The sequence below is a fragment of the Pseudonaja textilis genome, chromosome 5 (assembly GCF_049901715.1).
Source record: "Pseudonaja textilis isolate UNSWEBS1 chromosome 5, rPseTex1.2, whole genome shotgun sequence".
Taxonomy (NCBI): domain Eukaryota; kingdom Metazoa; phylum Chordata; class Lepidosauria; order Squamata; family Elapidae; genus Pseudonaja; species Pseudonaja textilis.
This window is the reverse complement of record NC_141994.1, coordinates 16,161,939-16,420,111: the sequence shown is the minus strand read 5'-3', so window position 1 is coordinate 16,420,111 and position 258,173 is coordinate 16,161,939. Positions and strand designations below refer to the sequence as shown.

General features: G+C 39.7%; 2 protein-coding genes across 6 annotated transcripts; both read left to right on the top strand.

The window, feature by feature from the left end:
• The first annotated feature begins 21,768 nt into the window (after window positions 1–21,768).
• SCUBE1 (signal peptide, CUB domain and EGF like domain containing 1) lies at window positions 21,769–222,433 on the top strand. 5 transcript variants are annotated; one of them, XR_015743772.1, is made up of 24 exons: window positions 21,772–21,971; window positions 29,509–29,631; window positions 68,072–68,200; window positions 81,779–81,913; window positions 123,233–123,358; window positions 128,738–128,854; window positions 131,804–131,893; window positions 143,186–143,302; window positions 165,537–165,659; window positions 177,444–177,560; window positions 178,171–178,293; window positions 180,811–180,930; window positions 182,628–182,720; window positions 192,297–192,416; window positions 193,238–193,396; window positions 194,676–194,879; window positions 197,472–197,633; window positions 199,190–199,357; window positions 200,908–201,069; window positions 203,837–204,034; window positions 205,280–205,432; window positions 206,895–206,974; window positions 207,528–208,073; window positions 221,427–222,433. XR_015743772.1 is itself a non-coding variant. In XM_026702705.2 (23 exons), the coding sequence occupies exons 1-23, from the start codon at window positions 21,881–21,883 to the stop codon at window positions 207,678–207,680; spliced, it is 3,063 nt and encodes a 1,020-aa protein (XP_026558490.1). In that variant the 5' UTR covers window positions 21,769–21,880; the 3' UTR covers window positions 207,681–208,968. The 5 variants fall into 5 exon arrangements, 3 of the variants coding, with proteins under 3 accessions (XP_026558490.1, XP_087790303.1, XP_087790304.1); XR_015743771.1 differs by lacking the exon at window positions 221,427–222,433 and adding an exon at window positions 211,806–215,110; XM_026702705.2 differs by lacking the exon at window positions 221,427–222,433 and having other exon boundaries at window positions 21,769–21,971; window positions 207,528–208,968.
• Window positions 222,434–230,079: 7,646 nt separating this feature from the next.
• TTLL12 (tubulin tyrosine ligase like 12) lies at window positions 230,080–253,707 on the top strand. Its single transcript, XM_026702717.2, has 14 exons — window positions 230,080–230,467; window positions 236,349–236,521; window positions 238,979–239,177; window positions 239,851–240,010; window positions 241,466–241,599; window positions 243,065–243,141; window positions 244,548–244,664; window positions 244,770–244,964; window positions 246,769–246,880; window positions 248,751–248,902; window positions 249,000–249,081; window positions 249,723–249,791; window positions 250,904–251,042; window positions 253,046–253,707. The coding sequence occupies exons 1-14, from the start codon at window positions 230,348–230,350 to the stop codon at window positions 253,195–253,197; spliced, it is 1,881 nt and encodes a 626-aa protein (XP_026558502.2). The 5' UTR covers window positions 230,080–230,347; the 3' UTR covers window positions 253,198–253,707.
• The last annotated feature ends 4,466 nt before the right edge of the window (window positions 253,708–258,173 follow it).

Below are 258,173 nucleotides of genomic sequence, written 5' to 3'. Positions count from 1 at the left end.
AGAAATGCCCGATGAAAAACAGAATATAATCTGAAATCTCCTTGCCATTATAATCTTCTTCCATGATAGTCTATAGAGATTCTCTATAGCTTATGGTTCTTCCCAAAGTCCTTTTTCAGAAGGCAACTCGGCTTTCTTGTTTTTTCTTTGAAGAGGTTTCGCTTCTCATCCAAGAAGCTTCTTCCGCTCTGACTGGATGGTGGGGAATGGAAGGATAGAATTCTTCCACGACGGTGCTACTTTTCTTGTGACTCGAGGACCAGAGAAATGCACATTCTTATGAAAGTGAGGAAAGTGGTACAGGAAGAAAGGGGAATGCAGGCATTTCTTCATAGTGGGACAGATAACAGCTGGAACCAAGGAGATTGTGGTATGCGGGCTGAAGATAAAGACAATCTTATTATAAAATTTTAAAAAGGAAAGTTAAAAATATCTGTGTTGATATTAGGCATTAAGAAGACAATCAGGTTAAGTGGTATGCTTAGCTGTTGATGGCAAATAAGCAAAGATGGTAGATATTTTTGTTCTTCAGGGCTCAAGATTTGGTGACATTGAGAAGTGTGATAAAGAAGTTAAGAGAACATTAATCTTAGGAGTGAAGGCTAGCTCAATCCTGAATAAGACCGTGAAAGTCAAGGAAATTTCTATGAAAACAAAAAAGGGTTGACACAACGGTCCTTCCAGCGATAAGGATCAACTTCTTTTTTATGTCTAGATCAAATTTTAAATTGCCAGAATGAAGCCACCTTCTTGGTTTTGTCTTTCACCAAAAATAAGTCATTATCAGTACATGTTTCTGGTAGTAGCTGACATACCAGCAGATGGATCAGGCTTTGTTACTCTCTACATTGACACAGAGTGTTGTTATCCACTAACAGCCTCCACTTGAGCATATTGGTTTTACATTTAGTTACTCCAATTCTCAACCTGTTCAGGATCCTCCAAGAAGTATAAGGAAACATCCTTACAATGTAATTTAATAGTTATATTATCATCATCATCCTCTGTTAACGACCCCATAATCCCTTGCAGGGTGGAGTCTGGGCAACTGAATGGAGCTGAGTGTTTACTGGCCAGATGCCCTTCCTGTTGCCAATGCGGAGTTTTTTTCAGCAGATATGTGCCCAGAAAGAGAAATACCGGCCTCTACCTAGGATCGAACTCACAGTCTCCTGATAGTGAGGCAAAAGCTCCACCCCTAGGCCCCACTGCACCACTCAGTTATATTATAATGTTATATTAATATTATATTAATAATAATGCTCAGCTGCAAAAGCTGAAATTCAGAAAGAGCAAGAGAAAAAAAAGGTAGATGCCTTTGAACTGCCAAAGAACAGAGTCAGAAAAGCTAGGGTTCAGAATGAGCTAAGACTTCCAACAAATGCTGAAATAATTTTTAAAAGTTTCTTTCAATATCTAAGAAACAAGGAAAAAAAAGTCAAGGAAATGATCAATCCTCTAGTGGGGGAAGATGGCAAGGAGTTTATGGGCAGCGGGGAGAAAGTGGAACTGCTTAATTCATTATTTGCATCCATCTTCACAGAAAAGTAAAAAAATAGTCCAACCTATCAAAAGCAGCACCATAAGAAACAGAACAGGAATGCAAATCAAAGGCAAGCTGTTCCATTGGTTTACTGTTCTCAATGTCAGGAAATTTCTCCTTAGTTATAGGTTTCTTCTTTCCTTGATTATTTTGCCATGGCTTTTTTTCTTGCCTTTTGGTGCTTTGGAAAATAGGCTGACTCCCTCTTCTTTGTGGCAGCCTCTCAGATATTGGAACACTGTTATCATGTCTCCCACTATTACTTCTCCTGGGGTATCCCATGGCTTACTCCCCTCCTTGTAAATATAGTTCCATTAGGGACAACATGTTGAGTGCGGTTTGTCAGCCAATTATGAATCCACCTGAGGTAGTGATGCTGTCTCTCACATTTTTCTCACTTACAAAGAAGTAAGCCGTGGTCTACTTTGTCAACTTCATTACTGAAATCCAAGTATATTATGTCCATAGCATTTCGCTGGTCCACTAAGTTAGTCCCTTTGTTAAAGAATGGAATAAGATGAACTTGGCACGACCTGTTTTTGACAAACACATGTTGGCTTCTAGTTATAACTTTGCTTGCTTCTAGGTGTTCGCAAATCTGTTGCTTGATTACCTTTTCCAGGACCTTCCCAGATATTGGTGTCAGGCTGATTGGTCTGTAGGTATGTTTATGTGGGGTGGGAGTGGGGTGGGGGTGAGTTCTTCTTAAAAACTTCCAGGGTTGGAGCATTCACAACTTCTGGAGGCAAATTGTTCCACTGATTAATTGTTCTGTCAGGAAATCTCTGCTTAGTTCTAAGTTGTATCTCTCTTTGATTAGTTTCCATCCATTGCTTCTTGTCCTGCCCTCACGTGCTTTGGAGAATAGCTTGACTCCCTGTTCTTTGTGACAATCCCTGAGTTATCACGTCACCCCTAGTCCTTCTTTTCATTAAACTAGACACACCCAAATCCAGCAACTGTTCAACCAAGAATTTGAAGTTCTCTTGGGAGCACTAAACCTTGGGCCAGTGGTTCATTTCTAAAATCCTTTATTCCCTCATTGCATGTTGACCTTTTATTGGAAATATAGATGAAAACACCACTTGTGCTTCTAACTCCTTAACTTTCTTGCCAAGCTGCTCATGGTCTCTTGATATTGTTTTTGGATTCATTGTCATGTCATTCATTTCTCTATTCTTACTCTGGAAAGCGGCCGAAAGGAATTCCCTCTAAAAGCAGAGCAAAGTCTGCAAGAGAAATGAAGGCGAATACTTTGGCTAGCTCTTTCTGCTCTGTGTGTGACTTCATGGTCAATAAGATAACAGGAGCAAGGAGTTGATTCTCCTGGAGCTGCATTTCCTTATGAAAAGGACTGCTGGATGTGCCAGCGTTACTCTGATGCTTTCTTCACTGGAGCAACGTGCAAGAGTGACTTAAATCGGGGTGTAAAGGAGATAGATACTTCATTTGCTGAAATCATTGGGGTTTAATATGACTTTAGGCCGCACTCCACTGTTCAAGAATAGAACATCAGAGAAAATAATGTTGGTTTTCTCTAAGAGGCCAAAACCTCCTTCAAGAAGATGTGCTTGTGCTTATTTGTGTGATACAAACAAGGAAAGGCCTTTTCTGTTGGGTGGAAAGAAGGCTTCATCAGCTCTGACAGAGCTATTCTTTCTGACAGAACATTGAATCTGTCAGGAAGTTTAAAGGAGAAATGTGACAGAAAAAAATTGCAGAAAAACAATTACTACCCACCTGCCTTCCATTGAGGACCTGTATACTGCATGAGTTAAAAAGAGGGCTGTGAAAATATTTACGGAGCCCTCACATTCCAGACATAAAGTGTTTCAACTCCTTCCCTCAAAACGACGCTATAGAGCACTGCACATCAGAACAACTAGACACAAGGACAGTTTTTCCCCGAAAGCCATCACTCTGCTAAACAACTAATTCCCTCAACACTGTCAAACTATTTACTAAGTCTGCACTATTACTATTAATCTTCTCATCACTCCTTATTACCCCCCCCCCCCCACTTTTTACTGTATGGCTGTGACTTTGTTGCTTGTATCCTCATGATTTATATTGACTGTTTCCTAGTATAATTTGATTGCCTATTGTACCCTATGACTATATTCTATAGACTATATACCCTATGACTATATAACCCTATGACTATCATTAAGTGTTGTATCTTATGATTCTTGATGAATGTATCTTTTCTTTTTATGTACACTGAAAGCATTTGCACCAAGAAAAATTCCTTGTGTGTCCAATCACAGTTGGCCAATAAAGAATTCTATTCTATTCTATTCTATTCTATTCTATTCTATTCTATTCTATTCTATTCTATTCTATTCCATTCCATTCTATTCTATTCTATTCTATTCTATTCTATTCTATTCTAATTCTAATTCTATTCCATTCCATTCCATTCCATTCCTATTCTATTCTATTCTATTCTATTCTATTCTATTCTATTCTATTCTATTCTATTCCTTAAGGCTTCAATTGCAAATCTGTAGCAAAATGGACAACTGTGCCTTTTCAGACAGGCGCAAGACATCCTTATCATTTCTCCCTCTTGAGTGATAATTCTTTCCCAGCTGGCTTGGACTTAAATGTTAAACACACTGATATTGTTCAGAAATATCCTCATTTTCCTTCTGCATTTGCATAATTATTGAATTGCTTTATTTCCTCTGAAAAAGTGAGCTGTTTTTTTCCTACTTTATAATGCACACACAAGCAGAGGATATCTATCTATCTATCTATCTATCTATCTATCTATCTATCTATCTATCTATCTATCTATCTATCTATCTATCTAAAGCTACCTATGCACCCACACATTTCACCACAAGGAGGCAGCAGTGTCTTTGCCATCTATCTGGCGGGGGGGGGGGAACTTTTTAAAGAATTAAATTAGACAAAAGGTTTGGCCAAGAGAGGTCCCTGTGGATTGCTTGGTGGCACAAGAAAGGAGGCCCAGTTATCTGCAGTATATTTAGTAGCAATTTTGCAATTCTAGTAGTTGATTTGTGTACGAGGCAAAGGCAGTTATATTTTAGGTATAATATTTTGTTTCAGATATAATATTTTGTGCTCTTCATTACATTGGCTAACACGTTCTCTCATAAGACTAAAGTTGACTAAAGTTCTATTTCTTGATTCACTAACCAAAATTATATTGGCACACCAGTATCAAAAGCACTGAACCTAGAACTTAGAATAATAGAGTTGGAAGTGACCTTGGAGTTCTTCTAGTCCAAGCCCCTGTTTCCACAGGAGACCCTTTACCATTTTAGACAAAGGTCCTATCTCTTTTTGAAAGCCTCCAGGGATGGAGCACCCACAACTTCTGAAGGCAACCTATTCCATTGGTTGATTGCTCTCACCATTAGGAAATTTTCTCCTTACTTCTAGGTTGCTTCTTTCCTTGATTAGTTTTCACCCATTCTTTCTTGTCTTGCGTTTTGATGATTTGGAAAATAGCTTTCTTGTTTTTTATGTGTTGAAAGAAACTTTAAAAAAATATTTTTGACATTTATTGCGAGTCTTACTTTGTTCAAAGTCTTAGCTTTCCTAATTTTATCTTTGCAGATTTGGGCTATTTGTTGGTATTCTGCCTTTCCATTTTTTGTACTTATTCTTTTTTTCTCTCTCAGTTGGTCTTCTTTGTGCAACCATGCTGGTTTTTTCTTGATTTTCGTGTTTTTCTTTTTAAGTGGCATTGAATTGGACTGGGCTTTTATAATCGTGGGTTGTTTACATTTGGTTTTAATGGTCTTTTTAGCATTGTTTTTAACTATGTTGTTCTATATGGTTATATGGTTTTATTTTTAAACTGCCCACAGTTATGCAGATGAGATGAACAGTGCAGAAATTTGATAAATAAATAAAAAGCTATTGTATTTTTTCCCATTCTCACTTAAATGTTTGAATGTCTTTATTTTGTGTAGATAGCATTAGAACACCTCTTGCACATTTTTATTTGCAAGGAAGCCTTGAATAAATATAACAGCTCAGCTCCATGCAACCTGCAAAATAAGATGGGGAGGGCTGCATTAATGTTGGTGGAGAAAATGGTAACCCTTTCCCAGGAACAGGACATGAAATAGGAATCTCAGCTCAAGTATAATGTTGTCTCTCCAAAACTGGTAGGGTCCCACCAGAGGTGGTATTCAGCTGGTTCTGACCAGTTCTGGAGAACTGGTAGAGGAAATTTTGAGTAGTTCGGAAAACCAGCAAATACCACCTCTGATTGGCCCCACCCCCATCTATTCTCTGCTTCCTGGGTCCCAGCTGATCGGCTGGGTCTTCTTTTGTTGCCCTGCACAGGAGAACGGAGCTGGAAAGCAGGTTAGTGGGGTGGGGAGGGAATGGAGATTTTGCAGTAATCTTCTTCCAGGAGTTGGGAGGCAATGGGGATTTTACAGCAATCTTCCCTTGCCACGCCCACCAAGCCACGCCCACAGAACCGGTAGTAAAAAAATTTGAATCCCACCACTGCGTCCCACGTACCAACTATGAGTGGCCCAAAGTTCAAAGGGGGTGAAACATGACTTTGACTTTTGTTCTTAGAAGAATGGACTATTTAGTTCCTTTGGGATGGGATGGAAACAATTGTGAATATTATATGAATATTATATAAACACTGGAATAACCACATGGTTATTCCATTGGTATTCCATTCTATTGGTAAAGTATTCTTCGGGTGATACTTGACCATATAGTTTTTCTGAAAGCAAAAAGTCTGACATGATTTGCCTTTTCCTTCTCCTGGGATATTTTCTTGACGTTCCAGTCTAATCTACTGTTCTGGGATATCCTGGTGGTCTTCTATGTTTTGACCCTGCTTATGAGCATAATCACATTTCAACGATCCATAGCAACAATGTAAAAGATTTTCCACTCCTATTTGTTCTGCCTGCTGTCTTCAAATCTGTAATCCAAGTTTCTTTCTCTTTTCTTTTTTAAATCTTATTTTGCACCCAGAAAAACAGAACTGTGTTTTTTGCTGTTTTTGTCCTTCTCCAGAATTACCTGCTGATATCAGGGGTGGGCTTCAAAATTTTTAGCAACCGGGTTCTCTGCCCGGTTGCTGGTGGGTATGGGCACGGTGGGCATGGCCTAGTCTGCCTCCTGCACCATGGCGGGGGCGGGTTGTCCTCCCCAGGCTCCAGAGGCTTTTCTCAAGCCTCCCAGGAGGGCAAAAACGGCCTCCCCAGGCTCTAGAGCAGGGGTGTCCAACCTTGGCAACTTTAAGCCTGGAGGACTTCAACTCCCAGAATTCCCCAGCCAGCAAAGCCCATTTCTAGCCTTTCTGAACTTCCAGGAGCCTCTGCACGCTCCCTGCACTTACCTGCATCCAAAATGGGCCACGTGGGGACTCCTGGGAGGGGTGGGATGGAGTGGGTGGGGCCAGCCAGGAGTGGGATTTGGGGGTCCCCCCTGAACTGTACAGAATCTTAGCTAGGGGCTCTTCCGAACCCCTGCGAACCCCCGGCATCCCAACCCTGGCTGATATCCAGCCCAAGAATCATCACACAACAAAACTACATTGAGAGAAAAAAAAAGAGTTCATTAATCTTTTAAGCGTTTTTTTTTCTTCTCAAGCCCTTCACAAAGAAATGGAGGATAAAAATTATAGCCAGGCTTTGTCCTGGCCCACTGATAAAAGTTTCCTTTCCTTTTGGTCCCTTTAGGGAGATTTCTACCTTCCACCCAACCCAAATTTCTTCACGTGTTAAAACCTTTAAAAAACAAAAACAAATCAGAGGCACCATCTAGTTAACTTTGCCTGATCTTGGGAACTAAGCGGAATTGGCCATGCATGATATTTGGATGGGGGAATCATTAGGAAGTCTCAAGACTATTAGCTGGACTGGGAATTGAAAAACAGCCACCCATTTGTCAAGAAGGCCGCATGATTGAATTGTCTAAAAAGACATTCAGAAGCAGATCAATGGAGCTGCCCAAGCAGAGCCCACCACTGTTAACTGGCATTAGCGGCATTAGGGCAGGGAGATTCAGAGAAGTCAAGATGGTGGCTGTGATTATCATTTGACATCCCTCCACCCCATCCCCCCACTCTATAGACATCCTGCAGGGACAGTTTCTTTAAATCACAGTGGGACCTAATAAGGTTACACCTGAACAAAGTGATCTTGCTTGCAAAGAGAAAGAAGGCCCAATGCAGAAGATGCATTGAGTGCAAATACTTGTGGCCCTCTTTCCACATACAAACATCTCTACACACAGACTCCATTTTATGCCAGTTGGGGATGATACATAATCCTTGGGGATTATGCAAGACTCTCTAAATGGTTGCTAGAACTGGGTATATTCAGTCTGATGAAAAGAAGGACTAGGGGTGACAGGATATCAGTGTTCCAATATCTCAGGGCTGCCACAAAGAAGAGGGAGTCAAGCTATTCTCCAAAGCACCTGAAGGCCAGGTAAAGAATAACGGATGGAAACTAATCAAGGAGAGAAGCAACCTAGATCTAAGGAAAAAATTCCTGACAATTAGAACAATTGATCAGTGGAACAACTTGCCTCCAGAAGTTGTGAATGCTCCAACACTGGAAGCTTTTAAGAAGAGATTGCATAACCATTTGTCTGAAGTGGTGTAGGGTTTCCTGCCTAAGCAGGGGGTTGGACTAGAAGACCTCCAAGGTCCCTTCCAACTCTGTTATTCTATTTTTGAAACCTTGAGAATCCATATGAAAACCTGTACATCAGGATTCACTGATTTTCTTTAGCAGTTCTCGTCAGGTTGGCATTATGACAATGAGCAAACTCCATGGAGCCATTTTAAAAATAACTAAGGATTTAGTGTGATCTATGAATGGAGCTGTGATCTATAAAAATTGTTGTCATAAATATCCAGAAACGTAATAATTAGTATTACCATTTCAGGGGCTTGGGACCTTGTTTTTTTTTTTTTCTGGATTCAATTGGTGTATAAAAATGTTGGATTTTCAACATTTATGTTAATATTTATACTGGTTTATCAAAACATTTTGGATTATAAACTTCTATTTTTTTTCTTTTTTATGCAACCATCCACATCATGTTTAGCTGAGTTATGAAAGAAAAAATAGCTAATTGCCCATAGGAGGCTATTGAAGCTTTAATACTTCATTTCTGAAACATCAGTCAACAAAAACTTAATTTAGGCAAATCTTTCAAATCATTTAACAGAACTGGACAATTTATGCCGCCACTTTAGGTCATCTGTTTTCTTTCTTTTCCACTTCCTGAAATTGAAATCTCCATTCAGTTAAGTGCTTCGCAGAAGACAAATGTGTCCATTGGGTTTGGTACTTGTCTTTGAAAGTTTAAAAATCCTTGGCCTTTTTGTTTTCTTTCCCTAAATCACAGTCATATGTCTTTATATCTTGGAGTGGTGTCTAACATCTTATTAAGAATGGAATTACTTGAAACTTCTTTGAGAGTCTCGCCACATATATCTCCAAAGAGTGTGGGAGTGGTGGAAACATTTAGTAAAGCAAGCAGCAGGAAGACTAGTACTAACTCATTTCACATGTTTCTTGTCCGCATTTGTTATATTCCTTGAGAACAATTGAGGGGAAAAGGACTGAAATGCAGTAGAAATTTGAGACAGAAATCTATTCTGTAAAACAATTTTTTTATTATTTGCACATGTCCGTTATTATCTGTATGTCTTGCCCCATAGGAACACCGGAATTTAGATCTGGTGCTAAAATATTACTACTTTATTACCAGGAACAATTGAATTCTCTGTGGGTGAGGTCTATTGAATTATGCAAGTAGTTCTATTGGCCCCTCTTTTATTTTGTAATGAAAAGTGGGTTTGGAGTTGCTTTTTGGCCACTGATAGTCCTACTGAAATTAAGTGTCAATTAAGAAGAAAGGGTCTAAACTACATCAGATTGCAAAATGGAAAATAGTAGATATCCAGAAATTAATGAATGTTGATGAACATTCCAATCTGGATTGAATCACAGACAATAGATTGGACCAGGGAATAACACTCTTGCAGCAGAAACCAGAAAAGGCCTCTTAGGATTAGACAATGTGGGTCAGAAAGATGAAATGGTTGTCTTGTCATCTGCTGACCTAAGATTCCATACCCAAATCCTACAGGATACTCCAAAATAAATGTTTATTAAAGAAAGCTCTCTTCTTGAGCTAGCCAGGATAATCTTGGGACAGATTGCGAAGTATCCCATTGTACTAGGCTGGAAGATGGTATTATAACTGCTGTTATCCTTGTTGGCATCCATAAAGTTTAGATCAGAGGTGTCAAACTCATATTGTCACAGCGGCATCACGTGACGTATCGTGACTTTCCCTCCCCTTTGCTAAACTGGGCATGGCCAGTGTATGACGCATCTGGCCCATGGGCTGTGAGTTTGACGCCCCTGGTTTAGATGAATGGATTCTGCAAGTATGGAGAAACTAATTAAAAATAATTTTACTCAGAATGTTAAGCAATTAAATTGGTCTCCTTATAACCTCTACTGGCATATCTGTCAAAACTTTGGTTGGTTTGAACCCGCTACAATAGCTCCTAAAAATAATGCTAACTCCTTTGGTGTTTTAGTAGCTGAAATTCATGTTGCCAAGGACCCAAAGGTTGGTCACATGATTACAAGGTGGGGAGTGGGCGGGGCTACCCAACAGTTGGAATTTTGAATCAGGGTCATAAATAGCCCCAAGCAGAGCTGGTATTCAGCAGGTTCTGACCAATTCTGGAGAACCGGTAGTGGAAATTTTGAGTAGTTCAGAGAACCGATGGTAACCTTCCCCCAGGAGTGGGGAGGGAATGGAGATTTTACAGTATCCTTCCCCTACCATGCCCAAGCCACACCCACCAGGCCACACCACACCCACCAAGCCATCCCCACAGAACTGGTAGTAAAAAAATTTTTATCCCACCACTGAACTGGAGCCTCCTTATTTAGTTAGTTAATTTCATTTCTATGTCTTCCCAGTCATACACAATTCTGGGCAAGTTCCTAGGTCGTATTTTGCAACCTTTGACAACTTTTAGATATCTAGAATTCAACTTCCAGAATTTCTCAGCCACCATAAGTACAAACTTATTATCTGTCTCTCCCCTCCCCCCCGCATAAGAGCTCTGGGTTGCTTTTCTGTTGATGGTAATCAAAGTATCTAAGACCAAAACAATATAATTAATTTAAAAAAAAACCCTGAACTATAATACAATCTGAATCTCATAATGATCTTGCAGTAACAAGTTTGAAGAGTGAATGCTCTCTGAGAATGTAAGCATTGCAACTTTCAAACTTTTCTTTGGGTTAGCTTTTCATGTAGTTAAGAATTTAATATAATTTTACTTAATAGAAAATAGTTAAAATACTAAATTGTATTTGTCTGAGAAAGTCTAGCCATTCCTGGGGTTTGTTTGTTTCAAGTTCTCTAGATAAAAAGAAAAGCTTCATAGCACTACAATCCAACATATGTCTATTCAGAGTAATCTCACTGACCTTAGTGAGGGTTATTTAACTGCTTAAGTAGGTACATAATTGCAGGCTATATACAACTGTCAGTCTTTTGTCCACACACTTCAAATCCACTTACTCTCAAGTAATCTTGTACGCTTCCTACAGTCTTTGAGACATCCTCATGGAGAACAGTGTTTTTAAGTGAATGGTTCCTATTTGTTGATGCAGATCAATATATTTAGCAATGTCCAACATTTGGGATTTTCAGTGTTTAGCCCAGTGATTGATATTTCTCAGTCAAGAAACCTAATATGGCTACATCAAGATTTTTTTAAAAAGATACTGAAGTAAGCGAGTACTATTTAAAGGATTCAGCTTTGGTTGATTGCTTATGTATCAGGCCAAAAAACATGTAAGGTAGGCTTTTTTTTAAGTGCTAAAGCTTTGATCAGTGTAGATAATGGGTGAGGTAGTTCCCCTCCAAAATGAATGAATACAAATAAAACATTGTTTTGTTGGAAGCTGATGCAGAGCTTTGTAGGTCTATCCTAAAAGAAACTTTTTAAAAAAGTAATTAGTAAATGCTAGGATTTCCCCTCTCAAAATCTTTAAAAATAAGAAAAATGTCATGCCACGATCAATTTCTGTATTTGATGAATCTCCAGGGAATTGTATGGAAGCTTATTTTAATACTTTCATCATCCCGGAGGATTTAATACTAGTCTAACTTCCCAATAACTAGCAGATTTAGTGTTTCAGTTCCCAACTTCTGGCTTAGACCCTTTAGAAGATTTCTTCTTCCTTGAACTAACAGTATCAAGAACAAGTTGCACTAAAATACATAAGGTAAAATTTAAAAAGTGAAAGGAACAAATTTTAGAAACGAGCAAAGAATTGAAAAAAAAGGAGGGGGATGTAACATAAAGAGAAAGACACACATAAAGGCAGAGGGAACTAAGCCTTTCACAATAGGAGCTGGCCGAAATAACCACGGTTTCTTCTTTGAGTCATGAGAATAGCTATTTTTTTCCTTAAAAGCTTAAAGAGCTATTAAGATGGGCAAATCACTGGTAAAACAGCTGGAAATGTAAATAGCAATTTCAACAGTTCATTGCTTCTGAATCCAAATGTGGAATGCACAGATCTACTTCAAAAAAGCCCCTCTGGTTTTATTATACTGAGTGGGGAGACTCTTTTCTCAGTGGACCTGAATGGAGACCATGTGCTTTATTTAGCAAATCCACTTTTTTTTTTGCAAATGAGCAGACGGATCTCTAATTTTCACGCCATTCTCCCTTAGAGACCTCCTTCAATTGCACCATTCTTTCATTATCTGGAACTAATGAAGTGCTCGGCAGCCTTTAGCTCTGTAAAGAACCTATTGCTCCAGGAATACTTTGCTTAAATAAAACATGTTTCGTTGGCCAACTTCAAAACAACATTCTTATAAAGGACAAGGAAAAGAGAGAGACAAGGGAGCAATGACATGGAGAAGCAATGCAAAATTGCTAGATGCAAATAAAAGGATGACAGTGAGTGCTATGTATAATAGCACATATTGAAAAGCAGAAATGCTCAGCAAAGAGAAATGTTGGCTCTTTCTTTGAAAATTAAAATGTCTCATAAATATCCAGTTTGTAAAAACAGAGTGGGGAGATGGATTAGGTGGGTAGTGTAACTAATAGTTAAATAGTGTAGTTGGAAATTGAACCAAGCTACAATATTATTTATGTATGGCTGGTTGGCAAGTTTATACCAATTGCAATATCTATTGTTTTATATAGTTTGAGGCATTTCATATTAATAATACTTGATTTCATGAGTGATTGTTTATTCCTGGTTAACCTTTTCTTCTCCAATTTCTCACAGATGCAACTCTGTGTTAATATATCATTGAATTTGATGGAATCACAGCATTTTAGTACTATCAGCAGGAGTGATTGATGGAATAGAAGCATTTTAACATTTCACACTGAGCTCTGGCTATTTTTCTTCTTTCTTAACAGAAGTGTCATAACGATCCTCCTCTTTCCATTGCCCACAAATCTAAAATTATTATTATTTAATTAGTCACAATATATTTTCTCTGCACTAGATAAATAATATTCCTGCATGATCTATAAAACTTTTCAAATTTCAAATTATAATTCACATGATAAAATTCTTATGTAAGACAAGCCCACTGGTGAAAAACAATCAGTAAAGCTGGAACAATGGAGAGAAAGAGAAATCTCTGCTTTTCATTTTTTATTAGCTTTCATGTTCTCCTGGGCTGCTTATATTTCTTTTATTTAGTCCTGCATTTTAATTTGTAGCACATTGTATCTTGGCCTTAGCAACTGAAATCACATTTATCGTCTTGATTATCCAGAGCTGGCAACAAGATGTCTGTTTGGCTAACTCCCAGTAAAAACTAGAAGAAATTATAATGTCTGCCTTTGTAAAACAATTGATATTTTTGGAACCAGCTGTAACTGTGTTATTTTCAGCAAAATAATTTTTTTAGCATACCATTTTTTGAAGAAAAGAAATTCCTACATTCTGTCACATTTACTGCTGTAAAAAAGGATAAAAATATCTGTGAAAGACAACCATGTTTCAAGAGATGCGAGTTCTGAAATTTCAAGAATTTCCTTTGTTAAGAATATAGTTCGGCCTTAATTAGCAGCTACTGTATTTTAATAATTACCATCTTTCTCTTGAACAATGCCAGAAATGAAAAAGCAAGGAAATGTGGAAAGGGCCTTACTGTTACATTTATATTACACCCACAGACATGCATATATGAACTCATTTTGATGCTGTGATCTGTTTTGAACATCCAAGAATTCGATCTGATTTCTTGTAGCTTGAATTCTCTCTCTAGCAAAAAAAGCACACGTGATACTTGAGCAAACTCTAACTTGACTCTGATGCAGACGTTTTAGATATACCGTTTTCATTCCTGGAAGAAAGGAAATTAGGAATGAAATCTCCAAAACCATTACAACTTTTTTGGGGGGGGAAGTGGACATAAGTGGCTCAAGGAACCATACCTGATTAGAATTAGATTGATCTGAAGGTGCAGAATATTTTATGCTTTAATGTAGAAATGTTCCATTCATTCTAAGATTACACCTGGATTTCTCCTCATGGATGTATTTCAGGGGTGGCAGACTCAAGGCCTGCAGGCCGGATCCATCCCATGGGGTGCTTCAATCTGGACCATGGGATCGCCCTGGAAACAGCAAAGGATTGGAACGCAGTGCCTCTGCCAGTGAAAATATTTTCACTGGCAGGGGGCTGCAGGATGTTGAGCTAGCCACGCCCATAAATATTTTCACATGCGCAGGGGGCGTGGGTGTGTGTGTGCGCATTGCCTTCTGGATGCTGGCACAAGAGCCCCAAAAGGTTAACCACCACTGTGCTACACCATCATCAATATAGACCTGATTCCTGATTTGGACCATTCATTTCATAGAATGTGGAGTAATTTATTTTAAATAAAACGAATATTACAAATTTCACTCCTATTGCCCATTTTTTATCCTTCATAATAAATAGGAATTCATTGATCAATATAAATCTTTAGTATTTCCCTGATTTTCATAGGACATTTGGTTGTACTGATTTTCTTTAGAAAATCTGAAAAATAATTTGTATATGTTGGGGTTGCTAAATGCCAATAAATATCAATAGCTTTTAAGAGAAGTTTGGTGTCAGAGAGGCCATGTACGCCATGTGTGTTGTGAAAGGCTGAGCATACAAAAAAAAAAAAAAGACACTTGGTGGATGTGAAAATAACACAGCATCAATGGTGGAGTGGAATAGATGGGTGGGAGAGTAACATTAAATTGGAAGAGAGCAGAACACCGAGGAATGGAGAAGGGAACCTAAGACGCATATTTTGCTCCAAATAATTTCCTTCATCCTGGCTGCATCACTGAGTGATGAGTCCAATACCCTTGTTGCAAACTTTAAAAGTAAAAACAACAACAACCCAATGTAAACTCTTTTCAAATGCAGCATCAGAAACATACCTTATTGATAAATTGTGTGTATTTGCTTAAAAGAAGACAGTCACTGGTAGATTTCAGGGTATCAACCATGCCATAGATAGAAATGATCTTTCAAATCCAGTCCTTTAAAAATTTATCACAAATTTCATTTATATCTCTGATGGTGATTGCAAGGAAGTTCAATAAAATAGATTAGACTGTAAAATTGCTGAAATGTCAAAATAGACACTACTTATAATTTCTGTGCCAATGAGCAGTCCATGAAGCTTAAAGCTAACTGTATTTCACTGCATGCTTACTGTAGCCCCAATATATAATTTAACACTTGCATCTGTGGTTTGTTAACTTGTTCTTACAAGCCCTGAGCCTTATTTTGTCTATGCATGTACCTTACTTAGGTGAAAAGAATAGAATGGCAATGTAATCTAAATGTTTCCAAATAAAAATTACCATTTTTCTACATGTCTGATTAGAAGTCCCTTTATAACTTGCACCAGATATCATACTTTCTTCATAATTTGAACGAAGATGACTAAAAAGTAGATCCTATTTACTTTACGTGAACATTCATTTATATTAAAGAAGATAATTCCATTGCCCTAATACAACTCTGACACAAATCAATGTTGTTAGAGCAATGACAGTGCTTCGTCATTTTGCAATCACCGCTTGAAGAGGTATAAACCATAGTAGCTACACAGGATCCAGTTCCTCACCCTTCACAGAGATAAATCTGGAACACAGTCATGCAGGCAACGTAGTTCAAGACAAAACTGAAACTTCAGACTGATAGATAATAAAGTGAATCCACAGAAAAATAAAGAGAGATTTATTGAGATAAGAAATACACTACAACATGCTCAGCAAAACAAGCAAGGCAACTCAGAGGTATTGGTCAATTGGAATTGTGGGAAGCATTATTGGAGAAAAATATATTCCCCAAAGATGGAAACAAATCTCTCCTAAAGAGGTTAAAAAGGTTAACAGACTTACGTATTGACATGGATGTGCTAATTAACGATAGATACATGCATCATTTTAAAAGTATGATACTTTTAAACAGAAATACAACTCCACCATCATAAATAGATTATCTGGTTTCCTACTATATTTTCTCCGAAGGTCTTAAACAATGTTGGATTATCTCAGATTTCTGTTCTCCTTTCTTTTCAGCTTGGCTGAGACTTTTTTAAAAAAAAATCTGCCTTTTAACAGAGGATCATTGAACGAGTTGTCAGGAAAAGGCAAGAGATAGATAGGAATAGAGGAATAAAGTAAAACTGAGAAGAAAGAGAAGCTGGAAAAATACTTTGAAAAGAGAGAACAAACAAGAGAACAAATCTCTCAGGCATGTTTTTGTCTTCCTTTTCAAAGTTCTCATTCACATCCTTAGGTCTGCATCCCTTAGAACAGAAGTCTCATTCTCGCGGCCCGCGGGCCAATTGCGGCCCACAGGACGATATCCTGTGGCCCCCACCGTGATATGAAAGTATAACATTTGAGGATATTTCTTTAACGTTTTTTGTGGAATCCCTTATGCGGCCCAGCCTCACCCAGACTCTGCCTCCAGCGGCCCCCAGGTAAATTGAGTTTGAGACCCCTGCCTTAGAACAAGGATCTCCAAATTGGGCGATTTTAAGACTTGTGGACTTCAACTCCCAGAATTCCCCAGCTGGCTGGGGAATTCTGGGAGTTGAAGTCCATAAGTCTTAAAGTCACCAAGTTTGAGGATCCCTGCCTTAGAAAGTATCCACTACAACTGTATCCACTATAAGCATCCACTATAAGCTGATAAACAAAATTACACCCGCTATACTTAAATCAAGGATGGTAATGAATTTGACACAGATATAATTGTTACAATAGGTTATCTGTTTCTTTGCATATTTCTTTTGTATGATGGAATGTAATAGCCTTTGACTACCCAGAAAAGCTGCACTGGATTACTCTATTCAAATTCAGTGATGACAGAGAAAAGTTTTTTTTTTAATTTTCATTTCCATAGCATAGATCTTTCTCATATCTTGGGACAGATTTGTCTTACACTTCCATCCATCCTGTCCATATGTCCCTAATGCATTGCTCTCTGGAGCATCAAGAAAACATTCAGCGCTGATTACATCAAACTCCTAAGCCATTTCCATATGATAGAAGCCCTGCAGAGTTTCAAAAATGTTGCGTGCCAAAGTACAATTTTTGCAAAAGGAAACAACTACAATAAAACTATTAGGATTAATTGGTCACTCTCCATTTTTACTGAGCTCTGCCGATCTGTAATTTGAAATCCTAATAAGCACTGATATATTGATATAATAAAAGTATGGAACATTCTCTCACAGCTACATCACACAACAACTCAGAAAACCAAGAATATATATCCTATTAGATTAGTAAACTAAATACAAATAAAATTGATCATCCACTATTCATTGACAGGTCCACACATTTTTCTTAGCAAAGATTTTTAGAAGTGGCTTGCCACTTTCTTCTTCCTAGGACTGACACAAAAAGATTGGCCCCAGCTGGTTTGTGGCCTGAAGTAGGACTACAACTCACAGCCTTCTGCTTTCTAGTTTTGTGCCTTTAACCATCACACCAAATTGGTTCTCATTGTTACTACTGAAGATATGAGGCATTTCAAGCAGTATAGTCTCTGCATATACTGTATGCTGACATAGATCAGAAGATCAAAATTGTAACCTCTGAGATCAATCTAACTAATGCAGGAAGTGAAACTAATAAATGGCAGATTGGACTGTACACCAACATGATTCCGACTTTATCCTGAGTACCCACCTTCAGATGCATACATTCAAATGGGTGAGAAAATATGCATTAAATAATACAGATCAAATAATTCAATAATTATTAAATAATAGTCATTAAAAATAATGCATTAAATTAAATAATTAAATGAAATTAAATAATGCATTAAATAATACAGTCAAGGCTATAGTTTTCCCAGTTTCAATGTATGGCTGTGAAAGTTGGACCATAAGAAAGGCTGGGCACCAAAGAATTTAGGCCTTTGAACTCTGGTGCTGGAGAAGACTCCTGCGAATCGCTTGGACTACAAGGTGATCAGACTGGTCAGTCCTAGAAGAGATCAACCCTGACTGCTCTTTAGAAGGCCAGATCCTGAAGATTAAACTTAAATACTTTGGCCACCTCATGAGAAGGAAGGACTCGCTGAAGAAGAGCCTAATGCTGAGAACAGTTGAGGGTGAAAGAAGGGGACAACAGACAATGAGGTGGCTGGATGGAGTCACTGAAGCAGTCGGTGTGAGCTTAAACGGACTACAGAAAATGGTAGATGACAGGGAGGCCTGGAGAAACGTTGTCCATGGAGTCACAATGAGTCGGACACGATTTCACAATTCAACAACAAAAAATATAGATCTGCATTCCATCCCAAGTATTAAACAAGGTGATGGTCACAACCATGCAATCAAAACCTGGAGTTTGCTGTGCAGAGCTTTTATCACTTGGTTGTGGCCATCACTTTGAATTCTTTAGCCCCTCCCTTTGGGTACGCCAGAAAGTAATATATAATACTTTTACTAAATTTTATTTTACTTTACTTTATTGATTAGCCCTTGGGCCATATCAAAGTGCAGAGTTCAAGATATAAATTATTACTAAAATCTGATAAAATACAATTTAAAATGAAATTGGAATCAAATATGATTTAAAATGAAAATGCAATAAAATACAGTTTAAAATGAAATTGGAAAAAATACAATAATTGAATATATATAGATAAGTAAAATATGATAAAATTGTATTTTGGTATCACCCCTACAATCTACCTCAATCAGTCCCACATATGCCGATCTCATTCGAATCACTTTACTTAAGCACTGTGCTGTGTTAAATGTTATTTTCAGATTCTGGCCGCACATAAGGTAAGTCACTTTTATTAAACAATTTATCGGTCTCCATACTACAAGCCAGATCAGCATATGTACTGATTCATAATCAGGTCCTGGGTGACCACTTTGCCATTAATTGATTTGGCACTGAAGTACCATTATGATTTAAGTTAGCTGAATTGGGAAAATCTGAAATGCCCCTTCTCTATAACATATTCCAGCTTGATTATCATAACCCCCAATTCATAACCAGACTGCATTTTGACATCTGCTAATTAGATACATAATTAAAAGATAATAGATTCAATTAAACATATATTTTGAAACCATGAACTTCTTGCATATGCCTTGAAATTCACTAGATGGAGCTCTAAGGTATCAGGGAATCTTCCCAGGGGACTAGGCTGAACATTTTCAGAGTGGTAAGTCAGCCATAAACTCACAAGTGCTTCTTTGTGCATTTTTGCACCAATGTAAAGAATAATGCAGAACAGAAAACATTTGAAAAGAAATAAAAATGTATTCTTGTATCACCAAGGAGAGGTTGAAGCATTTGGAAAAGTGTCTTGAGTTATAGGCAGAAATATAAATTAAGACAAGAAATGAAAAATAAACAGTATATACGTCTCTAACATATTCAATTTACTTCGAAACTGTCAATTTAATACAAGTACTCTTAAAACATTTTTTTCAAGGCATCCATGTATCAGGTCATTTTATTCTATTTTGCCTATCCCAGCTTCTTTTTTTAAAAAAAAATTCCCAGCATATTTCTAAAAATAATGTAGGTACACATTCCAGTATAGAAAGTGCCAAAAAGGGGGAAAAGAATGAAAAGCAACAAAATGCCTGCCCATTTTGATAGCATTTGGACCCAGGGCTATTTAAAAGATAGGTGCTTGTGTTTGAAATCTCTTTCTCCTTTACTTGACACAGAATTATTTTATTGATCAATGAAACTTGGCAATTTGGTATAGCCTCATTAAAATTAATAAGAATAGCTTGTTAACACGGAAGGAAATTTAAAATATGCCCCCCCCTCCTTTTAGCTCTCTCCAAATGTTATGGAAATCTAGTGGCTGGTATTAATGGTAATGACCCAAAGCAAGTGGAAAAGGCAGCAGCTCCAGCTTAGATGAGCCTGAAGGCAAAGCAAAAAAAAAAAAGAATAGAAAAAGTTTTCTTTTAGTCTGCTCCATGAGGGGGGAAGGGGAATCCCTCTTAGTGTTGTCAAGGAGATTTGCTGTTGAGTTTCTGGACTGTGCGGCTTCAAAGCCCCTCTGCCTTTAGCCTGTAGCCTGAGAGGAGCATTTATTTTAGTTTATTTTACAAAACAGGCTTTCACTGAAACTTAAGAGGGGGGGGGGGAACAGAAGTTGAAGAGCCCCTGAAAATAGGAGTGGTCCCACTCTAAATCCTGTAGAAAGAGACCAACTGGATCTGAATAAAAGTCCTTGATGTGACATTTAGCCTACAAAAACCAAGGGGAATGAACACGGTCCGATTGTGGGAATCCGCTTCAAAAGAACAAGGCAGGCAGGCACCTCTGGAGTTGGGAGAGGATGGGAGCTCAGTTTGTTTGGTTATTAAAAATGCTCTTGCCCTTCCAGAAGACTTTCTACAATCCCCCAAAACCTTTCCCACATAAGGGGTGCCCACTTTTGCTACTTATGGTCCTTCAGCTACACCCGTCTTTGGTGTGTGTGTGTGTGTGTGTTTTCTGTGTCAGGAAAAGCATCTCTTCTTGATGTCAAAAATCACACACACACAAAAAAGGGCTATACCGTATATTATACTATATATGCACATACCTATATTTATAGTATACTATACTGTATACTTCCGCAACAGTGTTGTCAATGCCTGGAATACACTACCTGACTGTGGTTTCTTCCCCAAACCCGCAAACCCTTTAACCTCAGACTGTCTACTGTTGACCTCACCCCATTCCTAAGAGGTCGGTAAGGGCACCAACGTGCCTACCATCCCTGTCCTAATGTACCCTTTTTATTCATATCCATTTCTTGTATTAATAATCATGTTTATTCTTATACCTGTTATCTAAGGCATATTTGACTAAATAAATAAATAAATACTGAACAAGACTTGGGCAAACCTCGGTTGGCAGGAATGGGTAATTCTCACAACCCAGGAATTGGCTTACTCTTATTATGCGCTCGTTTGGGTTGTCCAGGGAGGAGAGAGAGAGAGAGAGAGAAATACCTCACCATCTCCGAACGGGTGTGCGTGTGTGTACAGTTCCAACTGCATGGTCACAGCCGCCATGTTGACTTTTATGACCTCTTCCCCCCAAAATTCCCCCCAAATCCCTTGCAACCAGAATAACAACCGAAAGTAAGGGACCTTGCCTGAGGCTAGTCCTCCCTGAGCATGTCTTGCAGGGAAGCCTCATGCTGCATTCAGAACTTCTCCCCTCTCCCCTTTCTTGGGGGGTGGGGGGGAATGGCATTATTTCTCTTAAACGTGAGTGCGGGGAGAGGAACGGGACACCTTCCTCCTAACCTAACGATTAAGCCCGGGAGGAAGAGCTAATTGTTTGCCCCTCAGTCTGTGGCATGCAAAGGATTTGCATCCCTCCCCTCCCCTCAAACCCCACCACTCCAAACAGTGGGGTGCATCCATATGCGACTAAAGTTCTCAAAGTTTGCAGGTCTCCCTTCTCTCTTTTTTTCTCCTCCCCCCCCCCGCTTTTCCCGGGTGCGCGCAACATCCCGTCCCGTCGCGTCCTCGGGCCTCCGAACCGAGAGAGAGGAGACCCAGACAGCGGCCGGCCGCCCCTCCCCCTCCCCCTCCCCCTCTCCTCCTGAGAGGAGCGATTGGCATTCCGCCCCTCCGGTCCCGCCCACCGGGCTGTCCCATCTGCGAATCAGCGGGATGCTGTCAGCGCGTCAGTTGTCTGTGGCTGCCCTCTGCCAGCCCGGAGCGCGTCTCCCCTTTAAGCGAAGCAGCAAAAAAAAAAAAAAAAGAGCCCGCAAGGTTGCGCGGAATCCGATCCGGAGCATGGGGACTGGGGACTTTGCGCGGCTTTGCTTGTGTTTGGCTCTGGCGATCCTCCACCTTGACAGGTTTGCCGGCGGCAACGGGGTGCCAGGTAAAAAGCAAGCGAGCCCACGGGGCTGTCCGGAGCTCGCTTTCCTTCTCTCCCCTTCTTCCCTCCCGAGCACCAGCCCTGGCTTGTCCTGGGAGTCTGGGGCTTGCCTTTCCTGATCCCGGCTGTCTCTCTGTCTCTCTGGATGCCACCAAAGGACGAAAGGGGCTTAGTTTTCCGGGGGAAGGAGGGTGCAAGGCAAAGCTGAAAAAGTTAGGTCGAGCCTTTCCAGTCTTCTTGTTATTACTACTATTACTTTTACTATTGCTATTACTACTGCTGCTGCTATTTATTATCACCATCATCATCATCATCATCATTAAATATTTAGTGAGATTCACAGCCTTTCAACAGCTTGAGTCCTAACCAAGGACCTAGGGCATTATTATTATTACCTTCCCCTTCTCATTATTGTTATATTATTATTATTTTGTGGGTTTGGGATCTCTGTCCCTGAAAAGCCTGAAAATTTTCATTTTTTAGACACCTTCAAAAAGAGAAAAAGGCGACCCTTAGGATGAAATAGTGTTTAGGGCAACCTATCTAGACAGAAAAGTACAGGAGCTACCCTGCCTGCATCAATACAAGCCATTAATTACAGAGTGTGTTAACTTCCATTTATGTTCTGGTTTCCCAGCCAATTTCCCCCTTTTAATCCAACTTTCACAGGATTTCAGCTTTACTTTTAAAATATTGTATGCTTAAGATATATAAGTTACCTCTTTGATTTTGAGTCTGGCAGTTGTAACTGTTAAAGGGGATGTGAGAAGTGATAGTAATGATAGACTTGATTCCCAGCCTTCTTGTTTTGGAAGATGCTGGTAGTTTGTTCAGTCTGTATCTGGGTTTGGGCTGGGGAGGAAATGCCCGCCCTTTTCCAAGCAAAATATTGAGAGATCTGTTTACGCATGTGAGGTTTTAATCCAGTGATTTTGATGTAGAAATGATTTGAAAAGACAAGCCACCATTACCTCAAGTCTTTCTAGTGAATTATATCCCTGGGGCTGGACTTGACTTTTGTTCAATTAGTCCCTGCTGAAGAGGACAAATTTACCCCTTTTTCTGCACCAAAAGTGAGAAAACTTCAATTATCTGACTTCCAAGATAGCTTAACCAAGATAGGACTACTCCATCTTTTAAATAATTCTCATTCATCCATGTTCTGAATAGTAAACTTTTTCAAGATATGGTACTATAATGTGCTTTTGAATTTACTTTGGGGAGATTCACCAAGTATCTCAGCTATCAGAAGATTGGCAAAAATCAACAAAAATGTATTTGTCTCTTATTCTAAAGAAAAGTAGGTAACTTTCCTAGAAATGAGTAGAATGTTTTGGCATGTTCCAGCTGACTCTGGGCATTTCCACATGTCACATGCAGATATCCTTTGGTTGTTGTGAAATGGTCCATTAAGGAAGGTTTCCTCAAATGTGTGCAGAAAAAGGGGTAAATCAAGATGGTGGTATGATAAAATCTCCACAGGCACAAAATGGGCAAAGCTTCAATGGCACTGTTGCAGCCACCATCTTGAGTATTTTCATCCTTGGGTCCAGCTGTCACTTCCGCTATTTGTGATGGGAACAGAGGCCTTTTTGAGTCGAAAGTATGAAATTTAGGCAGTTGAGACAAAAAAAAAAAACTTACTGTGGATCTCCTACCTGAGAACTGACGAGAAAGTGACCTCTCCCCCTCCCTCTTTCCCCCACCTTCAAATCCCCAAGCAAATTTATTTCTCTTTGTGGAAACAAGTAAAATAAATAAAAGAAGAGATAGTGCTATTCCACATCCCCACACACAAATATTTTGATAGAAGAGGACAAACTCTATTCTCCCAACAAATTGGGCAAAGCAAAGTATTGTCTCTTTATATGTCTGTGCTAATAATCTAAGGTTCTCAAGATAGTTTACTGAAATAATTCTTCCCCTCCTCCCTGTACCTCATATCTTTCTCTCTGCAAAATTCTCTGAGTTGCAGCAACAATATCTGATTATTATTGCTGCCTCTTCACAGCTGTTCCCCCTCTCTTCCTTGATGCTTGAAGGAGCCTTGTGTTTTCACTGGGGCATTTCTGAAATAACGAGTGTGAGGCTTTCAAGCTAACAATCAAAGTAGTTTTCATTCTGCGGCATATTTTCTTGAGGTCTTTACATTTAAGTGGCATAAAATAAATCTACCCAAGGGTGCTGCAGGTGTGGTGCATCCCCTTCCCTTTTCCTCCTCTTGTCAAGTCCATAAATAGCATTAATCAAAGTCCTACTTTTTGTTAGCCAATTACTAGATGTATTATTATTCATGGTTTCTATGAGTCCCAGATGGGCTGCTGGTATTAAGTTTTAGAACAAAACGGCTTAAGGCTCTTCTGGCTGGGAGGCAAAATTAGGCGATTGACATTTTGGCCACAATCAATAGATGTTTGCCACTTTCTTCCCTAAACACCAAACTGATTCCCATGGAAAATGTTATTCCAGAAGACCAGATGCTTCTAGCAGTGATTGGCTTTCTCTGAACAAGCTTGTTTTTTCTTTTACAAAAATCAATGTTACTAACCCAAAAAGAAAATTGATGACTTTTCTTTTAGTTCTTTATTGGGTATTGAATATGTTGACCTTCATTATTTTTTCTACACAATATGGGCTTTTTAAAATAAAGTGGTTTTTTTTCCCCACAAGAGCAATCATTTTTCCTGTTGAAAGTAAGGGCTAATGTAAGGTTAATGTAAAATTATCCATCTGTTTTTAACACCTAATGGTGAAAAATATTCAGAAGGTTTAGTTTAACAAGTAATAGTGCTTTTTAGTGTTGAGATATTTTGCTAAGAAAACTATGCAGATATGTCCATGAAATTATTAAAAGGTTAATTTGACTTCCTTGATTTTTAAAACATTTTCTAGTCCCCAAAAACACACACAATATACTATAGAGATATGTAGTGCTTTGAATTATATTAAAATGACATACTTTACAGTATGTAGACATGTAGATGCAGCCCTTGTCTGCATTTCTTTAAAATTGCTGTATTTTTCCTGAAAGCACATGGCTCTCTTCAACAGCTGTTGGCTTGGGAAACTCAGGGTTTTGGAATAAAATACAAAGTCTTGCATAACTGCATGATGTCAACAAAATGACAACATTTGTCATTTCAGTCGTACCAGAGCTAACATTATTTACATGTCTTTGAATATTAGTAGCTCCGCTTGGTAGCTATGTTGTTGGTTTGAGCTCCAAGCTTGGTGATTTGGTTGCAAATGTTTCATCCCCGTTTGAGGAGTCATTTTCAGTGCACTTTGGATTGTGCATGTCTGGAGGGAGCACTGGCCTTTAAATATCTTTCTGAGTCCTAGTCTGATGACATTATCAGAAGACATCCTAACAACACCACCAGCACTCATTTACATCACACAGATGGTACTTAAAACCAAGGTCTATGATTCAGCAACTACAGCCAGCCAATCACACAACCCAAAGTCAGACCAGGACTCAAGAAGGGTATTTAAAGGCCAGTGCTCCTGCAGACAAGCACAATCCAAAGTGCACTGAAGATGTTTCCTTGAATGGGGACGAAATGTTTGCAACCCAATTGCCAAGCTCAGAGCTCAAACCAACAACATAACTAATATTGTTTAGTTAGGGTACTTCATTCCTTTCAATCTGGCAGAATGATGGATCATAACGCGAAGCAAGATGATTTGGTAGCCTAATGTTTAAAAGCTGTCATCTTGAAATACTTTGTGGGGTGGGGGAAGATAACATTGGAAGGATGAAGCAATGAAGAGATTTTAGAGGAATCTCTTTTATCTCGCGTGAAAGAGATGGTGATCACTAAATTCAATATAAATAAACAAAAAATTAGACAAGCAAATAAATAAATTCTCTAGTATAGCTTCAGAAGATAAGCCTGACCTAATACATTATTACTTGACAATTAAAAAAAGCCCAAAGATTGTATGGAAGCCATAAATCAAACATTTCTCAGTATCCATAAAAACAAGGGGGGAAATAAGTTTCTCTGATTAAAGATAGAAAGAAGATTCAAGGATCACCCTAACCCTAACATTTAAACTTAAAGAACCTCAAATAGAAGGGCTGCGAAAGTCCATCAACAATTCCAGGGCCAGTAAGATAACATTTTAGTTATTTTAGTAACTAAGGGCAGGCCAAGAAACAATGGATGGAAACTACTCAAAGAGAGAAGCAACCTGAAATTAAGGAGAAACTTCTTAAAAGTGAGGACAATTAACCAGGGGAGCAGCTTCCCTTCAGAAGTTGTGGGTGCTTCATCACTGGAGTTTGTTAAGAAAAAACTGGACAGCCACTTCTCTGAAATGGTATAGAGTCTACTGCTTGAGCAAGGGGTTGGACTAGATGAGCTCCAAGGTGCCTTCCAATTCTATTTTGATTGATTGATAGTTGTTTAGAGAAAGAGCTGATTCAGTGACTGAGCTCACAAATCGCACTTAACCATGATTTGGTTAGTACCTTTTTCATGAACACTGGGTGGGTTTGCACAAGCAAAGTTATTACATTTATGTAATAACTGTGGTTTCAAGCCTCAGTAACTGTTGCTGAGTTTGCAGAACATAATAAGCTGAAATTGCATTATTATGGCATTCTTCCAGCATGGGTCTATGTGTGTTAGTTTATTCTGGGCATCACTTCTGTATTCTTCATACTAGTCTTTAATATAACAATACCAGCATTTCCCATTGTTCTTTTAAAGTTATCAGTTTTACCAGCACAGAGTTTAATTGTGAAAGATATCACAATTCTTTGGAAAAGACTTGTAGTTCTTTTAGAAATGATATTGTCTATGGACAAAAGAGATAGAACAGAAATATCATGTATGATAACAGACCCAACAGACCCAATGAGATTTTTCCACTATGTGATGTAAGTTTAGATTTGCTAAGAATACGGAAGAGGAGGTCTTTTTCTGCCACATCTTTCTTGGTGGGTTAAGGTTAATTTGCCTTCAAGTCAGAGCCCCACAAGGTCAGTGTTGCCTGTAAAACAGGAGCAGAGGTTTGGCTTCCCTCACTACTTCCATCTTGACTTTCTGTCCGGCCAGGAAACATCTCCCTTTCAGGAAATTTGACGCCTTTGGAATTTTGAGTGCATCTTTTGAACTCTTGTCCTAAAATGAGATCTGGGGTCGTTGAAGGTAAAATCCACCAGAGTCTGTCTTGAGTCTAACTGTGATTTCAGAAGTATAAGCTCCACTTAAAGCTAAGTTAGTTTTTTTTTGTAATTAAAAGGAACTTTACACAATAGGAAGGGCAAGGAATGTAGGAGAATCACATTAGCATGCTGTCTGCTTTGGGAATGAATAATAAAGAGCAAGAAGCTCAAACAACCCTCTTAGAAAAGTAGGTCTTATTAGGAGAAATACCTTCCAACAACAGCAGCAGCAGAAAGGAATAAAAAAAGTGCATAAAACTGCCTAAAATGTGACAAGTAGCAGAAAAGCAGCATTGTTCTTTAACTGCAATCCCTGTAGCGAAAGAACCAGGTTAATTTATTTATTTATGCTCTGGTTATTGCTTGCAGATCCCAGAGTTGCTGTGATTGTCGCTCTGCAGAAATCTGGTCTTATGTAACCCCTGGCAATTCAGCTGAATGATCTCCGCTCCTTAAATCTGCATCCATTTAGGAAACCCAGGGAAGATGAACACCACAGGTTCCTTTTACAGACTCTTTTGACCATATGGCTAGAAAATAGGATTTTCATGCAATCACAAGTATGTCTGCTGTGCATTGCCACCTAGGTTAAGAACCATGTCTCTTTGGAGGGCACTAATGCACACAGCTTGAAGCTATTAAAAGTGACTTTCATACAGTACTATCAATATATATCTGTATATATTGCTGCTACCTCTTATAAGAAAAGGTAAAGTCATTATACCTGTAGAATTCCAGGACTTCTTCTTTATAGTGTATTCCTGCAGGTGCAGGATCCGCTTTTTGGATCATTGAACACCACTTTGCACAATCAGTCTTATTTATTTCCAGCTCCAGAAACTGCAATTTTCTTGGTGGGTCAGCTGGCATCAGAGAGAGTGGCCCAAAGTCCCCCAGGTGTTTCTGTGTCGAAGGTAGGATTTTAACCTGGGTTTCCCCACTCATAGTCCAGCACTTGAATCACTACACCCCACTGGCCCTCTTGTGATTGGACACTTACCTTCAAATGTAAAATTTGCTGAAAGAGAATTACATTAAATGGTGCTTCCTGCATTTGCTTCTCTCAGAATATATTGTTTGAGAAATAGCAATAGCACTTAGACTTATATACTGCTTTATAGTGCTTTACAGCTCTCTCTAAGTGTTTACAGAGTCAGCATAATTGCCCCCAACAATTTGGGTCCTCATTTTACTCAGCTTGGAAGGACAGAAAGCTGAGTCAACCTTTAGCCTGGTGAGATTCGAACTGCCAAATTGCAGGCAGCTGACAGGCAGCAGAAATAGCCTGCAGTACTGCATTTCAACCACTGTGCCACCGTGGCTCATAATTATCTCATTCTTAGCATCATTTCTAAAGGCCAAACTATTAAAAGGCAGAAGATTTCAGTTTCTCTTGATTGGGAACAAAGGGCAAAATTTATACGATGAAGCGCTAGCTGATATTGAACAAACTAAGTAGAGTTGGGCATGATTGATCATGGGAAACCTCTAAGACAGTGACCCTCAACCTTTTGGGCACCAGAGAACTGGGTCCGTGGAGAGAGATTTTTCCACAGACCTCAGGGGCCGTGGTTTCACATGCCTGCATCCCACGAATGGGGCTTTGCTTGTTTGCGCGGCCCGGTTTCTGATGCCGTGGACCAGTGCCAGTCCACAGACTGGGGGTTGGCAACCCCTGCTCCAAGATACCCAAAGGCTGTAGGTTAGGCTGTGAAGTAACATCTTGGAAGTTAAATAATGATTGCTAGAAAACTGGGCAGTCTTCTCTTTGGGGTAGCCACAAGTGGTGATGACAGTGTGATCATCTTTTGTGTGTGTGTGTTGGGTTGCATTGTGCCATCATTTGGACTTTTTTTTTTTACCACACTTTTGTTTCAGTTTGTCTGTATAGCTCTGGGAGCTGGATTGAGATGTCCAGTTGAGGAATGTATTTGGGATGTCTTTCCTAAATCAAGGAGTTTTGTGTCTAGCTATGGAAAATAGCAATAGCACTTAAGACTTGTATACCGCTTCACAGTGCTTTACAGCCCTCTCTATGTAGTTTACAGTCGGCCTATTGCCCCCAACAATTTGGGTCCTCATTTTACCGACTTCGGAAGAATGGAAGGCTGAGTCAACCTTGAGCCTGGTGAGATTTGAACTGCCAAATTGCAGGCAGCTGGCAGTCAGCAGAAGTAGCCTGCAATACTGCACTCTAACCACTGAGCCACTGTGGTTCAAGATCCACTGCAATGATTAGGTTAGATTTGCTTTTGCCTGGGCTGATCCTTGCTCAGTTGAGTGGTTTCACTAGTTCTACTCAAGGTTGTCATAAAATCACTTGCTATGTTGTACTTTCTTTAAAAAAAATGTTTTGTTGCACAGATGCTGATGAATGTACAGAAGGGACAGATGACTGCCACATTGATGCAATTTGTCAGAACACACCTAAATCTTTCAAATGCATTTGCAAGCCAGGTTATAAGGGAGAAGGAAAACAGTGTGAAGGTAAGATTAGTGGCTCTTCTATTTCGGCCTATATATCTCCTCTGAAATGATGCTGGCTGAAGCCAGCTAACCTCTGTTTAATCTCAGTTTGTGGCAGTTTATTAGGAAGAGTGTCCTATTGCTCCTGATCGTTATTGAGTACTCAAACTCTACTGTTGATGAGCTACTTCTTGAAAACTGAGCTTGCTTTAATGCAGAAAGGTAAATTTAGAGATTATTTACGCATGACTTCCTGGGTGCCTGCTGTGGCTCTCTCTCTATGCCATATTTTGGGTTGTGTCTGGGGGCATTTGAACCTCAAAATAGCGAAAGGGAAAGAAGCCTGGGGATTAGGTACCTTTTCTAAACATGTCTTGCTCTGTTTTGAAACTGTATTTAGAATGGGCTGCCAATGGAAGTATCTGTTTTTCCTGGTTCCCTTTTGGTCTCTCTGTGATAGCAAAGATTCCGCAGACATTGTAGAAGAGCCATGTTAGTTTGTGGTAGCCAAAAATCAGAAGAGGCGACTCATGAAAGCCTATACTTTTTAAATAAAATTATAAGTATTCCTTGGGTTGCAATTGCTAAGTGAGGCGGGCATAAAGGCCAACATCACGTGCCTGCATCAATTAGCAACATCAACCCCAGCAGTTCCAGTTATTGTCATAACCCCAGGACCATGCATGTTGCTAAGTGGGAAGAGGTGGGGGTCCCAGCCAAGCAGACTGGTGGGTGAGAGTTGCCAATAGGAGGTGCTATGGAGCACAGGCTGTGTGTGGATGCAGTGGGGCAGGTTGGCAAAACAAGGCAGCCGGAGTTGACTCCTTCCCATTGATTTGCTTGGGGGAAACTGGCAGGGAATGTTGCAAAAGAGGGTCATGTATCTATGAGATACTACAACCATTGTAATCCTGTATATTACGGGATACTACAACCATTGTAAGGTGTCAAGTGCCTGAATTGCGATCATGTGGATTGCAGGGATGCTGTGAACTGGACTTATGTCCCCCTCGTTCAGTGCTGTCATAACTCTTCAATCAGATTAGAGCTGGAAGGGACCTTGGAGGTCTTCTAGCCCAACCCCCTGCTCAATTAGGAGACCCTATATCATTTCAGACAGGTAGCTATCCAAACTTTTATTAAAAACCTCCAGTGATGAAACACCCACAACTTCTGAAGGCAAGCTGCCACACTGATTAATTATCCTCACTGTTCAGAAGTTTCTCCTTAATTCCAGATGGTTTCTCTCTTTGATTAGCTTCCAACCACTGTTTCTTGTCCTGCCCTCTGGTGCTTTGGAGAATAATTTGACTCCCTCTTCTTTCTAGCAGCCCCTCAAATACTGGATTATTGCTCTCATGTCATCCCTAGTCCTTCTTTTCTCTAGACTGGCCATGCCCAATTCCTGCAACCATTCTTCATATGTTTTCGTCTCCAGGTCCTTAGTTGCTCTGAACTCTGTGAACCATTTGATTGTAATCCAAGGACCCCACCTGTAAACAAGAAATAATTAATTATATTAAAAATGTAATAAAGTGGGTTAGAAAAGATGCTACCAAACTTTGTGAGCTCTTTTTAAATAATTTCATTTACTTTATGTTTTATTTGCTTATTCGCATTTTGGAACTGACAGTTTTCCTCAATTTGGGGCAAAGTGAAGTATATATATTGTGCAAGGATAAAATAATGCTGGTTTCTCTAGTAAATTTGCATACTATACCACTGAATTTTTATAACCTCTGAGCACATATGAACAAGTTAAAAGCCCTGGTCCCTAAACATATGTCCAGGGAACCAGGTTTCTTACACTCCTTCACTGTAGGTTTGTATTTTTCTCTTATTCTTTGCTTCCTATTCTTAAATTAACCATGTGAGGTGATTTGTTTTTTTTTAATCTTTTCATTGAGAGCTCAAAATTATTTATAAGGCTTTACTTCTACAGAAGACATGCATATTTTGTTTAGCAAAATCCCTGATCACTATATCTTGCTGACTATAAACTTAAGTTTAACTTGGAAACAAAATGGCCAGAACATATGCTCTTCAGTAGCAACACCCAGATAAGCAGGGATTAACACCAGACAAACAATCAAGCAGACTAATCAAGGAACTACCAAGGAGAAAATCACATCCCCACCAGCTCTAGGAGGCAGGCTATTGCATATAAACAGGAACAAACCCCACACGCAGCACTGATGATGTTACCTAGTTGGTTAAAGAAACATCAGCAAGCAAACAACCAAACTGAAAGAGCACTAAGGACGAACATTCACAAATAATGAGTTTGCAGCATGATGAAATAAGACAAATTCTTTATTGCAGCAAATTGGCTGTGGTGAATTGTCCTGCAGCAAGTTGGCTCACAAAATGGTTGTGGATCCCTCTCCAGAGAGGTGGGAACAGGGAGCTCAGGGCAGTGTGGTACCAGGGCGATAGATGAAGGAATGTCTGGATACATGATGGGAGGCACACTCTTGCCAGTTCAATGTTTGGAAGGGTCCAGCATGCAGAAGTAGCAGTTGATTGAGTGGTCAGTCGGTTCCCACCAAATTCTTGGGATAGCAAACTTCATGGCTCTTTTCTTCCCTGTACCAACCTATAAACATAACAGAATTATATAAATTTAAAAAATGTTATTTCATACATTATCTAATATTGTACAATATATTACCATAGAGCATAAATATATATATTGTAGTCTGTATTTTCCTAGAATACTGAAAACAGTGAAAACTTTCTTAATTGCAATTCTTTTAAACTGTGATAAATCACTGAAATTCCATCTAGCAAACAGCAATTGTTCACTTTACCTTCAAGAGTTTTGTGTTCGCATGTGAAGTGAGTGTCCAGGGCTTGTCTTGATCCCAGGCAGACATGCCAAAATGCACTTTGTAGACCTTTCACATCTTAACAGACACTTTCACAGAGTACTTTTTCGCTCTTGTCTTGATAAATTGTCCACACGTAGCAAAATGCATCTGGGTGCAAAATACATCTACTGGATGCCATCTGAATCAAATATTGTTATTCACTATTCTCTTACTCAGCAATTTGACAACAGAATGTTGGTTTAAGGCACCTATACTTTTATGGATATTACTGGATAATCCCAGAAAATGCTAGAAAGTTCCAAAAGATTCCAGAAAGTTCTAGAAAATTATGGCCCATTCTAAAAAATTCAGGAAAGTTCCCACAGTTTCAGAATATTCTGGAAGTCTACTCAGCATTGCATGTGAATTGAGAATGTTCTCGAAAAGAGATTGAAGTAAAGTTTTTGTGGAACAATAGCTAGTTTCTATTTATTTTAGGCATAAAGGATTAAAAAAAACCACTTTGTACACAGGAACACAAACTAAATTGAAATTTGTTATATGCTGTTATCTTTTTTCTCTCTGCGTCCCTCTAGTCAACTTTCCAAGTCCTCTGTTTTCATTTGTTTATTATCCAAATCAGAAAACCTTCTCATGTGAGGATTTAGACATAGACATAGAATCATAGGGCCAGGAGGGCCCTTGGGATTCTTAAATGTTTAATTTAAGAATTGAAATTTTTTGCACATACATTTTTGCTATCCTTTAGAGCGGGGGTCCCCAACCACCGGGCCGCGGACCGGTCCCGGTCCGTGGAACATTTCCTACCGGGCCGCTGGTTTGCTGGGTGCCACCATCTTGTTTGACGAGAAAGTGCTTCCGGGTGAGCTTTTCCGGTTGGAAAGCGGCGTTTGGGTCCTGAAGGAATCCTCGCGCCTTAGTTTCATCAAAGGGGGGGGGCTTCGAATGAAACTAAGGTGCGAGGATTCTTTCAGCACCCAAGGCAAGGCGAGCCGAGCGACCGTCCTGAAGCCGTCCTGAAGCGAAGCCCATCGACAAAGGTACAAGGGAGGAGTTGAAGGTGGCAGGGAGAAGCGGGGGAGGGCTGGCTGGCCGGTCGCTCGGCTCGCCTTGCCTTGTCATGCGTGCTGATGCCGGTACCGGGCCGCAGATCATTTTGTGATGCCGGTACCGGGCCGTGGCACAAAAAAGGTTGGGGACCACTGCTTTAGAGAGCCAAGCTCTTTTCGAGAGTCATTTTATCCAATGGGTTAGTACTTGCTAATTCTGTTTGTTTTAAATACATCTACCAAAAATACCAACAGGTGATGTCAATTTCATTCACTTTGTGTATTGTTTTAAAGTGTATATGAAAAAAAAATACAAAATATAAGCAATATGTAGACAGGACTATAGATCAAACAGATTTGTTCAGATAATTTACATGGCCTAAAATTTCCTGCTGAGAAGATACTTAATGAATATTATATGTATTCACACATGTAAAAAGATAGATGAGCCTTCAATTGTATGATCATAGCTGCCATCTTGGCTTTTTGATACCCTCTTGTGAAACTCCTACTTGATAGAACAGGAATAAATTTAAATGCCCTTTCAAAAGATTACCCCCATTTCTGACACCAACCTATTTAATTAGACATTAATATATTAATGTCTAATTAAATAGTTTGGTGTCAGAAATGGGGGTAATCTTTTGAAAGGGCATTATGTAAATTTATTTTCACACATTTAAATATATTCACACAATGGCTTCTAATCTAGCATAACCCACTGCAGTCATTATCTCTGATCCATCCAGGATCAAATATCCTCAATTGTTTCTTAATGAAAATATTCCTTAGAATTTTAACTAGGATCTTTCCACAAAATTGCATTTTATTTCCCAAAATCATAGATCTCAGTTGTAAGTATCTCCACAGACTTTGTTATTCAAAGAATCTTCTGTCACGACTCCAATAAAGAACGGACTGGAGCCAAGACAGCCAGGGTGTGATACGACCATAGTCTTTTACTTGCCTTGTGTTACCACGTGGACGTTATGATGAATATTCTTCAAATAACTGACATCGGCTTCCTGACAAGGAGTGGTGCAATAATAATGATTCATGGCTGGATGTCAAGGGGTGGCAAATGGGGGTACATGAACTCATCGAGCAGAGGAAAGGTGCAGTTACCATGTTTCTTTAATTTAAGGATGTCGGATGTTAGACAGCGACGGCAGCCGGAAGGTGGCTATAGTAATTATGTTGTTATCCAAAGTATAACATGTATAAATATAGCTCTGGGTTGCAACGAAACCCCGAGCTGACTTTAAACATAATTTGATCGCTGTTACACAAAAGCAAAACAAAGCAACCTTAATAACTAGTAAAATACAAAATCCTTGCAGTAGAAATCTGATATGAATGTAAATCAGATCAGATCACTTTCATCGGCAAAGGGAAAATTTTTACACCATCGACTTCCATGCAGCAAAAGCTACTCCAACATAAACTGGTAAAAAGAGGTAACAATTCACATTTATAATCTAGCAAGGGTATAAAATAAGCCAGAATTCAACCAGATGACTGATAGTTAAAGACATAAACAAAAAAATAAAATAAAAATTTAAAAGGTGATGTTAAAACCAAGGTGTGCCTCTAAACAAAACATAGACAGGAAAAAATGGAGACCCAAAGCTCCGATTACTCTTAGCAAGAATTAAAACTGTCAAGATTTTTCTTCCCAGGCAAGTGCAGAGTAATCCAATGATCATTTTGGGTCATTCCTAGTTGTTGCCATTCAAATCTAGGGAGCAAACTGCCAAAGAACTGGCCTTGGTGACAAAATCAGCTGTTTGTTGGTAGGAGAAAAAAAATCACCTCAGGTACCATTTTCGGGAGGACTCCTGGGGTTGGTTTTTTTGAAACCTCCAAGTGGAGGTTTCCTTTCTAGTTGTTAAGGTGGGAAAGAATGTCCTTCTTGACCCTTTTGTTATGGACAGATGTGTTACAAAATAGGAAGAAGCATAGATAGAGAAAGCCTCATCAAACATGTCAGGTTTACAACCAATTCTAATTAATTACTACTACTTGATTACTTTATTAGGAGATATTCTAAAAGTACACAGGCACACACATCCACACATGTACACAGATATGCCTATCAAAAAGGAAGAAAAATACTGGCTACGTATATAAAATGAGGTTCAGAAATTCCAAAGAATCTGATCTTTGCCAGGGCAAAAATTCTTTTTATACTTTTTATATAATTCCCTCAACACTGTCAAACTACTTACTAAGTCAGCATTACTATTACTATTAATCCTCCCATCCTTCCTTTCACACATCTCCTCCCACTTATGACTGTATGATTGTAACCTTGTTGCTTGTAACCTAATGATTTTTAATGACTGTTTCCTAGTATGATTTGATTGCTTATTGTACCCTATGACTATTATTAAGTGTTGTACCTTATGATTCTTGACTCTTGATAAATGTATTTCTTTTATGTACACTGAGAACGTTTTCACCAAGACAAATGCCTTGCGTGCCCAATCACACTTGGCCAATAAAGAATTCTATTCTATTCTATTCTATTCTATTCTATTCTATTCTATTCTATTCCATTCCATTCCATTCCATTCTATTCTATTCTATTATTTATGTTTTTTTTATATTTTTAAAATGCTTTTGTAAAGGGCATCCTTCTTTGATACTCTGTGTTGGGGTTAGTCATGATTCTCACAAGAAGTTTTCAAAAGTTTCTCTGGCCTTCTACTTTTCCTGCCTCTTCCTTTTCAAGGAAACACAGACCATCATTATATATTTTAGTATTCACATTGGCTACTTATTTTTTTATATTTGCTTTTTGTTTGATATGTTTAACTTGTTATATTCTGTTTCTGTTTTATGCTGTTTTGCTTTCTTAAGTGTTGCTAAACAAATGTTGGGTACTTTCCTGGACAAACAGATGAAATGTAATTCAGGTAGGTAGGGAAAGAGAGACAGTTAGATAGACAGACTGACAGACAGACAGACAGAAAGATAATATTCACAAATATAGTTGTTCAAATATATGTTTTGTAAAAAAAAAAAAATCTTCATTCATAGACAAAAACGGTTTACTCTGAATGCTCCAAAACTTGTGATTGATTCAAGCCTAGAAAATGGAGCTGCATATTCTTTCCAATATATTTTCAATTTTCTACTTGGGAGAGATTAGATGGGGAAGAATATTTTCCTATTCCAACTCTTTAGAATAACAGAGGAAATATGAATCTACACCATGTAGCTTTTTTTATTTTTGCTTAATCGTGCTTTAGTAGTCTTGACAAAGGGTCTGCGTGGATTCCTGATTTTCTGGCAACTGATATAGGTTTTATATGAGTCATTATTATTATCATTTCTAGGACAAAACAGAGCAGTGGTAAAACTGTATGAGGAAGCAACGTCAGCCAGCTAGTTTTAAATGGAGTGTGTGTATGTGTGTGTGTGTGTGTGTGTGTTCTTGTTCAGAATCAATGTCAGAGCTGTGAAGATCTAGCAGTGATTGGTAGTCTGCAATTTTCACTAGTAGAGTTGCCCAGTTATAACTCTACTTGTGATAGATGTGGGATGATTTTCCTTACCTGGCCGCTGTTCTTTCTCCTGATGCTTGTTTGTTGACTGCCTTCTCTCAATAACTCCTGTATTATGCAGATAATACGGTAGCACAGTGTTTCTCAACCTTGGCCGCTTCAGATGTGTGGACTTCACATGCAGCATTCCCCAGGCAGCCTTGTGCGTGCCTGGGCTTACATAATGCCAACTGACTCAGTTGCAAGATAGCGCTGGATCAGATATGGATAGAGTCCAAGAAAGCAACAGAAAATCTGGGTGCCCTGGGGTGCCTTTGTGTGCATTGGAGGTCCTTGGGTTATCACCAGGGCTAACATAAGATTTTGTGGCTGAGGTAGTTGGAACTTCAGTGTAGATGCTTTGATTCGTTTGTTTTTGAAGTTCTTACTTAAACTTGCATTTTGTATCGTGACCTGTGATTTTGGTTTTTATTATCTCTCTCTATATAAAAGCGAAATACCACTCACGCATCATCACAAAATCTCCAGAACCGTAAAGCCTACAAACTTGAAATTTGGCACGTATGTTCCTCTTGGCTTCTAGGTGCTCACTAAGAAAGGATTTTTCGAAATGACCATTAGTATATCATATATTATTATTAACACGCTCTGATGCTAAGGAGTTCTATTTCCCCTCCCCACCTGAAAAGAAATTTCTTCCAAATGCAAAACACGAGCAGATGAGAGGAGCTTTAATTTCAGTTTTAGTTTCACAGTAGCAACCAGCTTTAGTACACAACAGTTGAGCTAAGCCATTCCCAGGTTCCTTGTTGTCTCCTTGCTCACACAGCAAGTACTGCTTCAAGTTTCCAAACAGCCCCCAACTCTCTCACACTCTGACCGGACGCTAGCCAGCTAAATACCGATGGATGCTGGTAGGCAAAGGCACAATTTTTTCCGCTTATTTTCCTCCCCAAAAACTAAGCCTGACCACATAGTTTTGTAGTGAAACATAGGTATAGAGCTAGTACTTTATAAAGGAACTTGCCTGAATACTGGGCTAAGAAGAAATACATATAATAACAGTATTAATAATAATAATATTAATAACAGTATATAATAACAAGAAATACATATAATACTTCAACACTGGGTGGTAATTTCCCAAAAGAAGATAATATGAAGACCCACTAATGTGCATTGTCTTTACAGGAAATGTAACAATTAATTAATGAATTATTATTATTGTCACAAAGGAAGGCAATTATATGTGTCCCAGGATAGTGATGTGCGATCAAATTGGGGTTGGTCACCAGGAGCAGAGATTTAATCTTTTGAGCTTTCACATTCATGCTGGAGCCCATCTTAGGGAAGAGACCCATTTCTTAGGCTTCAATCGTTTTCTTGGCTATTTTTGTACCTGCATGGCCAACGATCTTACTAGCTATGAAATTTAATGTGTGTCCTTGTTCATTGCAATGTGAGGCTACCAATGAGTTCTCGTCTCCTCACCTGACGGCTTGCTTGTGTTCTTGCAATCTGGTGGTTAGCTTCCTCTCCATTTGCCCTACCTAGTCACAGGGGAAATCCATGAGAGGATCTGATAGATTACATTGGAAGCATCTCCCACCTCCAAACAATCTTTACAGTGCATAATTTGTCCTCATGTGGTAGCCTCTGGGCAGTGTGTGATGCCCACCTGAAGATCATGGAAGCTGCATTCTACTGCTTCTGAAATGTTTTTGATGTATGGCAGGGTGTGCCCTATAGTCGGTCATTTACCTTCTTTTTTCTTTTGTCTCCTTTACTTTTTGTGTAGGCATCTTGTAATAAAATGCTTGTGGGTCTTCTGCTTGAATTGTTCATGTGGGTACCTTCTCTCCAGTTGTTTAGCTTACTACACTACTGGGAATTCTCATTCTGCTATATAGTGTTCTAATGCAGCTGTTTTTTATGTGACAGTAGATGGTTACTGTTGAAACTAAGAATGTGTGGAGTGTTGGTGGCCTTATGATAAACTCTGGTTTCTAGGCTTCCATCTTTCTGCCTGTTGACAAGCACATCTAAAAATGGTAACTGTCCAGCCATTTCTTCCTCCATTGTGAATTGTATGTCTGGGAAGATTGAGTTCAGTAGCAAATGAAAGTCTTTCAGTGCATTTCCTTTGGTGATGACAAACGTGTGGTCCAGGGGTAAAGTTCAACCATCTTGCACCACCTCGGGAGAGGTGGTATGGATGATTTGAATCGGTTGGTCCCACCCATGGCCACCCGCCTTCTTCCTTTTAGAGACTGAGTCCCACCAAGCCACGCCCACAAAACCAGTAGGGAAAAATTTTTGAATTTCACCCCTGGTGTGTTCCATGTAATGGCATCAAAATTTAGGTGTGTAGATTTGAAATGCACAGTGTTCTAGTTCGCACCGGACAGTTTTTGCAATGACTCCTGATTTTGGGTATCCCCTGGGTATCCCTTTTATTTGCTCACACATTTTCCCGTTTGACAAAAAGACCATTATTATTGTCTTTAACAGCTATTTTTAATAGCAGAAATTTGTCTGACTGGTAGAAAGGCACACAAAATGTTTGTCAGCGTTCCAAAAAACAAACTCCAACTCCAAAATCTCCGAGACAGACATTTTCTCAAAGTTCCATTTTATTAGGGTTGTCATTTTGGCACATCTGGGGAAACCCGAATCTGAGGCTTCCGGGTTTTCCCTTGGTAATTGAAAATCAGAGACCCATCCTCTACATCCATCAGTCCATCTCATGGCCCAAATCATCATCCGTCCCAACTGAAGACATTCTCTAACCACTCCTTGTCCAGGTGCAGGATGACATGACCTTGACTGAGAATAAGAATGCTATTATGTCTAACTACATCCACCCTAGTAATGTCCCCTCCCAATTTCCCAGGCACAACAATTAAAGTGGCAGCATGGAAGCTTTTGAGGCTAATATGGCTCCCAAGGCTGACACTGTTCTGGTGGAGGTTGTATTATTTTGGATTTTGGGAAGAGAGCTTATCTCACTTTCTCTGACTAGGTCTGGCATTAGAGCTATTTCTGGAATTATTTTCAATTTTGAAATCAATACTTGTGCTCATATTTGGCAGTTTTAAAGCTCACAAACCCAGATGATAAATTGGGTGTCCCACTTTTGTTCCAGTTGTACTAAAAATATCCATATGAAAAGGCATTGCGTGCATCATAGATTGGATTGTATATACTGTATATGACTTTATACTCTCCACAGTCATATTTGGACACAGATTTCTTTGCGAAATGTGAATGCTAACACCAAAAACAACACAGTACTTTATAAATAAAACATGTGGGTTTTTTCACTCATAAATGAAGTCAGTGTTTTTCTAATTGCTTTTTGAATTGCGGGGCAAATTGTATTTGAAATATTTGGCACAATACAAAGTCAGTCCATTAAAAAGATTGAAGACCTGAATTTTTTTATTTTAAATAATTAAAACACAAAACAGTGAAATTTCATATTCTCAGACGGCACTGAAACTGTTTGGTCATGACTTGTTTGTGCCTGTAAAACGTTTTTGTGGTTTGTCTTTTATTTTTATATTTGGCTCAGATTTGTTCTAATGTCATGGTTTCCATGTCTCAAAACTTGGAAAGCTTCGATCGCCAAGGAAGTCAGCTTTCCAGCTTTGCAAACAGAGAGACAAGGAGAAAAACCCTGTTTTCTCCCATGCCCATGTGATCCAAGGAATTAATTCTACCCTCTGGAAAAATCTAACTACATCTGCAGCAATTTAAGGCAGAATCCTCAATGCTGGTTTGCATGGCTAGTCTAGCTAGCAAAAGCGGGGTAGGAAACAAGATAGAAATTTCAGTTATTCAGTTGCAACCACAATCTTAACTTTTCATGCATCCACATCCCAGCTGGCTACATCAGTGGTTTTCTATACCTTAAAACTATTCATATTTTTGATGCTGATCTCTGTTTAATGTCAAACTTATCTTCAAGCTAAGCTTATTCAATACATAACTTTCTTTCTGTCCTAATATCCATTGGCTCATATATAATAAAGACTTCATCAGGTATTAAAGTTAGATGTTCTGTGGAGACCCATGTTACAAAATGCAATGTGCATGCTTTCCAGAGGTGGTATTCAGCAGGTTCTGACGAGTTCTGGAGAACTGTTAGCGGAAATTTGAAGTAGTTTGGAGAATTGGCAAATACCACCTCTGACTGGCCCCACCTCCATCTATTCCCTGCCTCCCATTGAGTCCCCGCTGATCGGCTGGGTCTTCTTTTGTTGCCCTGCACAGGAGAACAGAGCTGGAAAGCAGGTTAATGGGGTGGGGAGGGAATGGGATTTTGCAGAAACCTTCCCCCAGGAGTGGGGAGGGAATTGAACAATATTGCCAACTGGAAAAGACTCCAAGCAGATTTCTAGAGACTATGAGGTCCTGGATAGGAAGGAAAAAGACTGAAAGCATAAATAGTGTTTTTATCAATCTTTTCAACTGAACATCAAGACATACATGTAAGAGAGAACACGTTCCAGTAACTGGCTAATTTGGACCATTTGCAATCAGGTTGAATCATCTATATCACAAGTGTCAAACTCGCAGTGTCACATTGATGTCACGTGATGTATCACAGCATTTTTTTTCCTTCACGGAGCTGGGGTGCATGTGGTCTGCGCGTGATGCATCTGGCCTGTGGGCCGCCAGTTTAACAGCCCTGATCTATATAAAAGATCTATGGCTACATCTTATAAAAACTGGAAAGAACATATTCATCAATTTATTCAGGAGGGTATTGAACTGGAATAAAAGGGAGATGGGCAAAGCTCAGGGCTGAATTTACTACCAAAAATACATGAGACAATGAGGATGGAGATTGGCAAGAAACTGCAGCAGCAACCCAACAGAAAGCACTGCTCACAATCTGTTTCTACACCAGTGCAAAGTACAGGAAACAAACATGAAGAATTGGAAGTCCTAACACAGGAGGAAAATATGTTGTGAAATATACTGATGCATAAGATGGAACGTATATGGATGTATATACATGTGGAAGGCTACTACTGAGGCTACAACTCATTCAAAAGAAAGAAAACAAATTGAAAGAAGGAAGGTGTTGCAATGACTGCATCAAAACTCACAATCTGCAGCATAGAAATTTTGTGGAGAGCATTTGAGTATTCTAGATCTAACCCTTACTAAGCAGTGGGATAAGGCAAGATTGAAGCCTGAGAATGGTATTTGTTGATGTTTGAGAAAGTATTGGCTGGAGTTCTGGTTTTTGATTTTACTGTTTTTGGGAGCCTTACAAATGCGATTCACTCAGAAGTGTAGCACATATGGTGGGCGGCCATACAAGAGTTTTAAATAAATAAATAAATCAACAAATAAATATGAGAATAGTTGAAGAAGTGAAGGTATCTCATCTGTTGGAACAAGAGTATAATGGTACCCATAAGTTCATATCAAGGAACAATGGTGGTATTCTCCGGTTCGGCCTGGTTCTGCCGAGCCGGTAGCACTGATGAACAGCAGAGACCGAACCGATTATCTCCGACCCTCTGCTGTTGGGCCCACCCATCCACTCGGGCTCCCATACTAATCTTCATACAGGGGTGAGATTCAATTTTTTTAATAACTGGTTATGTGGGTGTGGCTTAGTTGGTGGGCGTGGCTTGGTGGTCATGTGACTGGCTGGGCATAACCAACTCAATATTACTCACATCGAGGCAGGCATCTCCTCGCCTGACCTCTCGTGACTGTGGGGATGCTGCAACAGTCGTAAGTGTGAAAAATGGTCATAAGTCACTTTTTTTCAGTGCCATTGTAACTTTGAACGATTACTCCACACAAGCAAAGTACCAGCAAAGGAAGGAAAAAAAACTCCAGAGACGTTCCTGAGACAGGAAGTCTAGTCCTGGCAAGAAGGTAATAAGGGTTAACGGAGAGGCAGTTTCTGTAAGCAACACCAGAATGTTTCCTTCCTGCCTTCCTTACAGGATTAGGCCAGTAATTTCTTCTAACAACCGGTTCTACAAACTCCTTAGAATGTTAACAACTGGTTCTACTGAATAGGTGTGAACCTGTAGAATCCCACCCCTGTCTTCATTCCCTGCTTTTGAAGCACAGCTGCTTTGCATGGCACAGCAGATTGCCCCCCGTCAGCTGCTGAAGCGACAGGGAGATTGCAGGATTGCAGGACGAGAGCAGGAAAGCCTCTGCGCCTGTGCAAAGTGTGCATTGGCGCACGTGCAAATCGCTCCCACCAAGCCTCACCCACTGAACCTGTGGTATTTTTTTTTTGAAACACACCACTGTCAAGGAAGGAAAAGAGAAGTGTATAATGGATTTAAGAAGAGGTTCTTATGGACTCAGTCAGCAGGTCATCTTAAAACCCTGAAGAAAAAAAACTATGAGGAAAACTACTGTAGAAATCATGCAAACAAAAAGACATACTGAAGGCACAATCACGAATAATTATGACTAGTAGTCAAAATGAAAGATGTCTAAAGAGAACTATGTGGATATACAGTGATTTCTAAAATGTTGAAAAGGAAATAGTTACACTTACTCTGGTATGCAGGTATTCAAATTCTGAACTACATCAGCAATCTCAACCTTTAAAACCTATTAAAAACAGCTTCTTGTGATTGGCAGGTAATTTTGGCTTTTTCTTCCTTATCCTCAGTTGAATCCAACCCAAGGGATGGAACAGAACAATTTTAGCTCTAGTTCAAATGTCCTGTCTCATTAAACAAATACATCAATGTTCATCAATGCATATTCAATTATAATCTGAATTTGGGGATGAGGGGATATTCTCCTACGAATTTTTTGAAGATTTATTTTAGATAGAGAAAATTCTTTCTCCAAGAAAATTATATGGATGTCTGCTTTAAAAAACAACAACATTACATAATATCTATTGCATTACACTACAGTGAAAGGCCCTTTGCATGGTTATATTTTGTATTTTGGGAAATGAGCAACAAATAAAAAAACTGATTTGGAGTAAACCAATTTAAAGCAGATGGAAAAATTTATTTACAGAAACTTTCTTTCACAGCTATGTCAATTCCTCTTTGGCACAGTTTGTTAAAAAAAAACCTGCTTTTAGGAACATAACCACAATTTACAAGAATCTGCATTGTGAAATATGCTATGAAATGGAAATCAATTAATAATGCTGTACAGTTTGAGTCTTGTTATTTTTGTACATTCCATCTCCTAACCAACAGCTTCTTCTTGCGTGGAAGAGACACTTCTTTTAAGCTGTGGTCAGTTTGCCTTGTACATTGTTTCCTTACTCTTCAGCATACAGTATATCTTCATTAAAAAGGGTGCACTTATGTTTCCCAATGCTCAAAAGAACCTGTGGGCTTCATAAACCAAAATAGATTTTGTGAGAAGCTGATTTAAGATCTGATTTAAGTCTAAGGCTGCAAGTTGTTTGGCTACTTTGCTGGTTAATGTCCAATAGTTTAATTTAAAAAAACCATGATTATCTGTCTTGGATAAACAATTTGATCTGTTGGTACCACAAAATCTGATGAGAGAAAAGGGTGGAATGAGTCTCTCCAAGCTTTCCCTAGAGTCTAGATGCGTGATGGCGAACCTATGGCACGTGTGTTGGAAGTGACACACAGAGCCACTTCTGCCGGCACGCGAGAGGTCGGCCAGAAGAGCCCCACTGCGCATGCAGTAGGCTGGTCCCCCCCACCAGGCAGCATCGATTGTCAGGTATCTGCCACACATGTGTGGGGAGAGGTGCGTGTGGGAGACGGATGCACATTTGCAGAGGCATGCAGTGTGCAGGGGGGGTTGCATGCACAGAGGCACATGGTGCACACGCAGGGGGTCGCACGCATATGCACAGGGGCAGGGGGAGTGCACATTGCATCATGGGTGCAGGCATGCAAGCGCGCACACGTGCACGGGTGCACACGCACACACTTTTGGCATGCAACGTGGACAATTTTGGCACGCAACGTGGACAATCGCCATCATGGGTCTAGACTGCTACAGCTTTGAGGATGGTTGAGCTATTAGCACTCAAAAGTTTACCGCCCATTTAACTCAGCATTTAATGGCCTGTGTTAATTGGTACGTGCTTTATTCACCTCCTTCAGTGTATTTTGAACTTGTTTTACTATTAGGAAAATGAAGAGTGAGAGAACTCAATTCTTTTGTCATTAAGACAGCAATATCCAGCAAGGTTAATTTATACAGAGCCCCAAACCTTTGCTAGGTTGGGAGATCTATTACAGGTGTATGGACTTAGATGCCCACAGACAGGCTCTTAGCTGTGAACTAGCAATGTTACTGAAACCTTGTTTGCCCCTGGAATGTCCCAGATCCACAGAACTAAAGTGGCCTCTTGATGTTAAAGGTGAAATTAGATTTGGGAGAACGCAATCACAGAACCATAGTCTCTGGAAGAACTGTGAGATTCGTTACTCCTTCAAATGACCAAATTTTCATTTCACGAGGACATTGCTTTTTCCTATATAAAAATGATTATCCTCTGTTTAAATAGTTATTCAGATCCTACAGTTGAATAAGCGTTGGCCCTTATTGAGCAAACGTTGGATCGATTCGATTATTAGACAAATAGATTTCCACATTAGAGATATCCGTTTATGTAACATAGCATCTTTGTTAAATATGGATGAGAAAGTTTATAACTATTTATAGATCCATTATGTAAGGAGGAACATCTCAGATTTTTATACATCTTTAAGTATTCAGCCAGGAGTGGATTTTTTTTAATGTTTAATGTTAGATGAATTCAATATTTGGGTTTTTAAAGAATAAGCATTGGCCAGTTACAAGCTTTTCATTTTTGGTTAAGATCTAGAGTACATAATAGTGGCTAAACTCCAGAAACTTTTGGTTGAAGTTGATGAAAATTTACCCTGGTTTAAGAGCTGGTTTGGTTTAAAGATCTACTAGATAGGATGAGGGCATCCTTAGTGGATCTGCTGAATCTCAGAGGTCGGAGTCTTAATCCTGAAATGAATTGGAAAATCCCACTGTGTGCATTGAAGAAAATATATTATAACACAATGTTGTGCCTCTAAATCCAGCTGAGATACAGCTGAAAATAAGAGCTATCTTTTCATAATTAATGCAAAGCTAACCCATCACATGTGGACGTATAGAATTCTTGGCATCTTACTTCCTTTCAGGTTTCCAAGGTTCAATTTTAGCTTCCTTTTCTTGCCTATCCACTAGAACAGTGGCCCCCAACCTTTTTTGTGCCACGGCCCGGTACCGGCATCACAAAATGATCCTCGGCCCGGTACTGGCATCAGCACGCATGGCAAGGCGAGCCGAGCGACCGGCCATCCATCCATCCCCCGCTTCTCCCCGCCACCTTCAACTCCTCCTTTGTACCTTTGTCGATGGGCTTCGGGACGGCTTCGGGACAGTCGCTCGACTCACCTTGCCTTGGGTGCTGAGTTTTGTTTGAAGCCACCCCCACTTCGATGAAACTAAGGCGCGAGGATTCCTTCAGGACCCAAATGCTGCTTTCCAGCCGGAAAAGCTCACTGGAAGCACTTTCTCATCAAAACAAGATGGCGGCGCCCAGCAAACCGGTGGCCCGGTAGAAAATGTTCCACGGACCGGTACTGGTCCAGGGCCCGGTGGTTGGGGACCCCTGCACTAGAAGGCACTAAGTAAAGGGGAAGGCATCAGTGGTGGGATTCAATTTTTTTTTACTACCGGTTCTTTGGGCATGGCTTGGGGGGCATGGCAGGAGAAGGATACTGCAAAATCCCTATTTCACATGAATCTGTAGGAAGTGATGATTATTTGGTAGGTTTGAAGAGTCTCAGCAGCCTGTTCATCTCTTAGACGCTGGTATCTAGAAAACAACTCAGTTCCTGCTTTACCATATCAGGTCTCCTGTCAGACCAGTCCCAGTTTGGGCATTCAGGAAAGAAAGACCCTCGGATTCCATTTTGTACTGAAAGATATACTTTTACTAATACCAAGTGGTTACAACCGTAGCAAAGCCAGATCTTAGGATTTCCTGCTTGTTCTGGTAATTTTTCTCTCTCAAGCCCTCCCCTCTTGCTCATCGTGGACGTGTCCAATCAGATTCAAATTAGGTGTTTTGATAACAGCGCCACATTTTGACACCTCTTTGGATGGGCATTTCGCATTCCATTCCCAGACTTGTGTCTTTGATTCTCTCAAGCTCTGTTCTAGGGTGGCACCTCTGTTTACTCACATCTTGTCATCTTCCTCCCCTTTATCCCTTTGCTCCTTTCTCCCCACTTTTAGGGCAGGATGCCATCGCAGCAAAACAGGGCTGAAGCAATGCGATGGCAGACCTGACATTTGCCCATTGCGGCATCAATTTCTTTTGTTAAGGAAATCCCTACCACCAAAGGGCACTTCTTTCTCAAAATAATTCTTGGGTTGTTGTTTCTCTGTTCCATGAAGATCAAATTGCCTCAGATGGCTAGGGATTGTCTTCTACAGGGAAAGTCTGATACTAATTGCTAAGCTCTGAACAACATTGAATATCTCCCCAATTCTTTACTTTTCTGGTTCACATAGCTGTACTAGTTTTTCTCTGTTTTTTGTTTTCCTTCTCTGCCTCCTGAAGAGCTTCATATGTCCAATCTAGAAAGTTCTCCTCTTTCGTGGTGAATTGCAGTGTAGAAACTCTTTTTCCAGGCCCCTTTCCTTTTCCTCCAATAAGAACACAAAATTGTACTTTCAGCAGATATAGTTTCCATTCTCTTCAGCAGGAGAACAACATTTTCAGTTTTCTTTGCAGATTACCCTAAAGGTTTGTTTGTTTGTTTTGTTCTTAATGATATTGGAATTGGTTGGAATCTCTCCACTGCATTGTGCCTGCCAAATTCCCTTGTTTCCTCTCCCGGTTCATTCACTTGGTGTCTTTTTTTTCTGAAGAACTAGCTTCTTTATACATATGTGCCCTGAAAAACTGCCACTTGCAAGTGAGCAGAAAGTAATGCTCCATTCACATATAATCATGTATAATTTAAATGATTCCATAGGTGTGGAAAAAAGTATTTCTAGCATGTAAATATATATACACAATGCACAAGCCTCATGATGGCAGATGAGATTCTGCTGAAACGTTGCTACAACTTTAAAAGCACAACTACAATGACATGGGAAAATACCCAAACAAAGCTGAATACCATACACACACACACACACACACGCATGCACACACACACACACACACACACACATATATATATACATACTTACAACAATCTATTATATAGAGAAATACTATTGTATTTAATTACAGTAGTAAAATTGAATATAAACTAAAAGAAAGAAAAATAGAGAGTGAAAAGTGCAAAAGAAACAAAAAAGAATGTCCAAAATAGACAGAAAAGAAAAGTAAGGATATAGTGAAGAGTGAGAAAAGCAATATATAAAGACTTGACTTCCAATTTTCAACACAAGTATAAACATTATAAACATATAAAAAACATATAAAAAAGTATAAACATTATAAACGTATAAAACACTCTTTAGCTCCACTTAAGCTTGCAACCGGTAATCTCTTGCCTGAAGTCTTATTTAGCTTTTTGCCCTTTATTTCAAACTTGTTAAATTCTTAAACTTAATATTTTCTTTCATGAGGGATAGAAGGAAAATTCACCTATTATTTTCACCTTTGTGGAGCCAAAGGTCTCTAATAGTTTTAAAGTAGTTAACAAATAATTTCCAAATGTAATTACAAAAGTAAGTTTGCGAACCTAGCATATTTTAAAAGGTGCTGACCATGGTTATGAGCAAGCAAGATGGCTTTTCCCATCGTGGGACCACTCGCAAGGGACATCTGTTTGGAATACATGTGGGCAATCTGTCATCCTCTCCCTGCCCAGTGGAGTTCCAAAGAGCTGGGCTACTCACCAGCAATTCATTCTTCACTGTGATCGTCTCTTCCTCTGGAAGTTTTAAAATGTAACTTGATGATGGAAATACATACCTTTTGACAAAGCTGCCCTGAATTCCTAAGTATGCTTGGAATACACCAGATTTTTTTTAAAACAAATAATTACATGAGATCAAAAATATGTTATTAAATAATGAGATTAATCTATACAGTACATGCCTGAGACTGGGTAACAAGCCAAAATTCATAACTCTCTATTCACCATATAAAGAAAACTATGGTGCATTTTAGTTACTTCAAGTGAAGACAGATTGAAAGCAGTTGAGGAGTGACATATATAGTCTCTTCAGTTACTTTGGCAGGTTCTTTATATAGTTTGAAAATTGTTGTCTTTAATAGCAAATTTCCTTTGGGTGGCGTGCATCTGATCAGCCACTCACGCTGACTTCCCCCAGTTCTTCAAGCAGTTTTGTTCCTGCTGCTGTTATAATCTGTAAAATGTGAAAAGATGTCTGACATGCCTGACTGTGAGTCTCTTCTGTTTCTGAAAAATATTTTCTATTTCCGAAAATATTCATTGTGTGAATAAGTAAGGTCAAATAACCAACCTGTTGGGTAGAGGGTTTATAAGACTGAAAGCACTTTACCCATAAATTTAGTGTTTGATGTTGCTTGGAATTGATCTTGGCACCAGTAGAACAAATTTGTACTTGGGATAGCAACGTGGCACCTAAGGTCACCACCATCACCACTATGGGCAGAGGCCACATTTTGGCATTGGCCAGACTTCCAGCTGTGCCTGATTAAAGGGTGGCTGGCCCAAGTCACCATTAGTAAATAGGTCCAATTATTTTTTCCAGTAATTAAATCTACCTCTTAAGTATATCCAGGGGTGGGCTTCAAATAATTTAACAACTGGTTCTCAGCCCAGTTGCTGGGTGGGCATGGCCATGGTGGGCGTGACCTAGTCAGCCTCCTACACCACCCTGGGAGCAAAAACAGGCCACGGGGGCCATTTTCACCCTCCCTGGGCTCTGGAGGCTCTCTAGAGGCCAGAAACGGGCCCATTTCTGGCCTCCTGGAACTTCTGGGAGACCCGTTTTTCACTCTCCTTGGGCTCCAAAGGCTTTTTGGGGGGGCCTCCAGGAGGCCTGTTTTTCGTCCTCCCTGAGCCTCCGTGCGGGCCCTTACCTGGGATCCAAAATGAGCCACGTGAGGGCTCCTGGGAGGGGCAGGGCAGGGTGGGTGGGGCCAGCTAGTTGTTGGAACTACCAGTTCGCCAAACCAGATGTAAAATTAACATCCAGTTTGCCCGAACAGCGTGGACCGGCTGAGGGCCACTCCTGAGTTTATCTAGCTTTCAATTCTGGAGCTGACATTTTCAAATGAATTTTAAACATGACACAGATTTTTCCCTTTCAATTTTAGCACAACTCTGCTTTATTACTTGGAACCCTGACATATTGCCTGTCTTAAGTCCTCACCTCCCCAAGATATAAATAAGACTTTAAGGCATAATCCTGACCTATCTAGGCTTGATACACAGATTGTTTACCTCATATTATAAAACCACACTTAGTGGGTCTCAGATAGGGGAATATTAGTCTTATAGTAGGGGTGGGATTAAAATTATTTTACTACCGGTTCTGTGGGCATGGCTTGGTGGGCGTGGCTTGGTGGGCATGGCAGGGGAAGGATACTGTAAAAACTCCATTCCCACCCCACTCTTGAGGGAAATTACTGCAAAATCCCTATTCCGTCCCCATCCCACTAACCTGTTTTCCAGCTCCGTTCTCCTGTGCAGGGCAACAAAAGAAGACTCAGCCAATCAACTGGGGCTCAGGAGGCAGAGAATAGGTGGGGGTGGGGCCAGTCAGAGGTGAGATTTGCTGGTTCTCCAAACTACTCAAAATTTCCACCACCGGTTCTCCAGAACTGGTCAGAACCTGCTGAATACCACCTCTGTTTTATAGGCATGAGGCATCACTGTATCTCATCACAGTCACATAAACGATGTAAGTAATATAGTCTTATCTGAAGTTAAAATAGGAGATTCCCAGAAGTGATGTACGATCTTTAGAAGTAAGCTTCAACTTTTACCAGAGCTTAGTCTCTTCTGTCTTAACAACATTAAATTCCAGCAAGACATAATTATAGTTTGTCAGGAGGAAAAATTGATTCTGGAGCAGTGAAAACAGTGTTTTCTTTTTTGACAACTACTTTCACAGTTCATACATATCTCTGAGCTCAGCTTTTCCTGGATGTGAAGCAAGCATCTGTGACCTGTCTTTGCTCAACTTCTGGGCTGCCAACTGATCCTGAAGACAGCAAATCTGGCCGTTTTCAACTGATTCTGGCCATATTATGGGATGTTTTAATGGAGTTTTATTCTAGGAAAGTGCAGCTGGGAGTTTGTAACCTAGAGTGTGCAACTCTGTTTTTTCCTTCCCTCTCCAGCAGCTTCTAGTGTTTAAAATCCAAGGATGAAGGCAGCTGTGAAAACCCCACAAGGAAAATAAAGCAGCTGCCAGTTGTTTCCAAATAGGACATTTTATTCCTGATGTGTTTCAGAGTAGAATTTGTAATTAAAGAGCACTAAAAGTGAGCAGAATGAAGGAAAGCAGCATTTGATAAAATTTTGATAACATTTTGTAAATAATAACAGTTGCTTACAAACAAAACAATTCCATGCATACCCACACATAAATAACATGTACATGTTTATGTGGACACACATGCAGGCTCACACACACATGTCCACATACACACATGTGTACATATGATCAGGAAGGTCAGTATGCCAACAGGGTTTGCCAAAAAGAGATTATGTCAAACAAATCTTACTGCATTTTTGACGGAGTGACTAAATTAGTGGACCAGCAAAATGCGGTTGATATAATTTACTTGGACTTCAATAAAGCATTTGATAAAGTAGACCACAACCACTTGGTAAAATAGAAAAAATGTGGGTTATACAGCATCGTCACCAGATGGATTTGTAAGTAGCTGACCAACCGCACTCAACAGAGAGATAACATCTACAATTGTACATATAACTCAGATCATAAGCTAGTTCTTTATATCTTTTTTCTTTTTCTTCTATTTTCTTTTCTTTATTCACTTTATCTTTCTTCCATCCTTTTTCTTTTTCTTTTCTTCCTATTTTATGGTGGTTTATATTAATGTTTACTTTTGTTTTTAAAATTTCCTCCCCAAAACCATATTTTTAAAAACCCAGCGGACAGACATAAGGTAGATTCCATTCTGTTCTCAGTTATCCTGAATAAGGCTAGGCATTGTAAAATAAGTATTTGGATAATGCCAGCTAGTTGTCAATAGGTTTTAGGATTCAAAGAGAATAGGCTCACACTACTGCCCAAAAAGTTTTATTGTATATAAACTAAGGTCATTACAGAAGAAAACTATACCAGACTTCAGCTCCCCTTTTCTGAGCCTTCAAGTCCAAAGTAAGTGGTCTTTTTAGACACTTCATCCTTTTCCAAAGGATGTGGATATCAACAACAGAACACCTGGAAATAGGCTGTTGACAGATGGCATGCTTTCTTGCCTTTTTTTCACCCTCCTTCTCACAGATGCCACTCTTGGCCTTGAAAGATCCCTTGTCAAGAGTTGGTGATGTTTCTCAACTGATTTGTACCTTTTATTGATCTTTCAGGTTATGTTAGTGGCTGTTTGTCAATCAATCATTTGGATCAGTGGCCTCCAACCTTTTGGGCATCAGGGACCGGTTCTGTGGAGAGAGGTTTTTCTGCAGGTTGGAGGGGGCAGTGTGCTGCCTGCATCCTGCGGATGGGGCTTCGCTTGTTTGTGTGGCCTGGTTGCTAGCATGCCATGGCCCGGTGCCAATCCATGGATTGGGGATTGGGGACCAGAGGTGGTATTCAGTAGGTTTTGACCAGTTCTAGAGAACCGGTAGCAGAAATTTTGAGTAGTTCGGAATACCACCTCTGACTGGCTCCGCCCCCATCTATTCTTTGCCTCCTGAGTCCCAGCTGATCGGCTGGGTCTTCTTTTGTTGCCCTGCACAGGAAAATGGAGCTGGAAAGCAGGTTAGTGGAGTGGGGAGAGAATGGAGATTTTACAGTATCCTTCCCCTGCCATGACCACCAAGCCACACCCACAGAACTGATAGTAAAAACATTTGAATCCCACCATTGTTGGGGACCCCTAATTTGGATGACATCACCAGTGCAGAATATTATAGGTGGTACATTTAGACCTATGCAGCCTTCTATTCAACAAAGGGTTAGAAACCACTCTTTTGCAATTAGAAGGGGAATACGAAACTGCCTTGTGCTGCATTCGGTAATTTAATTAGCAGACTTATGATTTATTTGTCTTGGGGAGTTCTACATGCAAATTTCCACAATTACACTAGTTAGGATTAATAAAGTGCTAGACCAAGATTGGAACTGCTCTTTTATCATTAAATCACTCCTTATAATTCTTCATGATTTCGTGGTCATCAAGTAACCAGCACTTTCTGCATCTAAGAAAGTTTTTTCTTTCGCCTGTTATGCCATCATCTAGCTCCTTTGTCTTCTTTCTACTATACTCTTTTCATGGCCTTTCATTTTTTTCCCCGAAGATTCAGGTTTTTCTCTAACAACTTTGCTTTTGCATCATGAATCTAAAAGTATTGAAGGTTTTCTTGCAATATTAATGCTTCGAAGTAAGCTGTCTGATTTTATTTCATTCCGCATTGAATTATTTATTCTTCTTGCAATCCAAGGCAATCTCAACCCTCATCTCCAGCATCACAATTCGAAAGCATCTAGTTTTCTTTGTTTAGAATTTCTGATTCTTTCCCAGCCATATATATTAGAACTGGGAAAAGCAGGGCCTTGATAATGTATATCCTTGTATCATTCTGCACTTTAATATTTAATTTGGTTTTGTCATGGTCTTCCTCCCAAGGAGCAAATGGTTCTTGTTTTCTATCCTTCATGAAGGTACTCCTAAAGCCTGCGAGGAAGGGGTGGGATGCTGCCGGTTCTGACTGGCTCTGTAGAACCGGTAGCTCTGAAGAGCAGCAGACACTGAACTGGTTCGGTGTCTGTTGCTGTTTGGCCTGCCCGCCCGCCAGGGCTCTTACCTGATCTTTATTTCCTGCTTTTTCAACCTCAGCTGCTTTGTGCGGCACAGCTGAGGTTGAAAAATCAGTAAAAAAAAGGCGTTTTTCAAATGCTGCGCACCTGCGCGCTAAGCTGTCCGGGAGGCACAGCTTTTGTTGGACTACATGGAAGTACCGAACTGGTAGTAACACCGGTTGAATCCCACCCCTGCTGGGAAGATAATGACTGTTACCACTTCAGGTTCTTCTGATCCCATTTATATTGGGCTAGTGTTGCTTCTTGAAATAATCATAGGAGTGGTGTTGTATGTTGTGTGTGTGTGCTATAATATTAAGCAGCAGTCTGACTTCCCTCATTTCTTCTTTCACCTTCAACAATGAAGTCTTAAATCAGGGGTCTTCAAACTTGACAGCTTTAAGATTTGTCATGTTAGCTCAGGAATTCTGGGAGTTGAAGTCCACAAATCTTAAACTTGCCAAGTTTGAAGACCCTTATCTTAAATCATCCTCATTTCCAGCATCAAACTGGTGTCATCGCCAAGCAATTTTAATTCCAATTTCTTTTTCTTTCAGTCAAGTGTTTCTCATGATATATTCTGTATATAGGTTGACAGTATACTATCTTCGTATAGTCTTCTCTGAACTTTGAACAATTTAGTTATTCCATATCCTGTTCCAATTATGGCTTCCTTGTGATGATAGTAATTTCTCAATAGGCAGATAAGGTGGAACTGTGCGTGTGTTTAAGCCTAGCCCAGCTTGTTGTGGTCTCCACATCAAAAGCATTTCTATAATCAGTAAGGTAAAAACAAATCCCTCTTTTTGTTTTTGATCTTCATCATCATCCACTGGATGCTATCAATCCAGTTGCTTTGGTTCTCTTGCTTCTATTTTGCTCTTAAACCTACTATTTATCTTACGTTGTAAAAATGCAGGTCTTGATTTCAGAGAAAGGGACAAACACAGTGAAGGGTTCAGTACTGCTTTTCCCTTAGTATGATTACATCTTTTCCAAACTGATATTTTGTAGAATATCTAATTTACAAATATGCTAGTCTTTGATAAAAAAAAATTAAATGCAACCATACTATTAAGAAGAATGCAAACTTATCTAAAATACGTGTCTTCTGATCTAAATTTGTCCCTGATATATCCTTCCCTTCCCTTATATTATTCGAGGAGAAAATGTTGTACCCATTTAATTTTAATTGCTTTGTATCTTAATAGAAGTTTACTAAACAAAGAACCAAATTATTGCTTGAATTAAGCTGTTCTAAACTTAATTAAAAGCTTTCCTTTAAAATTAAAAATAGCCCGCAATAAGAAAAAAACACGAAACCCCTTTTTTTAAATGGCTTGTTTAAAATACCTTTAGATAATAACATAGTCTCTATATAACTGTTCATTTTGTAGAAGTATCGCAGTTAATTAAAATTATAAAAACCCATTCATGTGGGATTGCCCTATATTCTGATTTTAGTTTTTATAAACGCTGTGATAAAGGAGTTGGGAGATGAGCTGAAGCAGAGAGGTCCTTTATACTTTTGAGTTTTTATAAATTCATAAAACCCATGTAAAATTCACAGATTTGCCTTTTTAAAATATTACAAAACTGACCATTTTCAAGGAAAAATGTGCAGACTGAGTCATAGGATTCAGGGATTTCACAGACAAACTTGTGCAACATTTTTCAGAGGTTTTTACTTCTTGCTTTCTTCATGGGGCTGAGAGGAATTGGCCCAAAGTCATCCAGCTAGCTTTTTGTTGAAGGCACAACTAGAATTCATGGTTGCCTGGTTTCTAGACTGGTGCCTTAACCTACTATCCCAAACTGACTCTCATTTTAAGTTTTGAACAAAAGCAAAAAAGATGTCTCTGCTTTGACAATTCTTTTGACAGTCTGGAGATAATTTACTTCATGGTAGTTATATTATGAATGAAGTAGATCTTCAGGCACATGCATGAAAATAAACATCAGGTTGATTTCCAGAATATTTATTCCTATATATATATTGTTTCTATTGTAAGCAATTTTATAATTGCTCATGCAAAACATTAAAATGCCTATGTCTCACTAATAATCAATCAAGATATAGAATAAGTGGTACCAGGCAAGAAGAGGGATCTTGGAGTTCCGGTGGACAACTACTTAAATATAAGACAGCAATGTGCTGCAGCTGCCAAAAAAGCTCACACAGTCCTAGGGTGCATTAACAGAGGGACAGAATCAAGATCATATGAAGTGTTAGTACCACTTTATAATGACTTGGTAAGATTACACCTGTAATATTGCATCCAGTTTTGGTTGCCACAATATAAAAAAGATGTTGAGACTCTAGAAAGAGCACAGAGAAGAGCAACAAAGATTATTAGGGGCTAAAACATGTGAAGAAACAGTTGCAGGAACTGAGTATGTCTAATGAAAAGAAGAATAGAAGTGACATGAAAGCAGCGTTCCAATATCTCAAGGGCTACCACAAAGAAGAGGGAGTCAAGCTATTCTCCAAAGCACCTGAGGGTAGGACTAATCAAGGAGAGAACCAACCTAGAAATGAGGAGAAATTTCATGAAATTTCAGAAATTTTACAATTAACCAGTCGGATGACTTGCCTTCATAAATTGTAGGCACTCCATCACTGGAGGCTTTTAAGAAGAGATTGGGCAACCTTCCGTCTGAAATGGTATAGGATTTCCTGCTTGAATAGGGTTGGGCCTCCAAGATCCCTTCAAACTCTCCTCTCCTCTCCTCTCCTATCCCTGGCTTGGACATAGTCTTACTGTTTTATTATTATTATTTTATTTATCAAATATATGTAGCCATCTTTCTCATAAACATGAGCTTCTTAACTTGTTCACAGTGCCCTCAAAGGTTCATCATAATGCTCTAAAAACAAATTTAATTCCAAGGGGTTGCATCCGTGTTTTTTCTTGGCAATGAAATGGAAGTGTTCGTTTCATTGTTGTTGTTTTTAAATTTCCTGTCTCGTGAATAATCTAGGAATCCCCAGGGAAACCCACATGTAAGTGCTAACCTGGGACAATTCTGCTTCATTTTTGGACAATTGTTCAAGGTCAGCTGGCTGCTACCCCAAGCTGAGGTAGACAGCAAGTCCAAATCCTTTTGACACACTCGTGTCATTTTCTTGTAAACAGTACAAAAACGGTTTCCGTTGCCTTCTTCCAAGATGTGGTTTTGACTTCTTAAGCTAGGCTAAGCCTTTGAATTCCCCTGAAATTAACTGGAATGAACTAGGAGTTCCACATAACTGCTCACTGTACTCTCCAGAGGTACATTCAAGATCAGGTCATCCAATTTAACATTTTGGTTGACAGGGAGGGATTGAGGAGACACTCCAAAATTGGGGTGGTGGTGGAATTTTGTACCCATCATGCAAGATTTATCATTGTGACGATTGTATCTGTGGAAGAAGTAAACCTGGGAACACATCATAGTAGCTAGAAGAAATTTCTCTAAAATTTAGAGTGTAGGGATTCTATCATTAAGGCGTTTTATGTGGTCTTATCAGATATCATACAGAAGGTATACCTGATTTTTATCAATAAATATTTTAATTGTATCAAAGGTGCTTTTTCAGGAGGCAACTGTACTTTCTTGTTTTTTCTTTTGAAGACGTTTTGCTTCTCATCCAAGAAGCTTCTTCAGCTTTGACAGGATAGTGGGGAATAGAAGGATTTATATTCCTTGCAGACAGCTGGTAATTTGCATCCTTTTAGAGGGTCATTGAAGCACTTGGAAGTTTATCCAATTGCCTCTTGAAAAAGCACCTTTGGGACAACCATGACCTGAATGACTGAGAATCTCTACAGACTTTTACTTTAATTGTAGTTAGAGTAGTGGTTAAGATTGTGAGTTCTAACTCTACTTTAGGCATGAAAGACAGCTGGGTGACATTGGATATTTATATGGTCTATATGGGAGCATCCTTCCTTCCCTAAAGCCAGCCTACTCATCTGCCAGGATATGATCCGCCTCAACCCAATCAAACAACGTTTCTCTTAAATGCATGTTGTACTATATATTCTGCTGTTGATATTAAGTACGCTAATAGATTGACAGATTTATCCCTTAAAAAAATAATTTCTAGTCCCAATTCCCATAGATAATTTGCTATAGTATTAATATAAGTGGAAAGGGAAGTTAAGGTGAAGGTCCACCCATCTAAATAACTGAGTTCTAGTAAGATAAAGTCATCACTGCAGTTTTGATCTGCTTAGCGAAAGATAAGATTTTTGCACAGGTTAATGGAGCCCATTGCACAACACGCACACGCACACAAAATTACAGCATTATGGCTGCCACAGTTGACTTTTTTTTGCCATGCCTTGCAAATGCCCTTGGTATGGTCAATGACTCCAAGCTTTGATAATATAAGTACATTTCTTCCCCTCGTTTTGAATCTCTTTCTGAATTTTTCCTGGTTTTTTTCCCCTTCTTCTGTTGACATTACAGTAAACTTTTAGTGTTTCTTTATTGATGAGACCTGAGGGGTTGTATAATTATATGCAACCTTGGCCACTGTAATCACCAGGCAGGAAAGAAAGAGCGCTCCTTACGATAAAGATAATTGTCATTAACTTTGACAATTGATATTTTTGTCATTGTATTTGTGAGTGTATATTATTTTATTTTATTTTCATTTTTGACCACATTGCAAGATAGATGTACAATCTTTTGCTCAATTGCTCAGTCCTTGCGTATGATCGGAGACAAACATTTTATTCTTTGGGGTAAATGGATAACTAAGGCTAACTAGGCTGGTCATTTGAACAGATAGAAGGTAGAAAGAAATATCCCCCACTTTCTGCCATAGTTAGAAAAAAAACCATAACTATTTACAACTGTGTAGATTGATGGTTGACTAATAACAGATACCACAGTCCTAGAATGTTAATTAACAACTTTTCCTTCTGCTCTTCATGGGCTATTATCAAAGCTATTCCACTTCTGTCTTTTCTTTCTCCCTAATAAACATCAGGCTTTCTTTCTTTAGCTCTTCCATTCCCATTGATCACCCTTGACCTTGTCTCCACAAAAAATCCTTCAGTCTTTAAAAAAAATTTTTTACAGTTTCCTCAGGCCTTAACATCTTGAAAATATCATGAAAACTAGAAAACAATAAAACGAAGAGGCATGTTTTTAATTGATTTTTGTAGGGCTTTCAAAAACCATGTCAGTTATAATCCTGTAACACTTACAGGCAAAATGCCTTTACCTTAACAAATACATCTCTTGATGTACATACAAATCTCACTCAAGAAAAGCTAGAAAATAATGCTTTATTTGCTTTGCTAGGATGCAAATTAATATTATTATTATGCAAGTATCTTTTTCTATGATTGGCATTCAATAAGCCATTAACAATATGTGATGATGAGTGTCATCATTTAAATAAATAATAATGAATGAACATAAATAATGAATGAACAAATACACATACATACACACCCTCTCTCTCACACAAACATGCATGCACGCTCTATTGTATTCCCTTAAGCAAATACATGCTGGAGTAGGTGTAATAGGCAGATGTCTAAATTACAGTGTTTTCTTTGGGGAAAAAGTAACATCTAACCATTTCATCCAAAAATAGATAATTGTAAATTTTTAAATCATACAGAAAATCTGGAATGCCATTCCCTCACCCCACCCCACACACAGAAAGCCTGAAATAGTTCTTAGTCCCGAGCCTATGGAAAAGGCTTAGAGTCATTAATTTTGGTTGGGCTTATTAGCGGCAATTATTATTTGTGGTCAGTACTGTTATTTTTCCCTCATGTCACTTCAAGCATAAAACTCAAGAAGGAAGGATGAGGTTAGTGCCATCTTATATCTGTTTGGAAAAGGCCAGGAGCTACACAAATCTTTGTAAGTATGAACTTCCTTTCCATCCTCACCTTATTTTAAGAATCAGGTGTGAGCCATATAGGCCAGTGGTTGCCAACCAGTGGGCTGAGGACCACTGGTGGTCCACGAGAAAATTTTGGTGGTCCACAGAGAAATGTCACCCCCAAAGCACCCTCCAAAACAATTAACCCAGGCTGTGTTGCAACACAAGGCTGCACCGCCCATATGGCCTGTGGGAACACAAGGCTTGTGTTGCTTGCATTGCGAACAACATGAGGTAGAGAGGGGAGGGGGGAAAGGGCGGAGGGGGGGAACTTGCCCCACATGCCTCGCCTGGCCACCGGGCTACTTCTTCCCGCTTCTTTCTTCTTCTGTTTTGGCTACACGCAAGGAAAGCAGCAAACGTCTTTCTCTCCCCCAAACTCTACCAGAAATGAGTTTTTGGGACCTTGCAAGGGATCCTGCTCCAAGAGGCTGCGCTGGTACAACAAGTCTCACAAAAACTCATTTCTGGTGGAATTTGGTGGAGAGAAAGAAAGACTTCTGATGCTTCTTCTACTTTCCTTGCATGAAGCCAAAAGTCTTTCTCTCTCTCTCTCTCTCTTCCCCCCCCCCTTGAGAACAGAGCTGGAGATGGTATCCTGTAATCCCAAATAAAAAATGATCAACTGGTAGGAAAACAGGGTGAGGAATTTTCCTGCAGACTTTTGGGGGGATTTTCCCAGCGTCTGTGGTCCGCAGGACTTAAAATTATGAGTTTGATGGTCCATAAAGTCCAAAAGGTTGGCAACCCCTGGGCTACATAATTTTGATAGGTGGGAACTTGTTTTGGTAATGATAACAAATGTAAAAGGATCCTTGATTTCTTCCTCTCCCCCACCCCTATTCCTGCCAAAAAACAAGACAGGAATGAAAATCTTAAGAATTTCAAGAGCAATATCTTAATCTTAAAATTTTAAAAGTTCATAGAATTCAGTATAACGCAGGTGGAGTTAATAGAACAAAATTAAATGAGTGCCTTAGACTTTAAGAGATCTCATTTCAACAGACTTAGATAGATCTTGGGAAGGATTCCATGGATGGTAACCTTAAAGGGGAAAACAAGAAGCTTGGGAAACTCTGAAAAATAAGATTATAAAAGCCCAGTCTAGCATAATACCACTGAGAAGAAAAATAAGAGACCCCAGGCGAAACCAGCTTGGTTGCATAAGGAACTTTCTGACAAACTGAGAGATGAAAAGGACAAGTATGAAAAAAATGGAAAGAGACACACACAACTAAAGCAGAATACCAACAAATAGACCGAACATACAAAGATGAAATTACCGTGTTTCTCCAACAATACGGCTCCACCAATAGGAAGGCCCAGCATGTTTTATCGGCATAAAATCAAATTAAGCCCCTCCCCCCAAATTAAGGCCTATATTAAACATGCGAAATGGGGGGAATGGCGGGAGGGCTTGCTGTTAGGAAGTACTATTGTTGCATACCCAGATATGGTGCTGCCTGCGTTGACTTTGGCGTTGGTGGGGCACTTCGTATCAGGAGACCTTCCTCCACTGTTGCTTTCCCTTCTTCCTTGCTGCCGTGGCATTTAGACCAATGTTGCGGCATTTGGCGCAGCCATGCGCAGCCAGTCAGGGCTCCTCCCTGCAACTGGAGCCCGGCGGAGACACTCGGCTTCAGGCGCTCCTGTCGCCACCTTCCCTTCGCCTTCAAAGGCAAAGCCAATTCTTTTAAAAATGACACCCTACTACCGGTACGACAAAGCCTCCCCTGCCTGAGAGGGCAGCCCATCCCCAAGTGGGGAGGCGAATCTCCTGGGGCCGCAGTGCAGGATCGGCCCACCCTGGGAGAAGCACCCAGCCGCCATCCCTGCCTGGCGCTGGGCAGAATGCTAAGAGCTTCACCTGGGGCACCCAGCACAGCTGGCAGGCGGGCCCTCCTGCCTGGTGGTGGAGCTCTCGCCAAGGCAGCAAGCGCCTCCCCGCTGGACCCTCTGCTCATCCCGTCAGGGCCACGCCAGAGCCGTGCGGGCTGGGCAGAGCCAGGAAAGCAAGCCACGGGTGCATGCCCGCCTGCCAAGCGAAAGAGCTGGGCCGACCCAAGCTTGGCTTCCTTCCCAAGTCCCTCCAGCCCAAACCTGAAGGGGCCACCGTGAGAGGCCGCCCGAGGCAGTGATAGCGCCCACCCATGCGTGGACAGGGAGGCAAGGCGACGGCCTGTACTGCGTCCTCCTCTGCCTGATGCCCATTCTGCTGCAGCGTTTGGAGCTGCTGGCTCATTTGGAGATGCAAGGGGATGGGCTGGGCGAGGGGTGGAAAGGACAGGCGGCTTCAGGCTCTCTCCACCAGCCAGGGAAGCAGTGCTCTGCTGCCAGGAGAGCTCTGCCGCCGGGCAGGAGGGCCCGCCTGCCGGCGGCGCTGGGCGCCCCAGGTGAAGCTCTTCATGCTCTGCCCGGCACCAGGCAGGGATGGCAGCTGGGCGCTTCTCCCAAGGTAGGCCAATCCTGTGCTGCGGCCCCAGGAGATTCACCTCTCCACGTGGGCTTGGGCTGCCCTCTCGGGCAGGGGAGTCTTTGTTGTAGTAGGGTGTCGTTTTTAAAATAATTGGTTTACCTTCGAAGGCAAAGGGAAGGCAGCAACAGGAGCGCCTGAAGCCGAGTTTCTCCGCCGGGCTCCAGTTGCAGGGAGGAGCCCTGGCTGGCTGCACGTGGCTGCGCCAAACGCCACGGTGTTGCTCTGAATGCCACGGCAGCAAGGGCGAAGGGAAAGCAACAGTGGTGGAAGGTCTCCCAATACGAAGTACCCTACCAACGCTGAGGTCAACATCCAACCTGTCTGCCCGCCCACCCGAGGATGCAAGGGGGGGGGAAATTAAGTCACCCCCAAAAAGATGGCCTAGCCATTTTTTCGGGGGTCAAAAAAAAATAAGGCCCGGCCTTATTTTGTGAGAAACACGGTAGAAAAGCCAAGGCTTACCGTGAACTAAGGTTTGTAACAAATGTCAAAAATAATAAAACGTAATTTATTTCAATATGTAAAAATCAAGAAAAAGTCAAGGAAACAATCAGTCCACTAATGGGAGGAAATGTCAAGTAGATGACTGGTAATAAGGAGAAAGTGAAATTGTTTAATACATTCTTTACACCTGCCTTATGGAAAAGGGAGAAAAATTAGCCTAACCTACTAAAGGCAGAACCACAAAAGACAGACTAGGAATACAAGTCAAAATAGAAAGAAAATGGTAAGGCAACACCTATAGACTCTAGATGAGTTCAGATTATCAGGACCAGGTTGCACCCATGATTTAAATAGCTGGCAAAAACACTGTATCATATCTTTCAAAGATCCTGGAGCATCAGTGAACTACCAAAGGACTGTGGTAACGGGGCAGAAATGGATCCAGGGAACTACAGACCAATCAGTCTGGTCTGTAGGAAGATCATAGAAAAGAGAATCAAGCAAGGGAGTTGTAAACACCTAGAAAACTAAACCTAAAAAAACTAAACCTAGAAATTAATAAAAGTATTAGTAGAAGCCAACATGAGTTTGTCAAAAAATAGACTATGCCAAACTGTATTGCATTGTTTGACAAAGAGGCTAAAGTAATGGATCAGGACAATACTGTGAATATATGGTAGCATACTTAGACTTCAGCAAGGCATTTGATAAAGTAGACTACAGCCTGTTCCTTGGTAAGATAGAAAGATGTGGGATAAACAGCAGCAGCAGCAGTGGATGCATTCATAACTGGCTGACCAACCATACTCAGTTTTTCCAGATATTTGCACAACTGCATTTCTGAATTATTTTCCTTGACACTAAAACAGACTTTTTATTTTCTTTTTCTTTACTCATAGGGTACTACAGTTGCTCTGATGCTACAGATATCAGAGCAACAGGGAACAGGTTGTTCTTTTTATTCTTAGAATCCTCTTAGAAACTTTGGAGAATGAAGCTGCAAAAAAATCTTCATAACAGCGTAGCAACCTTCCTTCCTTATAACTTATCTTTTGTTTAATTCAAAAGTGAGGGTGAGAAGAAAAGGAAAGTATCTGACTTGGGTAGAAACCAAAAGGTTGCCTGCTATATTATGGGTGAAACAGAGGTGTGGTGACAGAAGAAATGAAGAGAACATGGTGGTCAGGAGATGTCCTGGACTTCATGGTCTCCATGGGCCATTGTTAGGTCAACTTGTTCTGACCCAGCTCCCCAAACACAAAAACCCTCTGATGTGAAATCAAAAGATTCTTTTATTAGGAATGCCGGCAGCATTCTGACACACCTGTTCATCTCCACCCCCTGCCTTTTATCCCCAGAGCTAGGGTGGGCCTTGCTAGCAGTGGTGGCTCTTCCTTCCCCAGGATCAATCCACGGTTTTCCACTGGTCTCCTCTTCTTTGCCTTCTACGCAGCCGTGAGTCAATCACTGGACCCAGCCGTTCCTCCTCTTCTTCATCAACCATCTCCAGACCTGGGGGCTGTTGACTCTACATTTGACGGCCGAGGCTGCGTCTCTGTTTCTCTCTCTCTCTCTCTGCCAGCTCCATTCCCTCTTCCCCCTCGGAGCTCCCAGGTTGCCCTGATGCTGACCCTGACTCCCACGCCACCTCCTCTTCCTCTGATTTGGCTGCTGGAGGGGCCAGCGGCTGACAGGCTACAACACAACTGAAACAGTAGTGCTGTTCTACCGGTTCAGCCCGGTTCTGGCGTCTTGGTAGTGCTGAAGATCAGCGGAGACCGAACCGTTTCTCTCCGATGAGCTGCCTGAGCTCCCATACTGACCTTTATTCCCTGCTTTTGAAGTGCAGCTGCTTTGCGCGGCACAGCAGATTGCCACGCTTCTCCCTGTTGAAGCTACAGGGAGAGTGCAAGATTGCAGGAGATGAGTAGAAAAGCCTCTGCACATGCACAAAGCGTGCATTTGGCACATGCACAGCAAAGTGTAGGTGCGCACGCAAAGCGCGCCCACCAAGCCACACCCACTGAACCAGTGGTAAACTACTTTGAAATCCACCACTGAATTGAAAGAAAATGGCGATATGCAATAGAGGGGAATATCTGTAGCTCAACTGTAGGATGAGGGTGAAGGTTCATTCTCCGAGCTTGTGGGTTGGTTTCCGTTTATTACCTGAGGATTACAAGATCTAATTACAAGACCTAGGTCTTGTAGTCCTCAGGTAATAAACGGAAACCAACCCACAAGCTCAGAGAACAAACCTTCACCTTCAAAGTGAGGATCAGCTGGGAATATAGCCTAGCAGCCCAGGAAGAAGTGAATATTCAAGGTAATGACAGGCCCTTGGAGAGGAACTTGACCATTAGTAATCACGGCCTATTAGTTTCATTTTTTATGCTTCTTTTTTGCCAAATCATTTATTTCAATTTGTGTTTCTTCAGCATTTGTGCAGGCTTACCTGTTCATTTCAGATGAACTGAAGAAATATTTCTGTGTAACTAACCACTGACGCATCAGCAATCAAAATATTACATTTCAAACCTTTTCAGTACTCAAACTCTGCTGCTGCCTGATTTCCCCAAGTGCAATGTTTTGGAACTGGATAGCTGAGATTTATGCAGGCAGACGGCTTCCTGATGACTGCATCTCTACAGAGGTTCAAGAACATAAATTAATGAAAGTCATTTGCAATTTATGTTTCTCAAATTAGTTCCAGATCCAATTGTAAAAGGAGCATGGCATGAAAGAAAAACATACATTCTAGCCAAATACAGCTCATGTTGGATGAAAAGCTGTCATTAAGCAATACTCAGGATAGGAGCGTCTAGACTGTAGTTTAAGATTGTTCATTATTTTTCTTGCAGATAATTTTGACCATTACCATAAAAGCATCATTTACTGCAGAGGCAGGAGACCTTCAAACATGCCCAATTTACTATTTGAATCATCTCTCTCTCTCACACAACCTACTATACACATACTTTTTCTCTTTTTCAAGCACATGACAGAAATATATTGCAGCAGTTTTAAGGATTCATTAGGCTTTGTCTGTCTGTCTAACTTGTAACTTTTTTTTTCTTCAAAAATTCAGCAACTTCCCATGATTTAATAAAGGGCCCCATGTCTGTAATAGGAACATAAGAAGATATGCATATTGGACCTCAGTCCACATTATTTAGAGCTGTGGCTCAGTGAATAAGATGCTGAGCTTGTCAATCAGAAAGGTCGGCGGTTCAAATCCCTAGCACCACATAACTGAGTGAGCTCCTGTTACTTCTCCCAGCTTCTGCCAACCTAGCAGTTCAAAAGCATGTAAAAACACAAGTAGAAAAAAATAGGGACCACTTTGGTGGGAAGGTAACAGTGTCCCGTGCACCTTCAGTGTTTAGTCATGCCGGCCACATGACCACAGAGACATCTTCAGACAGCGCTGGCTCTTCGGCTTTGTAATGGAGATGAGCACCGCCTCCTAGAGCTGGAAACGACTAGCACATAGGTGCGAGGGAAACCCTTACCTTTACTTTAATGGTAGCAACTCCTCACAGTTTCAGTCTGGAGTTTTTTCCTCCCCACGCAAAGCAGTATTTCTATAACCTTTCACTGAAGATTTTCACTTTATGAGGAAGACAGAGGAGTCTGTGTTGGGAATGAGTTTCACAGGGAGGTTGGGGAAAATGGTTAGGACTCTGTGTCGTTTGTTATAGCTGTGGAAATCCTCTGAAAGAAGACCTTGCAATGTGTGAGAGTATTTAAGAGGCATATTGCTCTTAACCATGGAAGCAGCCATGTTTTCCACAGGCTTAAAATTTGCTATGGCTGTCTCTTCATGAGAGAACCATTCACAGCTACTTTGCTTCACTGGGAGAAAGGCTCTATTACAACAAAATAAGTCTGATTGTAAGATATACTGTATGCTTCACAAGCCACTCCAGTTCTTAATACAGTATATTCTTACAACAATGAGTGTCAGTAGCCCATCTCCTTTAAACACAGTTTCCTTTCTCTCCAAAAAGGACAGACCAACAAACCAGGAGTCTGAATGGCAATAGTGAAGTGTGCCCATCCCATCTCTGCATGTTTACAATACTAATGTTTTCCCGAAAATAAGACCCTGCCTTATATATTATTTTCCAAAAAAGGCACCAGGTCTTATTTGGGGGGGATGTCATCCACTGACTAACCTCACTTGCGTGCGTCGTTCCCTGGCATCCTTTTTGCTGTCGGAGACCTTCAGGAATGTCTTCTTCTGCAGCTGGTAAGGCTTTCCAGAAGGCCTCTGCAGCCAATAACAGAGTTCCGGATCAATCCGGAGCTTTGTTATTAGCTAAAGAGGCCTTCAGGAAAGCCTTGTCAGCTGCAGAAGAAATGGGCCAGCAAGGCAGGTGTCAGGGTGTGTGAGGCCTGGCTACAACTGTCCAAAGGTAAGTAGTTGGGCAGCTGCATTCCCACCCCCACCCTAGCTTAATTTTTACCCATGCACTCTGGAGTGGGCGGGATCTTAATTAGGGCTTATTTTGGGGGTAGAGCTTATATTGGGCGGATGTGTAAAAATCAAGCTAGGACTTACTTTCAGGTTAGGTTGTATTTTCAGGGAAACAGGATAATTATGGGAGATGTGTTGGGGGCACCCAGGAAAGTACATGAACACTGTCCATAACCAATGTCCATCTAGCAGTAACCATTTTATTAAGTTACGGGAAGGGTAGGCGAAAGGGACAAATTTGAGTTTGAGAAGGTGCATTGAGATAGTGCAATTTCATTTGTCAGGAGGAGAATCATCAGTTTACAATAAAGATTTCTTTTTAGTTGTGCTAGAGTGAATATCTAGGAAGCTTCAAGTAAGTTCTTCACAGCTGATGATGTAGGGGTGGGTATCGTTAATAAAATCAAAATGGCAGCTACAATGGCGTGATAAAAGCTCCACCTATTTTTATGGGTCTTGTGCATATCCTACAGACAACCCAGTGAGGGTTGAGGGTATTACAAAATATGTAGGATCTTAAATACAAAACAAGTATTTATTGAAATCCCACATAATGACATTTCTGGTTGGATTAAGCAATGGATTTTTATGTACCCTTATAAATGGAAATTATAGCATTTTAGCTTTAATTGCCTTTATTGTTGATTAGTCCATTGGCCATATCAAAATACAGAATAAAACATAAAACTTTATAAAAGTATTTTGCATTAATTTTACAATATTCATCAACACTGATTTCTGTTAAATTATAAACCTGGCACTAGGGTTTTTTCCTTCTTTTTTTCCTTGTTTTCAGACATTGATGAATGTGAAAATGACTTCTACAATGGAGGCTGTGTACATGAATGCATCAATATTCCTGGGAATTACAGGTGTATGTGTTATGATGGCTTCATGTTGGCTGAAGATGGACACAATTGTCTTGGTGAGTCATTATAGTACAGAAACTTGATATATTTCTTATCTGTTAGATACTACTCATTTCTTCAAGGAAGCACAAAACTATCTAATTCCTCTGATAAGGCAATTATCATTATCTTATTCCAGGCTTTAAATTATGGATAGTTTCTTCAAGTATTTGGCTAATGTCATTCAGATTAAACTGTGTACCTGAAACTATGATCCAATCTATCTACTATGTTCCCTGAAAATAAGACCCTGTCTTACATTTTTTTGCCACTGAAAAGGCACCAGATCTTATTTTGGGGGGATGTCATCCACTCACTTGCTCGCATCACCCCTGGCCTCCTTTTCACTGTCAGAGGCCTTCAGGAACTTCTTCTGCGGCCAGCAAGGCTTTCCTGAAGGCCTCTGTAGCCGATAACAGAGCTCTGGATCAATCCGGAGCTTTGTTATCGGCTACAGAGACCTTCAGGAAAGCCTTGCCAGCCTTGCTGGCTGCAGAAGAAATGGCTGGCGTATGTTGGGGTGTGTGAGGCCTGGCTGCAACTGTCCAAAGGTAAATAGTAGGGCAGCTCCACCCCTCCCCATCTCCACCCTAACTTAATTTTTACCCATGCACTCTGGAGTAGGTGGGATCTTAATTAGGGTTTATTTTGGGGGGTAGGGCTTATATTGGGCACACGTGTAAAAATCAAGCTAGGACTTACTTTCAGGGTAGGTTGTATTTTGGGGGAAACAGGATAGCGGTAGAATCTGTTTCTGTATGGAAATCAAGGTGTGAAATATGTCAGCTACATTGCTCCAGTTGGTTCAGCAGATGCAGAATGGTCCTGTTCCAGATCCAGCAGCCATGCCTCTCCTGCAGAAAACTCACAGCTGTTTTACCCAAAAGATCTGAAGGAGAGTCAAAAAAAAATATATAAGAACCTTCATTGCTCAATATTACCAGCAGAGTTCCTGACCAGCCAGTCACGAGTCTCCTTTGTACTCAGTTTCCTGGCAGTCTCAATGGCACGATGGGTGCTTCTCAAAACACCATTACTCTCTTATGGATAACTATCAGAACTTCATGGCAAACTTCGAAGAACACTGAAGGAAGTTACAGGAACATGCCAGATTCAGGAACTCCGACAAGGCAATAGAAGTGTCTGGCAGTATGTAAAGGAATCCATATTAGTCGCAAAAGATTTGGGTTGGAATGAATTAGCTCTCAAGGCTCAGTTCAGGGAGGGTCTAAAGATTCTTTAGGTCAGGGCTTTCCAACCTTAGCAACTTTAAGCCTGGCGGACTTCAACTCCCAGAATTTCCCAGCCAGCTGGCTGGGAAATTCTGGGAGTTGAAGTCCGCCAGGCTTAAAGTTGCTGGCTGGGAAATTCTGGGCCTTGAAGTCCGCCAGGCTTAAAGTTGCTGGCTGGGAAATTCTGGGAGTTGAAGTCCGCCAGGCTTAAAGTTGCTGGCTGGGAAATTCTGGGCCTTGAAGTCCGCCAGGCTTAAAGTTGCTGGCTGGGAAATTCTGGGACTTAAAGTTGCCAAGGTTGGAGACCCCTGCTTTAGGTAAAACAACACTTCAGGTCAGGGGTTGGGAACTTTTTTTTTCTGCCAAGGGCCAGCTAGATATTTATAACATCATTCACAGGCCATACAAAATTATCAACTTAAAAATTAGCCTGCTGTAAAATCTTACGTGAGGAGATTTTAATGAGAAAGTTCCTTTTGAAGTATTTTAAAGGTTGTTTATTTTTAAGGATTTAAGTATTTAGATTTCTCTGTGTGGTAGATCCGTCTCATTTTTTAAAAGAACAAGTAAAATAGAAATGTGTGTATCCTTCTTCACCTTTTCTGCGCTACTTCTGCTTATTGTATAAAGCCTCGTATTGTTAAAAAAAACACAGCAGGAACATCCTAAGTAAAATCTGCAAATATTTGGACAGGTTTGGGTGATCCAACATTTTACCCATTTTTTGTGAATAATTTCCTCAGTAGAATAATACTCTGCAATACAATTTTCCCTGTTAGGGACTGTGTATAGTAATGTTGCAAAAGCAACTGCAGAAGGATAATAATGTTTGTAACAAGAAAAAACAGAAATGCCATTTCCATTTAAATTTGTGGAGATGAGGTTGATTTATTCCTCAGTAGGGTTTCTTTCTTAGTTGAGTTTTTTCTTTCTATTCAGATGGAATGAGTTTTATTTTACCTTCTTTGGTTGAGATTCCTTGGCTATACATTTATATTGGATATACTCCATGTCTGCCCTCAGGGGAAGTCATTTTTTATTTGACATTTTTATTGAACAATTTCATAAATATGATATGAAATGACACTGGGGTTTTTCAAACCATGGTGAGATTCTCATCTGGTTAAATATAGTCCATTTTAACATTGTAATTGCTTGAAACAGCACAAGTTCCTCTTGAAGATTATTATTTGATGTTCAGTTCAGGCAACACAGGTTTAATATTTAACTTTGAGAAATGAAGAGTCCTCAAGGCCTTAATTTGAAACCAGTCAGTGAAATAAATTTTCTGTTCCTGGGTAGATAGGCTCAAAATCCAAAAGTCACCACAATATTAAAAAAAGATGTAGAAAGAATACAGAGAAAAGCAACAAAGATGATTAGGAGGCTGGAGGCTAAAGCATATGAAGACCAGTTGCAGGAATTGGGTATGTCAAGTTTAGTTTAGTTTAGTGAAAAGAAGGACTAGGGGAGATATGATAGCAATATTCCAGTATTTGAGGGGCTGCCCACAAAGATGAGGGTGTCAACCTATTCTCCAAAGCACCAGAAGGCAAGACAAGAAGCAATGAATGGAAACTAATCAAAGAGAGAAGCAATCTTAGAACGAAGGAGAAACTTCTTAACGGTGAGAACAATCAACCAGTGGAATGGCTTGCCTTCAGAGGTTGGGGAGACTTTCAGGAAGAGACTGGACAGCCAGGGTTGGACTAGATGACCACCTATGTCCCTTCCAGCTCTGTTACTCTATGTTTTTCTATACATAAGGGAAATATTTTCTTACAAGCTCCAGGCAGACTTGTTTGGAGAAACATAATCCAGAGATAACTTATTTCTGAGCAGAGTAAATTTGCAGAGAATCAAGGCAGAGCAGCAGTAAATTTCTGTCTTACTACTACCAATGGGTGTTTCCATCCTATTCTTCAAAAATATACCAGTACAAGGTAAAAGTACCATCAGAGAATTTAAAAAAATGTTAAGTTAAGCCTCCCTCAAGTCAGGCATGACTCCTGATTATGCCCTGATTAGTGTGCATGGAATTTTCTCAAACGCTGCTTGGGGTGGGGGATGGGGGCATCTTTTTCTTTCAGAATGTTCTTCTGACTTCCCAGCCTAACTTTCAGCCCAGACTCTCCCAAGATATCTCTCATCCAAACTAGATCCTGACCCTACTTAGCTGAAGATTGGCTAAACTGAATTACAAACGAATTACAAATTCCACCTTAATGATTATTCAGAAGTGTAGACAATCATTCATGAAGTAAGGACTGACTGCTCCCTTAAAGCAACCAGACAGCCGATGGATATAGGCCCTGCATTGTGAATGGATGAGGGACCAGAAAAATGAACCAGGCTTGGCCAAGCTTGAGGGAAATAAAAGAAAGGGAACAGGAATGGGCTTCAAAAATTTTAGCAACAGGTTCTCTGCCTGGTTGCTGGGGGTGTGGCCATGGTGGGTGTGGCCTAGTCGGCCTCCTGCACTATAGAGGGGGAGGTGTTTTTGCCCTCCCTGGGCTTTAGAAGCTTTCCTTGAGCCTCCAGGAGGGCAAAAACAGCCTCCCCCAGGCAGGGGTGGGATTCTACCAGTTCGCACCTATTCGCTAGAACCGCTTGTTAACATTCTAAGCAGTTCGGAGAACCGGTTGTTAGAGGAAATTACTGGCCTAATCCTGTAAGGAAGGCAGGAAGGAAACATTCTGGTGTTGCTTACAGAAACTGCCTCTCCGTTAAACCTTATTACATTCTTGGCAGGACTAGACTTCCTGTCTCAGGAACATCTCTAGAGTTTTTTCCCCCTCCTTTGCTGATACTTTGCTTGTGTGGAGTGACCATTCAAAGTTACAATGGCACTGAAAAATGTGACTTATGACCATTTTTCACAGTTACGACTGTTGCAGCATCCCCACAGTCATGAGAGTCCAGGTGAGGAGATGCGTGCCTCGATGTGAGTGATGTTGAGTTGGCCATGCCCAGCCAGTCACATGACCACCAAGCCATGCCCACCACCTAAGCTACGCCCACAGAACCGGTTGTTAAAATTTTTGAATCCCACTCCTGTCCCCAGGCTCCGAAGACCCTACGGAAGCCAGAAACAGGCCAACTTCCGGTAGGCCTGTTTTTGCCGTCCCCGAGTCTCCACACGCACCCTGCACTGACCTGCATCCAAAATGGGTCATGGGAGGGGAGGGGTGGGGGTAGGTGGGGCCAACCAGGAGTGGGATTTGGGGGTTCTCCGAACTATATAGAATCTTAGCTAGAGGACCTTCTGAACCCCTGCGAAGCCTCAGCAGCCCAGCCCTGAAAGGTAAGTAAGTCGATCAATGGAGAGAGGGGACCATCCATAACCTTGGCAGCAGGAACTCCCACAGAGAGGTGGTTTAAAAAAGTCAAGTTGGAAGATGTTTTGACTTCAGCAGATTTAGTTTGGAAAATCTTCAAACATAAGAACTTCCTTTGCCATTGTAATAGACTTTAGAAACATTTTCAAATTTAACCACCAAAAAAGTTTCATGAAAAATGAAACATTCATCATTCACAATGAATAACTGGATAATTTTACAATGAAAGGAAGACAGTATTTTTCAAGTGGAGTCAGAAAACCTTACTTATTTGCCTTTCTCCACTCTTTAAAAAAGACCAGTTCAATCATTCTCCAAACATCAAGAAAAATTAGATTTACACTTGTGAAAAAAAAAATCATTTCAGAAATTGCCAGATGTGAAATGTCAACAAGTTGTAGCATTAATTGATTTAAGATTACACAATCACTGCCCTGATTAAAGAAAGCAATGCTTCCTTTTCTTCTATTCTGGATGTTTAGCTTTGTTTTCCTCTCTTTGGACAGCTGGTTACAACATGTGGGTCGTAAGAACCCCAGATGTATTTTTCTGTTCCTGATATTTGTTGTCTCTATATTACTCAACAGCTCAACTAAGTTTCTCCCCCTACATTAAAGCACTGAGTATTGTTAACTGAGGCTAAACAAATTTTAGAAGGCTTTGCATGCTGTATAAACACAAAATATTTGCGAGGAAATGATGAAATTGGTTTCTTGCTTGATTTTCCTTCTGTTTAATACTTTGTTCCCAACTGGTCGTCGTATGGTATTTTAGTGCAAGACCATTACCCCATGCAGTAAATACACAATTTCAAAATTTGTGATTCTCAAACCTTTTCATTTCTCTCTCAGCTTCAGTGCATGTGAAATGACCCACAAAATGAAGCCTTCCTATCTGGAACTCTGTAGAGCAGGGGTCCCCCCCAAGCCCCGGTTTGTGGACTGCCAGCAGGCCATGGCATGCCAGAAACTGGGCCACACAGACAAGTGAAGCCCCATCCATGGGATGCAGGCAGCACACGAAACTACGCCCCCTCCACCGAAAAACCCCTCTCCATGGAACCGGTGCCTTGTGTCTAAAAGGTTGGGGCCCACACTACTGTAAAATTGGGAGCAGCCTGTTTTTCCATTGGCCGAAGTTCTCGCTTCATCTACCTCAGCTCTTTTAACATTCTATTCACGGGTTCCTTAAATGGGAATGGTAACATGATGGCTTCAGGAGTTGCCTTGTCAGAAGCTGTAGTGAGAGCAAGGGGTGCTTATAATCTGAACTGTTTTAACTCTTTGCAGATACTTGTTTGGTTCTAGGTACACAGTGATCTAGGTGAAGGGGACAGGGATGACGAGGAGAGATCAGTTTCTCCTTTTCTGGAGAAGAGAACCAGCCAGCTTCATATTACTTTCCTGAGGCTTAGATCACTCCCTGCCCCACACACTCCTATGTTGTGAATGCAGTAGGAGCCATTTCCCTTCTTTCACTTTTGTGTGGGGTGGTTTTATTGTACCATCCCACACTGACAACTTTTAGCATCCTATTCATAGTAGCTACTGGTAAGCTTTGCCCAGAATGTATCTCCATTCAACAAAGTCAGCATTTTAATGGGAAACATGCCTTCCTGACTGCACAGCAATGTGCAGCGATGGCATGCTATCCTTTCACCCACATAACCTCCAAGAGAGCTTTAAACATAATAGAGCAATCATAGCTTGGCATTTCCTCTTTAATAATTGGTCAGATTTATTGGCTGGCTGGATTGTTGCAGATAGCAACAAATGGTCAGAAGGTATTTTGAAGACGTGGCATGTATTTATGTATTTTTTACGGAAAGATGGCCATGGTGTTCTGCTACTGCTTCTCCAGAACCTGCCGTGGTTTGAAGCAGAGAATGGATTGAATTCAATTCTTTCATTCTCTGTTTGGTAACTTCAAAATCGAGTACAAAATAATTAGGCTTCTGCTTACCCATGTTCTGAAGTGGACACCAGTCGAATCATTATCCAAATGGTTTAAAACTAGTTTGTGGGATTAAGCAAGCGGAAATTGCTCCATTGAATTGCCCTGGCCATGAAGGACGCTTTCTACTGAAATCTTTACTGCAGGTATACTGATATTTCCCGTGGCATACATCAAATACAGCAGACAAATCCATATTTAGTGGTCATGTCTTCCTGGAAGTGGCAACTCGCTCCTGGTCCCAAGCTGATACAGATCTTTCACTGATCCTTTTACCATAGGCTGTAAGGTAAAGGTAAAGGTTCCCCTCACACATATGTGCTAGTCATTTCTGGCTCTAGGGGGTGGTGCTCATCTCCATTACAAAGCCGAAGAGCCAGCGCTATCCGAAGATGTCACCATAGTCCTGTGACCAGCATGACTAAACACAGAAGGCGCACAGAACAGTTACCTTCCCACCAAAGTGATCCCTATTTTTCTACTTGCATTTTTACATGTTTTCGAACTGCTAGGTTGGCAGAAGCTGGGACAAGTAACGGGAGCTCACTTCGTTATGCGGTGCTAGGGATTTGAACCGCCGAACTGCCGACCTTTCTGATCGACAAGCTCAGCGTCTTAGCCACTGAGCTACCACATCCCTACCACAGGCTGTAGGTACCTCCAAAAGTTCAGTTGTCATGAGAAGTCTTTTAAAGAGAGAAGGACACCCCAAAGGGTTTGCCCATGGACCTGTGTTTTCTGTATGGAAAGCTGCGAAGGATGCCATAAAGCTATAACTTTCCCCAGAGTGGGATGGTAGAACAGTACATTCTGCAGAACTCTCTCACTAAATGTATAAACGTTGTGTGCAAAGTGGAAACAAGTATGCAAGAGAAAATTTATTCATTATGCCATGTTGCTTACTTTGAACAATTAGTTATTTACAAGTGAAATAAGGTTTGGGATTTTATTTACAGTACTTTCTTATTAGTATACAGAGTAAATATTCATTTATTTACTTATTCACTAGGGCACTCTAGCCTAGAGATGCTTATAAAACTCCGTCCAGTAAAAGTGCTAAAAACAACAAATTAGAAACAAACGAATAAAAAAATCCCAAATTGCAATTGCAATAAACTTTGCACCAAAGGAATAAATAAACATACTGTACTAGAGCAAGAGGCCTACCTCATCCCTAAATTCCCCACTCCTAGACTTTGGGAACAGCAAGGTCTCAATCGTTTTCCAGATGGTTAGCCAAGAAGGAGCCTGTCCAACTTCAGCAGGGTTGCGTGTCAGTAACACAACCACTGAAATAGTGGTGGGATTCAAAAAAAATTACTACCGGTTCTGTGGGCATGGCTTGGTGGGCATGGCAGAGGAAAGATACTGTGAAATTCCCATTCCCTCCCCACTCCCGGGGGAAAAATATTGCAAAATCTCCATTCCCTCCCCACCCCACTAACCTGCTTTCCAGCTCCCATTCTTCTGTGCAGGGCAACAAAAGAAGTCCCAGCTAATCAGAGTCTCTATGAAAAGGATATTAAATATGTTCTTCATTCTGGAATAGTCCTACCATTTTTTGAATTACTCTATCTCGTAACATCTGCTGCAACTCAAAGTTCACTTATTAGGTTTTCGTAAAAGGACTGAAAAAAATGCAGTAAACCACCTTCAGTTCACAACCTGTAGCTGCACTTAAGCAACTTTTGGTTGATTTAAATGAAAAACCAAGCAAGGTCATACTTGGTCAATATTTGATGGGAAAACACAAGAAAATCCCAGGGCTAGATTTGGAAATTAAAAAGACAATCAGGAAGAGAATACTGCTGAACCACTTTCATATTGTTGCCGAGAAAATTAAATGACCACCTAGAGCCAAGGTTGAGTTGAGGAAGTCTTTACCTAGGAATAAGAAAAATTGGAATCTCCTAAGGCACCATTTCTCTCTTCCCAGTAGTTTTGAGTTGTTCTTCTGGATTATATTGAATTCCTGCAAATGTTCAGGTCAAGTTTATGATTGCCCTCAAAGCCAACAAACCTTATCAGCATGAATATATGGCTCCCCCAATAATATGGCATGCTTCTAACCTGGATTTACTGGAATGAAATTGGTCTGTGAGTAGAAGTGTCCATTTGAATTAGATATCTCAAACACTTTATGGCCCAGGTCATTACTTATCCCTCTTCTTGTGCAAAGTTAAGGTTACTTTCTTCCTGAAGAGCTGAAGACAAGAAGATAGACATAGGAATGTCAAATCAAATTGAAAATGAGCAAGGATCTATTTTAAGGCCTATTTTGTGGCCAAGATGGCAGCGGTGGCATTGCTGCCAACTGTCAGAGACCTGCTACATTCCAAAGAGGAGGAATTCTCAGCAACCCCTGTGATGAAACATGCAAAATATTTCACTGATAACATCCCTTCATTTCTCAAGTGGACCTTGAAAGCAGGTAGTAAAGTAGCTGAAGAAGGAATTCCCATTGGTCGCATTTGATCTGGTTCAATTACTGGATTTGTATATTTTTGTGGTAATCTTGTCCATCAATAAAAGCTGCAAAAGCAAACTAGTCAAATGGTAAAGAGCCAAATGTTTCCTTCAGGGTTCTTGAAAAGTTTGCTGCAACAGAACTACTTATGAATAAAAATATATCTAGAAAGAAAAGGACTTTCCACACTAGATAAGGACTGATTGTTGCCCAACAACTTTTTTCTAAAGAATGTCATGGAATAAGAAGTGGCAATTCTGCCTTATTGTGATGGAATTTTATAACTGGGAATGAAAACAGACATTTTCTTCAAGTATCACAGAACAAGAATAGCTGGAGTTTTTGTGGTTTTAAACACAGAGACTCTCCATTAAACCAAGATTCAGTATAAGAAAGGATCAAAGGCAACAGGGAGACCTTGACTTAACATACTCACCAATGGCAACATATCCAGTTTCCAAGATAATGTAACCTGAGCCCTTTCCCGTTGCAATAAATCTGCCTACTCTGAAGTGATGAGGATATTCCTTTTTTGTTTGAGAGCTTTTGTAAGGGGCTTGAACTCTGGGCTTTATTGAATGAAATGTATTACTTAATCCAGGATAGATTTGGAAAAGAAGTTGTGCTGAGAGCATTGGTCAATAGCTTTCTTTGAAACTGGAGAAAGGGATAGAATTCTAATTGCTTCTATTAGATGCACCAATAATGTTCATTACCATAAAACTTTGGATTAATCTGAGTAATGAATGACTTGGGAATGCACTGCTATAAATTACATGTAACTCTAAAATTCTGGTGGCAAGAAAGGGGAACGTTATTCTCCACCGAAATATCGGCCCTTGAGATTTCTCAGGTCTCCTGTTTGGTCATATTTTGGGATAGTTCATCACTGTGGCAATGATGTTTAGCTTTCTTCTTTTTTACAACTGATCACAAGAAGTCTTCTCAGAATGGTGACATCTGGTCCTACAAAATGTTCCACAATTGAGTTATGTAAACAGACTCTTCAGAACAAGGATGATATTCCCTCTAAAATAATACTGGTTGGACAATTTGAAGACGCTTCTGGACCTTTCCATGCTCCTTGAATATCAGATACATATGACAAGGAGGGCCTTTTTAAGTATGAGTCAGCAGTGGGCTGCAGCTGTCAAAAAAGCCAAAACAGTCTAGGCTGCATCAACCAAGGGGTAGCAAGATCGTGAGAAGTGATAGCACCACTCTGTTTTGCACTAGTGAGACCACATTTGGAATAGTGCATCTAATTCTGCTTACCCTGATGCAAAAAAAAAAAAAAAGTGCTGAGGTCTGAGAAAGAGTTCAGAAAAGAGCAACAAAAATGATAAGGGGTCTGGAGGCTAAATCATATGATTAACAGCTAAGGGAACTAGGTATATCTAGCCTAATGAAGAGAAGGATTTGGGGAGACATGATAGCAGTCTTCCAATACTTGTCACAGGGAAGAGGACATAAATTTATTTTTCAAAGCACCTGTGGGCAGGACAAGAAGGAATGGGTGGAAGCTAGTCAGAGGGAGATCCCAGCTAGAAATAAGAATTTCCTTACAGTGGGAACAATTAATCACTGGAACGGCTTGCCTCTCAGAGTTGTGGCCAATAATTTGAAAGAGGTCAGTCTACATACCAAGGAGTAGGTGCAAATTATTACACAATATCCTTAAGTTTACACGTTAGCACAAATGCTTAAGATCTTTCAACAAAGATTAGATTCTTTAGAACTTTACAAGGAAAGTGAAATGCCGGACATTCAAGTTGGTTTTTAAAAAAAGGTGAAAGATAGAAAGAATAGAACGTGTTATATTCTATCATGAACCAGAAAACAAACAAATGGATTTTAGTAGAAATCAATCCTAAGTATTTACCCAAAGCTGAAATGACCAGGCTCAAATTTTTATATTTATGCAAGTCATACACGTTATATGAAAACATAGCTCTTCTCTTTCCTTCCACTTTTTCTAATGTATATTTCATACTTATGCAAGTAGTATACAAAAGCACAGGGTTTTATAGAATGTGTACAACTTGCATAAATATGAAATGTACTATTTCAGGACAACCAGCTACAAGGTGGATGGATTCACAATGGTGATGGGTCCTTTGGAGGACCTGAAGGACCATTCTGGGGATTGATCAGTCCTGAAAGGCTCTAACACTGTTTTCCCCAAAATAAGGCCCAACTAGAAAATAAGTCCTAGCATGATTTTTCAGGATGCTCATAATATAAGCCCTACTCCAAAAATAAGTCCCAGTTAAGATCACCAGCCAGACTGATGCATTTAGTGCTGTATTCCCCCCAAAATAAGACCTAACTGGAAAATAAGTTCTAATGCGTATTTTGGAGCAAAAAATAATATAAGACGTCTTATTTTCAAGAAAACACAGTAGTGCTAAGAAACAACACCAGCTAGATGATATATAATAAATCAATGTCTAAAATACAATCCTCAACCATATAAATTTGTTCAGCTTGGAAATCCTTTACATTCCACTTCCAAGTGAGAGCAAATGGGAATATGGAAGGAAAAATGACTTCCTAGTTTCTGTTTCTCATGTGTATCTTTTTGTTAGGCAGGCTATTATTTCTTTCCAACTTTGGGGTGATTTTAAATATGCCATTACAGTCTCAGTTTTTTTTAAACTTAATTTTGCTTTGTGATACTATGTTTTTGATTCAAATTACTTGTTCAGATTTTGATTCCTTATGACTTGACAAAGTGGATAGGGAAGGTATTTAATTCTATCATATAGAATAGATTAGAATACTTTATTGGCCACGTGTGATTGGACACACAGGGAATTTGTCTTGGTGTAAATACTCTCAGTATACATAAAGAAAAGATACATTTGTTAAGAATCAAGAATCATAACGTACAATATGACTCCCCATGAACCATTTTGTATTTATTTTATTTTTAAGTATGTAGAGTAAGAGATATTGTTGTTATTAAAAAAAACCCGCTAGGAATAAGGTAAGCAAAGTAGCCTAAGCTGCCTTTTTATTCTGCAGAACGGAAAGATTAAAGATTTTTTTTATTGCATAGGACTGTTTCAATACCTTTAAAAGTATACTTCCATATATTATTGATTACTAAAGTGGTGGAACCATGCCTATTCTTTTTAGCCAGGCTTTGAATGATTCTGAAAACAATTTGCTTCAACAAAGAGTCCCATTAACTGAGCTTTAAATCACTCAAATTTGAAATCCTGGAGCTAGGATTGGAAAAAAATGAGTACCCAATGATACTGATGGCAGATAATTGCATCTGAACAAGTGCAGTGCTCTTGGCACTTGATAAGCAGTCAGGTGTTATTTTTAAGGCACAAAGGAAACTTCCTTTCAGAAATATATTCCAAGGCATATAAATGAAAAATACCACACTGAAAACCAAATTTACCCATTATTAAATCCAGGTTGGGATTAAGCATTGCTTGAGAAGAGATTGATATTTAATACAACTAATTTCGGCCAAAGGATCTTTTTTTTGTCAGTTCTAGGTTTCATGCAGGTAGCTCTTGACTCACAAGAGTTCATTTAGTGACCATGATCATGTGATCAAAATTCAGACGCTTGGCAACTACCTCATACTTATGACCGTTGCTGTGTCCCAACATCATGTGACCCCCTTTTGTGACCACCTGACAAGCAGAATCAATGGGGAAGCCAGATTCAACTTAAGCAAGAGGTGCTAACTTATCCTCTGCGGTGATTCCCTTAACAACTGTGGCAAGGAAATTGTAAAATGGGCCAAAACTCATTTAACAAATGTCTCATTTAACAATAGAAATGTTGGGCTTAATTGGGGTCATAAATCGAGGATTACCTGTGTTTTGTTGTGAAAAATTTATTTAGGATGATTTTTTAAAAAATACAGTCACTGACGACAACGTATGGAAAACACAATACATTCAGTTAGAACAGGGGTGTCAAACTTGCAGCCCGCGAGCTAGATGAGTGCTGGCCACGCCCGGTTTAGCGAAGGGGGGGAATTGTGATACGTCACGCAATGCTGCTGTGACAGTGTGAGTTTGACGACCCTCAGTTAGAAGATTAGTTTAGGAAATGCTGTCACTGTACTTATACTGGCTAACAAATGTCTGGAATGGTGCTTCTTAACCTTGGTAATATGAAGATGTGTAGACTTCATCTCTTAAAATCCCCAGCCAGCCATTCTGGGAATTGAAGTGCACACATTTTCAGGTCGCCAAGGCTAAGAAACATTGTCCTAAAACATGACAGTAGTTTTCTTGGCAACACATACAAGAAATTTGTATTACCTTCTTTGTTTGTGTTACTTTTATTTTCCAATCTAGTCTAGTGCCCTAGGATTCTTAGGAGGTGTCCCATCCAACTTTGCTTAACTTTTTGAGATCAGCCAAACTATGATTTATGGCTGTGAGTTTTACACTGTGAAATGTGAAGGAAAGGAGCACATAGGTACAAAATTGATGCTCAACCCAATAAATTATAATTTCTTAAATGATGGTTGATGAGACCATATGTTTGCGTCTGAATTGGAATGAAGAATTTGTGGCTTCTTATTGTATTCTGAGCATTAATAGCTTATATTAAATTTTATGTCTCTAGATGTTGATGAGTGTTTGGATAACAATGGTGGCTGCCAACAGATTTGTGTCAATACTATGGGAAGCTATGAATGCCAATGCAAAGAAGGGTTTTTCCTAAGCGATAACCAACACACCTGTATTCATCGCTCTAATGGTAAGTCTCCAGTTCCTGAAGAATATGAATTAACCTTAAGACATACAGTATCAATGTTATTAGAAGACTGATGGGAAATTTCTCAGTGTATTTTAAAATCTGAGTTTTTAGACTTTTGGTGATCTGTTGGGAGCAACTTAGAGGGGGTCATAGTGCTTATTTAAAGCTAACCAGATTTACACAGCAAAGTGAGACCATTGCCAAAGCACGCTGGCATTTTGCCTAGGTACACCTGCAATGGGAAAATAACCACAAATGGTGCTAAACCTGTGGGTCAGCCACTAATAGCAGCATCATTGGGATCAGCAGATGTTTTCCAGCCAATTAGGCATTTCCTACATGGTGTGTATTAGCATATCTCTTGACTCAGAGTAACTGTATGTAAGAGTTCATGACATTCAATATCTTAATCCATTAATTTACATTTCTAGCCTTTCAAAATAGAAATTCAGGTTGAGTCGTGAGAGAAAGATGTAAGCTGTCCAAATTACTAGTAATGCAGGTAAAAGTAAACTTATCAGGAAAAAAAATCAGAGTTGTATATCTTTTAGTTTGTGGCACACTTCTTGACCAACCCAAATCTCAATGAGTTCATTAATTTCATTCATACAGGGAGGTTGTACAATTTATTATATCAGAAAGTTATGGTATTGCAGAATTTGAACGTGCTTGATTTAAAGTCTTGAAACAAAGTGATTTCCCCATGCAAAATAGTGTTTTCCACTAGTTTCCATAATAAATGTGTCTGAGAAAGCGGTGAATCCATACCAAACATTAGCAGACACTTTACATTATTTGATGATGTGACATTACAATGAGCATGGGGCATTTCACAATGAATTCTAACATGGGTTTTAACAGAATTTCAACATCTTACACTGATTTTACTTTCCCCCTGTATAAAATATTAGTTTCATCACAGTGCCATGAAATGGGGAAAACAAAACCATGAAATTTGTGGAGTACTTCGTTTCTTTGGCCGTCTATATATCATTTTGAGAATTTAACTGAATTTTGGATATGGATAAAGTATCTTCGAAATATGTCAAAAGTCTCAAAGTAGTTTGGTCCTGACACCAGGAAACTTCAATATCACCTTTCGTGTATTTGTATGGTTGGTCTGGAAAACTTTAGTTCTAATTTAGTAACTATCCTCTGTCTGGATTGTAAATCTGATTTCCAAGACATATCTGACATGCTAATTTAATAATTTCTTAAGGAAAAGGGGGAGGCAGTTAATTAGAAAGAAAGCTGGTCCTAAACTGCTAAAAGATAACACCGGGATAATTATGTACAGTTTTTCTGGATTTGGGCCAACATTTTTGTTTCAAAAGAGAGCCAGTTTGGTCTAGCGCAGCTGTTCTGACTGGAGAATTCTGGGAGTTGAAGTCCACAAGTCTTAAGGTTGCCAAGTTTGGAGACTCTGATCTAGTGGTTAAAGCACCAGACCAGAAAGTGGAAAATTGTGAACACAAGTCCCACCTTATCTATGAAAGCCAGCTGGGTGACTTTGGGTCAGGCATTCTCTCTCGGGCCAACCCATCTCACAGGGTTGTTGTGGGCAAAAATGGGAGAAGGAAAGTATGTTGGATATGCTTGCTGCCTTGAATTATTTGTAAATATAATAAAGGTGGGCTACAAATTAATAATAATAATAATAATAATAATAACAATAACAATAACAATAACAATAACAATAATAATAATAATAATAATAATAATAACAATAGCAATAATACACTATCTTGGTGTGGTTGTGGGGCTTATGTGGTCTGAGGAAGATGAGAGCTAAGCCAGAGATTCAATTATACTGGACGGGTCTCATCAAAGGAATCTAGACAAAGAGCGTATCTCCCATAAAATATATGATGAGACGTGAAATTTCAGAAAGGTATACTGACCTCAGCTATTAATTTAGCAAACAGCAAAGGAGTATCAGGTCATTTGTGGGACAATCCCAGTTGTCTGTGAGATTATGCTTCAATTGTGGATGCTTGAAAGAACTGGCTTATAGGAAAATTGATGTGGTGGACTTTAAGAACATAGAGATGTGAGTGTGGGAGGTCCAAATGATTGAGGCTTCTTTGTACCTCCAGGCTTTTGAAAGGTACCAATTAGCAAATGACAAAATGATGGCAATGAAATAATAAGAGATGACAAAAAATAAGTACAGCTTGCATTCAAGCTGCACCAGAGAAAAATATATTCTGAATATAACAATAATTTGAACCGTCATGATTATGATCAAAGGGGAAAGTTGATGATAAGTATTATGAGCTGCCTGTGAATTTTTACCAGGCTTGTAAGGAGTGTAATTGTAAGTTAACAAAAAATAGGACTAGAATATTCTTCTGAAAATAACCCTTAACATAGTGACTAATCATCATCTTGATAGGCTGCCCTTCCAGGTGGTAATATATATTTATATAGATGCACAGAAATCTCTATAAGACTCTCATGCATGACTGCATTTTTTGAAATAAACACTGCCTGGAAATGAGACTAGAATTCTAAACTCATGAAGATGGCAGGGTTTTTACTGTTTTTAGCAAATGTAATAACTGTGGTCAAAGATCTATTTGCAGTCGAAACGCAGTAACTTCCATTCCATCTGCAATAGTCAGGCAATTTAATAATTGCCTATAATTATTAATAATAATTCAAGGAAACTATAAAATAATCCTCCAGACACATAGTGGTCCATCTGCTCACTCAAGAGTGGGAAGAAGTTTTAAGCCAGTTTCTCAACTGTGGCCACTTTCAGATGTGTGGACTTCAACTCCAAGAATTCCTAACCAGGTGAAGTTGAGAAACACTCATTTAAGCCCTTCAGAAAATGAAATCACCATTGATAATCAATTATGGGGATGAGGAAGATCTGGCTTAGCAGTAGTAATCATGAAAGGGATCTGGATATCATTCATCTCTTGAATCGTGAAATGGGCCAGATTAATTATGTTATTGTGCACATTGTAAAAAAAATAATCAGGATATTGGAAGACTTCAACGTATGGAGTAAAAAGGATATTTTAAACATTTGCCTGGTAAAAATATGGATGGCTCAAGTTCAAAATGTCCATTATACTGTTCTTAAAATGAGGTACATCTGCAGTAATTTTTATATGGTGAGCTTAATTTATACCAGGCATGTTCAACCTGTGGCCTGTGGGCACATGCCACCCTGGGCAGCTAGCAATGCAGCCCCACAAGATGATGATGATAATAATAATAGTAATAATAATAATAGTAATGGAAGTTTATTATTTATATACATTAACTATATTAGATTTTTTAAATGTGGCCCAAGGCAATGACTCTTCATTTAATGCAGCCCAGACAAGCTTCATTTAATCCAGCCCAAATCAACCATGATTTATATGAAGGATTTCAAACTTGGCAGAACAAATTAATACAGTATTTTGTATAAATTTGTCTTTTGTATAAAAAGATAACAATTTTTTGAAAAAGGATTGTCATTTTCAAAATTAAAAAGTTAGCTTATCATTTGTTTATCTTAGAGATGTCATCCTCCAATAATGATATGCATTTGAATTTTGATCTGTAAACATCTTCCAAACTTGGTTAAGTACAGGAAAGTGTGAAACTGTTGAGTTAAACAGCTAATGGATGTTAGCAATTTAAATAGATAATTAATTGTTCTATTGGTTATTCGCAATTCTGGCACTCTAATAATATAGTTTTGTCTTTATTGAGATTATTTGTCCAATTTTAAAGAAAATGAATAACTTGTAAGAAACACAGCAGAAGGAAAATCCTGCCTTATAAAACCATTTTCTATTGTTGACTACCTTAAAACATTTGAATACCTTAAAGTGATAGTTCATGTGCACATTTTTTGGAAGGTACTGCTTAAGCAAATACAGTTTCTGGGGCATTTAAATCATTTGGATTTCTGGGTTTTGCTGTCAGTTCTGTCAAAAACGTTTAATCTGATTAAATAGTATCTCTGCTTCAAGGAAAACACATGGAGTTAAATGACACCAATCCCTGAAGCTAACACTGTATCATAGTTCCTTGAGGCACATAACAATTAAATGGTTAAAAAGAATTTGAATTTTAACCTCTATAGGGAAAAAAACCCCTAACTATATAAATGTGTATGTAAAAGAAACAGAGAATGTGTGATTATTAAATCAAAGCATTCAATCTGAATTTAGTTGCGGTTTCTAAAATCTTTAATTACGTTTGTCATCAACAAACATATTAATAGAGCTTTAAAGAATGAAGACAACCTCAACTAATGATTTCATCCATGTAGCCGGCTTGCCAACCATTTTGTAGTCGTTTGTCATTGCTCAATTTCTGGATTTTTAATTTTTTTTTACTTCCCAGTCTGGGACTTTTTTGGAAGTATCTCATTCAAATGCTAACCTGTTTTGAATCTGGGTGATTTTTTTTCCAAGATGGGGTAGTGGCAGTAATAGTTGGCCACCAAAACCTTAATAAGGCAAAGACAAAAATATACTGCCAATCCAGAGAGAGATGCACACTGCTTGGAAGTGTGTTGGAACCATTCTTCCAGACCAAGTATTCATGGTAAACAATAAACAAGAGTCATATTGCTGTCTGAACAGTTGAATGGCCCAGGAGATTAATAAGAAAAGAGTTTTCAGGATAGAAAGCAGAGGTGGTATTCAGCAGGGTCTGACCAGTTCTGGAGAACTGGTAGCGGAAATTTTGAGTAGTTCAGAGAACCGGCAAATACCACCTCTGACTGGAGATTTTATAGTATCCTTCCCCTGCCATGCCCACCAATTCACGCCCACAGAAACGCTAGAAAAAAAAATCGAATCCCACCACTGATAGAAAGCCTATGTTAGGTGAAGTCTTTTTATAAATTGAATGTTTCAGCATATCAAAGTTGGGGATGGATGTCAACAAAGGCAAGATACTGTAGTAGTTATGCCAGCAGGATCAAAGCTCTGGCCCTTTATACATGTTTGCTACTGTTTGCAATTTATTCACTATTGTTTTCCTGACTTCTTTCCAAGTGCAGGCTATTTGTTGGTATTTTGTTTTAGTTATGTGTCCCTCTTTCCATTTTTTGTACTTATCCTTTTTGTCTTTTAATATATCAATGAGTTCCAGGTGTACACATCCTGTTTCTTCTTGGATTTCTTGTTTTTCTTTTTCAGTTATATAAAGCTGGACTGGGCTTTTGTAATTTTTTAGACTTTCACATGCTTCTTGAGTTGTTTTCCCCTTTAAGATTTTCATCCATGGATTCCTTCCCAAGCTGTCTCTAAGTTTGTTAAAATCAGCCTAAGATATTGACTGTGCTCTATTGTTTGTGTTTGCATTATATTCAATTCCAATTCCATTCTCCCCCAAAGTTCCTGGCAATTTCAACCTCCTCTATCACTTCTTCTGTGTTAGTAAGAATTAGGCCCAATATAGCTTTTCCTCTAGTTCCTGTGATGTAAAAATCCTGTAAAAAACCCTTGGAGATAGAATTAGTGTAATTATAGTCACAGGAAAAATCCATTCCTAGAAATGGGATGTTTTCATCTGAAGAAGACACCACAAATTTTATTTTCCACCTTTTCTCTGTTAGTCCTGATCAAGTCAAAGTTAATAATACTTAGAATTCATATAATTATAGTCACAGGGAAAATCCATTCCTAGAAATGGGATGTTTTCATCTGAAGAAGACACCACAAAGTTTTATTTTCCACCTTTATAATGGAAAAGAAAAAAGAAATACAGGTACAAGAATTCATATGTATCCTAAAGATATAAGTTAGTATAAAAGTTACCACGTACAGTGGAAACTTGGGTCATGACCGTAATTTGTTCTGTAACTTCGGTCGCAACCCGATTTGGTCGCGACCAGAAGCAACACTGACTGCGCATGAGCCTACAAAAAAAAATGGCACAGAAGGGGAAATCGGTGCAGAAAAGGAATCGACCATGGCCATGTGTGATCACCACCCGATTTTTCAATCGTGACCCAATTCAAAAATGTTGTGGATTTTTTGGTCGGAACCCCATTTGGTCATGGTCAGAAGCGTTCATGACCAGAGTTTCCAGAGTATATACTGAAAGGAAAAAAGCTGGATAACAGGCCAATATGCATTTTGACAGAATCTAAATCATACTAGAAGCCAAATGTCACTGGAATCATCATCATCTCCATTTAATAACCCCATAATCCCTTGCGGGGTGGAATCTGGGCAACTATATGGAGCTAGCAGAACGTTTTAATGGCCGGATGCCCTTCCTGTTGCCAATGCAGAGTTTTGTTCAGCAGATACATTCTCTTTCTTCCCAGAGAGAGAACTACCTGCCTCTACCTAGGATTAAACTCACAGCCTCCTGATTGTTAGGTGAGAGCTCCACCTGTAGGCCACCGCACCACTCTACCAAATGTCACTGGAATACATCAGAAATATGGAAAGCGGTGAAAAAGAAAAATGCATTGAAGCTGGCTCAAGCACAGGCTAGATGTACCCAGCATGAGGCTCTTTACTCTAGGAATATGTAGGCCTGGATCATAGGGCCGTCTGAAACCTCGGCCTTCCTCCAAGTTGCCTCAAAATAGCCACCAAGAAAACGAAGAACAAGTATTTGCCAAATAGTCGAGATTCTAGAATGCTGTGATCATAAAAGGTCTGCATGTAGAGCAAATACTTGAGAAAAGAAACTGATAGCGTTATGCAGCAGGAGGATCCAAGAAAGCCAGAATAGGTGGGATATTCCAGCAAGATTGCAAAACTGTAACCAGTAAACTTTATCGTAGAGTCCAGTGGGATCCAGGCAATCAACTATAAAGTTATATTTCCAGTTTACATTTGCATACACTAAAATCATTTGGAGTTTTGTTGCATATTCAGTAACCATGTAATGATCATACTAAAATTCTCCATAGAAGAATTCTCCATAGAATATTTAAAATGATATGAGTAATGTGAAGTCTTTTGCAAATATTACTCTCCATTTGCTCAATTGTAAAACTCAGATCATGTACAAATGAGCTAGGGTTCTAACAGAACAACGGAGAAAATTCTAACAAGCTCTATAGAACGATACAGTGATATAGTGTGTTTTATTACATATAGAGTTCAAAGTAGTTTACAAGCAACATTCCTATGGGGTGAATGGGTTAAAGGAAATGAAGGAGTTTGGCCGAGCAAGAATGTATAAAATTCACAAAGTGTGATGCAAGTTTGATGGTTCTGACAGTGAGAAAAAAATGAGAATCCCTAAAGCCATCTTGACAGCTGTTTCCAAGGTATCCTTCAATCCTGCTGTAAGTGTCAGCATAATAGCATGATCTGCAACCCTTTCATCCTCTAAAGCTTGACAGAATTTGTATGGACAATTTACAATTTGCTGTCATTTCCTTCAACCGTTTAAAATTTGGACAGGTATCTCAAAGGTACACAATATATACATATACATACGTACGTATGTATATGTATATATATGTATCCTCATTGGCAACAGGAAGGGCATCTGGCCAGTAAACACTCAGCTCCATTCAGTTACCCAGACTCCACCGTGTGTGTGTGTGTGTGTGTGTGTGTGTGTGTGTGTGTGTATGTTTTCTGAGGTTTTCGCAGGTATTTGTATGTGGATCTTTGGTTATTCGGGTTTTCTCCCGCGTAAAATTGGAAGTGTCTTGGCGACGTTTCGATGAAATCTCATTCGTCATCTTCAGGCTTGTGTCTTCGGCTTTGTGCTTCTCAGAGAATTTTGTAAACAACAAACAAACTCAAGATCCATCCCACCCCTAAAAGGACCTAAATATTAAAAGTATTAAAACAGATAATGATCTAAGTGCTAGAGCCCAGTGTAACAACATAGCCAAAAGGTATTAAGAGTTGTTAACCTAATCCTGCATAGCTTTTTCCAGTAATATTGTACTACTAACTAGAGCATGCAAAACATTTGCTAGACCAGTTCTCGAATACAGCCCTTCTGTCTGGAACTCATTGCATATCTGACATTAACACAATAGAGAGAGTCCAGAGATATTACACGAGGAGAGTTGTCCACTCCTCTACTCATAACAGACTATCTTATGCCACCAGACTTGAAATTTTAGGTTTAGACAACTTAAAACTACACCGCCTTAGGTCCGACCTAAGCGTAGTACATAAAATTATCTATTGCAATGTCCTACCCATCAATGACTACTTCAATTTCAACCACAACAATACATGAGCACACAATAGATACAAACTCAAGGTAAATCGCATCAAACTCAATTGCAGGAAGCGCGACTTCAGCAACAGAATGGTCAATGCTTGGAATAATCTACCTGACTCTGTGGTTTCTTCCCCAAACCCCAAAAACTTTCACCTTAGACTGTCTACTGTTGACTTCACCCCATTCCTAAGAGGTCTTTAAGGGATGTGCATAAGTGCACCAACATGCCTATAGTCCCTGTCCTAATGTTCCCTTTATTTGTAGCCTCTAAGTTTTAACAAAGTCTTAATCCTATGTTTATGCCTAACCTGACCTATACCATATAAGGTTTCCTGTAATCCCACTGACCTGTTTACAGAATTGGCAGTGTTTTCTGTTAGCTTGGTGGACTGAGTTAATAGAAAGAATGTACAGTCTCTGCTTCCATTTCTATCCCCTTCAAACACTGAAGAGATTTTTGGGGGTAGCTTTCACTTTTATGGGCTTCTTCCACATGCTTTCATAGTCTTAAGTGCCTTGTTTCTGTTTTCTTGGCAATTCCAGGAGGATGAGTCACTTAAAAATAAATTCACCCTTTGACCCAGCTGGAAGGCTGTTTCTCCTTAGCTTATGGGTAACTCTCAATTGACCATGCTTCATTCTGATGACCCCATAGCAATTTATCTCTCTTTCCTTTTGGTTGTCCCATACTGGTCTCTTTCTGGACTCATGTCTTCTGTCTTGTTTTGATGAACTGACATGGTCTGGGCTCCCAATCACCAATTCCTTCTTTCACACAATGGAGATTTCACAATGAAGCCACCACCAATCACTAAATCACCTTGTCCTCAGCTTCTCTGCTGTTTAGTTTTGTTTACCAGAGAGAGGCTGGCAAGTAATAGAGAACAGGCCAAGAGTTGTCTCTTAATTAGAAGAGTTGTGGATCTACTCTATAGTAAATGATTTGTAACTTCCAGAACACCATCATGGAGAAAAACCTGCGCTATTCAGAATGTCTAGAGCTGTGCTTCTCTTTATACCAGTGGTGGTATTCTACCGGTTCGGCCTGGTTCTGGCATACCGGTAGCGCCAAAGATCAGCTGGCAGAGAACCGGTTTGCTCTGAGCCTCTCTGACACTCTGCAGTTGGGCCCACTCACCCGCCCCTGCTCCTAGGTTCTCTTTAACCTCTCAACTGTTGGGTGCGGCAGAGCGGATTGCTGTGCTAAACACCTGAGATGCGCAATAGCTTAGTTTTTACTGTTTTAACGTGTGCCCAAAGCGCTCACTTGTCACATGCTTACGATCATGCAGTTGCGCGAGGCATGCGAGGCATGAAATCCCACCCCTGCAGCCACGCCCATCAAGCCACGCCCATAGAACTGGTGGTGGGAACTTTTGAATCCCACCACTGCTTTATCCATACATGTGAAGGGAGAGTTTGATGAACATTTTTGAGAGGAAAAAACAAGCAAAACGAGAAAAATAAAACAAAAATGAGTCAAAAGTAAATGTATAAGCATCCTAGAATTAAGGAAGAGAAGCTTGGACTAATTTTTAGCCTTTGGTTAACTTAATATTGCACAATTGCTTTATTTCTGTTTGTACCAATGCAAAACTATCATCTGGAAACCTTTCCCTCAAGAAAGGTAGAATAACCATCAGGTGATCCTGTAATCCAGGTGAGGCAGCTAACTTGCTAACACATTTTGAATGTCTATGGAGATTCTCAGTCATCCAGATCATGGTTGTTCCAAAAGTGCTTTTTCAGGAGGCAACTGGACTTTCTTGTTTTTCTTTAAAGACACTTTGCTTCTCGTCCAAGAAACTTCTTCAGCTCTGACTGAATGTTGGGGAATGGAAGGATTTATATTCCTTGCAAATACCTGGTCATTTGCATTCTTTTAGAAAGTCGTTGAGGCCACTTGGAGGTTTATCAGTGTCCTGGAAAAGAAAAACAAGAAAACCAAGAAAAAACCTGTATGGTTGAATAAAGAACTCCCCGAGCAACTGGGAGAAAAAAAGATAAGTGCAAAATAAAAATGGAAAAAATTAATTAAGGCAAAATACCAACAAATAGCCTGATACTGCAAAGATAAAGTTAGGAAAGCTAAGTCTCAGAATGAAGTAAGACTTGTAGCAAATATCAAAAGCAATTTTTAAAAAGTTTCTTTCAACACATAAAAAACAAGAAAAAAGTCAAAGGAAAAAACCAGTCCACTAATGGGAGAAGATGACAAAGAAGTAACAGGCAACACAGAGAAAGAAAAGCTGCTTAATTCATTCTTTACACCTGTCTTCATGCAAAAAGAAAATACAACCTAACTTACCAAAAACAAAACCATAAAAGACAAGCTAGGAATGCAAATTTAAATATACAAAAATTAGGTACGAGAATACCTGTCAGCTCTAGATGGATTCAAATCACCAGGTCCTGATGGACTACATCCCAGAGTTGTGAAGAAACTGGTAAACCTGATCCCAGAACCATTGAACCACATCTTCAAAAATGTGAACTGAGAACTGGAAAAGAGATGTGGTCCCCATCTTTTTTTTTTTAAAAAAAGGAGGGGGTTGGAACAGATCCAGGAAAATACAGATCAATCAGCCTGACATAAATACCTGGGAAGATCTTAGAAATGAATCAAGGGACAAATCTTCAAAGCAGGGGTGGGATTCTACAGGTTCGCACCTATTCGGTAGAACTGGTTGTTAACATTCTAAGAAGTTCAGAGAACCGGTTGTTAGAAGAAATCACTGGCCTAATCCTGTAAGGAAGGCAGGAAGGAAGCATTCTGGTGTTGTTTACAGAAACTGCCTCTCCGTTAACCCTTATTACATTCTTGCCAGGACTAGACTTCCTGTCTCAGGAACTTCTCTGGAGTTTTTCCCCTCCTTTGCTGGTACTTTGCTTGTGTGGAGTAACCATTCAAAGTTACGATGGTACTGAAAAAGTGACTTGTGCCTGTTTTTCACACTTACGACTGTTGCATCATCCCCACAGTCATGAGAGGCCAGGCGAGGAGATGTGTGCCTCGATGTGAGTGATATTGAGTTGGCCATGCCCAGCCAGTCACATGACCACCAAGTCATGCCCACCAACTAAGCCACGGCCACAGAACCGGTTGTTAAAAAAATTGAATCCCATCCCTGCTGCAAAGCCAACAAAGTTATAACCAGAAGTCAAAACAGATCATGCCAAACAAATTTTATTTCATTCTTTGACAAAGTGACTAAATTAGTGAATCAGCAAAATGCTGTCTACTTAGTATACTTATACTTAGTATACCTAGATTTCAGTAAAGCATTTGACAAAGTAGACCACAACCTACTTCTTGGTAAGATAGAAAAATGTATGATAGACAGCATCACCACCAGATGGATTGGTAACTGGCTGACAAACTGTACTCAACATGTAGTCCTCAATAAAGCTACACCTACATGGAGGGAAATATATATATATATACACACACACACACACACACTTTTATTTGTTTTATTTTATTTCCAGACAAATCCTGTCTGATCAGGCAGTGTTGATTATTCTGTTTGCAAATATTGCTGTAAAAAGCTTGCAATCTACATTCAGTAAGAGAAACATTTCTATCCAACTCAAAGAAGGCTGGGTCACTTTTGTCTTTTATCAAGCATCTTTCTATGATGAAGGTTACTTGGTATTTTGGAATCTCATTCATTACCTGAGTTAATGGTCTAATCAGAATTTCTTGGAAAGCTTTGTAGTAAATTGCAGAGAAGTTATCAGGTTCCTACAGCTTTGCTCATTTTTAGTTCTTATTCTTTAGTTTCAAGTTCTGAGTTTACTAAGGTTTTTTTTTGTTGGTGGTCTGTACATTTTTGTACTATTGTATTTAAATGTCCTTCAGTATTTTCAGATCATATGTTTTTTAACTATATAATCTTGATTATATATTTGAATAATATTTAATCTAATGACATATTCATTACATCTTCCAAACTCTTCTATATGACTTTCCTTCCACAAGGTCAGTTTAGGAATTTCCAAGTTGTTAAGTATGTTGGATACTTAGAACAGATTTTTGAATTTAAGTTCACTTGTTTTCAGGTTTATTATTTTTATTTATTTTATTAAATGTATGTGCCACCCATCTCACTATTAAGCAACTGTTTATTAATCTCCGATTTAGCAACAGTGTAAAAAGATTTTTTATGATTCAAGCATGTCTAATAATTTTAAAGAGAAGCAGTTTTAAATATTGGGGAGTGATATCTCCCTCCCTCCTCCCAAAATACTGGCAGCAAGATTGGTACTTGGATAAAGTAATGGAATTAGTTGTCAGAGACCAGCTGAGCCCTTCATCTTATTTACAAGAGGGCCAAACTAAGGATTCTGGCAGGATAGCAACAATCTATCTGTCAGAAATTGTGTAGGGTCTCCCGCTTGGCTGGGGGTTGGATGACCTACAAAGTCCCTTCCAACTCTGATTATCTGTTATCTGTTAATCCAACAATGGTACTGATAGTACTGAAAAACCAGATGCTAGCCCTGTAGCTCCCAGCTATGATACACTGTGAATGCAGGGACAGTAGCAATAGCAATAGCACTTAGACTTATATACCGCTTCACAGTGTTTTACAGCCCTTTGTAAGCTGTTTAGAGAGTCAGAATATTGCCCCCACAACCACCTGGGTCTTCATTTTACTGACCTCAGAAGAACGGAAAGCTGAATCAACCTTGAGCCGGTGAAGATCAAACTCCAGGCTGTGGACAGAGTTAGCCTGCAATACTGCATTCTAGCCACTGTGCCATCAGGAAGGAGAATTAGAAAGGGAAGGAAGGAAGGAAGGAAGGAAGGAAGGAAGGAAGGAAGGAAGGAAGGAAGGAAGGAAGGAAGGAAGGAAGGAAGGAATAGCAATAGCACTTAGACATATATACTCTAAGGCTAGCGGTTTACAGAGTCAACATATGCCCCCCCCCGCCAACAATCTGGGTCTTCATTTTATCAACCTTGGATGGATGGAGTAGATGGAGAACTAGAAGTTACCTTGCCAAAGAAGTTGGCACAATTACTTTCCTCATGAAGCTTTGTTCCCACCAAAATCAAGGCAAATTAGTTTCATCTGCATCTGAATGGAAAATGCAAACGCCTTTTCCCAGGTGACTTTTTTTTTTCATTTTTGAAAGTTGCCCTCTTCTAATGATGTCAGAAATTGTACATCAGTGATATATGCATGATTGTATAGTTGAAATTTCTCCAGTCAATCCTGAACACGTACTGGAAATGGTAAATAATGCCAAAGGATTTGCACTATTATTTAACAATCCATGTGATGTGAAGAATTATTTGGTTTCTATCAGCAAGGAAATAACTGTAGGGATTGTTCATACCTGGCCTTGAGTTGAAGGATTTTTATGATGGACAGACCACATGGCTGAGATTTAATCTGCATAGGCATTTATGCCCATAGGCCTGACTAGAATGCTTTCACCTTATTTGATGAGTGACACTCTTTTTACCTTGGATTTTTCTTTTGTACCTTGTTGGTGCAGACTGTAAACTTGTGAGCAATTGAGTGATTTCAAAGAAATTTGTAGAAACGGACAGATGTTCTGAGTCAATGTCTTTTTTTTTTAAGTCAAGGAGAAATGTTAGGCTTTCTTGAGCCAGATATGTTCTGCATTCTTCTCTCTGACAAGCTTTTTTTCTGTTTGCATATTGTCTGTCTATCATGAGGCTGTCAGGTATCTCTGCTCCTTATATATGTTGATGATATCATCCATCAGCTATGAATAATTTAGTTGGAATTAATATAATGTTGCCATGCCTCTCATGAGGGCCAGTTTAATGCAGTGGTTAAAAACACCAGACTAGAAACTAGGAGACCCTGAGTGCCTTTCTTGCCTTAGGAATCAAACCAACTATGTAGCTTTGACCAGCTACTCTCTCTCAGCCTTGGGAAGAAGGCAAGGACAAACAGCTCCTGAAAATTATAGGGATACGTTAAAAAAAGTCGCCAGGACTCCAAGGCACGCACACTTCCACACATAAAATGTCTCACACACTCATTAGCACAAGGACCTTTCTTGCACATTCTGAAGAAGCCTTAAACTCTTTTGGTGACTTTAGTTCTAAGAGATAATGTGGCCTAACATAGAAAGGAAAATCTGCCAGGTAAATGTCAAGAATATCATGAGCAAAGCTCAAATCCTAGTGACTTCCTCGACACATTCATATATTTTCTTGGCAACACTATGGAAATGAATAGTCATTGTCTTCTTCCAGGATGTCTTTTCAACTTGACAGTCTAGTATGAAGTCTTAGTTTTTTCCTGAAAAACTCCCATCCAGTTCTTCACCAGGTCTTAAATATACTTTTTTAAATCAGCTAGGAGCTCTTTAGCAAGTGGACATGAGACAAAGTGAATAATTAAAGAAGCAGTGCAAAGATGAAGTCAAGAAAGCAATGTCTTGGAATGAATAAAGGCTTGCAACAAAAGTCAAAGATAATTTTAACGTTTCTTTCAATATATTAATAGCAAGAAAAATCTCAAGGAAACAGTAGATCCTCTAAAGAGTGAAGATGGCAAACTTCCTAATAGTGAGGACAATTAACCAATGGAACAGCTTGCCTTCAGAAGTTGTGGGTGCTTCATAACTGGAGATTTTTAAGAAGAGATTGGACAGCCACTTGTCTGAAATGGTATAGGGTCTCCTGCTTGAGCAGGGGGTTGGACTAGAAGACCTCTAAAGTCCCTTCCAGCTCTATTCAGTTGCAATAATCCAAGAATGTCATGATGGTTGCCACTATCTTACACTCCAGGTAAGTCTTAAAATTGGGCAAAAGCAGGGGTGCAATTCAACCAGTGTAACAACCAGTTCGATGAGCGTGCACAGAGCGTTTGCTACTGACACTCTCCAGCAATCCCTGTGTGTTAAACAGCTGATGTGCGGCAATCCGCTGTGCCGCACGGATCAGCTGAGCTTGAAAAACAGGATATAAAGCACAGCCTAGAGCCTGGGCCGATGGGTGGGCCCAACAGCTGATCAGTGGAGCAAACTGAACTGGTTTGCTCCCAGCTGATCCTCAGAGCTACCAGTTTGCCCGGGCCAAACCAGTAGAATCCCAGCTTCTACCTGCTCTTTCAACAGTATCTCTGATGACCCAGGGCATGGCACCAAGGAAACACAGTCAGATAATCAATAAGAGTCCCTTTATTATCTCCAACTTTGCCCCCAATGTCCAGGTTACCTTCAGCTGGAGAAAAACTCTCCCAGGAATAGCCTTTAACTGTGGAACATACAAACTGTAACTAAAAATCCAAACAAATCAAGCTGAAGTAATTAGCTTGATGGGGCAGAAGAAGGAACTTCAGACTTGAAAGCATGGCAAAATTCACACAGTTGAGAAGACGCCAGGAACACAGATAAGCCATGTCAATATAAGATAAACTCACATTTGCTCCCAACAGCTTGCTGTGCACAGCTTCCCTTTTTAAACACTGTGTTCCCAGCTGCAACTAATGAAGGGAATCAGGGCCCTTTCCTCCCTCATAAGCCACGCAACTCACGTTGCTCCCTTCTCTGTTCCTCCCTGCATGCCCTAGGATGAAGAGGGTGTGGGCCTGGGTCCTTCTCTGAATTCCCTCTCCCTTGCTCTACCTCTCCCCTGCTGTGCCCAGCCGGACTTTGCCCTTCCCCAGTTTCTTCCACAGCCAACGGAGCCACACTCCCACTCCCTGTCAGCTATTCAGCTTCCCCCTCCGAGTCAGATTCTGACAGGGGCATGACAAGTACCTGTCAGCCAGGAATTTTCCAAAATTAAAAACCTGCTCTTTTAGGGGAAGACAACCCTGGAAGTCAACATGGGTATCCAGAGTCAATGTTTGAAGTGTCCTGAACTTGTCCGGCTTTAGATCAACATTTGCTCCATCTTACATCTATTGAGCCTGAACTTATTTTTCCCTTCTGCTGCAAATGCAGTTTAGTTAAAAATGGAACTGTATAGCTGGGAATCATCCACATCCTGAAGATACATCACCCTTCGTGTGCTGATGCATGAAGCCTCTCAGTGTCTTCGTGTAAAACAAATTATATCACACGTTTTTCATCCCATTTCCTTGCAACAAATCATTGTCAGGGTAAAGATGCATAACACAAATGCATATTCATTGCATGTAAATGTGAAATCTGCCCTCACCTGTCTGTGGGCATTGTGCCAATTAACTATGATTGTGAGGTTTCAGGAAATTTTTAGAGAAGCTTAAATCATCTAATGGTTGCTATTTTTTATAGTTACCTTGATTGGGAAGGTGCTGAATTTTTTAAAAAAATTGCTTGAAAATGTGCTGTTATGGATCAATCTTCTCTCTTTGAATGTTTTGTAATATAATAGCCAAGAATAAAATACAACCAGAAATCTTTCCCCCAGAAATTATTTGCAAATATAAAATAGCACAACTTGACATCTAAATAAGCATGACTGCTAAATTTTATTTCCCTACTTTGAATTGTGCCTTTCATCTTCCACAGATAGGCAGTAGCACAAGCAAGATTTTTTCCTATGCAAAAGGTATATATAATTTAGGGGGGGGGGGGGGGAAATCAGTGTGTTTATTATTTATGTAATTCCATTCCTTCATCCAAATTGGATCTCAGAACAGCTTTTCCAGCAAACAAAATGAAAATTTAGTTCAACAAAACAATAACATTTAAACCCACCTGGGAGCCTAAAACTAAACCAACATTTTAAAAATATGAACTTAAAGCTAAACAAATAAAAGTGTAGGAAATAATATGGAATTGTAATAACATCAGGGGTCATCTAGTCAGTCCCTTGTTTGGGAAGTGGTCTGCAAAAGCATCTTGGACAAATGACTGTTTAGTCTCTGAAGAGGCTCATACCTCACCTTAAAGCAGCCTGAGGTATGCTCCCCTTTAGAGGCTTTTACTATCTGGAGATTTCTAACATCTAATCCAACTTTACTTCCCTGTAGTTTCTACCAACTGATTTTTGAGCTGCCCTGGGCAGACTCAGAGAACAAGTTCTTGATGTCCTTTGCAGACAAATCTTCCGATTTCTGCAGTGGTTATAGAGAATGGCCTTGAAGGATAGATGGAAGATCCACTATCAAAGCAACAATTGGATAAATCAAATCAAGTGTATTACAGTCAAAGACCAGAGACCAGAACCAATCAAAACATTCAATGAATATCCAGTTAAAAATTCTAGAATAAAATAATAATGATTTGATTTGAGAAATCAGATGAGGCTTGAACCCAGACCAAGAAAGTAGTTTGGGAAAACTTCTCAAGCAGCCTCCCCTTCACATGAAGATAAAAGAGCGAGAAAGGGAAGCACCTTCAGATTTGCAAGATTTTGTTAGCTGCAGCTGTTCTAATAAAACTAGCTCAAAGGTCTTCAAACTTGGCAAATCTAAGATTTGTGACTTCAACTCCCAGAATTCTTGAGCTAACATGACTGGAAAAGGAATTCTGGGAGTTGAAGTCCACAAGTCTTAAAGCTGTCAAGTTTGAAGACCCCTGCTTTAGATCTACGCCATGTTTCTTAGTCTTGTCTACTTTCCAGGACTGACAATATCTCATGATTACTATCATATCCCAGTCCTTTCCTCTGCTGGTTAAGTATTTCTACAGTAGTTCCTTTAATGTTCCTCACTTCATAAGTGTGGATTTTCATTCCCTTCACCGTCTAGACAGATCTTCTCTAAACTCATTTCAGTTTGTTGATGTGCTTTGTATCCTGCCATGCCCAGAACTGCAACCACAATTCCAAGTGGGGCCTCACTATTGCAGAATAGACTGGTTTATAACTTCCCATCTTTACACTCAGTGCTTATATTAATAAATTCCAGAATTGCATTTGTCTTTTGCACAGTTACGGTATATCATACGGCTAGTTCATATCAGCTTGAGATCTATTGTAATATGCAAACTCTTTTCACATGTGCAATTGCCAAGTCGGGCTTCCCCCATGCTCCTATCCATTTATGTGAAGCTTAACAACTATTGGCTTTGGTTTCTATTGAAATTATCAGTTTTAACTTACATAGACTAAATGGTTGGGATGCTTTGTTACTTTGTTCCGTACATTTCCAGAGGGAGCTAGAGATGCTACCAGAAATAAAGTGAAATTGGATAGATGGTGAAAAGGCCTTCTGTGTAACAATTTCCTAGTGTTACCTCACATATTTTTAGTCTCCCCAAAACTTTAGGGTTCCTTTTGGGGCTTGGTAGTAAATTTTAAAGTTTTGTTTTTCTACACTTTTAAGATCAATTGTTTAAATGTATTGACTTTTGCAATGATTGGTTTTACGTCACTTTATGTACGTTGTCATTGTATTTTGACAACTGTTGTATCGACTGAGGAGAAAGCATCAATTGGAATGGCATAAAATTGGTATAAAAATAATAAAGAATAAATATATTTTTCAGTAATCATAAGAATTATTGAAGGCTGGTCCTAGAAAACTGGATACTTTGGTACTCGAAAAGAGTGACCCATTATTGAAACAGCCATATTAAACTGACTGTAGCCTTGTTCAAAAAATAGGAAATCATGAATCTGTTACTAGAATCAAAGCAATGAAAGCCAGTTGGGTGATTTTGGCCAATCACTCTCTCAGGACAACTCACCTCACAAGGTTGTTGTTCTAGAAAAAAAGAGGATGAGAAAGGAATATTGTGTGTGTTTGCTGCCTTGATTTTTTTTTTAATAAATGTAACGGTTTAATATAAATAAATACAAGTAAATATTAATGCGTTTAGTATTTGTGGTTTATTTGATATAAACTACACATGCTCCCATCACTCTGTAAACTGGTAAAAGTGGTACTGGTAGATTCTTATTTTTTTCTATGAAATGAAAAATCATTGGCCCCATAACCTTTTTTGAAACAAGGCATTGTTTTGCATATTAAAGGTGTTGACATTTATTAATTTTGTGGCCTACATCCATGTACCATCATCAGCAGATTAAAACTATGACTGACAGTTGATTATTTAGAAAGAAAAGCCTGCCATCTCCTGGTCATCAAGAGATGGAAAACACACAAACCTTAATGATTTCTAACCAGTCGTGATCAAATTTATTCCTTAAATAAAAAATAAAATAAGATGCACAGATGTGAATCTTCATTGTACAATGTTATTGGTGTAGAATATAGTATTACACATACTTATCTAAGAAGAAATCCTATAAAATGCTCTGGTTTGTTAACCTGGAAGGAAGTTTAGTATATTTCCCTATTAATCGTACATTTTAAAGGCGTCACAGTGGCTCAGTGGTTAAAACACTGGGTTTGTTGACGGAAAAGCCAGCAGCCCAGGTTTGAGACCCAAGCGCCATGAGATGGGGTGAACTCCCAACATAGAGTTCGAAAGCATACAAATGTGAGTTGATAAATTACCACTTTGGTGGGAAGTAACAATGCTCTTTAATGTCATGCTGGCTACATGAGCACAGAAATGTCTTCGGGTAGCGTGGGCTCAATGGCCTTGAAACGGAGATGGGTACCACCTCCTATAACCAGCAATGATGAGTGGAATAAAATTTGCAGGGACTCCTTTTCCTTTACCTTACCATACATTTAAAAAATAAATTATGTTGGATTTGCTAAGAATAATGTAATGGATGCGAGTAGGTTGTTTTCAGTCTGATTTTTGCAAGAGAAAGGATATTTTATGAGTAGAACCATTTTTAAGAAAATATGATACTTCTGAGTAGAGAAGGATAGAGTCAGAGGTGATATTCAGCAGGTTTTAATCAGTTCTGGAGAACCGGTAGCAGAAATTTTGAGTAGTTCGGAGAACCGACAAATACCACCTCTGATTGCCCCCCCCCCCAAATCTATTCTTTGCCTCCCGAGTCCCAGCTGATCGGCTGGGTCTTCTTTGGTTGCCCTGCACAGGAGAACGGAGCTGGAAAGTAGGTTAGTGGGATGGGGAGGGAATGGGATTTTGCAGTAACCTTCCCCTGGAGTGGGGTGGGAATGAAGATTTTACGGTATCCTTCCCCTGCCATGCCCACCAAACCAAGCCCACAGAATTGGTAGTAAACAAATTTGAATCCTACCACTGGATAGAGCGTGGTGTTCTAACTTGTGGGCTTTAGTGAAATGCTAATCATTTTGAATTATTGTATGATAAAGAATCCACTTCATCCATTAAAAAAAACTTTTTTCAGTTTGTATGTATCCAAAATGTATACTATATTCCCATTCAAATTTAGCAAGTTCCTCCTCTATTATGCTATGGCAATCTCCCCTCAAGTATCTTGAGTCAAACGTCTGACAAAACATCCTGAATCTATTTGGATATCTGTCAAAGCCACTTCTTCAAAATAATAAGTCTTCTCCCTCTTGTATCTAACTTCTAGTACACATGTTCAATATGTGATTTTTAAGTAGTAACATCTCTTTTATGTCCTTCACACGCTCTGGCAACATTTGCTCATCCTGCTGAATATTGAATCTGTTATAGATCGAGGAATGAGAGACTAAACCAGAGCATTAACAAGTAATGGCTTTATTCAATGGAATAAAGGGCTGTCGCGTCTGCATACCAACAAGCAGACATGCTCAGCGAACAGCGGCTGGCTCGACCTAGCAGCCGGCTTTTATAGCCGGTTGTCGAAGGGAGCCAGCCAATGGGAGCTGTAAACGCCCCCGCAGTATAGACGGACTTGGTTGGGAACTTTGGTCAGTTCCAAGGACATAACAGAATCCTTATTGTCCAAGCTTCCATATTATACTTCCATATACTTCCTTCTTCTATAATGAAGAAGGCTGGCTTTGCACCTGCTACCTTGGTGTTTTGGTTAAAAAGAGATATCCTATCTCAACATGTAGCATCTGTTGGGTGTTTAAGTGATCCGGTTAAGTAGATTGTGTGACCACAAGTTTCAATGATTGATATGCAGAACAAATGGAATATTCAAATTTTAATCTGGATAACTTTTCTCAATAGTTGCGGAGAATAAAATGCAAAACAACATAAGGCTTTTGGAATAAGGAGACTAAAGCAGAGAAGATTTGTAGTGTCTTCATCCTACTCCTTCACCACAGTCCTTGACACACATAAAAATGAGCAGAGCTCTGATCACACTGTTGTGCCTGTCACCTTTTAATTTTTTTGACCACCCCTTGTGAATACCTCCAGTTGGATTTCTGCTGCTTCTTTTCAGTCTCTTTCAGACTGAATGTTTGCAACTGTAAGTCTCAAAGCAGAAATGGGATAATTATCACTATTATCTGTTCACAACAGTGTAAAATCACAGCTGCTAATTCTTTAATTGCTGCTGCCCTTAATATGCATCAAGATCTTCCCAAGAAAGGGTGTCAGGGTGTCAAAATCCAAATGGTATAGCATTTTGCAATTGACAGATAGAAATGTTGACAGTACGCACATTTTCTTAGCACTGTCCAAGATTTTTTCATTATGGGACCAGTGGACTAATAACCATTGGGACCACCACGGCCCGTTTATCCCATAATTTTTGAATTTCAATTTTCAGATCTTGATACTTTGTGATCTTATCCAGTTATTTGTCTTCCATTCTACTATCAAGGGAAATTTCATTCTCTAAAAATGTCAGTTTAAAAAAAAAAGGTCAAGAACACTAATATCCCTGATACAATTTCCGGTTTTCTTCAGGCTCAATGGTGTATTTTTACAGTGTCTTTTAAGGGAAGCCCACAAAACAAATGTCAGAAGCTGTATACTAAAGGCTGACAATGTTCCCAAAATATATATGAAAAGCATATCCATTACAGATTTAAAAAACAACATAATTTAAGAGACATATGTGGAAAACTAATCATCCTACTGGGCTTGCTTGAAGAGCTCTAATGACAAGCTTTGACATCATATCCAGATTTGTTAACAAAAGTGTATTATGTATTAAACTGTTACATGTATGAATATTTTAACTTACACTGTAAAGTCTTCGTCTATAACGAAGAAAGATCATGATGGAATCTTAAAAAACAGGCTTGATAGAACATTCCAGAAACTAAAAACAATCATTTAGGTTGTTCCACTTTTCTGCTCAGGTACTCAAGGCAGTTAACTACGTGAAAAAGCCATAATAAAAGTTAAAACAAAATTAACACTACATTTTTCTGTATGTTTTCTGTATGTATGGAAATATAACAGGTGCTTATGATTCCATATAATACATTGTGAATTTAGAATAGTGGAATTATAGCCCTTTTTGCTTTTGGTAAAATTCCAGAGCAGAAATTGGTTAATGTTTTTTAATGTTTTTCTAAAACATCTCCAAAGTTTCTTCCATCCCTATGATTCTATAAAATATTCTCTTTTTTAAAGTTTTATTTGTTTTATTAGTATAAAAGAGCCTCTGTGGTGCAGTGGTTAGAGTGCAGTATTGCAAGCTAATTCTGCAGCCAGCTGCCTACAATTTAGCAGTTCAAGTCCCACCAAGCTCAAGGTTGACTCATCATTCAGAGGTGGGTAAAATGAGGACCCAAATTGTTGGGGGCAATAGGCTGACTCTGTAAACCACTTAGAGTAGGCTGTAAAGCAGTATAAAGCTGTATATAAGTCTAAGTGCTATTGCTATTGCTATAACATATTCCATTTCAATCAAAAAGTATGTTGTTTGGGTACAATTATTTTTAGTCAATCATAATTAGGGTGTTTACAATAACATGTATCACAATAACATAAATACTGTAGTAACAATAATATTTGGTTTGTCCATTTTAACAAATTTTCATTTTAACATCTATCATTTTTATGTCCCTTTCTTTCCAACTTCTGTTTTTATTGTCTAGCTATAAAACATTCTTATGTAGCTTCTCCCATGGTGGTACACACATTACAAAACATGGAAGGTAACTGAGGGAGAAGAACAATGTTTTTGGAAGTCCAAGAAAAACTATACATCATATTTATTCCATTTAATTAAATCAATTTCCAAGGTTTTCTTAAAATTCTATCTAATTTTACAATCAGAGACTAATTATACAATATAAATTAAATGATTCAACAAAAATGAATATAGAGATAAATGAAAAGTAAAGCAAGGAATTGATATTAAACATACCATAAACATTAAATATATAGTAATAGTCATAGTTATGGGACGCGGCACGCGGTGGCTCAGTGGCTAAGACGTTGAGTTTGTTGATCAGAAAGGTCAGCAGTTCAGCGGTTCGAATCCCTAGTGCCACGTAACAGAGTGAGCTCCTGTTACTTGTCTCAGCTTCTGCCAACCTAGCAATTCGAAAGCATGTAAAAATGCAAGTAGAAACGTAGGGACCCCTTTGGTGGGAAGGTAACAGCATTCCGTGCACCATCATGACCACATGACCACAGAGACATCTTCAGACTAATAGTCATAGTAACAATAATTCGGTAATAAGTGAAACCTGGACCTTAGTTAATTTCAGAAATGGTGGCAAGAGAGGGGGGAGGGAGGGGAAAGGGGGAGGGAGGGAGGGAGAGATAATAACATTTGTTATGATATTTTGCTCTGTGAATATTTTTAATTCTGATAGTTAAATGTCCACTTACTCTATATATTTTGGTCTATAATTCCAATCTTCATTTGTTGGCTGTTGTTTTTTCATAGTAGGTTTAATGCCAAATATTTAAAGTTTGCACACTTTGATAAAGAAATTTTACAGAGGAGACCTAATACAAATAGAGGGATGAATGAGTATTTTTCCTTCCTAAGTAGTCTAAACATAGAACACAGAGCGTCTAGAAATAGAAAGGTCTCTTTATTTTACACTGTGGAAAGATATATAATTAACACTTAGTTGATGAATATTTCACCGCAGGAGCTGGCTCACAGTATGCCAACACTGTTTTCTACTTCTGCTGCCAAATCTGTCTAACAAATTTCTTGGTATTACTGGAATGGAGGGATTAAAATTTCTGTTTTAGGAAGGGATGGGCTGGCAACTCAGGTCAATTATAGGCAGTCCTGCAGCTGGACAAAGATAGATTTAATAGATTGAAAAATTTATTAATTATTCTACATGATACAGTCAGGATTACACGCAATCTAATTCAAGGCAGTTTTATTCTTATATTCCTTTTCTTCTTCCTACTGCAGAGTTTTGTTTTTCTCATTTGTTTTTATATTCAAGAAGATTTTGCATTTTAATTTGGTAACTCTGTTTTACTTTGGTGCCCAAAGTTTCCTTCTAGTGAAGCTTCACCCCTGTGGTTTTCTTCACAAGAATATGACATGGTTGGCCTATAATGTCTTTTTTCGAGGGAGGGAGATGTGATGGACAACTTTCCAGGCAGGGGTATACCTGTAGGGCTTAATCAAAAAGGGTAAGATGGCAACCATGAGAGTGTGATCAAAGCTCCATCTGTTTTTATTATCACAGACTCCCTTTTAACTCCCCATTGGAACCTATTAGGCTTAGCACCAGGTTTGTTTGTTTTTTAGCAAACTTCAGGCAATAGCAAAGAAACCTGAAAGTAGACTTTTAGATCTTGACATGAACATTTCAGACCTAGTTTGTGCTTTTTAGAACATAGAATTCTTTATTGACCAAGTGTGATTGGACACCCAAGGAATTTGTCTCTGGTGCATAGGCTCTCAGTGTACATACAAGCAACAAGTGATCAATCATGATCATAATCATAAAATACAATCATCATAAATCATAAGATACAAACTCAGTGATAGTCATGGGATACTAAATAAGCAAACAACATAAATCATAATAGGATACTAAATAAAGGCAACCAACATAAATCATGAGATACAAACAACAACGTTATCGTCATAAGAAGCTAAGGAAATAAGTATTAGGAAAGATGAAAAGATGAGAAGGATAATAGGTAATCAGCCCTACTGGTGGTGGACAGTCTGGTCCAGGGGTCACCATCCTTTTGGACCTCAGGGACCACCAAACTCATAATTTTAAATCCTGGGGATCACTAATATGAATTTTGACTGACGGTGCCTTGCTGATCTTGGTGAGAGAGAGAGAGAGAGAGAGATCTGATCTAATCTCTTTCTCTCCCCCCCCCTCTCTCATACACACACAAACACACAGAGGCAGCGGTGGGATTCAAAGTTATTAACAACTGGTTCTTGGGCGTGGCCTAATTCTGGGTGTGGCTTGGTCATGTGACCAGCTGCACATGGCTTGTATGTAAACATTATAAATATTTATGTAAATATTGATTTTTTTATAAAAAAAGAGCAACTTTTACCCAAAATCAGGCAAAGCAGTCAGGCAGATTGAGTTGCTCACAGAATCACAGATTCGGAGATCTATCTTTCTGCCATTGGCTACCTGAGTCTGTCATATAAAAATTACTTGCAAGCAAATTCATAAAATTTGCCAGCAAGCAAACTCACAAAATTAACTCACAACACATCATGTATGTAAATATTGATTTTTTTTTTTATTAGAAAAGAGCAACTTTTAGCCAAAACCAGGCAAAGCAGGCAGGTAGATTGAGTTGCTCACAGAATCAGATTCACTTAGAGATCTGTGTTTCTGCCATCAGCTATCTGAATCTGCAACTGAATAATAGAACCTTCAGTCCTAGGGAAGGTTCAGCTCTGCAGAGCTGAAGATCTAAAGATTAGCTAGAAAGCAAGAAATCCAACGATTTCTTGCTTTCTAGCTAATCTAAATCTCCCAACACAGCAGAACAGCTAATGGGTCGGGGGGCGGGGGGAAAGGAAAAATAGCAACTTAGCAGGCAAGTTTGCCAGGTAAGGAGTGAGTGGGCGGGGAGGATTCCCACGGGCCCCGTGGGCAGAGCAACCTTGTGTTCCCAGGCAGCCTGGATTATTTGCTTCGTGTCAGTAGTGGGATTCAATTTTTTTTTACTACTGGTTCTGTGGGCGTGGCTTGGTGGGCGTGGCAGGGGAAGGATATTGTAAAATCTCTAGTCAGAGGTGGTATTTGCCAGTTCTCCGAACTACTCAAAATTTCCGCTACCGGTTCTACAGAACTGGTCAGAACCTGCTGAATACCACCTCTGCTTTGGGTGCTTTGGGGATAACATTTCTCTGCGGCCCACCAAAATTTTCTCACGGACCACTAGAGGGCCATGGCCCACCGGTTGGTGACCACTGGTCTGGTCTAAAGGCTGAGAATTTCCTAGTGGTCTCTCCTCCTAATACTAACTAAAGAGAAGTGGGGGGAACTATAACTTCTAATCTATTGAAAAGCCAGGCCTTTTCCCCTAATAACAAACAAGGATTTGCGAGAGTAATTAACACAATTTTCCCGTGAAAGCAAATGGACAATTAGAAAAATAATAATTACTGCCAAGATTAGACTCTTTCTTTTCTTTTTTTATTTTTGTGGAAAAAAATGAGAAAACTATTATAATACAGTGACAGATAACAATATCAAATACATCTCAAAATAAATACCAGTTGATTTGAAATATTCTTTCCTTTCCTTCAGAGACACTGGTTAAATGTTATACAGAGCCTTGTTTCTTTTTGGGTTAAACGACTTACAAATATTTTTCAGCTAGATATGAAAGTCTACTTTTCCCTCTTGGTTTATTTAAGGTGTGGTTGTGGTGGTTGTTTCCACCTCATTAGCATTAGCCTCCCTGCCGTTTGCTTTGCAAAGGAATTTGCTTTTTCTCTCTGGAATGAGGGGGGGGGTGGAATTATGTAAAGATGACAGTATAGGTTCATTAGCAAAAAATGGCATTACTATGTTTATTGAGCTATTATTCCTCATTGATGTTCTCATGCCCAATTGCTTCTGCTAAATAGTAAAGAGTTCACACTTCAGTAATTTCCTAAGTGGTATGTGACCAGAACAAATTCAACTGCATTTTTTTTCTGTAGTCTCTGGAAATATCCACGTTTAATGATATCCAGAACTTTAAACAAGTAGTTATTAGCAGTATTACTGATCCCCTGCATATGAAGAATTATCATCCATTTATAAAATAATCAGTTTCTCACCCAAAAGAAGAGACACGTCTGGGCAAAGATTTATGATTCTTCCCATCCTAGGAACACGGCCCTATGCATAGAGAGCCCGTTAAAAGGAAAAAACTGTTCTTGATAGACATTTGGAATAAAGATCTGACCTTGTTGTGTGAACCAGATCCCATGGTCATGTAAGAATAAGGATGGCCAATAAGTACAGAAGTGGTTACTTTTGTCTAACTCTTTGGTCTGCGAGGCTTAAAGTTGCAAACAGGCAAGACATGCAAGACTACCGTATTTATTTTATTTTATTTAGTTTGTCAAGCATGTATGGGAAAACAAGTGTAAGTATGAACATAACATATAAACATATAAGTATAAACTGGTATAAGTATATACATAATAAATGAGTATGAATAAGTGGGAACAGTAGGACAGGGACGGTAGGCACGATGGTGTGCTTATGCACGCCCCATTACAGACCTCTTAGGAATGGAGTGAGGTCCATGGTAGACAGTTTAAGGTTAAAGTTTTGGGGGTTTGAGGACGTAACAATAGAGTCAGGTAGTGAGTTCCAGGCACTGAGCACTCTGTTGCTGAAGTCGTATTTTCTGCAATCGAGTTTGGAACAGCTTGCCCTCAGAAGTTGTAGAAGCGCCATCACTTGAGACTTTCAAGAAGAAGAAATTGGACTCCCATCTGTCAGAAATGGTGTAGGGTATCCTGCTTGGGCAGGGGGTTGGACTAGATGACCTACAAGGTCCCTTCCAACTCTGATTATCTGTTATCTGTGGTTTACTTCGAGTTTGTATCTATTGCTTGCCTGTGTGTTATTGTGATTGAAACTGAAGTAGTCATGGATAGGTAGGACGTTGTAACAGACAATTTTGTGTACTAAGCTTAGGTCACACCGTAGGGGGCGTAGTTCTAAGTTACCTAGGTCCAAAGTTTCAAGCCTGGTGGCATAAAGGATATTTGCTTCTCATAATCGCGAACAACGATTTTCCTTCTTCCACCGAATCCTGAAGACCTGCTAAAGCTGATTTTTTGCAAGCTGTTCAGGAAGTGTTTGCGACCAAAAAGCAAAATGAAATAGTTTCAAACAAACAAATCACTCTTGTTGGATATCTCTAGGCAGTAACTACAAGACTGAGGCTCACTTCACCTCGCCTGTCCTTCCCCAGCCCTTCACACACGTTCTTGTAAAAGCAGAATTCGCATCTGTAGGAGCTCAGGAACAGAAATGACCTTTTAAAAAGTGGGATAACTACATGATGTGTTTCCCAATCTTTTTATTGGGAAATTTAAACCACTTAGATTTGTAAGGCAGTTACTCAAAAACTGATTGATACAGTCAGATGTTTTTGTTTGCAGAGAGGACCAAACTCGTTATATTAAATTTAAAAAAAATGTTCCAAATTGACCCACTCACATCAATAAATGAGCGGATTTAGGCCAATGTCTCTTATTGACATTAGGCACCCCTAGAGCAGTGGTCGCCAACCAGTGGGCCAGGGACCACTGGTGGTCCGTGAGAAAATGTTGGTGGTCTGCAGAGAAATGTCACCCCAAAGCACCCCTCAAAGCAATTAATCCAGGCTGTGCGGGAACACGAGGCTGCGCCGCCCACATGGCCCACAGGAACACAAGGCTTGCATCGCTTCTATTGCAAATAACACAAGGTAGTGAGGGGAGGGGGGGGAGGGAAGAGGGGGGAACTTGCCCCACTAGCCTCACGCGCCTGGCCTGGCCACCGGGCTGCTTCCTTCCGCTTCTTTCTTCTTCTGCTTTTGGCTACACACAAGGAAAGCAGCAAAAGTCTTTCTTTCTCTCCCCCAAACTCTGCTACAAATGAGTCTTTGGGACCCTGCAAGGCATCCTGCTCCAAGAGGCTGTGCTGGCATGACAAGTCTCACAAAGACTCATTTCTGGCGGAGTTTGGAGGAGAGAAAGAAAGACTTCTGCTGTTTCTGCTGCTTTCCTTGCATGAAGCCAAAAGTCTCTCTCTCTCCCGCCCCCACAAGAACGGAGCTGGAGAAGGTACCCTGCAATCCCAAATAAAGAATGATCGATTGGTAGGAAAACAGGGTGAGGAATTTTCCTGCAGACTTTTTTTAGGGATTTTCCCAGGATCTCTGGTCTGCAGGATTTAAAATTATGAGTTTGGTGGTCCCTGAGGTCCAAAAGGTTGGTGACCCCTGCCCTAGAGTACTTTCAAAGCTGCCTGCAACGCAAAAGCTCACCAGGTTGGCAGCAGCTAGCTGACAAGGGCTAATCCTGTAGAGCAATCTGTGTCATATCTGGTTAGTTGTTGGATGGGAGACCACCCAGAAATCCCAGGAAGTTATATGGTAGTTGAAAAACCCTCCTAGGAGAAGGCAGTAGAAACTCCATCTATTTTTTATCAAGGCAGTCCAAGATAACATAGAGGAAGATTTCTTTGTGAGGCATCCCTGAGTGTGTAGGCTACATGTAATGGTGGGATTCAAAATTTTTTACTACTGGTTCTATGGGCGTGGCTTGCTGGGCATGGCATGGTTTGGTGGACGTAGCTTGGTGGGTGTGGTGTGGTTTGGTGGGTGTGGCTTGGTGGGCATGGCAGGGGAAGGATACTGCAAAATCCCCATTCCCTCCCCACCCCACTAACCTGCTTTCCAGCTCCCTTCTCCTGTGCAGGGCAACCAAAGAAGACCCAGCCGATCAGCTGGGACTCAATGGGAGGCAGAGGATGGATGGGGGTTGGGTCAGTCAGAGGTGGGATTTACTAGTTCTCCAAGCTACTCAAAATTTCCGCTACCGGTTCTCCACAAATGGTCAAAACCTGCTGAATTCCACCTCTGCATGTAGTTCTGATTTCAGGAAAAGGCGTGTTGTCCAGAACTAGCTGCATTTTATTTTTTTCTCATGTAAAAAAGACCAGTAGACCAAAATCAGTAACAGCAAAATTTTGTTACCCTGTTTACCTTTTCATAACTCAATGCTCTTCAGATAAGCTCTTAGGATCCCAAGTTGTTTTTCTTGCTGAGTGTCTGGGAATTGTAGTCCTAACAGGGGCACCAACCTCTCCTGGATAAATGCTGGGTCTTGTCTAATCTTTATGAAATGACAGGGTAAGTATCGGGTCAGGTACCAGTTAACCATCCTCAGGGAATATCATATAACTGCTCCATGTAGCTTCTGTAGCAACTTAGATTCAAAGAGGATCAGAGCTCCATTCACATAAGGAAAATATTATTTCTTCCTTCTATAGAAGGTGCCTTTAGGTCAAGTTTAAAATGTTGCCAAGCCAGTGAGGGGAAGCTTCACTTCTGACATTCAATTGGATAAATAGAGGAATATCATTTTCAAGATGGGCCAGCTCTTTAACCTTTATTAGCATAAATATTTGCTCAGAATGGTATAAATGTTATTTTTCAATGTCTACTATTGTATTATTTGCAAACCCAACAGGCAGTTCGTGTAAAATCAAAGTACTACTATACAAGTTTTATGTAGAAGTTAGGCAAGGAAATCTTTTAGAAAAGGGCTTTAGAAATATAAGGGCTTGCAACTGTTAAAAGTATTCCTTTGTACACGTGTAAAAAGCACAGATTTCCCTTGGTGAACCCTTTGCATTAAATCATTTAAATACAGTCACGGTGCCCAGTAAATTAAACTCCCACACCGAAAACTTTCGCCAAAAAAAATGAGGTAGTCCTGTGACTCATCCTGGCCTTTTCGTGCTATGTGGCAATCTAAAGACCAAAAAAAAAAACAAAAAAACTTCCCCATGATACCCCGCACACGTGGATATGTTCTTTTTTGCCTGTTGAGAATAAAAGTGCACCTTTCCCGGGTAAAGTTGAATGGCATTTCAGGAAAAGATATATTTGACTTATGAAGGGGCTAAGGACATGATACCGGAAGTGGCACGCAGAGCCATCTATCCCCAGGCATGCCTGTTGCTCTTCTGGGTTCCGTTGCACGCTTGCGCACTGGCGTGTGGGAGTGCCAGAAACTGGAAGAGCAGGCCAGCAGGTCTTCATGCGTACCAGAAACCAGAAGACCAGGTGGCCGCGTTAGGCAAAGCACGCCCACCAAGCCACGCCCACCGAACCAGTGATAAAACAATTTGAATCCCATCACTGGAGTTGTCGTAGATCCTTCCTCCTTTCTTGCTGAAAAGGGATGCTTCTTCAAGACTAGATGAGGCTGAAAATAGAATGGTGTAGCGCCTCAGAAAAGTGAAAAGAAGGAGAGTTGAAGGAGAATGGGAAGCTGAAAGAACAAGTTGAAAAGATTGAGAAAACTAGAAGAAGCCCGAAAAGCAACTGTGGAAACAGAGTGCCTCACCATTGCCGCATAAATTCTTTTGTAGCCTTTGATGATTTTTTTTTTAATGCTCTCTGTTCCTCATAGGATAGCTTTCACACTACTGAATGTTTTACCCTTTGGGGTACAGGAGGAAAGATACCACCTACAATAACTAGCATTCTCCTCCTCACTGCACGTTGATGAAGAGAAGGAATTTATATGTCTGTCAGAGGACTGATCCATCATGAAAGTAGCTAAGTTCTCTTCTGCTGCAATCATTGTTGGGAATTTGGCTTTAGGATATTTATGTTTTTTAAGTTTATCACATATGTTTTCAAAATAAATTTCTTTTAATTGTATATTTGTTTATGCATTGAATTCCATCCCCTCCTCTCCCTTCCTTTGGTCTTTCACTGTAAATAAAATACAGCATGAGAGGATATCATGAATACTCAAAGACTCAGGGTACTAACAGCTTCGGAGTGCAGAGATGCAGTACCAATCCCCAATCTTTAGCTTCATGGCCAGGGTGTTAAAAAAAAAGGGTGGGGGAGCTTTGATTTCATGGTTGTGGCTACCATTTTGAGTTTCTTGATTCTCCTGCAGTCCCCTGGCTGTCCAACCATCAGCCAAAACATCTTACCTCTTGGGAATGGAAGAGACTCAGGGACCAGAGTGACTAAGAACAGCCGGAGCATAAAACTCGGCAGTTTTCAAGAATAAAGTATAATTGACAGACTGTAGCTATGGATTAGAAAACAAAGATTGGACATGGACAGTAAAAAAATAGTGGTGCACAGAAAATAGAAAAACATCTGGAATTAGAAAAAAGACTGGATTCACAAACTTACATGTGTATGAATGCATATGTGTGCATGTGCAGGCTGCATCATTTTGGGTACTAAAAATGCCTGTATCGTTTTAGTACTAAAAAACCCTGCTTCCAGGGTTTGTCTCCTCTCCTGGCACTTGAGTTCTCAGTATGCTTTAGTTGCATTTTGGAGCTACCCTAAGAAAAGTTGGCCTAGCGCTGTGATGGCGAACTTATGGCACGCGTGCCACAGGGAGCATGCAGAGCCATTTGTGCCAGCATACGAGCCGCAGGCAAACTTACCTCACTGCGCATGCGCATGCCTCACAGCTGATTTTCGGCTGGTTTGAGGACATTTTTGGCCTCCCAGCCTGTCTACTGGAAATGACAAAATGGGCCTATTTGGCCTGCAGAGGCTTTTTTTTCAAGCCTCTGGAAGGCCGAAAAAGGCCTCACACCAGCCGAAAATCTGCTGTGAGGCACAGTGCAGGTGGGGGGGGGGGGATTGCACGTGCATGCATGGGCTCGTGGGATGCTGGCACGCAATCACGTGAGCGCCAGCATGCGCACGAATTTTGGAACAGGAGCCCAAAAAGGTTAGCCGCCACTGGCCTAGCAGATGGCTCTCAATCTTCTGGAAAGAGACAGACAAGATAATTTTTAGAATTTCGGGAAACAGAACTGGATGAACGAAATAACTTACGCTGACTTTTGCAGAAAATATTTTCCAACAGTAAGAATAACAAGTAAACATTTTCCAAGGAAGCATTGTGGGACATTCAGAGCTAGATATTTGTACTAAACCAAAGTCTGGAACTGGAAAATTTAGTAGGCAGTAATGATCTAATAACACCTATAATTATCCTCTCCAGTTTCTTTGTTTTGTTTGAGGAACTAGTTTTTTTGTTTATTCAGTGGCTCTTTCTAATTTAAAAAGAAACCTTTAATGCTATTTATTAAAATGTTTAAAGTCCAACTATGTGTGTGATGGCCTGCATAGTATTTGCCTGAACCACAAAGGCTGTTTTTCATGCCACTATAAATCCCTCAAATCTTAATTTAAACCCTTAGGTAACGGCACTTCACTCAAATTGAGGTAATGATCTTCCTTTTCCCTTCTCTGATTACATGTTATTAAAATTATAATCTTCCTGTTTAGAATACTAAGTCACGAAGCAAGACTATAGGTTGGCCTTCGGTATATAATAAAAATGGTTCATTTTTATGATGAAATAAACACTTTCTTAGAGAATACCAGCCTATTTGAAGCTTTCAAAAACCTGCCAGTATGCAAAGTTTAGATTTCTTATATTTGGTTACCATCTTCACTCTTATGGGACGAAGTTATCCTGATTTCACAGGACTGTAGAATATTCTTGCCTTGTTTCATCTGGAGATTCCATCAAAAGAGAGTCTTCTGACACAGCTCCCCAAACACGACAAACCCTCTGAAGTTTACTCAAAGATTCCTTTGTTAGACGTGCTGGCAGCCGCGGCAAAAAGTTTCTCTCTCAACGCAGGCTAACAAGTCCCGCCAGCCGGAAGATGAATAGTTGTCTGCCACATCTATTCCTCTCCGCCCCCTGCCTTTTATCCCCAGAGCTTAGCGCGGGGCTTTCCTAGCAGCGGTGGCTCTTCCTTCCCCAGGATCGGCCCACAGATTTCCACTGCTGTCCTCTCCTCTGCCTTCTGTGCATCCGCACATCAGGCACTGGACCCAGCTGTTCCTCCTCTTCCTCATCAGCCACCTCCAGACCTGGGGGCTGTTGACTCTCCATCTGAGGGCTGACGGATGTGTCTATCTCTGCCAGCTCCATTCTTTCTTCCCCCTCAGTGATCTCAGGTTGCCTTGATGCTGACCCTGACTTCCACACCTCCTCCTCCTCTGATTCGGTTGCTGGAGGGGCCGGCAGCCAACAGGCCACAACAGAGAAGTAGTGGTAGATCTTGACTTACCAACCATTCATTTAGTAAAGTTACAGTGGTACTGAAAAAAATGACTTATGACAGGTTTTCACACTTGCGACCATTGCAGCATCCCCACAGTCACTTGATCAAAATTTGGACACTTGGCAACTGGTATGTATTTATGATAGTTGCACTATGCCGGGGTCATGTGATCACCATTTGTAAACTTCTTAGCAGGTTCCTGATAAGCAAAGTCAATGGGGGAAGCCATATTTGCTAAATGATCAAATGGTTCACCTAAGGATTGCAGTGATTCACTTAACCGCTGTGGCAAGAAAGGTCATAAAGTGGGTCATAAAACTCACTTAACAACTGCCTTGCTTAGCAAGGAACGTTTTGGCTCAATTGCAGTTGTAAGTCAAGGACTACCTCTATAATTCTGTAAAATAGAATGTAAAAGAATAGAAATAATCGGACAGCCTTCAGTCACCTTCTCCATGGTAACACTGAAGGAAACATCATATGAAGTGATTTTCAGTTTATAGCCTACACAGAAGTGGAAGTGGGGAAATATTATGTGCAGAGGTGGGATTCAAAAATCCCAGCAACCGATTCGCTGCCCGGTTGCTGGGTGGGCGTGGCCATGGTGCGCATGGCCTACTGGGACTTCCTGTTTCTGGCTTCTGGTAGGCCTCCAGAGCCAGGGGAGGCTATTTTTGCCCTCCCAAGGGTCCGGAGACCTCCCCCTGGGCCTCTGAGAGGGTGAAAACAGCCTTCCCCGGGCTCTGGAGGCCCACCAGAAGCTGGAAACAGGCCTGTTTCCAGATTTCTGGAAGGCCCATTTTTCATCCTCCCAGAGCCTCCATGCGGACCCTGCACTTATCTCCGTTGAAAATGGGCCACTTGGTGACTCCGGGAGGGGTGGGCAGGGCCAGCCGATCGATTGAAATACCAGTTCGGTGAACCAGATGTAACTTTAACATCCGGTTCGTCCAAACCGGTAGAATCCCAGCCCTGATCATGTGGCACATGCTATGTTTTCAGCATCAGCTCAAAGTAATCATAAGTTGTAGCAATAAAGTCAGCATTCATTATATATTGGCACTGACCAAAAATTCTCTGATCAGTGAATCTTTTTTCTTAATTAAATAGTCCTATAGCAATAAATAATGTGTATTTGCCAAATAACTCATTAGATTGGCATGGTTAAGGAAAATTGTCCTAGCCCTGAGTGGACAAGATAATAGATGCTGTAAGTCTTCTTATAAGCCATTTTCTGATCAGGTAGACTCATCACTAAACAAAGCAGGGATTTCTCTATTTTTTTCACAAATCGGAAGAAAGGATAATTTAAAACCTCTCAAGCAGTCCTTACAAGGAGTCTCCAGTAAATTTACTTTTGCTAGATTGAAATACTCTAGGCCAGGGGTGTCCAACCTTGGCAACTTTAAGACTTGTGGACTTCAACTCCCAGAATTCCTCAGCCAGCAAAGCTGGAAGTTGAAGTCCACAAGTCTTAAAGTTGCCAAGGTTGGATACCCCTGCTCTAGGCTGACCAGTTGGGGAACTCTTGAGTTCTTCTGCTATGAATTTCTTTATTCTGCCCATCCTCAGATAATGAGAGAAACATGCTTTGTCACTCCCAGCCTAGAAATTCAGGGTTTAACACATTGTGTGCCAATTGTGGAAAATCAATTTTATGCAAACACAAGCAACAGAATATAATTCAACCTGTGTTTTAAACTTTAAAAGAGCTGATTTTAACAAATTCAGAGAAAGCCTAAGAAAAATTCCAGGGATGAAAATCATAAAGGGTAAAATAACTTGAGAAGCACGTGCAATCTGAAAAATATTATTATAAAAGCCCAATCCAACTTTGTCTTTTTCTATGAAAAAGAACAAGAACAAGAAATCAAAGAAAAAACCAGCTTGGTTGCACAAAGATCTCTCTGATAAACTGAAAGACAAAAAAGGTTAGTACAAAAAAATGGAAAAAGGGACACATAACTAAGATAAAATACCAACAAATCGCCCAAACTTGCAAAGATGAAGTCAGGAAAACTAAGGCTCAGAATGAAGTAAGACTTACAACAAAAGTCAAAGACAATTTTTTTAAAAAGTTTCTTTTAATATATAAATCACAAGAAAAAAGGTCAAGGAAAGAGTCAGTCCACTAAAGACCGAAGATGGCAAGGAAGTAACAGGCAATAGAGAGAAAACAGAGCTGTTAACCTATTCTTTGCACCAGTCTTCAAGCAAAAAGAAACTATAGCTCAACCTACCAAAAACATAACTGTAAAAGACAGACTAGAAATAAAAATTAAAATAAGCAAAAAAAAATGGCAAGCTCTGTCTGATCTTGACCAATACAAATCACTGGGACCTGACAGAGTACATCCCAGAGTTCTGAAGGAGCTGGCAGAAGTTATGTCAAAATCATTGTACCATATCTTTCAAAAATCCTGATGCACTAGGGAACTATCAGGGTGGTTTTTTTTCCCTTTCAAAAAAGGGGGAAAAAATCAGACACAGAAAACTATAGACGATATAAAATCTACCTTGCAGCGATCCAGATAAGATAAGATAGTCTTTATTGTCAAAATCAGCTCTATACTAAGGATCAGGTAGAACAGATTGTGATCCCCAATACCAAAAAGCTATTAGAAATAGCACATGAGAATCTTTGTTCTGGAAATTTCCATACGGGAATCTCTCCGCAAGACTTGTTCAAATAGTATTCAGCCTTGAATAATTCTGAGTGACTGTGTCCTCCAAATGTTCAGCAAATTCCTCACAATTCCTCAATGTTTGATTTCTCATCTCCTGGTAGGATCCAGGTCCCATTAAATAGAATTTTGGAATGGCAATCTGCAGATGCGGGAAGAACCAACAGATATTGCCTTTTCACTTCTCTTGACACCACAGTGTAAGCACACAACTAAGCTCGTTTTGATTCATTCCTTGTCTTCTGCCAAGGAATGGCAGAAATAAAGCAATACTGCTTTAGGCATCTCTTAGTTGCTTTGTCTCCCAGAATTCCTTGATAAACCAAGGAAGTCCCCTGAATCAACAAACAGGATGAGATCACTCAGGTGCTGTCACCTCAATATTTTGCCTAATTATCGAAGAGTCACTAATCTTGATTAGGGAAGGTATTGGAGCAAGTGATAGCCCTAAAACTTCATCCCTTTTGGCTAGAATCAATTATTTAATGGGTTGCTACTTTTCAGAGTCAAATTTCAAATATTATTGAGCAGGTTCAAAGGTATTTCTTGAGAAGAGTACTCTACTCCTTTACACACAATAGTATTTCCTATGCCTCCAGGCTTGAAATTTTGGGCTTGGACAATCTTGAACTGTGCTGCCTGTGGTCCAATCTAAGCATTGTACCATACAAATTGTCTGCAATAACATCTTGCTCGTCAATGACTTCTTCAGCTTCAATCACAACAATACATGGGCAAACAACCGATACAAACTTCAGGTAAACTGCTCCAAACTCAATTGCAGAAAATACAACTTCAGCAACAGAGTGGTCAACGCCTACCCAACTTCCTTGTTACAGCCTCAACCCCTCACAGCTTCAACCTCAAACTGTCTACCTTGGACCTCACCCCATTCCTAAGGGGGCGTGCATAAGCGCACCAGCATGCCTACCGTTCCTGTCTTACTGTTCCCATTTATTTGTATTTACTTCCTCTGTTCATGTTTATGTTCATACCTGTACTTGTTACCTTGTAAATGTTTGATAAATAAAAATAAATAAATAAATAAATAATGATTGGAAAATAACAAAGATCAAGCTATTCAACACCACAGACAATACTACTACCCTCCAAAAATACTTTGTCTGTGTATCAGAATGGTCAATCAAATGGCAACTTCAAATCTCAACAAATAAATGCTTTGTCTTACATATTGGCAGAAAAAAATCAGAAAACAAAGTACAAGCTAAATAGTCAAGACCTTGTTGAGGATCCACACTTTGTCAAGGACCTTGGAGTACTCATCTCAAATGATCTAAGTGCTAGAGGCCACTGTAACTACATCGCCAAAAAGGCATTAAGAGTTGTTAACCTAATCCTATGTAGCTTCTTCTCTATCACACTACTAACTAGAGCATACAAAACATTTGCTAGACCTATACTTGAATACAACTCATCAGTCTGGAATCCATATCATGTATCTGATATTAACACAAGTGAAAAAGACCAGAAATATTTCACAAGAAGAGTCCTCCGCTCCTCTCTTCATTGCAGAATACCTTATGCCACCAGACTTGAAACTCTAGACCTAGAAAACCTAGAACTACGCCACCACTGGTCCGATCTAAATATAGTATACAAAATCATACATTGCAATGTCCTACCTGCAAATGAATACTTCAGCTTCAATCATAACAATGTAAAGCCCACAATAGATACAAACTCAAGGTTAACCACACCAAACTTGACTTCAGGAAATACGACTTCAGCAACAGAGTGGTCAATGTTTGGAATACTCTACCTGGCTCTGTGGTTTCTTCCCCAAACCCCAAAAACTTTAACCTTAGACTGTCTGCTATAGACCTCACACTCTTCCTAAAAGGCCTGTAGGGAGAGTGCATAAGTGCACCAATCGTGCCTACTGTCCCTGTCCTATTGTTTTTTTTTTTCTTATATGTATCCATGTATTCATAACTATGTTTTTACTTATACCTATTATCTTGTAAGCAATTGACAAATCAAATAAATACTAAATACTAGGTTAGTTTGCCGGCAGTATGTGGATGTATGAATTGAAGAACACTAAGATAGTCTAGCATCTTAGATATTCCCCTAGATCAAGGCTGTCAAACTCACTGCCCATGGGCTGGATGCGTCACAGACTGGCCACACCCAGTGTGGTGAAGGGGAAAAAAAAGTTACAATATGTCACATGATGCCACTGTGACGACACGAGTTTGACACTCCTGCCCTAGATATTCCTAGGGGAATGGATGAGACTCTGAGCAGGCCAAATACTAGTCAAGATTGGCATTCTGATTGCAGCGAGCCCAGAGAGGGAACTAGAATTCCTACATGCTAAAAGTTTACACCCAAAAGAAGGAACCTCTGCCACGGAAATTTTCTTAGCAATCATTACAAATAATTTTTCAGTGATGATCGAATTTTCCATCATAGACTTTATTTGGTAATATATAATCATTCAAAGAACTTACCTTTTTCTGCTTGTAAGTTGTTATCAGATAACATTGGGATACCTTTTCTCAACATTACTAAAGGAGAAAGAGCCTAGAATAGTTCTTTGCAAATTCTTTGGAAATGGATATAACACACAGTGGAGGTTGTCATTCTGGGTTGTTCCCCACCAAGTATTTGGTGAGGTGATCGCCCTATACATCGTTTTTTAATGTGTTTCTAAAATTACGAAGAAGAAGTAACTTTGTCCTAGGTCACTGGGGTAGCAAATATTTTTCAGCCTTCACAAGCTCCCTCTCTCTCCTCCTCTCCCCCTCCCCCGCCCCCAGGGTTGTGCATCCAGGCTATTTCTTAATTCACAATTTTGTCACCTTTAACTTGACCTATGACCTCATCACTTCTGTAAGTTAGCACACACACACACGCGCGCACACACGCACACAGAGACCTGTAAAAACAAATTCAAGTAGAGGTGCTAAATAGCTTTGTGAGATCAAAACCAGGTTTTATAATTAGCTGGCTAGCAAAGACTGCATAGCAGGACAAGAAAAAACTTTAAAAATGTTGCATTCATGATGGGACTTTTGTCATTTTTGTTTTTAAAAATGTACGCTCTTTGGTATCAGTCTGATAGTTAAAAGTCCGTCTTTTTACAGTTTTCATGGACTCTGTAATAATATGCAGTACTTTGCAAAGATAAGGGTACAGATTCAATAAATGTTAGTGTCTACAGTAAACAAACAACGACAACACACACACACACACACACACACATGGGGGATGGAATGCAGCAGATCTTGGTCAGAATCAGAGAGCAAAAAGATTTTTTGACAATCGCAGTATGAGTTTCTGTAATTTACATCTTACTATATTTTTATGGGAGTGACACTCTTTGACTTCTAATGGGACCTGTCCAGTATGGTTGTACTACTGACATAGTTCTCATCTTCCTCAGAGCACACAATCCCCACAATCACACCAAGGTAATGCCTCACTGGGGGTCAAATATTTTATATAAAACTGAAGATAGCAAACATACCTAATGTAATGACTCGGGGCATGGCACAAAGGCAACCCAGTCAGATAATCAATAAGAGTCCCTTTAATAGCTCCGACTTAGCCCCCAATGTCCAGGTTACCTTCTGGCTGGAGAAAAGCTCTCCCAGGAACAGCCTTTAACTGCAGGGAATCAAGTCCAAAACATCGTCAACAAAAACTGCAGCTCAAGCCAAACTGAGGTAATTAGGAGCAAGAATTCCAGACATAAAGGCATGGCAAAATTCACACAGTTGGGAAGATAACCAGGAACACAGATAAGCAAAGACAACACAGGATAAAGTCACGATTGCTTCTAGCAGTTGCCGTAGTCAGCATTCAGTTCTTTTAAACTTTCATTCCCACGTGTGCCTAATGAAGGGAATCAGGACCCTTTCCTCCCCCCATAAGCCATGCAACCAACGTTGCTCTCTTCTCTGTTCCTCCCTGTATGCCCCAGGATGAAGAGGGGGTGGGCCTGGGTCTTCCTCTGAACTCCCTCTCCCTTGTTCTATCTTTCCCCTGATCTGCCCAGCCGGACATGACACCTAATGCTCCTGCCTCCTATTTTTCCCACAACAAAAATCCTGCAGGGTGGGTTGGGCTGAATTATTAGACCAATAACACCCACCTGGATTTTATGCTTAAGGAAGGTGAGAACTCAAACCTTCTGGTTTCAAGGTCAGCACTTAATCACAACACCAAACTGGCTCTCAGGAACGTTCTGGCATATTAAGTTACAGCACAGATGATTTTTTAAAAAACTTTTAATCTTATCATTTAAATGTTGAAATATTAAAATGCAGTATAACCTAATCTTGGTAATGGAAGAGTGTATTAAAAGAATAACCACAATAATAGTAAACAATAATAGTAATGAATATTCATTCAATGAATATAAATAGTTAGTGATGCCAAGAAAGATTCTGAGTACTATTTTCTATATTATATGAAAGGAGACAGAAAATCCTTATGACTGCTGAGAATTTATTATTGTTCAGATTGTTCTTAGAACATCTTTTCTCTCTTTTTTTCCCCAGAGGGTATGAACTGCATGAACAAAGATCATGGGTGTGAACATATCTGCCGGGAGACACCCAAAGGTGGAGTTGCCTGTGAATGTAGGCCTGGCTTTGAACTTGCCAAAAACCAGAAGGATTGCAAATGTAGGTAGACGTATGCAACATTTCAAATGTCCAATGTGCTTTATTTTCCACAGTGCTGTTCTTATCTAAAATCTGGAAAACAGTTTGATTTTATTGACTAGAGCTTTTTGCTGAAGTGTTTTTTTTTTTCCCTGTAAGAAGCAACAGAAATTGAATCGTTTAGAACAGGGGTGTCAAACTCACGGTTTCACAGTGGCATCATGGGATGTATCCCAATTTTTTTCCCTTCACTAAACCAGGCATGGGCGTGGCCAGCATGTGACACATCCAGCCTGCAGGCTGCAAGTTTGACACCCCTGATTTAACAGATTAATTTTCCAACCATTTCTATGAAGCTAAAATGATAGTTGAAAATTCGAATATCCAACCCTAGTTAATCTTCTCTGTGGCATTTGCTGCCTCCTGAGCCAGTTTAATAATCATTATCTGTTCCCAATGATGAGGAGTTAGAGGTGCCAATGCTTTAGCCGGTGTTGGCCTTCATATGCATTAAGTTCGTCCCCAAAACTTAGGATGTCATAATGTATTGGTGTAGTTAATATATATTCCGATCCAAGCAGTGTGGCCCTTTGCAACCAATAGATGGAAATTTTGTCAATGCAGAGATTTTCTAAGTGCCAACCAGAATTTTGGCCAGCACAGCTGGTTTATGCCATAATCTTTCAATTTTGATTTTCAGATCTTGATATTTTGTAGTCTTTTCCAATGTATTGTGTTCTATTCTACTAGCACCTGACAATGCCACATCAATTATCTGTATTTTCATCTTTTCAACCACAGCTATATCTGTTGTGTTATTATTATGTATGGGCAGTTAGATGCTTAGTTTAAGACTAGTAGAAACTTAATCATTGAATAATTATTCAATAATATTTATTTCTAAAAATTTGTACACTGCCTATCTAACCTAAGGGTCTCTGGGCAGTTTATAAAATTAATTCCTTACTCCGTCGTACGTTCCTTCTACTTTTCAACGATCTTGAGTTGCTCAAAAACACAATGTGGCCCCCAATGAGTGAACATGATTCTGTTGTTTTACTGGCTCTCAGATTTTAAGTTGAATTTTGACTGATGATTAAAGCAGAAGAAATAATTTTGGGGTTCAACAGTCCATAGTGAAAGCCAGTGTAGTGCAGAGGTCAAGGCATCAAGGTAGGAACTTGATGTCCTCAAGTTCTAATCTTGCTTTAGACATGAGGCCAACTGGGTGGCCTTGGACCTATCACTCTCTTATATAGCCCTAGGAAGGAGGCAATGCTAACCTACTTCCCAAACAACTTGGCAAGAAACTTGGAGGGACTACTCCAGGCAGCTTTCGAGAGACAAAAACTGATTTAAAAGGACACCCACATACACCCACATATTAACGTACATGTGTACCAGTGGTGGGATTTTAAAAAAAATGTTTGCTACCAGTTCTGTAAATGTGGCTTGGTGGGTGTGGCAGGGGAAGGATACTATAAAATCTCCATTCCCACCCCACTCCAGGGGAAGGATACTGTAAAATCCCCATTCTGTCCCTACCCCACTAACCTGCTTTTCAGTTCCGTTCTCCTGTGCAGGGCAACAAAAGAAGACGAGGCAGAGAAGAGATGGGGGCGGGGCCAGTCAGAGGTGGTATTCTGAACTACTCAAAATTTCCACTACTGGTTCTCCGAACTACTCAAAATTTCCACTACCGTTTCTCCAGAACTGGTCAGGACCTGCCTGAATACCACCTCTGATGTGCCCATGTACACGCACACACACATGCACACACACACACACACACACACACACACACACAAAGAAACAGTCCGTGATGTGACTGGCAGCATACCACTAATTTTTTTTTTGTAGTCTTGTAAGAATGAAGGGAATCTTAAATGACAAGATTTATCATTAATATATAGAGAGAAATATGTAAAGAGAAAACAAAGAAACAGCTGAAGCATTGCTAGCTTGCTTGCTTTATTGATGAATGTGAACAGGAGTGTGAAGAATCACAAGTGGGCTCAGAAAATGGGAGTAAAGCAAGCAGGCATTAAATTAAATTGAATGTTAAAACTGTCCAGTCTGCCAAACAATTGTACACCATGTTCTTTTTTTTTTAAAGCAAGCAAGCAGAAGTTTGGGAATTGGGAAAAACAAGAGTTAGCTGCAACACATTTGAAAATAGAAAAGCCAGGAACAAAATAATGCAGAGCAGCTTGATACATATCAATAGTTTCCTTGCTCACACCAACTTCATAGTTTCATCAGAATGGTTTTATTTTGACAGAAGAACAGTTGGATAACTCTAGAACATACTATAAACTACTAGGGTAGAAATTGCCACTGAGGGAGAAAAATTAACTTAGTGGCATCAGAAAGTACTTTATAGTGATAGAATCAGTTCTGCTTTCCCTTAACAGTTCATTCATCAGACAAATTTCCAAAAAAGGGAAGGGTCAAGATCATTTTTTTCCCCTGTTTGGTGATGTAGGGGCAAGGGAATAAGGGTTGATTTATGGACTTCTGGGAGGCTGCTTTAGAACAAAATATGGAAACTAGGAATAAAATGCCTGTAAGATGATCCAAAGTAAGTTTTGCTGCACACATAGCAAAATAGAATTTATATGCAAATATGCATAGCATATAGTTTATGAATAGATTTTAAAAGAATATTAATTGAAAGCTAATATGTTTTACAAAAAAAATGGGTATATATTTTACACTTAGGGATGATATGGCTAGCAGAGGTTTAATTCCCCTTGAAATTAAGTATTAAAAAACTGGACATTTTTGAGTAAAAAAATAAAGTCAAAGAAATAATTAGTCCACTAATGGAAGAAAATGGCAAGGAAGTGACAGGCAGCAGGAAAAAAGCAGAGCTGCTTAATTCTTTCTTTGCATCTGTCTTCATACAAAAAGAAAAAAGCCTACCGAAAACAGACAGTCTAGGAATTCAACTTAAAACAGGCAAGAAAATGGTAAGACAACTCCTGTCTACCCTAGACTAGTTCAAATCACCAGGATCTGATGGATTATATCCAGAAGTTCTGAAGGAGCTGCCAGACATGATCTTGGAGCTATTAAACCGTATCTTTCAAAGATCCTAGAGCACTAGGGAACTGCCAGAAGACTGGGAAAGAGCTGATGTGGTTCACATATTCAAAAAAGGGAAATTTCCAGCAATCCAGGAAATTTCTTGTAATGCAGGCAATTCCAGACCAATCAGACTGACATCAATATCTGGAAAGATCTTGGAAAAGATAATCAAGCAAAAGATCTGCAAAGCCAACATGGGTTTGTCAAAAAGAGATAATGCCAAACAAATAGTATTTCATTATTTGATACAGTGACCAAATTAATCGACCAGCAGTGGATATGATATACATGGAATTCAGTAAGGCATTTAACAAAGTAGACAACAACTTACTTTTTGGTAAGCTAGAAAAATGTAGGATAGACAGCAGCATCATCAGATGGATTTGTAACAGGCTTACAAACCATACTCAATGTGTAGTCATTAATGGAACTACATCTACATGGAGGGAAGTAAGCAGTGGGAAACCCTGATTTTTTTTTGTCTTAGTTCAATATTCTTCAATATCTTCATAAACGATAATTGCCTTGTTTATTTATAAATGTTCACAAATCCTCTGCTTCGTTATCTTTTCCTGTTTTCTTATAATCTGATGAGGGAGAGTCTTTTCATTCAGGATGGCTAAGTTTGAGCTGGCTGTTTACATTACAGCCTTTTAATTTTTATCAGTCCAGGAATCCATACATGATCATGAAGTATATTTCTGTGACAACAGAAATATATGAATTTGGGGCATATACTATGAGTAGATAATGGACAGCACAAAACCCCTATGCTTATAGTTCTAAAGATAAGGGAAGCAGGAGAAGCGGAAGACAAGAGATAAGATGGATGATTAGCTTTCCAGGTATTGAGATTGAACTGATAGGTCTGTAGTTTCCTGCGTCCTCTTTTTTTATCTTTCCTGAAGATTGGAATCACATCAGCTCTTTTCCAGTCTTCTCATGCCGTGGGAGCTCTGAGAAATTTCATTTGGTGGTTCTGACATCCCATCTGTCAGCTGTCGACTCATAAAACATTTCTATGCCCGTTTTATAGTTGCCAACAGAAAAGTGGGGTGGGGGGGGGGAAGGAGTTTGAAAGAACAGTACAGCAGTTTGGAATCGAAAGTGCATTCCATTCACATCTTGCAAAGATTATAACTAAGCGACTGGAGTTTCTGCTGCGCAAATCTCTAATTGGAGAACATGATTGGCTATGGACATGTTTCATTGGAGAATATGAATTATAATACACCCAGAGGGGTGGGGGAAAACCAGGATCAAGGGTGACAGTGAATTACTCAGAATCGGCTACACACAGGTCATACTGACATGTTAGCTCATAATAAATCCTCTGGAGTTTTTGAAGCTTGGCTTGAATCTCATGATTTAATTAGGGCCACTGCTGGAATCCTGACATCCACTCCTTCAATGTCCTGGAATATAATCATCCGGTCCCAGATATTTGAATTGTTCCAAAGCGGATTGGTGTTCTGTTATCAATTCCGCCTCTATTTGGGTCAACTTTACTGTTCTGTCCACAGTGGTGCTTTTGACAGGTTGAGATTTTTTTTCTCTTTTGTGTAAAGACAGATGCAAAGAAGGCATGAACAGTTCTGCTTTCTCCTTGTTGCCTGTCACCTCCTTGTCATCTTCTGCCATTAGTGCCATTAGTTTCCTCTACTTTCTTCTTGCTACTTACATATTGGAAGAAAGTTATTTTGGGCATTTCGTGCATGTCTTAGTTCATTACTTTCTTATTTAGCATTTATTTTAGTGCAATACTTCTTTACTTAAATTATTACTTAGGTGAGGCAATCAGTGAGTCTAGTTAAAAACATGGTGTTAAGAGCCGTTTATTTATTTGCAAAACTTCTGTACCACCCCAATCTCATGGCATTCACTTACTTTTCTTACTGTATAAAGCCATTTTTGTTCAAGACCCTTTCTTCATATCAATAAAATATATAGTCTGTGTTTTAACAAAAGCAAACAACTATATCATCTACTTACAGCCTTGTGGACTGTGCCTCAAAGGAGTGTACACTGTAAATAGTGTTTGGAACAGGTGGAAGCCCCTCATAAAAAAGGAATGGAAGTACATTCTTTAATGACTTTACTTTTAGTGACATTTCATTGGGACTAATAACTTTTTAAAACTGTTGCTCTTTAGCAGGGAAATTTGGGGAGACATTTATCAATCAATGTCATGTGCATTGCCTTTCTAAGTTGTAAATCATTGTATGTGTCTGGAACACAGAAAGAACTAATTGGCTTTATTGTTGCTTTATTCATATATATGTATATACATATTTTTGGGGAAATAACTAGTAACCTGTAACTATGGAAATGGAGGCTGCCAACACACGTGTGATGACACAGATAGTGGCCCTGTGTGCGGTTGTCATCAGAAATATGCATTGCATTCAGACGGCCGAACATGCATTGGTAAGTACCTTTCTATAATTGTGTGATGTCCGTTGTAGAAAAGGATTTGCTAAGCAATCTTAACGTTATTTGATAAGATTGGATTGTGAATGTCATGTAAGCCAACAAATAAATATAATTATAACGATGCATTAGCTGATTAAGGATTTGTCACTTTAAACAAAAATGAGCGTCTGGCCAAATCCCAGCTGATTTTGAGGAGTGAGTTACGTATTTCTGACTGAAATCCACATCTAGATTTTTCTCCAATCTAACAGTGTCTGATATTTAACTAATTCTGATAGATAACAGATGATGGCATTTTTATTTCATTTTTAAATGGAATCTGAATATAAAAGCCAGAAAGTCCAATAATAATTCCTACTTAAATTTTACTGTGAAACATTGAAGAAAATAGAAGCTCCGTTTTCATGAACCAGAGCTGATAATGCATACTATACCATTTATACAGAATTTTCTCTTCTTTAAATATGGATGCATTAACCAAAGTTAGCTTATACCTATAGAAAAATAAATAGTCATCTGTTAAAAAAATGTCTAATTCCATGAAGCTAATATATACAGTATGTTAAAGACTACTGAAGCCAAGTAACCAACCCTTCTTTAACAAACTTTGATTATGTAAAGCAGAGGTTTTGGTCCCAAACATGGTAATATCTCAGCCTGGCGTTAGTTCACAACTATTAGCTTAGGTGAAATGAATATATTCCATTTTAAAAAGTGGACAGATTAAGATTCTAAGTAAAATGTAACTGCTATGCTAGGTTCAGGATATTTGGGGATTCTCCATAGTTGTACTTTTGAATAATTAAGAATCATCCTAATAGGAATATTCACATAACTGCAGAGAACAATCTTAGGTTGTGGATGGCTTGGGGATCTGAGTATTGATAATTGAAGGTTCTGAGAACAAACAAACCATGCTTAAATTTCTATCCTGTATCTTTTAATGATTTTTGGTTTGGCATACTGTTGAATCACTGAAAACTATACTTTCTCCTTCCATTTTCGCAATGTTGCTATATAATATGATGTCATGTTACACTATTTGTTCCGATGTAAGTCGCATATTGCTGCTTGTGTGTGCATTTTTTTTACACCTCCTTCTCCACTTTCTGAGTAGAGTTTTCTCTTAGATTTTTGTTCATTTTTTTTTGTTTTGTTTTCATTTTATTCCTGCTTTCTGGTGATGGTTCCTGATTGCCTGTCTTGTATGATATCTGAAGTTAATAAATTATTTCTGGAAAAACAAAAACTCAAAAAAAAAAGGAAAAAAAATGCCAAACCAAAGCCTCTATTGCAGCCTGATCCCATCTAGAACTCGATTTCTTCCTAGAACAACAGAACCATTTAGCTTCTCCACAGATAAACCCTGCCAGCTTCTTTCCCTTCCTGTGATTTCTTTTGCTCCTTGTTTCTCCTTTCTCTTTACTCTCCTCAGTGATGTCTGCAATTTTGGCATCACTGCAGGGATGCAAATATTTGCAAAGGCGCCGAAGTTATATGTTTGTCTAATCCAGGAGTGTCAAACTCGATTTCATTGAGGGCCCCATTAGAATTGTGTTTGACCTGGGAGGGGGGAGGCTGCGTGTGGTCAACTTGAGGTCACTCATGTCAGGGGCACCTGTGGTGGCCCGAGTGCTCTGCTAGCGAGAACAGACTCCCAAGCTCTGTTTTTGGCCGCAACGGCCTCCTGCAGCCCTCTGCCAGTGAAAACAGAGCTTAGGAGGGCTGCATGCGGTCCTTGAGCCCTCCATTTTTGACCAGGATGGCCTCCTATAGCCCTCTGCCAGCAAAAACGGAGCTCGGGGGGGCATTGGCAAGCTCCTGAGCTCCATTTTTGCTGACAGAGGCACTGTAGGCCACTCCTTCACTGTTTCCAGGGTGGCCCTGTGGGCCAGATCTAAGCCCTCCACGGGCCAGATCTGGCCTGCGGGCCTTGAGTTTGACACCCCTGGTCTAATTCATTTTGTTTTTGTTTCTTTGGCTTATTCTCTTATTTTATGTCTGCTGCATGTACAAGTTCCTCCCTTGTGTTTTGTTTTGTTTTTTTCTTTGAAATGCAGTCCTCCATTTTATATAATTTTAATTCCGTCACCACTGCTTTCCGTATGATTTAACCCACTCTTTACTCATATGATCTCTTTTCATCCCTGCAAATGAATCGTTTGGGGGTATATTTAATTTGCTGTAATGCTGAATTGGAGCTTTTCATATACCAGACATCAGAAATTCCCTGCAAGATGCCATATCACTAACACCACCCTTTGCTATGCTGCATGCGTCAAAAATTATTAGTCTCTTCCTATGACATCTTTTTTTGTAGCAGTGAATGTTTAGTTAGTTGTGTTCCATTAGACAAGCAGGCAACCAGCACTGCCCAATTTGTTTCATTTTTAAGTTTGTGTTTCTTTTATGTTATCTTTTATTTTAAAAAATGCATGCATTTTTTTAAATTTCTTGTGTTTTATTTATTTTTATTTTTTTAAAAACAAAACCAACATGAGCACATTTCCATGCCCACCCATCACCGGATTCTTGTAGCTCTGTTCCATGTTCAAAAACCTGCATTTGTCGACATGTCATACTTACCTTCCTCCCCCCTTCTTTTTTAACAATATGTTTACTTTAAATGTTATAATTATGTTTCTAAATTAACACCCTTCTGGGGCATCCTTTCTTGTGTATGTGTTTTTATTAGTGGGAGATCAGTTCCTTAAGTGTTGGCTGGTGAATGACTTTTGTTTTCACCCTCTTCTAGCACGTCTAGCACTTCTTTCCTCCCTCCAACGCACCTTGGTTTGTGTCTGGGGTTTGAGTCACATTTCTCAACGGGGTTTTCATGTTTTCATGCTTTAGTTGCCCAAAGCCAAGAGACTGTCTTCCACAGTGGAAAACTGGGCTTCTCATTAACCAAGTGCTCCATGTTTGTCCCTTCCTTTGTTTTAGAGAAGGATGAGGCTGCAATTGAGAGCTCTGAGTTCAATGCCACGTCAGTAGCTGATGTGGACAAGCGGGTGAAACGGCGGCTACTTATGGGTAACACTTTTCTTCCACTTCCTTTGATGTGCTCCCAACTTTGTCTTTCTCTGTGGGGATGAGGGGTTCTTCAGTTATTTTTGTACTTAATTTGTTCATCTCTGTGCTGACGTTCCTAACTGGTTAAGAATCTTGAGTTTTCATTGAAAAAAAAACCATTTTTCTGTTTTACATCTACTTTCTCTGTATACGCAATCTATTTATAACCTTATAATGTTAAATGTTGAAAGTATTTGCTGCAAAGGAGAAAACATTGGCCACTAACTTACTTACCTGATGCATATTCACTTTTCACCTATGACTTGTATCATTCTATGACTACAAACCTATTGAATATGTATTTGATACATGATGATGCATGATGACATTAATATATGATGCATATAAACTGCATATTAACATGATTCTTGAGCTTAAGGTTAAAGTAGTGATGTTGTAAAATAATTGATCTTTTATATGAGTCTTTAAAACAATGGTTTTCATTATACTTTGGTCATAGAATAATATATGTTTCCTTGAAGTAATTTTGAAATTATTGGAAAAATCTCCTTGCCTACTGTAGTCAATAAGCTGTCATGTGCTTTTTTCTAATCAAGATGCTATATAAATATAGCCAAATATAGTATCTGCTGTTTTTTTCTACTTTATTTTAAGTATTTAAGCTGGTAAATGCAGAAACAATAATTATTTATTGCTCTTGTGAGATTATTCCTTCCTTTTATATAGCATTTAATTAGAATTGTAGTCATATTTAGTCATATTAGTCATTTTACCTGTGAATGTAGGTTAAAAACAATTATCTAAAGAAGAATGTATTATTCATGTATTATTTCAGATGGATTTCAAATTTCCCATGAACTTGTTCTCTTAACCTGTGCATCTCTACTGTGCAGAAAGTTAAAATTTATTTAGAATACCAACCTTCCATCTAAACAAACAGGGTGGGAATAGTGAGAGTTCCAAGGCAAGTGGAGAAAACAGATTGTAGATAGTTGTATAAACCTCATCCATCATTCAAAAACAATATAGTTGAGATAGTTCAAAACTGAGACATTACTAGCATTATATATGATCCGATAGTTGAAAATCAAGATAGCAACCAGTATCATGATCAGAGCTCCCCCACTCCCCCATTATATACAACTTTCTTGAGTTTTCAGACTGACAGACTTCTCTGAGTTGGTGATGTTTTTCCATCTTTCTTCCTCCAAACCTTGTTTCCAGGGTTTCTATGAAGACATCTGTCTCTCTGTCTGTCTACCTTCCTTTCTACATCTATCTATCTATCTATCTATCTATCTATCTATCTATCTATCTATCTATCTACCTACCTACCTACCTATCTACCTATCTATCTAAACTGCCCATCTCCCTCACAAGGGGCTACAGGTGGTTTACAGATAAGATATCTTTTTCAAAAAGTTTTATTTGCTTTATTTGTATAACATATAAAAATTCAATTTCAGTCCAAGAGTGTGTTGTCTGGGTACAATTGTTTTTAGAAGATCGTAATCAAAGTGTTTACAATAAACAAATAAAAAATCCTTCTAAGCCTCCCGGAATTACTTGAGTGAGTTGGGTGGTCATATCAATTTTCATAACTAAATAAACAAACGAACATAACATGTTGCTTTTTCCTGTGAACAACAGAAGAGTATTTAAAATTTCCTGCTGTGTTTCCACTACACAATATTCTCCTGGCACTATACAGCAAGGTAATGATTATCTAGTTGTAGGATCAGACCTAAAATTTTTTGGATGGAAGACCACTAGGAAATCCAGGCCAGTAGATTAGATTGGGAATTTTTAAAAAATCACCCTGAAGAAGGAAATAACAAACTACTTTTTTTTTTGAAAACAATTTTATTGTTTTTTTTTTAAAAAAAAACAAACAAAACATAAAAACATCAGCTCTCTTCCGTACATATATACAAACAGTGTGTCAGTTGGTTCATCAGTTTTGTGCATTCATTTCGTAGTCTCAATTACGGTTATGTTACATAATAACTCAATCAATCCAAACTTATATGTCTTCATATCATTATTAAAAAATCATTTGACTATAATTTTATTCATTCATACTTTATGAGATAACTATAATTTAAGTAATTTATTCTATAACAAATCATATAATCATACCAAATCTATCCTAAAAAACACTTTATAGATATGATGTCAAATAACAAAAGAAAAAGAAAAAAACAAAGATATTCCTTATTATCTAACATTCTAAATATTCTATTATTGTATTTTATGATCCAACCATTGATAGAAAAGGTCCCAAATTTTATAAAATTGTTTATCTTCTTGCTCTCTAATTTCAAATGTCAATCTACTCATCTCAGCACATTCCAATATTTTCTTAATAATTTCTTCCGGCAATGGAATTTTCTCATTTTTCCAATTTTTAGCAAATACAATCCTAGCCGCAGTTAATACATTTACAATCAGATATTTCAAGTCTTTACTGTATGCATCTGGTAAGATTCCCAATTAAAAAAACTCAGATTTCAAATCTATGTGTTTCTTTGTCATTTTTTCCAACCACATGAGGATTTTAGTGCAGTATTTTCTAGCATCTTCACAAGTCCACCACATATGGTAGTATGAGCCAGGTATCTGATGACATTTCCAGCATTTTTCAGATTTATTTTTGAACATTCTTGCTATCCTTGTCGGGGGAAAATGCCACCTGTAAAACATCTTATACAGATTTTCTTTATAAGCTGTTGACATTGTCATTTTATAATTTTGCGACCATAGTTTTTGCCATTTCTCTAAATCAATCCCATATCCAAAATTCCTCCCCCAAGCAATCATAGTTTCTTTAACTTGTTCTTCCTCTAGCTTAATTCCCAGTAAATAACCATATAGTTTTTTAATCACCTTTTCATCAGTACCTGTCAAAATATTATCTAAATCAGTCTGTTTATCATAAAATCCCTCTGTTTTAGAATCTTCATCATACCTTGAGTGTATTTGCACATATGAAAACCAATTCATCTTTATACCTTGTTCCTCTAGATTTTGTATCGATTAGTAGTTCACCCTTTTCATCTAATAATTCCCCATATCTAAGTGTTTGTTCCTTCTTATAGATTATAGGATAGGAAAATGCTTCAATAGTCAATAACCAAACTGGAATTTTCAGATAACATTGTTTTTTTATCTTCTCCCAGTTTAACCACAAAGACTCCCGTATATAATGTCTTCTAAAGTAACCCTGTGTTTTAGTTCCCTTATACCATAAAAAAGCATGCCAACCCAACAACAAATCATGACCTTCTAGTGTCAACAATCTAGTCTTTCTTAGTGTTATCCATTCCTTAACCCACATCAAATTTGCAGCTTGGTAGTACAACTCCCAATTAGGCAGGCCAAAACCTCCTCTAATTCTAGCATCTTGCAAGAGCTTTAGCTTTATCCTCGCTTTCTTACCTTGCCATATATACTTCAACACAATTTTATTTAAGTCCTCAAAATAGTCTTTTCTGAGCCTAATTGGTATTGTTTGAAACAAAAATAAGATTCTGGGTAAAATATTCATCTTGATTGTTGAAATTCTCCCTATTAATGACAGTTGTAAGTTTTCCCATTTCTTCAAATCTAAGGCTATCTGTTGTTTAAGTTTAATATAATTATTCTCTTTTAATGTACTACATCTTGATGTCAAGTATATCCCCAAATACTTGACCTTGTTCGTAACTCGGATTTTCGACAGGTCTGCCAGTTCTTCTCTTTGTCTTAGTAACATGTTCTTTGACAAGACCTTTGTTTTATCTTTATTTATTTTCAGACCAGCCCCCTCACCATATGTCTCTATCTTTTCCAATAGCTTCGGAGCTGTTTCTAAAGGATCTTCCAAAATAAAGACTAAGTCATCCGCAAAGGCTTGCAATTTGAATTCTTCCTTTTTAATTTTCATTCCTTTTATACTTTTATCTTCTCTAGTATTTCTATTCAACACTTCCAAAGTCAATACAAATATCCAAGGAGATAGGGGACATCCTTGTCTTGTGCCTTTTCTTATATTAATAGAGTCTGTAAGTTCTCCTTCCATCATTACCTTCGCTGTTTGCTCATGATAAATAGCTTCTATTGCTTGGATAAATCTTCTGGCAAAACCCATCTGTTCCAATAGAAGTAACATAAATCTCCAGTTCACATTGTCAAATGCCTTTTGGGTATCTAGGAATATCAAAGCCATTTGTTTTTCAGGATGTGCCTCATAGTATTCCAAAGTATCCAGAATTACTCTCATATTGTCTCTAATTTGTCTCTTTGGCAGAAATCCATTTTGATCTGGATGAATAAAATTATTCAGATATTTTTTTAGTCTTTCTGCTAAAATTGAAGCAAAGATTTTATAGTCTGCATTTAATAAAGAAATCGGTCTATAGTTCTTAATTTGCAGTGGATCAGCCTCTTCTTTTGGAATAAGTGTAATATAAGCCTCTGACCATGTTTTAGGTATCATCTTCTTTGACATAGCTTCATTCATGACTTCTAACAATGGAGGGTCAATGATTCTTGTAATATTTTGTAGAATTCTGCCGGGAGCCCATCTGGACCTGGTGCTTTCCCATTATTTTGTTTAAGTGCTTCACTTAATTCCATCATTGTTATATTACTTTCTAGCATTTCTAGAAAGCATTTCTTTTGTATTATTGGGTGTATCAATTTGTTGTTTAATTTTTATTTCTTTATATTCGTTGTCGTGATTTTTAACTGGGTGAAGAGTAGAACTCTTTTCAGGTCCTCTGAAATATATATTACTCTTTTTTATGTTAACATGGATTTGACATCATACACAGAGGATACAGTAGACATACTGATTTCATCATGAATTATGAATAAGGGTTCTTTCCATTAGGAATCTGAAATTAATGTTAAAGTCCATAGAATGAAATACTTCACAATTTTAAAAAAAGTCTTCTAATTCTTCTGTAGTGTGTGTGTGTGTGTGTGTGTGTTTGTGTGTTTTAATCCATTTAAAGTGTTGAATTACCTGGACCAAAGCACCCATTAACAAAATCTTTATTAGATTTAGTGTAGCAGCCCACTCCAAAAGACTCTGGACAGCTTACAATATAATAATTGTACAATTAAAACAGTTAAAATGTTTTTTAAAAACCATAATAGCTGGTTTTAAATTTAGATGCTGATAAATTAGCTATACTCTTTAGTGAAGGTGTAATAAGAATAAATATTCATTAGAAATGGAACAAAATCTGATGTAGTGGGTTTTGTGTTTTTGTTTACAAAAATATCTTTTTCTCCAACCATCATCTTTTCTTGTCCTTTAACAATGGAAAACTAGACTAGGATGAAAATGTCTACAAGTGGTAGGCCCTAGGCTTTATTTTCCCCATCCCTGCATTTCTGATTTGGGTTTCTTTCACCTGCTATTACCACCTCTGTTAATGGTCCTCGTGCCTCAGAAATGTCATAAAAAGAACTGGAATATATCATTATCATCATCTTTTAATGACCACATAATCCCTTGCAGGCTGGAGTCTGGGCAACTGAATGAAGCTAGCAGAGTATTTTAATGGCCGGATGCCCTTCCTGTCACCAATTTTGAGTTTTGTTCAGCAGATATATTTTCATTCTGCCCAGAGAGAAAAATATCTGCCTCTACCTAGAATCAAACACACAACCTCCTGATTGTGAGGCAAGAGCTCCACCTCTAGGCCACCACGCCACTCCTAACTGGAATATGTCATGGGGAGTTATAATTTTGAAAGCCCTAACTAAGCCCATACTAAATAAAGGTATAATGTTTCTATCTTTAAAGTTGTACAACATAAAACAACACAATCAAAAGGAAAAAGGGAATAATGTAGAATTTCACAATGATTTTTGATATTTCATTACAAGTTAGGTAAGAACTTGTACATAAATACTTTCTCCCCCCTATGGGTTTTCATTGCATAGTCATTTGAAATGTTCAGAGAGACATCTTCCAACTGAGGTTAACCGCTATGTTTTCAGTAGAGGATAAAATAGAAACAAGTAGGTGTTACCTTCACTTGATCAATCTCTGGAAAAAAAGTATACTTCTCTGCAAAAGAAATATCCACAACAGTTAAAATATGGCATATGTTAAAATTGATCATCTTTGTGTTCTGGAGTACCATAAAGCATGGTTGTCTCTAACCTGTTGGCTTGCCTGGGCCATACTGAATGAAGAGGAATTATGTTGGGCCACATATAAAATATATAAAATAGTTAATGTATATAAATATATACATTAACTATGTTTTATATAAATATACATTAACAAATATGTGGTGGCTTAGTGGCTAAGATGCTGAACTTGTCGATCAGAAAGGTCGGCAGTTCGGTAGTTCGAATCTCTAGCGCCGCATAATGGAGTGAGCTTCTGTTACTTATCCCAGTTTCTGCCAATCTAGCAGTTTTAAAGCATGTAAAAATGCAAAGAGAAAAATAGGGACCACTTTGGTGGGAAGGTAACAGCATTCCGTGTGCCATCATGCCCACATGACCACAGAGACATCTTTGGACAGTGCTGGCTCTTCAGCTTTGTAACAGAGATGAGAACCTCCCCCTAGAGCTGGAAATGACTAGCATGTATGTGTGAGGGGAACTTTTATCTTTACCTAGATAAATAACAAATTTATTTTATTTTTTAAATATTTTTATTATGTTATGGATCTGTCTGTGGGATGGATACACCTGCCATAAAGTATTCATTTTATTGAAAACATACTTTGCTGGGGAGCATAATTCCATTATTTTGTTTTTAAAATGTGAATAATATAAAGATTGACAAATAACAATTGGTAATGACATTCAAATTTTAAAGTATTGGAATTATATTTTACACATCAAAGCAACATCATGAATCACTGATATAGGAAACATTCTTCTATTAGTGATTGCTTATAGTTTATTTTTTCTTTCTTTCTTTCTTTCTTTCTTTCTTTCTTTCTTTCTTTCTTTCTTTCTTTCTTTCTTTCTTTCTTCTTCCTTCCTTCCTTCTTCCTTCCTTCCTTCCTTCCTTCCTTCTTTCTTTCTTTCTTTCTTTCTTTCTTTCTTTCTTTCTTTCTTTCTTTCTTTTAATAACTGAATTGGTAGACTAGATTTAAAGTGAGGCTATTGTAGCCAGATGAAATCCTATGGCTATTCCTGCAGCAGGACCGTACCTTAACCATTCCGATGATACTATAAAGTTACTTTACAGTTTTCAAAGTATGCTTTATTTGGCATGTCTCTTTGCAACTGGGTATTAACCCAAAATTGTGAGTTCAAAGAAATTGTTCTATGGGGATCAGGTTACAATAATTCTATATAAGAATAAAGAGCAAGGTGTGTAGTACCTAAATATAATAAATAAACACATAAGAAGATTGAATGTAATACATTGCATTCAAATATAAATACATATTATATTTAACAGATTTAACAGATAATCAGAGTTGGAAGGGATCTTGTAGGTCATCTAGTCCAACCTCCCGCCCAAGCAGGAGACCCTACACCATTTCTGACAAATGGCAGGCCAATCTCTTCTTGAAAGTCTCAAGTGATGGCGCTTCCACAACTTCTGAGGGCAAGTTGTTCCATGGGTTGATTGTCCTCACTGTCAGAAAGTTTCTCCTTATTTCCAGGTTAAATCTCTCCTGGTTCAGTTTCCATCCATTATTCCTTGTCTGGCCTTCAGGGGCTTTAGAAAATAGCTTGACCCCTTCCTCTCTGTGGCAGCCCCTCAAATATTGGAAGACCTCTATCATGTCTCCCCTGGTCCTTCTCTTTACTAGACTAGACAAGCCCAGTTCCTGCAACCGTTCATTGTATGTTTTAGCCTCCAGTCCCCTCATCATCCTGGTTGCTCTTCTCTGTACTTTTTCTAGAGTCTCAACAGCTTTTTTATAATGTGGTGAACAAAACTGGATGCAGTACTCTAGGTGTGGTCTTACTAAGGCTTTATAGAGTGGTATTAGTACTTCCCTTGATCTTAATTGTATCCCTCCCTGTTAATACAATTTACGATTGCATTAGCTTTTTTGGCTGCTGCTGCATACTGCTCCCTCATATTTAGCTGGTCACTATGTATTATACTTGAAGATGCTTGATTTTATGTTTCATAGAATCCAGCAAGGTACTAGAACTAGGAGATATATAGTATTGAATTGAATTCTTTATTGTCATTGAACATATATACACAGTATACATACTACGAAATTTACAATATTGCACTCATGACTGCCATTTAAATTAATTCTCAAAACTGTTAGGTTTTGATGCTAGGATATTTTCTGGTCTGCTGTTATTGACCAAACAGTAATGAAAATAAGTGTAAGAATTGAAATGAAAAAAAAAAAAAAAGCCCAACCACTCTTGCCTTGGATGCTGAAATAAAAGCTATACAATACCTCCATTGTTAGATTGGGAAATCTAAGAGAGCGGGGGAGGGAGGGAGGAAGAGAGTCCCAACCAAAAGAAAGCAATGATAAATCACTTCCATACTATACCTAGATGTACAGTATCTTGTGTAAATCCTCAGGAGCTGAGCTCAACTTAAACAGACTTCATCCTATTTTGCTTAAGCAGGACCTCCTTACCATCTTCTCCCATTAGTAAACCAATTGTTTCCTTGACTTTTTTCTTTTTATTTTCTACGTATTAAAAGAAACTTTTTATTATTATTTCTGACATTTTTATAAGCCTTAGTTCATTCTGAGCCTTAGCTTTCCTGACTTCATCTTTGCAGGTTTTAGCTACTTGCCGGTGTTCTGTCCCCCGTTCCATTTTCACACTTGTCCTTTTTGTCTTTCAGTTTATCAGAGAGTTCCTTGTACAACCATGCTGGTTTTGTCTGGGTTGTCTTATTTCTCTTTCTTAATGGTATTGTGCTAGACTGGGCTTTTATAATTTCATTTTTCAGAGTTTCCCAAGCTTCCGAGTTGTTTTTCCCGTTCAGATTTTCATCCATGGAATCCTTCACAAGTTCTCTGAGTTCATTGAAATCGGTTCTTTAAATGCTAAGACACTAGTTTGTTCTATTGTTTGTGTCTGCATTATGATGAATTCCAATATGATTCTGTTTTCCAAAAGTTCCTGCAACTTCATTGGATAACTTTAGACTAGTCCTTCTCTCTCAGCCTGATGTAACAGACAGGGTAGTTGCCATAGCAATAAAATGAAGGAAGATCTTCATGAAATAAGGAAATAATATTTCAGGACATTAAAAAATATAAAATGAACAAGGATACATACTGATCTGAAATTTCAAGGGATAGGGTCTTTAATAAAAAAAGCAGGGTCTGTATGAAATATTTCTTCCCATAATCTCCATTTTCTCTTTCAAATCAACTATACTGAATCTGTCTTCCCTTAAAATAAATTACTTATTGACTTTGATGACATTCAGTTTAATGTATAATTTGGTCATAACTCTCTAACTGGAACCAAAGCAAATTTTCCAATGAGATTTCCTAAATGTAAGCAAGTAGATAATATAACTCAATAGGAAAAAGGTGATAAATTGAACCTACTTACAGCTTGGAAGTTTGTTTGCACCATCTGTGTGTAAAGCTGCCGCTTTCTCCACTCTGACAACAATACATAATGTATAGCACTGTGGCAGAAATGTGAATTCAGATAGAGAAGACATATTGTATGAGGGCCATAATGTGGAATCCTGGCCATGAACTAACCATGGTACAAACCCATGGTCAAATTAATATAGCTGCTTCTCTGGTCTACAAAGATAAAGGTAATGCAGTTTCCTGTTTTTTGTTTTATGATTTAGCTCACAGAAACTGGATTCCATCCTGTGGGTTTGTTTGTAATAAAGTCACATGCTCTTCCTTCCCTTGCTGAAGTGGTACCTAATAACCATTTCCCATTATTGTAAAAGTTACAAAAAAATGTTTCGGCCTCGTCTTCCCCATGTTTGCCTATCTACCATTTGACATTCTACAAGCCCTGGGAAATTTCAATGACACAGCTTGGAATGGGTTCAGTGACCTCAATCATGCCTTCCCCACCCACTCCAAAACTCCTTTCAATTTGCAAAAAGCTTTAAGTGGACAAAACCCAGATGCCTTTTTTTTCTTGCACTTTAGTAGGAACTCATTGGACTTGTAGATCCCTGTCAAAGTGATGTATGTAGTTCATCTTCTATTAACTCTTTCCATGAGGGAAAAGATTTAAAATGTCAGCTGGAGTCCAGCGCTGTTTCTTTTCTGAGCTCCTTTATTTTGTAAATTCAGCAGTTCATCATCATTGCTTCCAAAATGAGTATTTAAAAAAGTTTTCACTAGTGAGTAGTTAATAAGTACGGGGCATCAAAGACATTACTTGAAAGGAAGTGCCACTGAAACCTCAGGGACTTAACAACATGGGAGGCTTTTGTTTTTTGAAATGATATTCTTCTCCAAAATATATCTTTAAAATCATTAATTAGTTTCATATAAAAACGGTTGATAATAAGTTGTCTTTCATTAGTTCACTGGCGAAAAAATCCATTAATTAATGTGAGGCTCCTTAGTAAGCTGCAATCTTGGCAAAATCCTTTGAGAATCTGCCACACTGAACTTTGTGGAATTTATTTCCAACTCAGATTGGAAATCAGTTCAGATTTGGATTTAATAGGTTTTGGGACTGAAGCTTAAGAAGGTTTAAAACTTTCTGTAATAAATATCTGAGGTACCTTCCAATCTGTGTAGAAGTCTCTCGGAACAAAACCTGATTTTATATGGCTTTTCCTAGAGCAGGGGTGTCAAACTCGATTTCATTGAGGGCCGCATCAGGGCTGTGTTTGACTTCGGAGGGCCAGGGTGGGCGTGGCCAGGGTGGGTGTGGCCAGCTCGACATCACTCATGTTGGGGGCGCCTGTGGCGGCCCGAGCACTTTGTCAGTGGAAACAGTCTCCCAAACTCTGTTTTTGGCCGCAATTGCCTTCTGCAGCCCTCTGCCAGTGAAAACGGAGCTTGGGAGGGCCACATGTGGCCTCCCGAAGGTCCCTTTTTGCCGGCAGAGGCACCATGGGCTGGTCCTTTGCTGTTTCCAGAGTGCTCCCATGGGCCAGATCTAAGCACCCTGTGGACCGGATCTGGCCCCCTGGCCTTGAGTTTAAAATCCCTGTCCTAGAGTGTTTTCTGTCACTTGGCTGGCCTCAGGCAGAAATATAATGGCGTAGGCTTAAGAATAGATTTTTTTATATGTTATGATATATCACATAGGGGACCTCAATGTATTTTTTTTATTTTTGTTCTTTGTCTCCCTCTCTCTTCTCTCTTTTTTTTCTGTCTCTTTATTTCTCAGAAACATGTGCTGTTAATAATGGAGGCTGTGACCGGACTTGCAAGGATACAGCCACAGGCGTTCGCTGCAGTTGCCCAGTTGGATTTACCTTGCAACCCGATGGGAAAACATGCAAAGGTCAGCTTCTGTTTGCTTTGCATTGCATCACTTCCTTTTACCAGCTCCAGTACCGGTGCTTCAATGCACATAATGATAATCAAACTCATGGAGTTTTATATTCCTAAAAATCTTACTGTGTTGTTATAGACTTAGAATAACTTCGTTGTCACTTTGAATGTTGTACACTGATTGGCATACATTAAAACAAAATTTTGTTGCACACAGCCCTCAAAGGGTCACCACCTCCAATGTACACTACATAAACATGACAAAATAAAAAAATAAATATAAAATTATGCATATATCCACATATATTATAGGACATAGAGCGGGGGTGTCAAACTTAATTTCATTGAGGGCCTGCATCAGGGTTGTGTCTGACCTCCGGGTACCGAGGTGGGTGTGGCCAGGGTGGGTGTGGCCAGGTTGATGTCACTCTGTTGGGGATGCCTGTGGCGGCCCAAGCTGGAGAAAACGGGCTCCTGAGCTCAATTTTCAGCTGTCACAACCTCCTGCAACCCCTTACCAGCGAAAATGGAGTCAGGAGGGCCGCATGTGGTCCTCCCGAACTCCATTTTTACTGGCAGAAGCACTGTGGGCCGGTCCTTTTCAGGGCGGCTGCATGGGCCAGATCTATGTACCCTGCGGGCCACATCAGGCTGTTAGGCCTTGAGTTTGACACCTCTGACATAGAGAAACAACACAGTCTAGTTCGGATGTATACATGCACATGGCAAGAAAAACATATCTTGATGAGGTTTAGCTTCGCCAATGTTGCAGTACTTTTGACCTTTTCATCGTGTCTCCTATATGCTCGCAATATCTACCTTGAAGTGCTTCAACATCTCTGCAAGGTCATGGCTGCATCCAGTAAGGGTGCCAATGTTCACTGTGGGCATGCATAGTTGTGATATTTAATGTTTAGGCTAGCTTCTTTAGCCAGTTTCAATCTTGAATGGGTTGTCTATTTATTGTGGCAGTCAGGCAAGGCTGGCGTGCATCACCTCCAGGGGACACCTTGAGGCATTGTTTGATGGACATTGTTTGTGGGGCGGGGTGGGAGGGGCCAGCCAGGGGTGGGATTTGGCCATTCGCCGAACCAGCCATAACGTTAGCAATGGGTCCGCCCAAACCCAGGCGAACCCATAGCAGATCACCTCTGTCTGTATGTTATATATCTGATGTATGAGTTTGTGCTTGTAAATATTTGTTAATTTGTTGTAGTTTTTACAATAACCCTTATTATAATATAATAATAAGGTTGGTCATTTACATCTTCAAGTGTAGATGCACACTGCCACTTAAGTCTCTAAATTACAGCAAAGAAAATTTAAAATAGGGAATGTATTGATCTAATTTGGTCCAGTGCTATCATTATGCTATCCAGTTTTTCATCAGTATAAGTTCTATGCACTTAGCTTCTAATCTTAGGTTCTAATACCTCTTCAAATGGTCATTATAGTTCCATTTATAGTACTTCTATCCATGACATTTAGGTAGCATAAAGTGCTAATTTATGTTGGTTTGAATCATGTCAGAGTCAAAGACTGAATGTTTATCTGGAGAGTAGGTTCACAGGACAGTGAATATTTAATTTTTCTACTTTCTGATTTAAGCTATGGACATACCTTCTTTTTCCACATCTACTATTAGTAAGTAAGCATCTTCAGGATTTTTTAGGTGAGCTCCAAAATGGAGCAAGTGCTTTCATCTATATTTTTAAACTATGGTCATTCTGTATGATTAGATATGAATGCTGATCCTTCACTTCTTTTATGGTGTCTATTCATTTCAGCAGAGGAACAAAAAAAGGTTGCATACCATCAACATCATGTTCTATATTATGGAATGGATATACATTGGTGTAAATATGTGTAGGATAATATGTGCTTTATCCAAATGGGTGGTGGTAAAGGAGAATGAACTGTGCCATTCTGTATAGGGAAGCAATTTTGGGATGAAAACAGTATTGCCTACCATTCCTGGAAATACTGCATATGCATATTTCAAAAGAGTCTAAAATTACTTAATGGTTCGAAATGAGAGGATTTTCCAGTTCCATTACTACCATTATTTGGATATAATAAAATATAATTAATGTAATTGTGAAATCCATTATTTACTTATTTTATTTCGATACCATCTTTGAACCAAATTAATTTGTAAGTGGAAGATGAAATATGGACATTAATTTCAGATTGATGAAAAGTTTCAAAAACAGATGTAAACGCATAAAAAAACAACAGGATTGCCTCTATGTGCCCGTTACCTTAAATGTCTTGAAGAACTGAAGGAAATTGAATATATTTACCAAACTTATAGGATAAATCCATAATAATAATATCTCACATTCAGTCTAACATCGGACAAAGGAAACTATAATTCTTTTAGTTATAAGATTAATTTAATTTAATAAGACTCCAAAAAAACAAAACAAAAAACCCAGGGAGGCAATCCCCATCAAACAGGTTTCTTCTCATAGCAGACTAAATTGACATTTTGTGGTTGGGCTGTGGGGGCAGTTTTTCCCTGTATTGTATTTTTCCATTCAGGTGCTCACTTTGATACACTTTTTCAAAATATACTCTATATGAACTTATAAGGATTAGGGAGTTTATATGAAAGTAGTGGTATTATATCCAAATAAATAGTGCACACAGCATTATCTAGAATTAATTTTTCATTTATCAACTGTCTCCAATAAGAAATATTTTGTGCAGGTTGTAGTATTTTAATCATTTTGCTTCAGGTCTTTAATGTTTAAAAGTGTGAATAAAATACATCTGCCCCTCCCTTTCCTTTAAATAATGGATGAGATTTTCTGTTTTTCCCTTTAGAGTTATCACTGGAATTGTATTCTGCTTCAATTATGCTGGATATCCCAGGATAACCAGGTGGCCTTCTCATTTCAGTGGAGGATGAAAACTTATCCAAATTGGAAATCTTTTCAGGCCTAAAAACAAGAAGCAAGATTGGCAGAATAGCAAACAGTTGTTGTTGTTTTTTAATTTGTCTCAGACTTCAATCTAAGTGAACTGCAGAAGCCAAATAGATTACAGAATATGCTTTGCAAAATGTCAGGTAAAGCTACTGGGAAATGAAAATTTCCTCACTCCTCCAACACGGGAATTTAAAATGGATCCAAATCAACAACAATACCTTTATATTCTACGTTTTATTCTCAGGCTCATGGAGCTGTATAGAGCCTTCCCACCTAATATTGTTGGCTGTGTGTTGATCTTGAAATTGATATTTATATTAATATCCACTTTGAGGATCCAGGAGTGATGGAACCTCAGAAGTAAGAGATGGGTCTAATTCGAATGTTTTAGATTTGTGTTCAGAATTCAAATTGTTATCTATGTTATAGAACAGAATACAGAATAACAAAGTTGAAAGGGAGCTTGAAGGTATTCTAGTCCAGGGGTCACCAACCTTTCAGATCTCAGGGACCACTAAATTCATTTTAAATCCCACAGACCACTAATATGATCTCCCTAATGACTGCCTGGGTGAGCGTGGCTAGGTGGTCATGTGACTGGGTGGATGTCACCAACTCAGTGTCACTCATGCCGAGGGGCACCTTGCCAGCCTCTACTCGCCCCCCACCTCCCAGCCTCTCCTCGCCTGCCCACCTGGGCTCCTTAGGGCCCCAACAGGAAGCCGTGTTGGAGCTAAGCAGCCACCATGAAAAAGAATTGGCAAAGCAGTTCAAATTGGATCTGACCGAGAAGGAGGCTCAGCAGAAGCACGTCACTGAGGACTACAGTCATAGGCTTCCCAAGCAGAGGGAAGACCTGCGGTGGTGCAAGTCCAGGTACTGGTGCTTGGTGGCTCACTAGGTTGAGATGGTCAGCCAGTTCCAGGCCATGATGCAGTCCCACTGGAACAAGGCCTTCTGGCTCTTCACCACCAGCAGCGCTTTCCTCCAGCCTTCGCCCAAAGCCCCGGACCAGGAGGCGGAAGCAGACCCCACTTCAGAAGTTCTGCCCCCCTCTGACCTGCACAAAAAGACCCCGAGGAGCGAGACTTGCTGCAGCAACACAAATGTTCATTACACCTATCCAGTCCAGGGGGCATAGTTTGAGGACACCTGATTTAGTGCAATATAAAAAAGGCAAATAATTTTTCTGCGGACCACCAAAATTTTTTCGCAGGCCACCAGTGATCCACAGACCACTAGTTGGTGACTGCTGTAATCTAGTCCAACTCTCTGTGTAGGCAGGAAACCCTATACCATTTCAGACAAATGGTTGTTTAATTTCTTCTTTAAAACTTCCAGTATTCTTTTTGTGTTAATGGTATTATAAAAGAATACCCTATCCTTGCTGCTTTCTCCTATACCAGGAGCATGCAGGGTCTGCCTCTTCCTAGTCTTTGTCTTCCCTGTGGCCCATGTATAGAAGTCCCATGTATCTTATGAACACTTGATCTAAAGCAACAGCTTGGCATTGATTTCACTGAGCTTTAGATTTGCCTAAGGGTGTGTAGTATCATTTTTCAATACAGTATAAGGCTAATCACAAACAGCCAACATGCAAGAATGGACTTTTATCTCTATTTTACTTTTAGCTGAAGTGGGTTAATCATTCCTATGCGTCTGTAATGGTCACAAACTCACTGATAACAGGGATCCATTAACATAACGTTCACCAATGGTAAACACTGGTATATATTTTGCTTGTAGTACCTACAGATATTCATCGCTTGTAGTACCTACAGATATTGTACCTTGAAGACATGGTCTTGTTTTGTATTGATGCTGAAGCAAGATAAATTCATGATCCTGCATATTCTTGAAAAGAGGAGAATAGTAGCATATTGTTGAAAAGAGGAGGACAAAGTGAGAATAGGAGCAAGAAAGGATTCAGAATCAATGGATGTATCCAGTACTTATCATTCTTCCAACTTCTCTAATCATCTGGACTTCTAGCTCAAGAGCCATGATCTACATATTCTTGACTTCTATGTAATTTTTATGCTAGGTGCTGAATCCATTCTGTGCTTAGCATGAACTACGTTGAACACAACTTATATAGTTATCAGAGCAGGATATTTGTTTAAGAGGATATAAGAATGGAAAAGAATGGAGCTCAGAGTGAGTTGACATTAGAACATAAGTAGCTTCCTATATCTTTCATAAAAATTTGAACTAGGAAAAGAAGAAAGCATTTCAAATCCTTTTGCTCCCTGATTGTCGTGCCTCAGGAACCAAGAAAGATATGTGAAATTACTTCTGAGCAATGTCTTTTATTGTTCCTTACCTCTAGGCAGAAATTTTGCCAAACTATTTGTATCACCATAGATCAAGGGTCTTCAAACTTGGCAAGTTTAAGACTTGTAGAATTCCTGAGCTAACATGACTGGAGGAGGAATTCTGGGAGTTGAAGTCCAAAAGTCTTAAAGCTGTCAACTTTGAAGGCCCCTGATCGATCTATCTCTCTCTCTCTCTCTCTCTCTCTATCTATCTATCTATCTATCTATCTATCTATCTATCTATATCAAGGGTCTTCAAACTTGGCAAATTTAAGACTTGTGGACTTCAACTCCCAGAATTCTGAGCTAACATGACTGGAGGAGGAATTCTGGGAGTTGAAGTCCAAAAGTCTGAAAGATGTCAAGTTTGAAGACCCCTGCCATAGATATATTCTGAAAATTGCTATGGAGAGTCCTTTTAATTCTCCTTCTCCTGATCAAACTATCTAAGCTATCATTGCCTCTTCGCCCTCTGAAATGCAAGCCCTTCCTCCTGGGAATCCAGACTACATTCATCCACACAAATATTTTAGGGTTATATCTTTATTGAGATAAGCAACATGTCTGTAACTCATTTCTTTTTATTCTTAGCTGCTAAGATCACATTTCAATCCTTTATTTATTTATTTTTTGCTTTTCTAATGAATCTCAATAATCTCAACAGATTATTTTCAAACCTTTTATTATAAAAGGTTTAAGCAAACCTATGGTTGTTAAGCAAATCCAGCATATCTTTTTTTGTCACAAATCATGGTCACATAACCACAGGACATGCATCCGGTCATATATGCAAACCTTAGTGAACTTGATGTAACTAGTTTTTTTGAAGTCCAGCATAGTTTTTCGAATAGTTTTTAAGCTTTTTTGAAATATACCATAACTTTGAAGGGTTGTTAAGTGACCGGTCATTAAATAAAGACTACCTGTAATATATATTTATGTTTAATACTTTAATAAGAACAATTGCAAATTTGAAACAAAAAAAAATATTGATAGTATATATACTTATTTCAACATCTCAGCGAATTTTCTGCAACTTCTCTCAAAGGATACATTTTACTATATTGGAACTCTTCTTAATTTTCTTGTGTATTATTTAACCAGGGAGGGATGGAGAGATTGCTTAACTGGATGCTCTTTTAAGCAAACAGTTCTTGTTCTTTCTGTCTCATTGTCATGGTCACCCAGCTCCATAATACACTGCCTACTTACCATTTTGCTTTCAGATACAACAACAGCAGCAACAAATGCCACTTGTATTTTCAAATTCTTGAATGCATTGACTCTGTGTGCATGTGTTGAGAGAAAGAGCTGGGACTGAAGAAAAGGTAGGTACAGAGACTCAACTTTACAAGGTAGTTGTAAAGATGATTCTATGTCCTTATATATAACAGCAAAGGGATGAAAGAATGTAGAAAAATAAAATTTGGAAAAGAGAAGGTCAGTAGGAGGGTCCCGAAGGTGCTTTTTTCAAGAGGAAACTGGATTTTTTAGTTTTTCTTTGAAGACATTTCTCTTCTCATCCAAGAAGCTTCTTCACTCTGACTGGACGGTGGGGAATGGAAGGATTTATATTCCTTGTAGACAGACGGACATTTGCATTCTTTTAGAGAGTTGTTAAGGTCACCTGGAGATTTATCAGTGTCATCAGAGTCACTTGAGTGCTGCAAATTGATGTGGAACCTTCTTGGAACTGTTGACAGGACTATGTGGTAGATTGGAGATAGATTAAAAACAACAACACAGTCCTTTCGACAGTTTCAAGAAGGCTCATCTGCAGCACCCAGGTGATCCAGATTTTGAAATCCACCATAACTTTGACACAGATAAACCTCCAGGTGACCTTAACCACTCGCTAAAAGAATGCAAATGTCCAGCTGTCTGCAAGGAGTATAAATCTTTCCATTTCCCACCATCCAGTCAGAACGGAAGAAGCTTCTTGAATGAGAAGTGAAGCATCTTCAAAGAAAAACTAGAAAGTCCAGTTACCTCTTGAAAAAAGCACCTTTGGGACAGCCATGACCTGGATGATTGAGAATCCCCATAGACATTCAATAGAAGGAGTGGGGGAACAGTTTGAAAAAAGAGATGTCAAAAAATTCACTTCAGATTAAAAAAAAAAATCCACATATTAAGAATGGTTATGAAAGGAGACAGAGAAGATCAAGGAAGAGAAATAATCAGCTAAAGTGGGAGCCTGGATGTAATTGTTATGACAACTTGCCTCCCTTGCACAAGACAATTGTGCTTACTTCTAGTGTTTTGGGGCAGGGAAGGCAACACAAAGGAAACTGAATTTATTCCCTGCCTTCACTTGTCCCATTTTGCTCTTTTATTTTGGTTTGCAAAATAAAGTCATAAAACTTTCTCATCCGAACACGGTTGCTGTCCACGGTTGGTATGTTGTTTTCATACCATCCTGCAGAAATGCAGACCATAGGAGCGGCTTTCCCATAATGCTGCTGTGTGAAAGAGTGAAAGAGACCGGGAGATACAATTGTGTGTCTCTTCCCACCCCCTGCCCCCATTGGCGTTACCGTGGAACAGAAGTATTTGAGTAAGAAAAGCCACCTCCCCCAAAATTCATCTGTGGTAGAAAAGAGGAGACCTCGGATCCTTGTTCTGTAGGTTGTTTATTGTGCTTTTGTTTGTTTTTCTGGTGATCATGAAAAATAAATTAACTATGGCGAACATGCCAAGAAAATAATTGGGTGTGATCCCCAACTAAAAAAGTCTTTTTACTTTACTGTTTACCATCGTGGGCTTAGATAGCATCAGACAACTAAAACAATACTAAAGTTGAGGCTCAGCATTTATACCGTTTGCTCTGTTATACTGCTTGACAGTATATGAATGAGTCGTATTAAATAGCACCTTACACTAAATATAAATTGTTAAGTTTTTTTTCTCAAATCTTAAGGGAAAACATTTTATTTTCAAATGCATGGATTAAACTGTTGCCTATATATATGGGGGCCTGTGGCAGTGGTGGGATTCAAATTTTTTTACTACCGGTTCTGTGGGTGTGGCTTGGTGGGCATGTCAAGGGAAGGATACTGTAAAATCCCCATTCCCTCCCCACTCCTGGGGAAAGGTTACATAAAAATCCATTCCCTCCCCACCCCACTAACCAGCTTTCCAGCTCTGTTCTCCTGTGCAGGGCAACAAAAGAAGACCCAGCCAATCAGCTGGGACTCGGGAGGCAAAGACTAGATGGGGGCGGGGCCAGTCAGAGATGGGATTTGCCGGTTCTCCAAACTATTCAAAATTTTCACTACCGGTTTTCCAGAACTGGTCAGAACCACCTGAATACCACCTCTGGCCTTTGGGCATATTTCTTCCCCCCCCCCCCCTTATAAATCTATCTGTATATATATATTTTTTTAAAGAGATCATATACATTTGTCTTGTAAGAAGATTTATTTCTTGGCAGCATTGAAGACCCTTTAAAAATTGATTAAATGGTGATTAGTGTTAAAAAGGGATATGGGTCAGAGGAAAATGGTGACATCTACATCTGTATGTGACAACTAGCTTGCATTTGAAAGCTTGTTTCTTCGAGGAACTGCAAAGAAGATGACTAGGAAACAAGACACTATGTTGTTACCTGTCTCAGCCCTTCTATACTCAACCCAACAGCATTTATATTCAGCTCAGTTATTTTACAGGAATCAGGTTTTCAAAACTCCAGACTTATTTCTCCAAAATGTACACAGCTTATTTACAAGATCAAATTTGGGACCAGAGGTTTATTTTTCTGAGCTTTGTATTTTTAAAAAAGAATGAAAGAAACAGCCCACTTTGTAACCTGAGACTACACCTTTTGGGAAGTTTGGACTGATTGATTGATTTTTAAATTTATACCTAGCCTTTCTTCTTTGAAGTTCATGTCTGCTTATTTGGATTCCTCGGGGGGGAGTGGGGGGAACACTCAGTCGAGTTAATTGGTCTGAAGAGAGGGAATGTCCCAAAGTCATCCAATGAGTTCCACTGGATCACTTCCATGAAACTTCCATAGCTTCCTGAGGGGACTGAGGTAGCTTATATCTAGTTCTCCACGAGTTCATAGACTTAATACCATGGTATAGCAAGACAGTACATCGATTTCTAGTCAACAGAAGGATGCTTTCTACTTGATTCACTTCAGGCTCCTTCTCAAGTCACTCTTCTGGTTCTGTCTTTGTGGATAGAAAGTGATGCTCTGTTTCCCATCATCACTCAGAGGCAGGCCACTGTTTGTCTCACTTCCTGCCTTGAATCTAGAACATAGAATAACAGAGTTGGAAGCGACCTTGGAGGTCTTCAGAGATGGTATTCAGCAGATTCTGACCAGTTCTGGAGAACCAGTAGTGGAAATTTTGAGTAGTTCGGAGAACTGGCAAATCCCACCTCTGACTGGCCCTGCCCCCATCTATTCTCTGCCTCCCATTGAGTCCCAGCTGATCGGCTAGGTCTTCTTTGGTTGCCCTGAACGCGAGAATGGAACTGGAAAGAAGGTTAGTGGGGTGGGGAGGGAATGGGATTTTCCAGTAATGTCCCCCCAGGAATGGGGAAGGAATGGAGATTTTACAGTATCCTTCCCCTGCCAGCCCACCAAGCCACACCCACCAAGCCATTCTACGCCCACCAAGCCAAGCCCACAGAACCGGTATTTAAAAAAAATTAATCCTACCATTGTGGCACAGTCAAAGATACAACTGTGTAAAAAGAAAGAAGACAAAAGACTACACTTAAAGAGTTTGGAAGGAATTGGCAGACATGATCTCAGAACCATAGGAATATATTTCAATTTCACAATCTATTAAAAAGAAAAAGGTTGAGGCCAATGGAAAAAAAATCTTAGTAACAAATTATGCCTACCCCTTCACCCACTATTCCATTTTTAGACCATGCTGTTTTGTTTGTTTGATTGGTTGGTTCTATGTTCTGTATCACTCCATCTGTGATCTATTTACATGTGAAGAATTTATATGATAAATCTTGGCTTAGTACCATTTTTTCACTCTTAAGTTCACTCGTGGTTTTTCTCTCTTTCCCAAAACCTTTGGGGATTTTTAACGTGTTATTTTACAGATACTAAGTAGAATACAGAGTGGTAAATAAGGAAGACAATTCCTTAATTCAGCTTTCAGGGACTGAGGGAGCTAAATGGTGGTGTACATTATGCCTAATGTCTCAGTTGCAGGAGAGTTACCATGTACATCATCATTTTGACTTAAGTTTTGTTTGCTGTCCATTCCTATGACCTAAACCCAGTGGTGAGCTTCTACCGGTTTCACAATGGTTTCGGTGAGCATGCTCTTCATCCGTGTGAACCCTAAGCAGCCAACCCCTTGCCTAAATCTCTGGAGAAAAACTTGTTTAGCAAATGGAATTGAGATTCCATTAAGAACCATTTTCTTTCTCTCTGTGTCTCTTTTTTATGCAATGCAGCCATTAAGTATACTTTGAAATGTAGTTTAGAGAAAATGAGGTTCTTAGATAATTAAGTAATTATTAGGTTCTTAGGTAATTACCAGCAAGAAGTCCTTCCCTTCCCTTCCACTTTAAATCACAGTTTCAGTTATTCCCATTATAAAATCAAAATGTCTTCAATAAGAATTCTGGTAGTGCATTAGTAAGTTAACAGTGAAAGTTATAAATATATTGTACTTTCATTTGAACCCCAGACCGAAGACAACATATACTACATTAAGCTTTTGATGAAAATAAATAGTTCTGGAAATCTATTAAGAAATGAAATTTGTTTTACAATTCATTAGCAAGCACACATTTAAGAAATTGTATCAGTTACAGTACAGTAGTCACTGTACATTTCTACTTGTCTGTGTTCAGCCATTCTACATCTTAAAATAGGGAGATTTTTATACCATCCTGTTTGAGACTTTTGAAGCAACAGAATATAACCTGAAACTTAAAATGGAGACCTTTAGATTAGAATCTGTGGTTTTGTTGTTATTCTGCTCTTTCCTGTAACATTTGTAATGCTTACAAACTGAACATAAACTTGTATATTATTTCAGCATAAGGCATGAACTACCCAATAGCATTTTTTTCAAAGCTCAAGTATTAATAAAATGCAATGATTCACCAAGTAAGTTTCATATCTTGTCTTTTAAACATTTGATTCATACATTCACTCCTTATTCGATCCTGGAAGATTTCTGAACAGGTAGCAAGCTGACATAACCTGGACATTAGGAATCATAGAAGATATGAAGTGGGGAGTCTGATGAGCTGTTTCTTTTCAGGTGGGGAGAGCCAGTAGAACTCCTTAGCATCAGAGTATGTTAATAATAATTTACAAAATACTAATGTTCTGATGGTCATTTCAAAAAATCCTTTCTTAGTGGTCTTCCGGTTTGAATCTCTTTGGCGACAGACCGAAATCCATGATCATGCGCGGTTTCGATCTGTGCTCGCCACCAGAGTGCCCCAAGCCGGCTGGTTTCGGGGCTAAGCCACCCCGTAGAGGTGGTGAAGAAGGGGGAGACTGCCAGCAGGGTCAAGGAGAGCCACATCTCTCCTCCCCAGCTGGCCATTATTCCCTTTCCCGAAGGCGGTTGCAACAGTGGTCAGAAATGGCCACCTCAAAGAAGAACTGAACTGGAAAAGAATGTGCAGGACGAAGATAAGAAGAGAAAGTTTTGGTCGACCGGGTTAAACCGAAAAAGCAGCAACGTAAGGTACCCTGGAATTTAACTTAAATAACATTGTTCCCAAAGAAGATTTTGAAGCTGCGAAGGAGAGAGAGAAGGGAAAGGATTAGGGTTTTTTTTTCTTCCCTTCCTTATACTGACAGCCAAGAGACTTAAGCAAGAAATTGAAAAAAAATCCACTTTGACATTAATAGGCATCTAAGCTGAAAATAAAAGTCAAAGGGATAATAAAGATTTCTGGATATTTAAAAGTTTTTAAAAGTAGGAAAGGAGAGAAAAAAAGAATAAAAGGGCAGGATCTGGAAAAATGGAGGAGACTGCCTGGAACTAAGGAATGGAACTGTAACTAAAAGGAAATTACAGTGAAATTTTAACAAGATTCCTCACAGGTACATTTTAACTGAAACTTGGCAACAAAATAATAGAACCCCAGGAAGAGAAAGTGGAAAAAAGAAGCAAGAAGAAACAGCCTTGGATTATTAGGATTATTTGGTGATTTATGGTTTTTACATCTAGATGACTAAAATTAACTGGGTGGTTGTTTAAAAGTCTTTAAAATGGTATCACTCTTAGAAGAACTGAAAATGGAACTTAAAAAACGGAAAGAAGATGCACATGAAGGGAGAGATTCTTTTGGCTTCGTATTTCAATTCTTAGAAATGGAGATTTGGAACTATGAGAAACAACAAGAAACACTTGCAGAACAAGAAGATTGGGACAAAGAAGAAGCCATCTTTAATGATCAAATAATTTTAAGGGTGGGGGGAGAAAAGGGGGGAAAGAGAGTGAAAGGTTTAAGACCAGAAAAAACAACCAAAAAGAAGAAGAACAATTTGAAAGATAAATATCATATTAGAAAGCAACAGAAGAGGGAATTACAGATGAGAGAGTTAGAAGTAGAGAGACGAGGGGGTAAAAAGGTGAGGGGGAAGAAAAAAAGGAAAAAAAGGAAAAAAAAAGTTGTAAAAGACAGAAACAAGAAATAGAGAAATAGGGAAAAGATATAAGAATTGTAACCATAAGCTTGTTTAGTGATAATGGGTGAAAATTTAATTGTAAAAGGGATTCTGCAAAGGTACATAAGATAGCATTATTATATTACAAACAGAAATAAATTTAGAAAATATGACTAAAATGATGGATAAAATATTTACTGTAATGTAGTGGAATGTTTGTTAATAGATAAATGAATTAAAGTGAGTGAGAGAATTAAATGGAACATTTTAATTATTATTAATGATTTATAAATAAGTGAGAAATATGGGGGAGGGAGAATTAACTATGGAAAGTTTATAAGTGTTCCCAAGGAAATACGATATTTAATTGAAAAGAAAGATGTTAAGATTTTAATGAATATTAATGATAGAATTGAATTGGAATGGAATGTGTGTTTTATTTACATATATACATAAAATCTTTTCTTTTAAGAATATAGTGTGTATTTTAAGAATGTACCAAGCAGAATTTGATTGGAAGTTATGTATTATAATGAATGCTATAATTTTAAAGGTATACATTGAAGCTTAAATAAGAGTTTGAATGGATAAAATTAAAAGATATAAAGGTGTCATTCTCCAATTGGTAACTACAGGGAAAAACTTGTTTAATGAGAAAAGGTAATATGAAATTGAAACAGGACAGACAAAAGTATAAATATAATGATTTGAATTGAGATGAGATAATTAAAATAAAGTTGAGAAAATTAAAAGTGGGGGAAAACTATGTAGAAAATATAAAACAGTAATAAGATATGGAATAGAATATAAAAATGAACATGAAATTGAGTTTTGTGTCTGTATGAAGAAATGATAACCTGGGACCATGCTATTTGCAAAAGAAATATGTTTTATTTGTATTTTGTTTTTGTGAAAACCCAAATAAATTTTTTAAAAAATAAATAAATCCTTTTTTAGTGAGCACCTAGAAGCCAAGAGGAACATATGTGCCAAATTTCAAGTTTGTAGGCTTTACAGTTCTGGAGGTTTTGTGATGACACATCAGTGGTATTTCGCTTTTATATATATATATATATATATATATATATATATATATATATATATATATATATATATATATATATTTGTGTGTGTGTGTGTGTGTGTGTGTGTGTGTGTGTAAATAAATAAATAAATAAATAAATAAATAGTAGGTGTTGTAGAGCGGCGGAGGAACGAGGCTGAGCCAGAGCGAACGTTTAAAGGCTTTATTGCAAGAATAAAGGGTTGCGCGTCTGCCTTCTAACTTGGCAGATTAGCTGGCGGCAACGGGGCTGACACTGCTCGACAGCTGCCTTTATGGCCGGCTGTCAAACGGTGTCAGCCAATGGGAGCGGCTAGATGCTCCTGCTCAAACAGCGGACCTGGTTGGGAACTCCAACCAGTCCCAAAGACATAACACTCCTTACCCCCAGCCGGGAGCATGCATAGTCCTTCAGGTAGGTTGGTTGTCTGCGCTGGCGGCAGGATCGACGTAGTCCGGGCAAGCTGCTGGCTGGAGTCAAGTCCTCGCCCTCAGGAAGCATCTCGGTGGTTGTTGAGGAGCGGGCTCGGTCGGGTGGGGCGCTCTGCGAATTAGGTAAACCCCCCTGTTCGGTAGACTGGGTCGGTAGACTGGGTCCTCCAGCGAACTCTCTTGGTCGATGGGGTAGATCGGGTCCCGCAGGGAGCTCTCGGTGCTAGGAGATTGGGCTGGGTTGGCATCAGCTGTGCTTCTCCATCGCCTTCTGAGCTGGTCCACGTGTCTACGCCACAGGCGTCCATCTTCCAGGAGGACTCTGTAGGATCTAGGACCTGTGACTGACACCACTTGACCAGGTACCCACAGAGGGTCCCCTGCATAATTTCTGGCGTACACCAGGTCATGCAGGGCAAAGTCCCTGACCAAACTGTCAGATCCTATAGGAGTGTCAGGGCAGTAGTGGGGTGCAACCTGTCCAGGGTGGTCCTAAGGCGTCTCCCCATCAAGAGCTCTGCTGGGGATTTATTTGTAGTGGTGCAAGGCGTTGTATGCTGGCTCAGGAGGTAACGGGACAGTTTGGAGTGCCAGTTTTCCTGGCCAAACCTGGCAAGTGCCTCTTTTGCTGACCTGACTGCCCTCTCAGCCATCCCGTTGCTAGCTGGGTGAAAAGGGGCTGTAAGGATGTGTCTGATGCCCAAGTTGGCAACGTACATACTAAACTCGCAAGACGTAAACTGGGGCCCATTGTCAGACACCAGTGTATCAGGGAGCCCATGGGTGACGAAGAAACGGGTCAGAGCCTTAACAATTGCTTGAGTGGATGTTGAAGGTAGTAGGGCCAAGTCTATCCATTTGGAATAAGAGTCTACTACAACCAAGAAGGTCCTTCCATGTACTGGTCCAGCCAGGTCGATGTGCAGGCGAGACCAAGGACCCCTAGCACTTTCCCACTTGGTAGGCGTGGCTGCTGGTGGGGCAGCCCTGGTTTCTTGGCAAGGTTGGCATGAGCTTGCCCAGTTGGAGATTTGGGCATCCATGCCGGGCCACCACACGTAGCTGCGGGCCAGAGCCTTCATCCTTACGATGCCGGGTGGCCCTCGTGAAGTACCTTTAGGATGGGTACCCGAAGGGTGGCTGGGATGACTACTCTTGTTCCCCACAACAGACATCCTTGTAGCTTCGACAATTCCTGCTTACGGGTTTTGAAAGGAGCAAAGTCAGAAGTGTATTGTGTTTCAGGCCACCCCTTCCCACCCAGTCCATGACTTGGGCAATTATTCTGTCTTTTTTTGAGTGCGAGCAATGTCCTCGGCTGTAACCGGCAAATTCAGTTCATTAACTTCAAAGATGGCATGAACGGGTGCTGGGTCTTCGACTGGGACTGGCAGGGGGCAGCGACTAAGGGCATCAGAGTGACCCAAGTTTTTCCAGGCGATGCACCAACTTGAATGAGTAAGCGGCCAGGAACAAAGTCCACCTGGTCATTCTAGGTGATAGTACCTGTGGGGTTTGCTTATCCCCTGATAAAAGCCCCAGGAGTGGTTTATGGTCAGTTATAAGTTCAAAATGGTGCCCAAACAAAAATTCATGAAACTTTTTACTGCAGCTACTGCAGCCAAGGCCTCCTTATCTATTTGGCTGTAGTTCCTTTCTGCAGTAGAGAAGGTCCTAGAGAAGAAGGCAATTGGTGCCTCAGAACCGTTGGGAAGCCTGTGGCTCAGAACAGCTCCAATGCCAAAGGGGATGCATCAGCAGCTAGGACCAGGGGAGTCGTTGATTATATTGGATTAAAACTGCATCAGATGTGAGTAAGGATTTGACTGACTTGAAAGCATGGGCTTCTTTGGGTCCCCAATGCCAGGGGATTCTTTGTCTAACAGTCTGTGTAAGGGTTCAGCAATAGATGCTTTGTGCGGAACAAATGAAGCGTAAAAGTTTAGTAGCCCTAGAAAGGCTTGGAGCTCCGTCTTGTTAGTTGGAGTGGGTGCCTCATGGATAGCCTTTACTTTGGATTTGACTGGGTGAATGCCAGAGGCATCTATCCTATACCCCAGAAAGTCCACTTGCCTAGTGGCGATGGCGCACTTCTCCCTTTTAAGTTTGAGGCCATGCTGCCTAAACTTCTCTAGGACTGCTCTGACCCTTTGTATGAGCTGAGGTCTGTCAACTGCTGAGACTAAAATGTCATCGAAATAAGGGACAACCCGGGAGACCTTGGAGAATCCTTTCCATGAGGGATTGGAATATACCGAGGCCACACTTACACCGAATTGGAGCGTTTACACCTGAACGCCCTCTATGTGTGACTATGGTTTGTAATTCAGCTGTCTGATCATCAACAGGGAACTGTTGGTATGCCTGGGACATATCTAATTTGGCAAAGATGGTGCCGGGCTCGAAGGTGTGTAACAGGTGTTGAATAACAGGGACAGGGTAGGCGCTGACCTGCAGATAACGGTTGAGGTGGTTTTATAGTCTGCGCAGATTCTTATGCTGCCATCTTTCTTGAGTGGGGTGACTTGGGGGTCTCCCATTTGGCAAAGTCAGTTGGCTCTAACACCCCTTGCTTCAGTAACTTATCTAATTCTAAATCTAACTTAGGACGGATGGCAAAGGCACTCTGCGTGGCTTAAGGCGAAGGGGAATTGCCTGGGGGTCCACAGTGAAGGAGATGGGGGTGCCAGAATAGCAGCCCAGCTCGCTGCTAAAAACATCAGAGTAGTCTGAGAATAGGCGTCGTCAGAGGTTGAGACAGCATGGATCCCGTTACACTAAGGCCAAGAGAAGGGAACCAATCTAGTCCAAACAGACTGGGGAGGGCACCATTAACAACCACCAAGGGCAAATGGCCTTTAAAACCTTGGAACTGTACTAAAAACTTGCCTTTCCGAGGACAGGGATGTTCTTGCCTTGTAGTCCCGCAGTGTCAGGTGGCATTTCTGCAGCTTCTTCTTTGAGAATCTGGGATGAATCTTCTTTAGGGTTTCCCAGGAGATGATCGAAAGTGCGGATCCGTGTCTACCTCCATTCTGCAAGGCTTACCTTCTAAAGAAACAAAAATACTGATTTTATTAGGAGTCTTGGAAGTATGGTTCGCGTGGTAGCAAGTATAGCAGTCCTCCACCTGCCTTTGGAAATTAGCAGGTGGTGGAGGTCTCTGAGGAGGTTTCGCCCTGCTTGGCAGACTCTGGCTAGGTGGCCTTTCTTCTGACAATTTAGACAGATGGCATTCCTAAACCTGCAGGATGCCCTAGAGTGGGAACCCCATGCAAGCTAGGCAAATGGGAGGTTGCTTGGGGGTGAAACTGTTTCTCTGCCCGCTCCTTCCTGTGAGGGCTTTTGTTGCCTAAGGCGGTTAATGTCTGTTGAGTCTATGGGGTCTTCTTCAAGGAAACTTCCTCTGAATGAATAGTGGAGCTGCTGGGTTTTAAAGGAGTTCCTTGAATCTCAGCTGCTGATTGGGCAGAGAGTTCAGCAGCTTGGGCTTCTTCTACGGCTAAAGCTAGGGTTAAATCCTTTTTGGCTAGCAAGCGCCTTTGAAGCCTAAGGTCTCTAACCCCACAGACGATTTGGTCTAATAACATGTCCTCTAGGTAGTCTCTAAAACCACACTGTAAGGCAGCTGTCCTCAGAGCTGCCATATACTCATTAATTGACTCCCCCTCAGCCTGCCTTCTAGTTCTGAAGGCATATCTCCTGGCTATCTGGGATGGTTTAGGTGAGTAGTGGTTGGAGAGGATTTCTTGGAGTTCATCCCAGGGTACGCTCCTGATAGCGCGAGGGGCAACTAGTGCTGTAGCGGTGTCAAAAACCGCAGCCCCACAGTAGCTGAGGAAGAAGGATTTTTTTTGTGTGTTCAGCAGCATCAGTTAGACCAATAGCGTCGAGGAAGTAGCTGAAACGGTTTTTATATGAATACCACGTCTCCTCGGTAGGCTTGAAGGGTGGAAATGTCGGATTGGCATTCATTTTTTTGAGGCGGCAGTGCCTGTCACCGTAGTCATTGTGATTCAAAAATTGCGCTCTTAGAAAGCGTTTGCGGCTGCGCCTATCAGGCGGTGTCTGTCTCCCGGCTGAGGGCTTTTTGAGTTCGCGCTCTTTGTGAGCGCCGGCGGCTGCGGCTTCAGCGCCCGTGGCTTCGCTCTTAGTGGCTACCGCTCAGTGTCTGTCTCCCGGCTGAGGGCTTTTGAGTTTCGTGCTCTTTGTGAGCGCCGGCGGCTGCGGCTTCAGCGCCCGTGGCTTCGCTCTTAGTGGCTACAGCTCTTCTGAATCGCACGTCTGGCAGCCTCCGATCGCATCCCGCCTCGTCGCCAGTGTTGTAGAGCGGCGGAGGAGCGAGGCTGAGCCAGAGCGAACGTTTAAAGGCTTTATTGCAAGAATAAAGGGTTGCCGCGTCTGCCTTCTAACTTGGCAGATTAGCTGGCGCAACGGGCTGACACTGCTCGACAGCCGCCTTTTATGGCCGGCTGTCAAAGCGGTGTCAGCCAATGGGAGCGGCTGGTGCTCCCGCTCAAACAGCGGACCTGGTTGGGAACTCCAACCGGTCCCAAAGATATAACAGTAGGTATCATATATATATATATAAGATACCAGGCTGTGTAAAAACAAATGAGGTTCATTCTTTTCAGAAATAAGAATCATTTGGTATTTTCATATGTTATCTATAAGAGCCAGTTTGGTCTTTATGGTTAAAGCGCCAGGCTAGAAATCAGAGAGACTGTGAGTTCAAGTCCTGCTTTATCCATGCCAGCCAACTGGGTGACTTTGGGCCAGTCACACACTCTCTCTCTCTCAGGCCAGTCCACCCACAGGGTTGCTGTGGGGAGAACAGGAGAAGGAAAGTGTAATGGATATGTTTGCCACCTTGAGTTATTTGTAAAAGTAATAAAGGCGGGATACAAATCAATAAAATAAAATGAATAAATTTGTGGAAAGAAAAATAAAAGAGGCCATTGACTTGTTAAGGGGTGATCCCTTTGAAACTAAGAGTTATTTATGTTGCTTGCAATGTTTTTCCAGAGCTGACAAATCAGACAGTCACATTCTGATCTATACTGACTAAAGTCTGGGATAATATAGCGAGGAATACTGACTTAAATAATATACATCTGAGATCATCAGTGCTCCTAGCAGAAAGGCAGTGTGGTGTTTTCGGGCAGAGAAATTTGGAGTTTAGACACTATAATTGTTCTGGATGCAGTGTTTCATATAAGATCAATGCAGTGCATGATTGCAGCTTTTTCAGTAGCTTCAAATTAGGGGTTCATCAGTTCTGTAATTTAAACCAAAAAATAAGTTGGTCCCTTTTCAATCTTATGCTAATTCTTTTGAGTTCCTGCTTAATAACATCAACAGTCAAAGAGTGTTGATGTTATTCCATTTCTACTCTTAGTTCATATAATCAGTCAGTTGTAGATACACTACTTGTATACTCAGTCAAGGTAGGAAATATACATTATCGTTATTCTTTAACCAAATTATTCTCCCCTCCATTGTCAATTAAAATTATATATTTTCTTAGGACAAGATACTGCAGTCCTGGCAAACTGTTAATACAACAAGTTATAATTTATAAAGATCCTTAATAAGTTTTTTGCTCTCCTGGAATCAGGAGAAATCCTTATGCTTATCTTCTTATGGTTCCATGAAATTATTAAGCTCTTATTATACCGGTAATCCTTGGCTTACAACAGTTCATTTAGTGACTGTTCAAAGTTACAATGGCTCTGAAAAAAAGTGACTTATGACCATTTTTCACACTTACAACCATTGCAGCATCCCCATAGTCATATGACCAAAATTCAGACACTTGACTCATAATCATGAGAGTTGCAGTGCTCAGGGTCATGTGATCACATTATGATCACTTCCTTGCAAGCAAAGTCACTGGGGAAGCCAGATTCACTTAACAACCATGATACTAACTTCACAACTGCAATGAAACACTTAAGAACTGTGGCAAGCAAGATTGTAAAATGGTGCAGGTTCACTTAACAAATGTTTCACTTAGCAACAGAAATGTTGGGCTCAGTTGTGGCCATAAGCTGAGGACTACCTATTTTAAAGCATTGTTAGGAATAACATAGGTTACCTAACGTAGTTTGGGTAAAATAATATATATAAACTATGATAGTAAGTTTAAGTGTGTGTCACTTTAAACTGCAAAGCATGTAATTTTGGGTGTGGTGTGAACCACCATAAGAGGGAGCAAGAGAACCTGATTGATTGCTGACGATTCCTGATGATTGCCTGGTTTGATGAATTGATGGTTTGTTAACTGCGTGTTTTCCCTACTGCTGAGTTGCTGAACGCTGAAGGAAGAAAGGAGGTGTGACTTCTTCATATCTCTACTGCGAGGAGATATATTCCTGGACTGATATTTGTAAGTTTACTGACCTCTCTTTTTCAACACTGGAATTTGCAACTGAATAATCCCCGGACGGACTGAACTAGTGAATGATATATGGACTGTTTGACTATGCTATAACGCTTACTGGAATAAACTATTTAACTAGCATGGTGTATCTGTTTTACTGAGTGTAAGCTACAAAAACGTCTATATCACATATTTTGCCTGCCTGCCTGACAGCTGTGCAGATTCTGCTAGGGTGTATCCCTAACAAGCATCATACGAAACCATATGCAATGTATGAAAGGCACATTCATCTTCAAGTAGATAACATTCTGACACTTGGTCATAACTGGGAACTTCTTATGGATTTTTGATGTAAAAATTAAAAAAATGAGCTTGTGATTTGTGGCTGTGATGATTAGACAGGGTGGATTATCGAAAGAAGAGTATTATGATGTAACTTGAAAGAGAGGTTAAAATATAATTGTCTTTATAAACTGCTGTGAAGAATATCAAAAGCCACATCTTTGTATCTTACTTCTTTCTTTTCTCGTTATTTTTTCTATTCTTGTATTTTTTTGCTTTCTCTCCGCTTTCTTTCTTTGCCTTTCTCTTGTTTTTATCTGTCTTTGATTATCTGTTATCTGTTAAGCACCAGTCAAGCACAAGGTCAGCAAAGGGAATGTTGCCAACACAAAGTCTGCTTCTAAAACAACCTGAGAACTTTTAATCGGACATTGACTGATAACAGGGGGATGGATGGCCAGGAAAAGTGAACTGCATCGTTTTTTTGTGCCAAGCCAAAAGATCGCGCCTGCTCTAATCTGTAACCATTTATTTCTCAATAAAATATAATATTGGAAAAAGAAATGAATCAGGAGTCTTTCCTCGCTAATTAAATTAAGTGGGATGGGTGACAGAAGGCCAAGAAGTTTGGGCATGACCAAAACCAGTGCAAAGGTTAAAGAGAAGGGATAAGCAAGAAAAGGTGCATAGTTTGGACAGAACAGTTTTGGCAGACATGAAAGAATCAAGGTGAAATCATAGAAAAGGTGAGATAAAAAAGTTTCCAAGTAGCTAGGGAAGATTTTGTAGAATGCATTCTACACTAAAGGGGCAGAAACATGGGAGATATTAATCGAACTTTCAAATATATATTAACTGAAGATTTTTGACTGTGTAATACACACGAACACCCTTTATAGGCTGAAGCAATCTTTGCACAAGTGGAATGTGATGGCGCAACTGCAGTTTATTTGTTCTTCATTTGCTTTCCTCAATATATTTTCCATCTTAGTTGCATCATTGGGGAGAAGGTTTCGGTTGAACTGTTCTTTTATTTGCCCAAATCTTCTGGTCTGTTAAAATGTGTTTTTTTTTTTCTTCCACTATGGGCAGATACGGGAATCTTCACTCAAATAAAATTTTCCACCAAATTTAGGATGATATATAATATTTGTAGGTAATTTCTCTTAGAAGTACGAGACTGATATCTTATTCTGGTTTCTTCACCTGCTGTTTCTGACAGATATAGATGAATGTCTGGTGAACAATGGCGGCTGTGATCACTTCTGCAGAAACACAGTGGGAAGCTTTGAATGCAGTTGCCAAAAGGGCTACAAATTACTAACAGATGAACGAACCTGCCAAGGTAATTGCTTAAATTAAATCTTAATTCCTTTCTTCTTACATAGTGAGGGCAATGAGTGCCCATCAAAATGCTCCTGGTTTTTTTTTTCTTTTCCTAAGGAGACCTTGAAGACTGGACACAGAGGAAAAAGAAAATGGAAGGACTTTTTTTTTAGAAATCATAGACAAGGATAAATTTTACTTGTCCCAAAGGTGCTTTTTCAAAAGGCAATTGGACTTTCTCGGGTTTTTTTTTAAAGACATTTCACTTCTCATCCAAGAAGCTTCATCAGCTCTGACTAGATGCAGGGGAATGGAAGGATTTATACTGCTTGCAGACAGCTGGTCATTTGCATCCTCTTAGAGAGTTGCTGAGGCCGCCTGGAGGTTTATCTGTATCATCAGGTTCACCTGAGTAGTGCAAGTGGTTGGAGCCTTTTTGACAGCACAGATAAAGTTGGGTTGACTGATTTTGTCAACCCAACTTATACATATCCACTCCTGTATACTACTAGGGTTCACATATCTACCAGCTACTGTTCTGAAAATTAAACCAGGACTGAACCAGTAGTGGGATTCAAAAATTTTTACTACTGGTTCTGTGGGCGTGGCTTGGTGGGCATGGCAGGGGAAGGATACTGTAAAATCTCCAGTCAGAGGTGGTATTTGCCAGTTCTCCAAACTACTCAAAATTTCTGCTACCGGTTCTCCGGAACTGGTCAGAACCTGTTGAATACCACCTCTGGACTGAACTATTGGTATCACCAATTACCAATAGCCCACACATTGAGGGATCAGTCAAGAAATGAAAATACTATAGAGAGGAGGTGACACTGGCAACTGAAAGCCTTTTCCTTTCATCAAGTGAATAATATTTATGTGTACAGAGCTAAAGATTGTAGTTTTTGACTTTTTTAATAATCTTTAGATGTATACATTTAAAGATACCATGAGGAAGTTATGGATGCTAAATATATGTGATAGAAGAGAAAATGACAAGAATCAATAGACCTAAGACGCTGGGTCTGAAACTTAGCTCCTATTTTAAAACACAGAGAAGCCTATGAGATGACCAAGGATTTTATTTGTCTGATTTGTTTGAAATATCTCTTCATGCAGAAAATATTTCTTTCCTTCTCCAAAAAGGCTTTCATGCCTAAAATAGGAAAGTGTCATGAAGGTTTTATCATGTTCACTGTATCTAAGATCAGGCAGTTGTTCAAGCAGTCAGATCATCCTGCTAAGACTCCAGAAGGGAGCAAAATGCATGGGAGAGGCCATCCTGATTTCATTCCCCTTCTTTGTAAGTCATGGAAGTGCCCTTATCTGGCCTTTAGACTTTGGCTAGGAAAAGGCCAAGAAACCTCTAGAAATCTCTGCATATTTGTCCTCATTACAATACGCTGTGATGATGAATGTTATTCTCGCTGTGGGATATATACTTAGCGTTGGCTGATCAAAACTGTACTGTTAGTACCTTACTAGCAGAAACAGGTGATTAATGGTCTTGTCATGATTTCCAGAAGGATAATTGGTGAACAAGGCAGGGAAGGAGGAAAGAAGGAAGGCTGATAGAGATCAAGCAATCAGTAAAGCATAAATCACCATATTTTCTTTCCTGGCAAAATGTGCTATTGTTTGTTTTCAGTAGAAGAAGCAAGAGTGGTTTGAGGTTACTCCTCAAGATTTAGTTTATAAGGGTTTTTTTTTACAAGGTTTTTATTTTTCAAACAGCTAGAGGGAAAACATTTTTCAGTGTTGCTGAAAGACTTGTGCCAAGTTCTTTTTGGCTTTTTAATCACCCCAATTAGAATTAGAAAGTTTTAATTAAACTTTCGGAAAATACAATGCATGTTGTTATTTCCTGTGAAGTGCTACTGTTCATTTTAATTATATTTGATGGAAAATACATTTCTTGAATTTATAACACTCTGTTCCCAGACTCAAAGCACATGGGGTATAGATCTGGTGTAGCTCTTCTGGGATTGGTCCTTAAATATAGAGGGCTATTTATTTAAAAGTATGCCACTTCTCAACATCACACTCTCCCAAGGTAACCTATAAAACAGAACTAACTTTGTGTCATGCCCCTGTCGGAGTCTGAATCTGAGGAGGAAGACGAACAGCTGACAGGAAGTGGGAGTGTGGCTCCATTGGCTGTGGAGGAAATTGGGGAAGGGCAAAGTCTGGCTGGGCAGAGCAGGTGAGAGGTAGAACAAGTGAGAGGTAGAACAAGTGAGAGAGAGTTCGGAGTAAGACCCAGGTCCACCCACCGCTTCATCCTAGGGCACACAGGGAGGAACGGAGAACGTGGGTTGTGTGGGTTATAGGGGAGGAAAGGGCCCTTATTCCCTTAATTAGCCACACCTGGGAAGAGAGTTTAAAAGAAATGCATGTTGAGCGTAGTGTCTGCTGGGAACAAATGTGAGTTTATCTTGTGTTGACTTTGGTTATCTGCGTTCCTGGCATCCTCCCAATTGTGTTGAATTACTATCGTTCCTTCACGTCTGGAATGCCTTCTCTTGCTCTGCCGGACTAACTACCTCATCTTGCCTTGATTGGACTTACAGTTACAGTTTTTGTTGACCACATTTTGGACTTGAATCTCTGCAGCCAAAGGCTGTTCCTGGGAGAGTTTTTCTCCAGCCAGGAGGTAACCAGGACATTGGGGGCAAAGTTGGCGCTAATAAAGGGACTCCTACTGATTTTCTGACTGTGTTGCCTTTGTGCCACACCCCAAATCATCACACTTTGTATATATTGGAAGACAAACTAATTTCATAGGCATAGCAGGATGATTTGTCTAAATCACTCCAATATTTTAGAAAGTATAATCCAACAGCAATAATTGCATTTTTTCATCCATCTGCTACTGATCTAGTCTGCCATGCTTATTATTCCTGGTCTTAAGTCTCGCAAATCTTCTGCTCCTCAAACCCTTTTGAAGAAATGAATATTTTGATACATCTGAATAATTTCTTTCTAACAATGAGAAGACTTTGGAATTATATTTCTTCCTTTCAAGGCTGATTGGATACTTAAGCTTTTTCTCCTACTGGTTAGCTCTATTCACAGATGACTGAAATGGATTTGATCTCCATGACAGCAAACGTAAGAAAAGATACCTTGATAGCTGGTTCTAGTCAACCATTTAACTAACAGTCTATTGCAGGGGTCTTCAAACTTGACAGCTTTAAGACTTGTGGACTTCAACTCCCAGAATTCCTCCTCCAGTCATGTTCGCTCAGGAATTCTGGGAGTTGAAGTCCACAAGTCTTGAGCTTGCCAAGTTTGAAGAGCTTTGGTCTAGTGGGTGATTCAGAGTGGTACAGACTAATTTAAGCCTAACAGCTTTTTTTCATCCTGACTTTTGAATGAGAGATGAGAAATAGTTAACAATTCAGCAGAGAGAAGACTCCACTTCTCACTAGAAAATATTTTAAATTTTATTTTTATTACAAGGCTGATGAATTATTCATCCTGGAACTTTCAATCAAAAATTATGATCTTCATTTCTTCTAGTCGTATGTGAAAATATTTTGAGATCATATGAGAAAATACATCTGTATGAGGATGTAGAACTTGGCAGAAAGAAGAATTACTGGACATACCTCTTTCACTTAGGTGGAAATGTGATGAAGACTATCAGATGGTTGTAGTCTTCTCAAACCAAGGAGCGGGGTATCCAATGTGTGGCACTCAAAAGATTGCACAGGATGTTTTTACAAAAATAGGGGAGAAGGTTTACATCCAAACACAAAAAGATGTTGAAAACTCATTTTATTTAAACTCATCCTCTTTTTTGAATAAAAATGTTAGTGGCTGGATTTGGAGTATCTCTACTATGTTCCAGACCACAGAAACTTCAGGTTCAAGATAAAGTTGGAAATGTTTCTAGCAACAGAAGATTGTGAATTCTAATATGTGAAAGAAGGATTCCAAAAGGATATAAGGCATTCTTCTCATCTTAGTTATCTTTAAGAATATACGACAACAATAACTTTTCATAACATAAGTGATTTGTATTAATTTTATAGTCATAAATCCACACAGCCATGAATTCAACTTCACATGAAGGAAGATCAAGGGAAGTACTAATACCACTCTATAAAGCCTTAGTAAGACCACACCTAGAGTACTGCATCCAGTTTTGGTCACCACATTATAAAAAAGATGTTGAGACTCTAGAAAAAGCACAGAGAAGAGCAACCAGGATGATTAGGGGACTGGAGGCTAAAACATACAACGAACGGTTGCAGGAACTGGGCTTGGCTAGTCTAGTGAAGAGAAGGACCAGGGGAGACATGATAGCGGTCTTCCAATATTTGAGGGGCTGCCACAGAGAGGAAGAAGGGGTCAAGCTATTTTCTAAAGTGCCTGTAGGCTAGACAAGGAATAATGGATGAAAATCGAACAAGGAGAGATTTAACCTGGAAATAAGGAGAAACTTTCTGACAGTGAGAACAATCAACCAATGGAACAGTTTGCACTTGGAAGTTGTGGGAGCGCCATCACTTGAGGCTTTCAAGAAGAGATTGGACTGCCATTTGTCAGAAATGGTGTAGGGTCTCCCGCTTGTGCAGTGGGATGGACTAGATGACCTACAAGGTCCCTTCCAACTCTGATTATCTGTTAAGATTGAGGCAGAAAATGGTGACGTGCGCAGTCGCCATGCTTCTCCCTGATTTCTCAGTATTTTGATTTTAAGTTATTCAAACAAGCCAATTCTGCTAGCAAGTTCTATCATTGCTGATAAAGAGAGCAGAGATAGTTTAGTCCTCATAAGAAAGATTTTCATTAGAAAGAAAGATGAGGCTGAAGATGAGTTGGCTTTGGCGGGGCGGGGGGGGGGCGGGTTCTTAAGAAATCATCAGAAACTGAGAAGAAAGAAGGAGAACTGGAATGTAATGGTTGCAACTAAAATGGACTTAAATTGCTTTGAGTGTTAAAGATCTTATGGTTTTAATTTAAAAAAGCAGAGTGGCCTGGAGGACTTGAGTTGGATTGAGGAGTGTTTATAATTATGAAGGGTTCTCTGTTATCTAGTTTGCGTTAAGGAAACATCTGCCGGAAAACAACTAAGCTCAGAGAGTACCAAGGACCTCTCATTTCAACCGTAAGCTACAAAATATTCTTCTCTATTGGTTTATAATTATACCTCTAGAAGCAAATAGATCAAAGATGCTAATGGACAGGTGTCATATTTCTCATAGCTCTCCCACCCATCAGGCAATGATTGTATGTTGTGCTTAATCCACTTCAATAGTTACCTTATTATTTTCACTACTAATTGATAAGCTAGAGAGACAGACTGATTTGGGGTCTTCCTCCTCTAGAAGTAATGCTTTGTGTATTGCAATACCTTGAATTGTTCATGAAGCTAGACTGAAACATCCCTTCCCATAATTTCTTGAATATTAAAATGCACCAAAAATGCATTGAAGGAAATATCGGTGTACAGTCAAATCAATTAGATAGATCCTCTTCAACAATGTGATAATTCTTTTTTGGAATAAATGATAATTATACTAAAAAGATACTTAACAATTTATTTGCTATTCTAACAGTGTTTTGCTGGAAGCTTTCTTACAAATAATTAATAAAAACAATAGCAAGCTTGTATTAAGAAAAATATAAAATTACTTTGGCAACAATCATTTAATTGCTGCCAGGCAATGGTAATGAAATTCATGCTGTAGTTACCTAATTTAATTATTTGTGTTGTTAAATCCTGCCAAGAATGTGTAAAGAGAGAATAATCACGAATGATTGAGGCAGTCTACAAATATAGGAAAATGATAAAACAAAGACAGAAGATTCACCTTTGTGATTTGGGAAACACAGAGAAATCCAGTTTCAGAAAGCTGCTGGCAAAATTCAAGTCTCATGGCCAAAAATGAGCTGTTTCAAGCCTTAAAGCCTTAAAGTTGCTACAAATTCACATACATCTCAGGTTCCAACACAAGGAGCAGATATTTCATGCAAAGAATGCAAGCAAACAGGGTGACTGGTTAAGCAAACAAGCAGAGTTCCAGAAGGCAAGCAAGGTGCAGAGCCAGATAATAGCAATACGACTAGAGAAATGTAAAATCGCTCATTCTTTTTTCATAATACAATTTGGGAATTTAATGTGCACTCTCTGCATGCGGCCGTTTAGCCGGTTGTGAGTACAAAATCTCAACCTAGCAGCAATATCATCTAGCCTTCTAAGAAACACATGGATGTTGAATGAATGAATGAATGAATGAATGAATGAATTCTTTATTGGCCAAGTGTGATTAGACACACAAGGAATTTGTCTTGGTGCATGTGCTCTCAGTGTACATAAAAAGAAAAGATACATTCATCAAAAATCATAAGGTACAACACTTAATAATAGTCATAGGGTACAAATAAGCAATCAAATCATACTAGGAAACAGTCAGTCTAGATTGTAAGGATACAACAGACAAAGTTACAGTCATACAGTCACAAATGGGAGGGGATGGGTGATAAGGAGTGATGAGAAGGTTAATAGTAATAGTAGTGCAGACTTTGTAAATAGTTGGACAGTGTTGAGGGAATTATTTGTTTAGCAGAGTGATGGCTTTCAGGGAAAAACTGTCCTTGTGTCTAGTTGTTCTGGTGTGCTAGGCTCTATAGCGTCGTTTTGAGGGAAGGAGTTGAAACAGTTTATGTCTGGGATGTGAGGGTTCTGTAAATATTTTCACAGCCCTCTTTTTGACTGATACAGTATACAGGTCCTCAATGGAAGGGAGGTTGGTAGTAATTGTTTTTTATTTATTTTTTGCAGTCCTAATAACCCTCTGAAGTCTGTGTCTGTCTTGTTGGGTTGCAGACCCAAACCAGACAGTTATAGAGGTGCAGATGATAGACTTGTTAAGTGGATTCCGCTTATTTCCTACCTAGCCTATACAAAGTGGGCATCCTATGCTGGAGACAAACCTCTCTAGCTAAGGAGATGCTTTTCCGGATGTTCCCAGATTGCATCCAGGAAACTTCATCAAGTTTAGGAGGGGGCTTGAAGGGAAGCCCTTTTAGGTAGCTTCCATAGTCAGTGGTGCTTAAATATTTATAAAATCTTTGGAATGTCCATTTTTATATAAATATGACCTATAACTTGGCTGTACTTCACACAAGACTTAAAACCAAGAGAAGGTAGTTCAACAAATCAGTCACAAACATTATACTTCCTCATTTTATTTACTCACAACTTGATATCTCTGATTCCTCTGATTATCTCTGATTATTTATTTATGTACGGGAAATAAGCTATAGTTTGAAGTATTTAAGGAACATGGCAATCTTGCATATTGAAACACTGGGCAAGGGAAAATTATTTGAGCAGACAGAACTCTGGAATCTCTAGTGAATGACGTCTCTCCCAGAATGACTACTACATGCTTTGTTGGTTTCTTTAAAGCATTTATATTTTGTCTTGCTAAGCATGTAAAACAGCTTAAAACTCTAATTAAATATATGAAGGGCATAGTGCAAGCAATTATTTCCCCAAACATGGGACAGAAGCATAATCCACAGCTTTTAAAATAGCAAGTAGCACCAAAGCATGTAATTGCAATAAATACCCCAATACTTGTCTGAATAAATGCAATGGAAATCTTGGATCCAATTGTGATAGTAAGTCGAGGATTATCTGTATACCTGCTTGTATCATTTTGTTCCCACACCTGAGAAAATGTTGAAGTCTCTCGAGAGGATGGGATTTGGGAACATTTTGGTGTGGGTAGTAGTGGCTTCAGGTCTTTAATAATGAAAAACTCCTTATCCGCTACTCTGTGTTGGCTCATTTATTTAAAACTAATGTTAAAACTATTAAAATAATTATTCAGAGATAAGAAGCTTGCACGAGCATTTCCCTGAAGTATTTACACATAAGACTGTTGCTTTCTAATGGGAAGACAAAACCAATTTCTCCTTAAAAACCAGCAAAAGCAAAGCAGTCATGTTAACAATAAGAATAAATTCAAATGGATGTTGAGATGCTATTTTGATACAGTTGAATCCGATTAACACAATAATGTGTTTTTGAATTTGTAAAAATTAGAATTTGTCTAAGTGCTTTAACAGAACCTGTCTTAAACAAAGGGTAGACTGGATGATTTCTGAGATTCCATGAGACCACAATTTACCTTCATGCAATAATACGTATCAGTGGTAGGATTCTACCAGTTTCCTTACTACTTTGCACATGCATGCACCTAACGCGCATGCAGCTTTCCAAACACCAGCTGAGGCTTCTGCCACACTGATCAGCTGAGAAAATAAAGAACAGAAAAGCACAGGAGTGGGTGGGAGAGCTGATCCTGCCCTTTTCTCTTCTTTCTCCTCTCAGCTGATCGTCGGAGCTTTTTTTTTTAAAAAAAAACAAAACACTACCGGTTCAGTGAAACCGGGGTGAACCAGTAGCATTTCACCACTGGTATGTATGTATGTACCAACCAGTATGTATATAAAAATATGGCCACCCATTTTAAGCAACTCTGGATGGCTTACAACAAATATTTGAACTTCTCCTCTTTTCAGTATAGCCATATACTTTCTATATTAGAAAAGACATGTTATTCAGTTTCATTTTGTTCCAAATAAGTGAAAAACTACAAGCAAAAGTACAACTGCCCAACATTAATCTAGGATTTGTGCATCCTCTCATCCTCCTTGAAACCTTTGCTTGACAATACTGAATAGGACTAAGAATTAGAGGATATACTGCAACTTTTTAAAGCCCAGTTCCTGCCTGAATCAAACAAATGGTTGAAAGCAGAGGTTGATTAAGAGAATGAATCCTGGATACATTCTAGAGTTCTTTCTTTATCTCGTAATACGTTTATTTTCTGTAGACTTAAGGTAGGGAAATAGCTTTCTCTTTTTCTATGCAAAGTGCTACAGACTGGGGAGTCTAGAGAGAAAATATTGCACAAAATGTGGAGGCTTAACCATAGCCTAGCAGCAGGTTTTACAAAAACTCAAAGAAAAGAGTTTATGAAGTTGTAGGCATCTAAGGTCTAAAAGAAAGGGAAAGAAAGGATCCTTTGGCATACATAAAATGGCTCAGATTGTTTTTAAGTTGTTTAAGTTCTTTAATATCCTCAGGATCAGTGATGATATTCAAAACTTTTTACTACCAGTTCTGTGGGTGTGGCTTTCTGGGTGTGGCATGGCTTGGTGTGTGTGGCAGGGGGAAGGATATACTGCAAAATCTTCATTTCCACCCCACTTCAGGGGAAGGAAACTGTAAAATCCCCATTCCCTTCCCACCCCACTAACCTGCTTTCCAGTTCTGTTCTCCTGTGCAGGGTAACAAAAGGAGACCAACCGATCAGCTGGGACTCGGGAGGCAGCGAATAGATGGGGACGGGGCCAACCAGAGGTGGTATTTACCGGTTCTCTGAACTACTCAAAATTTTTGCTACCGTTTCTCCGGAACCTGTCAGAACTGGCTGAATACCACCTCTGCTCGGGATCATAGGAATATAAGTACACAAGGGCATACTATGTGAACACCAAAACCAAAGGAACAAGAGAATTTTTTTGGGGGGGAGGAGAGGGGTATAATTTAAATCCCAAGATTCCTTTGCTTCAGACCCCCACTAATCCTGTTGTGGAGCGATGGTAAGGACGAGGCATGAGACCAGAGCGTACAAGTAACAGGCTTTATTGCTATGAATAAAGGGTTGTCGCATCTGCTAGCTAACTCGCAGACCAGCGGGCGACAACAGGCTGGCTCTGCTCGACAGCCGGCTTATATAGCCGGCTGTCAAACGGAGCCAACCAATGGGAGCTGCTGGTGCTCCCGCTCAAACAGCGGACCTGGTTGGGAACTCCAACCAGTTCCACAGACATAACAAATCCCTTCCTCCCATTGACTGCGTTGCGTAAATAGGACTGAGAGAGGGCTGACCTTCTTCAAGATCAGAAAAAAGTTCAAGGTAACCCCACAAAAATGAGCCTCTCTAGGAACTCCATTTGGCTTCCCATGGTCCAGGAGAGATATGGGAATTGGATGGAGTAGGAAGGGGTGAAGTTAAATCTTGCCAGTTCAGTCTCCAGTGGCTTTAATTTCATATAAGCCACCATAGAATTTGGAAAAGTATCATTAGGAAGAAAAAAAAACTCTCATCTGAATTAGGGATTCATATAGGCAGAGATTCCATACGTATATATTTACAGATGGCTTCTCAAAGGAACAGTTAATAATCAGTTCTTCTCATATGTTTTGGTCATTCTGTTGAGAAACAGAGATGAAGTTATTATTAGCATCAGGCTATCTTTGGGCATTCTGTTTAGAAATAGAGATTAAGTTATTATTAGCATCAGGCTATCTTTCAATGCACCTGATATTTGATACAGGTAGTTAGCCTGTTATACAAGTCTGGTTGTGGTGAAGCCCCACATGTGTAAAGCCAGAGTTGTCGTCTTCTTTTTTCCCCTTACTACATTTAGGGAAAGTCATCTAAAGATAAACACATTTAGCATAATGAGGAAAAAAGTGCCAATAAATCATTCCCCCCCCCTCCGCCATTTTCTTCAATCAGAGGGTCACAAAATGGAGGTTTGGAGGCTATGAGCCACCACCATTCTCAGGTTGCTTGTCCATGCCTTCATCTATTTTTGTAAAATTCCAATCAGAATCAAAGATTTCTTTTTCATATTATCAAATGGCACTTTCTTTGCTCAGAACATTTTCAATGCAAATTGAAAAGTATCTCCCAACGTAATACTGGAATCGTCCCCAAAGGGGAACTGGGCGTAATAATATATCCAAATTATCTTTTGCTTTAAGTATCTCAAGAATGGGAATGGATGTGAAACATTTTGAGTACTTCGAAAAAGAACATTATATACAACTATAAGCATCATGAATTTTTAAAAGTGTAATTATTAGTAAGGGCTATTTTCTTGCTAAACCGTCAAAAAACAAATTTAATGAAACTGAAATCCCAGACTGCATTAACCAGAAGTTAATTTCTGGTGTGATACAAGATAGAGATTCAGTGGTGACTCTCTGTGGTCAAAATGAACACTACAGCTGAATATGACATTTCAAACCCATTTTTTAAATAGCAGTTTGGTCCTCTTTCTTTTTACTCAGCAGCTGCCTTAAGTGAAATTTTAATGGAAATAATCTTTTGGAAAGAAAATACAGAAATGTATGCCATTGTTCGTGGACAATTTGTGTACATAGAAAATCAAAGCTTGTATGTTTTATTCATATCTTGGCAGCTGTTAACCATGATTTATGACAGGCTATTTCAGGGGTGTCAGACTCAAGGCCCGGGGCCAGATCCGGCCCACAGGATGCTTATGGGCCGGGACCATCAAGGAGTGGACTGCTGCCTTCCGGGATTGTGGGGGCTGGCAGCAGTGATGAGGAGGTTTCTGAGGAGCCTGTGCCAAGTGCGTGTGAGTGCAGGATGATTTGTAGAAGAGAACAGTTGGAGCAGCACAGGCAACTCAGGAGTAAGGATGCAATGTAACGGCCCCTCCCTCCAGGGAATATAAGCCTGGTTTCAAAAGGTTTTTGCCTCTACAGCAGGCAAAAACGCTCTAAGAACCCAGCATTGTGTGTAGAGACTCCGGCTTACCTGAAGAATTCTGTCAAGGCTTTTCTGGTTGGACTAATTGGCTGCAAGCCATCTTTTATCTACAAAGAAGTTTATTTGTAGATTAAAGCTGTGAAGGTTTGAGTTGCTGCGTTTGTTTGAGATTTTCTTGCTGGTAACAGAGTTGGGTCAGAACAATTTACAACTTCTTATACTACTTCCTCTCTCCCTTTTTTAAAATCAAGATATAGACGAATGTTCATTTGAAAGGACCTGTGACCATACCTGCATCAACTATCCTGGAAGTTTTGAATGCTTATGTCACAACGGTTATACGTTATATGGAATGACACATTGTGGAGGTTGGAAGTTTGACTCTCTTTTATTCTTTTTTGCATGAAATTCTTTGATAAAGCAATGTTGTCAAAATTGCATTAACCAGAGGGCAGATTTTCAAATAGGCAAAGCACCTTTAAAAAATGAAAAGACAAAAGAAAATCTAATTGCAAAAATGAGAGAATGTTATTCGTATTTGTAAATTTCTTAGCATTCGTTATTCTGCATTTTAATGTTTGATCAATTGTTCATAAAAGGAACATTTTCATGTAAATGGCTGTTAAAGTGGTCATGGCTGTGATTCAGATACAGACGTAAAAAGATGCTGTGAAGAGCAGAGTTAACTCCTTAAGCAGCTCTGATTGTGTGACTGCCACAATCCCAGGAAAAAATGCTTTTTGGTTACAGTGGGTAGAGTTCAGGGGTGGGATCTGACCAGTGTAACTACCAGTTGGGTGATTTATGTTTTGCTTTGGGTTGTGTTTTTTTTTTTTAGAAACAGTGAACATTGCTATAAAATATTGCATTTAATATTATTAAATATTAAAATGCAATGTAGTACTTCTTAACTATTGTTCATGCAAATAAAAACAAACTCTTACAAGACAATGCTATTTAATTTAAATATATCTTTAGATGTAGATGAATGTAGCATCAACAATGGAAGCTGTGATTATGGATGTCTTAATACTGTGGGAACTTATGAATGTTTATGTCCATCTGGAAAAAAATTACACTGGAATAAAAAAGATTGTGTTGGTAAGTAACACTTTGTAGTAGACATTTTCCATTCTTTCACCTTTTGTATTAATAGAAAGTTATAAACTGAATGTCTGAGTAAATAAATTTTATTTTTCAAGCCTAATAGTGTACCAATTCAATATGTATTGTATATTGTAAAAGTGAGTTCCTTCTCTTTCCTTTGTTGCACAAATTCTTCCTTCCCTTTCATTTCATTCTTAATCACATTTCCTTGAGCATTTTGTCCAAAGGAGGAAAGAAGTAACTGCTTTCAGTTTTATTTCTTATTTATTTATTTTTATAGAGTAGCAGTTTCCAAGTGGTGCGATCCATTAGCCAAAAAAAGCATAATAGCAATATACTAATAATACAAAAATAATAATCTTTAAAATCATATTAGAAATGACAAATGAAAAAATGTAAGTGCTTTGATGATAGTTCATAAATAAATCAAATCTGAACAACTCTGATTTTAAGGCTTTTCTAAAGGTCTAGAGGGAACACCCAAATTTCCTTGATGAAAAGCAGGAGTTTGTCGCTTTGCCCTGGATCTCATGTTGGTGAAGCCCATTAACTACCTCTACCCTATCTGGATTGGTAGGATTTACTTGAAATATATAGTCATGTCAGTATTTAGATGTCAAACTACATAGGCCAGCACGGTGAATTGTACCTTAGAGGCCTACTGGTAAACATCACAATTGTTCTGACCAAGGCTTCCTGAGACACCAACAAAGACAAATAAAATCCAAAACTCTTTTATTTTAGTTCAATGGCTGTGAATTATCATCATTCTCAGCCTGGGATGAGTCTTAACCTTAATAATTACTCCTAGGAATGTCTGCCAAAGTTCTTTGTAAGACGTCTGATAAGAACGCAACTTATCTTACTTGAAGTACTGCCAACAACTAAAGTACCAATTAGTCTTTCCAGAACCACGGACCTTTCAGAGTCCAAACCGATCCGAGTGAACGACTTTGCTTCCTGCAAAGGTTTTCCTTCCTTTGCACTTTCTTTATACCTTATGGGAGGGGCAATCATCTCCAAGCCTTACTCCTGAGTCGCCCCTTTTGTCTTAGCTGCTCTTGCCTTCTGGCAGCTCTGTGCATATGCACATTGGGAACAGGCTCTCCTATTCCTCTGCCTCACTGCTGCCATATTCTGGAGGCTCCAGAGTCAGCACATAACTCCCAGATGGTCCTGTCCTCATCTCTGCATCGGACGCAGGACCCTCATCTGAGTCCTCGCCAGACTCCCGGATTGGTCCCTGTTCTTCCCCACTGTCTGATTCTACTGCCATCAGCACAAGCTGCCAGCAAACCACAACACTAGTATCCTCAGCACTGGTATGTGAATAATGACTCTTATCCTGCAATGAGCATTTGAGACCAACAGCTGTTTTTAGAGGCTGCATTAACAGAGGGATAGAATCAAGATCACGTGAAGTGTTAATACCACTTTATAATGCCTTGGTAAGGCCACACTGGAATACTGCATCCAGTTTTGGTTGCCACAATGTAAAAAAGATGTTAAGACTCTTGAAAGAGTACAGAGAAGAGCAACAAAGATGATTTGGGGACTGGAGGCTAAAACATATAAAGAACAGTTGCTGGAATTGGGTATGTCTAGTTTAATGAAAAGAAGGACTTAGGGGTGGCATGATAGCAGTGTTCCAAAATCTCAGGGGCTGCCACAAAGAAGAGAGAGTCAATCTATTCTCCAAAGCACCAGAAGGGCAGGAGAGAAGCAACCTAGAACTAAGGAGAAATTTCCCGACAGTTAGAACAATTAATCAGTGGAACAATTTGCTTCCAGAAGTTGTAAATGCTCCAACACTGGAAGTTTTTAAGAAGAGATTGGACAACCATTTGTCTGAAGTGGTGTAGGGTTTCCTGCCTGAGCAGGGGGTTGGACTAGAAGACCTCCAAGGTCCCTTCCAAGTCCATTATTCTATTCTACTCTGCTCTACCCTACCCTACCCTACCCTAGTCTATTCTACCCTACCCTACCTACTCTACCCTACCCTACCCTACTCTACTCTCTTCTATTCTACTCTACTCTACTCTATATAGCAAATTGAAGGAATCTAACCCATAGGTGAAAAGGATGAGGGATACTGGGATACACTTCTTCAGGAAAAGCTGCAACCAGTAGCAGTGTCAAAGTGCATTTATCTTTCATTCTGGATATATCTTAGAAACTTATTTAAAGGGAATCCCATGAGCTAGAGCCAGGGGCGTCAAATTGGCAGCCCGTGGCCCGGATGCATCACGCACAAGCCACACCCATCCCAGCTCCACGAAGGCAAAAACATCATAATACATCATATGACATCAATGTGACAGGGAGAAATTTGACATCCTTGAATTATTTTTTTTTAACATTTTGGCTTATGCTCATGGGACCTATTCAGTTTGTTTCAGCCTGGCTCGCTTGCTCTGCTCACCCCACTTGGAAGCAAGATGAACCTGATTGCAAGATCTATCCTTCAGTCCTCTGAATGAGTCACTTGCTTCCTGCTTTTTTCTTCCTCAGAGATGGTGAAATGTTTGCCCGGTGCCAATCCAGTTCCCAAAGCTCAGTTGCTCTGTAGCAAATCAGGAGGAATTGAGAACTGTTTCTTATTCTGTCCATCCAACACCCTTTTCGTTCCAGGTTGGTATCTAAAAACATTTTTTCCCCTGGTCCATAAAATAAATTACACAGAGATGTCTATAAGGTCTATTGAAAAAGGTCAAGATGGTGTCACAACGATGCAGTAGAAGTTCCACCCATTTTTACGTGCAACATACGTACTAGCTGTATTCTTGACTTTTGACCACCCAGTGGCATTAAGTGAGTTAAAATGCATTTCAGCAAGTACTGTTCAAACAAATTGTTTGTAACTATAACAGGGGCAAGACTAATGGCAAGAATATTCAGTAAACCTATGTGTAAGCTATTACTAATAATTAGGTTATTGTACAAAAGAGTTGAGCATTGTGGTTACTCTTTGAGACCTTTCACTGACCATTCAATCATGGTCCCGGTCAACTGGCCTTACTAGGTTGAATTAAAAGGGACCTTTTGACCATTTAAAAGCATATCCTTACCTTCAAAGGTTGGCCAGGGGACATTCCAGTTTTTTCAAACAAGATTTTTCTCCTCTACACTGAGTACTCTGGCTCACCTATACAGGCGGTAGGGAAAATTTTTGGTACCTCCCCAAACTCTTCTCTGGTCTGGCATTGTCATATGGCAATAGCTGGTTGGCCTTGTAGGCAGCTGATATGCACTGAACAATGAACTTATTTTTCTCTGTTCCGGAAATCATGGTGAAAAGCATCCCAACTAGCATCTGGTAGCAACCCATACTGGAGCTGTCTTTGAATGCACTTGTAAAATGCTTGTGTGGTCCAATTCTGGGACAGAAGTTTCTTCACAGGCTGATGAACATTTGGTGGGATACAGTGGTGGGATTCAAAATTTTGTACTACCGGTTCTGTGGTGGGTGTGGTAGGGGAAGGATACTGTAAAATCACCATTCCCTCTCCACTCCAGGGGAAGGATACTGCAAAATCCCTATTCCTTCCCCATCCCACTAACCTGCTTTCCAGCTCCGTTCTCCTGTGCAGGGCAACAAAAGAAGACCCAGCCAATCATCTGGGACTTGGGAGGCAGAGAATAGTTGGGGGTGGGGCCAGTCAGAGGTGGTATTCCGAATTGCTCAAAATTTCCACTACCAGTTCTCCAGAACCGGTCTGATTCTGCTGAATACCACCTCTGGTAGGACAGGAAGGAAATAAAATCCTCATAGCTTGGTGAAGAAGAACAGCATCATTTGCACGGCAGGGGAGTGTGTGTGTGTATGTGTGTATAAGAGAGAGGCGGGGGGAGAGGGAGAGAGAACAGCAAATTTTTCTGCTGCCCCGGAACTTGTAGAACAGGGGTGTCAAGCTTGTATCATCACAGCAGCATCACATGACGTATCATGAGTTTTTTCGCCTTTGCTAAACTGGGCGTGGGCGTGGCCAGTGCGTGATGCATCTGGCCCGCAGGCCGTGAGTTTGACACCCCTGCTGTAGAAAGAATCCTTATGTGACTGTTGACCTAAGCTTTTCTCTGGCTTCATCCTATTCTACAGCTAGCAGCTATGAGGGAAAAATTATTTACAGATATAAATGACTCCTTTCTGTATTATTATTTTGATTAACTAAACATGTGTCAAACTGATTGGGCAACATCTGGATGTCAAGACAGCTTTGTACCCAGCTATTTTAATTAACTTGAATAGAGTTTAACAATATTTCTATAAACCAATGAAGGAAAGGAATGTACTGATATATATATATTTCTCTTTTTATTTTGTTCAGACTCAGAAAATAGCTATTCAGTAAGCTGTGGCATGCCAGTACAACAGGGCAAGTCACAACAAAAACGGAACAGTACACTTCCAGGTTGTATGGGTAAGAATACTCTTTGCAATTTGTTGACATAGTTAGTTTAACACCTGCATCCTAACAATTTTGGTGAGTGACCCTATTCTGTCTTCTGGGTATAGGATTTTAAAGGGAAGTTTTTCTTTAAGGAAATACAAAGTAATATGCTGTGTATTTCAAATCTGAAGAGGAAGAGAAATGCTCTAGACAGCGAGGGCTGGTCACCTTGTATGAACTCCTTATAAGCAGCTGCACATTTTCTCAAGATGATGTGAATGTCTGCAGTGAAAATCAGTGGAATTCAGGGTTCTATGACTGGTTGCTGGGTGGGCGTGGCTATAGTGGGAGTGGCCTAGTCAGCCTCCTATACCACAGGGGAGGTGTTTTTGCCCTCCCCAGGCTCCGGAGGCTTTCCTCAAGCCTCTGGGAGGGTGAAAACAGCTTCCCTGGGCTCCAGAGGTTCCCTGAAAGCTGGAAACGGGGCCCATTTCCACCTTTCCCGAACTTCCGGGATACTGTTTTTCGCCCTCCCCAAGCCTACGCACACGCCCTGCGCTTACCTGCATCCAACATGGGCCACGTGGGAGAGGACGGGAGGGGTGGGTGAGGCCAAGCAGGAGTTTGATTTGGGGGTTCTCTGAACTGCAGAATCTTAGCTAGGGGCTGTCCCGAACCCCTGCAGCCCACCCCTGACCAGAGCCCTTGACAAGATTGCTCCAGCAAGGCTGTTGCACAGCCACCAACCGAAAAACTCCTAAGTTACTAGGAACTGAAAGAAATGGTGACAAATCAGACATGGATGCAAGCGAGCTCTGGTAAGAGCTCATGTTTAGCTTTGTACAGTGAAGGGGCCATTCTTTTCCACCCTGATCGCAATTGCAGGTCCTAACTCAGTGGCCTTGTTGAGAATTATCCAAACCCTTTGGTGGAAAGGCAGATAGAATCCTGCCTGCAGGCATATCAGATAAAAATTATTTATTTAACAAATGTGTACACCACCCATCACACTTGCACGACTCTGAGCAGTTTACAAATAAAATTTGTTGATTTCTTGTCAAAACGTTGTTCATATCTGTTCTCGGCTAGAAGACAGTTGGGTAGAGTCCATGGTCATGAACAGCTGGCATCCGTGGAGGGACCTGGTTTTCTTTTAATTTTCTGGAACTGGAGGAAGTAGAAAGGTTTCCTTGATACTTTGAATTCTGTCACTTGTAGGCTAGATCCATGCTCCTGCTGGGCCCTTTGAGTGGCTAGGTGGGTGTGAGGAGGCAGCCATTACTACTTTGAGAGAAGGGCTGAGCTCTCTTATAGAGGCCTTCCATATCTGAAACTTTCACCTTCTCTCCAACCTGCCATACCCAAGGAAGATTGTTGAGAAAACAATACAAAATCAGCTGCAGAGAACCCTAGAGGAAACATGCTATCTGGATCATTTTCAATCAGGATTCAGGCCCATTTATGGAACTAAAAGGTTCTGTGACTTAGGGGTGCTTCTGGACTCAGCTTTGGCTGGTATGCCAGTTACAACCGTCTTTGTAACTCACACCATCATCTAATCTGACTATTGCAGCATTTTTTTTACATAGGACTGCTTTCATGAATGCCCCAGAAACCACAACTAGTACAGTGGTGGGATTCAAAAATTTTTTACTACCCATTCTGTGGGTATAGCTTGGTAGGCATGGCAGGGGAAGGATACTGTAAAATCTCCAGTCAGGGGTGGTATTTGCCGGTTCTCCAAACTACTCAAAATTTCTGCTACCGATTCTCCAGGACTGGCCAGAACCTGCTGAATACCATTTCTGAACTAGTACTAAACAGAGTCATGACAACCGACTGGCAAGACAATATCACTAGTGTGAAATAATACCCATTTTGGAGTGCCTGAATTTGTTGCCAATAGACTTCTGTTCATTACCTTTGAAGCCCTATAGAAATCAGCACAAGGACATCTGCCCATTTATTCCAGTCCTTTAAAGAGGGCCTGTTGGGACTTCTGGTGACGAGATATGGGTGAATGGAGGTGCTGAAGCTCGTCCTAGGTTTCACGCTATCTCCTCTTGCTGTTGGAGTGATGCTTAGGGGTGCACGCATCTTGTAGAGAAGCGTGCCAGTGTGGGGAGACTCAAGTTATGATGTGGAAAAGGTGATTCTCATTGCAACGTAGAGAAACCCTGTGGAGACCGACAACAAGAGACTGTCAGCAATGGCGGTCCTAAAGCCTTGATTGTTGCATACAAGAGGAAGCGAGTGAGTGACAGATTGTGGTGAATGAAGAGTGTGAGTGAAAGAAATTGCGATCCTGATTGAGCATTGAATATTGGAGTATCTTAGTCGGAGCGAAGCCCGAAAACAGCGGCCAAAGCAGATACAAGTGGCAGCGAAAGCGAAAGGACTCATGAGACGGAAGAGGGTAAGGACGCAAGCGATCAGACAGAGAAGATAAGAGAATCGGAGGGATCTGAGAGATTGATAATAATTGGGGGAGGAAAAAAAAAGAAGAAAGAATAACAATTTAATTTAAGGGAACTTTGAAGGATTTGAATTGTGGACTTTGGGGAAAATTGGAAGGACAAACTTGAGATGTGGGGAGACTTGAAGTAAGGAATTAAATTACAACTTTAAATATTCCACGAATGAAACTGAATAATTTACTGGTCTCCTTTGGGATTATTGGACTGGAGCTGTAGTAAGTGGAGAAGATTTATTAAAGAAAGAGACTATTTGAATCTAAAAATGGACTTGTAAAACTTTTAAATGAAAGGAGAAACGACTACAGCGGAAAGTGTGGTGAGATAGTAAAATCAGAGACATTACTCAGCAACTCTGTGCTTCCAGTGCACTCGGTGAAGGAATCTTGAAGAACTGAACAATTATATTAAGACATTTTAAGCTTTTAAATTTGCGGATTGCAACAATTATTTCTGGACATCAACTTAACTGATTTTTGAATGTGGTAAATGTAATTTATATATATTTAATTGATACATTAGTAAATATTGTAGTTTATATTTGGCTATAACACACACAAAAACAGGGAGGTGATAATTAATTAATTAGGTATAGATATTTGATTATAGGCATTGATTAGATTGAATTAAATAATTGTGATTAATTGTGATTATTATAGATTAATTAATTGTTGTATAGTAAGGTTGATATATCTTTATTTAGATTTGTAAGTATTTGAAATATTATTTCATAACACTATTTTGGGATTTGGGATTCTATAGCACTTATAGATATACAGATCAATAGTATTTAAATTTAAATAGAGGAATTTGATATATTATTAAGATTTACAAATCCAGATATTTGTTTTAGAAATTAGCTGTAAGTGTTCTGGAGAATATATATATATTGATAAGAGAGGTTAATCCTGTAACGTATCATATTAATTAGCGTAGTGGCCATTTATAGTTGATACTTCTCAATAGTGAATGTTAATTTGGGACAACATATTTAATATAATACAAAAACAAAAACAAATTTTACAAGAAATGACCTCTGTCACTAATACAACGCTTAAAACTGGAAAGAAGACCTCTTCAATACAAACAACTTCAATGCCATCAACCTCAGTGATGGCACAAAAGACAATTGACAAAAGACAAAAAAACTCTACCTGGAGAAAAACAACCTATCATCACGAATGCCAATATTCAATTGACCCTTCTTACTTTACAAGAGTCCATGCTGAAGCTTCAGGAAATAGTGGTAAAAAATCATATCGAATCAAGAGCTGACAAGAGCTGAACTAAAAGAAGAGATGGGAAACTTAAAGGCAGAAATGAAACTAGACATCCTAAAGTTGGATCAAAAAATTGAAATAATACAGCAAGCACTAGAAAGGAATGAATCAACAGTAAAGGAGGTTGAGAAAAGAACAGAACAAACGGAAAAGAAGCTGGAAATGGTTGGTCAGCAATTAAGAAATGTGAGTAAAGAAATGGACGACTCCTTGGTATATTTGGAAATGGACAAGGCTGCAGAGTATCTAAGATTCCAAAATATAATGGAATCTAAAGAAGAGGACTTAGAACAAGTGATGGCAGGAATATTAGCAGACCTATTGGAAAATGATAAGGACGATATTCTAAAAGAGTTAGACGAAGTATACAGAATGAGCACAAATTACACAAGACGACATAAACATCCAAGAGGTCCATGTGAGATTTGCCAGAAGGAAAGTTCAAGATATTATATACAAAATTTCTAGAGAAGAAACAATTACATACAAAGGAAAAGAAATTTTGTTGCTTAAACAAATCCCAAGAAGAGTGGGAGAACAGAGGCGAGATTATAAATTCCTGGTGAACTAATTAAACCAAAAAGATATCATATTTAGATGGCTAATCCCAGAGGGAATGCTAATCACTTGCGAAGAAAGAAAAATAAAGTAGATTCCGTGGAAAAAGCCCAAGAATTTTACGAACGATTGATAGGCCATGAAGAATTGAGTAGTAGAGATGAGTTAGAAATGAATTTGCAAGACGAGCAAGACTACCAAAAAAATAGAGATGGGAATTGTAGGAATTCGAAAAATAAACAACATCAAGAGAGAGAAGAACAGAAGATGCACAATCAGCCACAAAGAGAGACAGGAGTAACTACAAGACAAAGAGCAAGAGTCAATTAGGTGATGGATGAAGAAAAGAAAATACTATCAATTAGCATAAATAGCCTAAACTCTAGGATAAAAAGGAAAAGAATACTAACCAAATTAATTAAACAAAATGCAGAAAAAATATGTTTACAGGAAACTCATATAAGGAAGGAAGAAGAAAAATATCTAGAATGCCCCAAGCTAGGGAATTTGTATACGTCGCCAGCAGATTTTAGGAAAAAGAAAGGGATAGCAGTATATGTGAAAGACGATATGAAAGCAGAGCCAATTTGGATAGACCCCAATGGAAGAATTCTGGTGTTACAAATTTGGATTAAATCAATTCCAATTCTGCTAGTGGTAATCTATGCCCCTAACGATAACCAAAAGGAATTTTTTAAACAATTACATGGGAAATTAATGGAATTAGATAAAAGGAATATTTGCATCTTGGGGGATTTCAATTCTATTGTGGATCACCAGAAAGATCATAGTAGGGGGTGCGGGGGGAGAAGAAAAAAAGAGAACTACCCAAAACATGTGAAGAAATGATGATTGAACTAAATTTGATAGACATGTGGAGAAAATTAAACCCTGAGAAAAAGCAATTTACATTTTACTTCAACCCTCACCAATCATGGACATGAATTGATATGGTGTGGATGAATGGTGAATTAGTAAATGAATTAAAAGAGATTGAAATTTTACCAAACGAATGGGCAGATCACAATCCGAATCAGATAGTATGGAAAGGCAGGAAGAAACCGAGGAAAAGGTGGACCTTAAATACACAGCTAATTAAAGAGAAAGAATTTATGAATAAACTTGACAAGGAATTAGACTATTTTTTTAAAGAAAACAATAATGAGGCAACTACGAAACAGAATATTTGGGATACAATGAAGGAAATGATAAGAGGCACAACGATATCATACACTGCTAAAAGAAATAAAGAAAAATATGCCCAACAAAATAAATTAGAACAAAGAATCAAATAATTAGAAATTCAGCTGCAAAACACCCCAAAAGATTGCAAATTGAAAAAACAGATGATAATAACTAAACATAAATTAAATTTAATCGAACAAGAAGGAATGGTTTCAAAGTTAAATACAGCCAGACAGATATTTTTTGAACAGGCCAATAAACCAGGAAGGTGGTTGGCCTATAAACTTAAAAAAAAAAGAAAGATTGATCTTCCAATTAATAGAGGAGAATGGGGATGCCCAACAAGCGATAGAACAGAAAAAAGAAATTGCATGTAAATTTTTTGAAGATCTTTATAAAAAGAAGGAGGTGAATGAGGATATGATAAGAAACTATTTGAGTATTACTAAAGATAAAATAATCAAGGAGGAGATGAAAGAAATATTAATTAGAGATATTATGTGGCCCGAGTTAAAAGCAGCAATAGAAAACCAAAAGAACAATAAAACCCTAGGACCCGACGGGATACCAGGGGAACTTTATAAGAAAATAGGAGAACAAATAAGACCTCTCATGGTGGAAGTATATAATGAGGTCCTATTAGCAGCAAGAATGCCGGATTCATGGAAGGAGACACTGATATAGTTGATTCCGAAAGAAGATTCAGATTTACGACTTATACAAAATTATAGACCAATTTCCCTGTTAAATACTGATTATAAAATATTTACTACAATTATAGCAAATAGATTGAAAAAAATATTGAATGAATATATACATAAAGATCAAAATGGATTTCTTCCTAATAGACAAATTAGGAACAATTTAAGAATAGTATTAAATGTTTTGGAATACTATGAAGCCCATCCGGAAAAACAATTGGCCCTTTTATTCTTGGATGCACAGAAAGCCTTTGACAATCTAAATTGGCAATTCCTAATTCAACAAATTTACAATATGAATTTAGGCACTAAATTTGAAAACATCGTGACTACAATTTATGATTCACAAAAGGCAAATATTATAATTAATGGAGAGTACACGCGCTCAATAAAAATAAAGGAGTCAGGCAGGGATGTCCATTATCCCCCCTGCTCTTCATATTATCTTTGGAAACTTTGCTTACACGAATTAGACAGAACCCAGGAATAAAAGGACTAAAAATTAAACAAGAAGAATATAAACTCCAGTCATTTGCGGATGATAGGGCATTTTTCATAGAGGAACCAATTGAAACAGGTCAAGAATTACTGAAGGAGTTAGATCAATTTGGGGAAGTTGCAGGACTTAAAATTAATAGGGAAAAAATGAAATTAATAATTAAAAATTTATCAGAAAAACAAAAACTAAAATTGGAAAGGATAATTACAAAAAGTAAAAAAAGTTAAATACTTAGGAATTTGGTTGATGGCTCAATGCAAAACTCTAATGGAAAATAATTATAATAAATTATTACAGCAAGTCAAAAACGATTTAGAGATATGGGTTAAATTGCAAATCTTCTTATTAGGGAGGATTGCCACTATAAAAATAAATATTCTGCCCAAATTTATTTACTTATTCCAAACAATACCAATAAAAATACATAAATTTACTTCATGGAACTTAACAAGATAATTAGCAAATTTATCTGGCAAGGGAAAAAACCGAGGGCAATGCAAGATATGAAGAGCAGGGGAGGTATGGCACTCCCAAATTGGGAATTATACTATAGTGCAGCCTCCTTACTTTGGTTGAAAGAGTGGGTAAATCTGTCGAATAAAAGGATCTTATTTTTAGAAGGCCATGATTTACAGAGGGGATGGCATGCATTTTTATGGGGCACTGGGAAAATTAAACAGAAGTATTTCCACAGACATATAATTAGAGATTCCTTATTGGCTAATTGGAACAAAAAAAAATTATTCAAAAATCCCAATCTGGATCTCAACAATGAAGGCGATGATACATCCAAATAATTTAAATCTTAATAAAATGATAAAATACAAAGACCTTCTTGATGCGCAAGGAACTTTAAAATCATGGCAAGATCTCCAAGAACAAGGGCTACAAGTAGACTGGTGGGCTTATTTGCAAATTCAAAATAGATATAGCCAGGACAAGAAAAATTTTGGAATTTATACTAAGGCACAACAATTAGATAAAATTCTATTAGGTCCAGATTAAAAAAATATAACTAAATTTTATAATTATTTATTAGAGATGGAATTAGAAGAGGAAGTAGTCAAAGGCAATATGATAGCTTGGAGTAAAAACATAGAATGTAGCATTACATTATTAGAATGGAAAAAGGTTTGGACAAGGAATAATAAAATTACAAAATCAGCAGCATATAAAGAAAATGACTATAAAATGTTTTATAGATGGCATCTCTCACCCTCGAGAATAGCGAAAATGTCTCCTAACATGAATCTGAATTGCTGGAAATGTAAAAAGAAACAGGGAACATTCTTTCATATGTGGCTCCTGCACTGAAGCCCAAAGATACTGACATAGAATAAAAAATGGTTAGAGGAAATAACAGTGGAGCAAACTGAATTAAAACCAGAATTCTTCCTATTGGGGATATTTAACAGACAAATTTCTAAAAATGTCAAATATATAATACAGCATATTCTTACTGCAGCCAGAATAACCTTTGCACAGTCTTGGAAACAAGCAGATATTCCAACAGAGGAAATGGTTATTCAGAAGATAAAAGCCTGTGCAGAGATGGACAAATTAACCTTAGCACTTAAGGAAAAAGAAACATCAGAATATTATAGAAGCTGGGGATGCTGGTATGACTGGATAAAACAAAAATAGAAAATACATTAGTAAACAACGTATAATGTAAAAGAGGTAGTAATTATATATTCGCAATAAGATGTATTTGTAAATATATCACCAATATTGATAACAAGCAAGGAACCATAGACTGTCGATAGAATTGTTAGTTTTTAATCATTTTCTCTTTTCCTATTTCTTTTTTTTCTTTTATGTGTTGTGTATGTGTTTGTTTGATATTTTAGTTTTATAATCAATAAAGTTTGTTGTAAAAAAAATAAAATAAAATAAAGAAGACTTGTTGAGAACTCCTCCCCCCTGAAGTTTATGTGAAATGGGCTATATAACGGCCTGTGGCAGTCCCCACTTTATCTCCTCCCTGAAGGTACATGTAGCCCCTACCTTGTCAATATTCCAAAAGGAATAGGTGAGCTAAGGTGAGCCTCAGTCTCTTGGAATCCTGAGACATGGTGTTCTCAGGGGTGGGCTTCAAAATTTTTAGCAAAGGGTTCTCTGCCAAGTTGACCATGGTGGGTGTGGCCTAGTCGGCTCCCTGCTCCAAGCGGGAGGGGTGTTGTTGCCCTCCCCGGGCTCTGGAGGCTTTCCTTGAGCCTCCAGGAAGACAAAAACCTCCCTCGGCTCTGAAGACTCGCTGGAAACGGGCCCATTTCCAGCCTACCCAAACTTCCGGGAGGCCTGTTTTTCACCCTCTCTGGGCCTCCATGCAGGCCTGCACTTACCTACATCCAAAATGGGCCGCGTACAGACTCCTGGGAGGGCCGGGATGGAGTGGACGGGGCCAGCCAGAAGTGGGATTTGGGGGTTCTCCAAATTGCCCAGAATCTTAACTAGGGGCTCTCCCGAACCCGTACGAACCCGCAGCAGCACACCCCTGGGCGTTCTTCATCTATGTTGTACTTTGGGGTTCTTTGACTATGCATTTTATTTGGGGCACTGTTATATTCTGCCTGGATTCCACTGGGATTAGAGTATAAACATCCTAAATAAGTAAATAGATAAGCCTTTGATTGCTTTCCAAAAAAAAGAACATTTTTCTTATCTATCAAACTTCCAGAATTCCTGTCACCAAATCCATCATTAATCTGGCTCAGTAAAAAAATATTAGTATGAAAGGCGTGACGTTTGGTTTCATCAAATGTTATGCTACTCACAATGCCAGCGTTAAAAACAGTTATATAAAATTATTGTTTAACCTTTCTCTCGTTTATTTACAAAATTCTCCAGGGCTATCTTTTAGTTTCTTAAAAATATAGAAGAGATTATCATTTCTTTTCTTCTTCTAGACATCTTAATGCCACCCATCAAGCAGAAGGCTCGCTTTAAAATTAAGGATGCCAAGTGTCACTTCAGGCCTCGGAACAAAGAGAAGATTAAGGAAGTTGGAAAGCAGCAAACTCTTCTAGGTACAAGGGTTTTTTCTGAATCATTAAAAAAAAAACACCCAGTGAAACACTGCATTTTTTTCTCAGTTCAGTGTAAATTAACTTTTGGGGTTTTGCCTAATTCTGTTTTGCAAGTTGTGGGAACTGCCCTAATTGTTTTCTTTTAATCGTTTTGGTAGTGATACAGTAATAGGAATAAATTACAGGTAGTCCTCAATTTACAACTTTTGTTTAGCTACAGTTCCACATTTTAACAGCATTGAGAAAAGTGACTTAATGAGTGGTCCTGTCAACTATCCTGTTGGCCCATGCAGCAAAAGAAACTCATTGTTCTTTCCAGGAGTATAGCTTTACTGACAATTCCACAGAAGAATTGTACAGAAGAAGCAAAGCCAGTTCTGAGGTTTTCGCACAAAAAGCAGTTTAGGTAAAGTCTGCTTTTTCCACTGGGCCACAGTGGTGGGATTAAATTTTTTTTTACTACCGGTTCTGTAGGTGTGGCTTGGTGGCTGTGGCAAGGGAAGGATACTGCAAAATCTCCATTCCCTCCCCACCCCACTAACCTGCTTTCCAGCTCCGTTCTCCTGCGCAGGGCAACAAAAGAAGACCCAGCCGATCAGCTGGGACTCGGGAGGCAGAGAACAGGGCCAGTCGGGGGTAGTATTTGCCGGTTCTCTGAACTATTCAAAATTTCCACTACCAGTTCTCCAGAACTCGTCAGAACCTGCTGAATACCACCTCCGATTGTCCACCAGTCATATACAATCAATTTGTTTTGGGACAATGTGTAATGCTACTACTACACAGCTTAATTTTTTCCGTGTTGTTTCTGTTGTGCAAAGGAGGTCAGTTCCCCTGTGCAGACAATTGCCACATAACTTTTGTAAATCTCAAATGTGATTCCTCTAAGAAAAAACGCCGTGGGCGAAAATCTCCGTCAAAAGAAGTATCCCATATCACGGCTGAATTTGAAATGGAGATGAAGTCTGAAGAAGTTTCAGGTTAGTGAAATATGTTTGTATTATTTCTTTAAGCCAGTATTGATGATTAGAACTAATACCACCTTCATGTATTTATAAAGACTTATTTCTGTTGCAATGCACAGTCCAAACATTCTTCAACATCCATATCATTCAGTGGATTCAAAAATTTTTACTACTGGTTTTGTGGGCGTGGCTTGGTGGGAGTGGTAGGGGAAGGATACTGTAAAATCTCCATTCCCACCCCACTCCTGGGGGAAGGTTACTGCAAAATCCCATTCCTTATCCATCCCACTGACCTGCTTTCTAGCTCCGTTCTCCTGTGCAGGGCAACAAAAGAAGACCCAGCCAATCAGCTGGGACTTGGGAGGCAGAAAATAGTTGGGGGCGGGGCCAGTCAGAGGTGGTATTTGCCAGTTCTACTCAAAATTTCTGCTACCGGTTCTCCAGAACTGGTCAGAACCTGCTGAATACCCACCTCTGGTATCATTAACTATTCACTTTTTGGAGAGGAAATCAAAACTCCATACTGAGGTCAAGGTTAAACTTGACTCATATTCCTAGAAGTTTATGCTATTGGGAATCTGTCTGTAGAAATAATTATCTGACTTGGTTTTGATAATATTGGACTGTATGTATGTATGTATATGCGTAGATATACTGCCTAAGTTCATGTATGCTGCCTAAAAGAATTGTGTCTAAAAATAAGTGATAGTCATAAGATTCTTCAGTGTATATCAAATAACCCCAAAGAAAAATAAAGCAAGCATATGCCTAATCCTAAACTTTATAATATTGTGATTTTATACGGAAGCAAAAGGATGAAGTTAAGGAATTGAGTGCTGACCAAGAACAAAGGCAGCTAGACTGTAGAACGGGCATCTAGTAGAACCAATATACAGGTCTAGAAACAGCATGTGAGAATTTAATCAACTGAATCCGTAAAGAGATTTCTGAAGATTGTATAATTCCATCAGGAGAGATTTGCAGGGTTTTTTTCATGGAAATAAGTAAGTGAATCACAAGCAAGGTTTCTAAGGCTATGGAAATTCAATATACAGATTCAGATATAACAGGTGTAGCAGGCAACATTGTCTGAGACATAATCCTTTTTTAATTGAGATAAATTAATTCAATTATTGATATGAATGGCTTCCTTTTCTTGGAGGTGTCAGTAACTTCAGAAATATATTTTACTCCAGACAAATTAGAGGACCCAGCGAGGTAGCAAGGTGACTATGAAAACTGTGTTCTAGTTCAGCTCTAAATTGATTCTAACATTTCTATTTCTCCCTCTTAGACACTTGCAATGTTGACTGTTTGAGGAAAAGAATGGAACAGAAACTACAAACAGCGATCAAAACCTTGAGAAAATCTATTAACAAGCAGCAATTTTTCATTCAGTTTTCTGGGACAGAGTACGAAATAGCTCAGAAGGCAGCTAAAATTGTCAGCGAAGGACATTCCTGCAGTACTGGGCAAGTGCAGCAAGATGGAAAATGTGGTGAGATTTGAATAAAATGCTTTACTTCACATGCCCAGAAAAAAATGTTTTCTTAAGAGGATTTTCCAGATGTTTTTGTTGCAGTTCTGATTAATATTTTTATCTAAATTGAACAAATTAGATGCCCGATTGTCAGAGAGTTTGCAACGTGACTACTATTGTGAGACAACCCAGGAGTACAACACAGCATGCAGAGGCTTTGTCTTTTAACAGTGGTTTATATACAAGACTGCTATATCCATACATATACGTGTTAGGCACATACCAGGAAAGCAAGCAATCTTAATTACTCTGCACGGAGAACTACAATGGAGATAGAATGCGAGGAGAAAGAGATACGCCCTCTCATGGCCTCCCTTATGTAGACAGTTTCTTAAATTGGCAGTACCCTGCTGACTCATCCTCAGTTCAGCATCTTGGCTTACAGTTGGTCAGCTATTAAATCTTCATTACCTTAACACTCCTCCATTTAAAGCTGAACAGTTGATTATCCAAATGCTTTAACATATTCCTGATGTTTGTTCACAGAAACAGGCTTTGTTAATATGTCAGCTATATTACAGTCAGTAGAACACTGCTGTAATCAAATACAGAATTTGACTGTATTGTCAACAATATGTACAGATTTCAGAGCTTGTTTTATGTATAGAAGCAAAAATGTGCTCTAATATTACCGTGTTTCTCACAAAATAAGGTTGGGCCTTATTTTTTTTTGACCCCCCAAAAAACAGCTAGGCCGTCTTTTCGGGGGTGACTTAATTCCCCCCCCCCTTGCATCCTCAGGCGGGCGGGCAGCGACAGCTTGGATGTTGACCTCAGTGTTGGTGGGGCACTTTGTATCGGGAGACCTTCCGCCACCGTTGCTTTCCCTTCTCCCCATGCTGCTACGTCATTTAGATCAACGCTGCGGCATTTGGCACAGCCACACGCTGCCAGCCAGGGCTCCTCCCTGCAACCAGAGCCTGGCGGAGACACTCGGCTTCAGACACTCCTGTCGCCTCCTTCACTTTCGAAGGCAAAGCCAATTCTTTTAAAAACGACACCCTACTACCGGTACAACAGACTCCCCTGCATGAGAGGGCAGCCCAACCCCACATGGGGAGGCGAATCTCCTGGGACCACAGCGCAGGATTGGCCCACCCCGGGAGAAGTGCCCAGTCACCATCTCTGCCTGGTGCCGGGCAGACCATGAAGAGCTTCACCTGGGGCGTCCAGCGCAGCTGACCGGCAGGCCCAACTGCCTGGTGGCGGAGCTCTCGCCAAGGCAGCGAGCGCCTCCCTGCCAGACCCTCCGCTCATCCTGCCAGGGCCGCGCCAGAACCGTGCGGGCTGGGCAGAGCTGGGAAAGTGAGCCAGGAGGGGACAGGGAGGCAAGGCAATGGCCTGCGCCGCATCCTTCTCTGAGCTGAGCCCCGCCAAGTGAGCACCTCTGCCCGATGCCCATGCCGCTGCAGCGTTTGGAACTGCCGGTGCGTTTGGAGATGCGTGGGGATGGGGACAGACTGGGCAAGGGGTAGAAAGGACGGGCAGCTTCGGGCTCTCTCTGGCAGACCCACCAGCCAGGGAAGCAGCACTGCCGTCGCCTCGCCTCCCTGTCCGCAGATGGGTGGGCATTATCACTGCCTCAGACAGCCTCTCCCAGTGGCCCCTTCGGGTTCAGGCTGGAGGGACTTGGGAAGGAAGCCAAGCTTGGGTTGGCCCGGCTCTTTCGCTTGGCAGGCAGGCACGCACCCGTGGCTCGCTTTCTCAGCTCTGCCCAGCCCACATGGCTCTGGTGTGGCCCTGGCGGGATGAGTGGAGGGTCCGGCAGGGAGGCGCTCACTGCCTTGGCGAGAGCTCCGCCGCCGGGCAGGAGGGCCTGCCTGTCAGTTGCGCTGGGCGCCCCAGGCGAAGCTCTTCGCGGTCTAGGACAGGGCAGCCAGGCAGGGATGGCGACTGGGCGCTTCTCCCGGGTTGGGCCAATCCTGCACTGCAGCCCCAGGAGATTCGCCTCCCCACGTGGGGTTGGGCTGCCCTCTCAGGCAGGGGAGTCTTTGTCGTACCAGTAGTAGGGCGTCATTTTTAAAAGAATTGGCTTTGCCTTCGAAGGCGAAGAGAAGGCGGCGACAGGAACACCTGAAGCCGAGTGTCTCCACCGGGCTCCAGTTGTAGAGAGGAGCCCTAGCTGGCCGCGCATGGCTGTGCCAAATGCCACGGCATTGCTTTAAACACCACAGCAGCATGGGGAGAAGGGAAAGCAATGGTGGCGCAAGGTCTTCCGATACGAAGTGCCCCACCAATGCTGAAGTCAACACAGGCAGCAAAAAGTACTTCCTAACGGCAAGCCCCCCCGCCATTCCCCCCATTTCGCATGTTTAATATAGGCCTTAATTTGGGGAGAGGGGCTTAATTTGATTTTATGCCTATAAAGCATGCTGGGACTTCTTATTGGGGGAGGCCGTATTGTTGGAGAAACATGGTAGCAACAATGCTCTGTGGGGATTTAAAATATTACTCAAAGATTGCAATATCTTATCTACTGATCGATAGTACTATGAAGACACTGTGATAATGGAGCAGTAATAAACATAGAATTGATTTTTATTTTCCCAGTTACCTGCAGCGTTGGCACCTATTATAGTGGAGAACATAATCAATGCATCCCTTGCTCACCAGGAACGTATCAAGACACAGAAGGGCAGCTCTCCTGTGAACCTTGTCCAGGGAATGATGGGCAAGGCATTGAAGGTGCACGAAGTGTCTTAGAATGTGGAGGCAAGTAGTAGTATTTCATTTCACAAATCTCATCCAGAAACTGGAGTGAAAAGTTAATAAAAAATGGGAAAAAGGAGAGGTCTGAGGTTGTGATCTGAGCTGCAAATCATTGTTTTGTATTGACTTGGTCTGTTGTGCCTGCTAAATGCTTTCTGGAATATGCTTAGATCTCGCATAATCACTTCGTGTGAAGCACCAATCAGGTTACTCTGAATGTTCTAGAACTGGGGTGTGAAACTCGCGGCCCATGGGCCAGATGCATCATGTGCTGGCCACACCCATCCCTGTTTTAGCGAAGGGCGAAAAAGTTGCAATCATCAAGCAGGGGTAGAATCCAAATTTTTTCCCTACCGGCTCTGTGGGCGTGGCTTGGTGGGACTCAGTCTCTAAAAGGAAGAGGGCGGGCGTGGGCGGGGCCAATTGATTCAAATCATCCCTACCATCTCTCCCAAGGTGGTGCGAGGTGGTTGAATTTCACTCCTGGTCACAAATTTCACCCCTGGTCATCATTGTGAGTTAGGCACCCTGTCCTAGAATATATCTTAGATGGTAGTCCTCAACCTACATCTGATCGCTTACCAACCATTTGAAGTTACAACAGATTTCATAGCTACTTATGATCCTCATCAAAGTTATGACTTCCATGTGCATTTCATTTCACAAATTTCATTCAGAAACTGGAGTGAAAAGTTAATTAAAAATAGGACAAAAGGAGAAATCTGAAGTTGTGATCTGACCAGTAAACCATTGTTTATACTGACTTTTCTGTTGTGACTGTTAAATGTTTCTTGGAATATGCTTAGATCCTTCATATATGCATAATCACTTCATGTGAAACACCAATCAGACTACTCTGAGTTTCCTACAATATATCTTATACAATAGTCCTCAACCTATATCTGATCGCGTACTAACCATTTGAAGTTACAACAGATTTCATAGCTACTTATCACTCGTCCTCAAAGTTACAACTGCTGTGTGCATGCACTCCACATCATGCGGTTGCATTTTGGGAACTTGGTAAACTGGCTCGCATTTACAACCAGTTGTAGCAGTGGTGGGATTCAAAAAAAAATGTATTACCAGTTCTGTGGGATTCATAAAATGTTATTACCAGTTCTGTGGGTGTGGCTTGGTGGGCGTGGCAGGGGAAGGATACTGCAAAATCCCATTCCCTCCCTAGCCTGCTTTCCAGCTCCATTCTCCTGTGCAGGGCAACAAAAGAAGACCCAGTTGATGAGCTGGGACTCTGGAGACAGAGAATAGATGGGCACGAGGCCAGTCAGAGGTGGCATTTGCTGGTTCTCCAAACTACTCAAAATTTCCGCTACCGGTTTTCCAGAACTGGTCAGAACCTCCTGAATACCACCTCTGAGTTGTAGTGTCCCACGGTCACATGATTGCAACTTCCAAAGCCTTTTGTTGTCTTCTAGCAGAAAAAAGCAAAAAAAAAAAAGAAAAAAGATACCACAGGAATCCCAAAGAGCAAATGTCACAGGCACTGAAATAACTGTAGCTATATTTATGTGTAAACCATAGATTTATTCCCTTTCTAGGACAGTGTTCTCCTGGGCAGTTTTCTTTTGATGGTTTTAAACCTTGCAGACTGTGTCCACTTGGCACTTACCAGTCTGAACCAGGACGGACCCTCTGCTTCCCCTGTGGTGGAGGGCTAGGGACAAAATATGAGGGCGCAGTTTCATTTCAAGACTGTGAAACTAAAGGTAAGTTTATATTCTATCCTTCCATATATTATTAGGGCAGCTCAAAATAAAATGTAAGAATATCCTAAAATGATGGGTTGATTATGTTTCATCGTCTTTTTCAACTCGTAGCAACCCCACAAATACAACTTCTTCATGATGCTGTATCTGTTCTTCCAAGCCTCGCCACTTAGGAGTCCACCCCGCTTGCTGTTGGTCATCCTCCCTCTCCTTCTCTTTCCTTCCAGCATCAAAGCCTTTTTAAAGAACTGGGTCTTTGCATAATGCATCAGTGGTGGGATTCAACCATTTTTACTACCGGTTCTGTGGGCGTGGTGTGGCTTGATGGGCGTGGCAGGGGAGGATACTGTAAAATCTCCTGTGATGACAACACAGGGCATGGCACAAAGGCAACACAGTCACATAAGTAAGAAAAGTCCCTTTAATACCTCCAACTTTGCCCCCTATGTCCAGTTACCTTCGGCTGGAGAAAAAACTCTCCCAAAAACAGCCTTTAAGTGGGGGAAATTCAGTCCGATAACAAAGTACATATAAACTGTAAATTAAAATCCACACAAACCACGCTGCAGCAATTAACTGGACAGGGCAGGATAAGGAACTGAAGACTTCAAAGGCCAACAAAACACACACAGTTGGGAAGACACCAGGGACCCAGATAAGCCTCAACCATAAAAGATAACTCGCAATTTGCTTCCCATGAGTTGCTATGCGCAGACTCCCTTTTTAAACACTGTGTTCCCAGCTGCAGCTAATGAAAGGAATCAGGACCCTTTCCTCCCCCCTAAACCACACAACTCACATTGCTCCCTTCTCCATTCCTCCCTTTTTCCCCCAGGATGAAGAGCGGGGTGGGCCTGGATCTTCCTCTGAATTCCCTCTGCCTTGCTCTACCTCTCCCCTGCTCTGACTAGCCGGACTTTGCCCTTCCCCAGTTTCTTCCCCAGCCACCGGAGCCACGCTCCCAATCCCTGCCAGCTGCTCAGCTTCCCCCTCGGAATCAGATTCCTACAGGGGCATGACATCTCAATTCCCATCCCATTCCTAGGGAAACATTACTGCAAAATCCCCATTCCCTCCCCACTCCTGGGGGAAGGTTACTGCAAAGTCCCATTCCCTCCCCAACCCACTAACCTGCTTTCCAGCTCTGTTCTCCTGTCCAGGGCAACCAAAGAAGACCCAGCCAATCAGTTGGGACTCAATGGGAGGCAGAGAATAGATGGGGGCGGGGCCAGTCAGAGGTGGGATTTGCTGGTTCTCTGAACTACTCAAAATTTCCGCTACCGGTTCTCCAAAACTGATCAGAATCTGCTGAATAACAATTCTGTAATGCATCCAAAGTATGATAGTTTAAGACTGGTCATTTGTGCCTTCAGTGAGGGTTTCGGGTTGATTTGTAATATAACAGGTATTTTATTTGCCTTAAAAAGTAGCAAAAGTATCTTAGATAAGACTTTTTGCCCAGTGCCAGCCTGATGTATTTCTTTATTTTTTTCTCTCTGTTCCTTTTATCTTGCATACATTGTAAAACAACCTGCCTCTCTTCTAAACAGTTCATTGTTCTCCTGGCCATTACTACAACTCTACAACCCACAGATGTATCAGGTGTTCTGTAGGAACCTACCAACCTGAATTTGGCCAGAATTATTGCATCACTTGCCCTGGAAATACAAGCACAGATTTTGATGGTTCCACTAACGTTACACACTGTAAAAGTAAGTTTTGCCTTACTTCCAATATTGCCTTGAATGCCCTGTGAGCAGGTTACTAAATTAGTTAATCTTAAATCTTATTGCCAGTCATAGCCCATCTGTAAGCTACACTTGTATTATATAATTGAGTTGAGTTTGAAAATCTTACAGGTGAAATTTAGTGATTATTTGCTTGACTGCTATATAAACATCAAAATGCAGAATTCATTTCTAAACTCAGCCAGTCTAAAACCTGATCTATCCTTAGCAGTAGAGTAAGACAGTAAAGGTGCGAAGGAACTCAGCCTCAGATCACATCAAGTGAACTGTTTTTGAGCATGAAGTCAATTGTCCCATACAAATCCTTCTTGGTGCTACTATAAAATAGAAGGTCTCAACATCTCTCTAATGTGTTTTTACTTCCTTTAAAATAATATAAAGATTATGGAAACGCTATCTTAGCAGTCTGTTCTCCGTGTACGAGAGAAGAAATATCTTCCTCAGCAAAGGACATGTTCTAAGGGTCCATGACTCTGGAGAGAGTGCAGAGAAAAACAACACAGATGATCAGGGGGCTGGAGGCTAAAACTTATAAAGAATGGTTTCAGGAATTGGGTATGTCTAGTCTAGTGAAAAGAAGGAGCAGGGGTGACATGATAGCAGTGTTCCAATATCTCAGGGGCTGCCACAAAGAAGAGAACCTATTTACCAAAGCACCAGAAGGAAGAAGAAGCATGACATGGAAACTAATCAAGGAGAGAACCAACCTAAAACTAAGAAGAAATTTTCTGACAGTGGGAACAATGAGATTGGAGAACCATTTGTCCAGAGCGGTATAGTATCTCCTGCTTGAGCAGGGGGTTGGACTAGAAGACCTCCAAGGTCCCTTTCAACTCTGTTATAAATATGGCTGCATTAACCTTCTCTGTGGTACAAAGAAACATAACAATCAAGTGTATTATTTTATACTTTCTACTTGAGGAAGATACTGGAGTTTAAACAGGTACAGAGTACTGATATTTGCTCATTTTCGTACATTAACAATATTGTTCATTGGTTATTTATTGCTCATCTACAAGCATGACGATTTAGATGTAATCTGTATATCATCCGTATTTAATTATTATCTGAATTAGAAAAAAGCTTTTCAGGCCAAGTGTGATTTCTGGTGACTTGATGGACATATGCAGGTTTCTTGGCAGGAAGACAGAACTTTTTTTGCCATGGCCTACTCCAGGGGTGGGACTCAAATTTTTTAACAACCGGTTCTGTGGGTGTGGCTTAGTTGGTGGGTGTGGCTTGGTGGTCATATGACTGGCTGGGCGTGGCCAACTCAACATCACTCACATTGAGGCACGCATCTCCTCACCTGGCCTCTCATGATTGTGGGGATGCTGCAAAAATCGTAAGTGTGAAAAATGGTCATAAGTCACTTTTTTCAGTGCCCTTGTACCTTTGAATGGTCACTGCACACAAGCAAAGTACAGCAAAGGAGGGGAAAAAAAACTCCAGAGAAGTACCAGAGACAGGAGGTCTAGTCCTGGCAAGAATGTAATAAGGGTTAACAGAGAGGCAGTTTCTGTAAGCAACACCAGAATGTTTCCTTCCTGCCTTCCTTACAGGATTAGCCCAGTAACTTCTTCTAACAACTGGTTCTCTCTCTGCTTAGAATGTTAACAACCGGTTCTAGCGAATAGGTGCGAACTGGTAGAATCCCATCCCTGGCCTACTCCCAGGGTGGTTTGCCTAACTATAGCACTGGGATTTTCCAGAGGCATCCCATTCAAGTATTAACCCAGCTTGACCCTGCTTAGCTTTTTTGAGATCATCTGAGAACAGCCATTGCTGCTGTCTGCTGAAACAGGATATAGCTACCAAATGATATATCTTACATAGGATACATAATAAAGTATACTTTTGCGTGTATAGCTTTCCTCTTCCTTGGCAGAAGAAAGTAAATCGTGTTGGTACCTAGTCAACAGGGTTGGCCGTATGATGCTGTCACTCGTGTTAAATTAAGCTAATTCAGAGCAAGTGTTCACTGTGAGCATCACCTTGCTAACCATAGCAAGCATATGTAGTAGAGGGGAAATACGGTCTTACTATGAGGAAGGGAAAAGTCATATCTACTCTATAGATTTTCCTTTTCTTCCCCAAAACAGGAAGCTTTTCTTCAGGAAGAGGAAACATTCACACATTATCATATTTGGCTTTGGCTTACCCCACTCCCCCACCCCCTCCCCAAAAGAGAAATATTTAACTTTTTAAAAGGCAACATGATGTATCTGCATCCCATTTGAGCTGATGAAAGAGCTTTTACCATTTGAGTCTTGTCTTTACATACAAGGAAAGACTGGAACTGTGCTACAGCTTCTGTTTGGAAGCAAAAATACTCTTTGGAGAGCATAAATACAGCCCGTGATCATCATTCTTAGAAGCATCTCTGTCTTCCCTAGGAATTGAAGGAGTTGCAAAGAGGAACAATGTTTCCCACGCCCACCCATTTCAAAGCATAGCCAAAGACCGATATTCATTCCCAGACTTACAGAACATAACACAATTAGATTTATACGGTAGTTAGATCAAGACCCCAAAGGAAAATCATCCAAAGTAATATTAATGAAGTGAGTTTTAAAATGCAAAATTATTTACAGTTGTACAGCTTCTTAAAATGAGACCAAGAAGTAGATGAAGAGAATCCCTGTTGTAGAAACTAAAACATGAGTAGGTCAGCTCAGTCTGACTTCATCTCTCTTTCTCATGGTCTCTCTCTTTCTCTCTCTCTCTGTAGATCAACAGTGTGGTGGAGAACTTGGAGACTATACAGGATACATCGAATCCCCCAACTATCCAGGAGATTACCCAGCCAATGTTGAATGCACTTGGAATATAAGCCCACCTCCAAAGAGACGGATCCTCATTGTAGTCCCCGAGATCTTTCTCCCAATTGAAGACGAGTGTGGTGATGTTTTAGTAATGAGAAAAAGTGGTAAGCTTTGTCCCTAGAAAAGCCAGAAGACACTCATCTCAGAAGAATGTCATTCAATAATTTATCTGACTCAGAAGTGATGTTTATTTATGTAAAACTTCATAGTGTTGATTTAGCTCTTATCATTTAGAAGCTACATCTGCAGGGACAACTGAGTCTAAATTCAATATCTGACAAAGATTTTGTCACATTTTCTATGCAACACTTTCAGTAGTGTCTAAATGGCTAGTGTTTGGTAATGGCCATGCTTTCTGCAAAAATTGCACCCTGTATAATAATCACTTCTGGGTCTTTTTTTGTTTTCTACTGTCCAGTTTATTTCTACCTCCAAGCAATATGAAATGAAATTATTTAATATTACTCAAGAGTATGGACTAGCATAATCATGAGTCTAAACAAGACTTACAAATGAGTCCTGAACTTCTGCAAATGAAAGTTAGTATAATTAGATCAAAATACTGGGATATATTTTGAATAATGGTCTTAAGTCAGTGACAAAATGCAGGTTTTACATAAGGGAGGTTCAGCGTTCAGTTCCCAGAAAAGCGTGGCCTCCGGATAATTAGGAAACACTTCTCCCTGAAAGAAGACATAGATATGTACGCAGGGGTGGGCTGCTACCGGTTCTCCCTGGTTCAGGCGAACCCATAGCTAGTTTTATGGCTGGTTCGGCAAACTGGCAAATCCCACCCCTGGCTGGCCCCGCCCATCCCACCCCTCCCAAGAGTCCCTATGTGGCCCATTCAAATGCCAGGTAAGTGCAGGGCCTGCACGGAGACTCAGGGAGGGCAAAAAACGGGCCTCCCATAGGTTACAGAAGGCCGGAAATGGGCCCCTTTCCAGCCTCCAGAGGGCCTCCGGAGCCTGGAGAGGCCATTTTTACCTTCCCAGAGGCTCAAGGAAAACCTCCGGAGGTTGGAGTGGGCGAAAAATGGGCCTCCTGGAAGTTCCAGAGGGTCTCCAGAGCCCGGGGAGGCCGTTTTGGCCCTCCCAGAGGCTCGAGGAAAGCCTCCCGAGCCCGAGGAGAGCGAAAATGGTCCCCCTTCATGGTGCAAGAGTCCGACTAGGCCATGCCCACCAAGAAACTGGGCAGAGAACCGGTTGTTGATATTTTTGAAGCCCACCCCTGTCATGTATGTCTTGCTAATCTTAGACTAGAGAGAATGCAAAATGTAGCACTTCACATGTCTTGCAAATTAAATTTTATTTTTACAAAAATCCGTATGTTTATTTTTTATTTTTAAGCTTCACCTACATCAATTACTACCTATGAAACCTGCCAAACCTACGAGAGACCCATAGCCTTCACCTCCCGGTCACGGAAATTGTGGATTCAGTTCAAATCAAATGAAGGAAACAGTGGCAAAGGATTTCAAGTGCCCTATGTGACGTATGATGGTAATGCACAAATAACCTAAAATAAATTATGTTAATAGAGAAGAAGGGATATAAAATTTCCTGGCGTCTTCCTTTTCCTTCAGTATTTTTAGAATCAGTAATGATTCTCCATATAGGGATATATAGTTACTATTTGCAAATTATTTTACTTAAATACCCAGAAAGGACGCAGAAAGTATTTGGCTCCCTTTTCCTTCATCACTGATGAAGGATGATCACATAGCTTTACAAGCCATTTGTTGTATGAAATGCTTAACCATGCTTAAAACTCAAGAGAGAACTATCATATTTCTACCTAGAAAGGAGGTGCTGTTGTACTAACTCATGTTTTTTTTAATTAAATGCAGTCATACTCATTTGTTTTATGCATTGAGGAGAAATATAAAATGTTCCTTTCCTCCCCAACATGCTCCAAGATTCGAAAGGTCTTTGGAATTCTCCCTTCGTCTTTGTCTTCTTCACAATACAGCATCAACAGAATTTGTTTAAGTGGAATATTAATTTTATATCAATTTGCAATCAACATTTAAAGCTGATTTGCAAATCCCAATTGATGGCAATCTCAGCTGGGTTAAACTTCAATAAATATAGCACTAGCTGTATTAACAAAAAAATGGAAAAAGGTTTTTTTGTCAAACAAATTTAATCTATAAATTTGATTTTGTACAGAATCTTGGACAGTGTCTGTCTATCCACAGCCTGCCAATCCATCTACCATTTCTCCCTCTATTCTCTGTCATCTTTACATTCTCACAGAAAAAAAACATAATAATCCAAAGAGTAAATAACCTATCATTTCCTTTGAGCATCAGTTATACAATTGGTCTAGTTTTTTGTTTTATGTTTGTCTGAAATAAGAACAGAGATATCTATATTTGCCCTTTTGGGGTAGCAGTGAGAGGGGGGTTATTTTTGTTAGTTTTTGTTAGCTTTTGTGAGAAATGAAGGAACTTTACCTCAAGCTGGTCAAAACTTGTGCAAAACCACCATTCTGCATTTATAGAATCAGTTTGATAGGATAGTTTAGGCTCTGGTCTAGAAACCAGGAGACCGTGAACTCGAGGCCCCCTTGGGCATGAAACTTAGCTGGATTAAAAAAGATTGTATAAAAATAATTCACAGAGAGAAAGCCCTACAGGAAACCTCTTTGAGAAACATCCCAAGATTCCTTGAGATCAGAAACAAAAAGGGATTTCTATCAGTTTCTTTTCTAAGATCTTCTATCTACATATCTTGTAATTCCTGGGATGTTGTCCTAAAAGGCCACCGGACTGCACTTTGATGTCAAGTTACGGAGAGGGAGATAGGCAGCATATAAATTTAATAAATAAATAAAATACATTTAAATAAACAAAAAGTGTTTAAATTCTGGATCACTTCAAAACATGTGGCTAATACGCCTGGACATTGTTGTCAGAAAAAGAATATAATTGATTTGGTCCTTTTGCCATTCACTTTTCAGAGGACTATCAGCAGTTAATAGAGGACATTGTTCGTGATGGACGTTTATATGCTTCAGAAAATCACCAAGAAATTTTAAAAGTAAGCTTTTCATACCTAATCTTTCCTAGTGGCTTTTATTTAAGACATTTGCAGAGTGCTTCTTAAAATTGGGAGACTGAAAACAGGAACTCCATTCTAAGGGGTGTCAAACTCAAGGCCCAGGGGCCAGATCCAGCCCATGGGATGCTTAGACCTGTGGCCCTCCCAAGCTCCGTTTTCTCTGGCAGAGGATTGCAGGAGGCCTTCACAGCCAAAAACAGAGCTCACGAGGGCCGTGGGCAGACCTCCCAAGCTCCGTTTTCTCTGGCAGAGGGTTGTAGGAAGCCGTCATGGCCAAAAACGGAGCTTGGGAGCCCGTTTTGGCTGGCAGAACGCTCGTGCCACCACAAGCACCCCCAACACAAATGATGTCGAGCTGGCCACATCCACCCTGGCCCTCCCGAGGTCAAACACAACCCTGATGCGGCCCTCAATGAAATTGAGTTTGACACCCCTGCCTTAGCCAGTGAGGAAAGCAGGGTAGGAGGACCAAATGGGAGGGCAGGAGAGCGATTGCAAAATGATGTGCTTTTGCTTCTTCTGTCTTCCACAGGACAAGAAATTGATTAAAGCCCTTTTTGATGTACTGGCACATCCTCAAAACTATTTCAAGTACACAGCACAAGAATCAAAGGAGATGTTTCCAAGATCGTTTATAAAGCTATTGCGATCAAAAGTTTCCAGATTTCTACGACCATACAAATAGCTTCTAGTGCTTTTTCAGGAGTTTTTGTTTTATTTTTGGTTCTTTTGCATTCCTGTCAAATATTATATTGGGTTTGACTGTAGAAACATTTTTGCTGATTTTAAGATTTCCTGCCCATCTTTATCTTAAATTGTATATTGAAGAATAACTATAATGTTTTATAACCTCCAATATTTGATGGGATTTTTTTTTTCACCTCAAAGAAAAGTAACTTGGAATTTCAGAGACCATCCAATTGATGATCCATATTTTGGCTGCACAACTTTATTTTCAGTGTATCATAGAGAAGTGTTCGTTTTAGAAAAGGAACCTTGTTTATCTTCCACATAAAGAAGAAACCTGTTCATCTTTTTTGAAGAAACTACCTGCAAAGAAGAATTATTGATAGAAAAAGTATGTAGTATAAATGATACTTGGATTTTGAATTGCACTTGAACTTTATATGTGAAATTTTGGGAAGGGGAATCTCATCTTCATTGTTTTCCTATTGGTGGTTTTATGGAGACTTTTTTTTTTATAAACCAAAAAGAAGGTGGGGATAAAATATAGTTGCCTTAACTTTTGTTTAATGGGTTAGGCAAGAATAATCCTACAATCCATAGATTTCTTGCTCCTGATATAACATTTTGAAAAGTCTGTTTTGAAAATGGAATGCAATGGTTGAATTAGACACAGAATTGGTTTCTCTGCTAAATTCAGGGGTGGGCTCCTGGAGGTTCATAGGGATTTGGGAGAGCCTCTAGCTAAGATTCTGTACAGTTTGGAAAAAAAACCCAAATCCCCTGCCCGCCTCATCCCGCCCCTCCCAGGAATCCCCCCCACGTGGCCCGTTTTGGATGCAGGTAAGTGCAGGGAGAGTGCGGAGGCTCAGGGAGGGTGAAAAAAGGGTCTCCCAGAAGTTCAGGAAGGCCGGAAATGGGTCTGTTTCCAGCTTCCAGAGAGCCTCCGGAGCACGGGGAGGCCATTTTCACACTCCTGGAGGCTCGAGGAAAGCCTCCGGAGCCCGGGAAGGGCAAAAACACCCCCCGCCTGCCGTGGTGCAGGAGGCCGCCCAGCAACCGGTCAGAGAACCCTTTGCTAACATTTTTGAAGCCCACCCCTGGTTAAATTGTATACCAAGAAGGAAGAGTCTTAAGGTGGGGGGGACTAGTAGCTAGTATTTTTTGCTCTTGATTGAATATCTAAATATGTACAAAATGTAACAGGCATATGTTTGTGAATACCAAGGCAACAGAAATATCATTCATATAATAATGTTTTTCAGAGGAATAAACCACAGCTCAGATGATTGGTACTAGGTGTGATGAAGTAGGGAGAGAGAGTTATGTTCTCTCCCTCCCTCCCTCCCTTTCTCTCTCTCTCTCCCTCTCTCGCTGTGCAAAGGACTAGGTTTTCTTAGACCTTGGGAAAGATAAATTATTTTGTCCTTTCATGTGTGCATTCATTGGTTGACAGCTTATAATCCTTGCTAAATATGATCTGCTTATCATAATTGTTTTATTATGGATCCCTGAGTTTTGGAGGAGAAATACATTATTCTTCTCTACTTCTTGGCATCAAAGCTGACTTCAATATCTGCTGTTGTTGGCATGGGAAACCCCAAGAATGGGCAGGGAATTTAACACAATTTGATCAGGGAAGAAAGATGCCAAGAACTGAAGATGCCAAGTTCTCTTCCATGTCCATAAAACTAGGAGAATGGTTAAATTAGCCATAAAAGTAGTCTTACTTTCTTCCATCCTGCTAGATGTTGTAATCAAAATGTTTTTGGTAATAAAACAGCAGGCAAAAATTGGCAGGAAGAACAGAACTACTTTTGTATATGTAAACCAGTAAAATTTTGAACTTTTCACAGCACTCTGACATAGATTTAGGAGTACTTAGAAACTACTCCTAACAGAAAAGACAGTAATTTCTTTCAAATAGCATTGTGCTTTAAAAGATAAATAATACACAGAGGCAAAGAAAAAAATATTGTCCATTTTCTAGTATTATCACAGATACATAGATTCACTTTTTTATTCTTAGCCTCATGGTTCACAGCAGAGCAGTTGTTTCCTGTTAGACTAAAGATTACTGCCTTCTGACAAATTCATAAAATCTTTTTAAAAAATCCGTAACAGAGTGTCAGCATTTTCAATTATCCTAGCCAGCTGGAAATATCTAGATGAGCTTAACTAAAAACTAAGAAGGGTTGGGTTTCTTTATAACTGGGAGATCACTAGAAAATCCTAGGCTATAGGCTGAGAAGCTAAGAAATGTTCTGAAACAAGTGTTGCCATAGGAATTCGTAAATATATCCATGAAGTTACTTTAAGAAGCTAAGCACACTTGAGGAAAACTTTAACCTCTGTAAGTTATTTGTTCCCAAAAAAATTTCCCAGGATTTTTTGCAATTGTTGACCAAATACAATATTTTATTGTTCATCACCTGCATGTCATCCTCCTTGAAGAGCTTCCAACTTTATTCTCTCAAGACTCCTGGGCGGTAGGTAAAGTTGATAGTTAAACATGCCCAGATTAATGATGTAGCAAATGTGGCAGAATAACGAAATACCGTTCTAATGCCAAGCAAAGATCAAATGCAAATACTGTCTGGAGAAATCCAGTACTCAAGTCTGATAAAGAAACAATTGTTATTCCAATCTGCATGACTTCAAATGAACATATGTACATCTTTTTAATTTCACGTGAACCTAAGTGAATTCTGAGCATAAGAATATTAATGAATGATAGAAATACATCTCTACAAATAACGCCTGTTAGAATGCTTTGCAAAGCCCTCTTCCACCAATGGAAAATAGCAATAGCACTTACACTTATATACCACTTCACAGTGCTTTTACAGCCCTCTCTAAGTGGTTTACAGAGTTAGCTTATTGTCCCCAACAATCTGAGTCCTCATTTTAGCGACCTCAGAAGGATGGAAGGCTGAGTCAACCTTGAGCTGCTCAGAATTGAACTCTTGGAATGAGCAGTGAGTTAGCCCTGCAGGACTGCATTCTAACCACTGCACCACCATGGCTCTATACTGAAATATTGAAATTACTGCCTAACTCTACTTCTAGTTCTACATGCAAATGGTGCTGAATGGTGCTATCGGGGTAAATCATTTATTGCAGTGGGCCAGGGACCACTGGTGGTTCGTGAGAAAATTTTGGTGGTCTGCAGAGAAATGTCCCCCCCAAAGCACCCCCCAAAGCAATCCAGGCTGGGCAGGGACACAATGCTGCTCCGCCCATATGGCCCGCTGCCCACCCACTGGCCCCCACCTTCTGCCGAGTGCAAACCTTACCTTGAGTAGAACCACGCAAGCTGAAACTGGAAAGTAAGACCAACTGCGGGGGACGGAAATCGCCCTGGGGTGGCTTGCTGATGTTGGTGGGAACGTCAGTCCCATATTCCCAAGCTGCAATAGTCACAGGACTGGCCCTTTGGTCATCCTGGAGTAGCTCCTCCAGTCCATGGCAGGCCAGTGCACGCGGGGGGAGGAGCAGCTACTCCGGGATGACCAAAGGGCCAGTCCTGTAACTACTGCAGCTCTGGAATGTGGGACCGACTTTCCCAACAACGTCAGCAAGCCACCGTCAGTCAAAATTCGTATTAGTGGTCCGCGGGATTTAAAATTATGAGTTTGATGGTCCTTGAGGTCCAAAAGGTTGGCAACCCCCTGATTTATTGCACTGGTGGTTAATTCCAGACAAATTGGCAGGGAAAAGGCCACTGAGAGAATGATAAGGGATCAGGTGACCAGTGATCCAGGAGTTATGGTCCCATAACAAGTTGACTCTACTTATGTAATGCACAACTGACTTTCACACCAGATTATTGAACAATACATACAGTGTGAATCGACAATATTTTGATTGAAATCTATGTAAAGTCAGAATAGAACCAAATCCAGGAACCTTCAGAGAACAGCTTCCAATTATTGATATGAGTGGAGACATGCCTACTCTTCAGATTCATTGAACACAATAGCAAACTGACCGAGTTGTATGCATTTCTCTCAGGAAGAATATATCTGGATATTTTTTTCATGAAACCTCTGTAAAATAGGGATCCTCTTGATTAATCTGTTCATTTTCATAGAGAAACTAAAGCGTTTCCTCTTTTGATTTCAAGACAATCTATCAGGCGAATCAATGCTCTGGTGACATCAGGACCAGAAGAATTGCACTATACTTTTCCATCAATACCAGTGCTATCCAAAACAGTGAGAAAAGAAAATGTCAGCCTTTTAAGGTAGACCAAGTCAGCTTTGGCAGTCAAATCAGCAGATGGTCAGTAAGGGAAAGAAGAAGACTTTACCAGGCAGCAGCCATCTTGAGAAGAAGTCAAATTTGGAAATATCCTTCTGCCATTGTTTAAAAGACTGGTCTTTTATTAGAATCAGTAAAATTGAGTCAAAAAAACATTCTGGATAAAACAGTCATTTTAATAACAGAAATTCTTCCCCTTAGTGAAAAATCTAGTTTTCTCCATCTGTGAAAATCCAGTTTTATCTCATTCCACATTTTAATATAGTTAGTTTTAAACAATATAGAATATTTATTAGTGTCACACCAAGGTATTTTACTTTTTTTATAACCTTAAGTCCAGTTTTGTTTTCCAGTTTTCTTTGATCTTCCCTGTCTTTCCCTTTCTGAATCTCACATGGTTGCATCAATTCTCCATTGATCATAATCTCGGTCTTTTGTGGTGTATAAATAGATTTCAGTCTTTGTGAAAGTCCATGTTCTCAGCTACTTTAAACATAAAATCTCAATTCAGATTATCAAAAGCTTTCTCTGCCTCTAAAAAATTGTATAGCCTATTTGTCATTGCATTGTTGTAAATATTCAATTATATCCTAGATTATTGTCGCATTGTCCTTTAGTTGACTTTTAGGAAATAAAACACACTGATCTTCATGGACATCTTTTTGTATAACTTTTTTAGTCTTTCAGCTAGGATGGATGTAAAAAGTTTGTAGTCATTAAGAAGACTATAATATATCGTAAAAGTTAAGTCCTGCCCTTCCTTGAGCATCAGAGCAATGTGGGCTTCTTTCCATGAATCAAGCATAGACTTCCCTTGTAAAATAGAATTCATTAAATCTTTCATTGAAAATAAAGATTGATCTTCAAACATTTTATAAAACCCACTCAGTAAACCATCTGGTCCTGATGCTTTACCTATCTTAGCTGTTTAAATTGTTTCTGTTATTTCAAAGGTTGTTACTGGACTGTTCATAATTTTCTTTTGTTCTTCCAATAATTTGGGTAAATTTTGATTTTGTACATAGTCATCTATTTGTTCCAATGAAACTTCTTGTTCCTCCTATAAATTAAATCTCAAAATGTCTTTGGATATTTTTATTATCATTGTGAGTCTTATCTCCTTCACAAAATTCAGTTATTTTCTTTTTAGTTTGTTTTCTTAATTTGTACAGCCACCTTCCTGGTTTATTTGCATGTTTTTTTAAAAAAATCTGCTTTGTATATTTCAATTTCTTTTTCATGTCTGAAACTGTTAACATAGAAATTTGTTGTTGCAATAATTTTAATTGATTAAATATGTTTGGTCTTCCAATTGATTTTTGAAATTATTTTTCCTTCACTTTAATCTCATCTGAAACATTTTGGATTTTTCCAGCTGATTTCTTCTTAATCGATGTATCATATTGTATAAAATAACCTCTTATCACAGCTTTATAGGCGTCCCAAACTGTGGTCAAGTTGGATCCCTTGCCCACATTATTAAAATAGTCTTGAAATATTTTTTGCATTCTTTGACAATTTGTGGTCTTTGCAAGATGGATTCATTTAACCTCCACTTAAAAGACTGCACTCTGAATTTAAAATGCACTGTCACTGGATTATGATCTGAAAAATATTTTGGAAGAATGTCAGTTTCAATTATCCTATGAGTCAAATTTTTGGTAGTCCATATCATGTCAAAGATTTGTCTTTCTGGGAAAAAATGGTATAGTCTTTTGCAAGTCCATTTTTGTACTCCATATATTAAGTATACCTAGAGAGTCTGTCAACTCAAAAAATATTTGGGGTAGTTTTCCTTGCATTACTTTAATCCATATAAGGACAAATACGTCCACTTATGGGGTTGCTGCCCCATTCCAATTTCCAAGAAAGCACCAATGTTGTAAGAAAAAGAAAATAACTGTTCAGAGTAAATGTCAAAAAATTTAGCCTTTTCTTGATGTGCAATATATAAACCAATAGCAATGAATTTTATTCCTTGTAGTTCAGTTTAAACAATTACATATCTGCCTTGGCCATCAGCTAGTAATAGTTGTAGTTGTAATTGAGGAATTATGTATAAAACTATAACATTTATCTCCTTTTTGGGGATTGGCAGAAATATATTCCAAACCCAATGTTTTGTTGTCTAAATACTTTTTGCCTATCTCTTTTCTGCAAAGATATTATATCTTGATTCAATATTTTTCCAAATAACGGAAGGTTTTTTTTTCTTTTTTGTGGGGAATTTTCCCTATTTACATTCGAAGTTACAATCAATCCTATTTATAAGAACAAAACCTTCCAATGCTCCAACTGTGTTTCCCATCTCGGTGGTATGTCTTGAACCTGTATTCAGTTTGTCCATTGTCCTTCTGAGGTCTGTGTTTTTTCAGAGATTGGTCTTCAGAATTTGGGTCTTTTGAAAAATGTTACACTTCATTTTGATATCTCTCCACAAAGTGTGCTTTGTGTTTTAGACTTTAGTCAAAAGTGTTGGTTTTGAAAAGTTAAGATAATTCATAGTTTATCCCGATGAAAAACGGTGCTATTTCTGCTGTAAGAGATTTGCCAAGATTTTCCCGGATTGTAATCATAATTTCTCTGAACCATGACATCTCATTCCCTATAATCTTGAGTCTCTGTTCACAATGTTTCTGCAACACTTATTTAATAGGTTTTCTTACAAATTGGATCAAAAGATCTCTTGGCAGTTGCTGTCTAATTGCACATATTGAACTTACTCTATACATTTTATCAACTTCTCTAGGAAAATCCCAAATTATCATCTTTCATCCATTTTGTAATGTTATAATTATATCTTTGATGTTAATACATTTTTTCACACTTTCTGGCAAGTGCTTAATTTTCAAATAAAACTTTCTCCTTCAAATCCATTAATAATAAATTGATTGCTCCCATTTGCGTATGTGATTTTTCTGCTCTTATGTGAATATTCTTAATGTCCATTTTCAGTTGGTTTGACTCTGTTGTGAATTCTTCCAACTTTTGATCCAATTTTTCATTTAGGCTTTTAGCCAAATTTATCAAATTTATCAAACAATTTACTAGTTAATTCTTGACAAATTAATGCAGTGATCTCTGGTTTTTTTTGTAAATTTGTAAATTTGTTTGTAAATTCAGGAGCATTTTCTGCTCAAAATTCTTCATAAAAAGTTGAACAATAAAGTCTTCTGATTCTCTTTTTGCCTCCTTTTTTCTCTGGGGGCATTTTACGTAAGATATTTTTATTTTATTTTTTTATTTATTAAGTGTATTGGCCACCCATCTCACCACTGGATAATGCTTAAATTTTACTTAATGTAGAATATTAAAAATACTCATTTCAATTTTTTTTACTCTCAGTAGGCTTCATTGTCTATATGGCCAGATATTTAGTACACAAGATAAACAGTCACTGGGCAATGCTCAAAGCCAAAAGGATTTCAGTGTGTTTCCAAACAATACAACTTCTTCTTCTATTCTATAAAATCCCTTTTTACAACTCTCTACTTCCTTAATTTGTGGTTGAGTTGGGGCAACTGGATAGAACTGAGCGTTTACTAGCTGGATGGCATTCCTGACATCACATAGAGTACTCAGTAGATTTTTTTTTCTTTGTTCCCTAGGAGGAAAATATCTGCCACTACCTAGCATTGAACTCTCAAACAACCACTTTAAAATAAGCTAGATAGCAATTACCACAGTGAGAAAAGAAGGAATTTTTTTTTTAAAAAAAAAACTCCTTCTTGCTCTAAAGAACAAGAGGCAGGAATATATACAGAAAAAAAATACTAGAGTTCTTTGAAATTAATACATTATATATAACATTTTCAATGAGTAACTAAAATAATTTAAGTCCCTATTTCACCAAGGCAAAAGGCTGAAGTTTTGCCTAGCTGCTTCTTGAGTAAATCAAAGTTTCCTCTTGCCTTTTAAGCAATAAAAGTCCTTAATTGCAATCCATCAAGAGGGCGTCAAACTTAACCACACTCAGCCAGGCAATTAACTTGTAATCCACTCATCAGGGATGAAAAAACAAAAAGAAAAATTGTAAAGTGCAAGTTGAAAGCAGAAATCAGCACCACTAAAATTGCAGAGGGCAATTGGACAAGTTTTGGCAGCAAAACCAGCTATCTGCCAACAAAGTAGAAAAAAAGCCCCACTGATTAAAGAACCACTTTCTGGAAGGACTCAACTGAATACAAAATTTCTGTTATTAAGCAGGGCAGTTGTTAACTGAGTTTTGCCCCATTTTACAACCTTTTTGCCACAGTTAACTGAATAGCTTCAGTTAAGTGAATCATGCAGTCATTAAGTGAATCTGACTTCCTCCACTGACTTTGCTTGTCAGAAGCCATTTGAGAAGGTTACAAATGGTGATCACATGATCCTGGGACAGTGTCATGCACAAACATATACCGCAGGTGTAAGGAGTCTTTATTAAGGCTTCCAAGCCTGAATTGGTATTCCCCAGCAATTCCCTGTGCTAGTATAAGCTAAGCTCCAATGAGTCCCAAAGCTACTCAAATGAAACCAACACTATTTGTCATGCCCTTGTTAGAGTCAGACTCTGAGGGAGAGGAGGAACAGCCAACAGGGAGTAGCTCCGGAGGTTGTGGAGGAAGCTGGGGAAGGGCAGAGGCCAGCTGAGCAGTCAGAGGAGGACCCAGGCCCATCCCCTCTTCATTCTAGGACAGGCAGGGAGGAACGGAGAAGGAAACAACTTGGCTTATGAGAGAGGAAGCGGCCATGATCATTGGTTGCAGCTGGAGAGAATAGTATGTAAGAGAGACGGTTAAAACACAGCGTTGCTAGAAGCAAAGCGTGTTTTATTTTGGGCTGAAGTTATCTTGGTTGGCGTCCTTCCAACAGACTGTGCCTTGTTATCTCCTTGAAGCTGGTAATTACTTATCCTGGTCCATTGTGGAAATTCCTTCACTGTAGTTTAGTTTTAGTTTTTTATTTCACCTCTATCTGCTCATTAAGTTCGGACTGTATTGCTTTCTTTTGAAGACTATTTTTGAGTACGTTTTATCTCCAACTGAGAATTATTGAACAGTGGGGCCAAGCTGGAGGCATTAAAGGACATTTATTTACCTTTTGGATTTTGTTACATTTGTGTTACACTCTGGTCATCACACTAGTTCTCAAGGCAAAGACCAGTCCAGTAGGCAAAAGCAAGTTCTCAAGGCAAAAGCAACAGCTGAAGAGACACAATCCGAAGTTCAAGGCAAGAACACACAGCAAGGAAACACACATTTCCAGCATTGGCTCCACCTGTCCACTGTTCTAAATAGCCAGCTTTGGGTGCAACCCAACAAGAGGGGTGAGGATGCCTCCTTGCGAGTAATCTGGCTGACCTCTCTTCCTGCCTTTTCTCTGCCCTACATGTTTTTGGATCAGGTGCAGAAGGCAGTTCCTCTTCCTCATCACTGACTGGCTGTAGCTGCATGCTTTCCCCACCTGAAGCCTCAGGGCTGTCCTGCTGCAGCTGTGCTTCAGCCAAATCCCTCTCAGACAGCTGCTTGGAGCTATTGACCAACTCCCCACCTGACATGCCTGGAACTGCTTTATCCTCCTCCAAGCTAACATCTGGAGAGGTATCTGGGGAAGCATCCAGGGGAATCATCACACAGTGCAATTGTCATAAATACATGTCAGTTGCCAAGCGCCCAAGTTTTGATCATATGACTATTGGTGATGCTGCTGCAGTCATAAGTGTGAAATACGTTCAAAAGTCAAAAAAAAATCAGTGCCATTGTAACTTAAATACTATAAATGGATAGTTGTAAGTTGAGAACGATCTGTATATGAAAAAAATGTAAGATAATTTTGTAGATTATGTGTTTTCCCAGAAACCAGGATTTTCTCGTTTCTGTTTAAGGGCACAAAGTGTGCTTATGGTAGAGGTTGAATCTGAATTCTAAATAAGCTTGCTGAGAGACTTTAACAGTTAACTCGGAAAACATTCTTGTTAAAAATCCCTTGTTTTAGCAGCTATGTTAAACTATAGAGACATTAGCAGGGACAGTATATATATACACTTACTATGAATTTGGTTATTTGCGGAAAAGAACTTGGAAATGCATCACAAATAGGGATTCATGCCTTTATTATTACACACTGGATTACTGCTATGTATCATTAGATGGGCTAACCTTGAATACCATTCAGACGCCAAAAAATGTAGCACCCTGCCTGGTTGCTGGCATTCATCACCATGAGTATGTAACACCAATGCTTTGAGTCCTGTACTGGCTTTCCAATCACTTTGGCTACAGTTCAAAATGCTGGTTTTCATCTATAAAGCTCTATAATGGCTTGGCGCTTTCTTTCTCAGGGTGAAATCCACCTATTATAATCACTGTTTTGATCCCTACTGTGCCATGTGAGGGGGCTGAGTAGTTGCATTTTAATGGCCACTCTATCAAATAGCTTCCCAATTTGACATCTGGTTGGTCTCCATATTGTTGCTTTTTCTGCAACAGAATAGTGAATTGTTGTGGGGGACATAGGAATCAAGAATCAGATTGCAAAATTAAATTAATTGTGTTTGTGTGTGTGAGAGAGAGAGATCATACAAACACAATTTAATTTTGCAATCTGATTCTTGATTCCTAGAATCAGATTGCAAAATTAAATTAATTGTATTTGTGCGAGAGGGTTGTGTGTGTGTGTGTGTGTGTGTAGAATGCATCTCATGAAGGGATGTTTAATAAAATTTGCCAGTTGGAAAATCTATTAGACTCCTGATTTTTTTTGCCACTAATATGGCTTTCCTATGATCTAAGCTTATGACAAATGAAATAACATCCACGTATGATGGATTACTTTTATGTATCCTGCTCTTGTTTATGCACAAGGTGAATTCCAGGTTCTACCAAATACAAAAGATTGACCTATTCCATGCGCTGCCAGGTTCTCCTTACAGTCACACACTCAACTCACAACCCTGGAAAATAATCGCACTCGAATCACTTTCCACCAAACACTGAGACACAACTGGTTCAGAAACAGAAATAGAATAATAAGAGTTGGAGGTCCTTCAGAGAGCCAGTTAATTGAAAGTAGCAGCAAAACTTTACAGGTTGCCACGTACATATTTACTCTTTCTCACACCATGAATTTGTTGGATGCTTTGCTTTTGATTGGTTGGGAGGCTGGTTTGTATTATGTGCTTCATAACTTGTGAGCCTTATCAGAACTCCTTGCTTTTTGATTCAGTCCTTAGCTTTGTATTGATTAGGACAGCATTCCACCAGTCTTCTATCCTCCAGGTGTGTTGACCAAAACCTCCCCTAATTTGGTTGTTTGGGAATGATGGGAATTGTGGTCCAATGATTCTAGAGTGACCAGATTAGAGCACTCAAGCCTTAAAGTGTAATTGGATATGTTTGGATTACAAGAAACACAACTGGGTATGCTAATTAATGAATTAAGATGCCATTGTCCATTGCAGTTTGCTTAGTGAAACACCCATATTTTTAAAAACTGTGTACAGTGTTAATTTACCTTTCTTCTTCAGGTTTGTCAAAGTTTTGTATGTACTATCCTTACATGTTCAGTACATTTTAAGAGTGACTATATTGTAGAAATATTCATACATTAAATATTGCTCTCTTGAAGATTGATTGGGGAATGGGAAAAACTAGATTGCTGCTAAAGTCTGAGAATGCAACTTGCTTCCTCTTCCTGACACCTGCAGGGCTAGAAAATGTTTTAATAATTCACATTTAATACATATACCTCTAAAAGGAAGAAAAGCCCAATCTCCATCACAATAGTCTGTTGGCAGCCACTCCACTACATTGAGAGATTTGAAAGAAGAAATCCAATTTCAGGGATAGACACACAAAAATTGCAAGGAACAAGGTAAACAATATGATTTGTAAAAAAAAAAGGTATCACACTCATTTTATTAGAATGAGCGTGAATAAATTTGCTCCTGATTCAGTTCTTAAATCCACATGCTGAAAAAATGACAAAATTTAAACTTTACCCCCAGTATTATGACCACTGTTTGTAAATAAGATACTAGTTATGATTTATCTTCTGATGGGGAGACGTCCTGCATCTAAAAAAATCATGGAAGAAAAGCAGCTCCACAGCATGAACAAATTATAGTAACATTAGTGAAATAAGTCCTGTTTATACAGATCTCTTCCTAAGACATGGTTATGAATATTCAGGCACCTGAATTGAGCAATGAGCAATCTGCTGTGGGCTTCATTTAACTTCTGAAGTAAATGCTCTTTGCAGTATGTAAGACTTGTAAAAATCAATCTAATTATACATTTTTCCTTTGTATGAATTTATGTAAATCCCTTGGGATTCAATTTAGTAGTGAGAAAAAAAGTCAACCCTTTTATTCTTTCTGCACAAGCAATATTCCTAGCCTGGTGGAAGTGTGAGCACATTTGCAAGGTAACTGAGAATTCCCCCTGCCTTTTATTGAAATTAATGTGAGGTGACAAAACTATTAGTTACAAATCATCTAAATGAAAGCATGTCCATACTACATAGGGACATTTTCACATTAAGCTTATTTAAAAAATTGCAGGTGTTAAAAACTGATCGCAGGCTAATGTGACTTGATGTCTGCCTAAACAGTTTTTCCACAACAGGGCAGAGAGTGAACAAATTATTGTGGGCAGTTTGGCACCATCCTTCTTCCTTGGTGACTGAGAAGGCTGTTAACTGAACATTGCTAACCAGTAATTTATTCTGTTGTCTGAAGACATTCTGAATAGAATGGAGTGGATGAAATCTGGGGTTCAAAAAAACAACAACACCTCACCCAAGATGGCAGCCACAACCATGGTAGTGAGGCTTTGCATAGCTGTTCTGTCACCTTCACTTTTATGACCCCCCCCCCCATTCTATGGATTCCCCTAGAGCAGGGATGTCAAACTCGATTTCATTGAGGGCCACATCAGGGTTGTGTTTGAACTTGGGGGGTCTGGGGTGGGCATTGCCAGGGTTGGGTGTGGCCAGCTTCACATCACTCATGTCGGGGGTACCTGTGGCAGCCTAAGTGCTCTGCCAGCGAAAACAGGCTCCAGATCTCCGTTTTGGCTGGGATGGCCTCCTGCAACCCTCTGCCAGTAAAAACTGAGTTTGGGAGGGCTACATACTCCATTTCGTTGGCAGAGGATTGCAGGAGGCTGTCCCAGCCAAAAACAGAGATCGGGAGCCCATTTTCACTGGCAGAAGGTTGCTGGAGGCCATCCCAGCCAAAGACGGAGATCGGGAGTCTATTTTCGCTGGTAGAGGCACCACAGGCTGGTCCTTCACTGTTTCCAGAGCAGCCCCACGGGCCAGATCTAAGCACCTTGTGGACTGGATCCAGCCCCTGGGCCTTGGGTTTAACACCCCTGCCCTAGAGGAAACAACAATGGAGACATTTTCATACTGTTTTTTAGAAATATTCAATACCAACTCTGTATAGTGACTGCTAAATTAGAAATGTCTAATCCTGTTCTCCAATCACTGTTTTTGCCAGATCAGCAACATATTACCTGAACAGGGAACATCTGGGATACACGCATTATTTGCTCAAAATAATTACTGTAATACCTCTCAAACTGGATACTCAAGAATTCTAGATTTCTGTTTTTTACTACAGTGGACATGAATAAAAATCAGAATAAAAATGTTTATAGATGTGAAGCTTTATTTCCAATGTAAATTATGTACAAATTGCCACTTTCCATGAAAAATATAATAACCAAGAACATAAATAGTAAATAAAAATCACCTTGAATTTTACCAACATTTTAACAATATGCCTAAACCAAGTTGGATAGATTATTGCAAATGTACCCTGTATCTCTCCAAATTCTGTGTATCAGTAGCTTTGTTTTTTATGACAAAGCTCAAAAGGAAGCATGTAATTTTTGTTTAAACATTTTCACAATAAATCCAAAACAAAAGATCGAAGATAAGATTTCTTCCAATTCTGCACGTGGCATTTTAATGTAACATTTTCAGGACTTCTGCCTCCTGAGGGTATTTGTCCATTCCTGCTGTGGGATAAGCGCCTTTCCTTAAACTTTATCACCTCGTGGGACCTAAGAAGCGGACCTTCTCCAAGGCAACGTAATTAGCTCTGATAGTCACCTAGATAGACAGGCAGAAGAGCCACACCCAAGACAAGGGTCAAACAAGAGATACTTCTGCCCACAGAAGTAACAGAAGGAACAGAGGTAAGGAAACGACCCTCTCTAAGGACGGCTGCCATATTCCAGAAGGCAAGCATTGGGTAGCTCTGTAAAATTAAATGTGGATGTGTAGGCATATATTGCTTTTGGAGCACGGAGAATTTTTGATGTGTTTTTTTCTAGCTATTCTAGTTTTATTAATCTTCTTATCTAGATCAAACTAAACTGCCAGAGTGAAGCTTCATTCTTGGCTTTGTCGTTGGCCAAAAATAAGTCACTATCAGTACAAATTTAATTGATGTTTGAGAGCTGCTCAGAGTTAAGATATACAAGATACAAGCTACATAAATCTTTTAAGTATCTCCCCACTTCATATGAGCACCACGAACATGGAATCATAAAATAGACCAACTATGAAGTTTTGAACACAAAATCAAGGATTAGGCTGAAAACTGAACATTAATTTGAAAGACTTTATTGAAACTAAGTTGAAGCTGTGACCATATATATATCATTTCGATTCATTACAATGCTTCTGTGACAGTATACATACTTTTACATAAATCTTAACTATCTGTACACTTGTCAATATTCCTTAATCTATCTTTGTCCACTAGAACTTTTACCTTGTTATCCTATTGTTGTCTTCTCTATTCATCTCTATATCTATTATTTATCCAATCATACAGTACAGAGAAAGTTCTTGGGTTTTTTTTGAAAATTTTATTTGGGTTTTCACAAAAACAAAATACAAAATAAAACATCTTTTTTGAAAATAGCATGGTCCCAGGTTATCACTTTTTCATACAGACACAAAACTCAATTTCATGCTCATTTTTATATTCTCTTCCATATCTTATTACTGTTTTATATTTTCTACATAGTTTTCCCCCTCTTTTAATTTTCTCAACTTTATTTTAATTATCTCATCTCAATTCAAATCATTATATTTATACTTTTGTCTGTCCTGTTTCAATTTCATATTATCTTTTCTTATTAAAAAAGTTTTTCCCTGTAGTTACCAATTGGAGTATGACACCTTTATATCTTTTAATTTATCCATTCAAACTCTTAATTAAGCTTCAATTTATATCTTTAAGATTATAGCATTCAATATAACACATAACTTCCAATCGAATTCTGCTTGGTACATTCTTAAAATACACACTATATTCTTAAAAAGAAAAAATGATATATATATGTAAATAAAGCACACATTCCATTCCAATTCAATTCTATCATTAATATTCATTAAAATTTTAAAATTTTTCAATTAAATATCATATTTCCTTGGGAACACTTATAAACTTTCCATAGTTAATTCTTTTTTTCCCCATATTTCTCACTTATATTTTTATAAATCATTACTAATAATTAAAAATGTTCCCATTTAATTCTCTCAATCATTTTAATTCATATATTTATTACCAAACATTCCACTACATTACAGTAAATATTTTATCCATCATTTAAATAATATTTTCTAAAATTATTTCTGTTTGTGATATAACAATGCTATCTCATGTACCTTTGCAGAATCCCTTTTACAATTAAATTTTCACCCATTATCTCTAAACAAGCTTATGGTTACAATTCTTATATCTTTTCTCTGTATCTCCATTTCTTGTTTTTGTCTTTTACAACTTTTTCCTTACCTTCTTCCCCCTCTTATTCTCCCTCCCCTTTTTACCCCCTCATCTCTCTACTTCTAACTCTCTCATCTGTAATCCCCTCTTCTGTTGCTTTCTAATATTATACTTATCTTTCAAATTGTTCTTCTTCTTTTTGGTTATTTTTTCTAATCTTAAACCTTTCACCCTCTTTCCCCACTTTTCTTTTTTCCCCCCACTTAAAATCATTTGATCATTAAAGATGGCTTCTTCTTTGTCCCAATCTTCTTGTTCTGCAAGCGTTCTTGTTGTTTCTCATAGTTCAGGATCTCCATTTCTAAGAATTGAAATACGAAGCCAAAAGAACCTCTCCCTTCTTGTGCATCTTCTTTCCATTTTTTAAGTTCCGTTTTCAGTTCTTCTAAGAGTGATGCCATTTTAAAGACTTTTAAACAACCACCCAGTTAATTTTAGTCATCTAGATGCAAAAACCAAAAATCACCAAGTAATCGAAATAATCCAAAGCTGTTTCTTGTTGCTTCTTTTTTCCACTTTCTCTTCCTGGGGTTCTATTATTTTGTTACCAAGTTTCAATTAAAATGTATCTTCAAGGAATCTTGTTAAAATTTCACTGCAAGTTCCTTTTAATTACAGTTCCATACCTTGGTTCCAGTCAGTCTCCTCCATTTTTCCAGATCCTGCCCTTTTATTCTTTTTCCCCTTTCCTGCTTTTAAAAACTTTTAAACATTCAGAAATCTTTATTATCCCTTTGACTTTTATTTTCAGCTTAGATGCCTATTAATGTCAAAGTGGATTTTTTTCAATTTCTTACCTGTCAGTATAAGGAAGGGAAGAAAAAAAAACCCTAATCCTTTCCCTTCTCTCCTTTGCAGCTTCAAAATCTTCTTTGGGAACAATGTTATTAAATTTAAATTCCAGGGTACCTTATTTGTTGCTTTTGCTGTTTGACCCGGTCAACCAAAACTTTCTCTTCTTATCTTCCTCCTGCACATTCTTTTCCAGTCGAGTTCTTCTTTGTGGTGGCCATTTCTGACCACCACTACAACCGCCTTTGGGAAAGGGAGTAATGGCCAGCTTGGGAGGAGATGTGCGGCTCTTCTCAACCCTGCAGGCAGTCTCCCCCTTCTTCACCACCTCTACGGGGTGGCTTAGCCCCGAAACCAGCCGGCTCGGGGCGTTCCAGCGGCGAGCACGGATTGAAGCCTCGCAGAGATGAGGTTTCAGTCTGTCGCCGAAGAAGCTCAAACCGGAAGTCCGGTATTCAGCAAGTTCTGACCAGTTCAGGAGAACCACCAGTGTCGTGATGGTGAACCATTTCCCCTGGCATGCGCGAGCTCGCCCGAAGAGCCCCACTGTGCATGCGTGCGTGCCGCTGCCGCCTGACAGCTTATTGTCAGGTATCTGGCACAGATACATGGGGGGGGCAGGGTGCACGGGAGACACATGTGCATTTGCAGAGACACGCACTGCGTCCTGGGGTCATGCACGCATGTACAGAGAAGTGCAGCACATGGAGAGATTGTGCACACATGCACAGATGGATGGCACATGGCGGGGGATTCGTGCTCATGCAGAGACGTGCTGCACACAGCTGGGAATTTCACGTGCAGCTGCAGGGGGGATGGGAGGACCAGCCGCATTGCCTTCTGGGTGCGGGCATGCAAGCGCGAGCACACAAGCGCGCATACAATTATCGGCATGGAAGCCAAAAAAGGTTTGCCACCACTACGCTAGTAGAAATTTTGAGTAGTGGGAGAACTGGCCAATACCACCTCTGACTGTCCCCCCTCACACCTATTCTCTGCCTCCCGAGTCCCAGCTGATCAGCTGGGTCTCCTTTTGTTGCCTTGTACAGGAGAACGGAGCTGGAAAGCAGGTTAGCGGGGTGGGGACGGAATGGTATTTTGCAGTAGCCTTCCCCTGACATCCCCACCAAGCCATGCCCACAGAACCGGTAGTAAAAAAAATTAAATCCCACCACTGATACAGTACATTCCACATCAAATAATATAGAATAGAATAGAATAGAAACAGAACAGAACTAGAACAGGAATAGAATAGAATAGAATAGAATAGAATAGAATAGAATAGAATAGAATAGAATAGAATAGAATAGAAACAGAACAGAACTGGAACAGCAATAGAATAGAATAGGATAGAATAGAAACAGAACAAAACTAGAATAGAAAGAATAGAATAGAATAGAATAGAAACAGAACAAAACAGAACAGCAATAGAATAGGATAGAATAGAAACAGAACAGAACTAGAACTAGAACTAGAACTAGAACTAGAATAGAAAGAATAGAATAGAATAGATTAGAATAGAATAGAATAGATTAGAATAGAATAGAATAGAATAGAATAGAAAGAATAGAATAGAAAGAATAGAATAAATAGAATAGAAAGAATAGAATAGAAACAGAACAGAACTAGAATAGAAAGAATAGAATAGAATGAATAGAATAGAAAGAATAGAAACAGAATAGAAAGAGAACAGAACTAGTACAAGAATAGAACAGAACAGAATAGAAAGAATAGAATAGAAAGAATAGAATAGAATAGAATAGAAACAGAATAGAAACAGAATAGAAAAAGAATAAAAAGAATAGAAACAGAATAGAAACAGAACAGAACTAGAACAAGAATAGAATAGAAAGAATAGAATAGAACTAGAACTAGAATAGAAAGAATAGAATAGAATAGAATAGAATAGAAACAGAACAGAACTAGAACAAGAATTGAATAGAATAGAATCAAACAGAAACAGAATAGAACAAGAATAGAATAGAAAGAATAGAATAGAATAGAAACAGAATAGAAACAGAACAGAACTGGGGAGAGGGGAGGAGCTGGCATCGCGACGGTACGGTTTGCAATCGAGCTCTAAGATTGCAGCCGATATCTTCACCCCTGGCTGGTCCAAACGGACCTAAACCGTCCCGTAGGGATGGTCATCGTGAGGGGTATACCCTGTGGATCCCAGGGATACTGCAAAGTCCCTGGTTGACCCAGAAGAAGTCTCTTTTGCCAGCGGCGAGAGGCAGCCCCAAAGCTGCTGAAGTCGGGGCAGCTCCGGAAAGGAAGAGGCTGAAAGAGAAAGTGTGTCGGCTGGGTGAGAAACTTTTTTTTTTTAATTAACATTTTGAGGCTTGAAAGGACACTCTGATTATAAGAAGAAATCTGTGAGATTTTTGACAAAACTGAATAAGCGGCGTTTTTTAAAGGGAGACGTCAAAGTGAGGCTTGGCTATTTTTTTTCTTTATTTTTTTTGCTACCGGACTTTATTGTTACTTAGTAGATAACCGGACTGAATCTTCTCTTATATATATATGTTATGACTCCCCTTCAAAGTTCCAACGAACAAAACAGAAAGCAGCCATTTCAAATTAAATCAAACAGAAAGAAGTCTTACAAGATAACGGCTGGCAGGAATCTCAATCCACAGCATAAATCTTTACTCTGTCCGGCAAACCAGTCCTGACAATAAATCTCTAGTCTCAGAGCTTCTTGCTGTAACGTCCTCACTCAAATAAGTCACTTTGTTCCTGGCAAATTGCACCAGCCCAGCTGTGTCCTTTTATACTCATTGAGGCAACGTGCTAATTTACTGACTCGCTCTCCTCATTTGCTCCAGCTGATTTTGCCTTCTCAACCGTTTTTTACATTTAACCACAAATTTTCCAAGTTCTCATCTCCACTAGAAGACTCTCTCAAAACTTCCCTCTCAGCCATTCCCGGCTGTTGATCAGATAAGGAACCAGAGGAGGTCAAACGTCCTGACAATTCTAATACATCAGGTCTGTCGTCCTTTGTCACGTCCATCTCCTCATCCTGGTTACCAGTCCAATCACTGAGCCATGCCGGCTCATATTTTTCTGCCATGACCTCCTCACTTGAACTCATATCAGTCACAGGAGCTGAATCCAAGCCCGGAGCCACAACATATATACTTTTTTTTTCTTATTCTCCCTTTTGATTTCTTAATTTTTGTTTTTAGGCTAGAGGCTCCCTTTGGTTATTTTTCTTTTTGTGTATGTATGTATATATATATATATATATATATATATATATATATATATATATATATAATTTCCGTTCTTTTTTAACCCCAATTACGTTTTCCTGGGAGGAGGGGGAAAGTAAGAATTAAGAAACTTTGTAACACAGCCAACGAGAGACTTGAAAATATTTTACTTGAAGTGGACAGAACTGTGAAAGACTTCTTCTCAAGGACATTCTAACTTGATAAGATAGAGGGAAGAGCGCGGCAGAATATTATTACAGGTGCTCTTCTGGGCTTCTATCAACTATTTAATATTTGAGGTTTGGCTTTGAAACTTGTGGAGAAGAGAAGAGAGTCATAACAAGAGCCTTGGACAATTAAACAAAGTGCAGTGTGTTTTGTTTTATTTTTTATCTTCTTTTAGTTCCACTACCCCTCCTTACCAGCATTACTGTAAACTTTTATTTTAGCAATATTTTTATTCTTGCCTTTTATTTTAAAGGGGAAGCCTTAGAATCTCTCATTTTTATCTGAAAATTCCAGTTTGGTTATCGACTATTGAAGCATTTTCCTATCCTATAATCTATAAGAAGGAACAAACACTTAGATATGGGGAATTATTAGATGAAAAGGGTGAACTTAAATCGATACAAAATCTAGAGGAACAAGGTATAAAGATGAATTGGTTTTCATATGTGCAAATACACTCAAGGTATGATGAAGATTCTAAAACAGAGGGATTTTATGATAAACAGACTGACTTAGATAAGATTTTGACAGGTACTGATGAAAAGGTGATTAAAAAACTATATGGTTATTTACTGGGAATTAAGCTAGAGGAAGAACAAGTTAAAGAAACTATGATTGCTTGGGGGAGGAATTTTGGATATGGGATTGATTTAGAGAAATGGCAAAAACTATGGTCGCAAAATTATAAAATGACAATGTCAACAGCTTATAAAGAAAATCTGTATAAGATGTTTTACAGGTGGCATTTTCCCCCCGACAAGGATAGCAAGAATGTTCAAGAATAAATCTGAAAAATGCTGGAAATGTCATCAGATACCTGGCTCATACTACCATATGTGGTGGACTTGTGAGGATGCTAGAAAATACTGGACTAAAATCCTCATGTGATTGGAAAAAATGACAAAGAAACACATAGATTTGAAACCGGAGTTTTTTTTATTGGGAATCTTACCAGATGCATACAGTAAAGACTTGAAATATTTGATTGTAAATGTATTAACTGCGGCTAGGATTGTATTTGCTAAAAATTGGAAAAATGAGAAAATTCCATTGCTGGAAGAAATTATTAAGAAAATATTGGAATGTGCTGAGATGAGTAGATTGACATTTGAAATTAGAGAGCAAGAAGATAAACAATTTTATAAAATTTGGGACCTTTTCTATCAATGGTTGGATGATAAAATACAATAATAGAATATTTAGAATGTTAGATAATAAGGAATATCTTTGTTTTTTCTTTTTCTTTTGTTATTTGACATCATATCTATAAAGTGTTTTTTAGGATAGATTTGGTATGGTTATATGATTTGTTATAGAATAAATTACCTAAATTATAGTTATCTCATAAAGTATGAATGAATAAAATTATAGTCAAATGATTTTTTAATAATGATATGAGGACATATAAGTTTGGATTGATAATAAGGGTTATTATGTAACATAACCGTAATTGAGACTACGAAATGAATGCACAAAACTGATGAACCAACCGACACACTGTTTGTATATATGTACGGAAGAGAGCTGATGTTTTTATGTTTTGTTTGTTTTTAAAAAAACCAATAAAATTGTTTAAAAAAAAAAGAAGAAACAGAACTACAAGAATAGAATAGAATAGAAAGAATAGAATAGAAATAGAATAGAATAGAAACAGAACAGAACTAGAACAAGAACAGAATAGAAATAGAAAAGGAATAGAATAGAAAGAATAGAATAGGAATAGAATAGAATAGAATTCTTTATTGGCCAAGAGTGATTGGACACACAAGGAATTTGTGTTGGAGTAAATACCCTCGGTATACATGAAAGAAAAGAATCCGTTTCCTCTCTTTTATCTCCACAGTCAGTTTACGTACAGAATTGGAGAAATGATAGTATGCCACCAGAGGAAAATGTGATTAAAAAAGATACCCGTCCCAGGTTTTCGGTGTCGGCACACTCTAGTATCTTCCACGGCCACCAACTTCAGCTCTTGGACCCCGGCTCTGCCACCCACCCACCCACCCCCGCTCTGCTCCACAATCTCTTTTAAAAGCAGCTTCGTCCCTCAATCGCCTCCCAGCTTCTTTGAAGAGATTCGGCTAAAGCCCCCATGAGGGATCCGGCGGGACATAAATCTAGCCGCTGCCGAAGGAGGTGCTGCAAAAGAAAGGAGGGCGCCTCGGGCCCAGAGCCGCCCCCCCCCCAAGGAGTCCGGAGGCGCCGCCGCAGGTCCCGGAAAAGGGCTGCCGGGAGAGGCGCCCAACCAAGGCCCCGGCGCATCTGCAACGCGAGGGCAAGCTCAGGCTGCTCCTTTAAGGCTCCGCCCGCCCGCCCACCCGTCTGGGCCGCGGCCAGAGACCGAGGAGAAGGCGGCCGAGGAGGCTGAGCGGCGGCATGGCGGCAGGCGACAATGACGCGTATCTGGAGTTCGTGGCCTTGCACAGGCCCGCGCTCAGCGCCTCCGGGGTGCCTCAGCGCTACTGGCCCGGCCTGTGGCGAAAGCTGGAAAATGAGGTGGGTGCCGGTGAGGGAGGGACTCGGGGGTTCGCTTCCCCCGGGAGCCGAAGGACCGGCGGGACTTGGGGGCCTGAAATCTCGGAAGGCCCGCCGAGTTCCTCCGGCGAAAGGCGCGCTGGATATGGCGTATCCGACCGGGGGCCAAAGGAGGGAGTCCGGCAGGAAGAAGAAGGTCTTTGCGCTGTAACGGCTCTGGAAGTTGAGGAAGGGGAAAAAAAACAAAAAACCTGCTGCGCCCGGGAACCTTCGACCTAAATTAGCCCCTTTTGGGGTTAATAATGTTGGCTCCGCTTCCCCCTCTTTCTTCTCAGGGAAGAGAAGAAAGGAGGTTTTTACTTTCGTTGGTGTCGCTCATAAAAAGAGCGAAAAGTCCCAAGAATGGAGAGGAAACCCGGGTGTTTGGACTCTGCAAATGTCTCCAAACCCTTGTGGTGCAACGGATGAGAGAAATCCTGCCCTTCTGGCTAACTGGCTGAGGTTGCTTAGCACAGGTGGATAGTTAGTTGCTTGAGCAACAGGTTGGCTCAAAGAAAAAGGATGACTGGGAGACAAAAAAATTAGAATAGAATAGACTAGGATAGGAATAGGAATAGAAGAATAATAGAGTTGAGTTGAATTGAATTCTTTATTGACCAAGTGTGATTGGGCACACAAGAAATTTGGTGCTCTCAGGGTACATAAAAGAAAAGATACATTCGTCAAGAATCATAAGGTCAACACTTACTTTAAAAAAATCAGATCACTTTTCATTACTAAACCAATTGTGGTGGTTGTAACTATTTAATGGTGTCTGTCTCTTGGCAAGTGCTCTCCCAGCTACCCACAGCTTTTTTTCAGTTGCATGTTGAACTTTGTATCAGATTTGATATTATCTTTGCTTGCCTTTTCTTCTTTGGCCACTACCATTTCTAGCACTGTTGCCTTCTCCAATGAATTTGCAGGCATGACATTGCCAAAATAAAATCAGCTGTAGTCTTACGAATTTAGCTTCTAGTGCTGTGTCAGGTTTTTGTATGATTTAACACCTCTCTGGCTGTCCATGGCACACGCAGTAATGTACACCAACATCACAGTTCAAAAGCATCAATTCTTTTTAGTGCCCAACTTTACACCCATACATAATTATACAGAAGGCTATTGCTCTAACTAGCCTGCTTTTTATATTTAAATCAATCTCTTTGCTATTCCAGGTCTTGTTTATGTTAACCATTGTAGAGCAGCCTAAGGTTATGCTGCATTGATTTTGGGAGTAGAACTGCCATCTAAAGATAAATTCTTGAACTAATTCAGTTTCCTCCTTGTTGATTTTAAATGTCTCATGTCCACCTCCAGCTGTTATCGTTATCTTTGTTTTTTTATGTTAAGGCTCAATCCTACTCTTTCACCTTCCTCCTTGATTTTCTACATCGTTTTTTTTCCAGGTCTTTCTTATTTTCAGCCGATAATGCTGAATCATCTGTGCCTCAAATTATTTATGGTTCTTCCCCCAGTCTTCAGTCTAACACCAGGCAGTTAAAGATCTAATTTTCACAAGACCACGTTAGCATACAGATGGAACAAAAAAGGTGATAAAATACTTCCCTGTCTAACTCCCTTACTGATTCTGAACCAGTCTGTGTCACTATTGCTTCCTGATTAGACCTGATGAGTTGGGACACCAAGATCATGCAAATCTACCCGTAGCTCATTGTGTTCTACCCAGTCAAAAGCTTTACTATAATTGATAAAACACATACAAAGATTCTTTTGATATTCACAAGCCTTTTCTGTAATCCATCTAATATTGGCAATATGATCTCAAGTGCCAAGCCCCTTTCTAAAGCCAGCTTGTACATCAGCTAACTCTTGATCAATGATTTTCCGTAGCCTCTATTTAATGATTGTTAACAGAATCTTGCTTACATGAGAAATCAAGGCATTTGAGCAGTCTCCATCATTGGCTTTCTTTACTAATAGGATAAAAACATCTTTTCCAGTCCTAAGGCTGTTGACATGTAGTCCATACCTCTTGATATAGGGCAGTGATGAAGTTAACTTGCACTAGTCTTAGTAATTCCACAGATATCTCATCAATACCTGGGACTTTCCAGTTCAGCAATTTCTCCATGGCCCACTCTACCACTTATTTCAAGAAATTTGGTTCTTTATTAATTTGGTTGTCATCATTACCATCTTGATGGTACGTGAAACTGCTATAGAGTCCTTTCGTACATTTTTTTCACCTGTTCTTGATCTTGTGCTGGTCACTTAATGCATTCCCATTGTGGTCTTTAATAGTTCCTTGCCGTGCCAAAAATCTCATCATTTTCACTAAGCAAACATGATCTTAGTTGTCCCTTCCTATTAGTTTCTTTCAAACATTGACACTGTTCTTCCCACTGTCTACTTTTGTCTTTCCTAACTTCACATTGGAAGATTGCATTCAGCTTTTTAACTTTATCCTTATTACCTTTTACTTTGGCCGCCTTTCGCTGATCAGCTATTTTGATGGCGTTGTCAGATAGTCACTTGTTTCTGTTTGCCTTTTGGCATGATATATAACTTTCCAGCAATTTTATGATGTTACTTTGGATCTCTTGCTGCTGTTCATTTGAGTCTTTTCCTTCTAAATTTAGTAGCTCAAACCTATTCTTAAGTTCTATGGCACATAGGTTAGATGTTGTTCCCGTTGAATTTTGGAGAGATATTACCTTTTTTTACCCTGCACACTTTAAGCTTAAATTTATCCTCTAATAGCTGATGGTCTGAGCTACAGTCAGCCCCAGAAAGTGTCTTAACAATGCAACTAAAGCTTTTCAGCATTGTTGACATAAAAATGAAGTCTGTCTGATTTCAATGTTGTCCATTGGGTGCTGTCCACGTGCATAAAATTTGTATTACATAAGCCACATGTTCATTATGCTGAGATGTTTTTCCTGGCAAAGTTGCACTAGACGATTGCTAACTTCATTCCATTCACCAAGCCCAAACTTGCCTCCTATTCTTGCAAATTCTCCTTGGCCTACCTTTGCACTGAAATGGCCCATAATATACCAAAGATCCTTTTTTGATATTTGCTTAAGAGCACATTGAAGCTCACTGTAAACAAGTTTTAATTTTGTAATCATTCGAATCTACAGTGGGTGGGGTAGATTTGTAGTATGGTGAAGTTTTAATGGCTTGCTTTGAATATGGATAGATATTATATGATTGCTGTATATTCTGTGACTCTCAACATATTTAGCTGCTTATTTGCTTATTATGCAGAATGCAACTTTTGCCTGATACCATTTCCAGAAAAATAAAGTTGTCTGATTTGAACTGACCACTGCCTGTAAAGGATGTCTTTGTTAGCTCTAATAATTTCTCTAAACCAGCAGTCAACAACTGGTGGTCCAGGAGAAAATTTGGATGGTCCGCAGAAAAATTATTTGCATTTTTTATACTGCACTAAATCAGGGGTCCTCAAACTATGGCCCCTGGGCAGGATACATGCAGTAAATGCTTGTGTTGCTGCAGACAGTCTCCCCCTTCGGGGTTTTTTTGTGCAGGTCAAAGAGGGGGCAGAAATTCCGACTTGGGGTCTGCTTCAGCCTCCTGGTCTGGGGCTTTGGGCAAAGGCTGGAGGGAAGTGCCTCCAGCGGTGAAGAGCCGGAGGGCCTTGTTCCAGTGAGGCTGGATCATGGCCTGGAACTGGCTTCCCATCACATTTCGCTGAGCCTCCAGGCACCGGGACCTGGCCTTGCACTCCCACAGGTCTCCCCTCTGCTTGGAAAGCCTATGCTCGTAGTTCTCAGTGAGGTGCTTCTGCTGAGCCCCCTTCTCGGTCAGATCCAATTTGAACTGAGCCAGCTGTTTTGCCAACTCTTTCTCGTGGGGGCTGCTTAGCTCCAACAACTACTTCCTGTTGGGACCCTAAGGAGCCCGGGCAGGCGAGGAGTGGCTGGAAGGGGAGGGGTGAGTAGAGGTGGGTGAGGCGCCCCTTCACATGAGTGACATCGAGTTGGCCACACTCATCCAGTCAGATGTCCACCTAGCCACGCCCACCCAGCCGGTCATAGGCAGATCATACTAGTGGTCCGTAGGGTTTAAAATTATGAATTCAGTGGTCCCTGAGGTCAGAAAGGTTGGTGACCCCTGCTCTAAAAAGACCAAATGTAAGGCAGAACTAAAGTAAGATTTCTTTATTATGCCACAGCTTCCCACAAGAGGACTGGGTAAAGCAGTGAATTCAATTCAGAGTACAAATTTAGACTCAATAAAACAACCATGTCTCTTTCCAAGATTGAACAGCTACAGCAGATGCTTCCCCAGTTCTGTGATCCCAGAAAAAGATGTAGCTGCTTTAATGAATCCCATGCAAATGCTGTTGGGGTATTTTGACGTACAGGAAGTCCTTGAGTTACAACCATTCCTTTAGTGGTGGTTTAATGATACTGAAAAAAGTGGCTTAATGACCGATTTTCACATGACCATTGCAGCCTCCCCATGGTCACGTGATCAAAATTCAGACACTTGGCAACTGACATGTATTTATGTCAGTTGTAATGTCCCAGAGTCATGTGAACTTTTATGACATTCTCATAAGCAAAATTAATGGGGAAGACAGATTCAATTAACAACTGTGTTATTAACCAAACAACTGCAGTGATTCACTTAACAACTATGGCAAGAAAGGTCATAAAATGGGCCAAAACTCACTTAATGTCTTGCTTAGCAATAGAAATCTTGGGCTTAATTGTCCTGTTGAGAACTACCTGTAATTGTGGCTGTGCTGGGTTGTGGGGAGGAAGGGTAGAATAAAGAAAGCAGATAATTAAAAGCACCCTGGAAGCCATGTCCAAACAGTTAAATCTTTTAACAAAGAAGTTCACTAAGCTGAAACGTGATACTGCTGTAATTTTATGCAATGCTTGTGAGACTGAGCTATTTTTCTATCCAAAATCTATATTGTCTCATTGATTTTGTGGGAAGTGGAGCAATTAGATACGCATAGTGAGTCATAGATTGAACCAAAGTTCAATCATTACCACTTTGGGTCTCTGCAATCATGCGGCCATCTTAGGTTGGATGCTTTTTTTCCAAAAAAAAAAAAAGATAGACAACATCACCACCAGATGGATTTGTAACTGGCTGACAAATCACACTCAGCATATAGTCCTCAATGGAACTATATTTACATGGAAGGAAGGAAGCAGTGGGGTATCCCATGGTTCCTTTTTTGGCCCAGTATTCTTCAACATTTTCATAAACAATCTAGATGAGGGAATAGAAGTTGAACTCATCAAATTTGCAGATGATGCTAAACTGACAGGAATAGCCAACACTCCAGAAGATAGGCTTAAGATACAAATGGATCTTGACAGACTTGAACACTGGACCCTATCCAACAAAATAAAATTTAATTTTTATGATTCAGAAATATCCAAACAAACAACATTCAAACTAATTTGCATCTCATAACAAGATATTTAAAGACCTGCATTCTGACAGATGACCACAACTAAAAACTCACTGACGATGCCTCCTCGAATGGTGGCGAAATATTTGCGACCAGGTTGCCAAGCTCGGAGCTCAAACCGACATCCTATTTTCTATTATTGTTATTATTACTGTTTAACAAATATATGCCACCTAGTTCCTTAACAGCAAGGCAGAGGTCGTTTGCCATTGTCTTCTTCTAAGAAGATATTTTGATATCCACTTGTATTACACAACCTAGTATTTCCTAATGAATATCCCCCTCAAGTACTAGCTAGGTCAGATATTGCTTAGCTTTTCTGAGATTAGACAAGTTTGGTTGGTGCTCCTGCCGGCTCTAATGCTTTGACTTAAAAGGATATTTAACTATCTGTGCTGTTTCCTCTTCAGTTGTCAATATCTTTGGTTCCAATTCTAGGTCTTCGATGCTGGTGAATATTTTGGGATAATGCAGGTGGAAGAAGCAGATGAACAAATAGGTAATGAAGAAACAGAGGAGGAACTAAAAATGAAATCCAACCTTGGCAATGAACGTTGTTACAAAGTGATAGTCACAAATGAAAATGGCCTTCAGGCATCAAGTTGTGATAGGTGAGTTATTGCTTGAAAATACTTTGAAATGTTGTGATGTTTACAAAGTATTTCCAGGATCAGGATTCTAGTGAGTTTCCCGGCTTAATGGGGGAAGGAGAAGACCAAGGGCAAGCTGGCTCTAATTCGCATCCTTAACGTCACCTCAGGATCAGAGGTGATATTCAGCAGGTTCTGACCAGTTCTGGAGAACGGGTAGCAGAAATTTTGAATAGTTCAGGGAACTGGCAAATACCACCTCTGACTGCCCCTCCCCCATCTATTCTCTGCTTCCCGAGTCCCGGCTTAATTTGGTCTTCTTTTGTTGCCCTGCACAGGAGAATGGAGCTGGAAAGCAGGTTAGTGGGGTGGCGAGGGAATGGGGATTTTACAGTATCCTTCCCCTGCCACGCCCATCAAGCCACACCCATCAAGCCACGCCTACAGAACCTGTAGTAAAAAAAAATTTGAATCCCACCACTGCTCAGAATGTGTGTCTTTGTGACCACAATGAAAAAAAACACACATCCCCTTTGAATATCACACACGTTGCCATTTTGCTGCAAACTTATAGCAGCACGAATGCCGGGACAGGACATGCAAGCCGAATGCATTCAGCTGTCACATCATTTGGCACGTATGTTTTCAAATGTTTCTTGCCACAGAATATTTTGCTTGAAGCTAAACTTCAGAATTTTAACGCTGGTGATCGAAGCTTTTAATGGTTTAATGCCAGTTATTAACTCTTTAAGAGAACATTTCCCCTACTGCTAAGATTGGGAAATTAGGTAGGTGCCTCAGTTTTCCACAGTTGTGAGAGATCCAAGATGGATGGTGTGGGAGAGGATCTTCTCAGTCATTGCACCAAATGATCCCAATACTCTTTTTCTTGGAGATTGGTGCCAGTATATTTGTTCTTACTGCATTTTGTTATTAATTTACTTGGCTTTAATTTTATTTTGGGGTGGGTTTTTTTTGTAACATGCAATAAGGTCCTCTGAATTTTAGATGGACTAGTAATTATTTTAAGTATCCATAAAAGTAAATAAAATACATAAAATGTTAACCTAAGAGGAATTGTTCATAATAATAATAAAAAAAAGAAAGCAGGGTTCATCAGGAAAAGTGGTATTTCCGTTATGGGTATGTAGGTTTAGTAACAAAATGGATGTTATGTCAAAGTATTCAGAGAAACAATTTGTAGGACAGCAGCATCTGAAGGGCTGAATTTTGTGGACGAAGACTTCTTTTGATTCTTGGAAGTGGAAAGCCAAATGAATGGAAGCAACGGGTCATAATTTAGGGTATGTAGAACAAAAAAAATGAGGGCAGAGACCTGGTGTATTTGGAAAGGGAAGCAACTTTATTTCATAGCAAGTCAAATATAGAAAATACTTTTCTACTTGAAACTGCTTCTTCTGTAAACCACATTTAGACGTTGTGCTCACAATAGGAATACATTGAAATTCTGATTTGGGGAGTTATAGATTAGATAAGTTCATTATTATCAAAATGCTGTATACTAAATGTGTGAAAGTTTAAAAAGTTGAGGCTATATTTTTATTCTACTGCACTGAAAAAAGTTGCAAGTTAATGGGTTTTTTTCCTTATTTTTTTCCCTTATCTTCTTTTTCCCTCCCCCATTTCCCTATTACAGGGGTGGGCAAACTTTTTGGCTCGGGGGCCTCACTGACTTTTAAAATTTGACAGACGGGCCGCCACCTGGTGTCGAAATGCCTGTCATTACAAGTCAAAATCAAATGAATGCAATCATTCAATCATTCACATCAAACCTTAATTCTGTACCAATCTTCGGCGGGCCGGATTAAAAAGACCAATGGGCCGGATGTGGCCCCCGGGCCGTAGTTTGCCCACCCCTGCCCTATTATCTTTGTTTCATTTCATTACTGTACAGTATGATAACTTTAATAAAATTATATATACGGAATATGGGAAGACAGGCTGTCCTCAACTTACAACAGTTCATGGAGTGAACGTTGAAAGTTACGACAGTACTGAAAACAGTGATTTTTGTCAATTTTTCATATTTACAACCATTGCAGCCTCCACATCTTCACATGGTCAAAATTCAGACACCTTGCACGGGTTCATATTGATGATGGTTGCAGTGTCCCAGGCTCATGTGAAGGGGACTTTTGCAACCTTCTGACAAGCGAAGCCAGTGGAGAAGCCAGTTTCTCCTAACAACCATATTACTAATTTAACCATTGCAGTGACTTGCTTAACAACTGTGGCAAGAAAGATCATCAAATGAGGCAAAACTCACTTAACAACTGTCTCATTTAGCGATAGAAATATTGGGCTCACTTGTGATCGTAAGCCAAGGATTACCTGTAGTTGAAGTAAAAAGGGAATAAAAAATAAACTTCCTCATCTTTTGATTTGCTTTTAGACTTATACCACTGCAGAAGTTTATGTTCTGGGAACTTTATGTTTAACATATTTTTGTCTTCCAAGCATTTTCCTTATTGATCATGCCTGGACATACCGTGTGGAACATGCCCGCCAACAGCTTATGCAGGTTCCTGGCCTGCTTCACAGAATGGCCAACTTGATGGGAATAGACTTCCATGGAGAGGTTCCAGATGAGGCAGTGGTCAACCAAGTGTTAGAAGAAATGTGGAAATACAACCAGACTTATCAGCTGTCATGTGGGGTATGGTCATAAGAGAGTGATTGAAGCTGTTAAAGATCTCTAGCTTTGGTGTTATAAGTCAACTATCTTAACCTTCAAGAGAGTTCAAAGCTATATTGGAAAGCCAAAACATTCTTAAAAAGGCAGTAACATTTTTTTTATATTCTTGCCAAGAAAAGTACAAGTGTATGCTAGAATTTGCAGCAAAAATTCAAATCCAGAAAGCATACACAAATGACTGATTCAGCAGGATTCATTAACTTCTTTATATACATAATAACATATTAAGTAAAGTTTACAATACCAACAGTAGATTTGTCCAATGTGGTAGTTACAATCAAAACACAAGCAGCAGCTTCAGAGCTCAGAGCAGATAGTTTCAGTTTCAAAGCTGAGAGCACAGAGTTAAGCCACGCCCAGATTCCTTCCAGCCTCAGACCCAATTCAGCTTCCGTTGGCTGACTTTGTTACCCATGTCTTTGCCAGTTCATGAATATTATGACAGTATATGTTGATGTAGTCATCAGAAATCACATTTAACTTGAGACTTGATTGTAATTTTAAAAATTGTTGAGATGATTAGGAAAGGAAATATTTTTTAAAAAATGAAATGTAATAGAAGTACATTGTGTTGCCATGGTTTATTAAGGTAACTTATTATTCATGCATCCTTGCTTTTTTATTTTTTTAACAGACAGCTGAGGAGAAAGTCCCAGTTTGGTACATTATGGATGAATTTGGATCCCGTATCCAGCATTCAGACGAGCCTACTTTTGCAACAGCACCGTTATTTTACATGCCACAGCAAATTGCTTTTACTATTCTCTGGCCCTTAAGAGACCTTGAGAATGGTGGTAAGTATGTCTGGGTTCCCTTTCTGCTTTTGGAGTAGGATAAATGTTCAGTCATAACAACTACATGTAAATTCAACATTGATTCTTTGAAAGCTGGACAGGGAATGCATTTTATGGCCTGCCTTCAAAGCACTGCTCTTGTCGTTGAAATCTGTATTGGAAGGAAAATCATATTTGTATGTGTTTATAGTCCTAATCCAAGACCGCATACTTTCTTAAAAATATACAAAACTCAAAAAAATATATATCCTGGCATCAAATCCAAAATGGGTATCAAACTGAATTTCTTCGAGGGCCGGATCAGCATTGTTCTCGATGGGCCGGCTGGGGGGGGAAGGGGGGGGCTGAGAGAAGGGTTGGATGCCTCTGCAGCACTTTGCCAGCCAAAAAGGGGTACAGGGCCACCCCCCGTTTTGGCTGTGGGGCGGTACTTTGCTATTTCCAGACCGGCCCCATGGGCAGATTTAAGCACCCCACAGGCTGGATCCAGCCCACGGGCCTTGAGTTTGACACCCCTGCTCTAGAAGACCTCACGTTCGCCTGCTTCCAGAAGGTGGTTAAAGTCAAGCTAAGCTGTAGTGGGAGGCCATTCCAGAGGTCTGGTGCAGCTACAAAAATGCAGTGTCTCTATCTCTTGGTTCCCCAGTACCTCCCCAGAATGGAGAACCACCAGTTGTTTTTCCTGGCAGCTGCAACATTTAATTCCAACTTTTTTTCTCTGAAAAGAATATCCCCCACTAAACCAAGATGCAGGTGATAAGATTTTGCTCTGCTAGTAGATTTGGGGTGATGTTTATTTAAGTCATTGTTCTCAATTGTTCAAAACAGGCAATAGCAACATATCACCTTCTTCACCTCCATCCCCCAAAATTGTATTGTTGAAATGCAGAATACATCACCAGGAATGCATTTTGGCAACAAAGAATTGTGAGTTCAGTTCAGTTCTGGAATTCACAATATTTTTTTTTCCCCATTCCGTTTTCTACAACCTCAAATAGATGCCTATTCTATCAGCCAGGTTTGGGGGAGAATCCCAGAGGTCTGCTCTTTTGTCTACTTCTATCATTCAATGCAAGGACGCAGTGGCTAAGATGCTGAATTTGTCAATCAGAAAGGTTGGCGGTTCAAATCCCTAGTACCGTGTAATGGAGTGAGCTCCCATTTACTTGTCCCAGCTTCTGCCAACTTAGCAGTTCGAAAGCATGTAAAAATGCAAATAGAAAAATAGGGACCCCTTTGGTGGGAAGGTAACAGTGTTCCATGCGCCTTTGGCATTTAGTCATGCTGGCCACATGGCCACAGAGACGTCTTCGGACAGCTCTATCTCTTCGGCTTTGTAACGGAGATGAGCACCTCCCCCTAGAGTCAGAAACTACTAGAATGTATGTGCGAGGGGAACCTTTACCTTTATCATTCAATGCAGATTTTGAATATTTTCAATTTTTTCCTTTGCAGAAGAAGTAACCCGGGATTACGCCTATGGGGAAACTGATTCTTTAATTAGAAAATGTCGGCTGCTGCCGTGGAGATCCAGTGAGCTGCTCAATATCAGTTGTTTTATCACTGAACCCTCAGATGATCACTATCAGGTGCATTTTTTAAAAAATAAGAAAAGTTATTTAAGAATTCATCTAATTTACCTAGAGACTCACCAGAGCTTCATTTTAGGAAGCTCATGGTGACTTTTCATCTGGAGGTAAGATATAGACATTTTTCGTGGTTTTATACATTCCATTCTTTTAATTAACAAAGAAAGAAGATAGTAGCAAGCTATCTCTGAAAATCTAGTCAAAGAAAACTGCAGAGACTAGCCTAAGCAGCTATCTGGAATCAACATTGACTTGAAGGCACAATATGTGTGTGTGTGCGCTCTCACACATGCATGCACGCACACACAAACATTCATATACACTATATTGAATAGCATTGTGGATGATTTAAAAAAATAATTTAGGAAGGAACTGTAAATTTAATACCATCATCGCTTTAAAGGAACCATGTCTTTTTCGGACTTCCACAAAAATGGAAAAATGCAGCTGCTTTAATAAGCTGGCTTACTAGAGCTAATTTGATTACTGTGACTCCCAAACCAAAGAACATTGTTCTGAGGAAATATGAAATGTTCTTTATAAGGACAATGAAGAACACAGGAAACTGGCAACACAGGAGCAATAGAGATATGAGGGAGGGGAGGAGAGGAGAGTGGAGGGTATAATTCTCCCTTGCAATCATCAGAGAAATTTGTGAATTTTCTCCTCACAGCAACAAGCAATCGAGCCGTGGCAAGGACAGCCAGGGAGATCAAAATAAAGTCTCCATAGGACTATAATAATTATAACACCAAATGTATATAATAAATCTCTTCCCAGAAACAGTAATACAGTTACTGAAATGAACAAGGTGACTACTAGACAACAGCATGGGGTTTGTTAAAAACATATCGTGCCAAACAAACCTTATTTCCTCCTTTGATAAATTGGCTAAATTTGTGTATCAGGAAAATATTGTGAATATAATATATGTCGACTTCAGTAAGGCATGTGATAAAAATAGACCACTTCTTGGTAAAATAGAACTATGTGAGATAGACAGTACCACCACCAGATGGATTCACAGTTAACTGACTAACCGCACTCAACATATAGTCCTTAATCTACATGGAGGGAAGAATGTAGCAGGATACCTCAAAGTTCAGTATTGGGTCCAATAACCTTCAACATCTTCATAAATGATCTAGATGAGAAGATAGACCCATTTCCCTAGGCATAAGTCCTGTTCTGGATGATATGATGTTGGAGACTGAAAATTGTCCTTAGCAAGCATGGTAAATGTAGTGTAAACATGGGACAGTATTTGTTGAATCAAAGCCATGTTCTTTGGTTATTTGTTGGGTAGCTTTAATTGTAGCCAGCTCCTTTTCTGACCACATCACCCTTTTTTGCCCAGTAGGCTACAAAGTGAACAGATTGTTCATGCTGACATTCAGAAGTGATTGCTTGCAAAGGATAACATGAAATTAAAACTAATGGGGTTCTATATCTGTATGCATTTTAGGCTATATTAACTGAAAACAAAGAAAAACTGCCTGCTTCAATAAAGCTTCCCATTTATGAGAAGAATAAAATCTTCAAGTACGTATTTCCAAATGTTTTTTGCTTTCTAGATAAGCATCTAACTGCCATGGTTATGTTTAAGCAATTAAAGCAGCTTTTCAAAGAATGTTAGATTCCGTTTTGTCTAATTATTTGGTGATCATGGTGACTTGTAGATTCCAATTGGTCTTTTTTCTTATGGAATGGGGAAATCAATGAGATACAGAGATGCAGAAATCAGGAATGTTATTCTTAAAATTTTGCAACAATGAATTTGTATGGGAGCACACAAAGAAAAGATGACAGAACAGGTAGAAAAATATATTACTGTGAAAGTAATCAAAAGAAAAAGAGGCATTGGTGTGTCCATTCCTCAAGAAGCTGCCACTGAACCCTCCCATTCTAAACCATTTCGTCCAGTCTCCCACCTCCCCTTTTTAGGGAAGGTGTTTGAGAAGGCAGTTGCATTGCAACTTCAGAGGATCCTGGAGTGAAATAGATTTAATGGATCTTTTTCGGTTAGGTTTCAGCATTGGTCACATTCATGGATGATCTCTGGCAAGAGCGGAATAGAGGCGTTGGGTGCATCCATACTGGCTCTCAGCAGCTTCCCTTTCGCCCTGACAGTCCTCCCTTATTTTAATAGTGTTACATTACCCGTCTCTCCTGGTAATGTTTAGCTTTTATATATACTGTTTTATATTTTAAGAGTTTATTGTACATAACGGTACTTCCCAGAATCCCTGTTTGAGGGAGATGAGCAGTTCAAAAATGTGAAAAATAAACAAGCTAACACGAGAGGTGGTACTCTTCCATGACTCTTCAGTGACTTGTATAGTCTTTCAAACAGTTTTCAAGCCCATTTTGAAGTGCTCATATTAATTTGAATTGCCTGAAATAAATTATTGAAAAAAACATTTCCCATATGTCTGCCCAACTGCTAATATGACATGGTTTAGACAGCAACTCAGAAGGGTTGACATATACCTGTGATGGCGAACCTATGGCATGCATGCTGGAAGTGGCATGCAGAGTCATCTCTGCCATCAGGTGAGCCGTTGCCCCAGCTCAATTCCACTGTACATGCGTGTGTGTCTCCCGCCGCTAGCTGATTTTCGGATATCTGTGTGGGGGAGGGGCACATGCGGGAGACGTGCACATGCGTAGGAGCACAGGAGGAGTGGGAGTGCAGAGGGGTCCCACATGCATGCGCAGGGGTTGGAGAGTGTGGGGTTTGCATGTGCATTATGGGTGCAGGCATGCGTGCACATGCGCTTGCATGCACACACACACTTTCGGCACGCGGTGACAAAAAAGTTAGCCATCACTATGATGACGTATACAAATTACTTTCCACAATAGAATAGAAATATTTCTCAGGACTGTCAGGCATGTTACAACTCTTGAATTGCTGTTTGTCTCTGTCTCCCCAATCTTTCTGTTAGAGTTTACACCGATCTCCAGCAGGTACGTCAGAACCTGAGTCACCCCCGTTTTGAGTTTACGGACTTGGAACAAGAAGCTGATATCCTCTACATCTTCTCCCACTTCAAAGATTACAGGTTACACAGCTATTTCCCTGCAAGTAACAATTATTTTTAACCTATTCGGTATCTATATATTTGACTAAGGCGTCCCCTGTGCTAAATGCCTTCCTGATCTTTCAGAAAACTAAGTGAAGAAAAACCTCACGTGATGGTGAATCAGTTTCCATGTGAAAATCTCCTGACTGTGAAGGACTGCCTGGCCTCCATTTCAAGAAGAGTTGGGGATTCAGAAGGGCCAAAATGGCTGCCTCGTACTTTCAATCTTTGTACAGAACTGCCACAGTTCATCAGTTTCTTTCAGCAGCGTGAAAGCAGGTACAGAGCAGCTACGTGTTTTCAACTTCTCTAATGTTCATTCTTACTTTGTAGATGTCAGAGAGAGAGAAATAAAAGGAATCTTTATGACACCTCCAGGAATATTCATTTTTCCTAGAGATGGGAGGCGGGATAATGCCTCATTCTGTGTGATGGCTCTGAAGTTCTCCATTTTTATATCATGGACATAAAATTAAATATAGATATATTTTACCTACCTGCCCACATACATACATACACCTAATTGTTGCCTATAGAGAAAACAAGTCCATCACAAAACTTACTAGAACTCAAGTTTCTTATTGACTCAGGCTCTGTTACCTTGTGTTAGACCAGGGGTGTCTGTTACCTTGTGTTAGACCAGATGTGTCACATGCAGTCCACGGCCACCCCATGTTGTGGTTTGCTGGCAGCTTGTACAGATGGCAGTGGAATCGGACAGTGGGGAAGAACAGGGACCAGTCTGGGGAGGACTCGGATGAGGGTCCTGCGTCCAATGCAGGGATAGGGCCAGGACCATCTGGGAGTGATGTGCTGACTCCGGAGCCTCCGGAGTCTGGCAGCAGCAAGGCAGAGGAACAAGGGGAGCCTGTTCCCAGTGCGCATGTGCACAGAGCTGCCAGAAAGCAAGAGCAGCTAAGACAAAAGGGGAGACTCGGGACCTAAAGCTTGGAGGTGATTGCCCCTCCCCTAAGTTATAAAGGAGGTGCAAAGGTAGAGAAACCTTTGCAGGAAGCAAAGTCGTTCGCTCTGTTCGGATTAAACCTTGAAGCTCTGTGTGGACTTCGTACTTCGCTTGGTTTTTTACAGTTCATTTGGCACTTTAGTTGTTGGCAGCAATTCAAAGGAGATAAAGGTGGGTGCTTATCTCGAGGGACTGTTTGGGACTCATTAGGGGCTGGGAATTTCCAGTGTTGAAATAAAACAAGAGTTGTTTGGACTAAGCGTGTGCTTAATTATGGTCTCAGGAAGCCTTGGTCAGAACACCACAGCTTTGCAAATGGGAAAAAGGTTGTGAAACGTCACGTAACGGCAGTGTGACATGAGTTTGACACACGTGTGTTAGACAGTAGCCCTCTTCACATATCTCCAGTTGAACGTGACTAGCATGAGGCGGCCTCTTTTTTTCGGTCAGATATGTTGATGTTACTATAAATTGATGGGAATTCATGGGCACAGCAGAATCATGAGTTGGTATCCACAGCTTGAAGCTTCCAGATGAGTAGGATTCCAGTTCACGTGAAAACTTTCAAATAACAAAATGGTATTTCTGTTACAGGCTCTTCATCTTGTAATTAAGATTATTACTAGCTCACTGGTGAATCATGCATTTATTTAGATTTGTATGTATGTGTTTATAGGTATGTATTTAGATTTATACTGTGCCTTTCATTCAGGAGCTCAAAAGAGCTTTCCCCATTCCAATTTCCCATATGGTAGATTGGACCTAGAGAGTGACTAATTGTCCTGGCCCAACACCTAAATCGGGGATCCCCAAACTTGGCAACTCTAAGACTGGTGGACTTCAGCTCCCAGAATTCCAGTGAAGCTGGCTGAGGAATTCTGGGAATTGAAGTCCACAAGTCTTAAAGTTACCGTGTTTTAGAGGCCTCTGACCTAAGTCCATGTGCCATGCTGATTTTGTATGTGTATAGGAATAATTTGGGTTTCTTAATAAAAGGATTGGAATTAAATAAAACAAACATTAAACTTGTGACACCGTGATACAAAGTTGATCTGAGGAAAAGACGCTTACCTTCAAGCCCTAAACACAGTGCTCTTTCTTCTGTGGATTCTAATCTAGAGGAAAAGACAACCATTGGATCTGCAAACCATGGAATCTGGCCAGAAGTCTGGACACTCACATCACCAAGAACCTTAACCATATCATCAGGCAGAGGGAGAGCATCCCTAAGGTCAGAACGAAAGACATTTTGCCAAAAAAAAAAAAAAAAAAGGTTGCTATTTTATTGGAAAAGTCTGAAGCAAGTTTTCTTGTTTTCCTTTACTCCTTTCTTTTGGGGTTGCTTCAACTTTCTGCAGCGTCACAGTGTGTGAAGCATTATGCTTTTTTTTTTTTTCATAGCACAAGCCACCTCTTTCTGATTTCAGGACAATAAAGGGATTTTGGTCTGGCAGTTTTTCATTCCTTACCCTCTTCTCTAAAGAATTTTCAGCGCGCTCTCTTCCAAAACACATCATTCCTTTTTTCAGTATAAATGACTGAAGTCCTCGACTTACCAACCATTCATTTAGTGAGCATTTGAAGTTACAATGGCACTGAAAAAAAATCACTTAACGGTTTTCACACTTTGCAACAGTTGCAACATCTCCATGGTCACGTGATTAAAAAATTGGGCACTTGGCAACTGGCATGTATTTTTGACGGTTGCAGCATCATGTGATCACAACCTGTAACCTCCCCAGCAACAAAAAAGATTGTACCTCACTTAACTGCCTTGCTTAGCAGCATAAATGTTGGACTCAATTACAACCTTTCTTGTCAGAGTTGTTAAGTGAATCACTGAGGTTGTTAAGTTAGTAACATGGTTGTTACATGAATCTGGCTTCCCCGTTGACTTGTCGGAAAAGCATAAAAGGTGATCATATGATCCAGGCACACTGCCACCTACCTAAATAAATACCAGTTGCCAAACATTCGAATTTTGATGACATGGCCAAGGGGATGCTTTCACACAGTAAGCGTGAAACTTTGAACAGCCACTAAATGAATGGTTGTAAGTCAAGGACTACCTGTGTTAAGTAGATGCCAGTGGTGGGATTCAAATTTTTTTTACTACCGGTTCTGTGGGCGTGGTGTGGCTTAGTGGGCATGGCTTGGTGGGCCTGGCAGGGGAAGTATACTGCAAAATCCCCATTCCCTCCCCACCCCACTAACCTGCTTTCCAGCTCCGTTCTCCTGTGCAGGCAACCAAAGTAGAGCCGCCAATCAGCTAGGACTTGGAAGGCAGAGAATAGACGGGGGCGGGGCCAGTCAGAGGTGATATTTGCCGGTTCTCTGAACTACTCAAAATTTCCGCTACCGGTTCTCCAGAACCAGTCAGAACTTGCTGAATACCACCTCTGGTTGTAAGTTAAGGACTACCTGTGTCATGTAGATGCCAGTGGTGGGATTCATTTTTTTTTTTACTACTGGTTCTGTGGGCGTGGCTTGGTGGGCGTGGTGTGGCTTTGTGGGCGTGGCAGGGGAAGGTTAGTGCAAAATCTCCTTTCTCACCCAACTCCACTAACCTGCTTTCCAGCTCCGTTCTCCTTTCCAGGGCAACCAAAGAAGACCCAGCCAATCAGCTGGGACTCAGGAGGTAGAGAATAGATGGGGGCGGGGCCAGTCAGAGGTGGCATTTGCCGGTTCTCCAAAGTACTAAAAATTTCTGCTTCCAGTTCTCCAGAACTGGTCAGAACCTGTTACATACCACCTCTGGCATCATTAGATATTGATTACTCAGCATAATATATATATTTTAATATGAGGAGTACACGTACAATAGTAATGACAAATATTCCACAAATGTATAGATGCCATCAATTTTTCTCTTTATCTTCCCAAATTCTGTTGTTGTTTTTATTATTCTGGGAAGTTGACACAGCTTAGCTATTTAGAGTTTCAAGTTTCTCATCTTTCAAATTGCCATGTTTTAAATTTCTTTAGCGCTATCTTGTTTTGAAGAGTTGGTTCAAAATTATAAGCTATCTTGCATGCCCAAGATTGGCTGTGTTCTAAGCAAAATTATTTCTACCTTTTTAAAACAATTTCTGCTCTTTTAGGTAGTGTCTAAATATATTGAAAATCCGGTATTGTTTCATCTTGAAGATGTGGGACTGGTTAAATTCGATATTCGATATATCGTGCTGCTGAGATCAGTTAAGCCACTCAAACTGCATGTCTACGATGTGTTTTGGCTCCGGTTCTCAAATAGGTAATCATCATCTTCTACAGTGGTATTACACTTGTGAGATTTCTGAATTTCATAAGCTAACTTTGTGTCCCTGTCTGGTTTTTTTCTCCTCTTTAAGGCCATTTTCACTTGATGATTTAGACGATTATGAGAAGCATTTTACTGTTATGAATTACGCCCCTGAGATACCTTTAAAGCAAGTGAGTAAATGATAAAGGAAAATGAGGAGTTACCTTCAAACTGTGGTGACGTTAGTATATCAGCTTGCATATCAGGTTGTAGGTGTGGGTGTAGGACTAGATCAGACAGGACTGCTTCTGAGCAGCTCTTTGGAAGATAAACATATCTAAATTTAAAAGATTGTCCAGAAATATCCTTTACTTCTTAGAAGATACAAATGTGTAAAATACCTACCAAAACTTTTTAAAAAGTATTCCAGGAATTGTAGTTTGTATTGTTTCTCTTAACACAACAGTCTGGATTGATGTTTGAGTGAATGAATATGCTATATAATTTTTAATACATGTTCCAAGAAAAACTTGTTTGAGGCACAGTGCAGTTAGTCTGTAATGAGCCAGCCAAATGTTATGATGAAAAGAAGTCTGATTAACCAAGCGAAGTTTCTTTTCCTTAATCTTTGGATAATCCAACAAAATTGATAACATTGGGTAAGCATTTCAAAAGCAGCCGTGAGACTCAAATGCTTGAAATACTAGCTGTTCTTTGTAGGTCTTTCAGGTTTTTATAGAACAACCAGTGGGGAAAGAAGAAATTCTACCTCAGAAAGTTAAAATAAAAGCAAGGGAGAAATATATATAATCAGATCGTTTTTTATTTGCAGATGCATTATAATGAATTTATCCCACTTTTTGAGAAGCAGTACTCAGAATATTCTTGGAAAACTGTTGAAGTAAGTCGCTCCTGATTTAATTTTTATCACCTTGCTTCCATTTGCTGTTATAAATCACTTAAAATCTAATTTGAATTAAAAAAATAAAATTTAAAAAGTAATAAAAAATAAGCAAAAGTTAACTTTTAATTATTATTTCAACTTTTAAGCACAAGAGGGAGCAAAAGTCCAATTTTAAAAGAAGGGACTCAAATGATGCTGTATTGAAAAGATCCTTTAAAAAATTAATTTAAATTTAAAGAAAGACGGATCCCAAGGCTAGAAAATTAGGAAAAAGGCTAAAAAATAAGACCATACCTTAAAACTGCAAGGAAAAGAACATAGTCTTTTTTTTTAAACGTCAAAAGTCAGCTGGCAGGTGTATATGTGATCCTGTGATGCTGCAGCTGTTTCAAATAGATTCTGGTTGCCAAGCACCTGAATCATGACTGTGTGACTACAGGGATCCTGTGGTGTTCACAAGTGCAAGGACCAGTCAGAACTTCAGATAGTTGCTAAATGAACGGTCATAAGACAAGGGCTACAGGTACTACTTATTCAGTGCCATCATAAGTTTGGATAGTTGCTAAACGAATGGTCAAATAAACAAGGACTGCCTGTATTGCCCCAAATAGATCCACTCTTTTGTTTGTACAGTTTGGAGTAATAATACTCATTAAGTTTCACTCCATATGTACAGGATCTCATTGATTCAATGGCTTCCCAAGTGGAGATGTTATTGCTACCCTACACTGTCCGTACAGTTTTAAAGGAAACTATCTTTTTAAATCTAAAACAGTTTTATTAATAAATTTGGGGGGTGGGGGGGTGGAGAGGAAGTTAATGATGCACATACAAAAAAAAAACCCACAGGATGGGCTGGCTTCAAATACCCTCGACTTCAGCATTAGCCGAAGTTTTGGGTTCCAGCTCTCCTAATCCCCACTTTGCATGCTGGTTGGAGCTCTCGGGAAACCTTTTAGGAGAAGTTCATATCAAGAATGTTGGTAGCTTGCCCTTTTGCGAAAGCAAACGCACGGACACCTTCAAGTCATGTTTTAACCGCTCTTGATTTTTGAAAATGGAAAAGTGCCCAGATGCATCAACCTCTGCATTTTCTTGTTTGTCCTTAGGAAGACATCTTTAAGGCATTTGTTGAGTTATTCCGAGCAGTTTGTGCCAAACCGGCACCTCTTGGCATCTGCGATTATCCGTCTTCACGAGCTGTCTATGCCATTGACCTGATGCTAAAATGGGAATCATCTGGGAACGGTGAGTCTTAGCGCCTGTTTCATTCTCCTCACAGACAGTTTGGGGATTCTTCTGAAACTCAACAAAGTTTCCAATAAAAATAAAGCTGGAATATAATCCCAACCATCTGGGGGAGAGTTTTATCCCCATTATTAGTAAGTGGTATAGTATTGTAAAAGGTATAATGGACATGGTGGCTCAGTGACTAAGACGCTGAGCTTGTCGATCAGAAAGGTCAGCAGTTCGGTGGTTCAAATCCCTAGCACCACGTAATGGAGTGAGCTCCCATTTACTTGTCCCAGCTTCTGCCAACCTAGCAGTTCGAAAGCATGTAAAAAATGCAAGTACAAAAATAGGGACCACCTTGGTGGGAAGATCACAGCGTTCCGTGCGCCTTCAGCGTTTAGTCATGCCGGCCACATGACCACGGAGACGTCTTTGGACAGTGCTGCCTCTTTGGCTTTGTAACGGAGATGAACACCGCCCCCTAGAGCTGGAAACGACTAGCACATATGTGTGAGGGGAACAAAATCCTTTGTGATTATCTTTTTATGGGATTTGGTAGCCTGTAGTTTTTTTACCCCCTCTGCCAAAAAGCTGCTTTTAAGTTTTCTTTTGGCATGGCATCACATTGCAAAAGGAATTGGTTAGATATTGGTCCCAGCCATGATTTTAAAAGAGGCAGTTTTTTCATAAAGTGTGACATTTTTGGAACAGAGTTTCTTTACACTGAGCTAAAAGTTTAATGTAAAAGATTGCATGTGGAAATAATGTTTTGTTTGATCTTTGGAAGTACCTTTGCAACAAACAGCATAGAAAGGAACTGCAAGAACTGTCCAGAACTCTTTCTCTTAGGCATAAAAATTAAACACCCCAGTTGACTGGCACTGTGGATGTAGAAGTGCTTCAGATTTGAGCCCTGGGTAGTTGTTTCAAGCTTAAAGCACTTCTAGCAGCTATTTTCTAACATGTCAGAGAATTTCTTACTTCTTAACTATCTCAGCCTTCCTATACAGGTAGTCCTTGACTTATGACCACAATTGAGCCCAATATTTCTGATGTTAAGCAAGACATTTGTTAAGTGAGTTTTGCCGCATTTTACGATCTTTCTTGCCCTGGTTCAAATGAACCCAAATTGTTAAATGAATCGGCCTTCTCCATTTGCTTGTGAGAAAGTCGCAAAAGGGGATCATGTAACCTTGAGACACAGCAGTGGTCGTCAATATGAACCAGTTGCCAAGCATTTGAATTTTGATCCCATGACCATGGGGATGCTGCAAAGGCCAGAACTGTGGAAAAGGGTCATAAGTCACATTTTTCAGTGCCATTGTAACTTTGAACTGTCTCTAAACGAACAATTGTAAGTTGAGGACTACCTGTAAGGTGACTCATGGAAGTAGCCATTGTGGGTGTTAAATATTAGGGTTACTGCAATTGAGAGAAGGGCATTTTCTGTTCCAGGAGAAGTGGAAATGGAGGGGAAAGGATTCCTTCTGCAGCGCTGAGACAAGAGGGGGGCTGGAGGAAAATCGATTGTGGGCCTTCCTCCTCAGTGAATTGCAGAGATAGGCTTCCTCTTCTGGTGACTGGGCCGTTTCCGATTAGGACAGGGGTGTCAAACTCAATTTCATTGAGGGCCGCATCAGGGTTGTGCTTGATCTCAGAGGGCGGGATGGTTGTGGACAGAGTGGGTGTGGCCAGCATGACATCACTTGTTTTGTGGGGGGGGGGCTCTGTCAGGGAAAACGGGCTTCCGAGCTCCATTTTCGGCTCCGATGGCCTCCTGCAATCTTCTGCCAGTGAAAAAAGAACTCGGAGGAGGCCATGTGCGGCCTTTTCCAGCTCCATTTTCCCTGGCTAAGGCACCGCGAGCCGGTCCTTTGCTGTTTCCAGGCCGGCCCTGCAGGCCAGATCTGGCCCCTGTCTTGAGTTTGATACCCCCTGGATTAGGGCCAGTTTCTGCTTGCTTTTGTTTTCTTTTTTTTATAATTCACCTGGTATTTTTTTACTTATCTGTCTTCTAGGGAAGCAATATATGCAACCCCAGATTCTAGAGGTCAATTTCAACCCTGATTGTGAAAGAGCATGCAAATATCATCCAACATTCTTCAACGATGTTTTCTGTACTCTGTTTTTGGATGAGACCGACAACTGCCATGTGACTTCTATCGTTTAGGTCCACATAGCATAATATACTATTTAAGAAGGATATATTTCAGTTCTATGAGCTGCTTGTGCAAATATTTTTCCTATAGTGTCTGTCAGAACAAAAAATGTCCCTGGTGTCATATAGAATATATGCGTAATTTACATGCAATAAGTAGTTTGCTTTTGAGCATGTTTGCATCAGTCTGCTGAATTTGTCAATTTAACAAAGGATGCTTTTACATATATTGAAGATCACTGAGGTTTAGTTGCAAATTGATTTCAATTTTGCTATAATTAGCATGTTTTTTTTTCCTGTGGAAGTGTATCTGTACAGCATTTTTCAGCCTGCTTTACTTTCTTGATATAATGCATTTGACGTAGTTGAAGCCGTTATTTTATCCAACAGAATTATGTTCTCACCTTCCTTTTAAGATGCTTTGCTTTAAATAACAATATGAAACAATCATTTCAAAAGCTTCCGCTGGCTCATGTGACCAGTGAGATTTTGATTTTTTTTTAATAAACAATTATCAGCTAAGTGTGAATACTTTTACTTTGATGTCACATCCAACAGTTGAATTTCAAGATAAAGATGCTGTCGGAAAAGATGAAGGTGGTTCTTTGTACCACAGATGTTTTTTTGAGATGTTTCCATTAGGATGAATGACTCTGACTATTGAATTACCAATGCCAATCTCTTTTTTTTATTTTGAAATATTAAATATACACATTTCTACCCATTAGCTTTTAATTAATACCAATAAGAGCCAGTTCTTTACATGTTCTTTATACTTGTTTCAGGACCTTTCTAGGAAGTTAAAAAAAAAGACATCTGAACATGCTTGGGCTGCTTTGCAATTGGTAAAGCACAGATTCTTTAAACTCTGAATTATTTTAGGATCTTTTTCTCCCCCAAAAGATTCTTTCTTCTGTCTAGGACACACATGTCACTACTCAGAATAACTTTTCTAAGAAGATGGTTTAAATCCTGTTTAATTTATCGTAATTGGGGTCTGGGTTTAATAACTGAACTCCTATAGGAGCTGTGCCAACTTCTTGCCTTCAAAACAGTTCGTGACAGCTGGGCATCTTTACCAAAGAGAGAGTTATTGTTTAACTTTCCTAGGTGTTCAAAACAACCTGGACTGGATGTATTACTTGAATAACACAGCATGAAATCCAGATCCTTAAACTCAGAGGTCCGCAAACTTGGCAACCTTTAACACTATGCTGGCTGGAGAATTCTGGGAGTTGAAGTCCACAAGTCTTAAAGTTGCCAAGTTTGGGGACCCCTGCTTAAAATGGAACCTTCTGTATTTTGTGGTCTTGATAAATCAGATGAATTGTTTACGTCTCCGGGGCAGCACCATGGGGCCTCCACATAGGAAAAAGGTGGGTCAGATTGATCTCCACAAGAGCTTGTGGAAATGTCTGCTGTAATTCAGAGTACTGGAAGAAAGAAGTATATTGCGCTATTGCCAATGTGTCTTGGAGAATAATCCCCCTTCTTTCCTGGGCCATTTGATACCAATATTACCAGCCAGATATCCATTCAAGTGTAAAGAAAGAAAGAAAAATCTTTTATCCCAAGAGTGAGGCTGTAGGAGGATAAAGTCCCAAAAGCAGCAGGGTATCCAAAGCCTACAATCCATGGTATTTTAGGTTTGCAATATACATTGATCCTAGAATGATGGTTCCCATAGTAGATAAACTAGTTCAAGCCTGAGGAGAAACATCTCCAGCTATGTGGCTCAAAGTGCTGTGGAACTGATGAAGAGAGAACGCCTTTGCTGATTTCCTGTTACCAAGAATCTCAGTAGGGAAATGATTGAAGTCTGGGGAACAGGCCCCTTGTCAATCAACAGGAGTGCTAATTTACCAACAGCTTATCAGGTACTCAGGACTCAAGGGCTTGGCAGCACAAGGAAACAAGCCGGCCATCAACATCCCAATCAACAACAAAAAAGCCACACTCAACCAGCCACCATATAAATGAAGGGTCTTCAAACTTGACAGAACTCCTGAGCTAACATAACTGGAGGAGGAATTCTGGGAATTGAAGTCCACAAGTCTTAAACTTGCCAAGTTTGAAGAGCCTTGATATAATTACTATCCATAGAATAGCCCAAAGTACAGAGAAGTCCCTTGAGGATGGGTTCCAGCATGAATCTGAAAGCTCGGAAGACTAAACACCTGGTCCTGGTAACCACCCGAGATTAGATCCTGCATTATTCTGGGTGCATATATTTGCCTTCATTTGTAAGAATCTGATTGTCAAAGCACACGTGTGTAGTTTATGATATGTTCTGCTCTAGGCCTCAGCAGCCATCCTCCCTCTGTAACATGGCCTCAACCTTCCAAAATCCCAGCTTCTTTGAAAGGAGGAAGCTTTCGAATGGCATTTCCAACACACAGAACTTGAACATGAACACAAACACTCTTGTGAGAAGCCAATGTTTTTATGGTACTTGATGCCTGTCCTCAAGAACAATCCCCCAGTTATTGTTCACCATGGGATGTTTAGCTGGAGTTTTAACCTTTGATTCTGTGAATGTTTGCATTAACCAAGTGTTTGTTCAAGCTCCGTTGACTTCTGTGCCCTTTCCTTCAAAATAAAAATCAGACACTTTGATGTTGGAGACTGCTGAAGATGGCCAGCGAGCAGGAGGCCAAAGGCCACATCCAGCAACTTCTAAAACGAAACACAGAGACGGTGATATGCACTTTTCTGCAATGTCTTCCCAGCTTTGCTAATACAAAAGGAAGTCCCGGAAACCAGAGGTGGTATTCAGCAGGTTCTGACCAGTTCTGGAGAACCGGTAGAAATTTTGAGGAGTTTGGAGAACCAGCAAATACCATCTCTGGCTGGCCCCTCCCCCATCTATTCTCTGCCTGCCGAGTCCCAGCTGATCGGCTGGGTCTCCTTTGGTTACCCTGCACAGGAGAACAGAGCTGGAAAGCAGGTTAGTGGGGTGCGGACGGAATGGGAATTTTGCAATAACCTTCCCCCAGGAGTGGGGAGGGAATTCGCCTGCCAAGCCCACCAAGTCACGCCCACAGAACCGGTAGTTTAAAAAAAATTGAATCCCACCATTGCTGGAAATGTTATTGAATGTGGTGTGCCTCAGAAACATCCTCCTCTTTTGTCCCCATGGTGCCCATCCCTAAAAACAGAGGAAGGAATCTAAGGGGGACTAAAAATGGACTAAAGCCTATTTTCCAGAATCGCTTGATTTTGATTGAGATTTGTCCTCTCCCTACTATTAGTCTAACTTTGGAGCCCACTTTGTCTGCGGCTGTCCTTACATCTCTGTCTCTGGGGTCAGCTTGTGCCATTGTTTCCGTTTAGGAGAAGATACCACCCTTGTTCCTCTAGCACAATGGTCTTTCTTAGCATCAGAAATTATTTTCTGTTTTTTTTTTAGAACCTTGGGCAAACTGAGGTCTAAATTTGTCAATATGAATTTAAGATCTCTGGCAAAGAATCGAGAGGTTTCCCAAAAGGCTCCTGTGTGGGAAGGAGTTCTTAGTGATTCAGAAAAGTCTTGGCCTGTGCTCTACCACTGGGCCAAAGGGAGCATTTGGGAAAAGACAGAAGTTCCTTCTCTGTGAAGGAGCCCTAGTCCTGAAGACATTCCTGCTCTACCTTACTCCGCTTAGTTCCCCCATCCCAGGGCAAACGATTTTTCAACCATAATGCTCCGTGAGGTTTTGACCCACCTCAGAAGGATGGGAGGCTGAGTCAACCTTGAGCCTGATGAGATTCCAACTGCCAAATTGCAGGCAGGCAGCAGAAGTTGCTAGCAGTACTGCGCTCTAACCACTGCTGCAGCGCAGCTCTGCTATCCAGCACTAGGTGTCTGGCTCCCTCTGAACAACTTTAAACATCAGCTCACAGATGTCCAGCTTCCTCACCATACCTTCCCCCACAATTGAGAAGACTGAGGCAATGAGGCAAATCCAAGAAAACATGCCTAATTCATAGCGGGTTAAAAGAAGTGTGCGATCCCGCACGATTCAAAATGATCAGCCAATAATTAAAACTAAGAGGGAAAGGAGATGGAGGTTCTCTGGACTACATCTCCTTGTTTCCCTTTCCTAAGAAAGAAGCCAAATGGGTATTTTTATCCTTGGAATACCCCCCTGAGAAGCTGGCTACGAAAAGAGGGCAAGTCCCCCAGAGTTCAGCAGCCCTTCTGAAGACCTACTTGCAGGAAGATACCTTCACTCTAATAACTGCCCACTGACAGTGAAAGTTCAGCCTGGATGGATGAAGTCACAGCTATTAGAATTCCCAAGGAGATGACAGGCCTCTTGAAATCCTACCAAAGGTCACCCTGCTCTTATCTTTTCTATATACACCAAATCCAGCCAAAACTCTTCAGGAACCTACTAGCCAATTATTAAAGCTGCCTATTTCTCTATTTCTTCTGACACAGAAGGCATGGCTCTTTGGATGTAGACTGCCTCTTTATATAGAAGCTCCACTAAGCGAGCTGACTGGAAAAAGAACCATTGATGCAGCACTTGATCCACTTCCAGTCTGATGCCCTTTGTGGTGCAGTGATGGGTTGCTGTTGTTTTTATGCCGCGATTCCTTCTTCCAAGAAACCTTTTTCTGCACCCCAAAGTATTGTTAGATGGTGTCAAGTTTAAGAAGGAAGCAGAAGGAGGGAGAGAGGGAGGGAGCCATTGAAGCCATTTGGGGGGGGGGGTTAATCTATGCCCTCAGGGTCAACTGAATCAGTGTGCAAATAGTTGTGGGATCTTCTTGAGACTGCTGAAAGGGCTGTGTTGTAGACAGGAGATAGGTGGTGTTGTGTTCTTCCCCCTTTCTTGAGGGAAGGGTGTTCAATTCTAACATAGATGGACTTTTTTAAACACCCACCCACCCTTTCAAACCAATGGTCCTCTCCAGTGGTGGTATTCTACCGATTCGGCCTGGTTTGGCCAAACTGGTGACTCCGAGGATCACCTCTAAGCGAACCAGTTTGCTCCGATGAT

Excerpts from the sequence above, each read along its gene's own strand:
- TTLL12 (XM_026702717.2), top strand. The coding sequence starts at position 230,348 with ATGGCGGCAGGCGACAATGACGCGTATCTGGAGTTCGTGGCCTTGCAC. Across the intron at positions 241,600-243,064 it reads CCTCAGATGATCACTATCAG|GCTATATTAACTGAAAACAA; the intron begins GTGCATTTTTTA and ends TATGCATTTTAG. Across the intron at positions 246,881-248,750 it reads AGAGGGAGAGCATCCCTAAG|GTAGTGTCTAAATATATTGA; the intron begins GTCAGAACGAAA and ends CTGCTCTTTTAG.
- SCUBE1 (XM_026702705.2), top strand. The coding sequence starts at position 21,881 with ATGGGGACTGGGGACTTTGCGCGGCTTTGCTTGTGTTTGGCTCTGGCG. Across the intron at positions 192,417-193,237 it reads AAAGCAGCAAACTCTTCTAG|GAGGTCAGTTCCCCTGTGCA; the intron begins GTACAAGGGTTT and ends TGTTGTGCAAAG. Across the intron at positions 206,975-207,527 it reads ATCACCAAGAAATTTTAAAA|GACAAGAAATTGATTAAAGC; the intron begins GTAAGCTTTTCA and ends TGTCTTCCACAG.